This window comes from Scyliorhinus canicula, chromosome 4 (genome assembly GCF_902713615.1).
Source record: "Scyliorhinus canicula chromosome 4, sScyCan1.1, whole genome shotgun sequence".
NCBI lineage: Eukaryota > Metazoa > Chordata > Chondrichthyes > Carcharhiniformes > Scyliorhinidae > Scyliorhinus > Scyliorhinus canicula.
The window spans coordinates 53251824-53493113 of record NC_052149.1 but is presented as its reverse complement, the minus strand read 5'-3'; the positions used below and the strand labels follow the sequence as shown (position 1 = coordinate 53493113).

The 241290-nt window shown below is 45.6% G+C and overlaps 1 protein-coding gene across 2 annotated transcripts; it reads right to left on the bottom strand.

Moving 5' to 3' along the window:
• Positions 1 to 6279: 6279 nt before the first annotated feature.
• On the bottom strand, positions 6280 to 240865 carry eps15 (epidermal growth factor receptor pathway substrate 15). 2 transcript variants are annotated; one of them, XM_038794268.1, is made up of 25 exons: positions 240796 to 240865; positions 211630 to 211671; positions 175334 to 175423; positions 174335 to 174382; positions 174096 to 174191; positions 172583 to 172648; positions 171997 to 172122; positions 167811 to 167870; positions 159607 to 159807; positions 156475 to 156629; positions 153411 to 153561; positions 148774 to 148859; positions 113686 to 113758; positions 87400 to 87561; positions 65478 to 65675; positions 60375 to 60581; positions 53253 to 53342; positions 47711 to 47804; positions 45273 to 45317; positions 41820 to 41965; positions 39814 to 39883; positions 35363 to 35439; positions 29011 to 29173; positions 28606 to 28703; positions 6280 to 7129 (listed from the first exon to the last, which is right to left on the bottom strand). In XM_038794268.1, exons 1-25 carry the CDS (start codon positions 240820 to 240822, stop codon positions 6983 to 6985), a joined length of 2718 nt encoding a protein of 905 aa, XP_038650196.1. In that variant the 5' UTR covers positions 240823 to 240865; the 3' UTR covers positions 6280 to 6982. The 2 variants fall into 2 exon arrangements, with proteins under 2 accessions (XP_038650196.1, XP_038650195.1); XM_038794267.1 differs by having other exon boundaries at positions 28606 to 28781; positions 240796 to 240864.
• Positions 240866 to 241290: the final 425 nt, after the last annotated feature.

The window sequence follows — 241290 nt, the reverse complement described above, 5'->3', positions numbered from 1 at the left end:
GGTCAGAATTGAACCTGGGACCCTGGAGCTGTGAGGCAGCATAAACAACAATGTCTACCATGAATCAACAATATAAACTAAACAATCATGACTCTAAATAAATTAATTACAATGAAATGCAAAGGTAAAATGACCTGCAATGTGAAGATAGTCACATTCAAACACAATCAAATGCTGGTGAAAGGAATACCTGGAGAAAGCACAAATTATGCTAATAATATAATGAAGAATTATATTTGTGTTTTGCAATAGTCATAGAAGCCAGCAGCAAGACAGCATTTGACTAAGTACAGAACCAATGAGACTTGACAATCCTGCCATGGGACGGCTATTAAATCTTTACGGATGGCAGCAATTAAGATGGAATGAATGGACTCCTTCATCCCGATCTATCTTGTGATCTTGAGTTAACAAACTGCAACATTGACCTCCTCTCAAAGGTTTCCTGACATGATGGCATGAAGATTAAAGGGAGATTTTCTTTTTGCGGTATTATCAATTTAAAATAATTTTGAAACATTTACTGAAACTGACATTTGTAACTTTTTAAAGTACTGCATCTGTAAGAAGAAACACCAATTTAAAGCTAGTAAACAAATAACACATTGCTAACTATAAGGGAGCTGTAAAAATAATACTTTTCTGGTAAAGTTTAAATAGGTCACATGTGATATTAAGATCACCAGATGTCAATGTGACCTGTGTTACAGACTTGGACAGATGTGGGATAATTTGCACCTTTATTGCATCTCTCAACTGACTGCAACAAGATGCATTTTTGAGAAGGAGTGTTTCGTCTCCTTTAGCACTGTGACGTTAAAGAACAGACACCAAAATATGCTTTCTGACAAGTTTAAGTCAAAAGGATAAACATTTTAAAAAATAAATGTAGATTATTTTTTTCCCAATTAAGGGGTAATTTAGCATGGCCAATCTACCTATCCTGCACATCTTCGGGTTGTGGTGTGAGACCCACGCAGACTCAGGGAGAATGTGCAAACTCCACACGGACAGTGACCCGGGACTGGGATTGAACCTGGGTCCTCAGCGCCGTAAGGCAAAAAAGGATAAACATTTATTTTTCACAACATTCAAAATGTAAACACAGCAAATACCCACTCCTCAGTCACATAAGAAACACACAGAAAAGATTATTTCCAAAGATGCAATGGGCACTTAGATTGCTAAAAGGGCAAAAGAAAGAACAGGTTACTTCCTTAAACAGTCCTTAAGATGATGCTTGAAATATTGCAGGCCTGAAGGATTCTGTCTTGGTTCAAGACAGCAGAAGTTGTAAGTTTGTTTTTTTCAGTTGACATTGGTGTCAATTTCATGTAATTAGGGTTATAATCCTGCAGGTAGAGTGAATTAACCACCCTTCACTGCCTGAAATTACTGTCTTTCCAAACTAGGGTTATTTCCTTTGCTGGGTGAGATCTCTCCCTCTGAGGAACTGCTCCCAGACTACCTGCCCTCACTTGTCCTTGTGGCCTAATAAGGCATTTCCTATCACAGGCTAGTTTCAATCATATGACAACAGGTTTGATGTTTATCATTGTCCACATAATATTTTAATGGCAGATGTTAATTTGCCAGACAATGGAGGATGTTTGCTATCAAGTTATCATCCCAGCTATGATTAACCTCCAAAATGACTTTATTTGAATTTCCATCTTCATGAGACCAGCAAGTCTGTCATTGTGTTTAAATATCTTCAATTGAAATGAAATGGGGCAGTCAATCAACACCTAGAAAGGCTATGTGCATTGTAAGTCATTTCCCAGATATATATTCAGACATGTCTGACTGTATATAAGCCACAAATGACGAGCCACTGAAGTCCATTTTGTTAATGTAATTTGTCTATAGTTCATGCTCCTTTAAAAAGCATCCATCTTCCTAATAGGTTTTACAGGCATAAGATGAGACCTTGACACCTGATAACACAGGTATTGTAGAACATAAAACAATGTTAATTTATCTCCATGAGCTTTCAATGTAATCCCAAAGTTATATCACTTTCAGTTCTTTTCAACTTTATACTGCATTTAAGTCGAGACAAAAATTAAAATTTTTTGGATGTTTTAGAATTGTGTATCACGGCACCGAGGACCAGGGTTCGATCCGGACCCCAGGTCACTGTCCATGTGGAGTTTGCACATTCTCCCCGTGTCTACGTTGGTCTCAAGTCCACAACCCAAAGATGTGCCTGGTAGATGAATTGGCACACTAAATTGCCCCTTAATTGGAAAAAAAAATTGGGTACTCAAAACAAGTTTTGGAATTGTGTTGGAAATGTACTATTATTTAGTACATAGTCGAAAATAAGGTTTGAACAAGCATGCATAAATTTATGGTAGCTCTGAGAGTTGAACAGTTCCCATAAACTGAGGCACTTAAAAAAAGGGTCGCACATTAGGTAGTATTAAAGAATCCATTTTATATCATTTATAGCTCATCTACATTACCGTCTATATTAAAGCAACACAAAGAATGGTGTTCTTTGTTACTCCAATTATATCAGCCGTGAAAGCCATTTAGTATCTAGGCATGTTCCAAAAAAAACCTGCCACTGGATTCTGGAAAGGAACTTGGTTGTTTGTGTCCAATCATCACTAAGTGGTAACAGTGTGGAGGACAAGTTCATGAGATGTATACAAGATAGATTCTACATCCAGGAGCCAACTAGGGTGCAGGTTTTTTTGAATCTAGTATATCGCAAAGATATACTAGAATTAAAGTTAATTAATAACCTTGTAATGAAGGCTCCAGAAGAGTTATCATAATATACTGAGAGAAATGTTTGAGTTTGAAAGCTATTTAGTTTACTCACACTAGCTGTCAATTCCAGAAATTTAAATTGCAGCAGCTGTTGTGAGATTTGAACCTGTACCCTGCAGAGTATTAGCCTGGGCCTCTGGAATCCCAGGTTCTGCGACGATACCACTATCATTGCAGTGTTAATGTATGCCTACTTGTGACACTAATAAAGATTATTATGTTAGTCTTCCCATAATTGAAGACTAATTCCCATAATTGAGGCCGAACTAAGGTCTTGTACAGCTGCAACATGACTTGCCAATTTTTATATTCAATGCCCCGACCGATGAAGGCCAGCATGCCGTATGCCTTCTTGACCACCTTAACCACATGCGTTGCCACTTTCAGTGATTGGTGGACATGCACGCCCAGATCTCTCTGCCTGTCAGTACTGGCAAGCGTTATACCATTTATTGCATAATTCCTACATGCATTGGACCATCCAAAGTGCATTACCTCACACTTGTCCAGATTAAACTCCATCTGCCATTTCTCCATCCAAAACTCAACCAGTTTATATCCTGCTGTATCCTGACAATCCTCTTCACTATCCGCAACTCCACCAATTTGTGTCATCTGCGAACTTACTAATCAGACCAGCTACATTTTCTTCCAAATCATTTATATACACCACGAACAACAAAGGCCCCAGAACTGATCCCTGTGGAACACCGCTAGTCACAATCTTCCATTCAGAAAAGCACCCTTCTACTGCTACCCTCTGTCTTCCGTGCCCAAGCCAGTTCTGTATCCAACTTGCCAGCTCTCTTCTGATCCCATGTGACTTCACCTTTTGTACTAGTCTACGATGAGGTACTTTGTCAAAGGTTTACTGAAGTCCAAGCATACATCGAAAATAGAAGCAAGAGGAGGCCATTTGGCCCTTCGAGCCTGCTCCACCATTCATTATGAATATGGCTGATCATCAAGATTCTGCCTTCCCTCTATATCCCTTTAGCCCCAAGAGCTATATCTAATTCCTTCTTGAAATTATACAACGTTTTGGCCTCAACTTTCTGCGATAGTGAATTCCACAGATTCACCACTCTCTGGGTATTGCTGTTTCACCTCGAATGAGCCCTAGGGGCCTTGGACAGTAAGAAATGAGGAGGTAAAAGTACGTCTGACACGGAATAGGGATGGTAACATGAGAAGGAGAGGGGGTGTTGGGGGTGATTGAGGATTGGATCAGGGCTTCACTGAGGGAACGGTCCCTTCAGAAAGCTACAAGGGAAAAATGTGTTTGGTGATCCCATTATCCAGGTGGTGATGGAAATTGCAGAGAGTGATACAATCAGTGGGGAAATTGGTGAGTGGATGTTGAGGATAACGGAACCCTATTGTTGTTCTGGGTGTGGGCAGGATGAAAGCAGAAGGACAGAGCAACTATTCTGACAAAGCTGTAATATTTTGCTTTTGTATGGGTAAATAACACAGAGGGAAATAATATGCAGGTTATGGGGTGGGATTCTCCGTCCTGCCAGCTGTCTTCAGGGGCGGCACACCCCCACTGGCAGCAGGATTCTCAGTTTGTGCAGCCAGCCAATAGTTTCCCATTGAATCCCGCGGGCATGGGTGCGCCGCTGGCGAAGCGGAGGATCCTGCTGACGGAGAATCGCGCATGTGGTTAAGACTCAAACGGTAGTAATGTTCTTTGGCATATTTTGAGTAATTGGGAAATAATGGGCTGGATTCACCAATTCTGAGGCTATGTCTCCACGCCGGCGTGGGAACGGTGGCATTTTACGCCAGAAGAAATGGCGCAAAACGGCCACCGATAACCCATTTTGCTGGGGGCTTGCAGGAAGGCAGGGTAGAACACCCGGCTCTAGCTGCCAATACTCCCCGGAGAATTGCTGGGTCCGTAGCAGCGCATGCGCACAGTGGCGGCCTGCAGCAGTATTGCCGTGCACCATGGCGGTGGCCCCTCGCAGACCCACAAAATAGTCCCCCGACCGGCTCGCGCGCCCCACTACCACTGTGCCCCCAGGCCAAAATAATATCCACCACCCCTGCCCGCGGATCGGCCCCTCCCCCGACTGGCGGCGGTGGACTGAGTCCGCAGCCACCATGCCGAGTTCCTGACTGATGAGACCACACGCGACCTACGCTGTTGGGAACTTGACCGGTCGGGAGCTGGAGCATCTGGAGGGGCGGGTCTCGGGCAATGTCCTGAGGCTGTCAATACGTGGCGCTGCATACTCGCAGGGGTGGAGCATTGCGAAAGCGGCGCTGGCCCCAATTTTGTCAGAAACATGGATTCTCCGGTCGGTCGGCAAACGTGATTTCAGCGTCGGTGACCGGAGAATCCAACCCAATGTCTGGGAATTCACCAAAAACGTGGGGGGGAAAAAGGCCACTGGCATCATGATAAGGGAAACTGCTATTATCAAAGACTGGGGGCGCAATTCTCCGCTGCCCACGCCGGTTGGGAGAATAGCGAGAGGGCCTCCCGACATTTGTCACGCCCTCCCGCTATTCTCGCCCAACCCACGCCACGAATCGCCGCTCGCCGTTTTTTGCGGCGATTCTCCGCGGCCGAGCCTTTACGCCCGTTTTTTCACGTCAGCAAACACACCTGCTTGCTGCCGTCGTAAAAACGTGCGCTAGATGCCCGTTTGGGGCATCCAGAGGCCCACCGATCGTCGGGCCTGCGTCCAAAAGGGACGCACTATTTCCCCTCCGCCGCGCGACAAGGTCAAGCCGCCACATCTTGTCGGGCGGTGGAGGAGAAATGCGCGGTTCCGTCAATGGCATGATGACGTCACCCGCGCATGCGCGGGTTGGAGCCGGCCGCGCGCCAAGATGACGCGCGGCCTTAACGACGGTCATTAAGGCCGTGATTCCCGGGATCCCGCTCCTAGCCCTGATTTTTGGGGGGGGGGGGGGGGGGGGGGGGGGGGAGAGAATCGGGTCCCGGGAACGGGCGTGAAGGCTGCCGTGAATAACGGCCAGTTTCACGGCAGCCTTTACGACTCTCCGGATTTGCGGAGAATCTCGCCCTGGGAATTCTTTCAGAATAAAAAAATGTCTGCTAAAGGGTAGAGCAAAGATAAATTTGCAAGGAACAACAAAACAGCTATAGAAAAATCTTTACAAATGGACAGAAAAAAGTGATGGTGTATCACTGGGAGGTAAAAGATGGTGATTTTGTGGGACATGGATTGATGAAAAATGAAATATGCTAGTCTGACATCTCTAATGCAAATTAAAATACAAGATGGCATCAGGATGGGCCATCACCGAGTCAGCATTAGCAGGAAAAAGATTGTCCTTATCATGAGATAGGATGGGTATGCGAGAACTGAAAAGCTATTTCAATAGGATGCTTCAGTCAAACAAAAATAAACTTGGAAAATCAAGGTGTTATTTCTCAACTAACTGTGAATTCATAGACCAACACAGAATGACACAGATAGAGTTATCTGAATTCAGTGTTCTACATTCCAATGGATTCAATGGTTTCACATTAGCTTACATTTTATTTATGTTTGTTTATTTATCCAGGCAGTCAGCAATTTCACATGAACATAAAAGGAAAATCACTTAAAATTTATAAACTGACAAGTTAAAAAAATAAAGCCAGTAAAAAGTTTAGCAGTGCACACGTTTAACTTACAGCAGCAGTTTCAGCAAGTATCCTGAAACGGATGCTCTATACAGTCATATATTGTTAGCAACTGGTGGTTACAGAAACAGTTAATGTGCTACTTGAAAAGTTTATGATTGTTTAAATCTACTTTGTAACTAAGGTGTAAATATATACAGCTGTTCAATGGCTTGTGTATCCTATTGGACAATATTATTTAAACAGGAAGCTGTTGAGATGGTAGCTCCATTACCCAACAATGTAAAGTAGCATAATTAGAACTAAATTGATTGCATTTAATACAGACTTGCATCAGTATTTAGCTTGTACATCGCTTTTTTTTTTTACATATACAGAATAAAGGTTATTTAATAGTTCTGAATTAATAGATTTCACCACACTGATCCAAGTCCAGTATAAGACTCTTCAGTAACAAACTAATAATTTCAGGTAAGAATTTCCAGTATTGTCAAAGTTACTTTAGGTGCCTCTACATAAAATGTCATTAGTAAGAACAGGGTTGGTTGGGCAAGTCATGGCCACCAGTAACACGGAGGACCACATCAGAGTTATTCATGCTTCAGATATTTCAGATTTACTGAGTGCTATGGCCAGTTCCAAATCCTCTTGTTCTTGCTGGTTTAGCCTTGCTAGTCGCTCCTTCTCTGCTCGTTCACTTTCTCTTTTGGCCCATTCTATCTGATCTTCTTCACTGGGGTACTGAAACATTAAGAACAGGACTGAACAGAAAAATACAAGACTGTTTCTTACAAATGGCAGATAGAAGACAAAACACAGTTGCTGACATATTTTACACCCACAATAGTGGCACCTCTGATATGATGATAACATCACAATCAGTTTACCTTTACACCTGCACAGATAGCAGTGAGTTGGCAACACACACACACACAACACGTTGCCTGTGCTGGCACCAGTTCATAACTTTGGAGTGGCTTAACAGCTGATCTGGAGGAGGCTAGCTACAAGCTGGCAATCTGTTTCACTGGCCAGGAGTTTTATTAGGATTGAATGGTTCCTGATCGAGTTTATGCAACTCCAAAGGTATAAATTGTTTCTGACAGATTCATTTTGAAGTACACACAGCAACATAAAAGGGAAGGAGACTTAACCAGAATCTTCTAACGGCTTAGAAAATTGACCATCTTTTCCAGATCATTAATATCTTCATTGTACTTTTCTCTACAGACAAGAAAATACTTGAAACAAAAAGTACCCCTTTTAGACCAAATTCCCCTTTGAAGGTCAAACGAGTATTTTTTAATGGTTGCTAGAATCCTAATGTTGTACATTGAAATCTGTTCACCTTCTATATTTTTCTTTTTTTAATTTTTCCAATGAAGGGGTAACTTAGCGTGGCCAATTCACCTAACCTGCACATCTTTGGGTTCTGGGGGTGAGACCCATGCAGACACTGGGAGAATGTGCAAAATCCACATGGACAGTGACCCGGGGCCGGGATCAGACCCTGGTCCTCGCCGTCGTGAGGCAGCAGTGCTAACCACGGTCCCACCGTTCTGCCCAACTTTCTACATTTTTCTCGTGAACTTTCAGCACCTTCTACCCTACCCTATCAAAGAGTGGGTAGCATGGAGTCAAGTTCTACAGAGTACTTTTCCTTCAGAGTACTAAAAAAGGGGAAATTTTATGCATGGAGGGAATTTTGTGCAGTGAGGAAACATGCAGTTCTGGTATTTAAAAATAAACAAGGATCAGTTCAAGAGGGAGTCAGCGAGATTTCAGAGCTGAAGTCTAGAGCATTAAAAAAATGAATAATTTAAACAAGGTACCAATTAAATTCTAAAACAGAGAATGGATTTTTCTTTTAAAAGATCAGAGACAGGTACTTGAGACCTGTTGTTTGTAATTTCTGCACCGTATGGGAATGTGTGTGTTTAGAAAGAGTCTCAAGCTGCTTGAGCTTGAGCTCAGGGTCCCTAACCTTGGAGAGGTTGGAGTCCCTGCAGAGCATCAGGGAGATTGAAAGTTTCCTGGATTGTATGTTCCAGGAGATGGCTACCCCACAGGTAGTGTGTGCTCAGGACAGTAGATGGATGGCCACCTGGAAGAGTAGGAAGAGTCAGGAAGTGCGGAAATCTTCGGGGTGTTTTTCATTCTCAAACTTGTGCTCAGTATTGGAGACTGATGGGAGTGACGACACCTTGTGGGAGTGCAGTACAGATCATGGCACCAATGAACAAGGGATTGCACTGAAAGGAACAGAAAAGTGTAGAAATGTAGTCATTATAAAATATGTCATGGTTAGCAGACGGACAGATTTTTTTAAACCATTATTATAAATCTAGTGTGGTGTGTTGCCCCCCCTTGTTCCAGGGTAAAGGATATCACGGCGAGGGTACAGAATATTCTGTACAGTGAAGGAAGTCAACTAGAATTTATGGTACACATCGGTACCAATGACAAATAGGGGACAGATATGGTGGTCCTACAGGTGAACTTTCAGGAGCTAGGGAGGAAGTTAAAAGTTAGAACCTCAAAAGTTGTAAGCTGTGAACTTTCAGGAGCTAGGGAGGAAGTTAAAAGGTAGAACTTCAATGGTTGTAAGCTCTGGCGCTATACACCAGAGTGGAAATAGGGAAAAATGGCTTGAAGCATGGTGCAGGAGAGAGGCTTGCAGATCATTGGGCAGAGGGACCAGTTTTGGGCCAGGAGACATCTATTTAAAAAGGACAGGTTGCATGCAACTCAACAGGTCTCGGACCAATGTCCTCATAGGGAAGTTCATGAGTGTGGTTGGGGAGGGTTACAAAAAATAGAAAAGACGAATAAGGGGCATAAAGGACTGAGAACGTTGGATAGTAGTGGAGAAGGCAACTGTACCATGTTGGATAGAAGCAGATCAAGGACTATGGAGAATACAAATTCAAGTTTACAATGCATCTATGCAAACGCACAACGTGGGGTTGATAAGGTTGGTGAGCTACAAGCCCAAGAAGCTGTATGGGAACATGGTGTAGTGGCAATAACAGAAATGTGGTTTAAAATGATGAGGGCTGGACACTTAACGCAGGATTCTCCCGGAATCGGCAGGGCGGGCAGAAACGGCGCAGTGGAGTGGCGGGAACCACTCCGGCGTCGGGCCGCCCCAAAGGTGCGGAATCCTCCGCACCTTCAGGGGCGAGGACAACGCCGGAGTGGTTTGCGCCCTGCCGGCCGGCGTGGAAGGCCTTTGGCGCCGCCCTAGCCGGGGCCGAAGGGACTCCGCCAGCCGGCGCGTGTCCACGCATGCGCGGGAGCGTCAGCGGCTGCTGACGTCATCCCCACGCATGCGCATGGGGGGTTCACCTTTGCGTAGGCTGGCACGTAGGAATAGAGTACCCCCATGGCACAGGCCCGCCCGCGGATCGGTGGTCCCCATTCGCGGGCCAAGCCACCGTGGGGGCATCCCCTGGGGCCAGATCGCCCTGCCCCCCCAGAACCCCGGAGACCGCCCGCGCCGCCAGGTCCTGCTGGTAAGGGACCTAACTCCAATCTACGCTGGCGAGACCTACGTAGAACGGGTGGGATTTCGGCCCATCGCGGGTCGGAGAATCGCTGGGGGGGGACCGCTGCAAGCGGCCACCGACCACGCAGCGCGATTCCCGCTCCCACCAAATCTCCGTCGCCGAACAATTCGGCAGCCAGTGGGGGCGGGATTTACGACCCCCCCCCCGATTGTCCGACCGGGGGGGGGGGGGGGGGGGGGGGGTCAGAGAATCCTGCCCTTATTATTCACGGATACAAAGTATTCAATAAAGATTGGGAAATAAAAAAGGGAGGTGGTACTGATCAAGGAAGACATAAAATCGTGAGATTTTAAATATCCCAAACAATGGGTGGGATTTTCTGGCCCTGCTTGCTGTCGGGATCGTCCAGTCCCACAAAGGTTTAGCACAGGGCTAAATCGCTGGCTTTGAAAGCAGACCCAGGCAGGCCAGCAGCACGGTTCGATTCCCATAACAGCTTCACCGAACAGGCGCCGGAATGTAGGTCCCATCATGGGGGGGGGGGCCAGAAAATCCCAGCCAAAAAGGTCAGAGGTGACCTTTTTACAGGAGGTGCACCTCCGGGTGAAGGACCAGGTTAGGTTGAGGAATGGATTGATGGGACTCGGTGTTTGACTCAAAGTCGCGGGGAGATGGCCATTTTGTTGCACAAAAGAACAGGATTTGTGGGGGCCAAGGAAGTGCGGGACCCGGGGGGACGGTTTGTGATAGTGAGTGGGGTGCTGGGCGGGGGGGGATTGCTGGTGGTGCTGGTCAATGTATATGTGCTGGATTGGGATGATGCTGGAGGGGTTTGCTGAGAGCGATACATGACCTGGATATGCATCAATTGATTATGAGTGGAGATTTTAACTGTGTGATGGAACAGAGGGTGGGTAGGTCGAGCCCCAAGTCAATGGGAAGGGTGAGGATGGCGAAGGAGTTGGAAGGTTATATGGAACATATGAGAATGGTTGATCCATGGAGGCTTAAGAACCCGGGGTGGGGGTGGACGGAGTACTCCTTCTTCTCATCTGTGTATAAGGTGTACTTGAGTATTGATTTCTTTGGGAGTTTTCAATACTTGAGAATTCAGGTGGCATGGGGGTGGAGGAAATTACATCAATTAAATCTGGGCCGGTTAGTTGAGCAAATGAAGGAGCATTTCAGAGGTGGGACACGCTCTCACGGACGGGAGAGTGCAGACCGTAAAGATGATGGTTCTCCCAAGAGTTTTGTTTGTCTTTCAGTGTTATCCCAAAGGTCTTTTTTAAGCGGGTTAATGTAGTGATTTCTGGGTTTTTATGAGCGGGTAAAGTTGGGAGCGGAGCCGGAGGGGGGCTTGGCCCTAACGAACTTTAGGAATTGTTACTGGGTGGCAAATCTAGCCATGATCAGGAAGTGGATAGTGGGGGAGGAGTCAGTTTGGGAGCGGGTGGAGGCGGCGTCTAGTAGGGCACACGTTTAGGATCACTGGTAACGGCACCTCTGCTGTTCTCGCCGGCTTGGTACTCCACAAGCCGGTAGTAGTGGCAGCTCTGAAAGTTTGGGGGCAGTGGCGGAAGCATACGATAGTGGAGGGAGCGTCGGTCTGGGCTCCAATTTGTAGCAATCACCGGTTTGTGCCGGAGAGGTTGGATGGGGGGGTTTCGGAAGTGGCAAAGAGCAGTGATTGAGAGGCTGGGGTATTTGTTTATCGATGGGAACTTTCCTTGTTTGGAGGAATTGGAGCAGGAGGTCGAATTGCCAGGTGTGAATGGGTTTCGCTATCTGCGGGTGAGAGGCTTGTACGAAGGCAGGTTTCAACCTTTCCACTTCTACCGCTCCAGGGGATACAGGACAGGGGGAAGTGAAGTTCTCGGAAATTTATAAAGAACTTATCGAGTGGGAGGAAACCCGGATGGGTGAGCTAAAACGTAAATGGGAAGATGAGCTGGGTAAGGAGCTAGAGGTGGGTCTGTGGGAGGATGCTCTGAGTAGAATCAACACGTCCTCATCATGTGCCAGGCTCAGCCTGATACAATTCAAGATGGGTCACCGGGCACACCGGGTGTGTGAGGTGTGCAGGAGGGCCCGCAAATTATGTTCACACGTTTTGGGCATGTCCGAAGCTCAGAGGATTCTGGCAGAGATTTGCTAATGTCATGTCCAAAGTGCTAAAAACGAGAGTGGGCCCTAAGTCCAGAGGTGGCGATTTCTAGAGTGTCAGAAGACCAGGGGAGTCCAGTGAGCGAGGGAGGTTGACATTTTGGCCGTTGCCTCCTTGGTAGTCTGGAGACGGATTCAATTATCCTGGAGGGACTTGGAGCCCCCGGAATCGGGGGCATGGGTTAGCGACATGGCTGGGTTTCTCAGGCTTCAAAAAAATTAAGTTTGTTCTGAGAGGATCAATGTTAGGATTCATTTGTTTATCGACTTCTTTGGGGAAACTAAACTGTTAGCAGATACGATAGGAGGGGGGAGGTTAGGGAATGGGGGTGGGTGGGTAGGGGAGTTAGTTTAGTTTAGTTCAGGTGGGATCAGCGAGAGAAGATGGAGGAACTGGGGAATTGTGTGTTTAAGCCCTGTTGGCTGGGAGGGTTATGTACCGAATTATGTTTACATTTGTTTTTGTACTTTGTTATTAAATGATCATAAATGCTTAATAAAATGTTTCTTTAAAAAAAAGAGAATTGATTTCTTTGTGGTCAGTCATGCGGTGTTGTTGTGGACAGAGTATGCGGGATTGTGATATCCGATCATGGGCCGTATTGGCTGGAGGTGAGGCTTAGTACAGGGCAGGTGCAGAGGCCAGATTCAGGTCTGTTGGCGGATAAGGGGTTCTGTGAAAAGGTGAGGTCAGCAATGGGGGAGTACGTGGAGATTAATCAGAACGGGGAGGTGTCAGCGGCCACATTCTGGGAGGTATTGAAGGTAGTGGTTCCAGGGGTGATTATCACGTTCAAGGTGGATAGGGACAGGAGGAGGGAGGAGCATGGATGATTGTTGGATGAGATAGTCGAGGTGGACAAGAGATACGCAGGGGCCCCCACCAAAGAGTTGCTGGCAGAGAAGAGGTTGCAAGGGCAATTCGATAGGTTGACAACCGTAAGGGAAGTGGGGCAGTTAGGGGGGGTGCAATATGAATATGGAGAGAAGGCGATCCGTATGCTGGCCCACCAGCTGAGGAGACTGGCTGCGTCCACGTAAATTATTTTTTAAAAAATAAACATTTTATTGGGGTATTTTTTGGTTGTACAACAACGACAAAATAAGCAATATACATAAGTCTATAAACATAGTGCAAAAAAAAGCCTGCTACCTCAATTGCAGATCCCACCATTATTAATCCCCTACTGTAAACTAAAGTAACCCCTCCCCCCCCCACCTTCAGCTGGCGATTAATTTTCTGCAAAAAAGTCGACGTACGGTTGCCACCTCCGGGCGAACAGTAACAGTGACCCTCTCAAGGTGAACTTGATTTTCTCCAGACAGAGAAAGCTAGCCATGTCCGATAGCCATGTCTCCGACTTCGGGGGCTTTGAGTCCCTCCAAGCTAATAGTATCCGTCTCCGGACTAACAGGGAAGCAAAGACCAGAACGTCGGCCTCTTTCTCCTCGTGGATTCATGAACCCTTTGCTGGCACCCTGCCCGTTTTTGAGCTTGACTGGTCTAAACCAGGGTTAATAACTGTATTGAAGTCCCCTCCCATGACCAGATTATGCAAATCCAGGTCCGGTATCTTCCCCAGCATCCTCTTTATAAACTCAAATCGTCCCAGTTTGGCGCATATACATTTACTAATACCACCTGCACCTCCTCCAATTTCCCACTGACCATAATGTACCGGCCTCCCCCATCTGAAACTATTCTACCCACCTCAAACACCACTCGCTTGTTAATCAGGATCACGACCCCTCTGGTCTTTGAGTTCAGTCCCGAGTGGAAAACCTGTCCGACCCAACCTTTCCTTAACCTAATCTGATCAGCTACTCTAAGGTGCGTCTCCTGCAGCATTACCACGTCCGCCTTCAGTCCCCTCAGATGCGCAAACACACGTGCCCCCTTGACCGGCACATTGAGCCCTCTTATATTCCAGGTGATCAATCTAGTTGGGGAGCTCATCCCCCCCGCCCCTTCGCTGATCAGCCATTCCCTCTCTTGGGCCAGTCACCAGCCCACGTCCCACGCCTCCACCGGCCCGCCCCCAGGCAGCCTCCGCCCCGACCTCCTAACTGTGCCTTAGCAACAGTGAAATGAAAATCGCTTATTGTCAGAAGTAGGCTTCAAATGAAGTTACTGTGGAAAGCCCCTCATGGCCACATTCCGGTGCCTGTTCGGGGAGGCTGGTACAGGAATTGAATCCGCGCTGCTGGCTTGCCCTGGTCTGCTTTAAAAGCCAGCTATTTAGCCCTGTGCTAAACCAGCCCCTCCCTCATCAGCAGAACATTCCCCCCCCCCCCCCCCAGTAACAGCACTAAATAAATCTACCCTTATGATAAGCCTAACATCTGTTCACCCCCCACTACGCTTCCATAAGCTAGCTCGCCCAGCTAGCTTGGTGGCCCTCGCCCGTGGCACCAGACAATCTCCCACTTATTGTCCCTTCCCCACCCTCCCCCCCCGCTCGTACATACATATTCAAATGAAAAACAATCCCAACACAATTGTCCGACAGAGATGAGAAAAACCCCCAGTTGAACTCAAACAAAGAAAAAGGTCAAGCAAAAGATCCAGCATCTGAACAAAACACACCTCCAACCCCCAACAGTGCAAATACTAACTTTTACCTCACTCAGCTCTGCACGTGGTCCCAGATCCATACAGCAGGCATTACAAATAATGTCCGGGAAAAAAACAAGAAACAAAAAAACTTTTTCTTTGCAAAACATAAACGCTACAGCCAAATTCAAAGTTCTCAGTCTGACACCAGTCCTTTCCATTTCGCGAAGTCCAGCGCTTCCTCTGGCGACTCGAAATAGAAATGTTGTTCCTCGTATGTGACCCAGAGGCGGGCCGAGTACAACAGCCCAAACTTCACCTTTTTCTTGAAAAGGGTCGATCTGACAATACCAACTCCCAATACTTCCAGCTGCACAGGGGCACCAGACAAGGATGCCCACTGTCCCCACTGCTGTTCGCACTAGCAATCGAACTGCTAGCAATTGCGCTCAGGGCAGCAAAAAATTGGAGGGGGATCCGAAGGGGAGGCAGAGAGCACAGAGTCTCACTCTATGCAGACGATCTGCTCCTCTACATCTCGGATCCACAAAGCAGCATGGACGGAATCATCGCGCTCCTGAAAGAGTTTGGAGCCTTCTCGGGCTACAAACTCAACATGAGCAAAAGCGAGATCTTCCCAGTACACCAGCAAGGGGGGGGGGGGGGGGGCAGCACTAAAGGGGCTGCCGTTCAAACAAGCCCGACATAAATTCCGCTACCTGGGGATCCAAATAGCCCATGACTGGAAAGGGATCCACAAATGGAACCTCACCAGCCTGGCGGAGGAAGTAAAAAAGGACCTGCAAAGATGGAACACACTCCCACTCTCCCTCGCAGGAAGAGTCCAGACGATCAAAATGAACGTATTGCCCAGGTTCCTCTTCCTGTTTAGATCCATTCCGATCTACATCCCCAAGGCCTTCTTCATAGCGCTGGACAAACTTATCATGGCGTTCGTATGGGGGGGTAAAAATGCTAGGATCCCAAAGAAGGTCCTACAGAAAACAAAATCCAGGGGGGGCTAGCCCTCCCGAATCTACAATTCTACCACTGGGCGGCAACAGCCGAGCGAGTAAGGGGATGGATCCAGGAGCCAGAAGCCGAGTGGGTGCGTGCGGAGGAGGCCTCCTGCATGGGGACCTCCCTCCGGGCCCTCGCCACGGCAGCACTCCCATCCCCACCCAAAAAACACTCCAGCAGCCCAGTGGTGACAGCCACCCTCCAATCCTGGAACCAACTGCGGCAGCAATTTGGCCTGAACAAAATGTCGGACAAGGCTCCCATCTGCAACTACCATAGGTTCAAACCAGCACTGACTGACGCCACCTTCAAAAGGTGGAGACAGGACGGGGGGACACTGACAGTCAGGGACCTATACACGGACGACAGGATCGCAACACTGGACGAACTGACAGAGAAATTTCAGCTAGCTGGGGGGAACGAGCTACGGTACCTGCAGCTCAAAAATTTCCTACGAAAGGAGACAAGGACGTACCCACAACCGCCACGACAGACACTACTGGAAGACCTACTGGACGCAAGTATCCTAGAGAAAGGGAACTGTAGTGACATGTATGGCCGACTGGTAGATAGGGACGACACCGTACTGGACGCAACAAGAAGGAAATGGGAGGACGACCTGGGGATGGAGATAGGGTGGGGACTCTGGAGCGAAGCACTGCATAGGGTCAACTCCGCCTCCACGTGCGCAAGGCTCAGCCTGACGCAACTAAAAGTGGTACATAGAGCCCACTTAACGAGAAACCGTATGAGTAGGTTCTTCCCGGAGGTGGAGGACAGATGTGAGCGGTGCCAAAGAGGCCCGGCCAACCACGGCCACATGTTCTGGTCTTGCCCCAGACTTGTGGAGTACTGGACAGCCTTCTTCGAGGCTATGTCCAAAGTGGTGGGGGTGAGGGTGGAGCCATGCCCGATAGTGGCGGTCTTCGGGGTTTCAGACCAGCCAGATCTATTCCTGGGGAGGAGGGCGGACGCCCTTGCCTTTGCCTCCCTGATCGCCCGCCGTAGAATCCTGTTTGGCTGGCGGTCAGCAGCACCGCCCAGAGCTGCAGACTGGCTGTCCGACCTCTCGGATTCTCTCCAAATGGAGAAAATCAAATTCGCCATCCGAGGGTCGGACGACGGCTTCCACAGAACGTGGGAGCCATTCATGCAATTGTTCCGGGACCTGTTTGTGGCCAACGTACAAGAGGAAGAATAGTCGGGGGAAGGTAGCCGGCGGGGAGGGGGGGGGGCTACGGGCTCGTTACGGGGGTTTGATGGCTAGCTAAGGCCCAAAACCAAACTAAATAAATGCCAATAAACATGTTGGGGAATGTAAAATATGTATGCCGGCAAAGAGGGGGAGGCCACAGTTATTACTACGAAGATGCTCACCTGTAAATATATATGTTAATTTTTGCGTGTTTTTTTTTTCACTCTCTAACAATTTGTAATTTGTTCTATATAAAACATGAAAACTGAATAAAAAACATTTATAAAAAAAAAGGGTCGATCTGATCTGATTGAATCCCGCTCCTCTCCTGGCCACCTCCGCACTCGAGTCTTGATAGATCCATAGGATACTGTTGTCCCACTTGCAGCTCCGTGTCTGCTTGGTCCACTGTAAAACACACCCCTTATCCAGATATCTGTGGAATCTCACCACCATTGCCCTCCGGGGGGGGGGCTCCCATTCACGGCTTCCTCGCAAGCGCTCTGTGAGCCCTGTCCACCTCCAAGGGTCGGGGGAATGCCCCATCCCTCAGCAGCCTCTCAAACATGTCCGCTATGTATGCCCCAGCGTCCGCTCCTTCGGATCCCTCCAGGAGCCCAACGATAGTCAGGCTCTGCCAGCGGGACCTGTTCTCTAGGTCCTCCACCTTCTCCAGGAGCCTTCTCTGCTGGTCTCAGCATCCCCACCAACTCCACCGCTGTTTGATGTTCCTCCTGGTCAGCCAGCGCCTTCACTCCTTTCTGGATCGCCCGATCTTGGACATCCAATCTAAGTTCCAGCTGCGAAATTGCTTCTTTAATCGGGTCCAAGCAGTCCCGCTTCTGCTTGGCGAAGCCCTCCTGGATAACTTGCATCAACTGCTCCGTTAACCGCTGGGTTGACAAGCCAGAGCTCCGATCCTCCGCCATACTTCCTCCCGGTGCAGCTTCAGCCCAAGCCTTCTCTGTCTTTCTGTTTCTGCCTTTGCGAGCACTTCTAGTCCTCCTCTCCATGCACCGACGTGTGAATCCAGTACACAATTGCCTCCGTCATCGACTTTTCAAATCAAGTCCGGTAAAAAATCGGGGGAAAAGGTTCAAAAGTCCGACCCGAGCAGGAGCCACCAAATGTGCGACTTATTCCTTCATAGCCGCCACCAGAAGTCATCCAGGTAAATTTTAACGGTGCGAACAGAGAAGGGGAGGTAGTGTCAGAGCCAGAGAGGATAAATGAGGTATTCAAGGAGAATTATGGGAAGCTGTACAGCACAGAGCCGGGTGGAGAGCAAGGGGATATGGGACGGTTCCTGGATGGATTGGAGTTTCCAAGGTTGGAAGAAGAGAGGAGGCAGACATTGTAGGAGCTGCTGGGGCTGAGGGAGGTGATTGACAGCATTAGGGGGATGAAATTGGGGATGGTTCAAGGGCCAGATGGCTTTCCGACAGTTTTATGAGGCGTTCCAGAAAGTGTTGGCACCGCATTTGTTGGGGATGTTTAGTGAGGCGTTGGAGAAGGGGGAGCTGCCAGAGACACTGACACAGGCATCGATTACGTTTATCCCGAAGAAGGGGAAGGATCCGTTGGAGGATGGGTCGTCTTGGCCCATTTCGTTGTTAAAAGTGCTGGTTAAGTTGGTGGCGGGGAGGATGGAGGGATGCGTGCCAGGGGTGGTCTCTGAGGATCAAACAGGTTTCATAAAGGGTAGGCAGCTCTTCAGTAACATCAGGAGACTGTCTAATGTGGTTATGACTCCGTCAGTGGGGCGGGTGCCAGAGGTCATTGTCTCTATGGATGCAGGGAAGGCTTTTGATTGGGTGGAGTGGAGGTATTTATTTGAGATACTGAGTGGGTTTGTGGCGTGGGTGTACTTGTTATATGTAGCCCCGGTGGCAAGTGTATGCACAAATTGGATGAGTTCACGGCGTCTTAGGCTGCAATAGGGATGAGACGGGGTGGCCCTGCTGGTGATTGAGCTCTTGCCGATGGCCTTTAGGGGGTCTGTGGAGTGGCAAGGGATTGTGTTGGGGAGCAGAGAGCACCGGGTATCATTGCACGCGGACGACCTGTTGTTGTTCGTGTCAGACCCCATTGAAGAGTATAGGTAGGATCATGGGAATATTCGAAAGGTTTGGGGCCTTCTCTGGGTATCTCTGGGGATTTAGGTGATGATGTGGAACATGAACGATGCACAGGTGGAATTTGACAATGTTCCCTGCATAGGCTCAACTTTACGAAGTTGGTGGAGCAGATGGAGGAGGAGCTTAGGAGGTGGAATGTGTTGCCACTCTCCCTAGCGGGCAGGGTCCAGTCGGTCAAAATGACGGTGCTCCCGAGGTTTCTGTTCCTCTTCCAGTGTCTACCCATCATGATCCCGAAGGCTTTCTTCAGGAGGGTCAGTAGGAGTATTATGGGGTTTGTGTGGGTGCAGAAGACCCCGAGGGTGAGGAGGGTGTTCCTGGAACAGGGTAGGGAAGTGGGCGGGTTGGCGCTGCCCAACCTATGTGGGTACTACTGGGCTGCGAACGTGGCAATAATACGTAGGTGGGTGATGGAGGGGGAGGGGGCGGCATGGAAGAGGTTGGAGACGGCGTCCTGTGTGGGCACGAGCTTAGAGGCGCTGGTGTCGGTGCCGTTGCCGCTCCCTCCAGCAAGGTATTCTACGAGTCCGGTAGTGGTGGCTACCCTCAAAATCTGGGGGCAGTGGAGGAGGCATAGGGGGGAGGTGAAGGCTTCAGTTTGGTCCCCGATACGGGGGAACCACCGGTTTGTACCAGGGAGGATGGACGGAGGGTTTTTGAGCTGACACAGGGCAGGTATCAGATGAATGGGGGACCTTTTTCTCGATGGGAAGTTTGCGACCTTAGAGGAGTTGGAGGGGAGGTGGGGTTTCCCCCCCAGGGAATACCTTCAGGTATATGCAGATTAGGGCATTTGTTAGGCGGCAGGTGGCGGAGTTTCCACTGTTGCCGCCAAGGGGGGTTCAGGACAGGGTGTTCTCGGGGACGTGGGTCAGTGAGGGGAGGATCTCGGCAATCTACCAAGTGATGCAGGAGGGGGAGGAGGCCTCAGTGGAAGAGCTGAAACAGAAGTGGGAGGAGGAGCTAGGAGAGGAGATCGTTGAGGGGACGTGGGTGGATGCTTTGAGGAGGGTGAATTCCTCCTCCTCTTGCGCGCGTGGGTGGGGGGGTTACTTGTTCGCTATGGGAGATGGGTGTGTGGTTTCATGCTCATTATTTTTGTTAATTTATTGCTTTTGTATTGGGGGGGTTTACTCTTTTTCTTTGTTTTGTTGGTTAAAATTTGTTGAAAATTTGAATAAAAATTATCTTTTTTTAAAAAAAAGAAGAAATTTGACAATGTTGGTGAAAGAGATAGGGGGAATTTTAAGAGATGGGATACATTACACGTGATACAGTACTGACAGGGAGGGTGCAGGTTTTAAAAATTAATGTGCTGTTCCTGTTTATTTTCCAGACCCTCCCGATCTTTCTCCCAAAGGACCTCTTCTGGGAATTGGAGAAAGTGATTTTGGAGTTTATATGAGCGGGGAAGGTGCCCAGGGTAAAGAAGGTCCTGCTATAGAGGAGGAGACAGAAAGGGGGGTTTGGCACTCCCGAACCTGCTGCATTAGTATCGGACAGCGTATGTGGAGGTGAATGAGTTGTGGGAGAGATTGGAGTTGCCGAGGGGTGGGGGGGGGGGGGGGGGGGGGGGTGAATTTAGATATATGAAGGTGAGGGATTTTGCATGAAAGGAATGGAGGTCGTTTCCCAGGTTACCGGGGTACACCCTTTTGGAGCAATTACTGCTCCCGGATGAGTCTGGAGAGGGTAGGACATTTATGAGTGGTTGGGGGAGTGGGGAAGGGGATGCAAGTGGTGAGTATCAAGAACAAATGGGAGGAGGAGTTTGGGGAGGTGAGATAGGCTGGGGACTGCGGTGCGAGGCGATACATTGGGTGAATTCAACCTCCTGAGCTTGATTCAGTTCAAGGTGGTGCACAGGGTACATATGACCCGGGCGAGGATGGGTGGGTTCTTTCAAGGGGTGGCCGCCGAGTGCGAGAAGCGCAGAGGGGGCCGGTGAATCATGCGCACATGTTCTGGGATTGCGAGAAGCTTGAGAGGTACTGGGAGGTGGTGTTTGGGCCATTATCTAAAATTGTGGGGGTGGACGTCAGGCTGGACCCAATGGTGCCGATCTTTGGAGTATCAGAAATTCCGGAGCTACTGGAGGAGAAGGGGGCCGATGTTATGGCCTTCGCTCCTCCAATTGCCCGCCGAAGGATCTTGCTAAAGTGGAGGTCGGATACACCGCCGGGAATGGCAGCCTGGTTGGGGGACCTGAATGACTTTCTACGGTTGGAAAAGATCAAATGTGAGTTGAGCGGTTGGCAGAGGGCTTCGAGACATGGTGGGGGTTGGTCATGACGATGTTTCAGGAACTGCTCGTCGTGGGGGATGGGGAAGAGGGGAAAAATTGTACAAACTGTGAACTGTGAGGTTGTGGAGTATGTTGTTGCATATGTTCTTTTTTCTTTACACATGTTTGGAATAAAATACACTAAAAAAAAAAAGAAAGGGTTTTAAGAAAATGGTTGGCAGTGCAGAAAGCCAAAAAGACAGCGGAGGGTTGGTGACTCTGTGCGATGGGCCACTGGGGCAAAGATATGCCTTTGGAGCAATGATGTTCTGCATGGCTTGGCTGAAGAGCTGGAGTTGTGTCTGTTAGTCGGTGTTGGAGTATAGAGTCGGGAATCCAAGGGAAGTGAGCACTGATGTCCGGGTGGGTTGCTGAGAAACCTGTTGGATTTATCTTGGTCACATATGCCATTTTTATACAGTGCCATTTATCTTGGTCACATATGCCATTCTGCAAACATTAAAATAATCAGTGAATCATAATGATAACTTAATATATATTATTGATATATAAGTCAAATTGTCTGCCACCTGTACACTTTAGGCAGGAAGATGTTTGGTTTCAATGGGTGAGGTTGATGTAAGTTTTAAAAATCACATTCAGATGATTTTTTTACTGTTTGACCACACTTTTTTTTTTTTAAATAATTTTTATTGAAAGAGTTTTTCCATACAGACATTTACCCCTACTAATTTTTAAATTATTTACAACACCATCCCTCTAGGCAAATGTCCCTCCCTCGCCCGCCCTCTCGCGCGCACCAGTCCTCCCCCCCCCCCCCCCCCCCCTCCCCCAGGCAACCTTAACAAACAAGGCAGCCTACAGTTTCAGACATGAGCAGCGAGCAGACTTGCCCGCGTTACAGTCGTGCATGTCCCCCCACGACCCTTGCTGCCCCCCCCCTCCCCTCCCTCCCCCCCCTCCCCTCCCTCCCTCCCCCCCCTCCCCTCCCCCCCTCCCCTCCCTCCCTCCCCCCCCTCCCCTCCCCTCCCTCCCTCCCCCCCCTCCCCTCCCTCCCTCCCCCCCCTCCCCTCCCTCCCTCCCCCCCCTCCCCTCCCTCCCTCCCCCCCCCTCCCCTCCCTCCCTCCCCCCCCTCCCCTCCCCTCCCTCCCTCCCCCCCCTCCCCTCCCCTCCCTCCCTCCCCCCCCTCCCCTCCCCTCCCTCCCTCCCCCCCCTCCCCTCCCCTCCCTCCCTCCCCCCCCTCCCCTCCCCTCCCTCCCTCCCCCCCCTCCCCTCCCTCCCCCCCCCCCCCGGGTTGCTGCTGCCACGACCCCGAACGTCTATCTCTGATCTAAAAAGTCAAGGAAAGGTTGCCACCGCCTGGCGAATCCCTGTACCGACCCTCTCAGGGCAAATTTGATCCTTTCTAGCTGAATATAGCTAGCCATATCATTAATCCAAGTTTCAACGCTTGGAGGCCTCGCGTCCTTCCATTGAATTAATATCCTTCGTCGAGCCACTAGGGACGCAAAGGCCAGTATTCCGGCCTCCCTAGCCTCCTGTACCCCCGGTTCTACCCCGACCCCAAAGATCGCAAGCCCCCATCCTGGTTTGACCCTGGACCCCACCACCTTCGACACCGTCCTTGCCACCCCCTTCCAGAACCCTTCCAGCACCGGACATGCCCAGAACATATGCACATGGTTCGCTGGGCTTCCCAGACATCTGACACACCTGTCCTCACCCCCAAAGAACCGGCTCATCCTTGTCCCCGTCATGTGAGCTCTATGCAGCACCTTAAATTGAATGAGGCTCAGTCTCGCACACGAGGAGGAAGAGTTGACCTTCTCCAGTGCATCCGCCCACGTCCCGTCTTCTATCTGCTCTCCCAGCTCCCCTTCCCACTTGGCTTTCAGCTCCTCCCCTGATGCTGCTTCCGCCTCCTGCATTATCTTGTAGATGTCTGATATCTTCCCCCCTCCGACCCAGACCCCCGAGAGCACCCTATCACTCGCCCCCTTACTGGGGAGCAGGGGAAACCCCTCCACCTGCCGCCTAGCAAATGCCTTCACTTGTAAATATCTGAACATGTTTCCCGGGGGGAGCTCAAACTTCTCCTCCAGCCCTCCCAGGCTCGCAAACCTCCCCTCTATAAACAGGTCCTTCAGCTGCCGTATGCCCACCCTGTACCAGCTCTGAAATCCCCCGTCGATGTTCCCCGGGATGAATCTATGGTTCCCTCTTATTGGCGCCGCCAACAGACCTCCCATTTCCCCCCTATGTCGCCTCCACTGCCCCCATATCTTGAGGGTGGCCGCCACCACCGGGCTCGTGGTGTACCTCGTGGGGGGGAGCGGCCATGGTGCCGTTACTAGGGCCCCCAGGCTTGTGTTGCCACAGGACGCCCTCTCCATTCGTTTCCAAGCTGCCCCCTCCCCTTCCATCACCCACTTGCGCACCATTGACACATTTGCCGCCCAGTAGTACCCCGAGAGATTGGGCAGTGCCAGCCCTCCACTGTCCCTGCTCCGCTCCAAAAAGACCCTCCCTCACCCTTGGGGTGCCATGCGCCCACACGTAGCTCATGATGCTACTCGTCACCTTTTTGAAGAAGGCCCTAGGGAGGAAGATGGGCAAGCACTGAAATAAAAACAAGAACCTTGGGAGGACCGTCATTTTGATTGACTGCACCCTCCCCGCCAGCGACAACGGTACCATGCCCCACCTCTTAAATTCCTCCTCCATCTGTTCCACCAGCCTGGAAAAGTTCAACTTGTGGAGGGTCCCCCAGTTCCTTGCCACCTGCACCCCTAAGTACCTAAAGCTCTTTCCTGCTCGCTTGAAGGGGAGTCTCCCAATACCCTCTCCCTGGTCCCCCGGGTGTATCACAAAAACCTCGCTTTTGCCCAAATTTAGTTTGTACCCCGAAAAGTCCCCAAACTCTGCTAATAGTTCCATTATCTCCGGCATTCCCCCTTCTGGGTCTGCCACGTACAGCAGTAGATCATCCGCATACAGCGATACTCGATGTTCCTCCCCTCCCCTAGTCAGTCCTCTCCACCCCCCTGAACCCCTCAGTGCCATCGCCAACGGTTCAATCGCCAGTGCGAAAAGTAGGGGGGATAGGGGACATCCCTGCCTGGTCCCTCGGTGGAGCCCGAAATACTCCGACCTCCTCCCGTTTGTCACTACACTCGCCGTCGGGGCCGAGTAGAGCAACTTCACCCACTTAATAAACCCTTCCCCAAACCCAAACCGTTCCAACGTCTCCCACAGGTACTCCCACTCCACCCTATCGAATGCCTTCTCCGCGTCCAGCGCTACCACTATCTCAGCCTCCCCCTCCACTGCCGGCATCATAATGACATTCAGCAATCTCCGCACGTTCGTGTTGAGCTGCCGCCCCTTCACGAACCCCGTCTGGTCCTCATGGATTACCCCTGGCACACAATCCTCTATTCTAGCTGCCAGGATCTTTGCCAGCAACTTGGCATCCACGTTCAGAAGCGAGATAGGCCTGTAGGACCCGCACTGCACGGGGTCTTTATCCCGCTTCAATATCAGGGAGATCAGAGCCTGCGACATTGTCGGGGGCAGAACCCCCCCCTCTCGCGCCTCATTAAAGGCTCGTACCAGTACCGGTCCCACCAAGTCCACATTTTTCTTATAGAATTCCACCGGGAACCCATCTGGCCCCGGCGCCTTCCCCGCTTGCATCTGACCTATTCCCTTGACTAGCTCCTCTAGCCCTATTGGCGCCCCCAGCCCTTCTACCAGCCCCTCCTGGACCCTTGGGAACCTCAATTTGTTTAGGAAGTCCTCCATTCCCCCTCTCCTCGTCGGCGGCTCAGACCGATACAACTCCTTGTAAAAATCCCTGAAGACCCCGTTCACTTCTTGCCCCTTCTGCACTACCTTCCCGCCCCTCTCCTTCACTCCCCCAATCTCCCTAGCCGCATCTCGTTTGCGAAGCTGGTGTGCCAGCATCCTGCTCGCCTTTTCCCCATACTCATAGACCGCGCCCTGTGCCCTTCTCCACTGCGTCTCTGCCTTCCTGGTGGTCAGCAGGTCGAACTTGACCTGCAGGCTGCGCCGTTCTCCCAGCAGCCCCTCCTCTGGTGCCTCCGCATATCTCCTATCCACTTCCAATAGCTCCCCCACCAGCCTCTCCCTCTCCTGCCTCTCCTTTCTTTCTCTGTGCGCCCTTATGGAGATCAGCTCTCCCCTGATCACTGCCTTCAGGGCCTCCCAGACCATCCCCACCTGCACCTCACCCGTGTCATTCAAGTCCAGATAGCTCTCAATGCTCTTCCGGACCCTTTTACACACCTCGTCGTCCGCTAACAGCCCCACATCCAGCCGCCACAGCGGGCGCTGGTCCCGCGCCTCCCCCATTTCCACATCCACCCAATGCGGTGCATGATCAGAGATCGCAATGGCCGAGTACTCAGCTTCCCGTACCCTCGGGATCAGCCCCCTGCTCAACACGAAGAAATCGATTCTGGAGTACACTCTATGGACGTGGGAGAAAAAGGAATACTCCCTCGCCCTCGGCCTACCAAACCTCCATGGGTCTACTCCTCCCATCTGCTCCATGTACCCCCTCAGCACTTCTGCCGCTGCCGGCCTCCTATTGGTCCTTGAGCTCGATCTGTCTAGCCCGGGGTCCAGCACTGTGTTAAAGTCCCCCCCCATGATCAAGCCCCCTGCCTCCAGTCCCGGAATGAGGCCCAATAGGCGCCTCATAAAACCCGCGTCATCCCAGTTCGGGGCATATACGTTGACCATCACCACTTTCTCCCCCTGCAGCTTACCCTTCACCATCACATACCTACCCTCCTTATCCGCCACCACCTCCTCCGCCACGAACGACACCCTCTTTCCCACCAGAATCGCCACCCCCCGGTTCTTTGCGTCCAATCCAGAGTGGAACACCTGTCCCACCCACCCCCTTCTCAGGCGAACCTGGTCCACTACCTTCAAATGGGTCTCCTGTAACATTGCTACATCAGCCTTCAGTCCCTTCAGGTGTGAGAATACCCTTGATCTCTTGACCGGCCCATTCAACCCCCTCACGTTCCAAGTGATCAGCCGGGTCGCGGGACGACCCGCCCCCTTCCCCTGCCGATTAGCCATGTCCTGTTCCCTGCTCGCCCCGGGTCGACCCTCCCCTTCTGACCCGCTCCCCATGGCGATGTCCCCCTCCCCCCATCTCTCCAGTCCTCCACTTCCCGTTTCTGGTCTTTTCAGCAGCAATCCGGTGTCCCTCCCTACCCCCCCCCCCCCCCCCCCCCAGGCTAGGACCCCTCCTAGCCGCGATGTACCCTCCATCGTACTCCCGTAAGTCAGCTGGTTCACGCTGACCCGGCTGCTCCTGCCACACTCCGACTCCCCCCGGCTCGGGGGGGGGGGGCCTCCCCCCCCTTGCCACTCCTCCCTGGCCCCGCTCCAGCGCGGGAAAGGTCGCCATTGCTAGCCACGCCCCGCACTCCTCCCCTCCCCCCTCCTCTGCCCCGCGCGCGGGAAAACAGAGGAAAGCCCGCGCTTTCGCCCTGCCACACCCCACCCCGTCATCTTCAGTTCCACCCCCGTCCCCGTCCATGCCTGTAAAAGAACCCCCCCTAGGAGCCCATATCCCCGATCTGCTCTCCCCCCCGTCCCACCTCCCCAACTTAACATTATAAATAACAGATAAATAACAAATAACAATGTACTTAACAGTCGCCCTCTACCAAACAGCATAAATAACCATAAATAACCATGAATAACCACAATAACAATAACTAAGGGAAGTTGGCAAAGGGGGAAAAAACATCAGAAGAAAAACCACAGCAAGAGTTCAAAATCCAAACAAAGAATTCAGCTGAAAGTACCCGAGCGGCTACGGCCGCCAAGTATCCCCTGGGTCTAATTCGAGTCCAGTTTCTCTTCCTGTACAAAGGCCCACGCCTCCTCTGGGGACTCAAAATAGTGGTGTTGGTTCCTGTAGGTGACCCACAAGCGCGCTGGCTGCAGCATTCCGAACCTGATCCGTTTTGCATGTAGCACCGCCTTCGTCCGGTTGTACCGGGCCCGCCGCTTTGCCACCTCCGCACTCCAGTCCTGGTAGACCCTCACCGTCGAATTCTCCCACTTGCTGCTCCTTTCCCTCTTGGCCCACTCCAGCACTCTCTCACGGTCGCTGAGTCGCTGGAACCGCACCAGCACCGCCCTCGGGGGCTCATTTGCTCTTGGCCTCCTAGCCATGACCCTGTAGGCCTCTTCCAGCTCCAGGGGCGAAGGGACGGCCCCTGCCCCCATCAGGGAGCTCAGCATTTCTGCTACATATCCCGGGAGGTCTGACCCCTCCAGGCCTTCTGCCAGGCCCAAGATCCTCAGGTTCTTCCGCCTCATTCGGGTATCCAGCTCCTCAAAACGGCTCTGCCATTTCAGGTGGAGTGCCTCGTGCACCTCTACCTTTCCCACGAGGACCGTGGCCTCCTCTTCCCTCACAGTCATCTCCTGTTGCAGCTCCCGAATCGACGCCTCTTGGGTCGCCTGGGCTCCCATCAGCCTGGTGGTCGTCGCATTCATTGACTCCAAGAGCTCCATTTTCAGCTCCGTAAAGAAGCGCAGGAGAGCGGCCTGCTGCTCCTCCGCCCATTTCCTCCATTCCTCGGGTGCGCCACCGGCCGCCATTTTGGTCTTCTTCCCCCGCTTTTTTTTGGGAGCTGCTGTTGCTTTCTTTACCACCCCACTCCGGGTACCGACCATAAAGTTGGTCTGGTTCTCTTCAGGGAGCCTTCCCCCACCGGGATTTGTCCTTACAGCGCCGTTGGGGCCCTCCAATCGGCCCGAAAACACCTTTGTAGCAGGAGCAGCCAAACGTGCGACTTAGCTGGTCATAGCCGCAACCGGAAGTCCCTGTTTGACCACACTTGTGTGTTTGACCACACTTTGCCTGTTATTTCATATTTACCTCATGTTAATTCTTTATGTTAGAGCATAAGATGGATATTGTAAATTGTTTTAGTTTTCTGACCTTGTATAGTAAAGTTTATTTTGTTTGTTCAAAAACCATGGAATCGTGTGACTTTATTCTCTTAGCAATTACCTGGGATTTACTCTGCCTACTTTAAACAAAAGGTTCCTGGTCCCAAGCCAGATCATAACATACACCTGGGGGTCTGGTTCAGATCATAGAAAATGCACCGGGCTTGCAATTAAAACCTCTCCTCTGACAGCACTGGCAAGATGAAAGACGTGCATCCTGGGCAACCATGGGCAAGAATAGATGTTCGACCACTTCTTGAGACAGCACAAAAATTCCAGGAACTCCATGTTGCCATTTGTACCTAAACAAAATCTCAAATACATGTTTTTTGTACCTTAGAGCAACTTATCAACACAGGCAAACAAACAACACACTTACAGCATTGAAGTTCGCAAAATTTGTGTTGTCTCCTACATCTTTACTTGGAGAGGTTGGAGCAAATGGATCAAGATGATTTTCTTTATGGAATGAATCCCCTGAATTAAACGGATGGAAAGGATCATTTAACTTGAAGGAGTCGGATAATTCTGACTTTACAAGAGAAAGTCTTTTACCTACATTTAAAATAGAAATACAAAATATTAAATATTGTGATGTGAAAGAGAGTTGAAATGTTAACTTTTAAAATCAGTCAAAATCTGATAAGGAGGAAAGCATCATCGTAAACTTAGAAAAAAGGAAATTTCCTACAGTGAGCAAAAAATGCTTGATTGGTCTGAGTCACTAAAAGAAATAGAATTAGCATTTGAAACAAAACTATACCACTTCTGAAATCATACTTACCAGGTGGTGGTGGAGGGGGTCTTGTTGGAGTACCAACTTTCGGTGGTAATGCTGGAGGAACCTCTTCAATTTTTACAGATTCATCTACAAATCCATTTTTCCCAAAGACATCATTACCGTGGTCCATTCCTGCAGCAGAACTGAAAGGATCTGCATGGTCGGACTGAATGTATATTTAAAAAGAAAGCAGAATGAAGAATGTTATGAGTGATGTAAAGCTGATGGCTACGAAGGACACCCTGTGGGTGTAATACAACAGCAAAGAGCTTCTGCAAATGTCCACAATCTTAAAAGAAGTGGCTGCTGACATAGTGGATGCATTGGTTGCAATTTTCCAAAATTCCCTAGATTCTGGAAAGATCCCACCAGATTAGAAAATAGTGACTGAAACTCCTCTATTCAAAAAATAAGGGGAGACAGACAGTAGGAAAGTATAGGTGAGTTAATCTAACATCTGTCATAGTGAAAATGCTAGACGCTATTATTAAGGAGGCTATAGCAGGGCACTTTGAAAATCTTAATGTAATCAGGCAGGGTCAACCTGATTTTGTGAGGGGGAAATCATGTTTGACTAATTTATTTGCGTTCTTTGAGGAAGTAACAAACAACATATAATGGGGAACCTGTAGATGTGGTGCGTTTGGATTTCCAAAAAGCATTTGATAAGTTACCACATAAGGTCACTGGAAAATAAGAGCTCACAGTGTTCGGGGTAACATATTAGCATGGACAGAGGATTGGGTAGCTAGCAGGAAGCAGAGAGTAGACATAAATGGCTTCTTTTCAGGTTGGCAAGCTGTAAATAGTGGAGTGCCACTAGGATCAGTGCTGGGATCTCTTTATAATCAATATCAATAGCTTGGATGAAGGGTCTGAATGTATGTATATTTGCTGATGACACAAACATAAGAGGCACAGCAAATTTGTTTTCCATTTATTTACAGGATGTGGGCGTCGCCAGTTAGGCCAGTGTTTATTGGCCATCCCTAGTTGCACTTCAGAAGGTGGTGATGAGTTGTCTTCTTGAACCACTGCAGTCCTTCAGGTGTGGGATCACCCACTATGCTGTGAGGGAGGGAGTTCTAGGATTTCGCCCCAGCGACAGTGAAGGAACGGCGATATATTTTCAAGTCAGAGTGGCGAGTGACTTGGAAGGGAACCTCCAGGTATCTGCTGCTCTTGTCCTTCTAGATGGTAGTGGTCGTGGGTTTGGAGGTTGCTGTCCAAGGAACCTTGGTGAGTTACTGCAGTGCATCTTGTAGATGGTACACAAAGCTGCCACTGTTTGTCGGTGGTGGAGGGTTTGAATGTTTGTGGAAGAAGGAGCAATCAAGCAGGCTGCTTTGTCCTGGATGCTGTCAAGCTTCTTGAGTGTTGTTGGAGCTGCACTCATCCAGGCAAGTGGAGAGTATACCATTACCCTCCTGACTTGTGTCTTGTAGATGATGGTCAGGAGGTGAGTTACTCGCCTTAGGATTCCTAGCCTTTGACCTGCCCTGTAGCAAGTTGTGAAGGGGACTGGAGATTAGAAAAATGAGGTGATCTTATTGCAACATATAAAAGGTACTATGGGGACGTGACAGGGTGGATGCTGGGAAAATGTTACCCCTTGTGGGAGAGACTAGAAATAGGAGATGAAGTTTAAAAATAAAGGGTCTCCCATTTACAACAGAGATGAAGAGAATTGTTTTCTCTTAGGATCGTTAGCCTGTGGAATTCTCTTCTCTGGAGAGTAGTGGAGGCTGGGTCATTGAATAGTTTAAAGACTATATTTGATAGATTATTGATTGTTAAGGGAGCAATAATAATATTATTACCCCCTTAATAATCTTTATTCGTGTTACAAGTAGGGTAGCACGGTGGTGCAGTAAGTTAGCACTGTGGCCTCACGGCGCCGAGGTCCCAGGTTCGATCCCGGCTCTGGGTCACTGTCCATGTGGAGTTTGCACATTCTCCCCCTGTTTGTGTGGGTTTCGCCCCCACCAGCCAAAAATGTGCAAGCTAGGTGGATTGGCCACACTAAATTGCCCCTTAATTGGAAAAAATGAATTGGGTACTTTAAATTTTAAAAACAATTAGTGTTACAAGTAGGCTTACATTAACACTGCAATTAAGTTACTGTATAAAAATCCCCCAGTCGCCACATTCTAATGCCTGTTCGGGGACACTGAGGGAGAATTCCAATGTCCAGTTCACCTAACAAGCATATCTTTCGGAACTTGTGGGAGGAAACCGGAGCATCCAGAGGAAACCCACGCAGACACGGGGAAATTGGGCAGACTCCGCACAATCAGTGACCCAAGCTGGGAATCGAATCCGAGTCCCTGGAGCTGTGAAGCAACCATGCCACCCACAGGGAGTAGACAGGAAAGTAGAGTTGAGGCCACAGTCATATCAGCCATGGTCTTATCAAATGGCAGAGGAGGCTCATGGGTCCAAACGGCCGACTACCAACTGCTAATTCCACCATCGTACAGGTGCCAAAGAAGAACCAGGCAACGTGCCTCAACGATACCTTCTGGTTGCCTTGACATCGATCATTATGAACTACTTTGAGAGGTTGGTCATGAGATACATCGGGCGGGATTCTCCGAAATGGAGGCAGAGTGTCCGCGCCGTCGTGACCGCTATCGCGTTTCATGACAGTGCGTAATGGGCGCAGGCACTACCGATTCTGGCCCCCATAGGGGCCAGCAGGGTGCTGGAGCGGTTCACGCCGCTCCACCCTTCCTTCCCAGCGGCAACTGGGTGCCATGGCAACTCGCACATGCGCAGTGGTACTGCGCCAACCTGCACATGCACAGTGGCGCCCCGCCAACCGCACATGCGCGGGGGACTTCCTCAACGCGCCAGCCCTGATGCAACATGGGTTCAGGGACCAGTCGCGTAACAAAATAGTGCCGGGGCTGGAGGCCGGCCCGCCGATTGGTGGGCCCTGATTGCGGGCCAGACCACCGGTGAAGGAGCCCTCCTCCCCCCCCCCCCCCCCCCCCCCCCCCCCAACACCGACAGGCTGCCCCCCGACCCTGCACGCAGAGTTCCCGCCGGCTGCGAGCAGGTGTGGACGGCGCCGGCGGGACTCTGCCATTTCCGCTCGGCCCATCAAGGCTGGAGAATCAGCCGCCCAGCCGCGGACAGCAGCCCGCGACCGGTGCCGCGCCAAACACGCCGGCGCAAATGGTGCCGATTCTCCGCTCCTCTGAGAATCGCGTGCCGGCAGCGTGGCGCGGTTGCGCCGTTTTTCCGGCCCAGCGCAGGACTCAGGAGAATCCCGCCCATCAACTCCCATACTCCCAGAATGCCTAGATCCACTACAATTCGCATACCGCCACAACACAGCAGACGCCATCTCCCTGGCCCTACACTCATCCCTGGAGCATCTCGACAATAAGGACTCCTACGTCAGATTCCTATTTATTGACTATAGCTCCACCTTCAACACCATAATCCCTGCCAAGCTCATATCAAAACTCCAAAACATAGGACTTGGCTCCTCACTCTGCAACTGGATCCTTAATTTCCTTATCCACAGACCACAATCAGAAAGGATAAACAACAACACCTCCTCCACGATATTCCTCAATACTAGGGTCCTGCAAGGCTGCGTACTTAGCCCCCTGCCATACTCCCTATACACACACACGACTGTGGGGTAAATTTGGCTCCAACTCCATCTACAAGTTTGCTGATGACACGACCGTTGTGAACAGATCTCGAACAACGATGACTCAAGAGGACAGGTGGGAGATAGAGAATCTAGTGGAGTGGTGTAATGACAACAATCTCTCCTTCAATGTCAGCAAAACTGAAGAGGTAATCATTGGCTTCAGGAAGCAAAGTATCGTACACACCACTGTATGCATCAATGGTGCCGAGGTGGAGATGGTGGAAAGCTTCAAATTCCAAGGTGTGCACATCACCAACAATCTGTCCTGATCCACCCATGTCGATGCTACCACCAAGAAAGCATAACAGCACCTATACTTCCTCAGGAAACTAAGGAAATTTGGCATGTCCACATTGGCTCTTACCAACTTTTACAGATGCACCATAGAAAGCATCCTATCTAGCTGCATCACAGCCTGATATGGCAACTGCTCGGCCCAAGACCATATGAAACTACAGGGAGTTGTGAACACAGCGCATTCCATCATGCAAACCCGCCTCTCGTCCATTGACTTTGTATACACCTCCTGCTGCTTTGGGAAAGCAGGCAGCATAATCAAAGGTTCGATTTAAGGAAATTTATTTACACAAATATATTTGCGGAGAGAGTGTGTTCCGGCTGCATAGCCAGGGCACCGCCCTCTGAGATTCGATTTCAACCACCACCTCCCACCCAGGTTACTCACTCTTCCAATGGGCAGGAGATACAAAAGCCTGAGAACACGCACTAACAGATTCAAAAACAGCTTCTTCCTTCTGCTACCAGACACCTGAACGACCCTCTTGTGGACTGAACTGATCTCTCCACATATCTCCTCTACTGAATAGTACTGCACTCCTGAATACTTCATCCAAAGCCTGAGTCTATGTATTTACAATGTGTATTTGTGTATGCCCTATGTTTTTTTTCTTTTTTCATATATGGAGTGATCTGTCTGGACTGTACACAGAACAATACTTTTCACTGTACTTCAGTAACGTGACAATAAAAACAAATCCAAATAATTTGTACGGTAAATGAAGTTACTGTGAAAAGCCCCAAGTCGCCACATTCCGGCGCCTGTTCGGGGAGGCTGTTACAGGAATCGAACCGTGCTGCTGGTTTGCCTTGGTCTGCTTTCAAAACCAGCAATTTAGCCCAGTGAGCTAAACAGCCCCTGTTGTGTTTATGTTTGTGTGACTGGGACTTGAACCACTATGAAAAGAAAATTAATGATTTGCCAACTTGGAAGCATGCTGGGAAATGCTTGACTATAGTTCAACACTGCTTTTGATCGAAAATAAGTAGGTCAGGTAACATAAACAAAATACTGCTCAATATTTTGGTGTCGGCCTTATTATGAAAAAACATTGTCCTCCGAAATACAACAAAACGTGTACTCGAGTTGTTTTTAGCCAAGGGCAAGAACAAAAGTACTACGTATTTCAACTTACGTACTTTCCAAGGTCTATTTAATATAAACATGGCTGTTTACTTCAAGCTGTCATTTCAGACTATAAAAATATGCTTTCTTAAATCGAATCTCAGAGGGCGGTGCCCTGGCTATGCAGCCGGAACACACACTCTCCGCAAATATATTTGTGTAAATAAATTTCCTTAAATCGAACCTCGGGGAATTTGTCTTTATTATAATTTCCACGACAACCACCTTCTTATTCAGAGGCAATAACCGACCAACTGACCCAAGGCAAAGGAGATGGTAATGACTCAGAATCATTCTTTTTACCATTTAATCTCTCTTGCCCTCAGCCTAACGGAGACATTCCCTTTTGATCTGTCAGCACCTTCCTGTTGTTCTTGCTTAAAATCTGTCACATCTCTAGCTTTCTCAAATTCTGATGAACGGGCAATGCTTGAAACCCGGTTTCTATCTCCAGAGATGTCGTTAGACCTGCTGAATATTTCCAGCATTTTCTGTCTTTATTGCAGATTCACAGCGTCTGCAGAATTCTGCTTTTAAATTTATATTTCCATTGTTTGTTTTGTCCCAGTCAGTGTTAATCAGCTATGCCAACCTCCGGGCCAATTGTTATTTGTGTTCAAATTATACAAGATGGATGGATGCAAGTACCCGATAAGCACAGTGCAGAATATGCTAGAGCTTCTTCAGAATGCCAGGCTGGAAGGAAGTTTAAAGTTCTTTTAGCTTTTATTCATTATTTTCCTTCAGTTTTTTTTAACAGGACGTAACATCATCTCATCCTCACCAATGCAAATATTCAAAGATAAGATATACACCGAGCAGTGTATTTACTCTTTGAAGAACATCCTAAAGCTAGACATGGGCAAAAAGGGACAGATCAGTCAGGTTTGATGCTTCGCTATTCCCAACTGTGAAACCAACCCAACAATACAACAGCAAAATACTGCAGGTGCTGGATATTTGAAGAAAAACAGAAAATAGGGATAACACTCAGCAGGTCTAACAGGATCTGTGACGAGAGAAACAGAGTTAACGCTTCAGGCCTGTGACTTTCATCAATCTGAAACGTTAGCTCGGCAGATGCTGCCAGACCTGCTGTGCATTTTCAGCATTTTCTGTCTTTATGTCAACACTCCATCAAGCCTAGAGCACAGCAACAATGAAAGAGCAGCAACTGTGGGACATGCAAATTTTGTAAAGCAACGGATTAAAAATAATAAGAAAATGTGCTAACTATCCATTCTTGATACGTTTATCATTACCTGTGATAATGTGTTAAAATCAGCAAAACCACTTCCAAATGAATCATTTCCAAACATCGAGACAAAGGGGTCAGCAACTGGAACACAGAAAGATAATGTAACCATAAAAGTTTCATTACAAAGGACACCATTTTATTTTTCTTGGTCAGCTTCATTGAAAAACATCAGTCATGGCAGCAACAGGGAAATGCAATACATAGAAACGAATCAGGTCTAGAAGTCTCTGGAGAGTCTTCTCCAGATAGTTTATGATTGCAGCGTGAGATTGGCTAAAAGAAATTAGTAAAGACTGATGTTCGCTATTAAACATTAACTTTGTTGAAAAAGATAGAATTAAAGCTTTCAAACCTTTTTTAAAAAACTTGATTCTCAGGAAAATTTACACATTTTTAAGACATTCAAGTGTACATTCACATTGAACATTTATTACGTCTTTACACATTAAAGTGTGCATTCACATCTATTTTATGAATGTATACATTGCATATTTTTAAAGGCCGTTGTACTATTTATCCCTCAACCACAAAGAGATCATCTTATCGTTATAATATTGCTGTTCGTGGGACCCTGCTGAGTGTAAGTTGACTGTTTCCTGTAACAGTGACTAAACTCCAAAGTACTTAAATGGCTGTAAAGTGAGATGTGTGAGGCTGTGAAAAGAGACAAATAACACCAAGTTCTTTCTCTTACATTCAAATTTAATAAAGCCATTGTGCACTTAATTATACACTTAAATGAGTAGCATATGGAATAGAACATACAGTGCAGAAGGAAGCCATTAGAGTCTGCACCGACCCACTTAAGCCCTCACTTCCACCCTATCCCTGTAACCCAATAACCCCTCCTAATCTTTTTGGTCACTCGTGGCAATTTATCACGGCCAATCCACCTAACCTGCACGTCTTTGGACTGTGGGAGGAAACCGGAGCACTCGGAGGAAACCCATGCAGACAAGGGGGAGAACGTGCAGACTCCGCACAGTGACCCAGCGGGGAATAGAACCTGGGACCCTGGCACTGTGAAGCCACAGTGCTATCCACTTGTGTTACCCTGCTGCCAGCAATAAGAACATAAGAACTAGGAGCAGGAGTAGGCCATCTGGCCCCTCGAGCCTGCTCCACCATTCAATGAGATCATGACTGATCTTTTGTGGACTCAGCTCCACTTTCCGGCCCGAACACCATAACCCTTAATCATTCTTCAAAATTAATTCTTCAAAAAACTATCTATCTTCATCTTAAAAACATTTAATGAAGGAACCTCAACTACTTCACTGGACAAGGAATTCCATAGATTCATAACCCTTTGGGTGAAGAATTTCCTCCTAAGGTCAGTCCTAAATCGAATTCCCCTTATTTTGAAGCTATGCCCCCTAGTTCAGCTTTCACCCGCCAGTGGAAACAACCTGCCCGCATCTATCCTATCTATTCCCTTCATAATTTTAAATGTTTCTATAAGATCCCCCCGCATCCTTCTAAATTCCAACGAGTACAGTCCCAGTCTACTCAACCTCTCCTCGTAATGTAACCCCCTCAACTCTGGGATTAGCCTAGTTAATCTCCTCTGCACACCCTCCAGCGCCAGTACGTCCTTTCTCAGGTAAGGAGACCAAAACTGAACACAATACTCCAGGTGTGGCCTCACTAACACCTTATTTGTTACTCTTTATTTTCCAATTAAGGGGCAATTTAGCGTGGCCAATCCACCTACCCTGCACATCTTTTTTGGGTTGTGGGGGTGAAACCCACGCAAACACGGGGAGAATGTGCAAACTCCACACAGACAGTGACCCAGGACCGGGATTCGAACCTGGGTCCTCAGCGCCGTAGGCAGCAATGCTAACCACTGTGCCACCGTGCTGCCCTACTAACACCTTATAATACCGATTGTATTGTACCTCATTGATAAATTTTGATAACACCTTGTTTCCATGAGGTATGCATTCATACATTCATGTGACATAGGATGCCTGTGCTTGAACTGGAAGCAATGCAGTTCAGGGGGTTGAGCCAGCTCGCTTGATTATTATCTCTGGAGTTAGCTGGACCTCGGAATTGAGATGGGGGTGGATGAAAAGGAAGAGGAAGAGGGAGTCCTCACAGCATTTTTGAGAGCATGTTAGTTGAAGTTCCAGCCTGTGGGTGGTGTGGTGAATTCAAGATAGAGTCTGCAGGCCTTGGAGGTTCAACCAAAACTTAAAGCTTTATTTAGAAGCTACTAACACAACAGGGTGCGATGTTAGACTGCCCGTTTGCCTGCGCAAACGGTCGGTGATGTCCTCTCTGATGACATTATGCAACCGTTCTCTTAAAGTGCCCCTGTTCAGTTACAAGGGTGTTTGTGAGAAAACATAAAAAACACTGTAAATACACGGCAGGTGGATAGTTTGTTTTGTACAAGTGCCATTGACACTGTTTAGCCACAAATCCCAACTTCAGTAGAAAACACCTTGAGCACAATATAGGAAATATACTTCACTTTTTAAAGATCTGACACCAGGGTGTGAGACTTTGCACTCTTTCTCTGAAAATAAGTCTAGAGCATTCAGAAATGCCATACAGGAAAAGATCCAGTGGCCACCTAGCCTTCCTGTACAATTATAATGCCATTTTCAGCATGATATAAACTTTCCCTACCCAACTAGAGCTGCATGATTTCTTGGGAGGGGTGAAAAAAATTTTCTTTTTTTAAATTATGGGGTGTAAAAATCTGGAAAATTTATTTATGAACCCATTTGACAATCAAAATATTTCAGGACATCAAAGTCCTGATTTGCGACAAAGGATACTTATCTACCTATGGCTCCTGGCAGTAACAAGTCCCGTTTTCACTTGAAGTAATTCAGTGAATCAGCATTTACTGCTTAAGCTGGTAACTTATTCTACCAGACCACCATTCTCTCAGAAAAGAAGAACTGCCTAATATCTAACCTAGTCCTATTCGTGCATAAATTCTAAGTATGGCCCCTTTTTTTCTCCTGAGCCTATCCAGTTAAAGTAATTGGTCCACACTCACACAATCTGGGTTTTTAAAAAAATTTACAGTACCCAATTCATTTTTTTTTTCAATTAAGGGACAATTTAGCGTGGCCAATCTACCTAGCTTGCACATCTTTTGGGTTGTGGGGGCGCAACCCACGCAAACACGGGGAGAATGTGCAAACTCCACACGGACAGTGACGCAGAGCCGGGATCGAACCTGGGACCTCAGCGCCGTGAGGCCTCAGTGCTAACCCACTGCGCCACCGTGCTGCCCACAATCTGGTTTCTTAATGATTTTACAAATTTACTCAAGTCCAAGATGTTACAAAGTATGGAAAATCAGTTATTTGAGCCCACCTAGGTAAATGAGAAATAATCTCATGTGGTTCCACTGCATCCTTTCCAAAGCCTGGCTCTGGAATGTTTCAAGCTGCTTGTTACTGTTTGAAGTTACTTTCTTCTGATGGGTTGCAGCAGTTATAGTCTGATTGGCAAACTCACCACAATGACGGCTATCCTACCCACAAAATGATGCAATTGTTTTCAAGGTACTGAAATACTATTGTCTTTGCATCATACATTTCAGCAGACTACCAGTAGGCATTCACCAAGGAAGCAAAACACACAAATGATTTAGAAAACACTTGCAAAAACAACAGAGGAGAACCAGGAGGGAGAAAAAAGAGGGGGACACAAGCGAGGTAGGTAACACGGGGGAAGACAACAGCAACAATGGATACAGCAAGATGAAAGGAGGCCAAAAGAATGAGAAGAAGGAACGGTCCAAAGTTGAAACTCATGTAAATAAATGACAGAAACTGACCGAATTGTAAATAGTATTAGGGGCACTACCCAAGTAACGCCCCCCACCTCCCCCTTGTAAAAAAGCTTTTTCACTCTGAGTGTATTTATACTATGTATAACAAAGCCCGATAAAAGGTTTTTGCAAAAGAATACTTGATTATCTTTCTTTTTGACAATTTTGCCATTGAATGTGTGTAAGAGTTAAAGTACTATGTGAATACAAGTACTGAAATCAGCTGCCCAATCAGTCTAATATTAGTTTATTTTAGTTTACTTGTCAAAAATGCAACTTTCCACATCTGGATTGCAAATTGCCACATGCAGCTAAGTGCTCAGCATATTGGACAATGCCTCCTTAGGAAATCAGAGAATGAGAGAGATTGTCAGGACAGTGTGTGTTTTGGGGAATGACAGAAAGAGATCTGAAAGCAGAAGACTCAAAATGGGAGTATAGAATTGGAGAGATATTGAAGGGACAGGGAGAGCGAGTGTAAGATCAACAGCATCCTCATGGTGACATCTTGAAGATGATGCTAATATCAGAGCAGCATAGGCTCCCTGTAAACAACAGTCTAGTAATCTATTCGTTTTTGTATGTGCATGAGTGTATTTATAACCATGCAAATAGCAAGATTTGCATGTTTGCTATTGAATTAAAGTCCTCACCTGTTTCAACAGTGGATGAGACTGTACCACCACCAGGTGCAAATGGATCATTGGCTTTCAATGCTTCTGTCTAAAATCAAACACATACAAGTACGATCATTCTGAATAATTTTGTTTTAGTCACACATGATTGAATTCAGCCACCTCATGGAGAATCACAGAATTGTTACAGCGCAGTAGAAGGCCTTTTGGACACTTGCGTCTACGTTGGTTCACAAAGTGAGCAATTCACCTGGTGCCATTCTCCCACCTTCACTCCATAAGCCTGCATATTCTTCCTTTAAAAAAAAATTCAATTCCCTCTTGAATGTCTTGGTTGAACCTGCTCCTAGTAAATCCAGGTCTAAAGCACTCAATGAGTGGAAACATTTCTATTCACGTTGCCAATGCTTTTTTTGCAAATTATTTTAAATCTGTGCCTTCTGGTTCTCGATCCTTCCACCAACAGGACCAGTTTCTCCTTATTTACTCCGTCCAGATCCCTAATGATTTTGAATACCCCCATTAAATCTCCTCTCAGCCTTCTTTTCTCCAAGGGAAACAGTCCCAACTTCTCCAATCTATAAACGTAACTAAAATTCCTCATCCTCGGAACCATTCTTGTAAATTGTTTCTTCGCACTCAGTCAGAATTCTCTTTTTGGGAGACTAAGTGTTCCCGGCAGGACTGAATTGGGTGCATTTCACAATTCTGTTGGAAGGACTATTCAGTGAGTGAGTCAGGACATGCAAATAGGCCAGCACTATGCCGGCGCGAATTGAAAGCAATTCCCGGCCCAGCGGACGTTTTAAGCACTGGGGCCGGAGTTAGGGCTAAAGAGCCTGACAGCTGGAGCTGTTCTTAAGTGCTTCACTTACCACAAAGATGGCTCAGAGAAGACCTCCCCCCGAGTTTGGGAGTCCAAGGGGAACCAATGTTTGACGCCAATGAGAAGAGGAGGGACACCCTTTTCCCCAGAGTGGGCTTCAGACTCGAGCCCGCCCTCCTGAACAGCGCTTGGGACGTGGTGGCAGACTCACCAGGAGGAAACAACTGGTGATCCGGGGGGTGGGAGTCACTGGTGAGGTCTCTGCCCTCAGAGAGGCAGAGAACCAAGGATGGTTCCAATGGCCACAGTGCGTGTCTTTTGGTTGGGGTGAGCTCTGCCAATCCCCTGCTTCCTCTTCAGTGGGGCAGCGCTTCTGAGGAGTGTCAATACCTGGTGATTGAGCCTGGTCATGCCCATCGCCTTGATGATGCTTCTGAGGTTTCACACCTTCACGGTGTATGGAGGGGCGGCCTGGGTGGGCTCTCAGATGACCAGAGGCTCTTTGAGCATTCACAAGACACAGTGAGCAGTCAGCAGTGTGAGCAGCTAGGAGCCTGTAAATAGCACCAAAGGGGTCAGTTTAAATCACAAACTGCAACAATGGCAGTTTGAGCCAGGCCATCCCAATCCAGAGGGGGACACCCCGAGTCCATGGACCTGGCACCAAGGTGCCCCTGACACTGCCGCGGCCCCCAAGCCCGACAATGTTTAGGGCTTTCTAAGAGTTTTTTGTAGCCTCCTGCCTCATCTCAGGTAAATACTTGCACCAATTTGCACCCATGAGACTTCTGCCTAATAACACCCTTATTATTAGGTTTGGAGCATGAAGTGGCCAAACCACAAATGACATTTAAATCCGTACAAATAACGGTTTTGCATGGACCCACTGGGGCGCAAACATCGATAATGCCGGCAGACGGACCGGAGCATGGTGCCATTTCACGGGATTCTTCGCCCAGTCGTGATTCCCACTGCCAGAGTCGCAAAGCGGAGAATTCAGCCTTTCATATATTTCCTAAAAAGTGTGAAGTTATTCTATTAATTAGGAACTATTAGTTAGGAACTTATGTACAAAGGCTGCAGGGTTAATACTTTGATCTTTCTTAGTTCTGCAATACATCACTAGCTGTCTACAGAATCATTGGATACTTGGTAAACATATACCTCTATTGTGTACTTAATGTTGTTCCATACTTACTGATTCTACATTATTGTTGGGAATTGTAGCACTGAAAGGATCGGATGAGGTGGGTGCAAATGGGTCGCTTGAAGATTGTTGAAAGAAGTTACCAGAAGCATCTGCAAAAGGATCTGTGCCTTTAAAAGGATCTCCTCCAAATGGATCTGGAATGATATTGTACAAATGATTGACAGAAAAATATCTTAAAATCACAAGGCTGATGATGACTTTATAAACCTCAGTTTAGTTGTTTCACAGACAAGCAATATTCACAGGAATAAGGACAAAATTACTTTGAATATAAGCGGCAAGTAATCGGTGTCTGCTTCATAGCATAACTGAGAAAGCCTATCAAACACAGGGGGCATTAGTGCCTGATAGATTACTTCCAAAAGAGTAAAGGCAGATTTTAAAATGTTAACTTTATACACTTCAAAACAAGTTTACATCCTGGGTGTAAATGTGATGTTGTATTTGATTTATTATTGCCACATGTATTAGTATACAGTGAAAAGTATTGTTTCTTGCATCCGTACAAACAATGCATACCGTACATAAGGAAGAGACCGCAGAATATAATGTTACAGTTATAGCAAGGTGTAGAGAAAAGATCAACTTCATACGAGGTAGGTGTACATTGAGTGCTTGGAGAAATGTCTTTTGTGCACGGTTGCCTATTGTGTACTGTGGCTTGCTATAGTCAAGTGACTGGAAACATGTGGGGCGGGATTCTCCTTTCCGGGAACTAAGTTCCCATGCCAGTGGGAAAACCGACGGGAACCACTCTGGCATCAACAGCCCCCAAAAGTGCGGAATTCTCCGCACTTCCGAGGGCTAGGTGGATGCCGGAGGGGTTGGCGCCGCGTCAGCCGGCGCCGAAGGGACTGCGCGAGTTCACCCATGCGCCAAAGGCCCAGCATGATCTCGCGCACGCGTGGAACCACCAGCGTGTTTTGGCGCATGTGCGGGGGGTTCTCTTCTCCCGGCATGCCATGGCGGAGCCCTACAGGGGCCGGCGCGGAAGGACGGAGTGCCCCCATGGCACAGGCCTGCCTGCAGATTGGTGGCCCTGATCGTGGGCCAGGCCACCGTGCCCCCCCCCCTCCCCCCAGGACCACCCAGCCAACATACCTGCTAGGTCTCGCCGTGTGGGACCATGCCTAACCCATGCCGGGACTGGCCAAAAACGGACGCTCGGCCCATCGGGGACCGGAGAATTGGCCGGGGGGGGGGGGGGGGGGGGGGGGGGGCGGGAGCGCTGTCAACGGCCCCCGACCGGCATGCCGTGAACTCCGCTCCCGTCCAAAAAACGTTGCCAGAGAATACGGCATTCTCTGACCGGGGGGGGGGGGGTCAGATAATCCCGCTGGTTCTTGGAGTTTTTTTTGCAAGTTAAGGATGGAGACAGAAGCTATTTTCCCCACCACATGGAACATTGAGGGTGGTTAGGGATTTTATCCTCGGTTTGTCTTCATTGTAGTTGAGTATCAAAAGGAATACTGCAACTAACCTTGTGCTAAGAGGTGAGAAAAGTAGTTAGCACTGGTTTCTGTTCCTGATTATGATCCAACGACACCCCACAACTTTGTTTGAAAAAATCTGCCTGTGGACATCAGCTGAGCTAATCCCCTCGCTGAGGGGGTCATAGATTTAAGGTGATAGGTGGAAGGATTAGAGGGGACATGAGGAAATACACTTTCACCCAGAGGGAGGTGGACCTCTGCAGTTCATTGCCTAATTTAGTGGTTGAGGCTGAAATGTTCAGCTTTTAAAAGGTACCTGGATCTGCATCCGAATTGCTATAGCCTGCAAGGCTACGGACCAGGTGCTGGAAAGAGGGATTAAAATGAGCTGCTAGTTTCTTTTTTCTCTTTGTTGGCTGGTGCAGAAATAATGGGCTGAATCGTCTCTGACTGCACAGTAGCTTTTCTATGGTTTTAGATATACGTGATGTAGCATGGCTCCTTCTGTCCCCTTGCCTCATACTGCGTTTGAAATGAGCCATAGCCTCTGTGTCACATACATAAAGATAGTCACTATAATAAGATTTAAGGCACTGTGATAAGGTTAAGTTTATTGGCACTCATGGGACTAAATGCAAAGATAAGTTAATATCTTCATGACTGATTACAGTAAAGTTCTGTACTCTGGTCTGAAAACATGATATATACAGTTTTATTGCCCTGCACATTCAGAAAAGCAGATAAATGATGATTTTTTCCAAGAGAGAGAACAGAAAATTCATCAATATTTCCATTTATTCAAATTAGTTAAAACTAGAGATCTCCCATATGTACACCAGGTAGCGCTATATGCTGGAGTGGGTAATATGCCATTCTGTCCCAATTCCCCACAAGTTCATGCTCTCAGCCAGTTTTGCATGTTGCTGAGCAGAATTCAGATGCTTTAGGGAGGAAAGGAACAAAAATGTTTGAATCATCCCCCGTGACAGATGGCTTTCAGGATTTAATCTGAAATGGAGGGATTTAAAAATATATCAGTGAAAATGGATATTTTAAAAATCAACAAAAACCTGAAAGTGCAAAGTTGAATCCTCAGACCGTTGTGTTCTGATTAAGCAGTAGTAGTTAAGATAGAAGTAGTTATCACTTCAATTGGCTGAGTTTTTAACCAGAATTCTAGCGGGAATATCTGTGAAGATTAAGTTGATGATTCACAGGCTCTTCACAGTGGAAAATCCAACAACATCTCAATTTTAAAATTCTCATCTCTTTTTCAAATGGCCTCACCCCTCTTCAGCTCTGTACCTCCTCCACCACAACAAGAGTTTGAGACCTCTGTATTCCTCCAATTCTGTCATCTCGAGCATTCCATATTAATTGAGCATTCCATTTAATCCACTAATAGCGACAATGGCTTAATTCTGAGCTCTGATATTCCTCTCCAACTCTTTCAGATGCTTGAACTTTCTCTGCTCCTTTAAGATGCTCATTCTCTTTGGCTAAAACTTTAGGCCTTCTATCCTAATATCTTCTTCTGTGGCTAGATGTAAATTTTTAAAAATCTAATACTCATGTTAAGTACCTTGGGAAGCCTTGCTATGTTAAAGGTGCTATATGAATTAACATTTTTATTGTGACGGGGAAGCAAAAAGAAAAGGAGCAATTTACAATTAGAATGTGTACTGTTGGCATATGATCCGGTTTCAGGCTAAGAAAATTTAAATGTTACTTTATATATCTGAATTTCTGCCAACTGAAGGCTGGACAAAAGACCCAATTGTCATTAAGTAGTAACATTACTCCTCACTCGATATACTTGGATGCTCCAAGCCTGCCTCCAAAGTTGAACGTTCTGCTTCATGGTAATTTTTTTCAAGTACTGCCATTCCCATATGTCTGCTTCCAACCATTGCTAAAGGAATGAGGGGTAAAATCAGCTTTGTACGAATGCAGACAGAGCTGGCTGAAACTGCTTCTGATTGAAGTGCACCATCAGTGCTTTTCTTACCTGCAATATCAACTTTTCCAAATGGATCATCTTTAAAGGGATCACCTTCAAAAATAGTTGAATAAAAGCATATTAAAAGAAAAACTAACATTCTCATATATCAGTAAGGGATTAACAGAAATTATGCTGAGCTAAAGCCAGTCTTGTTATGCAACACATTTCCCCAGCCAAAAATTACTGTTAAAATAATACTCTAGTTATGTACAATGATCTCATCTCGAGTATCAACTCTATTCACTTTAAGATTAGATGGGTGGAGTTCAGTGAACCGGACTCTGACATATTATTGGCTGAGGTAAAGGTGTAATATGCCAGTGCAGGGATAGGTGGGCGAGGGGGTGAGAAGTACAGTGGAAAGGGGGAATGCTTGGGGAGAAGGGGGAAAACGATGGAGGATTTGAAAAAGGAGGGAAGTGAGAAAGTTGGAGATGGAGATTACCGGGAGAATGGAGAGGCATCAAAAAAGTGGGAAATGAAATGAAAATCACTTATTATCACAAGTAGGCTTCAAATGAAGTTACTGTGAAAAGTCCCAAGTCGCCACATTCCAGCGCCTGTTCGGGGAGGCTGGTACGGGAAAGGAGTGGAAGGATGGAGATAGGAAAGGAAGTCATGCGTTTTGTCCAGGGGAGACAGATTTATTATACATCCAAAGTTGTGTACTTTTCTTGGGTTTCTCACTGATATTGGCATATCTACCATGGCAAATGGAACCAAGATGATTGGTCTAGAAAATGCTAGGGTTATGGGAGCTTTCCTAGGTCTGCGCACTCAAGTACCGATGGTGTAAGTGTTAGCAGTGTTGAAAGACCTGACGATCATAGAATCATAGAATTTACAGTGCAAAAGCAGAGTTAATCAGTATAGTATACAATGTTCTCTGATCGCATGTCATTAATTGGATGATTGACAAGTATCACACTTTGCATCTTGAGAACATACCCTCGGGCTTTACTTCTGGTTGGCGATCTAAACTGTGGATAAATTGTGAAATCATGTCATCCACATAAAAACGTGCACCATGAACATCGTTGAAAGGGGTGCTTCATCCAAAAAGTATTCTACTTATCACAACATGTAAGAAATGTGTTTCATAAAGAATATTTTAAACCCTTTGTTAAGCTATTCAATCTTAATTGTTTTTAATTTCCAAGCTCTCAATACTATGCTGTGTCACAGAAATAGTGCTCATCAGGACAGGTCACAGGAGAAAGACCAAAATATTGCACTTCACTGCTACACATTGAGACTGCTGGATTCAAGGAATCAATTGACTTGAATGAATGATTGATGGCTGACCCTCTTCATTTAGGAAACACCCAACTATAGTTTAAAATATAACTTAAGCTGATTTTGATGTTATATTTCAGAATATCTAAAGAGAAACTGGGAAACGTCTTGAAGATTTCCAGCACACAGCAGGCAACATTCTGTGTAAGATATAAGTTTTTTTTCAACTTATTTATGCTATAAATTTTACAAGTCAATTTTATAAGGATGAAAATAATGCTTGAAGCACATAGATACATTTTTTTCTGGTATTTGTTTAATTAGATGGTGGTAGCTTTTCCCATCGTAAAATTGAAGAAATAGTCATGATGGATTACACAGAAGATTTTATCATTGTATCAAAAAGATATGATAATCATTTAAAGTGTAATGACTGTGATTTGGACGAGACTTTAAATTATATGGAAATTTTCCTTGGATTTTAGCACAAACATTTTATAATGAATGCAAAATAATCTGTACGTGGTAATATGAAGGCTGCAGTTCTACTTTCAGGGCAGGTATCAACTTAACAGCAGCAACATATGTCGAGTCCCAATCTCCTGAATGTATTGAAGCCAAGAAGTGCAAGATGCATTCATTAAGCATCCCAATTAACTAAGTGTAACAAAATAATTTACCAAACATAGTATTGAGTCTTCTCAGGTTAAAATAAAGTGAATAGTCTATAACATTATAAAAATAACAACTGGAGAACCAGTAACCTCTCTCCTGGCAGGGTACAAGAGAGTATATATTGCATCATGCACTTCAGACTCTAGAGCTACATGTCTTAGACTAACAATAGAAGGTACAAACTTGGGAGTTATAAGTGCCTTACATGATTTGGGATGTCCCAAAGCACTTTACAGCCAACGAGCTATTGTAGTACAACTGTAACCCAAGTCAATTTTTAAAAACAGGGCTATTATCTATCTTAAACCTCAATTCATTTTGGAATGTATGCATTTTAAAATCAGTCTGAGAAATATTACTTCCCACATTTTTCCTTTAAATCTAATTTGGCCTTCGCTTACGAAAGCGGGAAAGTTATTTCGGTAAATCTATTCTAAAATTAGTGATTATCTATTCACGTGAGACTTTTTTTTTTGAAGAGGACTTTAAGTTTCAAAACTCAAAATAAAAAGAAAATAGAAAGTTGAACTTACTTCCAGTGAAAGGATCTGTCTGAAAGAAATCCAGATTTGGGTCTGGAACAGTCTGAGAATATTCAGTGGCTTTCATATCAAAAGGGTCCTCCTCCTGCAAAAATTAAAAGCACAGAATCAGAGAATCCCTACTGCGCAGAAGGAGGCCATTCGGCCCATCAGGTCTGCACTGTGCCACTGAAAGAGCACCCTACCTTGGCCCAATCCCCCACCCTATCCCTGTAACCCCACCTTGGGCAATTTAGCATGGCCAATCCACCTAACCTGCACATCTTTGGACTGTGGGAGGAAACCGGAGCACCTAGAGGAAACCCATGCATACGGGAAGAATGTGCAAACCACACAGTCACCGGAGGTCTGAACTGAACCTGGGTCCCTGGCGCTGTGATGCAGCAATGCTACCCATTGCGCCACTGCATAAATATACATACTAATTAATTTGGGCCTAGGTTTTGTAGTCCGTGAGCAGTCAACAATGCAGCAATAATGCTCATTGCTGACCTTGAAGGAAGCTGTCTATATTGATCAAGTAATCTTTGTTGTGTGGATTTCCACTTTCCCAACATTTTTTTAATCTGTCATTAACTCAAGGGGATCTCCAGGTGTCCAGCAAAAGTGATGTCATCAAAAAGAGTAAGCAGCCAATCATAATGAAATATTCTTATGGAAAGCAAATCAGCAAGTAAAATGCACTGAACTTTCACTAGAAATTAAAATTTTACAGAGAGTTAAATAAATGATTGGGACATACACATAGGATTATGGTGGAAGCTCAAATATCAAACTTTAAAAAAATTAAAATGTGAATTTATTTTTATCATAAAGGAGAAATTTAACATTGCACCATATAAAAATATTTTTTCAGGGACAGTGCTCAGCATATCCAGAACATCATTAAAAATTCAGTTATACTTGGGCGGCACAGTGGTTCGCACTGATGCCTCATGGCGCCAAAGAACTCGGGTTCGATCTCGGCCCCGGGTCACTGCCTGGGAGTTTGCACATTATCCCTGTGTCTGCGTGGGTCTCACCCCCACAACCCAAAGATATGCAGGGTAGGTGGATTGGCCACGCTAAACTGCCCCTTTATTGCAATTATTTTTTAAAATTCAGTTAACTAGGTATAACATTTCAAGAGTTTTTACGGCAAGACTTAGTGTGCAAAAGAAGGACAGGTTTTTGTCAGTTCAGTGATTTTTGCTCGACTGTAGTCTGGGGCACATGTGCCAAAGGGTTCCTAGTCTCTGCCTGTTCTTATAGCCACAATATTTGTATGGTTAGTCCAGTTCAGTTTCTGGTCATTGATAACCCTCAGGAAGTTAATAGTGGGGGAGTCAATGATGGTAATGCCATTCAATGTCAAGGGGCGATGATTAGATTTTGTCTTGTTGGAGATAGTGATTGCCTGATACTTGTGTGCTGGCAATGATAATTGCCACTTGGCAGCTCAAACCTGGGTATTGTCCAGGTCTTACTGCATACAGGCATGGACTACTTCAGTATCTGAGGAGTCGCTGAACATTGTGTAATCATCTGCAAACATCCCCACCTCTGACCTTGTGAAGGAAGAACAGTCACTGATGAAGCAGCTGAAGATGGATGGGCGTAGGACACTACCGGAGGAATTCCTGCAGTGGTGATGTCCTGGAGCTGAGATGTTTGATCTCCAACAACAACTTCCTTTGCGCCGGATATGACTCCAACAGCAGAGAGTTTTCCTCTCCTCACCCTAGGCTCCCTGATGCAAGGGCAGTCACTCTCACCTCACCTCTGGCATTCAGCTCTTTTGTCCATGTTTGAACCAAGGCTGTAATGAGATCAGGAGCTGAGTGACCCTGATGGAACCCAACGGTAGTGTCAGTGAACAGGGTTATGTTAAGCAAGTGCCACTTTGATAGTGCTGTTGATGAACCCTTCCATCACTTTACTGATAATTGAGAATAGACTGATGGTGGGAATTGGCCAGGTTGGATTTGTTCTGTTGCTAGTGCACAGGATATACCTGGGCAATTTGCCATATTGCTAGGTAGATGCCAGTGTTGCAGCTATACTGGAACAGCTTGGCCAGGCAAGTTCTGGAGCACAAGTCTTCAGTACTGTTGGAATATTGTCAGGGCCCATAGTCTTTGTTGTACCCAGTGCCTTCAGCTGTTTCTTGACATCACATGGAGTGAATCAATTTGGCTGAAGACTGGCTTCTGTGATGTTGGGAGTCTCCAGAGGAGGCTAAGATGGGTCATCCACTTGACACTTCTGGTTGAAGATTGTTGAAAATCTTCAGCCTTATTTTTGTACTGAAATGCTGGGCTCCCCTATCATTGAAGATGGGGATATTTGAGGAGTCTCCTCCTTCAGTGAGTTGTTTAATTGTCCACCACCATTCACGATTGGATGTGGCCGGACTGCAGAGCTTAGATCTGAAAAAATACGAAAGCAAATACTGTGGATGATGGAATCTGAAAAGAAGAGAAAATTTTGGAAAAATTCAGCATGTCTGGCAGCATCTGTGAAGAGAGAAAATAGAGTTTGTGTGACTCGTCTTCAGAGTTAAACAGAGGGAGAAATGTGATGGATTATATATGGTATGAGAGGGGGTGGAGCAGAGTAGAAGATCAATGATTGGTGGGAGCTAGGAGAAATTGCAACAAAGGTGAGCAGGTCACAAGACAGAAGAAGCGCTATTGGCAGGAGAAGGTGCCAGTAGTTGCAGAACGGTAAGATATCAGAATGTGTTAATGGGAGAATAAAGGTCAGAGCTCAGTGACAGCAAAACCTAAGAACAAGTGACAGATGGCCCGGTGGGGGAGGGGTGGTTGCATTGGGATATTTAAAAAGGGATCAAAATGGAGGCAAAAGGCCACAGTCTAAAGTTGTTGACCTGAGTGTTGAGTCCTGAGGACTATAACGTGCCTAATTGGAAGATGAGGTGCTGCTCCTTCAGTTTGTGCTGCGTTTCACTGCGGCAGGCCACAGGTGGACATGTGGGCATGAGGGTTGAAATGGCACATGGCAGGAAGGTTGGGGTCATGTTTGTGGGCTGAGCAAAAGGTGTTTGGCAAAATGGTCAATACGTCCATGTATAGTCTTCCCAAAATAGAGGAGATCCCTTTGAGAGCAGCGAATACAACAAAACAAATTGAAGGAGGTGCAAGTGAAAGGAGTGTTTGGGGACTTGAGTGGTGAAGAGGGAAGAGGTAAAGGCATGGGCATTGCACCTTCTGTTACTGCATGAAGTGGCACCAAAACAGTCATTGATGTAACAGAAAAAGAGTTGTGGGAGTGGGCCTAAGTAAGGCTGGAACAAGGGGTATTCCACATAATCCACAGAAAGACAGGCATAATCATGAAGATACACATGGCCATACCTTTTATTTACAGGAAGTGAGACAAGTTAAAGGAGGAATTGTTGAGTGAAAGAATAAATTCATCCAGGTGGAGGAGAGTGGTGTGGACAGGGATTGTTTGGACCTCTGCTCAAGGAAGAAATGGAGAGCTCTTAAGACTCTCCTGGTGGGGGACGGAGGTGTAGAGGCATTTGACATCCATAGTGAAGAGGAGGTGCTTAGGACCAGGGAATTGGAAATTGTTGATATGACATAGGGTATCAGAGAGCAAATAATTCCCGGAATACAATTCTGCTGCTGCTGTTCACCCACAACATAGAACATAGAACAGTACAGCACAGAACAGGCCCTTCGGCCCTCGATGTTGTGCCGAGCAATGATCACCCTACTCAAACCCACATATCCACCCTATACCCGTAACCCAACCCAACAACCCCCCCCCCCCCCCCCCCCCCCCCCCCCCTCGAACCTTACTTTTTAGGACACTACGGGCAATTTAGCATGTCCAATCCACCTAACCCGCACATCTTTGGACTGTGGGAGGAAACCGGAGCACCCGGAGGAAACCCACGCACACATCTCATGGCTCTAGTCTTGAGTTGCTGGATCTGTTCAAAATCTACTCCATTTCGCATTATGGTAGAGCCACACAACATGATGGAGAGAATCCCCAATGTGAAGACTGGACTTTGACTCCACGAGGACTGTGTGGGAGATACTCGTACCGATACTGTCATGGACAGATGCACCTGCGGCAGGCAGATTGGTGAAGATGGGGTAAAGTATGTTTTTCCCTCTTGTTGGTTCTCTCACCACCTGTCGCAGACCCAGTGTGGCTGAATGGCCACCTATGATGACATCCTGCATAGGACGCTGAGAGAATTGGCATAGTTTAAGGATAAGCAGGCTGCAGCTTATCAGGCTGCAGCCTAGACTTTACAACACACAGGAACAAGACAGCTATCCTGTCAATCGCACTTGTTTACCAGACACAGTGGCACCTAATCACCTTATTTGGAAGTGCATACCTGCTCCCAACACTTCACTTGCAGGCATGGCCACTGAGTGCCCACCCCGAAAAATTGATTGCCAATGACCCAGAGACCGACCTAAAGGGCACGATATCCAAGCAGGTTACAAGTTGCTGCACCACCTTATAATCTCTCTGTTTAGCAGCAACAAAACAACGGTGATCTTCACCGGCCACCACGAGGAGGGCCATCACGCTACCAACAGAAAGAAGAACAGAGGCAGACTAGACCAAGGACCGGACATTGAGGACTACAGGATTCAGCACACAGATAAAGGCCAATGTCTGTCTGGTGCTTGCTCGTCACTCTAAAGTTAAGTTAAGGTCTAATATGAACTTGTAGTACTCTGTAGAATAATTTCTGTTGATGGATGATTGTTTAACCATAACATTGTGTGAGTGCGAGTAAATACTATTTGATTGAAACAAAGTCGACTTGCAGTAATTTGTCCACAGCATACGGGTTAAAGGCACACTGTGGTAGCAACACCTTGCAGTTTTGTCCTTTAGGACTTAGCCAGCTTGGTTAGTAGTGGTGCTACTGAACTACCCTTGGTGGCGGACATTGAAGTTCCCCACCCAGGGTACATTCTGTGCCCTTACAGCGTCCAACATGGAGGAGTATTAATTCATCAGCTGGGAGAGAGAGTGTGGGGGGAGAGGGCTTCTGAATGGAAGTGAAGTATGTGGTCATCAGCATGAGGTTTCCTTACCCCTGTTCGTCCTGATGCCACAAAACCTCAGGGGGTCCGGAGTTGAAGCTGAGGACTCCCAGGGCAACTCCCTCCCAACTGTATTCCATTGTGACGCCCACCACCCCTTCTGGTTTCGTCCTGCGTTTGACAGGACATACCTCAGGTTGGTGATGGTGGTGTCTGTGAATCTCAACTGCAGATCATTTCAAATTTAATCAATCAACTGTGTTATTATTAGCACAATCACAAGGTGGAGCACTTTACAGCAACCAAATATTTCAAATGGCAGTGAGGGCCTGAAGGGGGAAGAAAGGAAAAAGCAGACTGAATCAATACTGCTGTTCAAAACTGCATCAAGTCCAGCCTAGAGATGTCCACTTCCGCAACCCCCACCCTAGCAGCTAGACCGTTCCATTTTATTTTATTTAAACAGTACAGTTCCGTGCGAGAACAATGCAAATTGCCAAACCTACCTTTTCTGCAAGACTCGGTTGTTGAATTTCAACTTGTTCTGTCTCCACCTCTGCAACGTTTGGCATGGATTCATCAATGCTTTTGTTGACCTAGAAGAACATTTTTTGACAAATATATTGTTGAAAACTGAAGTAATCATCAAGAAAAATAAACGGGTTAATTTCCTATTAAAATACAAACAATTATACAAATGTATTAAGAGCTCATCACCAAAAGTCTTCCAATTACCCAGAAGGTGAAAGAGAATGGGAACAAAAACAAGATTAAAAAACAGATACAAACAGTCAAAACACAAAGAACTCATTTCAAAAATCAAAATGTAACTGCCCTGATTTCCTGAATCATACATTTAAATGGAAAAAGTCATGTATATTTATATAGAGCTCCATCAAGTCAGGCAGAAACTCCCTAAATGTGCTTCATATAATCAACTGCGTTGAAGTGTAATAAGATTGTGCACTGTAGGTCATGCCAACATTCAATAACACTATCTTCAATACTTTCTGGCAGTAAGAAAATGCATACCCTAAATTAGCTAATTGCGGATTAATAAGGTTGTGGAAAATGCAAACTACTGGGGTTAATTCCTAGATAAATACACTGGAAAAGCAGTGAAGTTACGTTACATACGTTGGCTAAACCATACTTTAAAAAAAAAATTAAAGTGCACAATTCTTTTCCAATTAAGGGGCAATTCAGCGTGGCCAATCCACCCATCATGCACATCTTTTGGGTTGTAGGGGTGAGACCCACGCAGACTCAGGAAAATGTGCAAACTCCACACGGACAGTGATCTGGGGGCCAGGGTCCTCGGTGACCTGAGGCAGCAGTGCTAGCCACTGCAACACCGGGCCGTCCCTAGCTATACCATACTTAAAAGAGTACAGTGCACAGTTCTGGTCTCTATTGCAAAAAGCTTAGAGAGGCCCTGGAAAAGTTGCAAAATGTTCGAGTATGACACTAGAACGGAGATTATAATTATCAGAAAAGACTGAATTGGCTGGGGCCCTGTTCTTTAGAAGTGAGGAGGCTGAAGGGTTACCCAAGAAAGATCTTAAAATTATCTGATCGGATAGACAAAGAAAATATATTTTTACACGGGGAGTCCCAAAATGGGGTCATAAAAATACGATAGTTACTAATAAATCCAATAAAGGTTTCAATGACGTTCAGCATCCAGACTCCACTACGTCATTCACTCAACATTTGGTTACGTGTCAGCATTCATGGTAGGAAATGGGGCTGATTTCAATGTCTGAATCATCATACTAATATTGTCAAAGCCACAATTTCATCATTATAACTAATATTTAGTGTCCTGAATAATATGTAAGCATTTGGATCCAGTTGCTTTCATTGAGGGCTTGGACAAATAGTGGATATACCCTATTAATTTCAATGAAACACCTGCGTGGTTTTCAACACAGATCTTGCAAACACATAGCGAGATTCCATGTGATTCCCCTCTTTGCCCTTCCTCTCCTCTCATTCATCCTCTCATCTTTCTGGAGAGTTATAGCACTGTCACCAAATCTTGATTGGACACAGCACCTACCGTATCAGAGAGGGTTAGTGCATGGTTTCAGCAACTGAATTTTCTTTTTAATGTCAATGGATCTTTAACCCATCCCCTGCTGCCACAACAGGCTGATTGAGAGTGAAGGCACTCCTGGAGCGAGACAGAGAGTAGGAACAATTACATTTTTATGATGATTAGTTTCTCTTTTAGTCAGGTCTTGTGGAACGTTTGTTTCTTGGTTTTGCATTGCTATGGGCCAGGGTTTAGAGAACACCAAAGTATATCATGGAGTTCACCTGACTCACGACGTTTAATAGATTGTGGTTATGAGGAGCACAAAGGCCTACTTTACAGGTCTGATGCAACAGAGATTTAAAGAACTTTTAAAACAAAACCATGTTTATTTATGAATCCAGTTAACACTTTATAAACCCTCAGTAAACATCTTAACAACTCTCAACACCAATAATCCCCACAGATACAATATTCTATAAGTAACCCTTCATAGCTTTCCTAACAACATCCATAAGACCAAAATACCCTTTTTACAGAAAGACAGCCGGTTTAAATTCTCTACAGAAACAGGTATTACTTTGAAATCCTCAAATGATCTGGAGACTGTTGTTAGAGTGCAGAGAGAGATCAATATACAGCTGCTTGCTTTGCCTGCAGCTATCCAGCTCTGAAAATGAAACTAAAACACACTGTAGCTGCCTGCTCAAAAACAAAAGTGAAAGACAACCAGCCCAGCTCCACCCACACTCTTGACATCACTGCAGCGATTTGATAAACACCCATTTCTTAAAGGTACATCCACTACAGCTATTTGATAAGCACCCATTTCTTAAAGGTACTCTCACATGACAGCATACAATACTTGAAAATTGGAAACAGTTCTCCAGTTTCTAGAGTAAAACATTTGTGCAGGGTTAGGTTACCTGACCCAAATGCTGCTTCAAATCAGACAAATTAATCAAACTGATCACGACACGCCAGAATTATTTTGTGCAACAGGTGTAGATCACACTGCAACTATTTGCACCCTTGAACTTTCTTTCAAAAACACTAATTTTCCACTCCCATTTTTGGTGCCTTAAGTTCCTTGAAGTAAAGTGATATAGAGAGCAACATAGCTAGAGAAATTGCACGTAAATGTCATTTACTGAGCTTGACTGATTGTAACTGGCAGCGAGAGATCCTTCTTTGTTTTTTTTTAATAAACATTTTATTGAGGTATTTTTGGTATAGTGACAACAACAAAATAAACAATATACATGAAACCATAAACATAGTGCAAAAGTCATTTACCTCTCGTACAGGTCCCACCCTTATTGACCCCCTACTCTAATCTAAACTACCCCCCCTCCCCCCCGGTCTGCTGACGATTAATTTCCTGCAAAGAAGTCGACGAACGGTTGCCACCTCCGGGTGAACCCTAACAGTGACCCTCTCAAGGCGAACTTGGTTTTCTCCAAACAGAGAAAGCTAGCCATGTCCGATAGCCAGGTCTCCAACTTCGGGGGCTTTGAGTCCCTCCAAGCTAACAGTATCCGTCTCCGGGCTACCAGGGAAGCAAAGGCCAGAACATCTGCCTCTTTCTCCTCCTGCATTCCCGGGTCTTCTGACACACCAAAAATCTCCACCTCGGGACTCAGCGCCACCCTTGTTTTTAACACCATGGACATGATGTCCGCAAACCCCTGCCAAAATACCCTAAGCTTTGGACATGTCCAAAACATGTGGACATGGTTCGCTGGTCTTCCCGCACATTTTGCACACCTGTCCTCCACCCCAAAGAATCTGCTCATCCGGGCCACTGTCATGTGAGCCCGGTGAACAACTTTAAATTGTATCAGGCTGAGCCTGGCACATGTTGCAGACGTGTTGACTCTACTCAACACGTCTGCCCATAGACCATCCTCTATCTCACTTCCCAGCTCCTCCTCCCACTTGCGCTTCAGCTCCTCAGTCTGCGTCTCCTCCGACCCCATCAGCTCCTTATAAATGTCCGACACGCTCCCTTCTCCTACCCATCCTCTCGAAACTACCCTGTCCTGGATCCCCCTTAGCGGTAGGAGCGGGAAAGTTGACACCTGTTTACGAAGGAAGTCCCGCACCTGCAGATACCTGAATTTGTTTCCCCTCGCCAACCCAAACTTTTCCTCCAACGCCATCATACTCGGTGAGCTCCCCTCTATAAACATATCCCCCATCCTCTCAATCCCCACTCTCCGCCATATCTGGAACCCCCCGTCCATACTCCCCGGGGCAAACCGGTAATTATCACAGACCGATTGGGCCCAGACGGATGCTCCCACTGCTCCTACATGCCGCCTCCACTCCACTGGCCCCAAACTCAGGGCTGCCACCACCACTGGACTGGTGGAGTACCGTGCCGGCGGGAATGGCAGAGGCGCAGTTACCAACGCCCACAAACTGGTGCCCTTACATGAAGCCGCCTCCATACGCATCCATGCCGACCCCTTCCCCACCACCCACTTCCTGATCATGGCTATATTAGCCGCCCAGTGATAGCAGCGCCAGCCCGCCCTCTCCCCGACTCCGCTGAAGCATTACCTTCCTTTCTCGCGAGGTCTTGCACGCCCAGACATAGCCCGTGATCACTCTGTTGACCCGCTTAAAAAGGACCGCGGAATAAAGTGGGGTGACACTGAAATACAAATAGGAATCTCGGGAGGACCGTTAGCTTCACCGCTTGCACCCCCCAGCTAGAAACAATGGAAGCGCACCCATCTCCAAAAATCGTCCTTCATTTGGTCCACCAGCCGGGCCAGATTCAATTTATGCAACCGGTCCCATTCCCGCGCCACTTGGATTCCTAGGCACCTAAAGCTTTCCTTTACTAACCTAAACGGCAGCTCTCCCAGTCGCCTCCCCTGTCCCCTCGCCTGGACCACAAATATCTCACTCTTTCCCATATTTAGCTTATATCCTGAAAACCGGCCAAATTCCCATAGAGTCTTCATGATTTCTTTCATCCCCTCTATTGGGTCCGAAACGTACAGAAGCAGGTCATCCGCGTAGAGCGAAACCCTGTGCTTCACCCCTCTCCAGCCCCTCGAGGCTCTCGGAGCAATTGCCAACGGCTCTATAGCGAGCACGAACAACAGTGGGGAGAGGGGGCATCCCTGTCTCGTCCCCCGGTGCAGTCTAAAATAGTTCGATGTTGTCCCATTCTTCTGTACACGTGCCACAAGAGCCTGATAGAGTAACCTGACCCAGTCAATAGAGTCCCACAGATAGTCCCATTCTACCCGATCAAAAGCCTTTTCTGCATCCATTGCGACCCTACCTTCCAGGGGCATCATGATCACATTTAACATCTTACATTGGCCACCAACTGCCTGCCCTTAACAAACCCCATCTGGTCCTCCCCAATAAAGTCCGGAACACAATCCTTGACCCTGGAGGACAAGATTTTGGTCAGCAACTTGGCATCTACATTCAACAGGGAGATAAGCCTGTGGGACCCACACAGCTCCGGGTGAGATCCTTCTTTGTTGTGAAGCATTGAGCTTTTGACTACAATTTTTCCTGATGACTTTGCTTAACAAGTTGAATTCAACACATAATCCCCTACAGTGCAGAAAGAGGCCATTCGGCCCATTGAGTTTGCACCGATCCTTTGAAACAGCACTGTACCCACGTCCACTCCCCCGTCCACCTCACCTTATCGCTGTAACACCATAACCTAACCTGCACATACCTGAACAACGCTAAGGGCTAATTTACCATGGTCAAGCCACGTAACCTTTGTCTTTGGACTATGGAAGGAAACTGGAGCACCTGGAGGAAACCCATGCAGACACAGGGAGAACGTACAAATTCCACCCAGACAGCGACCCAAGGCCAGAACTGAACCTGGGTCCCTGGTGCTGTAAGGCAGCAGTGCTAACCACTTTGCCACCCATGTGGGAATTGAGGACTCACATCCTTGGTCGTGGCAGTGGGTAGCGTTGCTGCCTCTGAGCCAGTAGCTCCAGATTCGAGTCCCACCCAAGGACTTGATGGCCAAGGAAAGTGCATTCATACGCAGTCAAACAGGTTGGATTTCAACCTGAAAATCCTTCTATCTATGCCAATGACAGGAGATAAGAGCAGGAGAGACTCCTGGTCAGTCAGGCTTGATGTGGACTGGCGTCCCTCAAGTTATAAGCTCCTGGCGGCAAACTAGCGACATGTTCTCGGAATTACTAGCTACGGAAGCAGACAAAAATTTGCCTTAGTGCACCACTAGGTGTGGGAAGAGAATTGGAACTCACATCCTTGAACCCTTGGTCCAATTACTTGATATACCAATGTTCTACACATCAGTATCACCAACTTGTGACTGTGGTAGATTGAATTCCCCTGACATCAAGGCCGCATTTGACCAAGTGTGGCATCAAGAAGCTCTAGTAAAATTGAGTTTAATGGGAATTCTCCACTGGTTGGACTCAGACCTAGTACAAAGTAAGATGGCTGCTGTAGGCCAATCATCTCAGCCCCAGGATACTGCTGCAGGTGGTCGTCACGGTAGTGTCCCAGGTCCAACCATCTTCAGCTGCTTCATTAATGATCTTCCCTGCGTCAATAGTGGGTCAGAAGTGGGGATCTTTACTGATAACTGCACAATATTCAGGACCATTCATGACCCCTCAGATAAGCAGTTTGTGTCCATATACAGCAAGATCTGGTCAACATTCAAGCTTGGGCTGCTAAGTGGCAAGAAACATTTGCACCACACAAGTGTCAGGCAAAGACCACCTCCAACAGGAGAGAATCTAACCATTTCCCCATGATGTTCAACAACATTACCATCACCATGCTCACTAGTATCAACAGCCTGAGAGTTACTATTGACCAAAAACTAAACTGGGCCAGCCGTATAAATATTTTGGCCAGAAGAACAGATCAGAGATTGGGAATTCAACTTACCTCCTGACTTTCAAAAACTGCCCACCATCTACAAAGCACAAGTCAGGAGTACGATGGAACATTCTTCACTTGTCCAGATGAATGTAATCCAACAACACTCAAGAAACTCAACATGCTGGACAATGCAGCCTGGTTAATCAGAACCCCACCCACCACGTTAAACACTTACTCCCTCCAACATCGACACACAGTGGCAACAGTTATGTGTCATATACAAGATGCACTGCAGCAACTCACCACAGCTCCTTCCAAAGCTGCGACCTCTACCACCCAGAAGGACCAGGGAATCAGAAGAAAGTGAATATCGCCATCTGCACGTTACCCTCCAGGCCACACACCATCCTGATTTGGAACCATATCGCTGTTCCTTGACTGTCGCTGGACCAGAATCATGGAACTCCCTTCCGAACAACACCATGGGTGTACCTACACCAGATGGACTGCAGCGGTTCATGAAGGAGGCTCCCCACCACCTTCTCACGGTTAATTCAGTGTTGAGCAACAAATGCTGGTCCAGCCAGCAGTGCTCACATTCCATAAAATAATCAAACAAATATGTATACAGTAGTCTTTAGTGCCTTTAGAGCAGATGAAATATTGACAGTATAAATTTAACATTTAGAATCAAAAATGATTTGAAATCAGTAGCATTTGAATGTTTTACCAATGTCTCAGTGATAATAACTTCCTTCTCCAGTGGGCTTTGCCTCTCTGTATTTTCCTTGTGGTCAGTGGACTCATCGACACTGTTGTTGAGCTCACAGTGCTCAGCACCACCATTGACCAGACCAGGTTGTATAACAGTCTGCCAACTTGGTTGGTTGTTGAGGCTTTCCTCAGATTCTTGTAGCTCAGTCAGCTTGGATTTTGCCTTTGAATACAAAACTCAAGTAATTACAAGACAGGCCTAAGACACGTAAATGCCAGACAATGAGGCACTCAAATTCAAACTTATCAGCAGTGCAGTATGAATACAATGGGGCCAAGGGCATGAAGCATATATCATTATATGCATGCAGTAGAGACACACTATTTTGTGACGAAATACCAATATTATTGAATCATTATGGAAATTGAACATAGCTCAAGTGAGTTATCTAGATCTTCACAATTTGCAGAAACATCGGGATACCATTCCCAGCTGTTTTTGACCAAGAGTCACTGAACAAATTAAACGGGACTGAATCCAAGAAATAAAAACGCCAATTTTATGATCAGCAAGCAGCTTTAAAAAGTAGCTAAGTACACGCGAGTCTATTAAATTATTTACACTACAAATAAATTCTTTTGAGGACAGCTTTAAATGTAAACTTTCTATTTAACTGCACATTGTTGTACAGGGACAAGTCAGTCGAAAAAGGAAACATGTTTTATACAGATGGTTTTCAAGTCAGCAAAGCCACAAACAGCATGGTTTTAAATAGCAACTAAATCAAAATTTGTGTGAAGAATGTGTAAAATGCAAACTCATGTCAGCTGTTCCTGCAGTATGGTGTATAACCACACTGAAGATTTTGAAGAACGGGTTATCATTTACTGAATATGAAATACAGGAATTAAATATACTATTTAATTCATCTCTTCCATATAAACTGGGTCTGTTTTTGTAATTTTTGTGTAATCAGCAGCAGCACAAAAATAAACTATGGAACTCACCCACAATGAATTGGCCTTTATGAAGGGACACACAATAGGACTCAAGGTGTCAGTGTTGAGTTTATCCAAAGAAAGAGGTGATGACCCAGGTTAGAACTGCATGCATCTGTATAGTACTATTTAGCATAGGGGTTTGTCAACATCACAGATGACTGTTATGTCCACGACTTTTCCATTAGTGACAGATCAGGTCTTGGGTCTGGTTTGGCATGGTTACTTGTATACAAAGCCCTTAACGCCATCTAGAAAATTAATCAGACTGCATTCTAAGAAGAATTGAGTAATAATAATCACTCGAATGTCTTGAAAACAGAAGATGGGTTGAACAGCCCCAAAAATCGAGTGAACCAATCATCCAGACTATACAGAAATCCTTTATGACAGCATTCAAATTCCATTTATGCTACTCAGTCACACTGATTTGATACTGACTGACATCAACTCACTTGAATTATGTTAGTGCTCAAAGAGAAATTGCCTTCCAACGAGAAACACTTCAGTCATGTCCATGTGACAAAAAGAGCTTTTTAAACATTCTTTAGTCCAAACCCTACTACAAAGAAGGCATTTTGAAAGATTTAGACTGATTCTTTTAATGACTTGATCTGACAACAAGTTTAAATTCATTATTTTTAATCAAAAATATTATATATATCATTCAGGACTGATATTCACTAAGCAGCATACCATCCAAATAACTAAAATAACAATAAACTGCTATGAATAATAGAATATAGGAAGTTTTTGCTCATCAGCTATCTTGTTAGAAAAAACACATTAGAAAGTGACAGAGCAACCTTTAATCGATATATCAATCATTTTCAATGAGGTGAGTATCACCATAAAATCAGGCTTCATTTATTTCAGTATACAGCAGTAAAAACAGAAAAGAACTATTTTTATTGTAAATAAACAGGGTATAAGACCAATTAACGATTTATGCAAAGGTTCAAAATCAAATGATGTAATATATAAATACAGGGCGGGTGCAAGAGTATATTGGAATTGAACCCGAGGCGAGAGGGTAGAGCTGCCAAGAGGAAGTGAATTCAGGCGTCTGCAGGTTAGGGACTTTGTGTGAAAGGTCGGGAGGGGGTTCCCTAGGTTGCCGGGATACACCATGCTGGAGCAACTACTGCTTCCGGATGTGGAAGGGGAGGGAAGAATTGGGGATATATAGACATGGTTGGGGGAGCAGGTGGTGAAGATCAAGGAGAAATGGGAAGCAGAATTAGGAGGGGAGATCAATTAGGGAATATGGAGTGAGGCACTGCGTAGAGTAAATGGGACCTCCTCTTGTACAAGGATGAGTCTGGTACAGTTTAAGGTAGTGCACAGGGTGCATATGACTCCGGTGAGAATGAGTGGGTTCTTTCAGGGGGTAGCAGATGAGTATGAGAGGTGTGGGCAGGGGCCAGCGAATCATGCGCACATGTTTCGGGGTTGCAAAAAATTGGGAAGATTCTGGGTGGGGGTGTTCGCGGTCTTAGGAGGAGGAGGTGGACCCTTTGGTGGCGATATTTGGGGTTTCAGAGAAGTCGGAGCTCATGGAGAGGAGGAAGGCCAATGTCGTGGTCTTTGCCTCTCTGACTGCACAGCGGCGAATTCTGCTGGAGTGGAGGTCAGCATCGCCACCGGGGGTAGCGGCTTGGTTGGGTGACCTGTACGACTTCCTGCGATTAGAGAAGATAAAGTATGAATTAAGGGGCTCTTCAGGGGGATTTGAGGAATGGTGGGGGATATTTGTGACTGTGTCTGAGGGGCTGTTCGTCACGGGGGAGAGGAAAATGGGGAAAAGTCTGTAGACTGTATAGTTGATTGCTGGGAAATATGTTTCCTACGGTATTTATTCGCTGTAAATTGTTTTGATGCATGTTTGTAATAAAATACATTTTTTTTTAAAAGGTATCCTCGGCGAACCTTCAGCCTTTTTGCCACCCTACCACCACTTAACTTTTCAAAATGAATCCAGTAAACTCAGTCCCACTCACACAACTGCTAAAAACTGTCTAACTCGCAAATAGCTGTTCGCGGTCTCCCCGCACTCCAGTCTCGGCCTCCCACAATTCCTGTTCCCTTGGCAGATTACCGCACCATTTGCACGGCCTTGGGATCACCAAGGGGAAAGGAAAAGGAAAGCTATGATTGGAAGGTCAGTGAGCATACAGAAGGAAATGGATGACTGTGATCAAAGAGTCAGAAATTACCTGGGTGGGTGCAGAGCAGGAAAGGGGAAGCTATCATTGGTGGATCAGTCAGCACGAAACAGAAGGAAATGTTTGGATTGGTGGATCAATGAGCACAGAGGGAAATGAGAGGCTCTGATTGGTCAATAGAGTGAGCACAAGGGGAAAGGGGAGGTTGTGATTGGTAGATCAGCAAGCTTGGAGGGGACTGGTTTGCTGTCACTGGAGGTTTAATGAGCATGCATGGGGGTTGGGCAGGGCCAAGAAAGGGCTGCTTTCTCCAGAGTTTCAGATTCATTTGTGGACACTTGTGGGAAGTTGCTCATGTTTTATAGCTCTATGTAGTTTCAGTTCAGTTTATTGCCAACCCCCAAATTTTGATGAATGCCTAGTTTGTTGGGTAGTTGCACCAGGCCTGTTTAAAAACTGATTTCCACAGCACTGCTCAACTCCTTATGAAATTACAAAGCACTTTACAACCGATAAATTACTTTTTGAAGTGTTGCGATTGCTGTTTTGTAGGAAATGTGACACTCAAATCATGCACAATGTGACCCAACAAACAGCAATGTGATGAATGATAAGTTAGCCGGTTCAATATTTTTGGTTGAGAATTGAATGTTGATTGGTACAGCATAAGAAGCCCTTGCTGCACTTCTTCAAAAAGCATCATGAAATATTTTCTGACCATCAACTGGTGGGTCCTTTGTTTAATGTCACATACCAACATTACAACTGTGACGGCACTTTGATAGGGTTACGGGGATAGTGTGGGGGAGTGGACCTAAGTAGGGTGCTCTATCGGAGGGTTGGTGCAGACCTGATCGGCCGTACGGCCTCCTTCTGCACTGTCGAGATTCCATGAATGGCTGTCATTCTAATTTAATTAGGTTCCACACAATTATCAATTGCATTTTATTTCACTATATCTTCAAAGAATATGAAATGGCCACCGAGGCTGACTTTGTGCCACGAAAGTCTGTTTTCATCTTTGGCATCCAGTAGAAAATTTATATATTTAGAATTTTGCCAACCATAAGAGAAACAAGGACAATTGTGAAACTGCTTCATGTTTCACTATTATTTTGCTCTGTTACATGTTTTGTTGAAATCAACAATTGATTTAGAGCCTGAGTCTTAGTTTGATAGAATGTATATTAAGTTTGTTTTCGACAAGAGGAGAATTACATGGTGGCATGTGATGTATTCCAGTCATTGGTGTAAAAGCTTACAAGCATGCATTGTTCTGCCACTGGACTTGTATTCGACAGCCGTGGGCTAATTATCCGGAGAATTCAAGTTTAAATTTCACTGTGGCTATTTTATAACTTGAACTCCCACTCAGGCTCAACGTTCTGCAACGATTTGTAGCTTTTCAAAAAGGTCCGTCATCCCATTTTCAGGGCAATAAAGTGTGGCGTTCAATGCTGTCCTCGACAGAAACTCCTACTCTAGAGCATGAACTAAAAAAAGACTTCCATAGGTTTCCTTTGTTTAGCTAGATTTCGGGCAAGAAAGGTGCACTTCAGATCATACGAGATATAAAGTTCCCTTATGGGAGTGGTCAACAATATCGAACCAGAGAAAATATCTAGCACAAAAACCCAAGGATGCAGCAGCCAAATTGATGTTGAGAAGAAAAACTATTTTTAATGGCTAAAGTAAGCAATGATTTAGATGTTTTATGATGAGGGACCAACCCAACTTCAAAGTTCACGCATTGTCAATTCGAAAGGTGACTTATAAATATAGCAATGAAGGGTAAACTTATTGAACTATATGAAATTCTCACTGTATATTATTTTTGCTAACATGTCTGATATTACAGCAGAAAGAAAATATCTTTAATATAATTGAAAAAAGCCCTACCTTGCAAATGTGATGAAATAATCGGGTATGATGTGAAAAAGCAATAATCCATTTACCTGGTTAATTTCATGGTGGGATGCCTGAAGAGATTCCTGCACAGGTTCCAACTCAGTTTGACTAGCTGCCATACGCTCTCGCAGCTCAGCTGTCTCCTGATGAAGTCGGCTCAGTTCCTCCTGCGCTTTGATGAGTTCCTCTTCACAAGACAATATCTGAGTCTCCTGTTCTGAAATTTCAGTCTTTAGTGATGAGATCTGAAACCAAAGTAAACAATAAATGTGAATATGCAAGTCTAATAAATACTACAGATATATCTCCTACCTTCTTCTCTCAATGAAAACTGCCAACATGTTCCCCAAACTCACCAACCAGCAGGGGTATGGGAACCTGAATTGTAGCTCCAGTGTGCAGGAGGTTGAGAGTAGGGAGGTCATGAGTAAGGTTTCAAGGTCGCAGGAGTGTACCAGCAGGCAGGAAGGTGGTTTGAAATGTGTCTACTTCAACGCCAGGAGCGTCCGGAATAAGGTGGGTGAACTTGCAGCATGGGTTGGTACCTGGGACTTCGATGTTGTGGCCATTTCGGAGACATGGATAGAGCAGGGACAGGAACGATTGTTGCAAGTTCCAGGGTTTAGATGTTTCAGTAAGCTCAGGGAAGGTGGTAAAAGAGGGGGAGGTGTGGCATTGTTAGTCAAGGACAGTATCACGGTGGCAGAAAGGACGTCTGATGAGGACTTGTCTACTGAGGTAGTATGGGCTGAGGTTAGAAACAGGAAAGGAGAGGTCACCCTGTTGGGAGTTTTCTATAGGCCTCCGAAAAGTTCCAGAGATGTAGAGGAAAGGATTACAAAGATGATTCTGGATAGGAGCGAAAGTAACGGTAGTTGCTATGAGGGACTTTAACTTTCCAAATATTGACTGGAAACGCTATAGTTCGAGTACTTTAGATGGGTCCGTTTTTGTCCAATGTGTGCAGGAGGGTTTCCTGACAGGTTTCTTGTTGGCCTGTCTACATCCAACAGATGTAGGGCAAGAGTTATATCTGGGGGAAAGGCAATTATGATGTGATTAGGCAAAACTTAGGATGCATAGGATGGGGAAGGAAAGTGCAGGGCATGGGCACAATTGAAATGTGGAATTTGTTCAAGGAACAGCTACTGCGTGTCCTTGATAAGTATGTACCTGTCAGGCAGGGAGGAAGTGGTTGAGCGAGGGAACCGTGGTTTACTAAAGTAGTTGAATCACTTGTCAAGAGGAAGAAGGAGGCTTATGTAACGATGAGACGTGAAGGTTCAGTTAGGGCGCTTGAGAGTTACAAGTTAGCCAGGAAAGACCTAAAGAGAGAGCTAAGAAAAGCCAGGAGGGGACACGAGAAAGATCAAGGAAAACCCTAAAGCTTTCTATAGGTATGTCAGGAATAAAAGAATGGCTAGGATAAGAGTAGGGCCAGTCAAGGACAGTAGTGGGAAGTTGTGTGTGGAACCCGAGGAGATAGGAGAGGCGCTAAATGAATATTTTTCGTCAGTATTCACACAGGAAAAAGACAATGTTGTCGAGGAGAATACTGAGATACAGGCTACTAGATTAGACGGGTTTGAGGTTCATAAGGAGGATGTTAGCAATTCTGGACAGTGTGAAAATAGATAAGTCCCCTGGGCCGGATGGGATTTATCCTAGGATTCTTTGGGAAGCTAGGGAGGAGATTGCACAGCCGTTGGCTTTGATTTTTATGTCGTCATTGTCTACAGGAATAGTGCCAGAAGACTGGAGGATAGCAAATGTTGTCCCCTTGTTCAAGAAGGGGAGTAGAGAAAACCCTGGTAACTATAGACCAGTGAACCTTACTTCTGTTGTGGGCAAAGTCTTGGAAAGGATTATAAGAGATAGGATTTATAATCATCTAGAAAGGAATAATTTGATTAGGAATAGTCAATACGGTTTTGTGAAGGGTAGGTCATGCCTTACAAACTTTATTGAGTTCTTTGAGAAGGTGACCAAACAGGTGGACAAGGGTAAAGCAGTTGATGTGGTGTATATGGATTTAAGTAAAGCTCCCCACGGTAGGATATTGCAGAAAATAAGGAGGCATGGGATTCAGGGTGATTTAGCAGTTTGGATCAGAAATTGGCTGGCTTTAACAAGACAAAGGGTGGTGGTTGATGGAAATGTTCAGCCTGGAGTTCAGTTACTAGTGGTGTACCACAAGGATCTGTTTTGGGGCCACTGCTGTTTGTTATTTTTATAAATGACCTGGAGGAGGGCGTAGAAGGATGGGTGACTAAATTTGTGGATGACACTAAAGTCGGTGGAGTTGTGGACAGTGTGGAAGAATGTTGCAGGTTACAGGGGGACATAGATAAGCTGCAGAGCTGGGCTGAGAAGTGGCAAATGGAATTTAATGCAGAAAAGTGAGGTGATTCCTTTTGGAAGGAGTAACAGGAATACAGAGTACTGGGCTAATGGTAAAATTCTTGGCAGTGTGGATGAGCAGAGAGATCTCGGTGTCCATGTAGATAGATCCCTGAAAGTTGCCACCCAGGTTGATAGGGTTGTTAAGAAGGCGTACGGTGTGTTAGCTTTTATTGGTAGAGGGATTGAGTTTCGGAGCCATAAGGTCATGTTGCAGCTCTCGTGCGGCCGCATTTGGAGTATTGCGTGCAGTTCTGGTCGCCGCATTATAGGAAGGATGTGGAAGCATTGGAAACGGTGCAGAGGAGATTTACCAGGACGTTGCCTGGGATGGAGGGAAGATCTTATGAGGAAAGGCTGAGGGACTTGAGGCTGTTTTCGTTAGCGAGAGGAAGGTGAAGAGGTGACTTAATAGAGGCATACAAGATGATCAGGGGATTAGATAGGGTGGGCAGTGAGAGCCTTTTTCCTCGGATGGTGATAGCTAGCACGAGGGGACATAGCTTTAAATTGAGGGCAGAGAGATATAGCACAAATGTCAGAGGTCGGTTCTTTACTCAGATAGTAGGGGTGTGGAATGCCCTGCCTGCAACAGTAGTGGACTCGCCAGCATTAAGGGCATTTAAATGGTCATTGGATAAACATATGGACAATAATGAAACAGCGTAGATGGACTTTAGATTGGTTTCACAGGTCGGCGCAACACTGAGGGCCAAAGGGCCTGTACTGCGCCGTAATGTTCTATTCTATTCTGTTCTAGTCACTCTAACCTGTCTCCCTTGAATTTGCCGCATTCCATTTTCTCGGGCCCCATCTTGTTGACAAGGGTGGTGCTGCTGTTGTCTGGCAAAACAACCTCTACCTTGCAGAGTCAAAATGGCAACTCTCCGACAGGTTCCCCAAACTCCATAGGACCACGATCACACCACCAAACATCAAGCCGTCATCATCAGCTCCAGGTCTGTCACTGACTTAATCTCGTTTTGGACATCTCTCTTTCATGGCCTCCAGCCTCATGATCCCTAAATCATCAACGTCTACCTCCTTTCCATAATCCAAACACAAACAGACCTGTTAATTCAGCCAGTTCATGTTCCAATGAACTGATTTCTTCCTTTCTCATTTGTCCTTTTTCTCCCTTGTTCAGTCACCCCACTTAAAGAACAAGACTCTTCCGATGCCCACTGTCACTTTACCAGTTTCCTGGCCCTAAGTCTTACTTTTCACCATGGACGTGCACTCTGTCTACACCTCCATTCCCCACGAAGACAATGAGAGTACTCCGCTTCTTCTTCAAACAGAGGACCACCTACCACATTCTCCTTCGTCTGGCTAAACTTCTTCTCACATTGAACAACACTTACGTTCCAGACAGGAGGGGGATTAATTTAAACAGCCCTGATTTCTCCTCTCACTAACCAGCTGTAAACAGAAGTGATTTTTTGATTTTTTTTTAAGTGCCCAATTATTTTCTTTCCAATTAAGGAGGAATTTAGTGTGGCCAATCCACCTAACCAGCACATCTTTTGGGTTGTGGGGGTGATCCCATTCAAACATGGGGAGAATGTGCAAACTCCACACGGACAGTGACCCAGGGCCAGGATTCGAACCCGGGTCCTCAGCGCCGTTGTCCCAGTGCTAACCACTGCACCACCTTGCTGCCCTTTTTTGTAATTTTTGAGACCCCCTCCCACCCCTTTATATGGGTGGCATATTTTCCCTATCCCTTAAATTTGGAGTGTTCCAATCCTCCATGAATAACTCTCACAGCAAACTCGAGATAAGATGATACAAAAAGGTTGTTCATTTCACACACACATACACATAATGTGGGAAAGGTGTTTTGCAACATCAGTTCCTTTTGCACTCATAAAACAAAAGAGGGATCAGGGAAAGAAAGGGGTATAGGGCCAGGCCACAATAAAAATACAAGTTATGGTTTTGGTAAGTCCAGAATCAAAAGTCTAATGGACTGTTGACTGTCACAGGGTGATCAGTCTTTCCACGAGGGGAGAAGGCACATTGATTTGAGTTAGTTTTGATCGCACCAATTCCAATGCTCTAGTAGATGAGGGCCAGGAAATTGTACCTGGACATAGACAGCAACAAGTTGTTTGTCTGGAGTTACAGTCCTCTTTGGAGGTCAAACAATAAAATTCAACTGCTTATTAATTAAAGGAATTCAGACAGCTCAGATCTCGGTGACGTGATAGTGTGGCTTTGTTTTAACTAACATGGCCAGACTTCTGGTGGTGACTGTGAGTGAATAATCGCACCCCGGTGGTTCCCGCCTGGGAATTTGGTTTTTTGGCTCTGCCTGCCCAGTTAATGGGTGTTTTTTGGGAAGAAATTGATGCAATATGATAGACCTAGATCCCCTCTTGCGAGTAATGTCTTGTGGATACAATACGAGGCAGAAGACGTGCTAGAGATCTTTGTCAGATTCAGAAGGTCCTGGAGCCTCAGAAGCGGAAAAAACAGCAGAGGTCTCTGTGGCACCATTGTCCCCTCAGTGGACAACCAAAATGTTGGTGGGCTTCTTAACAAGTGAATTTAAGAAGCAGCGACAAGCAGTCGTTGAGGATCTGGTAATGGCTGTTGAGGAGGCCATGGCACCTACTCGGGCGTCCTTGCACAGGATGGATCAACAGATAGAGGTACAGGGGGTGATCAGAAAGGTGGAGGAGGTGCTCACTGACCATAACGATCAGATTGTTTCTTTGGAGGCAGAGATAGTATTGCTAGTGGAAGGTGTTAAAGGCCAAGGTCGATAATCTGGAGAATCTCTCCAGACGGCAGAATTTAATAATTGTTGGGCTGCCGGAGGGTCCAGAAGATAAAAACGCCATGGTTGGAAAGTTGGTGGGGGGAGGGGATCTTGCTGACCCCTCCTGAATGGAAACGGGCTCATTGATCGTTCAAGCAGACGCACAGATTGGGAGCCACCACGGGCGATGATAGTCATCTTCCATAGGTACCTGACAAAGAGTTGGTCCTGAAATGGATGAAGGACCACCGAGATGGAAGATGGGAGGGCCATGCCATCAGAATATATTAGGTCATTGGGGCAGAGCTGGCAAGGAGGTGTGCTGCGTTTAATAAGGCCAAGGCTGCGCTCAAATACAGAGAATATTATTTTGATGCACTGCAGGAAGCAAATGACCTTATTAAGGGAAACGGGTGGGGGGGGGGAACCTAAAGTGCTCGAGGACTATGGACTTTGCTGTTTGATCACTGTTCAGTTTTTCTGTATTGGTATTTTTGTGTGGGATTGTTGCAAAGTGGGGGAGGACACTGTGTTGTTATGGGGCTTATTGGTTGGGGTTGTATCTGGGCAAAATTGGGGTTTGTTTATTGTATTGTTGGAGCTGTTTGGGGGAGGGGGATTGCAATATGTTCTCTTTTTTGTTCCTATAATGTTTGGTATTAAAGTCGGTAGGAGGCTGATTCAATGTTTGAAAGACTTTGCCTTTAACACTGGGTGGGGGTCAGTATAGCTAGTTAACGGGAATGGAGAGGGGACGATGGCTGCAGCTGGTTACCTATTGGGGGGGGAGGGGGGGTCCTTTGTTCTACAAGCTAAATGAGCTTAAGTTTTTTGTTTCTGTTTCATTTGGGGTGGGGGGTTGTTCTTATTGGGTTGTTTGTCAGATGTCCAGGGGTTGTGGGGCTGAGAGGGGTGGTTTGCTGATGATGGCAGTTCCTTTACTTTTGAACTGGTGTTACTTTTGATGGTGGCCATTTTGGGTGGGCCTGGAACTGATGCAGGTTGGGGTCCTGCCAGATTGCCTCATTTGGGGGGGGGGGGGGGGAAGAAGAGAGAGAGAGAAGAGATAGAGAGAGAGAAAGAACATGGCTGATCCTAGGACTGTGGGCGGGGCGGGGGGGGGGGGGGGGGGGGGGGGGGGGGTTAGAGGCCCCCTGTCTGGTTTGTTACATGGAATGTGGGGGGGGGGGGGGGGGGGGGGTGAATGGCTTAGTTAAAAGAACCCAGGTGTTTGCCACTTGAAAAGTTTGAAAGCTGATGTGATTTTTCTACAACAGACCCATTTGAGAGTCCAAGATCAAACAAGGCTGTGGAAAGGATGGGTGGGGCAAGTGTATCACTTTTGATATTAGGACCATGGTGCTGATTAACAAGAGGGTGGCCTTTCCTAAGGTTAACATTCTAATATTCTCAGGAGGGGGGCACGCGATTGTTAATGGGGTGTTAGCAAGCACGCCAGTGGTTTGGTCAACGTGGGATGACATGGAATTCATTAAGAAGATGTTGGCTTCTATTTCCAATCTTGACTCACATCAGTTAATTATCAGGGGAGACACTTCAATTGTGCCCTATATCCTAGGCTGGATAGGTCAAGTCCCAAGTCCTTCACTACATCAGGGTGGCAAAGGATTTGTTGGTATTCATGGAACACCAACCCGTGAGGATTTTGGTATCCGAGTGATGAAGAGTTTTCGTTCTTTTCACACGTCCATCGGGTTTACTCCCGGATTGATTTCTTGGTGGTGGGTAGGTCTCTACTCCCCAGGGTTAGAGGGGGGGGGGGGGGGGGGGGGGGGACACACAGGGTAATCAGCGATCGTTATATCAGATCATGCCCCACGTTATGTGGACCTGTTGCTGGAGCTGGGCCGTGGAGGGAGTTTGGACATGGCGTTGCTCGCTGATAAGGAATTTTGCAAGCAGGTATTTTCTGCTACTGGGGAGAATGTGGAGTTTTACAAGAACAAGACGTTTTCGCCTTCCACATTCTGGGAAGCATTGAAGGCAGTGAAGGAGAGAAATAATTTCTTATAAGGCATATAGGGATAAATCAGGGAAGGTGGAGAGACAGAGGCTGCTGGATTCCATTCTTGAGGTAGACCGTCAATACTTGATTGCCCCAACACAGGAGCTTTTGGCAGACAAAGAAATTGTAGATGGATTTCAAGTTGTTGTCAACAGGGAAGGCAGTGAACCAGCTGTGTCACTCGAGCGGGATGTTTTATGAGTGTGAGGAGTGAACCTCTGTTAATTCACCAAATGAGGCAGCAGGCTGCCTCCCGGGAGATAGCTCAGGTTCGGGACTCAGGTGGCAGGTTGGTTTATTTCCCAGAAAAAGTTATTGAGGTGTTTGAAGCCTGTCACCATGGGTTATATAAGTCTGAGCCTCCCGAGGCGGACAAGATAATCTTACAATTTCTGGATAGGTTCACCTTATCGGAGGTGGAACAGGGGAGAAGGCAGGAGCTGGAGGCGCTGATTGGACAGAACATCAAGAATTGTATTTGTTTATTGCAGACGGGGCAAAGCACTGGGCCCAGATGGTTTTCCTATCGGATTTTATAAACAGTTTGCTGGCTTGCTGGTTCCACCTTTGCGGGATGTGTTCAATGATTCTTTGCCCAGTGGGGTGGGGGGGGGCATCGATTTCCTGGATTCTGAAAAGGACAAGGAACCCATGGAGTGTGGGTCATACTGACCTATTTCTCTGTTGAACGCTGAAGCTAATTTTTTGGCTAAGATGCTGACAATTCGTTTGGAACCCTGCCTGCCGGGTGTGATTTCGGAGGAGCAGACAGGATTTGTTAAGGGCTGGCAGTTGTTGGCTAACATTAGGAGATTGTTGCATGTGGGTGCTGCCGCGCTCCTCAGTGACTGAACCAGAGGTGATTATTGCTTTGGACACGGAAAAGCACTCGACAGGGTTGAGTGGGGGTACTTCGAGATTTTAGGGTAGTTTTCCTTTGGGCCAAAATTAGATTTGGGATTAGGCTTTTCGCCCCCACTGCGATGTCCGTGCTGATGCCCTGAGCTGAGGGTACTTTCAACTGAACAAGGGTGCACATTATCTCTGTTGCTGTTTGCCTTTGCAATTGAGCCTCTAGCCATTGCGCTGAGGTTGTCTACCAGTTGGTGGGGGATAGAATCTGAAGGAAGGGAACATAGGGTGTCCTTATACGTGGGTGATTTGCTGTCATACATCACGCTGCCACTCTCCAATGTGGGGGAGATAATGGAGGTGTTCAGGGAGTTTGGCTCCTTTTTAGGGTATAACCTAAACCTGGGCAAGAATGAATTTTTTTCCAGTGAACCCCCGGCAGGGGAGCAGATCCAGGAGGCTATCGTTTCATCCGGCCAGAACTAGTTTCCAGTATCCGGGAATTCGGGTGGCCCATGACTGGGCCTCGCTCTATAAACTTAACCAGGCCAGTCTGGTGGATGGGGTGGAGGCTGATTTGAAGAGGTGGGATTCCCTTCCTCTGACCTATGCTGGTCGAGGCGAGATTTTAGAGAAGTTCCAGCTCCTGAGAGGGAATGTATTCAGATACTTTCAGGTGTGCGATTTTATATGTAAGGAGCTTCCTTTGTTTCCCCTGGTCCCAGTGCCCTCGCTTATGGATAGAGTCCTGTGCTTGGATGAGCTAGGGGAGGGAAGGATCTCAGACATTTATAGGCAGTTGTTGGCGATGGAGCAGACATCACTGGAGTAGTAAAGAGGAAATGGGAGGACAAGCTGGGTTTGGTCTTCGGGAAGGGGCGTGGGGTGAAGTGCACTACATAGGGTTAACTTCACCTCCTCGTGTGCAAGGTTAAGACTGTTACAGTTCAAGGTGGTGCACAGGTCACACCTGACCAGGACACATATGAGCGAGGTGTGAGTGGTGCTCTAGCGGACCGGCGAACCACACAAGCATGAACTGGTCCTGTCCCAATCTTGTTCATTTTTGAGTCTTTTTTGAATCAATGTCAGGGTTTCTGGGTGTTGAGCAGGAGCCGTGCCCGTTGCCCATTTTTGCTGCAGGCGGGGACGAAGCCAGATGTCTTGGCCTCTGCATTGTTAACAGCCCGTAGTGAGTCTTGCTTGAGTAGAGGTTTTGGGTGCTGCTTCAGGCTTCGGCCTGGTTAGGAGACCTGATGGAACTTCTGTACATTGAGAAGATGAAGTATGCAATGATTGGGTCGGTGAACGGATTTTACTCAAGGTGGCAGCCTTTCATTGCCTTTTTCAGGGAGCTGGTTACAGACAGTGGTTTTTTTTAAATTTAGAGTGCACAATTCAGTTTTTTTTTCAATTAAGGGGCAATTTTAGCATGGGCAATCGACCTAACCTGCACATCTTTGGATTGTGGGGGCGAAACCCACGCAAACACGGGGAGGATGTGCAAACTCCACACGGACAGTGACCCTGAGCCAGGATCAAACCTGGGACCTCGGTGCCGTGAGGCAGCAGTGCTATCTACTGCTCTATACAGTCAGTTGTTGCGGGGGGGGGGGGGGGGGGGGGGGTCAGTTTATCCGTGTCTTCTTTGTGGGAGGCAGGGTAGTCTTGGTATATACCTGGGTTCAGATGGGTTGTGTTCTGTTGGGGATATTTTTGTAATATTGAAAAAAACATATAGCTCTCAATCCATCCCACAAACCAATGGCACAGATTAATTCTTGCTTTCTAGCGCAGCACAGTGACCCAGTGGTTAGCACTGCTGCCTTGTGGCGCCGGGAGCCAGGGTTCGATCCCGGAGCTGGGTCACCTTTCTGTGATACAGGTGATTTGTCCACTTATCCATCTGGACATTAAGGTCGGGATTCTCCGACCCCGCGGCAGGTCGAAGAATCGGCAAGGGGGGAGGCGCGCGATTCACGCGACGCCACTCCGGGGGACATTGAAAGCAGGTCTCCCCCCCAAACCCGGCGATTCCCCCCGCGCCATGGGCCGAGTCCCGCTGGCACCCTTCGCGTGTGATCTGGGATCTTACCTAACGGGACCTCGGTGTTCATGTTTGGGGGGGGGGGGGGGGGTATCCAACCCCGGGGCGGCTTCCACGGTGGCCTGGCCCACGATCGAGGCCTGCCAATCGGCGGGCGGGCTTATTCTGGCGTGGGCCTATGTTGCTTCACGCTGGGCCCCTGTACCTCTCCGCCATGTTGCGGGGCTGGCGCGGAGACGGAATTCCATGCGCATGCGTGAACCCCCGCCAGCTGTAGTGCGTATGCAAGGACCCGCGGCACCCGTTCTGACGCCCGTATCGGTAGCTGGAGCAGCGCGAGGCTCTCCAGTGCCATGCTGGCCCCCTGTATGGCGCAGGATCACTGATCCCAGGGGCCTGTTGACGCCGTGGTAAAACACTCCGGCTCAGAGAATCCCACCATAAGTCACTTGACCATTCAGTACTTGGTGCAGAGCAGAATTCATTTGTGAAATATGTGTCGTCTTGTGACTAAATAAAAGTAGACCATAGTTTTGGGTACTTGAGTGACAAATGAAAAATAAATTTATGCTATCACAGTACTGCAATTGCACATTTTAAAAATCTTGCAAACTGTACCTGTCACCATAAATTCGAATGGAATTTATGAAATTTCAATTTCAAATGTCACAAAACCAGTTTTAATCCATTCAGGCCAATCAGATAAACTTTGCCTAATTTTCACTGTTAAAATTACCGATTTAAATATTATCTGGCAAACAAAACCACAGTCAGAAACTTACATTTTAATTAAAACATCTAAAGAGCTTATTTTGTTTTATAAAATCTGGTTACAAAAGCATTAATATTATTATTCATCAGTGTTCAACCAGACAAAGGAATGCATATAGATGAACAATATTTAAAAGAATAATCCACTTAAATCTCTCCCTATTAACATCTCTGTGACTGTAAACTAAATTTGTGGAACCAGCAATAGCAATATGAATATGGCACCGGCATCATAGAAGCATAATTGATCAGAAATGGATGTCACAATTCAAAATGAGACATTCGAGGAGTTAAAGGGGAGATAAAGAGAAGGGAGAGATTTAGGGAGGAATTCCAAAGCATGGGGCCTATGCAGCTGAAGACCAAAGCAGAGCAATGGTGAGATATTCAGGAAGTCAAATTCAGAAGAATGGAGCATTCCGATGGGGATTTCCAGGCTGGCGGGAGTTGCATTTAGACAGTACAATCCATAAAGGAATTTAAACATGATGAGTATTTTAAATTAGAGATATTGGAGAACCAGGAGCCAATGTAGGCCATACGAATAATGTGTGAGCATGACTCGGTGTGGCATTAGAGTCATAGGGGCTTCACGGCACAGAAAGAGTCCCTTTGGTCCATCGTGTCTGTGCTATCTATCAAGCACTTATCTATTCTAATCCCATTTTCAACCACTTGGTCCGTAGAATTGTACGCTAAGGGGCGGAATTCTCCGACCCCCCGCAGGGTCGGGGAATCGCCCGGGGCCAGCGTAAATCCCGCCCCAGCCGTGGCCGGAATTCTTCGGCATCCAAATCGGCGGGGGCGGGAATCGCGCCCCGCTGGTCATCGGGCCCCCCGCGCCGATTCTCTGGCCCGCGATGAGCCAAAGCCCTGTCGCTGTCAGGCCTCTCCCGCCGACGTGGTTTAAACCACCTCTGTGCCGGCGGGAGCAGGCGGCGCAAGCGGGCCCCGGGGTCCTGGGGGGGCGATCGGACCCTGGGGGTGCCCCCACGGTGGCCTGGCCCACGATCGGTGCCCACCGATCGTGGGCGGGCCTGTGCGAAGGGGGGCACTCTTTTTCTTCCGCCACCGCCTCCACCACGGCAGAGGCGGAAGAGACCCCCTCCACCGCGCATGCGCCGGTGGTGATGTCAGTGGCCGATGACGCTCCGGCGTATGCGCGGACTCACGCCGACCGGCGAAGGCCTTTCGGCCAGCCCCAATGCCGATCAGCATGGCGCAAAGGCCGTTGGCGCCAGTCAGCGGAGCGGGAGCCACTCCGGCGCGGGCCTAGCCCCTAAAGGTGCGGAGAATTCCCGATTCCCGCCGATTTGGATGCCGGAGAATTCCGGCCACGGCTGGGGCGGGATTTACGCCGGCCCCGGGCGATTCCCCGACCCTGCGGGGGGTCGGAGAATTCCGCCCCTTAGCCCCGCCGGATAGGGGAGAATTTTGCCCATGGTGTTTCAAGTGCTCATCTAAATGTTTCTTAAATGTTAGAACATAGAACAGTACAGCACAGAACAGGCCCTCAGGCCCTCGATGTTGTGCCGAGCAATGATCACCCTACTCAACCAACCTTACTTTTAAGGACACTACGGGCAATTTAGCATGGCCAATCCACCTAACCCGCACATCTTTGGACTGTGGGAGGAAACCGGAGGAAACCCATGCACACACGGGGAGGACGTGCAGACTCCGCACCGACAGTGACCCAGCCGGGAACCGAACCTGGGACCCTGGAGCTGTGAAGCATTTATGCTAACCACCATGCTACCGTGCTGCCCCTTTTTTTTTTCCTTTTTTTTCTGCAATTAAAAAAAGTGCCAATTTGTTGTGAGGGTTCCCGCCTCTACCATCTTTTCAAGCAATGTGTTCCAGGTTCCCACCACCCTCTGGGTGAAAGGGTTTCCCCTCAAACTTCCTCTAAATCTATGCCCCCTGATTATTGACCCCTCAACTGAGGGGGAAAGTTTCTTTCTATTTTCTTATCCATGTCCTTCATAATTTTGTACACCTCAATTAGGTCCCCCGCAGCCTTTTCTGCTCTTAAGGAGAACATCCCATCCTAACTAGCCTCTCCTCATAGCTGAAACAGTCCAGCCCAGGCAACATCCTGGTGAATCTCCTCTGCACCCTTTTGTGCAATCACATCCTTCCTTAGTGTGGTGAGCAAAATTGCACATGGTGCTCTAGCTGTGATCTGAGTTTTTGTACAGCTCCATCATAACCTTCCTCTTATATTCTATGCCTTGTCTAATAAAGGCAAGTGTCTCAGTTAATTCTTAACCACCTTATCTACCTGTCTATGGAGATGGCATCCTGCAAAGGACGCAGGAAAATGTAGCCGTATAAGGACAAGCAGGCTGTAGTTTAAATGAACATTGATGAGTAAGCTGCAGCCTAGACATCACAATACACAGGAAAAGGCCATTCCAGGAACAACAGAAATATCCTGTGTTAAGAAAAATGCAAAAGATGAAACATGAAGGTCTGATGATAAAACCCAAGGAACATGAGAAAAAGCAAAGTAAAAGAAAAGATCCTACAAACGTAAATGTAATGAAATGCTAAAAAATGATAAAGCAGAAGTCCCTCAAAGGGTTAACTGCAGACAAAAGTTCTTTATAATGGAGACAGCCATTATCACACAGGCCTTGAGATAAGGAAGCAGCTCATGCTGTAACCTGATACCTTTAGTTCAAGTTCAAGTGGGAGAAATTTCTATGAAAGTTAAGTTTTAAGTTACATAAAAGGAACATGTTTTCCACCCTTTAATAGAAGTTAATTAGTTTAGCAAGCAACTGATTGAAATTGCCAGAATCTCAAGTTTGAATTACTTGAAATAAAATTTATTTGTGAACAATAGAAACATAATGGCACCAGTTAAAAGTGGAAATCTGGAGAACAGTTGATCTTGATACGGGACAATTCACCGCAGCTAACTGCTTCTTTTCAAAAAAGCAGTCAACTTGTAAAGTTGTAAAATGGGAAGAATATAACTTGAGACATTTAGTAATACAAGAAAATACAATAATTAAAAATGATAAGGGATTGAAAGGCTGGAATGCCACAGAATAATTAGCAGGAAGCCTCCCTGCAAGTGAGCTGACAAACTAAGGTCAAGCTTAACATGAAAGCATTCTCATGTTAGACATTACGGAAACTAGATGTAGAATCAAATGGACAAAAAAGAGTATTGCATTAAGAAGCAGAAGACAATACTTTAAAATAATGTCATGTAATCAGCAAGGCTGTTAGAAGGGAGAGATATATCCTGAATGGCTCTCAGCCAGGCACTCACTCTCAGCTTGCAGAGTGATTTTGGTACATGGGACGGACAGAACATGAAAACTGAGCAGAACCACAAAAGAACCGGCAGAAAACCAACAGATAAAGAAGAGAGATTGTCAAGGAAGCCCAGGAAGGTCTGATCAGCCAACCAGGAGAATCCAGAAGCAAGATATTTTTTACTTTTCTGTAAAGACAGTGATTTTATCTTTTAAAAGAAAAAATAATAATAAATTAACTTAATTTTTAACCTGAAACAGTGGTTATTACAAAGCCTACTTTAATTACTTAGCAACGCGGGAGCCAGGATCGATGCTACTAAGTGGTAAGTAGATAAAATTCTTCTATGAAGATATGGGTTTTGCCAGGGGATAACTTGAAACACTAGTCTGTCTCAAATAGCACCCACTTGAGTCTGCATAGGAGTCAGGGAGTGAGAATCCCTGTTCACCATTTAGAATATCTTGACCCTTTTTTTTGGTTTAGGGGGAATTCTAAGAATAGTGATGAGTTTTTTTACTTCACCTGTCAATCACACTTGTTAACCAGATATAACGGCACCTAAATTCCTTATTTGGAAGGGCCTACCTGCCCCCAACTCTTGCAGGCATGGCCACTGAGTGCCCATCCAGAAATCGATGTGGCAGCCTCTGATTGGATGTAATCAGGGTGATCGAATCCTGATCAAATGATTGGTTATGACCCAGGGACTGCCCAAAAGGGGCACAAAATCCAAGCAGGTTAAGAGGTGCTGCACCATCTTAGAATCTCTCTCTGCAGCAGCATACAATAGCAATGAAACAAAAGTGATCTTCACTGGCCACCATGAAGAGGGCCATCATGCCACCAAACAGAAGGAAAACCAGAGCCAGAGCATCAGACCAAACCAAGGACCCAATATTGAGGACTACCAAAGTCGAATACAGATAAAGGTCTTTATTTGTCTGGGTACTTGCTAGTCACTCTAAAGTTAAGGTCTAGTATGAACTTTAGTATTCTGTAAATTAACTTGTGTTGGATGATGTGACTGATTAACTGTAACATTGTGAGAGTGTGAATAAATACTATTTGATTAAACGAAGCCGGCTCGAAGTCATTTGTCCACCGCATACGGTTAAAGATAGACTGTGGTAGCAATGTGTCCTTCAGGGACCTATGGACATGCACCCCAAGGTCCCTCTGGCCCTCTGTACCTCCTTGTGTCCTATCATTCATTGTGTATTCCCTTACCTGGTTAGTCCTCTAAAAATGCATCATCTCAGACTTTTCAGGATCAAATTTCATTTGCCACTGTTCTGCCCATCTGACATTCCCGTCTACATTGCCCTGTAATCTAAGGCTTTCACCTTCACAATTTACCACACCACCAATTTTGTGCTTTTTGAGAACTTACTGATCATACCACCCACATTGGATTGGATTGGATTGGATTTGTTTATTGTCACGTGTACCGAGGTACAGTGAAAAGTATTTTTCTGCAAGCAGCTCAACAGATCATTAGAAAAGGGAATTAAACAAAATTCAAGAAAATACATGAGAATAGATAATAGAGCAACACAAGATATACAATGTAACTACATAAGCATTGGCATCGGTTGAAGCATACAGGGTGTAGTGTTAATGAGGTCAGTCAATAAGAGGGTCATTTAGGAGTCTGGTGACAGTGGGAAGAAGCTGTTTTTGAGTCTGTTCGTGCGTGTTCTCAGACTTCTGAATCTCCTGCCCAATGGAAGAAGTTGGAAAAGTGAGTAAGCCGGGTGGGAGGGATCCTTGATTATGCTGCCTGCTTTCCCCCCGGCAGCGGGAGGTGTAGATGGAATCAATGGATGGGAGGCAGGTTCGTGTGATGGACTGGGCGGTATTCACGACTCTCTGAAGTTCCTTGCGGTCCTGGGCCGAGCAGTTGCCATACCAGGCTGTGATGCAGCCCGATAGGATGTTTTCTATAGTGCATCTGTAAAAGTTGGTACGGGTTAATGTGGACATGCCGAATTTCCTTAGTTTCCTGAGGAAGTATAGGCGCTGTTGTGCTTTCTTGGTGATAGTGTCGACGTGAGTGGACCAGGATAGATTTTTGGTGATCTGCACCCCTAGGAATTTGAAACTGCTAACCATCTCCACCTCGGCTCCGTTGATGCTGACAGGGGTGTGTATAGTACTTTGCTTCCTGAAGTCGATGACCAGCTCTTTAGTTTTGCTGGCATTGAGGGAGAGATTGTTGTCATTACACCACTCCACTAGGTTCTCTATCTCCCTCCTGTATTCGGACTCGTCGTTATTCGAGATCCGGCCCTCTATGGTCGTATCGTCAGCAAACTTGTAGATGGTGTTGGAACCAAGTTTTGCCACGCAGTCGTGTGTGTACAGGGAGTAGAGTAGGGGGCTAAGTACGCAGCCTTGCGGGGCACCGGTATTGAGGACTATTGTGGAGGAGGTGTTGGTGTTCATTCTTACTGACTGTGGTCTGTTGGTCAGAAAGTCAAGGATCCAGTTGCAGAGTGGAGAGCCAAGTCCTAGGTTTTGGAGCTTTGATATGAGCTTGGCTGGGATTATGGTGTTGAAGGCCGAGCTGTAGTCAATAAATAGGAGTCTGATGTAGGAGTCCTTGTTTTCGAGATGCTCTAGGGATGAGTGTACGGCCAGGGATGTGGATCTGATGTGGATCGGTTTCGACAGTATGCGAATTGAAGTGGGTCAAGGCGTTCCGGGAGTATGGAGGTGATGCGCTTCATGATCAGCCTCTCGAAGCACTTCATTACAACTGACGTCAGGGCCACCGGGCGGTAGTCATTGAGGCATGTTGCCTGATTCTTCTTTGGTACCGGTATGATGGTGGTCTTCTTGAAGCAGGTGGGGACCTCGGAGTGGAGTAGGGATAGGTTAAAGATGTCTGTGAATACCTCTGCCAGCAGGCTCTGAGTGCACGACCAGGGATCCCGTCCGGGCCCATCGCCTTCCGTGGGTTCACTTTCAGGAAGGCCGATCTGACTTCGGAAACTGTGATGGTGGGTATGGGTGAATTATGGGCTGCTGGGGCACTCGACAGCGGATTGTTGGTTACCTGCTCAAACCGAGCATAGAATGCATTAAGTTCATCGGGGAGGGGTGTGCTGCTGCCAGAGATACTGTTCGGCTTCGCTTTGTAGCCCGTTATGTTGTTTAGTCCTTGCCACAACCGCCGAGAGTCTGTCTGTGACTCTAGCTTAGTTTGATATTCTCTCTTGGCATCTCGGATGGCTTTGCGTAGGTCGTACCTGGATTTCTTGTATAGGACAGGGTCGTCTGCCTTGAACGCCTCAGATCTGTCCTTCAGTAGGGAGTCAATTTCACGGTTGAGCCATGGTTTCCGGTTGGGGAACGTACGTACTGCTTTCTTTGGCACGCAGTCGTCCACACATTTGCTGATGAAGTCTATGACGGTGGTGGCATACTCATTTAAGTTAGTCGCTGAGTTCTTAAATATGGACCAATCCACTGTCTCTAAGCAGTCATGTAAGAGTTCTTCTGTCTCCTCGGACCAGCACTGCACAACCTTCTTAGCTGGATTCTCCCGCTTGAGTTTCTGCTTGTAAGCCGGGAGAAGGAGCACAGTCTTATGGTCTGATTTCCCAAAGTGCGGTCGGGGGATGGAACGGTAGGCGCCCTTGATTTTTGAGTAGCAGTGGTCAAGAGTGTTGTCGCCCCTGGTGGGACAGGAGATGTGCTGGTGGAATTTTGGCAGTACACTCTTGAGGTTGGCTTTGTTGAAGTCTCCAGCCACAATGAACAAGGCCTCCGGGTGTTCTGTTTCATAGTTGTTTATGATGTGGAGATGCCGGCGTTGGACTGGGGTGAGCACAGTAAGAAGTCTTACAACACCAGGTTAAAGTCCAACAGGTTTGTTTCAAACACGAGCTTTCGGAGCGCAGCTCCTTCTTCAGGTGACTGGAGAGGTACCTCCACAATTTTTTTGTGAATTTAACTCACCAGTTGTTAAACTCTGAATAGATTTATTAAATTTAAATAATTCCCTCCTGAAATTGTGTTTCTCCACATTGGAGAGGTACCTCTCCAGTCACCTGAAGAAGGAGCTGCGCTCCGAAAGCTTGTGTTTGAAACAAACCTGTTGGACTTTAACCTGGTGTTGTAAGACTTCTTACTATAGTTGTTTATGACTGTGTACAGTTCATCCAGCGCCTTCCTCACTTCTGCCTGGGGTGGGATGTAGACCGCTGTGATAATGGCTGAAGTGAACTCACGTGGAAGATAGTATGGGCGGCACTTTACGGTCAAGTATTCCAGGTCTGGGGAGCAGTACGTCGCCAGGGTCACCACATCCAAGCACCAGGAGGAGTTGATGAGGAGGCAAACCCCTCCACCCTTAGCTTTGCCTGAAGATGCCGTGCGGTCCGCCCGATGAATCTAGATCATTAATGTACACTACAAATAGCAAGGGACCCAGCACCGATCCCTGTGGTATACCACTGGACACAGGCTTCCAATTATTAAAATAACCTTTGGCCAACACCCTCTGCCTCCTGTCACTAAGCCACTGGATAAGGACAGCATTTACAGATCATGAAGGCACTGGAACGTATGGAGGTTGAAAAGCACGGATATGAATTTCAGCAGCATATGGGTTTAGGCAGGAGCAGAAAACATGAAACGGGAGGTGGAATGAGCCAGTTTTGTGTTGAAGTCAAAGTTGTGAATAGCTTGGTTCAACCTGGGTTCAAAGATCCATGCAAGAATATATTTCAGGGTGGCAGTTACGGTTCTATATGAAATGATTTTGCATAATATGTCAATCAAAGATCTATTGGGCAGGACCCACTACATAAAATTGTTGCATGATTTAGCACTAAATTGTCAATGTGGCTCAATAGTGAAGCAAAGGCAATTAGTGCAATAAACAAAGATGTCAAAATGTGCGCTAAGAGCACTAGACGTCCATTATTAGAATGTAACAGAGAGAGCTTGACCCAGCAGCCAAACGTGTTATTAACTTGGGAGTACTCAATCAGACACTGGATGCCCAAAATGAAGTGGCTTTGAGCCAGATCACAATCTTTTGTCTTACGAATGATAATATTCAGCAAAAAATAGTATATTTCGGACAAAACAGTCAGGATTTTCATAAATATGGACGGGTTCCATGCCTTCGCCAAAATGGTGCCAGAGCCCTGATTCCAGAAGTCCCACCCTGGACAAGGCATCCATCATTTTTGCCAGTGGAGGGAAATGGGGGTACGGGAATGGTGAAATGGCAGGCTATATTTTGCACAACCGTGGTTCATGATGTCTTTGAACAGATGCAATTCTCATTACTGAGATTTCCAAAACACAATTCATGGGTTTTAGACATTAGAGGGAAAGAGCTTAAGCTGCTGAATTATCTGTAGAGGTATGGTACACTTTTGGAGGGGTAGAGTGTCCTTTGAAATTGCTAAGAGTTGACAGAAATATGTGCAAAAAGTGATTATTATTGTGGACTGTCTGTCTGCTGAGTCATTTATATCCCAAGATCCTTAAAAAAAGATCCAGCCTGCAGTTGGAAAAAAAAACGGTGCTTGCTAGTTCACCTCTGTGTTGACACAAGCCTGAGGGTTATCAATATAGGATTAGTGCAACCCAATTGCTTCCACATCCTATCATTAGCACAATGGAGTGCCTGTCGATTCTGTTTAATTGACAGTTCAAATATTGTGGGGCTATAAACACAAATGTTTGTTTTTCAGAAGGGGTTAATGAAGGGATTTAAATGCTAGCAATGAGAGTATTTTTTTAAAGTACAATGAAGTCTGAAAGAAAGCATTCAAAACTTTAGTTTTGTTTTCATCTCAGTGTGGCTCTTGAGGTCTGCCCATGGTGGGTAATGGATTAGTTGAATAAGGGCGAAAGGTTGGTATGAAATGAAACTAAGTTGCCACAGGGGCTATAAAGAACTATGGCGATCATAGGTTGGCATGTGGGGTATGAGGTGCCTTGTGGGTTTGGTGAGGGGCATGAGTTGGCATTCATGAGACAGGCAGCCTGTGGGGCAGCGTGAAAGGGGTGTGGAGGATTAGAGGACTGCTTTTTGTTCTCATTATAACTGGGCCCTGGAGCACGAGGTAGGCTTTTTAACCAGAATGCCTATCAGCGCCCCTTGTGGCTGTTTCTGAACTCTTTCCAGGGGAGGTGGGTCAGACTCTTGTTAGTATCTGATGCCCCTCTCCACCCCATCCACTCCTCCTCACTCCAAAACTAAAGTCTGAAAATACAGGGCACTTATTGCTGAGTCGGATTTACAGAGTGAGGAGTAATACCTACATCGCACTCCCAGGTCAGGGTGGAAAATTTGGCCTAACCTGTATTGTATGTGGTCCATGTATGAATAGACAGTTTGGCAGCATGCTGCTGCAGCACACCATTTTATGACTTTCAAATACCCAATGTAAGTACATGAATTTTGTAGGGTATTGATATTAATTATGACTATTCTTTTCTGAAATTTAGATTTCAATACATATGGACATAGGAATAATCTTTCAATCCCTCAAGCCTTTTCCACCATTCAATTAGATTATGACTGATCTGTACCTGAAATCCATCTACCTGCTTGGTTCTGTATCCCTCAATACCCTTACCTAACAAAAACCTATCAATCTCAGCTCTGAAACTTTCAATTTTTCTAACCTCATCAGCTTTTAAGGGAAAACTGTTCTGGATTCCAAATGACCCTTTGTGTGAAGAATTAGTCTTGAATTGCTTTGCACAACATTCATTGCTACTGTATGGGCGACATGGTAGCACAGTGGTTAACACTGTTGCTTCACAGCGCCAAGGACCCAGGTTAGATTCCCCGTTTGGGCCACTGTCTGTGCGGAGACTGCACATTCGCTCTGTGTCTGCGTGGGTTTCCTCTCCCACAAGTCCCGAAAGACATGCTGTTAGGTGATTTGGACATTCCGAATTCTCCCTCAGTGTACCCGAACAGACGCTCCCGGAGCGTGGCTACTGGGGGATCTTCACAGTAACTTCATTGCAGTGTTAATATAAGCCTACTTGTGACACTAATGAAGATTATTATTATTGTTAAAAGTCTTAGTTATGTTTTTATCATTTGAAATATGGTTAACATCACAGAATCCTATATGCTGTGCAGAATCATCTTTTTTCACATAGACAAGCAAGCCAACAAAACACTTCCAGCCTGATGACATTGTGTTAGTATCCAAATCACAAGCCACTGCTCATAAAGATCAACAAGAGTCCAAAATCCAAGCCATTCATATGCCTGTTATATTTGACTATCCCTTTTGTGGATGGCAAGAAGAACATTGTTCAAGTTTAAATTGTGTACTTTATCAAAACTGTTTTTTTGCTCTTTTGATTTTCTTTTGAGTGAACACCGGCCAAGCACCCACCCACCCAAACTGTATTTATAATCTGGGGATTTCATTGCAGTTACTTGCATCAGATTATCAGATTTTCCTTACCCTTTGACTGAAGAACCTCACTTCCAGTCAGCAACTCCTGGGGACAACGTGTAGGATTGAAAATTAGCTTGTACTGTCTGGAGCTAAATTTTAAATGTTGGAATTGTTCAGCTTTTGCTTAACAATTAGAAAGTACTTGACAATTAAGAGGTGATGTGGCTTTAAGTGGTGCTAGAACCTTAAGTTGAATTGATTCAATAACATGCAATGGTGCACATTAGTGATCAGGCATGGAAGATAAGGGCAAAGGGTGATGGGTGGGGGGCATTAGTTAGCATGAGTTGACACTAAGTTGGCATAGGAGCTAAAAGAAGTGCCACCACGATGAGGTCAATCACTCACATTATTATACTCATAAGCAACTAGGACCTACCAGATGTGTCTCTTCAGTACACTTCTGCCTGATGTCATTAAGCTCTTCCTCCAGTTGGCTTTTCTGTTGATCCAAGCCACTGAGCACTTGCTGGACATGTTGCCTCTGGTCTTGTAACTTTTGGAGATTTGTGCTCTCTTTATCAACTTCATCCTGGAGATCCTGGAGACAAAGAATTCACTTAGAATGAAAACACATTTTATCAACAAAAATATTAAATGTATACTTTTATTGTAAATAAGCTCAACAGAAATTGGATTTCACTACCTAGAGCAGTTTCTTGAAAACCTATGAGGTATGATACAACTTTGAGCTGAGTTGCCTCCTTTATTGCTGTATGATTCGATTATACAACAACGACTTATATTTGTATAGCACCGTTAATGTAATAAATGCCCCAAGGTGCTTCACAGGAGCATATTAAATTATGAGCATAGGAGATGCAATACTTGCCTTTTCATCTACTCCGTTTCCAACTTCCAGGGCTCCAAACATTCCTTTCCAGATGAAGTGGCGATTTACTTGTGCTTCTTTCAATTGATTTTTTAAAAATAAATTTAGAGTACCCAATTATTTTTTTTTCTCCCAATTAAGGGCAATTTAGTGTGGCCAATCCACCTAACCTGCATACCTTTGTGATGTGGGGTAAAGCCCATGCAGACATGGGGAGAATGTGCAAACTCCACACAGACAGTGACCCTGGGCCAGGATCGAACCCGGGTCCTCAGCGCCGTAAGTAGCATTGCTAACCACTGTGCCACTATGCCGCCCCCATGCTTCTTTTAATTTAGTGTATTGTATTCAGTGCATGCACCTCTACATTAGCCAGATCAAATGCAGAGTGAGTGATCACTTTACCGAACAACTTTTCTTGGGTCTCCCTGAGCTTCCAGTCGCTTGTCATTTTTATTCTCTGTCCCAGTCAAACTCTGGCCTCAGTCTCCTTACGCTGTTCCAATGTAGCTTAACGTAAACTTGATTAGGTATTTTACAACCTTCCAGACTAAACAATGAGTTCAATAATTTTGGATCACAAATGCTGCACCCAATTTTTTTCAAACAGTGGGTATGATATTGATGATGCTGTTGTCCATTTACATCTGCTCCAGCCCCATCTTTTGTTTCTTTATTTATTTCACTGCAACTCTCTTTTGCCTTACACCAGCAACCTTCTTGTTATTTAACATCGCCCCCTAAACAACTTGTTCCAGTACAGCTACAACACTGGCAATCAAAGCCACATACTATCCTGACTTGGAACTATATCGCTGTTCCTTCACTACTACTGGGTTATAATCCTGGAACTCTTACCTACAGCATATGGACTGCAGCAGTTCAGATGGTTTGTTCGTCACCACCCTAACGGCAATTAGATATGGGCAAATGCTGGCCTCGCCAATGATGCCCACAACTTGAGAAAGAATATAAAATAATGTAAATCTCTCCTGCTTTTCGCCCTACCACAGATCTACTCTCACGTTCTTCCTTCCCTCCCACCAACACCTTTTCCTGCCTCTGTACTTGCTAAAACCTGTTGTATCTCTAACTTCTGTCAGCTCTAACAAAATGTCAATAACCTTAAAGGTAACTCATTCTCTCTCCACTGATGCTGCCGGAGCATTTCCCGAGTATGCTCAGCATTTTCTGTTTTAATTTCAGATTTCTAGCATTCTCAGTATATCACTTCCGTTGTCTTGGGTAGGATATATTTGTTTTTAAACAAATTGAAATCCTATTTGGTTTGGTCAATTACATTATTGCAATTAAAAGTCTGATTCTCTATTCCATCTTCGCAAAAGCACATGGCAGGTATTTGTCATTGCAACATTCTTTATGCACTCTTTCATTTTACTGTAATATAGCCCAAGAAATGCATATAATTTATAATTTGTACACAGGTGCCTTCGATCACTTAAATTTAATTATTTTAATCTTGCTTCTAAAACGTCAACGGCACAGATCTTTCTTGGTAATTTGTAATGCACCTTCAACCTTCACGAAACATATAAAATACACAAGCATCCTGCAATGTAATTACATTCCAAAGTCAAACTAATGCACAAAAGGGGCTAGAGATACTCCATTATAGGGAAAAGGGTTTACTTATGTACAGTTACAAAACCTTTAAAAAGCTAACTGAATTGGAGATATCATTGTGACACTTCACATAGAAAACTAGAATAGCCTGTCTTTAGGTGCTTTTCTTCAGATTAGATCAAAAGCAATGTAAAATGTGATATTGAAAGCTGTCAGCATTGGTGTTGGGTAAACAACATGGCAGATTCAGAGGGTTGGGTTATTATTCATTAAAAAAAGGATACAAAATAGACCTAATTTGATTGTACATAACCTATTCAGCTAACCATCATTTACCTCTGCTCATCATAGTTCATTCAAACTGTTTTAAGAAGAAAGCTTTGATAAAACTTATGCCAGTCTTTTTGTGGGATATGTAGAAAATCCTTGTCCCAATCTTACTCAGACCCTCTCCCACAACTCTTTTTCTATTACATCGATAACCATGTTGGTGCTGCTTCATGCCCTCGTCTGGACCTGGAAAATGTTATTAATTTTGCTTCCAATTTAAGGACCCCATCCCATTCTCCCAGTTTCTCCATCTCTGCTGCATCTGTTCCAATGATGCCACCTTCAAAATCAGCACTTACACGTTTGCTTTTTCATCAACCAAGGTTTCCCCCTGCCCACTCTAGTTGACAGGACACACAACCCTGCCCAACCCATTATGTCTTCTCTCAGCCATTCCCCTCCAGAAGCATGATAGGATCCCTCTTGTCCTCACTTTTCCACCCCACCAGCCTAAAAGAATCATACTCCACCATTTCCACCTACTCCAGCATGATGCCACCAAAACATACATTTTCCCCTTCCACTGCCTTGTCAGCATTCCTCAGGGACCGCTCCCTTCGTGATGCCCTGGTCCACTCTTCCTTCCGCCCCCAACCCTTTATCCCCTTCCACAGCACTCCACATGCAATCACAGGTTTGACACCAACCCCTTTGCCACTGTCCATGGACCCAAACACTCCTTTCAGGTGAAGCAGCATTTCACTTGGACCTCCTTCAATTTGGTCCATGACATTTGCTGCTTCCAATGTAGTCTCCTCTACATTGGGGAGTAAATGCAGACTGGGTGACCGCTTTGCAGAACACCTTCGCTCAGTCCGCAAGCATGACCCCAACCATCCGATCACTCTCCATTTCAACTCGCCATCTTGCTCTCAAGCCCACATGTCCATCCTTGGCTTCCTGCAGTGCTCCAGTGAAGCCCAACAGCTCATCTTCCAATTAGACATGTTACAGCCTTCTGGACTCAACATTGAGTTCAACTACTTTAGACTGTGAACTTTCCCTTCCACCTTGACCACTTTGCGGTTTTCTTTATTTGTCCCAAAGCAAACAGTCCCCTGCCTCCCCCACAAGGGTATCTGTCACTTGTTCTTTCGTTTTGCTTTCACTGATCTCTGTTTTCCTATTAACACATTCTGCAATCTAACCTTTATGCAACAAATAGCACCTACTGCCAACATTAGCACTCCTTTTGTCTTGTGGCGGCACGGTGGTTAGCACTGCTGCCTCATGCTGCCGAAGACCCAGGTTCAATCCCGGCCCCGGGTCACTGTCCATGTGGAGTTTGCATTCTCCCTGTGTCTGCGTGGATCTCACCCCTAACCCAAAGATGTGCAGAGTAGGCCACGCTAAATTGCCCCTTAATTGGAAAAAAAACCCACTTGCCCTTTGTCTTGTGTCCATGCCACCTTTATCGATAGCTCTTTAGCTCCGACCTATTCCTGACTTTCTATTCTGCTCCACCTCCTCTACCCACTTTCCAGCAATATAATCCCACATTTCTACCTCGCTTTAGCTCTGAAGAATCATACGGAATCGAAACGTTGACTCTGCTTCTCTCTCCACAGATGCGGCCAGACCTGCTGAATTTATCCAGCACTTTGTTTCTATTTAAAATTTCCAGCATCTGCAGTATTTTGCTTTTACTTTGATAAAAGTAGGTTGCTTTTATTGGCAGTATGATATTTTCAAAATACACACTAGTATCGGCTAAAAAGGGCAGTGTGAAGGGCTAGTGTTACAATTCCAGTTGATGTATAAAATTATGAGGGGCATAGATAGCAGGAAAACATTTTTCCCTTTGGTGGAGGGATCAATTACCAAGAGCTGTGGATTTAAGGTAAGGGACAGGAGGTTTAGAGGGGATGTGAGGAAACGCTTTTTCACCCAGAGGGCGGTGGGAATCAGGAACTCACTGCTTGAAAGGGTGGTGGAAGCAGTGGGCAACATGGTAGCATAGTGGTTAACACAGATGCTTCACAGCTCCAGGGTCCCAGGTTCGATTCCCGGCTTGGGTCACTGTCTATGCGGAGTATGCACGTTCTCCCCGTGTGTGCGTGAGTTTCTTCCGGGTGCTCCGGTTTCCTCCCACAGTCCAAAGATGTGCAGCTTAGGTGGATTGGCCATGATAAATTGCCCTCAGTGTTCAAAAAGGTTCGGTGGGGTTACTGGGTTACGGGGATGGGGTGGAGGTGTGGGCTTGGGTAGGGTGCTCTTTCCAAGGACCGGTGCACTCGATGGGCTGAATGGCCTCCTTCTGCACTGTAAATTCTATGATTCTATGACCCTCTACAGGCTCAAAAGACCATAACTTTTACTCTTTTTTATAAATTGTGGAGGACCAGAACCACAGGACCGCTAATAAGTTTCAACAAGAAATTTTTTTTATTAAGCATGAAAAAATTGAATTAGGAAACAATATTCCTTTACTCCACGCTTAACTTAACAATTACACACAGGTTGTAAGATTAACATGATTATTAATTACATTTTAATTTACGATTGTCTCATTAACACCAAGCACACTTAGTGAGCAAATACATTCTCCACTCTGAACCCAAGTGAATGGTTGTGGATGTCTCCTCAGAATCCCCCCACATGATTGTCATGTAGTTTCCAAACTCTATTCCCAAAAACACACTTTAAAATCTTCTCTCATTAGTGTGCTTTCCCTTAGTGGTTTGCATTCTGAAATCCAGACCAGGTTTTCCAAATGACACTTTCAAACAAAGGCTCCGTTCTACTTTAAACAGCGAATCCAGGCAAGATTTTACACCAACCCCTTTCGGATTTCTTTGCCTTGACTACTGTGCAAACTGATCACAATTGATTTAACTCTCAATTCGCAGACTGCATTAAAATGGCATCAGACTTTTCATTTACATTTGAAGGCTGCTGTCCCATTTTAAATCTGGTTGTTGCAATTGTCTCTTAAACTCTGAACACTTGTTTTACTCTTCCTGATTTTTTTCAACCTTGTTGCAGCAGCCCTTTTATTTATGGTGACATTGTCACCCTGTCTCTTGGCCCTGCTAGCACCCTGCACCTCAGGTAATACTGAATTATTTATTTATTCTCCACTACTGGAGCTCCAAATAAAAATGCTCCCATCAACACTCTCAGGATAAGGCACACAAATGCTGCAAATTTCCCAGAACACGTTGCTACTGATATGCAGTCAAGAGAGATTGGAGTTCCTACTGTTGCATCACTGCAGAGAGGATCCACACGCAATACAGCTCTTATCCTGATGTTACTATGCACCAACATAAACCAAATACAAACATTAAAAGTACATAGCCAACATGGATGTCAAGGTGGAAAAAGAATAATAAAATTGTGCCAGAAAAATATGATTGACAGAGCCTGACATGAGCTTTGTCCTCAATACACTCAAGGATGCATATTATTAACCTTCCCATTCTACATATAGCTCTGGAGCAGCCATTGCGAACGATCCAGAAGCCGTCAATGAACCTCCTGTTGTATCTGTCCAACTCCCTTGTCCTAATCTGTCTTCCCATGTCTCTTCCCCCTCTTTTTCCGACTCATACTTTGCTATTCTTTCCCCAATTTAAGTCCACAGTCCCCTCCTCCCTCTCTCTTCCTTTCTGATCCTGCTCTTCTCTCTCCTCCTTTTTCCCCACCCTGCATGTAAGAGCATGCTGACTGAAAAGCTTTCATTAAAAAATACTTCTACTGCACAATTGTGAGGACAGCAGCTACTCTCAGAGTGCTATACACCAATGTTCTCTCATTGGTTGGCTGTATCATAGAATTTACAGTGCAGAAGGCCACCCGGCCCATCGAGTCTACACTGACACTTGAAAGAGAACCTTAATTAAGCCCATGCCTCCACCCTATTCCCGTAACCCAGTAACCCCACCGAACCTTTGGACACAAAGGGGCAATTTAGTGTGGCCACCCACCTAACCTGCACATCTGTGCACAGCGGGCCTACTGCACTCCACACCAGCTGACCTTCACGACCTACGCCGGCCAATCTTTGCATACCACACCAGCCAACCTTCGAGACCCACCATTTTCACTTACCTTTAATGTTACAGGTGAGCCTACTTGGTTCTCACAATCACACTTGCTTTGATTTTCAATGTTACATTTCTGATAATGACTTCAGCTGATGATTTAAGATCTGCATCCGTTGAAAAAACATCAAGAGGTTTGTCCTTGAACTCGCCATGTTTAGTCTTCAAATGTCTTTGAAGTTTTGAAGGTTTTAAATTTATATGCAGTGCTTCTCTGCATATAACACACAGGAACTTTTGAATCCTGATTTGCGGTGGCACAATTAATAACCCACACCTCAAATAATCATCTTTATGCTGCTTTGTTCCTGTTTTCAGTTTCTTCTACATGGGTTTTTCACCAGAGGCCCTGGAGATCACCCCAGCCCTGCTGGCAGCTACAAATTGGAGGAATCTCTCTTGTGCCCAGGACACTGACGTTTGCGTACGGGGTGCATGGCCTGCTCTCTGCCACCACTTCTGATGAGAGGACTCCGTAGTTTGCTGAAAAAAACTGACCCTGGACAGTGCGCTCTGACGTCAGGAGGAGGCGGTCCACCCCGCTGGGCTCCGGACCTGCTCACTGCTTAATCCAGCACGCATGCACAGGATGACCAGCAATCTCAAAAGTCCGCCGCAGCCGGCATTTTTAAGATGTGGAGATGCCGGCGTTGGACTGGGGTGAGCACAGTAAGAAGTCTTACATCACCAGTTTAAAGTCCAACAGGTTTGATTCAAACACGAGCTTTCGGAGCGCAGCGCCATTCACCTGAGGAAGGAGCTGCGCTCCAAAAGCTCGTGTTTAATCAAACCTGTTGGACTTTAACCTGGTGTTGCAAGACTTCTTACTGGGCATTTTTAAAAGCTACGACCTTTTCGCCACACGACCCTCCCAAAATCGGCCCGCCTGGATTTGAAACCCCCTTTCTAGTAAAAGGTTACTGCTCAAAATAGTTACTGAACATAGAACATAAAGTGCAGAAAGAGGCCATTATCCAGTCTGCACCAACCCACTTAAGCCCTCACTTCCACCCTATCCCCGTAGCCCAATAACCGCCCCTAACCTTTTTGGTCACTAAGGGCAATTTATCATGGCCAATCCAACTAAGCTGCACGTCTTTGGGCTGTGGGAGGAAACCCAGACAAACACGGGGAGAACGTGCAGACTCTGCACAGTGACCCAGCGGGGAATCGCACCTGGGACCTTGGCACTGTGAAGCCACAGTGCTATGCACTTATGCAACCGTGCTGCCCACTGCGTTTATAATCTTCCCAAAACCATGCAAAATGATTGTTACAGCTTAGAATGAGTGACGTACATCAACATTAGGCTGCCCACCTCTTCCTCAAGTAGCAGAGATGTCTTCAAGTCTTCAGCACTTGAAATGAAACAGGTGGAGTAGCTTTAGATGTAAAGTGAAGAGCCAGGTGATCAAGAAATCACCCAAATGACAAGAGAAATAATACAAGATTTGAAAAGCAACTATAGATTTATTTTTCCAGTGTCTGACAAAGATATTAACATTTGGTTAAAATCTAACTTCACCTCAAGAAACATGGAGGCCATGAGTCGATTTTTGCATTTGTTTGAAGAAAATGTGCTGGAAATCATGCGCAGCTGGAGAGTCAGGGCGACAGTTCAGAACACTGACGAGCACTCGTGCAGTGTTTCTTCACAGCTCATCTTCTTCTTTCCTTCTTACTTAAAATTTCAGCCGACACAGTGAATGGCAACTCCATATTCTTTCATCAGCCAGTCATTTCTCTTATCTGTCCCGTCGTGCTAAAGGCTAACCATTGTCCATCTGTTTCATTTGAACTTAAGATTTGGAGATACCTCTGGCACGTGAGCGAGAAGTGACCTTGTGTTGACCAGGTCAGAGGCTGGTGTATCACGCAACACTGGTGGCACAGTTCTCCTATGTCAATGCTGAAGCAATAACTAGATCATTGACACAAGTCATGTGGCCTGGCTGGAATAATGTTGGCACAGAAGATTGGTGCAAGACGGTTGAATCAGGGCTGCTGCCAGGAAACCAGACAGAGACCTGCAACATTTGCTTCCTGGTTGTTGAAAACCTGCTAAATGTCGAGTGGAATATCTTTTGATTAATAAAGATGCCCGGTTGGTTATATAGAATAGAACATACAGTGCAGAAGGAGGCCATTCGGCCCATCGAGTCTGCACGACCCACACTAAGTCCTCACTTCCACCCTATTCCCATAACCCAATAATCCCTCCTAACCTTTTTGGACACTAAGGGCAATTTAGCATGACCAATCCACCTAACCTACACGTCTTTGGACTGTGGGAGGAAACCGGAGCACCCAGAGGAAACCCACGCAGACACGGGGAGAATGTGCAGACTCCTCACAGACAGTGATCCAGCGGCGAATTAAAACTGGGACCCTGGCGCTGTGAAGCCACAGTGCTATCTATCTTGTTATGCTCTAGGCGTAGCATAAGTGGCTTCCTTGTGGTGCACTTGACAAAGGAAGTTCAGATGTGGAGATAACTTCAACACGTTTATTAAACTATTTACACTTCTCCTACTCAGGTTCACCACGACTGTTAATCCTTCTATAGCTACTCAGACTGACTAACCAGTCTGCTACAATCCACGTGGTGGGAGTGACATTGAATCAATCCTGTGTCTGTACTCACTGATTGGCTCCACTGGAAAGAGGAAGATCATGTGTCTTGTGTCCTTTATATATAGGTTGGTGCAATGCGCTCCTGTGGTCGTGTCACCTGCGTGTGTATCGTGAATGCCCATTCTATCTAACTGTTCTATTGGTTGAGTGTGGCTGTGTCATGTCTCTGGTGCTCCCTCTAGTGTCTAGTGTCTAGCTAGTCTACATGTATTTACATCAACCCCTTGTGTATTTACAGTGATGCACATCACCACACTATCCACTTGTTCTACCATACAGAAGCAATATCCGTATAGTTTAGGTCAACATATATCCTGGAGGAGCACGATAGGTGGCCGAATACAAAACGTTTCAAATTCCATGGTCCAGATGCAGTACAGAAAAGTTAATGAAAAATGTAACTTTCAAATGTCAATAGATTGAGAAACAAGATATTTTAAGTTATTTAAAGAAATGCAAATTGAGACCATACTTGCTTTGAAGCTGAAACCCAAAAATCTATTTCCTACACTCTACCTAATGTTACATTGTAATTGCCTATGAAAAGGGGTACAAAAAGGACAGCTCAAGCCTCTGTGGTATACATTTCCACACTGCAAAATATGAGAACAGAGCATTCAGCAATGAATCATGTTATAAAATCATAGAACTAAAAATCAATTGGGCCAATGACCTGCCAACTCCATCTTATAAAATATTTTTCAGTTACAGAGTTTTCGAGTTCAACTAAGATGGATATTTTAAATGACTGGTTCTGTTTCAAACAACGCTCAAAAAATAGTTGAATCCTTTTCTAAATGAAAACTTAATTCATAACACTGCCGACATTGTGTTGCGGCAAGGATGGGAGAAGTGTGCGGTTTCTCTAGTCCCACTATTCCTCCGGTTACACTGTAAGTGTAAATGTTTAATTCACTCATCAAAATGGCCAATTGTTGACCTTCACTACTGCAAGACCCAGAGAGTCTTTAACCAGGCTTCATTCAATAAACTCAGGACAATTGAATTGTGAAACAAACTTTTAAAACAAGTTGCAAACCTGGTTAACATGCAATTAGTAATCCAGAAGTTCACCCTTTTAAAAATCTCAACACAGCCACAAAACAAAGGACATAAAAAAGGTCTCTGGAGAGGTTGGCACAAGGGCACACTTCATGAAAAAGGATAAAGTTTGAAAAGGACTTGACGCTGTTGATTTGATATGCAGAGACTGAATGTTAGTCATGGTAGTGTCTGGACGTTCTTTCCAAAGGAAACTCTTACTTGTTGCAGCTTTTCAGGCTTTCAAATACCAACTGAGTCAAACTGAGATCAGAATTTTTTCTGGCTGGAAGTGGCAATACAGGGAGAGAGATAGAGAGGAGCAATCTTTCTTCACAGTTTGCTCCCAAGACGCACACAGTTTAAAAAAATGTTCAGACAGAACTTCTCCCAGGCCAGATGTTTTTCAGTCAAGCAGCAGGAGCCAACAGCCTGACAGCAGCAGGTTTCCATTTTTAACTCAACCAAACAAAATAACTAACCTCCCCAGGTGACTTGCTGGTCATTTAGCTGAAGTCATGTGATTTATTGGAAAAAAGCCATTTGCTTACAGACCACAGTGAACTTATAACCTTAAAATAAAAACTTAGGAGAGTGTCTAAATCAGGGGTGGGCAAACTTTTCTGTGCAAGGGCCACATTCAGAAATTCACAATTTTAAAGGGCCGCATAGTATATTAAGTAAAATAATTAATATTTAAAATAGCCAAAATAAAAGGTTTTTAAAGAAAAAAAGCAATTAATTTTTATTAATTAATATTTTAAAGTAGCAACTTTACATGAAACACATTTATTTGAAAAACAAAGTAACTCAGTTTAAAGAAAAAAAAGCAATTAATTTTATTAATTAATATTTTAAAGTAGAAACTTCACATGAAACACATGTTGTGCCGAGCAATGATCACCCTACTCAAGTCAACGTATCCACCCTATAACAGTAACCCAACAGCCCCCCCCATTAACCTTGATTTTTTTTTTTAATTTTAAAAATATTTTTTATTTTTTAATTTTTTTTTATAATGACTTGATCTTGGTGGGCCGCATAAAGACCTTTGGCGGGCCGCATGCGGCCCGCGGGCCGTAGTTTGCCCACCCCTGGTCTAAATAATTCAATGTCCTTCCAATTATTTTTTAAAGCATACAGTTCTTGGAGATAGGGATTCCCAACAATTGTTAGAAATGAGGCTCTATAGGGTGGCATGTGGCGCAGTAGTTAACACTGGGACTGCGGCACTGAGGATCTGGGTTCGAATCCTGGCCCTGGGTCACTGTCCTTGTGGAGTTTGTACATTCTCCCCGTGTTTGCATGGGTTTCACCCCCGCAACCCAAAGATTTGCAGGTTAGATGGTTTGGCCATGCTAAATTGCCCCTTAATTGGAGAAAAAAATAATTGAGTACTCTAAATTTATTTTATGGGTAGCATGGTGGTTAGCATAAATGCTTCACAGCTCCAGGGTCCCAGGTTTGATTCCTGGCTGGGTCACTGTCTGTGTGGCGTCTGCACGTCCTCCCCATGTGTGCGTGGGTTTCCTCCGGGTGCTCCGGTTTCCTCCCACAGTCCAAAGATGTGCGGGTTAGGTGGATTGGCCATGCTAAATTGCCTGTAGTGTCCTAAAAAGTAAGGTGGGGGGGGGGGGGGGGGGAGGTTGTTACGGGTATAGGGTGGGTTTGAGTAGGGTGATCATTGCTCGGCACAACATCGAGGGCCGAAGGGCCTGTTCTGTGCTGTACTGTTCTATCTATCTATACAGCCTATCCAAATGCAGCTCAATAAATCGATTGCTTCATTAAGATGAGAGTGAGAGAACAGTGTGAAAAATTCAACTGCAAGAGGGGGTTAAAAAATTATCAATATTGAGTTCAGCTCAAATCTTTCAAATCAGCCGTTCTAATCCCCAGTTAGAATGAAATCACTAATGCATCTGAATTTCAGACTGAAAGAGTCTTTCTGGTGCAGTTATTTTTAAAAAAACACACTGTAATTAAATCAATTTCTCTGAAACCAAACAACATTGTGAACCCTTTTAATAAGTCACGCCACAGACTCCAAATTATGTAAAAGCACTCTGCCTGCATTGCATGAAACTCATTATTTAATGTCAACCTATTTTAATGTAAATTATTTGCATAGAAATTCCAACACTTTTCATGCAACTCAGAGAAAGTAGGATGACACACAGTAATTTAGTTATCAAAATATTTACATTACTTGTATGGTTTAATGCAATAAATGCAAAGTTCTTTAATTCAATCCTCATTATAGAAGGAAGATTTTAAATATTTAGTCATCCACTTTCACTCACCATGTATATTTACAAAGAACTGAGTTCCAGCTCGTGGATAATCAAATAAAATATGTGAAGGCTCATGAAGTTTGCAATGAGTGACAGGTGACTCAGTATTTCTGAGTCAATTTGTACGTGGAACTGTAAGTAGCACAATTTAATATCAGTTACTAAAGCATAAGTCTATATTTCTAAATTTCAAACCAATACCAAAGGAAGTCCACAGTGATATAAGCTGGTTTTGAAAAATAAATTGAATATATTCAGATTTGAAATACTTATTTTGCATCATTCACTGTGACTTTTTAGTGGGTACAGTCGAAGTGCAGATATATCACATATATTTCTGATAAAGACAGTAATTATGAAAGAATCTTACCAATATATACAAAGATAAAGAAAAAATAATAACTATAATTTTGAAACTTAACACTCAGAATTACAAAAGTCTGACGACAGGCACTAACAGGTTCAAAAACTGCTTCTTGCCCGCTGTTACCAGAATCCTGAATGACACTCTTATGGACTGAACTGATCTCTCCACACATCTTCTCTACTGAGCTGAGTACTGAGTAGTACTGCACTTCGTATGCTTCACCCAATGTCTGTGTCTATGTATTTACAATGTGTATTTATCATGTGTCCTATGTTTTTCATGTATAGAACGATTTGTCTCGACTACACAGAACAATACTTTTCACAGTACCTTGGTTCACATGACAATAAAACCAATCAATCAATCAATCAATCAATAAATAAATAAATAAATAAATGCATACATCGGTTTCCGGTGACAGGGATGTGCTGAGAAGTTGCACATCTGGTGGCTCTCTATGAACCCGGAAATAGGCTCTTTCACCGAAATAGTCTGCTAATACAAAGGATAAAATAGCCCCGCTCTTCAACCAACATCAGCGGGAAGATAGGTGGCGAACAACAACCATTCCAGAAGCAGTGTAGAAACAAGAAGCAGAAAAGGGCAGCAAAAGCAAACGGCTGAGGCGGCGACTCACGAGGTGGTGAAGCTCAGGCCTCATCAGAGTGAGAAGGGCCGACCCGCCGCACACGGAGGGCCCCTCCTCCTCCCCCCCGGCCGGGATGCTTGGAGGATGTTTCTTTCAAGGGAATCAAAGAAACACAGAGAGGAGACGAAAGCTGCCATCCAGGCTGCGGTCAAGGAAGCTCTGGCACCATGCAGGTGGCCCTAGCCAAGGCGGAGAGGCAACTGGAAACCATGAAGGAACTAGAAAAGGCCTCAACAGACCAGGGTGGCTGGATTATCGCCCTGGAAAAAGAAATATCAAGGTTGGTCGCAATGCAGGGGTATCTTAAAGCAAAGATTGAGGATCAGGAAAACCAGTCGAGTTTCCAAAACCTGCGGGCTGTGGGCCTGCCGGAGCGGATCAAGGTAGGAACTCCACAGATATGTGGCCCAAATGCTGGGCAATCTGGTTGGAAGGGATAGCTTTCCCAACCGCCCAGAAATAGACAGAGCCTAAGGCCAAGGAACATCTGTGGGCAATAATCGCTAAAATGCACTGATACCAATCCTGAGAGAATTCTGCGCTGGGCAAGGCAAAACAAAGAACTATAACTGGGAAGTTCATTGGATCAGGATCTACCAGGACTTTGCGGCTGACCTGGCCAAGTGCTGCGCAGAATTCAACAGGGTGAAGGCTGTCCTGTACAAGAGCAGTGTAAAATTTGGGATGCTGTACCCGGCCAAACTCTGAATCACATTCCAAGGCAAAGAGCACTTCTTCACAGCCCCTGCAGACGCAAACAAATTTGTCCACGAAAACAGGCTGCAGAAACAACAGCAGGGAGAGCGCTGAAAAGATCTGAACGGACCTTATTTGTTTATTTACTAAATGTTAACCAACTCGATGAACACTTTGCACGTCATTGCACTGCCTCATTCTGGGGACGGGAGGTAAAATAGAGGAAAGAGAGGGCAGCAGAGCCCAACAGGGGACAACTAGCGGGAGAAACGGAGGAACGGGAGCTCTGGGGGAGGGGTGGAGTGGGGAAAATACCATTGGGGGGGACATAGGAACAAAAATAGCAAGGGCATTCGGCAGGCTGCAACAGGCCACATGTGGGACTTGGAACACAAAGGCACCGCAAGCAGCCACTTTGGAGGGTCCCTGAACAAAGAGAAACCCTGGAGTGCAGGGGCTCACCCACATGGCGTTTTAACAGTGCAGAGGCGAGTCCACCAGTATGGTTCAGCCCGCGGTGGGAGGATGGTTACGGACCTAGGGGGACGGTACGTTCTGGTCAGCGGTTTCCTAGGCAGGGCACCGGTAGTCCTGGTAAACGTGAACGCGTCCAACTGGGATGACACAGAGTTTATAAAGAAGACCGTGGCAGAAGTCCCTGACAGCACAAGAGAAAAATGGGAGGACTTAGGGTTTGAAATAGTGGGGATTTTGGAACAAAGCACTGTATAAGGTCAACTCCACCTCCACTAGCACATGGCTAAGCCTAATGCAGCTGAAAGTGATACACAGAGTACACTTAACTTGAACCCAAATGAGCAGGTTCTTCCCGGAGGTGGAGGATAAATGTGAACGGTGCCAAGGAGGCCCGGTCAATCACACCCACATGTTCTGGTCTTGTTCCAGACTCGTCGGGTTCTGGACAGCCTTCTTCAAGGCAATGTCCAAGGTGATGAGGATAAGGGTGGAGACATAGAACAGTACAGCACAGAACAGGCACTTTGTGCCAAGCATTGTCCGAAACCAAGATCAAGCTATCCCATTCCTTGTCATTCTGGTATGCTCCATGTGCCTATCCAATAACCGCTTGAAAGTTCCTAAAGTGTCCGACTCCACTATCACAGCAGGCAGTCCATTCCACACCTTAACCACTCTCTGAGTAAAGAACCTACCTCGGATATCCCTCCTATATCTCCCACCCTGAACCTTATAGTTATGCCCCTTTGTAACAGCTACATCCACCCGAGGAAATAGTCCCTGAACGTGCACTCTATCTACCCCCCCATATCTCATAAACCTCTATTAAGTCGCCTCTCATCCTCTTCCGCACCAAAGAGAAAGCCCTAGCTCCCTCAACCTTTCCTCATAAGACCTATACTGAAAACCAGGCAGCATCCTGGTAAATCTCCTTTGCACCCTTTCCAATGCTTCCACATCCTTCCAATAGTGAGGTGACCAGAACTGCACACAATACTCGAAATCTGGTCTCACCAGGGTCATGTACAGTTGCAGCATAACCCTGCGGCTCTTAAACTCAAGCCCCCTGCCAATAAATGCTAACACACTATAAGCCTTCTTCACGGCTCTATCCACTTGAGTGGCAACCTTCAGAGATCTGTGGACATGAACCCCAAGATCTCTCTATTCCTCCACATTCCTCAGAACCCTGCCGTTGACCCTGTAATCCGCATTCAAATTTTTTCTACCAAAATGAATCACCTCACACTTATCAGGGTTAAAGTCCATCTGCCATTTTTCGGCCCAGCTCTGCATCCTATCAATGTCCCTTTGCAGCCTACAACAGCCCTCCACCTCATCCACTACTCCACCAATCTTGGTGTCATCAGCAAATTTACTGACCCACCCTTCAGCCCCCTCCTCCAAGTCACTGATAAAAATCACAAATAGCAGAGGACCCAGCACTGATCCCTGTGGTACACCATCAGTAACTGGTCTCCAGTCTGAAAATGTTCCATCCACCACCACCCTCTGTTTTCTATGTGATAGCCAGTTACTTATCCAATTGGCCAAATTTCCCTCTATCCCACACCTCCTTACTTTCTTCATGAGCCGACCATGGGGAACCTTATCAAACGCCTTACTAAAATCCATGTATACGACATCAACTGCTCTATCTTCATCTACACACTTAGTTACCTCCTCAAAGAATTCAATAAAATTTGTGAGACAAAATTTACCCTTCACGAATCTGTGCTGACTATCCCAGATTAAACTGCATCTTTCCAAATGGTCATAAATCCTATCCTTCAGGACCTTTTCCATTAACTTACCGACCACTGAAGTAAGACTAACCAGCCTATAATTACCAGGGTCATTCCTATTCCCTTTCTTGAACAGAGGAACAACATTCGCCACTCTCCAGTCCTCTGGCCTATCCCCGTGGACAGTGAGGACCCAAAGATCAAAGCCAAAGGCTCTGCAATCTCATCCCTTGCCTCCCAAAGAATCCTTGGATATATCCCATCTGGCCCAGGGGACGTGTCGACCCTAAGGTTTTCAAAATTGCTAATACATCCTTCCTCAGAACATCTACCTCCTCCAGCCTATCCGCCTGTATCACATTCTCATCCTCAAAAACATGGCCCCTCTCCTTGGTGAACACTGAAGAAAAGTATTCATTCAACACCTCCTATTTCTTCTGACTCCATGCACAATATCCCACTACTGTCCTTGACCGGCCCTACCCTCACCCTGGTCATTCTTTTATTTCTCACATAAGAGTAAAACGCCGTGAGGCTTTCCTTGATCCGAACCGCAAGGACTTCTCATGCCCCGTCCTAGCTCTCCTAAGCTCTTTCTTTTAGCTCATTCCTTGCTACCTTGTAACCCTCAAGCGACCCAACTGAACCTTGTTTTCTCATCCTTACATACTCTTCCTTTTTCCTCTTGACAAGACATTCAAACTCTTTTGTGAACCATGGTTCCCTCACACGGCCATTTCCTCCCTGCCTGACAGGGACATACCTATCAAGGACACGCAGTATTTGTTCCTTGAACAAGCTCCACTTATCATTTGTGCCTTTCCCTGACAGTTTCTGTTCCCATCTTATGCTCCTTAATTCTTGCCTAATCGCATCATAATTACCCCTCCCCCAATTATAAACCTTGCCCTGCCATATGGCCCGAGATTGGCAGACTTTGGGGTCTCAGAACAGCCAGATCGATTCCTGGGGAGGAGGGCTGACGCACTTGCCTTTGTCTCCCTAATCGCCCGCCAAAGAATCCTGCTCGACTGGCGATCAGCAGCACCACCCAAAGCTGCAGACTAGCTGTCCGACCGATCAGAATTTCTCCAGATGGAGAAAACCAAATTCGCCATCCAGGGGTCAGAAGAAGGCTTCCACGAAACGTGGGAGCCATTCACTCAGTTGTTCCAAGGCTTGTTTGCAGCCAAAAGCCAGTAAACCAGAGGGAACTGAAAGCCACACTATAACGAATGCCAATGAAGGGGGGTGGGAAGAAACAGAGCCCAACCAAGATCAGTAAATACCAAAATATATGGCGCCATGCCAATGAAACAGGAACAAGATATAGAAGTTGAAGAAGAAAGAGTACACGCCAGGTGATTACAAGGGGAGGGGTTCGAGAAGGGGGAGAGAGGGGGGAGGAATGTTGGCGACCCGACGGAATAAGCACGCATGGGAGAACGCAAAACAAGAAGCTGCAACCGATGTAAATAGCAAAAGACAACCGATAATTTTTCTGTTTTTTCTTTTCTGTTGTTTTTAATATATGTTCACAAGTGCCTTTGTCTTGTATAGCCTAAAAATCCTTAATAAAAACATGTATAAAAAAAATAAATGCATACATCAATTTTATAAGAATCACTGTGGGCTATAATATTCCACTTCAAAATTCATTGAAAATTACCACGCAGACTTAGTCTACGGGGTAAATTTCCAAAGTGGCAACATTAATCTACAGTAAATGTAAATGTCACCACTGTCCCAGAGGACCATCGGCTGCTCTCCCCTTTGAGAGCTGACTTGTGGTGATTTAACCGGAGGGTCACCACATCACAGCTGAGGGGCAAGGTTGAGAAGGCGGGGTCTTCATTAATAACCTTAGCCTGTATGGGAATTGAACCTGCACTGTTGGAGTTGCTCTGCATCATGAATCAGCCAACCGAACTAACCAACCTACTCCAATTGTTACCAGCTTTGTAACAGTGAGCTTAAAGACTGATATTGAACATTTAACCACAGTATGTCACACCGGCTGAAATGGCAGCAAACTGTGCCTTGGTGACATCATTCTTCCACCCATTCATCCACTTATCTACACGCCATGACTCATTTCTCAAATTTACACTGGCTCTCTCTGCTTTTAGCTGGAAAGTATTGTCTGTGGCATGGCCTACCTGCCCATGCTCTGCCTAACCATAATTTTTGGTCAGGCTCACGTCCACCACAAAGGCCATCTCACACCCACTCCAGACGCCTGATCTCTCATCATCAAAATTTCCCCTCCTTTACACCCACCAGTTTTTCCCCTCTTCTCTTCCTTTCCCACTGGAGTCCATTTGTCTCCATCCACCACCCCGCTGTAGCTCTCCACAACACCCTGTGACAAGATCTTTCAATACATATCAGATAGGATCAACAATATGGTGATGCTCATGGCAAGTCAGGGGTTGCAGTGTCTTTGAGTGGTAGCATTGGCCTATAACCTCTGGCTTCCCCAGCACATTTAGAGATTACCCCATGATGCCCTGAGAATCCCTCTCAGAAGTTCCCACATAAGGCAATTGCCTTATGGCACTTGCCCGTAAGTGCTAACTTCCTCTGGACAATTGCGCTCGGCTGGGAACCAACAGAAGCAATTTAAATCACTAACTTGCAGTTTTACCCTGATCGATACTCTGAAAGATTTAGACGGAAAAATACACTTCTCGCGCCACAGTAACTAATAAAACACAGACCCAGCCTTGCACGGGACACCCCGCACAAACTCACTCCCCAGGGGACCCCCAGACCACCCCCACACCTGATCCCCTCCCCCAACCCCACCACTGGCCTGACCTGACCTGGCCCCTCTCCATGTGTGACCCTGTTTGGCCCCCTCCTTCCCAGACTGACCAAAGGTTACACAAACCACTATCAACAAAGCAGAAATAATGTGGAATGGTCACAGAAGGCCACGAGTAAAGTATACAGGGTTCATATCAGACTGCATTTCACGCACTATGTTAAGTTCGATTAAAAACACAGATTCTAGTGTTGGATGGATTGCAGAGAAGGGTCATTAGGCTAATTCCTGCATCAAATATCTGAGTTATTGGGTTTTTCAGCCTGGGATTGGAGCATCTAAGATGTGATCTTATACAGAGGTTTATCAGGTCGTTTAAAATATGGAAAGAAATATAATACGGGTACTTCGTGCGCGAGGTTGGGACTGACACAGTTGAAGGTGGCGTATAGGGTGCACCTCACAAGGACGAGGATGAGACGGCTTTTTGATGGGGTGGAGGATGTTTGTGAACGGTGTTGGGGGGAGGGCTCCCACTAATTACGTTTGGTCCTGATTTGGTCCTGTCCACAACTGGAGGGGCATTGGAGGGAGGTCTTTAAGGTAATCTCAATGGTGGTGCACGTGAGACTTGAACTGGGTCCCCTAGAAACCATATTCGGGGTGTTGGATCGGCCGGGGTTGGAAGCAGATGCGGAGAAGGATGGCTTAGCCTAGGCCTCGCTAATCACCCGAAGGCAGATTCTGTTGGGGTGGAGGTTGGCTTTTCATCCCTGTGCCTCGGCGTGGCAGGGGGGCCTGCTGGAGTTCCTAACACTCGAGAAAGTAAAGTTCGAGTTGAGGGGGAGGATGGGAGGGTTCTACAACTCATGGGTCTTGTTCATCATGCACTTTCACAAATTGGATGACATCGAACATTAGGGGGGGGCGGTTTGGAATGTATAGGTTATTGATGATTCTTTTTCATTGGTGTTTTGTATTCAAAATGTTGGGAGCTGTTTGAGGGTGGGTGGGATAAAGGGATTGTTGGCTGGGAGATTTCTATTGTATTTGTTGTTATTGTTGAGTATCTGTTGTTGTAAATTTTGATGAGAATGTGTAAAAAGGAGACTAAAAAATATTTATTTAAAAACAAACTATAACATGGATGAACTAAAATTGAATAAATTACTCCTGCTCCTATTTCCTATATTCCTATGTATAAACGCAAAATGAGGTTTTAATAGGATTGCACCTTTTTTGTAGTTCAGTGTATTGGTTGCCCACTAAGTGATGTTTAGTCACTGTTGATTTTAGTTTGTTGGTTACAGTATCTTTTGTGATTCCTTACAACGATCGCTCGTAAATACACACCTTTTTAAAAATGATTGGTATCTGCGGGGATTGTAACAGGTTTTGTGTCAAAATTTAAACCTGATGGCTTTGTGCGAAGCATACAAAAACCGATACAATATTAGTTCTCGCATCTCCTTTTCCCAGCCACACCAGGATGACACCTCCAACATCCTTAAAACTCTACAAGTCCTGTCTCTTTGACTAGATAACAAGCTCCCATCAGCATCTAGCCTTGTAGCTAACAAAGAACAACCTTATCCCCAACTGTTCTCAGCAGCTGTTGTTTCCTTGTCTCGCTCTCCAGGATTCTATGCTCTCTATGAAGGATCTGAGTTAGTAAATCTGAGCATCTGCAAGTCTACCCACAGCAAGGCCAGTTTCTCCTTCTTTTCTGTTCAGGTGCGAAAGTTAACACTTTACCAGTGGTAATGTCCCTGGACTAGTAATTCATAGGCCCAGGGCAATACTCTGCAGACATGGGTTCAAATCCAGCTAGGGCAGCTGGTAGAATTTAAATTCAATTAATAAAATCTGGAATATAAAACTAGTCTCAGGAATGGTGACTATGATGACATCTGGGTCATTAAGGTCCTTTATGGAAGGACATCAGCCATCCTAATGAGGCCTAGCCAATAGGTGACTCCAGGTCCACAGCAATGTGGTTGACTCTTAACTTCCCTCTGAAATGATCTAGTAAGCCACTCAAGGGCAAATACGGATGGGCAAGCAATGCCCACAGCCCATGAAAGAATAAAAACAAACTTGAGTATCAATAGGACTTGCCTTGGGCCCCCGGTCCTCATGGCAATCAAGTCACATCGGCTTATCACCTGCAGAACTAGTATGAGATCACATGCCCCTCGCCACTACTCCATTGTACCTTGAATTAAAAGAGACAGTTTAAAACATAACCATTTTATAAAACTAGCAGTCGCACAAGGGAAATGGGATTTGCCAGTTCCTTTTGAAATGGGATCTTGTGGAGAGGTGCTTGCCTTGGCTGGGTGGTGGCACGATCACCTTGGAGTCAGAATGCACTGGGCATCAGCCCCATTCTAAAGACTTCAGCACCATTGGAAATGTCATTTTTCAGATGAGACATTTATCTGAGTCCCCCCATTTGTCCACTCGGATGGATGTAAAGGATCTCGGATGGATGTAAATGGAACTCTCTGAACAGCAGCAAAACCCTTCCTAATCAACATTTATCCCTCAACCAACATCATTAAAACAAATAAACTTTTCATTTATGTCTCTGCTGTTCATGGAACCTTGCTATGTGAAAATTGGTTACCGCATTCTCTGTGTTATAAAAGTGACCAAACTTATATAGCTAACTTATTGGATGTGAAGTGCTTTGGGATGCAAATGCAGCTCTATTTATCTCTACTTTTAGTTAATATGCCAACACTTCACAGTTCCCATTGGCACAGGAAGTTATTTTCTACCTCACCACATGAATGATGACTAGAAGCAGACAGTTATCAGCTATACACTGCATCTCCCTTTTGAAGATTTAAGTAAATAAACCTAGTTTACATTCATTACACTTCAAAGTTTAGACACAAGATACCTTTTTTTTTAAAAGCCACTTTAAAATGTACAAGTAATTTACTAATCTATAATTGATCTCAGCTACAATCACAAGCAGCTGCAAATGCTTGGATTCGTACATGGAATATTTGAGCAATGACTTTAGCAGGTGAACATTGCGACCATGCCTTGAACTCCAAATTGTTCACGAGAAACATTGTGCACATCCACAAGTACGGACAAGAATGTATTTCTCCTTTTCCTCACGTCTCCCTGCATTATCCACCTTCCTGGCTAAGAGCATGGGGTCATCAGTTTTTAATTAAAGCAAAATTCTGCAGAACCTGGAAACCTGAAATTAAATCGCAAGTGCTATAAGTACTCAGCTGATCTGGAATCAGTGTGGAGAGAGAAACAGAGTAAAAGTTTCAGGTTGAATATGCCTTTGTCAGAAATTCTTCAGTGTTCTGAAGAAATGATATGGACTCAAAACGTTAACTCTGCATCTCCACAGATGATGCCAGACCTGCTGAGTATTTCCAGCACTCTGTTTTCCATTTTGAAACCAAGCATGGCACAATATGTCAATGTAGGAATAATATTATTACCATATTATGTGAAAAAAATCTAGTTTTAAAATAAATGGTTAGCTCTGCTGCCTCAGAGCACCAGGAACCCAGGTTTAATTCCAGCCTTGGATGACGTGTTGAGTTTCCATTTTCTCCCCCAGTCTGCGTGGCTTTCCTCCTGGTGCTACGGTTTCCTCCCACAGTCCATAGATGTGCAGGTCAGGTGGATTGGCCAAGCTAAATTGCCCTTAGCGTCCAAAGATGTGCAGGTTAGGTGGGGTTATGGGGTTAGAGCTGAAGGGTGATGCTCTTTCAGAGGATCAGTGCAAACTCAATGGGTCGAATGGAAATGGCCTCCTCTACACTGTAGGAATTCTATGGTTCTATCTGGTCTATTTTTGTAAGTCGCCATTACCATATATGTTGGCATACAAGTCAACCTTTGATGCCTTAAAAAATGGAAGTGAACTTCTATACCGAATATAAAATGGGAACCACAGCGTAGGTGATTATTATTTTGAAAGGTGACAAAAATAATACCGGTAATTCATATTACATTATTGTGGCATGGTTTATTGAATAAATTAATGTACAATGAAGGCACTTTAAACTCTGTCATATTAATTGTGTGTGCATCTGATGCAAAGAGTTCATCCAATTCATTCCAAGTCACTTTGGCTACAGCATCCCCACTCTGGATCAGACGCGGCACTTTTCGGTTTCAGCATCATGCTCCTACAAATCATAATCTTCTTCATCCACTGAACTGGATATTTCACTTTCTTGAACAATCTGATGATAGTTTGTAACATAATTTGAGAACGAAACTACAAATCGTTAAGCGAAGCAGCGCTCAAATTTCCTCTCTGAAAGTTGATTTTCCATCAACCATCCACCTAATCCATTCAGCGCAAATTTGATCCTTAAATGGCTTGTTGAGGCAGCAAAAAGAGACAACCCTGGTATAATTGCAACATGGGTGTCAGCACCTTTCAATCTTATGGGTTATACGGGATCAGAACAAGTCCAAAGTACTAAGCTGCATTCTTTATGTAGGCCAATGGAGCATACATTCCACACACTATAAATCCATAAATAAAGGCAAAATACTGTGGATGCTGGAAATCTGAAATAAAGCCAGAAACGCTGGAAGAACCCAGCAGGTCTGGTAGCAACAGTTTCTCTCTCCAGGTTAGTGTCACCATGACTTGCCTTCTCATGTCCTGTCATTTTCAATGGAACATTTTCAAACCTTTCCACTCCATGGTTTGATTGCTTGGCATATTGAAATCTATGGGCATTTCATCCACGTTGCCGATGTGGCTTATTGGGGTACTCGTATTATGCTTCTCTCTGATGGTAAATCGTTGTAAACTGTCATGTGAGACTACATTTAAGAAATGGGTGCTTAAGAAATGTACCCTGAAGAAATGAGTATTTATCAGTGATGGCAGAGTGGGGGTGGAGCTGGGCTGTCTGTCAGCTTTTTACTTTCGTTTTAGGCTGTTTGCTGCAGGGTGTGTTTAGTTTCGTTTTCAGTGTTGGAGCTGAAGCCAGACAAAGCAGGTGTACTGTTAATGTCTCTGCGATGAAAAGACTATCTCTTGGTCATTTGGTGAATTCAGAATTATAAATGTTCTCAGTAGTGAATGTAAACCTAATGTGCTTCTGTTAAAAGGTGTTTCTTTTGTCTTCTGGATGTTAAAAGGACAGCGTACGCATTACTTAGTGTCGTATTCTTTGGGGGTTGTATTTGAATTGATGGCTGCTAAGATGTTCTACACTAACTAGCTGTTGCTTGAAATCCTTGTTGGAATTAGGTTTTGATTTGGCCCACTGATAGCACATAGCATTTCTGGTGATGATAAAACCATTCTGATGACTTTCGAGGACCTCTTCTGATACATGCTTTTCAAGGTCAGGCCAGTGGCTGGTTCCTGTTCTGATGGTGCATTTGGTCTTGGGCATTTTTCTTCCCAGGGCTGATTCCTTCTTCTTGCATTGTCACGCCAGTTTTTCACGAACACCAAATTCCCTCACTGCAGCAGCTTTTGACGAGTTAATAAATGTCGCAAGCTTTAGCTTGAAACCAGCTTTTGCAGAAACCAACTTAATTTGGTTTGTTGGAAGACTTGTTTTTCTTTCTCGTTCACTACACCAGATCCGCTCCGTGTGGGTGTGTCTTAAATTCCCACCATGGCCCATATCGCTGCTTGACCACTTGCACCCAGTTAAAAAGTAAGTAAAACATATATTTATGGGATGAAAAATTGTGGCTGACTACAAATGCGAGTTATAGCATGTTGTGCCTGGAAAACGGTTCAACCTGTATACAGAGTATTTGCAAAAACACGATTTCTGGGGTTGTCTGAAATGGCGTGATTTATGTTATAGTATGTCTAAAACTTAGCTATGTACATGCAAACCACCTTGGCAATTGACTTAACAGAACAGACAGAAGCTCTTTAAGTGACCTAACATTTTTCAAACATCTATCAAATTTCGCAATTCTTACTGTTACCTGGTGCTTCCATTACCTACTGCAACCACTAAAGAAATATGTTGCCTCTGAAGCAATGGTAAATGGTACAATTTTCCACAGTTGACCCTCGTCTGCTTTTTAAATAAACACAGTAAGAAACAAGATACCAAAATCAAAAATTATTTCTGCCCATCTGGATGGCAATAATACACAATAACAAAAAGAGGCAGACATATCAAAGTCAGTGTGCAGCCAAACAAAAATGTAAGAAGATAAAGAAATACACAGAAAAGAGGCGGATTGCGAATTAAAAACTGTACTAATTTCTGTAGCTATAATGCTACGTTGCAAACCTCAAAATATCAGTATGATGCAAAAAGAAAATGAATAATAATTGCTTACTGACCTCCTAAAATGCTATCACAGGTAGAATGTACCAACTTAGTTTGAACTAAATCCCACAACATAATAGAAACACTAAATGAGCAATGATATCATGCCACTGTAATCATGTATGGTACTGATTTTATCATGTTATCGCTATTACTCAGGGAGAGGATTTTAGAGAAAGACGGTAAAGCTAATTATGACCGTTATGAATAATTGCGATGGTTATATCAAAAGCTTGCAAAAGAAAAGTGTTCAGTTTATTCAAGACCATCATCTGTCCAGCTAAACTAGTTCCCCCATGAAGGCTGCCTAGCAACCAGGGCAAATACAACTTGCAATTTGAAGAAGCTGCCACGCAAATTTTTTACTGATCAATAGTCACTGCTGCAAACACACTGGGACTGGATTACTGCACAAGAGATCTGATTTGCAGCACTGGGCAATAAACTATGTATCAACTCTGCGCATCAACATCTTCGGCAAAAATATGCACATCATAATGTTGAAGTGCAAAAGATCTTTTTACTTCAGACTAATGTCTGTGTGAAGTAAAATGTCATTTGTTTGAACAATTAGAAAATTTGTATGTGCTGAAAATAGTTTCCCTTTTCAGTCACATATTTTCAAACATTGCTCGACATATTTTTAATATGGCACGCATATTTTGTTCAACTGTAATACAATTTTGTCATGATGGAAAATAGCGACTGCGTGCCTTCAGTAAAATTCTGCATGATGTAACTGACTGATACTGTAACTAAAATCTTTCACTGTTAATAAAACTGGCAAAATCTCAGCTCTTGAAAAATAGCCAGAAAAATACAGCAAGGGCAAGATGACTTTGCAGGTGCTGATCCTTTAATTTAAAAATAAACTGCTGCAATTAACACTCACCTGGACCTCACCCGTTCGCTGCTTGATGGCCTCCTCCTTCTCTTTGATTTCCACTTCCACACTGCTTTTCTCCCTGGAAGACCAGCAGATAAGGCAGGTATATTTAAGGACATCGGCAACAACAGGAACAGCCAACCAGCTCCCAAACCCTGACTCGCCCTTCAAATGCATCTTCAGACAGTGAGCTAATGCTAGAAGATCTTGGTATTGATCTCCGTACACCTTGCTTTAAACTATGAACAAAAAAGCCCAATTGCAGTGAAGAATGAAAATGTCTGCTCTCAGAGTGGGTTTAGTAAAACACAGAGGCAAAAATCAATGAGACGTTTTCTCACAAAAAATGTCACTGTTGCTAGGGAGCTGTCAGCTAATCGAAACGAGTTTAGAGGAAGAGGAGGAGCCAAAGATCATCCCACCATTAAATAGCATTATTATTCAGTGCTAAAACATAAAATTTTGAACTACCATGAGAGACACACTTTTGCTGATGTCAATAAACTAATATATGGTACAATGCATTTTACAATAAATCTATGTTTTGAAAATAAAAACACAAATGACCTTCAGAATCTGACAAAATGATCCTTTTAATAATGGATTTTAACCACACAAAAAACACTTAATTGAAAGTGCTAAATTGATATACTGTTAAAAGTATATAACATACATAAATTATTGGTAGTGGCTTTTATGCACTATGTATGATTTTCACAAACGGGATAATGTTTGCATGATATCATCTAGAAATATGTCCCCAGTGCACAAACATGGCTGACGATTGTTTTTTGACCTATCAGTTATCATTTCTACCTCACAACACATTTTTCCATCTTCGACCACCCCCCATCCCCACCAACACCAATAACCTGATGGTTTTGAGACTCACCGTTCGTTGGGTGGAGAGCGGTGCCGTGGAGATTTTAAACAATCTCTTACCACTCGCATCATCTTTGCAGCACATTCTGCTTCATTCTAACTTGGCACTGAGCTTAACATTACAAATACGGGGTTCAAAATTAAATGAAGATACACTGAGTGTCGAGAGTGTATTTCACGACTGCAGACCTGCATGATATAATCAGCGAAGGCTGATGTTCTCCAACAGCTGCAAACCTGCCCTCCCTCACCATGTACGCAGACAAGGGCTTCAGATTCAACAGAATCAGTTCAGGTACCAGGAAATAGCAGTCACGTGAAAACTTCCCCAGCTCGAGAGACTCTCCAATTAATCATTCATTTCATTCACTATTGACAGGGTGTAGGCTGTGGTGATGGGGGGTTGGGGGGGGGGGGGCAGGAAACAGGAGGAAAGATTGTGGGGGATGGTCTCCTTGATGCTCCCACGAGATGCCCGATTGGGCTTTCAGAAGAATTTAAATGGACAATTCCCTGTGTGCAATCCCACTCAATTACACTACAACTGCTGCTTGCTGAGGAAACTGAATATATAAATAGCAGGAGGCTACTAAGCCTGTGTGCCAGTGGGTGGGGGTGATTTACACTAGCCAAGGAAGCAGCAGCAGAGGGTGACGAAACAAACAGGTCAATTGAGGAGGTTATGATTCAATAAGAATAAATCAAAGACTGCTTAATAAGTGTCGGAAATGAAATGGAAATATAGGTATTAAAGTCTCAGGTCTATTTTTGGCACTATTAAGTCAACGCATTAGCAATCATTCAGAATCTCTTTTTAAAGCCTCTGGTTTAGAGGCTGCCACAGGGTTTCACAAACCACTTATCTTTACATTCTAGCCTCTGCCGTGCACTCGACATAGCTCTTAAGAATTTCTTCAGGTCGTAAACATTATCTAAACTTCAATTTATGCTCCATGCATTATTGACCACTCTAATTAAAAGATTTTCCTGGACAATTCATCAGTCAACTGTCAAATCAAAATGATGAGGGTATTTATTGTGTAGATACTTCACAATTAAAATACAATTTACTAGTGTTTTAATAAAACAACGAGGTCCTACAGAGGTGAGTTAAGGTCGGTTAAGAACAGAATATTTTATTTATTTTTAAAAAGTTAATAATATCCCCAAATTAAGTATTTATGTAGATCATATGCCACAATTCTCGGTAGGAAAAATTTATTTCAATTTACAGGAAGTAGTTCAACAACAACTTATAGTTATATAGTACTGTTAACATAATGAAATGTCCTACAACGCTGTGTAGGAGCATTATAAAACAAAGTATGATACCAGGAGATATTAGGTTAGATGACCAAAAGCCTGGTCAAAGAGGAGATATGGCTGAAGTAATGTCAATAGTCTTCAGCCGAATGGATGATCCATTTCGGCTTCCTCTGGAGGTCCCCAGAATCTGAGTTGTCAGTCAATTCCGTTCACTCCACAAGATGTCAAGAAACAGCTGAAAGCACTGGATACCACAGCGGACAATATTCTGGCAATTGTACTGAGGTCTTGTACTCCTGAACTTGCCGCGCTCCTACCAAGCTGTTCCAGTACATCTACACATCCAGCTGGCAATGTGGAAAATTGCCACGGTGTGTATGAGGTCAGGAGCTGAGAGACCCTGACGGAGTCCAAACTGAGCGTCCGTGAGCAGGTTATTGCTGAGCAAGTGCCGCTAAGCCCAGCCAAGCTGTTCCTGTACAGCTATAACACTGGCATCTACCTGGCAATGTAGAAAACTGCTCAGTTAAGTCCTCGACCCAAGACACAGGACAAATACAACCTGTAATGTTCTTGTCGGATGGCCAGATTTATATAAAAAGAACACCTTGTAGCTAAAGCTATAAATGATTTATTAACATTTTGTTTTTTTTAATAAATTTAGAGTACCCAATTAATTTTTTCCAATTAAGGGGCAATTTAGCATGGCCAATTCAGCATGGCCAACTCACCTACCCTATACATCTTTGGTTTATGGGGGTGAAACCCACCCAAACACAGGGAGAATATACAAACTCCTCACAGACAGTGACCCAGGGCTGGGATCGAACCTGGGACCTCAGCGCTGTGAGGCACCAGTGATAACCACTGCACCACCGTGCTGTCCTCTAAATGATCTATTAACATTAACTGTGGGTAAAGTATATACAAAACAACAAACGAATAACAGTAACATCAAGCACAAGCAACCTCTCTCCAGCTTCCTCCAATCTGAGGCGCCACCTGACTCTAACATTCACTTACATCCAAGTGAGACTCCTAGTGGTCAGTCAATGAATTACAACATAGCCATGATATCACTACATCACCTTTCCTTTGAAGGAATACCTTAATTTATAATCAGTATATTTACATGTGGTATCATGAGCCTATGAGTCTAACAGTATTAATTTGGTTTGATAAATATTTTATACACAAGAACAGCAACCATAGTACGTACAAATACTCCAGTCTACAAATTGAGTGGATCAGGTTTTCTTCTGACTCTGCTTGATCTTCTCAAAGTTTGACCTTGCTGCTCAGAACTTGTAGATTCAATTTTCTCCATGACATTCCCATGCTCAGGAACTGCTGAACTATCTGACACTGCAGCTGGCGTTAATTTTGACGCAGATTCATCATCCATCACGTTGTTGTGAAAGTCTTTTCTGGTTTTCAGGAGTGCGCGATGATTTCTTCTTAAAACCAATCCTCTGCCTGTACATTGTATGAACAAGGTGTTACTTCTTCAAGTACAATGGTTTTTCTTGACCAATTGCCTGAATCTTCTACTCTCACAATGTCATCACTACTCAGAGGTGGTAAGGTTTCTAGTATGGTAGTGTGGCACGCAACCTTCTAATCATGAGTAACTCAGCTAGCGATCTATCATGTGACAATGCTGACGCTCTGTAACTCAATAATGCGAGATATGGATCAGATTGGCTGTCCATTGCTTTCTTCAACAATTACTTAACAATACGTACACCTTTTTAAGCTTTTCCACTGGCTTGAGGGTACAACAGACTCTACGTGATGTGATTTAAATCATACGTGACTGCAAAGTGTTGCCACTCTTTACAGCTAAAACAAGGACTGTTGTCACTCAGGTTGACTTGCAGAATTCCACATCTAGCAAAAATTTACTTGGTATGCAGTAATACACTGCTTGCCATTCTGCATGACAGTAGAGCTATGTTGGGATAGTTTAAAAAATAATCTTTTCCACATAGGTGAAAGAGATCAATAGTTGCTTTTTGCCATGGTGGGTAGGTAAATCAGATACTAGCATAGGTTCTCTTGTTTGCTTGCAACAATGCATCTGGCATGTGTCACAAAAACTGACCATCCTGTCAATACCCTGGTTTATACCTGGCCAGGAAACAGAGTCACAAGCTCTCCTTTTACATTTTTTCAATCCCTAGATGTCCTGTGTATTCTCTTTAGTGCTTCTTTGCGAAGAGATTGAGGTATGACAATAGTGTTCAAAGTACCACTCCAATAATGATACTGAGTTCAGATCTTATATTGTAGAACTCCATACATTGACCTCTGGGTCAGTGTGAGTTAATGTTCCTCGTCACCTCTTGAAGAGTTTGATCCTTCCTCGTCTCTTCTTGGATCTCACGTTGTTTTGTGTCTGATACTGGTAATAGTACGGAAATAAGATTGACATGCAGATCTCCATCTTCAGCAATTTCACGACTAATACTTTGTATCAGCGCTCTCGATGCTGCATCTGTTAAGAACAAATATTTGCCTGGCGTGTAGATGAGATTGAAGTCATAGCGTTGTAACTTCATCATCAACCTCTGACTGCCCGGAGACATCTGAGATTTCTTTTGATGTTGCCAGAAACCCTGAGATGCGTCAGGTTCTGTAAAGAATTGTGCACCAGCCAGGATTAGGAAGACAGTGCTTCAGAGGGATCGGCAGTCGGGGGGAATGGCGTTGCCAAGTCTGATATGTTATTATCGGGCAGCGAATGCTGAGAAGATGTTGGGATGGTTTGGGAATCCAAAGGCTTTATAGGTGGGGATGGAGTTGGACACAAATAGGGGGTCGGGGCCAAGCGCGATGGTAAATGCTTCTCTAACTCTTTCTCTGGGGAAGTACTCAGGGAATCCGGTGGTGGTCTCCACACTGAAGATATGGAGACAATTTCGGCAGCACTTCAAATGGGGGGCAGTATCAAAGTTGGTGCCGGTTTGTGCGAACCATATTTCGAGCCGGTGAGACTGGATGCTAGGTTTAAGGGATGAGAGGAGAAGGGGGTTGCTGTGATGAAGGATTCGTTTTTGGAGGAGCAAATTGAAAGCTTTGAGGAGCTGGCGGCGAAATTTAGACTTTCGCAGGTGGATACATTTCGATATTTACAGGTGCGCGACTTTACAAAGAATATCTTTCCAACGTTCCCGGTGATGCCACTATCTCATTGCTGGAGAGTGTTTTGTCACTGGCAGGGTCGGGGGGGGAGCAGCTCGGGGGTTCATTGAAGTCTTATAGCAGAGGAGGAGGTATCTGTGGAGGGGGTTAAGGCTGAGTGGGAGGAGGAGTTGGTGTCTGAGAAGGAGGAGGGGGTGCGGTGTGAGATTCTGCGTAGGGTGAACGCAACGTGAACAGGCTATTTGTAGGGGTGGAAGAGGAGTGTGAGCATTGTGGGAGGGACCTGGCTAACCATGTGCACATGTTCTAGTCATGTCCTAAGCTCGTTGGGTTCTGGGTCTCCTTCCAAGGCACCGTGAACTGAGGTCTCATCTCCTCAGGGCCATATTCGGGGTGTCATATCTGCTTGAGCTGCAGACTGGGGTGGGAGCTGATGATTTGGCCTTCGCCTCACTGATTGCTCGAAGGTGGGTGCTGATGGGTTGGAGGTCAGCATTTCCACCCAGCGCATCGGTATGGGGATCTTATTGAATTTCTGTATCTCGAAAGTAGATGTCATAAATAGAGTCACAGATGTTTACAGCATGGAAACAGGCCCTTCAGCCTAGCTTGTCCATGCCGCCCAGTTTCCATCACTAAGCTAGTCCCACTTGCCCGCATCTGGCCCTTATCCCTCGATAAGAGTCATAGATGTTTACTTAAGGGTTTTACCAGAGATGGCAACCATTTATCTTATACTTTGAAGAGCTGGTCACTGTTAGTTGTTAGGGAGAGGGGCTTGTTATTACCTATTATTGTTTTGTTATGTATAAAATTAGAAAAGTTGAATAAAAGTAGTTTTTTAAAAAAGTGTGGCGACTGGAAGACTTTAGAAACATTGGATTCTAAGTGTTGGGCAATTTAAGGGTTAAAAGCCTGGGGTTAGAGTGTGTTTGACTGCAATGATTATGCTTTTAAAAAAATAATTCTATTTTTCAGGGCCTAGGCGTTTTAGCAGCCAGAAGGGAAAATTCACAAAGGAATGTGTTTTTCAGTCTGGACTAAGGGGCCGTGGTTTGACTGGGAAAGTACCTGGGGAGTTAATGTACATTACAGCCTGCAGAGATCATTTGTTTTTCAGCTTGGGGAAATTAGGTCATTGCTAGGTGGAGCCCAGGAATACAGAAAGACATTTTGAAAAGCTTCAGAGGGACATTTTAAAAAGCTTTAGAGAGGCAGTTTTTTGAAGAAAGCTTTGGAGAGAGCAGGTGAACTCTGATCTGCCTGATTCTGAGTCCACAATTCGCCCACAGTAAGATAGTCTGAGAGGTGTACGTTTCTTTTCTTGTGGTTAAATGGGAAATTGGAAATGGAAAATGGAAATGGGACTATAAAATGGGAAATGGGAAATGGGAAATTGAGTAGTAGTGTTGAAGGGGTAATTATAAGCTGTTCTTTTCGGATGTGAAGTTAAAAAGTTTAATATTGTATCTATAATACAATATACAGTTAATAAATACCAACACCCTATTTTGTTCATGCAATCACTCCTGGAGCAAATCATTCTTTCCACACAGTCGTCCAAATAAACTAAAATATTGAGGTTTCGGTCCAGTATCCGAGACACTGTTGGGGTCTGGTCTGGAATCATAATAACAGTACTATTAAGCGGCACTTACTCAGCAATAACTAGCTTACAGACGATCAGTTTGGGTTCCGCCAGGGTCACTCAGCTCCTGATCTCATTACAGCCTCAGTTGAAACATGAACAAAAAAACTGAATGCCGGAAGTGAGGTGAGAATGACTGCCCTTGACATCAAGGCAGCACTTGACCGAGTATGGCATCAAGGAGCCCTAGCAAAACTGGAATCAATGGCTATCAGGGGGAAATCTCTCCGCTGGTTGCAGTCATACCTGGCACGAAGGAAGATGGTTGTGGTGGTTGGAGGTCAATTATCTTATCTCCAGGACATCACTGCAGGACTTCCTCAACGTTGTGTGTAGGCCCAACCATCTTCAGCTGCTTCATCAATTACCTTCCTTCCATCATAAAGGCAGAAGTAGGGATGTATCTGATGACTGCACAATGTTCAGCACCATTTCCGACTCCTCAAATACTGAACCAGTCTATGTCCAAATGCAACAAGTGCTGGACAATATCCAGGCTTGGGCTGCTGACAAATGGCAAGTGACACTTGCGCCGCACAAGTGCCAGGCAATGACCCAATCCAACAGGACAGGATCTAACTACCACCTGTTCTGGAAAATACAGAATGTGTCATTTGAAACATAGAAGTCTGCCAATATCTGGTCTGGGAGAGTGCAGGGAAAGATCCCACAAGAGGTTGGTGGCAGCTGAAAAGAGCAGAAACTGGCCAGCTCTTCTGTCAAAAATGCAGTCAATTTCAGTCTGTCAGAATTGTTATTACAACCTGCAGCAGGAGAAAGGGAAAAAGAAAAAGAGAGTTTGCATAGATTTCTTTGTGCTGTGTTGAAGCACTGTGATGTACTGAATAGAGGGGGACCCATTGGCCTGGTTGTGTCCCACCATGCCCCTTTAACCCCGTAGCCCATCCCCTATCGGAGGTCCCGATCTCTCCCGCCAAAAAGCACTAAGCGTGGGCTCCCCTCGCTCCTCCCCCTCCCCCCACGCGCGAGGCAGGAGCAGAGAGCAGCAGAACGCGAAGCAGCAACAGCTGGCGGCCGGGGCACGGCCCGGGGGAGCTCCGCTCCCCTCAAGGAGGTGGAAGGCTCGAAGATCAACGCCAGCAAGAATGAGGAGGAGAACTAAAAGAGAGAGAGAGAGAGTCTGAAGGTCCCTACAACATGTTTTTGTAAATTCACCACTCTGTCTTAGAATTCCCCCTATACCAAAAAGGGGCGATATTCCAAATGGTGAACAGGGATTCTCACTCCCTGACTCCGATGCAGGCTTCGGTGGGTGCTATTCAGGTCAAACTATCTTTCCAAGTTATTCCCCGGTATAACCCATACCTTCACCGAAGAAATTTACCTACTTACCCCTTAATAGCATCGATGTCCTGGGTCCTGCGTTATTAAGGAAGTGAAGTAAGCTAATAACCACTTTTTCAGGTTAAGTTATTTTATTATTATACTTTTTTTTCCTTTAAGTTGCAAACACTTTCTTTACAGAAAGGAAAAACGATTAGTGATTCTGGATGCTGCTGGTTTGTTGTAGGGACCTTCAGACTCTCTCTCTTTTAGTTCTCCTCCCCTTCTCTCCTGTTGCTGTCTCTCTGTTTTCCCTGTTCTCTGTGTTCTGTCCTCTGTCCCCCCTATTGCTGCTGGTTTGTTGTAGGGACCTTCAGACTCTCTCTCTCTCTCTCTCTCTCTTTTAGTTCTCCTCCCCTTCTCTCTTGTTGCTGTTTCTCTCTCTCTCTCTTTTAGTTCTCCTCCCCTTCTCTCCTGTTGCTGTTTCTCTCTCTCTCTCTTTTAGTTCTCCTCCCCTTCTCTCCTGTTGCTGTTTCTCTCTCTCTCTCTTTTAGTTCTCCTCCCCTTCTCTCCTGTTGCTGTTTCTCTCTCTCTCTCTTTTAGTTCTCCTCCCCTTCTCTCCTGTTGCTGTTTCTCTCTCTCTCTTTTAGTTCTCCTCCCCTTCTCTCCTGTTGCTGTTTCTCTCTCTCTCTCTCTCTTTTAGTTCTCCTCCCCTTCTCTCCTGTTGCTGTTTCTCTCTCTCTCTTTTAGTTCTCCTCCCCTTCTCTCCTGTTGCTGTTTCTCTCTCTCTCTCTCTTTTAGTTCTCCTCCCCTTCTCTCCTGTTGCTGTTTCTCTCTCTCTCTCTCTTTTAATTCTCCTCCCCTTCTCTCCTGTTGCTGTTTCTCTCTCTCTCTCTCTTTTAGTTCTCCTCCTCATTCTTGCTGGCGTTGATCTTCGAGCCTTCCACCTCCTTGAGGGGAGCGGAGCTCCCCCGGGCCGTGCCCCGGCCGCCAGCTGTTGCTGCTTCGCGTTCTGCTGCTCTCTGCTCCTGCCTCGCGCGTGGGGGGGGGGGGGAGGAGCGAGGGGAGCCCGCGCTTAGTGCTTTTTGGCGGGAGAGATCGGGACCTCCGATAGGGGATGGGCTACGGGGCTTAAAGGGGCATGGTGGGACACAACCAGGCCAATGGGTCCCCCTCTATTCAGTACATCACAGTGCTTCAACACAGCACAAAGAAATCTATGCAAACTCTCTTTTTCTTTTTCCCTTTCTCCTGCTGCAGGTTGTAATAACAATTCTGACAGACTGAAATTGACTGCATTTTTGACAGAAGAGCTGGCCAGTTTCTGCTCTTTTCAGCTGCCACCAACCTCTTGTGGGATCTTTCCCTGCACTCTCCCAGACCAGATATTGGCAGACTTCTATGTTTCAAATGACACATTCTGTATTTTCCAGAACACACCTCTTGACATTTAATGTCATTACCATCTCTGAATCCCCTCACTATCAAAATGCTGAGGGTTATTATTGACCAGAAGCTGAACTGGACTAGCCATATAAATATTTTAGCTATATGAACAGACCAAAGGAGAGTCACTCACCTCATAACTACCCAAAGCCTGTCCATCATCTACAAGTCACAAGTCAGGGGAAGGATGGAATACTCTCTCTACTTGCCTGGTTGAGTGCAGCTTCAATTACACACAAGAAACTTGACACTAGGGCGGCATGTGGCGCAGCGGTTAGCACTGGGACTGCGGTGCTGATGACCCGGGTTCGAATCCCGGCCCTGGGTCACTGTCCGTGTGGAGTTTGCACATTCTCCCAGTGTTTCTGTGGATTTCACCCCCCACAACCCAAAGATGTGCAGGTTAGGTGGTTTGGCCACCTTAAATTGCCCCTTAATTGGAAAAAAAAATAATTGGGTACTCTAAATTTATTTATAAAAAAGAAACTTGAAACCATCCAGGACAAAGCAGCCCGCTTGATGGTCACCCCTTTCACAAACCTTCACCCCCTCCACCACCGCCAAACAGTGGTAGCAATGTGCATCATCTACAAGATGCATTGCAGGAACACATCAAGGTTCTTTCGGCATCACCTACCAAACCCACGACCACTACTATCTAGAAGAGTGTTTTTCAAACTTTTTTCCTGAGATCCACTTTTACAAACCAGCAGACTGCGATACACACCACATTCACTTACCTTCAATGCAAAATGGGAGCCTGCTTGGTCCTCACAATCTCACTTCACAGGAGGAGAGGGCAATGCACATATCTGGTGCAGACTTCAGCCAGTTCCTTTGTGCCATCTTCATCTGTGTGAGACTGGAAAATCCAACCTCACACATGTAGGTAGTCGTGAAGGGCAATAACGACACAATGCTCATTTTACTCAGCACTCGATACTCTTGGAAGATGCCGGCAGCCTCATGGGCTTTTGGCATGTTTTTAATGTGCTGTCACAGATTAGATACAGCAGCATAGTCTTTTCATTTGGAGTCAGCTCTAAGTTAATAACGGACTCTGGGGTCTCAACCTCAAAAGGAATTTTTCACCCACCACCTCTTTTTCAAAATCTGAAACATCCCTTCTCATTTGCCAGTACTTTCCTGCATTTAACACACAGGTTTTGCGTCCTGATATGCATTGGCACAATTGACAAAAACCATACCTCAAGAATTCATCTTAATATGGTTTTGTTTCTGCATCAAGTTTCTTCTTTGTGGGCTGTTGAGGCTCTGGAGCTTTGTACAGGGCTAACACTAGCACTGCTGTCCTGCCCTCGTATCTCCTGAAAAGCTCTTTCCAACAGGCACCTGCCCACGACCCACCTGCGGGTCACAACCCACACTTTGAAAAACCCCTGCTGTAGCCTAACTTCAATATTTTACAGTGATTAAATAATTAATAGCTAACATTTTTCAAGAGAACGGATTACATTTTCCTCATAATTTCTCATCAGTTCTGTAATAAATATCACCAGTGTGACAATCCTGGCAGATTCTTAATTATTACCTCAGAAGAATTAGATAAGGATTTTTGGACCAATTCAGCCTAAGGTTAGGAAAACCACTCAAGAAGCATCAGACTATAGTTTTTTTTTTTTATAAATTTAGATTACCCAATTATTTTTTCTATTAAGGGGCAATTTAGCGTGGCCAATCCACCTACTCTGCACATTTTTGGGTTGTGGGGGCGAAACCCACGCAGACACGGGGAGAATGTGCAAACTCCACACGGACAGTGACCCAGAGCCGGGATCGAACCTGGGACCTCAGCGCCGTGAGGCGGTTGTGCTAACCACTAGGCCACCGTGCTGCCCTACATCAGACTATAGTTGATGCAGTACTCTCTGCTTACCTGGAGCAAATAATAAACCTAAATTTAGAAATATAGGTGAAGTTGAAGCATAGCATAAAAAGCACAACTTTTCATTCTGAGTTTAAAGTCCCCCGCACCCCCCAATTCAAAGCCGATGGTGCCCTTGCTGTAGTACAGTTCCTTCTGAAATAATATCCTGAAAGCCGTGTTTATTGCGCCAACCTCAACAGTAAATATCACTGGGCTCTGTAAGCACAGACGGTTTCATAGGTAAGCCCAAGTATATCCTCACCTAGCATCTGTACACACACACACCTCAACAAGGGAGAACGGCATGGTGATTAAAAACAGGAAGTACAATTGATTTTCCTCCTAATTGTCGAGAGCTGGAAAGAAATTGCATCATCCTTGCAGATCAGTTACTTCAGCAGAGGCTGGGGAATGAGCTCGGAGTCAGGGTAGTGTTCAAGTGAAGGGAAATTTATAAATTTAAAGATAAAATTCAAGGCCAAGCAGCAGTGAAGCAATTTTGGAGGCCAATGCTAATAACGCATCAGTAAATCAGGTCAAATCAGAGAAAAACGGTAAAAAGTTAAAATTATTGCACTTTATTTGAATGGATGAAGCATTCATAACAAGATGGATGAAATAATGACACCAATGAAGATGTATGGGTTTGATCCACGAGCCATTACAGAAATATGGTTGCATTGTATCCAAGGGTGGGAAGTACATATTCCAGGGTATTTGATGTTTCAAAGGGTCAGGCAAAATTGAAAAGGAGGCGATAGCTCTGATAATAGGAGCATAGTTTGTAGACCCTCTAACTATAGCTATACTGTTGTAGAGTATCGTCAAGAAATATGAGCAGCTTGTAACAAAGAAACTACAATAATTGTGGGATATTTTAATCTTCATATAGACTGAATAAATCAAATTGACAAAAGTAATTTGAAGGACAAATTCATGGAATGCATTTGAGTCAGATTCCTAGAAGCATCTGGAAGAACACATGCTGGAGTCTATTATTAAGGAAGTGGCAACAGGACACTTAGAAAATTGAAATATGATCAGACAGAGTCAACATGTTTTAATGAAAGGGAAATTGTGGGCGCAATTCTCCGCACTCGCGACGGTGCGGAGAATAGCGGGGTTCGTAAAATTTTACGGCCACGCTAGTCTGACGCCCTCCCGCTATTCTCCCCCCCCCCCCCCCCCCCCCACGCCCGACTCCCGATACGAATCGCTGCCGCCGTTTTTTTACGGCCAGCAGCGATTCTCAGCTGGCCGATGGGCCGAGTTCCAAGCCCTTTACGGCTGTTTTTACGAACAGCAAACACACCTGGTCTGGCCGTTCGTAAAAACGGCCGTAAAGTGCCGATTTTGAAAACCATGGCACCGATTGGCACGGCAGTACCACGGCCGTGCCAAGGGTGCCATGGGCCGCGCACTCTTTGTCCTTCCGCCGCCCCGCTGTATCACTTCACGGGGCGGCTGAGGGGCATCCCAGCCCGCGCATGCACGGGTTTCGCGCAAATGCGCGATGACGTCATCCGCGCATGCGCGGGTTGGAGTCTTCCAATCCGCGCATGCGCGGCTGACGTCATGTGACGCGTCAGCCGGCGCAAACTCTGGCAAGCGGGCTTAACAAAATTCGTTAAGCCCGCGATGCCGGAGTTCACGGCTGCGGCGTACTAGCCCCGGCCGGGGACCAGAATCGGTTCCCGGTCGGGGAGGGGGGGGGGGCTGGCGTCAAACCCGCCCGGATTTGACGCCAGCCTTACGATTTCTCCCTCTCTGGGAGAATTGCGCCCTGTACTTGGCAAATCTATTAAAAGTAAGGATGTAATTAGCAAGGCAGATAAAAGCGAGCAGTGGATGGAGTATATTGAGATTTGGATTAGGCTTTAGCATATTGGAGAAATATTTTAACACCGGATTTAGGATTAGTTTAATAACAAAAGGCAGAGTATGAATAAACAAGTTGGCAGGCCATTGCTAGCAGCATGCTGCAAATCTCAATGCTGGAACCTCAGCTATTTACAATCTATACTCTAGTCATGAGTTATATGCAAGGACCAAATGTAGCAGATCCAATATTGCTAATGATGCAAAGTTTAGTGCAAAAGTAAGCTATGAAGAGGACACAAAGAGTCTGCAAAGAGATGCAGGTGGGTTAAGTGGGCAAGGAGGTGACAGATGAAGTGTCATGTGGGAAAATGTGGCAATATTCATATTCATAAGAGGAGAAAAACAGATTTTTTTTAATTAATCTTGAGAAATCTTTAAATGTTGGGTATTCAGAGGGATTTGGGTATCCTTGTACATTAAACATAGGAAGCTAACATGCGAGTAACACCAAGCAGTTAAGGGGACAAATGGTATGTTGCCTTTATTGCAAGCAGTACAAGATTAAGGGAGTCATGCTGCAATTGGTTCCCCCCCAAAAAAAACTGCAAGCAACTTGAGAAATAGATTTAATGAGTGTAGCTGACTGAACTGTAGATGCTCAAACTCACAATCTAAATTCAACTCAAAGCCTCTCAGTTCTGGTAACAAGCCCAAGCTCTGGGAAAAGGCAGAGGCCTGCGATTAAAATTTGAATGACGATATTAAAGACACAAAAGATAAATAAATATACACGTTTAATCATGTTCTTACGAAAATATGTAATTGCTTTTTTTTTAAATATTGAGCAATAGTACAGCAACATCCAGTGGACAGATTTTGCAATTACTGAGCAACAAGTTACATAGATAAGTTCTTACGGTAAATAAAGTCAAAGGAATTTATAAAATAATGTGAGGTCATAATTTGCAGACACATGGATTTAGACTTTCTTCTCGGTTGTGCTGACTTCATCTATGCAATTCATCATAAATCTGACAAACCAGTGTAAAGGGTAGAGGAATTTCAAGCACAAAATATGTCCAGCCAAATCAAGCTTCTGCAATCATTAGCACTGGTTTAAAAGACATTATGCTGGAAGCTGCCATCATTCACAAAACTGGTCAAAGCCCAGATCGAGTTTATCACCATGGCAAGTTCCGCATATTGCACCTACTTGCATGCCTTTGAGTTTTTTGTTCGGTATAAGGACACTAATAGGCACATTTCCTACGCTTTCTAAAACAAAAGATTTATGAAGAAACTGACTGCTGTATAACAATGTAACTGGTAAATAGTAAATAGTCTTTTATGTATTTTATTTTAAATAAGTCTTTTCAATTATTTAAAATACAATTACTCAGATCTGTGGACTAGAAACTGAATAAAAATGCTTATTTTTTGTGACTGCATCTGTACTAATAAAACTGAACCAATTTACCATTCCCAAATATATTGAGAAGTATTTTCAATGCAATTTGTTCCCAATTATGCTACTTTATGAAAGATTTTATGATCATGGATGTATAAGTGAGTTTGAGCACCAACTGTGCAAATAATTCAATACTAGTTTCCCCTTTCATACTAATCCAGTTCCTCGCCTCTCTCTCCTGCTTTGCTGTCTCTAAACTTATCTGTAATCCTCTATCCACTTCCTCCCATTCCCACTGCTACTTCCAAGAGATCACATGTCCCTTCCCCCTAATGCATTACCCTCCTCCACATCCTTCCTATTTCCTTCAAAAAGGCTTTGTTTAATGTCAAAAGCCAATTCACTCAATTTTTGTAATCGACTAAGAAGGTGAAAAGATGATTTCTCTTGTTTACATATAGGCATCGGTAATAAGATGATGTTTCATAGTCATAAGCAATTAGCATTTACCATTTCTGACAATCAACAAAATATAGGTAAGAAATACTTGGATTCAAAATTAGTTGAACTATCGCTGTTAATCAAAATTCTCTCTCCCCGAAGGCACAAAACCCCGGTGGTGGAACTGAAGGGCAAATGGGAGGAGGAGCTAGGTGGAGAGTTGGAGGCAAGTCTGTGGGTGGACGCCCTAAACAGGGTTAATTCTTCCTCATCATGTGCCAGGCTCAGTTTAATACAGTTCAAAGTGGTACACCGGGCACACATGACGGCGACGAGGATGAGCAAGTTTTTCGGGGTAGAGGATAGGTGTGCGAGGTGCACGGGAAGCCCAGCAAACCATATCCACATGTTTTGGGCATGCCCGAAGCTCAGAGGGTTTTGGCAGGGTTTTGCTGAAGCAATATCCAGGGTGCTAGAAACACGGGTGGTGCCGAGTCCAGAGGTAGCGATCTTTGGAGTGTCAGAAGACCCGGGAGTGAGCTTAACTTCGGTAGTAGGAAAGATGCTGGAATCTATCATCAAGGAAGAAATAGCGAGGCATCCGGATAGAAATTGTCCCATTGGGCAGACGCAGCATCGGTTCATAAAGGGCAAGTCGTGCCTAACTAATTTAGTGGAGTTTTTTGAGGACATTACCAGTGCAGTAGATAACGGGGAGCCAATGGATGTGGTATATCTGGATTTCCAGAAAGCCTTTGACAAGGTGCCACACAAAAGGTTGCTGCATAAGATAAAGATGCATGGCATTAAGGGTAAAGTAGTAGCATGGATAGAGGATTGGTTAATTAATAGAAAGCAAAGACTGGGGATTAATGGGTGTTTCTCTGGTTGGCAATCAGTAGCTAGTGGTGTCCCTCAGGGATCCGTGTTGGGCCCACAATTGTTCACAATTTACATAGATGATTTGGAGTTGGGGACCAAGGGCAATGTGTCCAAGTTTGCAGATGACACTAAGATGAGTGGTAAAGCGAAAAGGGAAGAGGATACTGGAAGTCTGCAGAGGGATTTGGATAGGTTAAGTGAATGGGCTAGGGTCTGGCAGATGGAATACAATGTTGACAAATGTGAGGTTATCCATTTTGGTAGGAATAACAGCAAACGGGATTATTATTTAAACAATAAAATATTAAAGCATGCTGCTGTGCAGAGAGACCTGGGTGTGCTAATGCATGAGTCTCAGAAAGTTGGTTTACAGGTGCAACAGGTGATTAAGACGGCAAATGGAATTTTGTCCTTCATTGCTAGAGGGATGGAGTTTAAGAGTAGGGAGATTATGCTGCAATTGTATAAGGTGTTAGTGAGGCCACACCTGGAGTATTGTGTTCAGTTTTGGTCTCCTTACTTGAGAAAGGACGTACTGGCACTGGAGGGTGTGCAGAGGAGATTCACTAGGTTAATCCCAGAGCTGAAGGGATTGGATTACGAGGAGAGGTTGAGTAGACTGGGACTGTACTCGTTGGAATTTAGAAGGATGAGGGGGGATCTTATAGAAACATTTAAAATTATGAAGGGAATAGATAGGATAGATGCGGGCAGGTTGTTTCCACTGGCGGGTGAAAGCAGAACTAGGGGACATAGCCTCAAAATAAGGGGAAGTAGATATAGGACTGAGTTTAGGAGGAACGTCTTCACCCAAAGGGTTGTGAATCTATGGAATTCCTTGCCCAGTGAAGCAGTTGAGGCTCCTTCATTAAATGTTTTTAAGATAAAGATAGATAGTTTTTTGAAGAATAAAGGGATTAAGGGCTATGGTGCTCGGGCCGGAAAGTGGAGCTGAGTCCACAAAAGATCAGCCATGATCTCATTGAATGGCGGAGCAGGCCCGAGGGGCCAGATGGCCTACTCCTGCTCCTAATTCTTATGTTCTTATGTTCAGGGAGTGAGAGAGGCCGACGTCCTGGCCTTTGCCTCCCTGGTAGCCTGGAGACGGATCCTTTTAATGTGGAGGGACTCGAAGCTCCCGAGTGTCGAGACCTGGGTTAGTAACATGGCTGGGTTTCTCAGTCTGCAGAAAATAAAGTTTGCCTTGAGAGGGTCAATGCTGGGGTTCTCTCAGGGGTGGCAGCTGTTCGTCGATTTTCTCGGGGAAAATTAAAATGTCAGCAGACGCAGTATTCCAAGGGAGTGCAATATGGTTGAGGGATGTACAGAAGGGGTTGGGTGGGAAATGTATTTTTCTTACCATGTTGATGCTTATGTTATTATTGTGTTTGTTGTTGTTATAAAAATGTTGCAAATACTTCAATAAAAAAAATTTTTTTTTAAAAATTCTCTCTCCCCCACTCTCATTTTAACACCAGTCACTCAATTAATAAAATACACTCGTCAAAGTCAAGAAAAACAACAATTTGCAATCAGGAAACTGTTTGTGTCCCTCTCTAACACATGGCTGCTGTTCACAAAACTGCTACTACAAATGTTACCTGATTAAAGCTTTTCCAATTTTCCATAGGTAGCCATTTGTCAAGGGGGGTCTCCTCCTCCACCATTTTGCTTGTGGCTGTGCTTCTTGCAACTGTGGGGCCGGGTTTATGGGGAGGGGGGGGGAATCCTGTCGGGCAGCGCGTTTTTTTACACTGAGTGTCGAGGGGGTCCTACCAGAGGTCTATATGTGACCATAATGTCCTGTGAAAGTACAGAGGATTCCGTGCCGCTATCAGACGCTGAGTTGTCCGCATCCAGCTGGCCTAAGCACAGGTCTGTGGTGGGAAGTGCACCTTGGTTCACAAATGACAGACAGGGAGGGCGAGGGGCAGATTCATCCGGTGTGGTTTACTCTGGGGCAGACTCCCTGCCTTTGAGATGGTATACGTGCTTTAACACTATTCGATCCCCAGTCTTGACCGAATAAGAGAGAGGTTATGTTCTCTTCACTATGGCTCCTGGGATCCTTTGGGCACCGCCTCCGAAATGTCAAAAGTGGACGGCGTCCCCTGGTTTAAACCTTCTGTCACACATTCACAATTGTGTATTTCTTCTGAAGGCCCTGCTTCTTTCCCTCCTTCTCACCAAGATTCAGGTACGTCAAACTTAAGACGGGTCCAGAGGCATCGACCCATCGATAACTCTGATGACGCTACCCTGGTTGTAATTTGTGGTGTGGTCCAGTAAGTAAACAGGAGTAGTGCCAGCTTTGTACCAAGGGACCCACAGTCTGTTTTTTCATGCCCCGTGACATGGAGCAGTTCGGATGCGTTTCACCACAGCAGTACGCATAAATCCTTGAAATGTTTCACTGGTAAAGGGAGTCATATTGTCAGTAAGAATCACCTCTAGCATCTCATGGGTGCTAAAAGACTGTCGCAACCTCTCTGCAGCAGCACAAGAAGTGGTGAAAGACATTTTGTGCATGTCCATCCACTTTGAGTGGGTGTCGATCAGGAGGAGAATCATTGATCCCAATAAGGTTCCAGTGAAGTTGGCATGCAACCATACCCAGGAGCGTGCAACCACCACTCCCACAGGTGGAGTGAGGCTGATGGAGGGAGTTTCTGGTGCGCATGGCAAGCTGCACATAGCTGTACCAGCCATGCAATTTCACCATCAAGACCTGGCCACCATACACAACTAGTGGCGAGCATTTTCATTTTAGAAACCTCAGGGTATCCGCTATGCAAGTCCTGCAAAATAGTTCGCTGACCTGATCGCAGGGCAACCACATGGGCTCCCCACAGGATGATGCCGTCCTCCACTCAGAGCTCCTGATGCTTCGTCATGTAGGCCCACAGCTCCTTCAGGAGCTTTTCCTGCAATTCGCCATGTAGGACGACATGGCGCAGTTTTGCCAGTATAGGATTCTTTTGGGTCCATGTGCGGATTTGAGCGACTCCGTGACAGGAAACGTGTCCATAAAGTTTAATGCCTGCACGACTTTGTCCGCTCCTGTGGGGGGGGGGGCTTACAGGCAGCGGGAGGCAGCTAAGGGCATGCGTGCGCAATCTTTGCGCCAGGACAATATTCAAATGTGTATTCGTATGCCGCCAACAGCAAAACCCACTGTTGAATCCTGGCCGAGAGTATGGGTGGTGGTAGATTCATTAAGGGCCCGATTCTCCGCAAAGGCGGAGAGTCGTGAAGGTTGCCACGAAACCGGCCGTGTTTCACGGCAACCTCCGTGCCCCCTCCCGGGACCCGATTCTGCTCCCCGGTCGGGGCTAGCATCGCGGCCCCGTGAACTCCGGCATCGCGGGCTTAACGAATTTCGCTAAGCCCGCGCGCCAAAGTTAGCGACGGCTGACGCATATGATGACATCAGCCACGCATGCGCGGATTGGACGGCTCCAACCCACGCATGCGCGGATGACGTCATCCGCGCATATGCGTCAGACCCGCGCATGCGCGGTCCGTAATGCCCCTCAAACCCCCGCGGACTTATCCTGCGGGGCGGCAGAGGGAGAAAGAGTGCGCGGGAATCGGACCCGCTGCCCGCGATCGGTGCCCACCGATCGCGGGCCCATGCCACCCTTGGCACGGCCATGGTGCGGTCGTGCCAATCGGTGGCATGGTTGTGCAGAACGGCACTTTGCGGCCGTTTTCACGAACTGGTATAGCAGGTGTATTAAAAATCGCGAAAACGGCCGTAAAGGCCTTGGAAATCGGCCCATCAAGAATCGCTGCTCGCCGTTTTTTCGTGTCGGGGGGCGGGCGTGGGGGGGGGGGAGAATAGCGGGAGGGCGTCGGACAAGCGTCGCCGTAAAAATTTGCGCCGCCCACTATTCTCCGCCCCGTCGTGAGTGCGGAAAATTGTGCCCTAAGTGTTTGGGGTCTTTTAAGAAATTAACTGAGTATTTGACTAGAAAATAGAGTAATTTTTAAAGAAAATACCTAATCTGCAAAAATATAGTCACTGTTCTAGATAATGAGTGAACTGTTGAACTTTAAGGTCACATCTGCAAGATACAGACATTGTTTCAATGAATGTTCCATGTAAATTCTACCTACAGAAACATGATAAGAAGAAGCCATTGTATTGAAAAGACGAAACATAATATGAAGGAGCCATTGTATTGAAAAGACATTTAACAAAATTGCAATAAACAAGCAATTACAGCAAGATTGATGGCTAGCCATGATGCAAAGACTCTAGCTGTGAGAAAGTACATGAAGATATTAGATTATGCCAGAGGGACATTAATTAACCTTGATTAAATGACTAATGTTTAATTACATTTTAAATGATTGATACTTTTTTGAACAAATCAGGAAGTCTCAGCTGAGAATTAGAACCAATGAAAAATAAACAAGGGACTAAACTATAGATAAGGTTTTCCTTAAGAGTAAGATTGTATGATCAATTGTTCTGTTCTGAATACTTGCTTTCCGGAATTCTTGAAGCATCTGTTAAATTACTTTTGTTTTGAAGTGATTTCTTTATATTTTTCTTATGTTTATGTTTTAATGCTTTTTCACTATATCCTGACCAGTTCATGTTTTATTTTGTTCTAAGTTTTGGTTCAGTTCTTATGCGAGTGTACTAAAGTGAATATTTAGCAATAAAGTCGTATTTTGGACACCTCCAATCAACCGGACTGTTGACCCTTATTTGGAAGATAAACAAGAGATTCTACAGGTGGTTTTAATTAATAGGCCGAGTATGGGTTTATTGTTCGTCATTATGGTAAAATAACGGCCAAAGATGTACTGAAGGAATTTCTTAACTGCGAAGATCACGGCTAGACTTTTTTAAACCTCCGTGTAATGGTGCTCTGCATTAACCAGGGTTCTGGTTGTGTTGACTATCGGCCTTTCTGTCCCATCATTCCACCGATGGGAAAACACTGTCCCAACGCCGTGTGGAGAGGTATCACATGTGAAGGTGAGTGACTTTGTTGGGTCATAAGTGTTAACAATTTTGAAAATATCAGTTGTCATTTCACCTTGGTGCATGCTTCCACTTGTGACATTTTACACACCCATTTCTGGTTCCTTTATTTTTTTTTTAAAGTGTTTTTATTGGGTTTTCAATAAGTTATAGCAGGTAGCTATAATCAATGGGTTTTTCCTTGGAACAACTCTTTAATGTCCAGGATCGCGGTCGTTATTTTCCTTGTCACCAATATAAAAGCTCAGGTGGTCCGAGGAGGTAAGTTCAAAAGAGGTTTAATTCGACAACAAAAGTAAAGGCCGTAACTCGGCTTACAGATACAAGGTCCCAAACAGGACTTTAATTCTAGCCTGTCCCAGTCTGGCCGATTTTCACTAATCCCAGCTGATGGGTTTCCGCCAACTAGCGGGGGAGCTCATATTCCATTAGCCCCATGGGGAGATAATTGGGGTCCCTGTGAGTCTCATGAGGGTTATTACACATTACACATTAAGAGACAAAAAAGCATTTTGATGGATAAATTAGATATTGTGAACTATATAATTTTTTTTAATGTTTAAAACCCTTATTTTGAACATTTGGAATTTGAGTTCACAAAATCTTTACAGTGCAGAAGAAGTGCATTTGGCCCATTGAGTCTGCTGAAAGAGCATTCTTCCTAATCCCACTTTTTTGCTTTATCCCCGTACCCTTGCAGACTCTTTCTTTTCAGATAGCAATCCAATTCCTTTTTGGATACCTCAATCAAACCTGCCTCCCTTTCAGGAAGCTTTTTCCAGACTTCAACCACCCTCTGGATGAACAAAGTTTTCCTCACATCACTTCTACCCTTTTTGTGCATTATTTTGAATCTGTGGCCTCTAGTTCTTCTCTAGAGGCGAAGGCCACAACATCGGCCTTCCTCCCCATCATCAGCTCCGGCATTTCCGATACCCCAAAATTTCCACCATAGAGCCGGCCCGGCCTCTACCGCCACAATCTTTGATAACTTCCCAAACCTCCTCTCCCAGCATCTCTTCAATTTCTTATAGCCTCAGAACATATTTATGTAATTTGCTGGTCCCCGCCCGCACTTCTCACGCTCATCTACCACCTCCTGGGAGAACCCACTCATCCTCGCCCGAGTCATGTGCACTCTGTATACCACCTTAAACTGAATCAAACTCCACTGTCCGTGTGGAGTTTGCACATTCTCCCCGTGTTTGCGTGGGTTTCGCCCCCACAACCGAAAGATGTGCAGGGTAGGTGGATTGGCCACAATAAATTGCCCCTTAATTGGAAAAATAAATCGGGTACTCTAAATTTATTTTAAAAAACTGAATCAAACTCATTCTTGCACACGAGGTCACATTCACCCTCGCATCACCTCGCTCCACAAACCCCATCCTATCTCCACCCCCCAACAACTCCTCCCATTTCTCCTTAAAACTCACCACCTGCGATCCCTCCTGCTCCCCCAGCCACCCGTATATATCGCCAATCCTACCCTCCCCCTCCGCGGCTCTTTCGCCATATCTTGTACAAATTCCATCGGCCCTATGTCCATCTATCCCACCATCCCGTCTATGTCCCGCTAAAGTCCATCACTATTTTCTTCACAATTATTCCAACTTTTATGTTCTCTGCAGATTTTGAAATTGTGCCCTCTTCACCCAAGGCTAAGTTATGAATATATATTAAGAAAAGCTTTGGTCCGAGCACCAATCTCTGTGGAGTCCCACTCTAAACTTTCCTCCAAACCATTCACCACTAATCTGGGTTTCCTGTTACTCAGCCAACGTTGCATCATTGCTGTGATTGTTCTTTTATTCCATGGGCTTCAAATTTGCTGGCCAGCCTCCGATGTGACACTTTATCAAATGTCTTGTGGAAGACTATATACACATCAACCATATTGCCCTCATGAACACTCTCCGTTACTTCATCAAAAATCCAATCAAGTTAATCAAACACGATTTGCTTATAAGTAGTCCAGGCTAGCTTTCCTTAATTAATCTAGAATCATCCTTGTGATTCCAAATTTGTCTTAGATTATAATTTTTAAAAGCTTTCCCAGCATAAGTTAAATTGACTGACCCGTAGTTGCTGGGTTTATTTTTACAACCTTTTTTGAACAAGGGTGTAACATTTGTATTTCTCCAGTTATCCGGTACAATCCCTATCTCTACGAACCAATGGAAAATTATGGCCATTGTTTCCACATTTTCCACTCTTAGTTCCCGCATCAGATACACCCTGGTGACTTATCATCTTTAAGTGCAGCCAGCCTTTCTGATCTCCTCTTATCAATTTTTAGCCCACCCAGTATTTCAACTATATCCTTTGTCACCACAACTTTGGCAGCATCTTCTTCTTTAGTAAAGACAGACACAAAGAACTAATTTGGTACCTCAGCTATACCCTCTGCCTTCTTGAGTCTTTAATCAGTTCTGTACCTTCCTTTACCATCCTTTTACTCTTTATGTGCCTATGGAATACTTTAAATTCCCTGTCAAGCTAGCTGCCTGATACTGTCTGCTTCTCTTACTTCCTATTTCACTTCACCTCTGAACTTTCTATATTTAGTTTGCTTCTCACTTATATGATGTTATCAGCCTGGTAATTCTAGCTATAAACATGCAAAAGTCACCCAGTGATCTCAACACAAGTTAGGACATAGGAAGTTATTTGGAAAAATAATTACAAATAACTACTCAAAATACTTGAGACACTGATGATGAAAAAAACATATTTTTATTTGTGCTGGGTTTGATTCATGAAACGTTTGAATAACTAATGTATACTGGACATGTTAAGGCACGTTCTGGTTTGGAAAGAATGTAGGTCCACTTATAGAGATGGTATGCAATGCTAATCCCAAGAAAATGTGCAGCAGAAACCAAAAAATACCTATGAACTGCCATCAATAATCTTCCCATCCCTTTCCTGCCAGGAGGCATGATCACTAAATCATCTTCACAATCATTGTTCTGTAATCAATGGACAAGATTTCAGATGTGTCCTTACAAGGAGAACACACACTCCATATCATTCAAACAGAAACACTATCTGTTTGAACTGTTGGAGAAACAAGTATAGTGACTGCCCTCTGGTTATCAGACACCTTGGTGATCAAAACACCTAGGTGCTCAAGTGAAGGCAAGCATCCAGCAGAGGGCAGTAGAGCGGAGCTACTGATTGGCTGTTGCGGGGGAAATTTGCATACATGCATTGCGGTCAGTGGAACCTGAAGGTGTACCTGTGCAAGAGACCCTAGGTGTTCAGGTGAAGGAAAGCATCCAGCAGAGGACAGTAGAGCGGAGCTACTGATTGGCTGTTGCGGGGGAAATTTGCATACGTGCATTGCGGTCAGCGGAACTTGAAGGTGGTTTGTGGAGGAGCTGTTGTCAAGTGACAGTTACTGTCAGATCAGCTGCAGGACATACTGAAGGGGGAGGGTGAACAGCCAGTTGTCCTGGTGCATATAGGCACCAACGATATAGGTAAAAAACAGGATGAGGTCCTACAATCAGAATTTAGGGAGTTAGGAGATAAGTTTAAAAGTAGGACCTCAAAGGTAGTAATCTCAGGATTGCTACCAGTGCCACGAGACAGTCAGAGTAGAAATTCAAGCATAGTCAGAATGAATACGTGGCTTGAGAGATGGTGCAAGAGGGAGGGGTTCAGATTTTTGGGACATTGGAACCGGTTCTAGGGGCGGTGGGACCATTACAAATCGGATGGTCTACACCTGGGCAGGACTGGAACCAATATCCGAGGGGGTGCTTTTGCTAACTGTTGGGGAGGTTTTAAACTAATTTGGCAGGGGGATGGGAACCAGAATAGGAAGTTAGGAGGTCAGTAAAGAGGCAGCAACTAAAGCCAGTAAGGTACTAGATAATAAACTCAATGTGACTAAGGGGAAGAGTAGACAGGGAAGAGATGATGAACGCAAAGGGACAGGTGGTCTGAGGTGCATTTGTTTTAATGCGAGAAGTGTAGCAGGTAAGGCAGATGAACCTAGGGCTTGGATTAGTACCTGGGAATATGATGTTATTGGTATTACTGAGACTTGGTTGAGGGAAGGGCAAGACTGGCAACTGAATATCCCAGGGTATCGATGCTTCAGGAGGGATAGAGAGGGAGGTAGAAGCGGTGGAGGAGTTGCATTACTAGTCAAGAGATGATATCACAGCTGTGATTAAGGAGGGCACGATGGAGGATTCGAGCACTGAGGCAATATGGATAGAGCTAAGAAATAGGAACGGTGCAGTAACATTGTTGGGACTTTACTACAGGTCTCCCAAAAGCGAGCGTGAAGTAGAGGTACAAATATGTAGACAGATTATAGAACAATGTAGGAGCAATAGGGTGGTTGTGATGGGAGATTTTAACTTCCCCAACATTGAATGGGTTTCGTGTAGTGTTGGAGGTGTAGATGGAGCAGAATTTGTAAGGAGCATCCAAGAGAAAGACGAGAGTGTTCCTAAAGGAAGAGTGCTAAATTGAAGAAAGGCCAAGTATAACAAATTTCGGCAGGAGCTAGGGAATGTGGATTGGGAGCAGCTGTTTACGGGTAAATCCACATTTGAAATGTGGGAGTCTTTTAAGGAAAGGTTGATTAGAGTGCAGGACAGACATGTTCCTGTGAAAATGAGAGATAGAAATGGCAAGATTAAGGAACCATGGATGGCAGGTGGAATTGTGAGACTAGCTAAGATGAAAAAGGAAGCATACATAAGATCGAGGCGACTCAAAACTGATAAAGCTCTGGGGGAATATCGGGAAAGTAGGACAAATCTCAAACGCGCAATAAAGAGGTTCGATCCCGGCTCTGGGTCACTGTCCGTGTGGAGTTTGCACATTCTCCCCGTGTTTGTGTGGGTTTTGCCCCCACAACCCAAAAATGTGCAGGCTAGGTGGATTGGCCACGCTAAATTGCCCCTTAATTGGAAATAATCAATTGGGTACTCTAAACTTTTTTTTTAATGTCGGCATAAGGAAGGGGGAGGTTTTGGGTATTCTAAAAGGCATTAAGGTGGACAAGTCCCCAGGACTGGATGGAATCTATCCCAGGTTACTGAGGGAAACGAGGGACGAAATAGCTGGGGTCTTAACAGATAGCTTTGCAGCATCCTTGAGCACGGGCGAGGTCCCGGAGGACTGGAGAATTGCTAATGTTGTCCCTTTGTTTAAGAAGGATAGCAGGGATAATCCAGGGAATTATAGACCTGTGAGCTTGACATCAGTGGTAGGCAAACTGTTGGAGAAGATACTGAGGGATAGGATCTATTCACATTTGGAAGAAAATAGACTTATCAGTGATAGGCAGCATGGTTTTGTGCAGGGAGAGTCATGTCTTACAAACCTAATAGAATTCTTTGAGGAAGTGACAAAGTTAATTGATGAGGGAAGGGCTGTAGATGATATATACATGGACTTCAGTAAGGCGTTTGATAAAGTTTCCCACGGCAGGTTGATGGAAAAAGTGAAGTCGTATGGGGTTCAGGGTGTACTAGCTAGATGGATAAAGAACTCGCTGGGCAACAGGAGACAGAGAGTAGTGGTGGAAGGGAGTGTCTCAAAATGGAGAAGGGTGACTAGTGGTGTTCCACAGGGATCCGTGCTCGGACCACTGTTGTTTGTGATATACATAAATGATCTGGACGAAGGTATAGGTGGTCTGATGAGCAAGTTTGCAGATGATACTAAGATTGGTGGTGTTGCAGATAGTGAGGAGGACTGTCAGAGTCTACAGAAAAATATAGATAGATTGGAGAGTTGGGCAGAGAAATGGCAGATGGAGTTCAATCCAGGCAAATGCGAGGTGATGCATTTTGGAAGATCTAATTCAAGAGCGGACTATACGGTCAATGGAAGAGTCCTGGGGAAAATTGATGTACAGAGAGATCTGGGAGTTCAGGTCCATTGTACCCTGAAGGTGGCAACGCAGGTCGATAGAGTGGTCAAGAAGGCATACGGCATGCTTGCCTTCATCGGACGGGGTATTGAGTACAAGAGTCAGCAGGTCATGTTACAGTTGTATAGGACTTTGGTTAGGCCACATTTGGAATACTGCGTGCAGTTCTGGCCGCCACATTACCAGAAGGATGTGGATGCTTTAGAGTGTGTGCAGAGGAGGTTCACCAGGATGTTGCCTGGTATGGAGGGTGCTAGCTATGAAGAAAGGTTGAGTAGATTAGGATTGTGTTCGTTGGAAAGACGCAGGTTGAGGGGGGACCTGATTGAGGTCTACAAAACTATGAGAGGTATGGACAGGGTGGATAGCAACAAGCTTTTTCCAAGAGTGGGGGTGTCAATTACAAGGGGTCACGATTTCAAGGTGAGAGGGGGAAAGTTTAAGGGAGATGTGCGTGGAAAGTTTTTTACGCAGAGGGTGGTGGGTGCCTAGAACGCTTTGCCAGTAGAGGTGGGCACAATAGCATCATTTAAGATGCATCTGGACAGATATATGAACGGGTGGGGAACAGAGGGAAGTAGATCCTTGGAAAATAGGCAACAGGTTTAGATAAAGGATCTGGATCGGCACAGGCTGGGAGAGCCGAAGGGCCTGTTCCTGTGCTGTAATTTTCTTTGTTCTTTGTTCTAGATAGGTGAAGATCTCAGCAACCACCAGTCACAATTGTCAATGCTGACTGATGGTGATATGGGAACATCCTGGAGCATGACATTTGTCTTCCTGATGCTGACAGTCAAATCAAACTTCTTACAGGTGTGAGAAAGTCTGTCCAATTGCTGCTGAAGGTGTTCCAAAGTATGGAATGTTAACGTGGTATTAAGGGCAACGCTGAATCCAATAGTTACTGGAACAGCAGTTTGTTGGCATGTTATTTCAAGCTGCTCTTAGTGCGTTCAGAGTCTTGTCACTCAGATCTCTCTTTTAGTTAATGAAAGCAGATTACTTGATTTCAGTTATAGGTTCCATTTCAGTCATGTTAGCCTTAACCGGTCAGTGATTTTCTGCTCTTCCATATATTGAAAGAGTGGTACGTGAAAATGTCACCAACAATGCTATAAAGTGGACTTCCGGTTGCAGCTATGCGAAGCTAAGCCGCACGTTCGGCAGCTCCCGCCAGGAACGCACTTTTGGGCTCTTTTTAGGGTCCCCAGTGGTATTTTTTCGATGTTTCCCGACATAGGAAGGAGTGAGCAACATTTCCCCAGCAGTATATGGCCTGGACCAGCAGTGGGGCGAGTAAGAAAGTGGTTGCAGCGCCAATGCAGAAGCGAGGGAAGAAGCACAAGATGGCGGCGGGCAGAGACCAGGAGGCAATGGGTGCAGGAGCAGCAGGAGACTCTCCAGCGCTGCTTCAGGGAGCTTAAAGCGGAGCTGCTGGAGCCGTTGAAGGCTTCAATTGACAAGCTGCTGGAGACCCAGACGGCCCAGGGGGTGGTGATCTGAGAGATCCGACAAAAGGCCTCCGAAACAGAGGGCGAGGCCATAGGCCTCGAGGTGAAGGTGGAGATACACGAGGCGCTCCATACAAAATGGCAGGAGAGGTTCGAGAAGATGGAGAACCGGTCGAGGTGGAACAATCTGCGGATCCTGGGCCTGCCGGAAGGGCTGGAGGGGTCAGACATGGTCATCATGCTAAATTCGCTGATGGGAGCTGGGTCCTTTCAGGGGCCCCTGGAGCTGGAGGGGGCCCACAGAGTATTGGCGAGAAGGCCCAAGCCGAATGAGCCGCCACGGGCGGTGCTGGTGCTGGTGCGGTTCCACCGGTTTGCTGACCGGGAGTGTGTGCTCAGGTGGGCCAAGAAGGAGCGGAGCAGCAGATGGGAGAACAGGTGGTACGGATCTACCAGGACTGGAGTGCGGAGGTGGCAAAGAAGAGGGCCGGGTACAATTGGACGAAGGCGGTGCTGCACAGGAAGGGAGTGAAGTTCGGCATGCTGCAGCCAGCGCGTCTGTGGGTCACCTACAAGGACCGGCACTTTTACTTTGAGTCCCCGGAGGAGGCGTGGGCCTTTGTGCAGGCCGAGAAGTTGGACTCAAACTGAGGGTTGGGTGCGGGGGTCTGCATGTAACTGTGTTATAGTTTGAGGGGGGTTCTCTGTTTAATATTGGTTCTTTGTTGTTTTCAGGGTGGGTGGGGCACTGTTTTCTGCTTCGGTTTGTTGGATGGGCTCGAGGAGGGGGGGCGGACCTGCAGTGTGAGGGGCTGATGGTGTGAAGGGGGGTTGGGGCCCCGCGAGGGGACCGGGCCGGTAAGGGAGCTGCTTTAGAGGAGGTGGGGTCGAGCAGGTGGAAAGCACGGGCTTTTTCACACGCTGAGGGTCGAAGGGGCGGGGCCAGAGCTGGGAAGCGCGGGCTTTTTCCCGCCTGAGAGCGGGAGGGGGCGGAGGAAAGCCTGCTGGTGGACACTGGGGAGGAGGGGAAGCCCCACACTGGGAGGGGTCGGAGGAGTGGCGGGAGTTGCCGGGGTCAGCAGGAGTCAGCTGACTTGCGGGAGTGCAATGGAGAGAGCAACGCAGCTAGGGGGGGTCCTAGCTTTTGTGGGGAGGGGGGGGTGTACCAGGTTGCTGCTGGAATGGCCAAGAAGGAGCTGGAGTATGTAGAGGAGGTCGGATGGGGGTCGGCCGCCGTGGGGAACGGGCTGAGCTAGGGGCGCGGGCACGTGGCGGCCTGAGGAAGGGTAATGGCTAGTCGGCGGGGGAGGGGGGCAGGTGGCCCCCTGATCCGGCTGATAACCTGGAATGTGAGGGAGCTGAATGGGCCGGTCAAACGGGCCCGCGTGTTTACGCACCTAAGGGATGAAGGCGGATGTGGCCATGCTTCAGGAGATGCACCTGAAGGTGGCGGATCAGGTTAGATTGAGGAAGGGATGGGTAGGCCAGGTGTTTCAATCGGGACTGGATGCAAAGAATCGGGGGGTGGCAATCCTGGTGGGGAAGAGGGTGTCGTTTGAGGCGTCGAATGTTGTGGCAGACAGCGGCAAGAGGTATGTGATGGTAAGTGGCAAGCTGCAGGGGGAGCGGGTGGTGCTGGTCAATGCATACGCCCCGAATTGGGACGATGCGGGTTTCATGCGGCGCATGTTGGGCCGGATTCCAGATTTGGAGGTGGGGGGCCTGATAATGGGGGGAGGATCCAGGACGGGTAGGAGGCCAGCGGCGGCTAAGATGTTGAGGGGGTTTATGGACCAGATGGGAGGGGTGGATCCATGGAGGTTTGCGAGGCCGACAGCCAGGGAATTTTCATACTTCTCCCATGTGCATAAGGCCTATTCCCGGATTGATTTTTTCGTGGGCGCTGATTGCGAGGGTGGAGGACGCTGAGTATTCGGCGATAGCTATTTCTGACCATGCCCCGCACTGGGTGGACCTCGAGTTGGGGGAGGAGAGAGACCAGCGCCCGCTTTGGCGCTTGGAGGTGGGGCTGTTGGCGGACGAGGAGGTGGGCGGGCGGGTTCGAGGATGTATCGAGAGGTACCTGGAGGCCAATGACAATGGGGAGGTACGAGTGGTGACGGTCTGGGAGGTGCTGAAAGCGAAGGTTAGGGGGGAGTTGATCTCCATTCGAGCCCACAAGGAGAGGAGAGAGCAGAGAGAGAAGGAGAGACTGGTGGAGGAGATGGTGAGGGTGGACAGGAGATACGCGGAGGCTGCAGAGGAGGGATTGCTGAGGGAGCGGCATAGTCTTCAGGCTGAGTTCGACTTGTTGACCACCAGAAAGGCGGAAGCTCAGTGGAGGAAGGCACAGGGAGCGATGTATGAATATGGGGAGAAGGCGAGCAGGATGCTGGCGCACCAGCTCCGTAAGCGGGATGCGGCCAGGGACATCGGTGGAGTTAAGGATAGGGGAGGGAATTTGGTGCGAAGCGGGGTAGACATTAATGGGGTCTTCAGGGACTTTTATGATGAACTGTATCGGTCCGAACCCCCAGCGGAGGAGGGGGGCATGGGGCGCTTTTTGGACCGGCTGAGATTCCCGAGGGTGGAGGAGGGACAGGTGGAGGGACTGGGGGCACCACTTGAGCTGGAGGAGCTGGTCAAAGGGATAGGGAGCATGGAGTCGCGGAAGGTGCCGGGGCCGGATGGGTTCCCGGTCGAATTCTATAAGATGTATGCAGACCTGTTGGGCCTCCTGTTGGTTAGGACCTTCAACGAGGCAAGGGAAGGGGGGGCTCTGCCTCCGACGATGTCTCGGGCGCTGATTTCCTTGATCCTTAAGTGGGACAAGGATTCCCTGCAGTGTGGTTCATACAGGCCGATCTCACTCTTAAATGTAGACGCCAAGCTGTTGGCGAAGATTTTAGCCACGAGGATAGAGAAATGTGTGCCACAGGTTATCTATGAGGATCAAACGGGGTTCGTGAAAGGGAGGCAGGTGAACACTAACATACGGAGGCTCTTGAATGTTATAATGATGCCGGCGGTAGAAGGGGAGGCGGAGATAGTGGTGGCGTTGGATGCGGAGAAGGCCTTTGATAGGGTTGAGTGGGGGTACTTGTGGGAGGTGCTGGAAAGGTTCGGGTTTGGGGAGGGGTTTGTCAGGTGGGTGAGGTTGTTATATGAGGCCCCGATGGTTGAGAATGGCCACGAATAGGAGGAGGTTGGAGTATTTTCGGTTATACCGAGGGACGAGGCAGGGTTGTCCGTTGTCCCCCCTGCTCTTTGTGCTGGCAATTGAACCCCTGGCTATGGCACTGAGGGAGTCGGGGGATTGGAGGGGGCTGGTGCGAGGTGGGGAGGAACACAGTGTGTCGCTCTATGCGGATGACCTATTGTTGTATGTGGCGGACCCGGTAGGGGGAATGTCGGAGGCAATGAGGATTCTCAGGGAATTTGGGGATTTCTCGGGGTACAAGCTCAACTTGGGGAAGAGTGAGCTGTTCGTTGTACACCCGGCGGACCAGGAGGGGGGGGGGGGGGGGGGGGGGGGATTGGTAGGCTCCCACTAAAAAGGGCGGAGAGAAGCTTCAGGTACTTGGGGGTCCAGGTGGCCAGGAGCTGGGGGGCCTTGCAAAAGCTTAACCTCACAAGGCTGGTGGAGCAAATGGAGGAGGAGTTTAAGAGATGGGACATGCTGCCGCTGTCTCCGGCGGGTAGGGTGCAATCAGTCAAGATGGCGGTGCTCCCGAGATTTCTGTTCCTGTTCCAATGCCTCCCCATCTTTATCCCGAAGGCCTTTTTCAGGCGGGTCAACAGGAGCATTACGGGGTTTGTGTGGGCGCACGGGTCCCCGAGGGTGAGACGGGTGTTCCTGGAGCGGGGCAGGGATAGGGGGGGGGCTGGCACTGCCCAACCTCTGTGGGTACTATTGGGATGCCAACGCAGCGATGGTGCATGTGGGTGGTGGAGGGGGAAGGGGCAGCATGGAAGAGGATGGAGGTGGCGTCCTGTGTGGGCACGAGGCTGGAGGCGCTGGTAATGGCGCCGCTGCCGCTCCCTCCAATGAGGTATACCACGAGCCCGGTGGTGGCGGCTACCCTCAAAGTTTGGGGGCAATGGAGACAGCACAGGGGGAAGGTGGGAGCCTCGATGGGGTCCCCGATATGGGGAAACCACCGGTTTGTCCTGGGGAGAATTGACGGCGGGTTCCTGAGTTGGCACAGGGCAGGTGTTAGGAGGTTGGGGGACCTGTTTGTAGACGGGAAGTTTGCGAGCCTGGGTGAGCTGGAAGGGAAGTTTGGGCTCCCCCCGGGGAACACCTTTAGGTACATGCAGGTAAGGGCATTTGTCAGGCGGCGGAGTTCCCTCTGTTACCACCGCGTGGGGTCCAGGACACGGTGCTCTCGGGGGTGTGGGTTGGAGAGGGGAGGATCTCGGCAACGTACCAAGTGATGCAGGAGGTAGACGAGGCCTCGGTGGAGGAGCTGAAGGGTAAATGGGAGGAGGAGCTGGGTGAGGAGATTGCGGAGGGAACGTGGGTGGACGCCCTAGGAAGGGTGAACGCCTCCTCTTCTTGTGCGAGGCTTAGCCACATAGAGTTTAAGGTGCTGCATAGGACTCACATGACCGGGACACGGATGAGCCGGTTCTTTGGGAGCGAGGACAGGTGTATTAGGTGCTCATGGAGCCCTGCAAACCATGCCCATATGTTCTGGGCATGCCCAGCGCTATGGGAATTTTGGAAGGGCGTAGCAAGGACGGTGTCGAGGGTGGTAGGATCCAGGGTCAAACCGGGCTGGGGTTGCAGAGGAGCCGGGAGTGCAGGAGGCGAAAGAGGCCAGCATTCTGGCCTTTGCGTCCCTAGTAGCCCAGCAGAGGATTCTTCTTCAGTGGAGGGGTTTGGGGGGGGTCTCTTTGTTTTGGGTTGAAGGGACGTGTATATTTGTTCATTGCTAATGAGCAAAGTTGCGGTGACAGTGACTGCCCTTGACATTAAGGCAGCATTAGACCGAGTGTGGCATCGACAGCTTTAGCAAAATGGAGGTCATATCTAGCACAAAGGAAGGTGTTTATGATTTCTGAAGGCTAATCATCTCAGCCCCAAGATATTGCTGTTCCTCAGGCTAGTGTCCAAGTCCTAATCATCTTCAGCTGTTTCATCGATGAACTTTCCTCCAACATTAAGTCAGAAGTGGGAAGTTCCTGATGATTCAACAGTGTTCTGTATCATTCACAACAGATACTGCAGCAGTCTGTGCATACAGCAAGACCTAGACAACAATTCAGGCTTAGACTGTTAAGTGGAAAGGTTGATTGACTATTTTACACATTACTTTTAAAAGCAGCTTTCTATACCCAAATTATCTGCAATGTTTGCCTACAAAATCATGACTGTACTTCAAAATTGAAGGGTTTTATAGGACATGCTGTGGATATGAAAGGCTCTCTAAATACACACGTTTTTAAAGAAGCAGCAAAGAATGTGTCATCCGGAATATCTAATACATACCCAGAAATGGTTTCAATACATTTCTATCTACTAGCTACAAAACACAATCATTACACAGATTGGATTTACAAACAAAATGTAAAACTATAGTACGGCTGCTGGGGAAGAACTGGATAGTCCAAAACAACATTGCTCTATGTTTGTGCAAAAATAGAGAATTTAGCACCACAGGAACCCAAAAGAGTCTAAACATTTTCAGGTGCCAGGCAATACTCTTGTTGGATACTGGGGATTTTGTTGACAACCTCACCCACACCTTTCCTGATCTCAGCTGAGCAATTGGCAGTAGAGAATCATCAATGCCAGGTGAGATTTAGATGTTTTCCAACAGAAAATCTGAAAATATAGGCACTGGCAGTTAAAACAACCTGCACTGCTCTCATGTTCCCCTGGTGACTGATTAAGCAATGTTACTGTCATAGCCATGTGAACAGATTGTTTATTTCCATTTTCTCGATTGTGACAGGATCAAGCAAAATGTAACGACAAATAGGGAAAGGGAAGAGACAAATTATTTTTTAAATGTGTAATTACTTCAGTAAGTTTTTTTTTTAAGAAATATACTTTACAATACAATAATCAGAAATGGTGTTCATAAAACCCGATTTTAAAAATGTTCAAGTGTCAAAAATCATCACACAGCAGATCCCTCATTCAGACGCTCTTGTCCCCCCCAACAAATCAGCAATTTTTGACAAGTCAGAAGGTAGAGGGAAAGTGCAACGTTTTGGAGGCCCTTTAAAATTATCCTGTGCTGATCCAGCACCCCTTTGTGTCATTTTGCTTTGTGCTCACAATTACAAGGCTGTTTTCCAATTAATTCATCGGATGAGAGCGTTGTTGGCAAGTTCAGTATTTATTGCCCATCCCTAATTGCCCTTGAAATGGTGGAGATGAGACAACTTCTTGAACTGTTGAAGTCCAAAGTCAACAATGTGTACATGCATGTATTTACCAATAATTATAATATCAAGCCAAAGTGAGCCAGTATAATAATTGCCTTCTTTATTAGAGTTATTTTATAGAACGGCAAATCATTATAATGTCAAACTATCACTTGATTTTGGCATTTTGGTCCATAGGGACCGTTTTTGCACAGTGCAGCGTTGTATATATAAAGTGACAACATTTTGTTTACCTGTGAAGATCAGCAATTTCATTGTGTATAGAATCAAGCTCTTTGATGGCTGAAAAGTCAGCTACACTGGTCAGGGCTGCTCCATTCTGTGGGAAGTAAGTTTTAGGTTATTTAAGCATCTAACTTCTAACACTTCTCAGCATGTGAATTTATAAACAGCTTTAAATCCATAGCTTTACCCTATTTGAACAACCATTTTAGTTTAAAAAGAACATATGTAAGGACCTGAACTCACCCCACAAACTGCTTCTCCAACATACCAACGAACACAAAGCGACCAAAACTGTCTCTACCACACCATTGTCTAACAAATCCAAAGTGATGATCTACCAAATGGCGTAGATACTTTAATACTGAGCACCAGATTAAAGTACAAGTAACTGTTTGCCTATGAAGCAGCACAACAAATGGATATAACCAAAGACAACTGTAGCAATGTTAGGTCTCCTACACACGACCCTAATGCGAACAGGAAGCACAGAAAAACAGGGCAAAACATTCATCCGAACAAGAGTTTATTAATACTGTTCCCTGCCAGTTTCCCCTGCACCCCGAGCACCATTCTTCAATCTTGTTAGTTAATGTATTAATGTAAAGCAACAACAAACTATTTAGTTTAAAAGGAAGAAAGGTTTGCACCCAATTGCTTTGGAAGAATGTGAAACTTCAATTATTTTCTTGAAGAAACTAAATAAACCTTATTCCAAAATTGTGCTTGATGAAAATCTGAAGTGAATATTAAAAAAAGCAATCCGAAAAAATGTCTGCTACCATGACCAAAAGACGGTGAACAGAAGGTGATAAGATTAAACAGTAAATAATAATGCTAACCTGGCTTTTTTAACGAAGAAGTGTTACGTTAGGCTTCCAACGTTATTCACATATTATGGACATCAAAGCAGTGCAGCAAGGATGGCTGGCACAGTGAGAAAGGCATAGAGCCTGTAGCAAAGCAGAGGCCAGTAGAATGCAAGAAAGAAAGGTTTAGCAAGAATTAGTAAAGCTACAAAACAGAATTGGATTAATTGTGGAAAATCAAACTGCGAAGAACCACATTCATAGTGAATTTTTGCTTTAGAGCAAGCAGCATCTCAACAAAATGGAAATTAGAATTTCCAGAATAAAGAGTACAAAAAAAAACCCACAATTATTCAGAATAAGTAGTTGCATACCCAGAAAATGAATTTTTACTTGTAATCATATTATTTTACGAAGATACATTAATGTCCATAGTGGCCTGAAATACAGGAAGGAATTAACAAGAGAACCCGGAGACAAAAGAAGCATTACTATCACCAAAACACTTTTTTTCTTCAGATGAATTTCTGGGAGAAGCTTTTATTTGATTTCTTCCCCTCTGCTGTTTATTTTCTCCCCTCACTGAAAGCCCGACTCTCAAGACATTGCACATGCAACGGGAAAAGAGGATTGAACTTCCTGTCCACCATACCATTGTGCATCAATTGAAGAAAAATGTTGCACCACCAGCCAAAATAACAGAATTACTCTGCTGCAATATTCCTAATTTATAAATTACAAAAGTAGCAACATTTCCAAAGAATATACATTTTAATATGGAACAATCTAAAACCACAAAGACAGAAAATGCTGGAACCATGCAGCAAATAACACTTGAAAAAGAGAAAGATAAACTAATGCTGATGAAGGGATGTATGAAATGTTGTCAAGAGAAAGAGGGGAGAAAGAGAATGGATGGAAAAGTCAAGTAAATAAAACCACAATCGCAAATAGAAAAGTTAACAAAATTAGTAGATTGTTAAATAATACAAGGAATACTCCTAAATATGCAATAGATAGATAGTAAAACCCACAAGGAAGCCATAACTAATTAAAGCAATGAGAAATTCAGCCTTGGAAAATGCAAAATAATTGGACAAGAAAACATGCAAACTGGAATTAAAATTGAATGACCAGAACAGCATAAACGACCAAAGGAAAGTCAGAACAGGAATAAAAAATGAAGTGAAAGTGAAGAACAATCTCTTTGTTATGAAAGGAAGTGAGGGTGCAAGCACTGGAAGTGTTCTAAGTTTGGCACAAGCTTCAGAAACGGGGTTTGATATTTCTGCTGGGTAATGCTAATTGGGCAACTTCAGTTCTTAGTGGCATCTGAATGACAACATTTTGATTCTAATTTCAAACCTGTCTGGATTGACATCCCTACAAAAAAAATCCCACAATTTTTTGCCACTCTGAAGGAAACATTCATATCGGTAGCATGGTGGTTAGCATAAATGCTTCACAGCTCCAGGGTCCCAGGTTCGATTCCCGGCTGGGTCACTGTCTGTGTGGAGTCTGCACGTCCTCCCCGTGTGTGCGTGGGTTTCCTCCGGGTGCTCCGGTTTCCTCCCACAGTCCAAAGATGTGCGGGTTAGGTGGATTGGCCATGCTAAATTGCCCGTAGTGTCCTAATAGTAAGGTTAAGGGGGGGAGTTGTTGGGTTACGGGTATAGGGTGAATACATGGGTTTGAATAGGGTGATCATTGCTCGGCACAACATCGAGGGCCGAAGGGCCTGTTCTGTGCTGTACTGTTCTATTAGCATGCTTCATGTGTCTGTTACCATTTATTTCTTGTTTGAAAGCATCTTCCACTTATATTAACTTTTTGTGACCCCAGGATCAATTATTATTCTTTCCCCCCTCTTGCTTTCTGATTCTATTAAAATGCTGTTTGCTTCTCAGGATTTAGTTCTGAAAAAGCCTGTTGTTCAAAATGTTAACCTATCTTGTTCTTTCTGACCAATGCAAACTTGTTTGTGTGTTTCCAGCAATTTTTTTGTCACAATTAACTCATCACGTCCACCATTTGCATGTCAAAATCCTATGATTCAACATGGATACTAAACAAATGAAGAGATGTTAGCTTTCTTTAATACAGAAAATTAAAAGCATAATGGATGGGACTATAAGGAGTTGTTCATAGAGTCAGCAGAATCCAGACAACGTGCAAAAGCTCATAGCGGCTCAGAATCAGCTTTGAACTTCTTATTCATCAAGGACTTTGCAATCTATATTAGTGCTGGAATCAGTTTTAGGGGTTTGGTACATTTCGGCGTGGCCAGTTCGGCGTGACCGATTCGGCGTGGCCAGTTCGGCGTAGCCGATTCGACGGAGGAATTTTTCGGCGGAGGGACGTTTCGGCGTCAAATTAGTTATAGTCGCAAAATGTTTGTGCAGCCCATTTCTTCTATCTTTTCCTTCCAGCCGCCTCAGATATCGTGTTTGTGCACCAAACCGGGTCTCTTAAAGAAAGGCACCAACATTAAACCAGTTCGCCAGTGATCTACACTGCTGTCTGACTTTACACAGCCGGTGTTACTGAAGATATCGTGTTTGTGCAACAAGCCGGGTCTCTTAAAGAAAGCCGGTGTTACTGAAAGTATTGAAGCAGCTGCCCAGTGATCTACACTGCTGTCTGACTTTACACATCCGGTGTTACTGAAGATATCGTGTTTGTGCAACAAGCCGGGTCTCTTAAAGAAAGCCGGTGTTACTGAAAGTATTGAAGCAGCTGCCCAGTGATCTACACTGCTGTCTGACTTAACACATTGTGTAAAGTCACAATATCTTCAGTAACACTGGCTGTGTAAAGTCAGACCCGGTTTGGTGCACAAACACGATATCTTCAGTAACACCGGCTGTGTAAAGTCACAATATCTTCAGTAACACCGGCTGTGTAAAGTCAGACCCGGTTTGGTGCACAAACACGATATCTGAGGCGGCTGGAAGGAAAAGATACAAGAAATGGGCTGCACAAACATTTTGCGACTATAACTAATTTGACGTCCCTCCGCCGAAAAACTCCTCCGCCGAATCGGCCACGCCAAAACGTCCCATTCCAATCGGCTACGCCGAACTGGCCCCGCCGAATCGGCTACGCCGAACTGGCCCCGCCGAATCAGCCACGCCGAACTGGCCACGCCGAAACGTCCCATCCCCCAGTTTTAGAGCGCATATCACATCAATTTTGTATTTCTACTGACACATTTTTTGAATGAAGATGGTTTCTTCCATTTCCTCAAGTCGGAAGTATTCCTCATGTATTTTCTAAAGAAATCTCCATTTCTTTTACGGCTGCTGAGACTTGCGTTATGTGGCAGGCAGGAAATGGGAGGGGCAGAAGATTTACAAGAAGAGTGTGTGAAAACATCAAATGACAAGAAGGAGAATTTTAGTGGCAGTAACAGTTGCTCAATAATACATTAACAATCCCTTACACCAGTCAGACACTTACCTAATTCAACAGAAATATCACAAGATTTGAATGGCAAGAATTCAATAATTATTTTATTTGAATTGTTTTAATACTAATAATCTTTATTAGTGTCACAAGTAGGCTTACATTAACACTGCAATAAAGTTACTGTGAAAATTCTCTAGTCGCCACATTCCGGCGCCTGTTTGGTACACTGAAGGAGAATTCAGAATGTCCAATTGGACATACCTAAATCTGAAGTATGACTCAGATCAGTGCAGTTAGTTTCATATATCCTGAAAATGAAGCTAAAAGCCAGCGTTGGATCAAGTAGCTGAGCCCACATCATCCTCATAAGAACTGCTCAAAGCTGGTCACATCACTGCAATTCTAAAGTCATGCTCAAAAAACTGATTTACCTTTTGCGCACTGTCAGAAGGGGGCATCATCTCCGCTGTCAGAGCTTGAGGTGGATCAACGCCTTTAGTTATCTTCTGGTTTATTAAATGTAGTGCCAAAGCAAATTGCTCCTTCGAAAGCTTCCCACAATCATTTGTGTCACAGAGTGCCCTGCAAAGGCAGAAAATGAAGGCAACTTATAATAATCTTTATTATTGTCACAAGTACGCTTATATTAACATTGCAATCAAGTTACAGTGAAAATCCCCTAGTTGCCGCATTCCGGCGCCTATTCGGGTACACTGAGGGAGAATTTAGAATGTCCAAATTACCTAACAGCATGTCTCTCAGGACTTGGGGAGGAAACCGGAGCACCCGGAGGAAACACACGCAGACACGGGGAGAACATGCAGACGCCGCACAGACAGTGATCCAAGCCGGGAATCGAACCGGAGACCCTGGCACTGTGATGAAACAGTGCTAACCACTGTGCCGCCCTCTGCTCAACAGCTCTGCTAACTTGTGTCAGATAAGTAAAGTTCACTTAATTTAGATTTGGGTCATTTTACTTGCAATTTCTACAATTGAAATTGAAATAATACATGTCATACTATTTTGCACATTCAAACTAAGTTTGAAACAACAAAAATAAACAGGGTAACTACACAGTTGTCAAAATATTAATTTTCCATATATTTTTTAACCCCTCGGAGGCAGAAAAGATTCAGTGCTGTCACTAATCATGGGCCCATGAAATATTTGCCCCAAATCACCTTGAACTGTGGGCAAATACCCAGCAGTACAATTATTAATTCTATCCTTCCAAACTTGGTTGTGTTTGAAGAAAGAGAACATTAAGTTACAGTGCTGCTAGATCGATCACTGGTGGAAGTGAGTAGAAGTGACGAATTAACCATTTCATAGGAAAACATTAAATGCCAACTGGCTTCAGTGTAATTTTTCCTCCGGAGAAAAACAATGATTTCTTGCTTCCTTACCAAAGGTGACATGGTAGGAAGTTACGTTCAACATGATTCAGCAATATCTTGCCTAAGATGCTTTGATCATTGTTTCAGATGTAGGAAAACCCATCAGAATGCTTAAGAATTTCTAAACCAAACTACTGAGAGACGGTGTAACCAGTGATCGTTATTGGTAAGCTTTCCACTGCTCATCCAGGTAAGACCGAATTATCAGTTAAGAAACGAGTCTGTAAAGCAGAGCTGGAAGAATGCCAAATACCAGTGATGGGTCTAATCTCCAGGTCTTCTCAGGAAACTAGGAAGCAGGTCCATCATCAACACCACCATGCAGAAACGCATGATTCAAATTTCAGATGACCAGGTTTGCCCAGAAATGACACTCCGCTTTAATTTACCGTCAAATGTATAATCTTAGAGGCAATTTGATTCTCTAGTGTCATCACTTACTTTTTCATAGCTCCCTTCCTTTGAAATCAGGATTTCCATTAATTAGTCACCAGAAAATTAAAAAGAATGGTTTTGTGTTCTCATTAGATGGGCAGGAGGTTTTTCTAGTGACATCAGGACAAGCATTACTTACCACGAAAAATATTAAGTTGCTGCGAATTCCCTGAATCTAAAATGGATAGAAACCAAATCCCAATGAACACTGGATCACCAGTTGGTTCAGAGCTTGAAGACAAACTTTGGACAGAATTACTAACTGCTTCAGTGGGCTTTGTAATTTTCTGTTATTTTCATCTTGTCATATTCAACCCTTATAGAACAGTAAAAGAGTCACAGACTGATTCATAGTCTGACAGGTCTCAACAGAAACACGGCTTCCATGTCCAGAGCTTTCTTTACACCAGCTGAAAGGGTGGTTAGTTCTATATGGTGTGAGGGAATCCATATTTTAAATTTTGATTTGTGTATTTTTGAGGCAAAACAGAAATTGAACTAAAAATGAAACTGAAAGGGTAAAGCTAGTAATTAAATTGAACCTCCTAGTTTCTTAGGAAACCGAAAACAAACCAACGTTAGGAAATGGAAACTGAACTCCAGTTGAAAAATATAAAAGGACACAGGCCTTTGAGTAAACAAAGGGTTCTGAGTTAAAGAGACAACTGCAGCAATCAGATTTAAAGTTGGGCAGCAGCATTCAAACGACCCTTTTATGGACTGATCTGATCTCTTCGCATATCTTCTCTCCCGAGTAGTACTACATTTCTGTATGCTTCACCCGATGTCTGTGTCTATGTATTTACATTGTGTATTTTATCTTTGCCCTATTATGAATTTTCTTTTAATGTACGGAATGATCTGTCTGAGCTGCATGCAGAACAATGCTTTTCACTGTACCTCGGAACACGTGACAATAAACAAATCCAAACTAAACAAAAAAAAATGTGATGCCATTATAATATAGTCTGGGAATCCAGTTAAAAAAATTATGAGCAGTTGACACAGCAGTCAAGACAAAGAAATCCTAAAGGGGTTGGTGTGAAATCCTGGACTGGAATCACGGTTAAAAGTGGAGTGGAAGCTTTGTTCAAAAGTCTCATTTGAAAAACTGGTCTGGATTTCAGAATATAAAGAGCTAAGAGAAAGCATTATTATTGTGAGAGAAGATTTTTAAAGTGTGTCTTTGAAAGTGGAGTGTGGAAAGTCTCACGTGAAAATCATCCAGTAGATTCTGAGCAGACATCCCAAACGTTCACTTGGGATTCAGAGTGCATTGCCCACAGTCATCTTGTGCACTTAAAAGGGAATGTGTTAATGAGATCATTGTAGATTAAAATGTATTTTGTAATCCATGTTAATCCTAAAACCTGTGTGTAATTGTTAAACTGAGGGGGGATTAATGGCGTATTATGTCATAATCCAATTTTTTCATGTTTAATAAATGTATTTTTCTCATTGTTAAAACTAATTCACGGTCATGTGACTCTGCTCCTCCATGTTTATAAAACATAATAGTTACAATCCTTTCTGCCAAGATTCCATTCTGGGATCTTCCTGTCCAGTTTAACATCAATCAGATCATAACAGATTGATCAGGCTAACTGCAATGGGTGGAAGTGCTACCATGATTATTACTAAATAGATACTGAACACTTGCCAGATATGAGCCAATGTTGCTGGAGGCAGGCCCGTGGTGAGAAAGATATCTTTGACCTCCACCCCAGAGACAAATCCATCCTGGTCTTTGTCAGTTTTCATGAAGATTTCGTCATATTTTGTTTTGTCTGTTGGTGTTACAACCCATTTTACAGCCTGGAAAATAACAGAAAGCATTGATAAAACTAACAACTCCACCATAATTTTCAAAGTTCAGAATTCACGATGTACACTTTATACAAAAGCAAAATGCTGTAAATCTTAATGCCAGAAATACTCTGCAGTTCTGATGGTATCTATGGAACGAGAAACAAAGTCAATGATGAACAGAGTCAATGGAGGCACGGTGCATAGCACTGCAGCCTCACAGCACCAGGCAACCTGACTCAATTACAACGTTGGATGACTGTCCATGTGGAGTTTTCACATTCTCCCAGCGTCTGCGCGGATTCCTCGGGTGCGGGTTAGGTGGATTGACAATGCTAAATTGTCGCTAAGTGTCCAACGATTAGAGATAGGGGGCGAAATTCTCCGACCCCCAGCAGGGTCGGAGAATCGCCTGGGGCCGCTGAAAATCCCGCCCCCACCGTGGCAGTGATTCTCTGCCACCCTGGAAGTGGCGGGGGCGGGAATCACGCCACTCTGATCGGCGAGGTCCCTGCGGCGATTCTCCGGCCCGCGATGGGCCGAAGTCCCGCCGCTGGGAGGCCTCTCCCGCCGCCGAGGTTTGAACCACCTCTGGTGGCGGCGGGATTGGCGGTGCGACCGGGCCCCCGGGCCTGTGGGGGGGGGGGGGGGGGGGGGGGGCGCGATTGGACCCCGGGGGATGTCCCCACGGTGGCCAGGCCCGCGATAGACATAGACATAGAACAGTACAGCACAGAACAGGCCCTTCGGCCCTCGATGTTGTGCCGAGCAATGATCACCCTACTTAAACCCACGTAACCCATATACCCGTAACCCAACAATCCCCCCATTAACCTTACACTACGGGCAATTTAGCATGGCCAATCCACCTAACCCGCACATCTTTGGACTGTGGGAGGAAACCGGAGCACCCGGAAGAAACCCACGCACACACGGGGAGGACGTGCAGACTCCACACAGACAGTGACCCAGCCGGGAATCGAACCTGGGACCCTGGAGCTGTGAAGCATTGATGCTAACCACCATGCTACCGTGAGGCCCCTACTATCTGGGCCCCCCGATCAGGGGGCAGGCCAGTGCCCTGGGGGCACTCTTTCTCCTCCGCCACGGCCTCCGCCATGGCGGAAGCGGAAGAGAAACCTACAGGGCATGCGCCGGTGGTGACGTCAGCGGCAGCTTGCCGCTGTCGTCACCGCCGGCCCATGCGCGAACCGGCGAAAGCCTTTCGGCCAGTCCCGCTGCCGGGCGGCGGGCCTGAAAGGCCGCTGGCGCCGGTTTTTGCGGCAGTCAGCGTGGTGCCAACCGCTCCGGCGCGGGGCTAGCCCCCAAAGGTGCGGAGAATACCGCACCTTTGGGGAGGCCCGACCCCGGAGTGGTTGGCGCCACTCCCCTACGCCGGGACCCCCCGTCCCGCCGGGTAGAGGAGAATCCCGCCCAGAGTGTGAGATTGAGCCTACGTAGGGTACTCTTTCGGAGGGTCGGTGCAGACTCGATGGGCCAAATTGCCTCCTTCTGCATTCTAGGGACACTGTGATTCAGAAAAGGAAAAAGCCAAAGATGTAACAGGTATTAAGCAAGTATAGAAGTAGAGAAAATGGGGATGGGGAAGAGGAGAACGTCTATGATAGGATGGAAAGCAAGGAGAGATTAAATGACAAGGGATGATGATGCAAGGCCAAAAGGGTGGCAATGGGGCAAGCAAAGATTCAAAAGGCAGTTCTATAGGATGTGTAAATATAACTTTACTTTAAATTATGAAATCTCAGTGAGGATGTAAACTAAAGATGATATTTGCGTGGAGATTATTACAATGAAAATAGTCAGACCTCCAGACTCAGGTAACACTCCATTTAATATATTACAACATATAGTTGTGATTGTAGTTTGTATGAAAAGAAAACAGGTTATATGGAGTAGAAATCTAAATCAAGTGAACCGTGCCTGGAAGTCACAACCCAAGCAGTAAGAAATCCTTGCATTTTACAATTTGAGACAAAAAATGAGAGTCGAAGATAAAAAGAGCACATTATTCTTGCTATATTGGTTGCATACCTCTTTGTGACCCTGCTCCTAGGCCAAGCCAAATTGGCCATTAACAGGTCCAGGCAGCAGGAGGTCGAAGGGGTCACCCAACCCAACTGTCTGCCCCTCTACCATGGCTAAGCTTGCAGCCAGATGGCTTGGAGAAGGAGCCCACAGTGTCCACCAGCACACTTCAGACCTTCCACGACCAGTGGGCGCCGCAGTGGCTGGGTGCATCACCCCTGGGAATTATATTTTGGTTTGATTTTCTAAGTTTCCTTTCGATGTTATGCTTTAGTTACAGTACCCAACTGGGGGCTGTCACTCCTTTCATTTGTATCTAATTTATTGATTTTTATTTTATTCAAAAGAGTATACAGAGACATTAACTGACACAAGAGTGGAGTCAGGAGATATGGGCCTGTAATGTTTCACTCTTTGAATAAATCTATCCCAAGTAAAGACTGGCTTTGAATTCTTCCTTCACCAACTGGCTGTCAGGAATATAACAATAGCCAGTCTTACAAATGTTATTGCCTGCTTTCTCAATGAATATTCTGCTCCAACTTTCCTAAACTGTATTTTTTTTAGCAAATAGTGGGAGATGAGGATTGTAAACCAGTTGGAAAAAAGTCATCCGTAGCAAAGATTTAACACGGGTTAGATTAACGGACCACCATAAGTTTGAATCAAAATAGCAATAATAGGACTCGAATTTTGAAGTAACATCAGTCACTGAACACCAAAGTTAGAATAAATTTGCATCCTGGAAGATCCCTATATTCAGCTGCTTTCAAGCAGAGTGTGAACATACGAGCATGTCAAAAATACACCCGACTACAATTTTCACCTGGAAGGGATGTGTCAGGATCTCAAGTGAACTTCACAATTAACAATGTATTTTGTTAACATCAACAAAGGGAAATTGGGTATAAAGAAAAAATGCCATTATTAAATGTACTACCTGGACCGCTGGCGTTTTAGAAGGTAGAATTCCCACAGGAGGCAAGGACTGTCGGCTTTCCTTGGCAGTAGGCGGAGATGGAATCAGTGGCACTGAAGATGGAACACTGCCTTTTTTCCTCTTTGAAGGTGGTACTAAGGCAGGCGATAAGGAAAATGGCACAGGTTCCTTCTCAAGAGCACGGTAAACCAAGAACATGGCCTTTATTAGAGAAAAATTATACTGAGTCATTATGTTAAAACAATTATATGACAATTCACCAAAATGCTGAATGAAGCACAGACTAGTGAAGAAAACTAGCTATGGCTGTAATCAGGACAACAGCCATATTCATACAATGATGCCTAACTAGTGCATCAGGGACAGGAATGGCAGAAATAGTGTGATCCCTGAACTATGCTCTTAATTAACTCCTGAGTAATACATCAATATAAACTATTAATTAGAAGCCATACATCTTGCAGATTACAGCAGGGTTGTTAGACAAACATGGCCCACACTTACTTCACTGATGGAAGTATTATTGTGGCCATCAACTTACATGATTTCTGTTATGCAAATCTTGCCTATTTTCACACATCTACATAGGGAAATTAAACAATCAACAAAATTCAGGGAACAATCAGCCATATTCCTAACAGTAAATTTCAGCGTGTTCCCAGCATGAGAGTTTGAGGCTCTTTTGCACCTTCTTGCTGTTGACACATCAATGTGACAAGATCAGGGACAGTTGTGATAGCCTAGACGTTTGAATAGCGTGAATAGTTTATGAATGGCTTGGATAAACATGGCTGAAGCTAATACAGAAAATATTTGTCTTTTTTCTCTACCACATGTCTTGATACACCTGAAAGATATTATTTCAACTTTTCTAAATGGGTGCACAGACAGCCAAATAAGTGGCAGCTGCACTACAATAGCCTGGTGGAAATCTACAGTCACTGAGGGCATTAAATATCATCATACTGAGAGAAAAGTATCCAAAGATTAGAGCTTTACAATCATCCCATATAAGCATTCTTATAACGAATAAACATATCCTCCGGAGGTTTTAGGAACTGATTACACTACATTCTATTTGAAGGCAGTTTTCACACCCACCACCATGGTGGACAACAAAGCAGTAGGCTGCATATATTCAATGCAGAAGGTATACACAATATTGGATGCAAGGTTCATGTTGTAATCACCATAAGCTTACATAAAATGAAAAAAAATGGTTATCTGGCAGTGTAAATACAAAAACTAAATACATAGTAATAAGTCATTATTTTGATACTCCAGCTCACTATCAGTGCCAATTTTGATTAGATCATTAGATGTGCAAGGTTAATCTGAAGATGATAGATAGGATTAATTCTGAGCACCCAGAGGGGAAATGGAGCGATTCCACACTGGGAGTACAGGAATCTCAGAAATAGCCCTGGTGTTTTTCCCTTTGATTTTTTTGTTAGTCTCTACAAGGAAGCTGCAAGCTTGAATCTAGAATTAATTGTGTGGTGAGCCACAAATACCTGTATAAATCTTCAGCCTGCAATTCAGTTCAATTTATTTTTAGTTGCCGTGACGACAATCGCAAAGCAGGATGTACCAATGCAGAAAGTATTTTTATACATGGAGATTAGATTGATTATTGCCCATTAGATACACATCACAATGGCAATAAGTCATCTTTCAAGCACAACAGTCATAAATTAAGCGGTGTCAGCCTTGGCTCAGTAGCTGTCGTGTTTTCTACATGTGACTACATTTCACAAGTACTTCACAGGTTATAAAGTGCTTTGAGACGTCCTGAGCAACATTCCCTATAACTTATTTTGAGAGCGTGGCTGATTTCTTAAAGTGTATGGTCCCTTTTAATTTTTTTTTTGCGTCACTATGCATAGGCGGTAAAAGGATTGCTTTTTGCACAACCTGGGTGGGGGTTTTACGGTTTGTGCATGGCCTGTGTAGCCATTGTAGCTTAGAGCGAACACTGGTCCACAGGGTGCGGGTGGTGCTTTATAAATATATCTTTCTTTGTCAATCAAATGCACTCAGCTACAAAGTTATGAACTGTCGTAGTGATGAAACTAGAGTACGATAGCATTGTAGTTATTTCACCGGATTAATGATCCTGAGTCATGAATGCTATTCTTATCAAGGCAGCAGGGGGGAATTTTAATTCAGTTAATTAAATAATCTGGAATATTACACTTATATCAGGAATGATCATCAGGAAACTACAGGTTGTTATAAAAACCTCCCTTGTTCACTGATGTCCTTCAGGGAAAAAAAATTCCCATCATTACCTGGTCAAGTCTATGTGACTTCAGAGACAAAGCAATGTAGTTGACACTTAACTGCCCTCTGAAGTGGACTAGCGACCCACTCAGCTGTATCAAAACTGCTACGAGAAAGTTTAAGAATAAAAACATTGGATTGAAATGGCCGAGTGACCAATTCAGTTGTATCAGTACAGCTATGTGAAATTTTAAGAATAAATATGTCAGTCTGACCACTCGCACTGACCTATGCACCAAACTTAAGAGACAAAAAGGCACATTCAACCTAGTCAATGCTACAAAGTCTTCCCAAGTAACATCATAGGCTTGCGTCAAAATTAGGAGAGCTGTCCGACAGACGAGCCAAGCAACAAGCTAATGTTGTCATACACACAAAATCATACCTTTCTGCCAATGTCCCAGATTCTTACCGCAACATGCTTGGGTCTGACCTAATGATGGGACCAGGACCCAGAGGTGGGAACACACTCATATAGTCAGAAAAGAGTACCCTGGAAGTCCACAACATTTGACTCTGGGTGCCATGAGGTTTTACAGCATCAGTTTGAACATGGGTAAGTAATCTGCTGATAACCAACTACCACACTCGCTTAGCTGATACTCCTCCACATTGACCACCACTTGGAAGAGGCAATAAGGGTAGAAAGGGCACATCACCATGAGTTTCTTGGTAGCATCACTATTAACCAAACCAGAAAGGTCCTAGTCATAGCTGCCTGACTGTGCCCGTGGTATGTGGTGAGAGAACCAACATATTGGAAAATGTCTGCCTGACTTTATCCTTGCCGATCCATCTGTCAAAAATGCATCTGTCCCTGAAAAAGGCATTATGCCAAGCTTATAAATGAAGTGCCAATCCAGTGAAGCTACAATACAAGATATTATATGAATGATCTTGGGCTTAGGTCAGTTTAGCTCAGTTGGCTAGACAGCTGGATTTGTGATGCGGAGCGAGGCCAGTAGAGCAGGTTCAATTCCTGTACCGGCTGAGGTTTATTCATGAAGGCCTGCCTTCTCAACCTTTCTCCTCACTAGAGGTGTGGTGATCCTCAGGTTAAATCACCTCCAGTCAGCTCCCGCTCAAAGGGGAGAGCAGCCTATGGTAATCTGGGACTATGGTAACTCTACCTTACCTTTATGCATGCTAAACAGCAGAAGCTGCAAGCCACAGAAAGATCTGTGATCTAATGTCCTAGTCACAAAATGCAGGGCAAATCAGAAGCTTGCAATTTGAGGGAGCAGGGCGGTAAATAAATTTGAATTTGAGGACTTTAAATTTAATATGCTGGAGGGCTAGGAACAAATGTTGGTCAACAAGCCTGCAGTGATGAGTTAGGCGGCAAGATTTACTGCAGTACAGAATGTGAGTGAAAGCTTAGGGCCTTAAGAGATTATGGATAGAGAGTCAGAAAGGAGAAATGACAACGGTGACAGCAAGGGTATCAATGGCAGAAGATAGGAGTGAAGTGGGCAATGTTGCAAAGGTAAAAATGAGCAGTCTTGGGAAATATCAGGATGCGGGGTTTTAAGTTCAGCTCTGGACAAAATGAATGGCACGATGTTGTGCTTTCTGGCTCAGCCTGAGCAAGTCGCCAGGGCAGAGTTTGGATGCAGCAGCACAAAGTGGAGATTAAGGAGGTTTGGTTTTCACTTTGTGTCAGACAGGTATGAGGACATGGAAGAGGAGAACACAGATAGAGCCTCAGGGGATTCTGATGGTGACTGCTTAGAGGTGGAAAGAAAATACCCTTCTGGAGATATGTTTGAAAACAAACAACCTTGGGATTACAGTTAATACATTCTCATCTTTTTTTGTACAATGTTCTTTGGAGCTTTCAAGGCATGCAGCAGTTTCTGAAAACCTGCAGCAAATGTTGCACTTGAATTCAACTTTCCGACATAGTCATACAGGCTTTTACAAACACTACATATAATGTGCACATGGACAGATTTTGCTCCTCTTCCATGCACACGCTATGCTTCCAAAACTGCTTCCCACAAACAAAGTTGATTACATTTCTCACATGCACTTGGGATGCCATTCTTTCATACTACACAAGCAAAAATATGCATTTAAATGGTTTCTTTAACTTAGCCAAACATTACAAAGCATTTCATATTTGGGGTTCAGATGCAAGTAGGAAGATACTAAATGCCTCCAAAAACACAATCACAGGAGTAGGTTTAAGCAAGCTGTTGAAGATGGTAAGAAATGCACCAAAGCAAACAAATTTGGAATTGTGCACCATTGGTTGAGCCCAAGAGAAACAGGAACAGTGGGTGAATGCGAATTTTTTGGAAGAATATGAACTGGAAAGTTTCAGTCACCCCCAACACCCTGTCCCCTTCCCATGCAAACGCAGGAGACGTAACATCTCCTACTCTCTCCTCACCAAGGCCCCAAATACTCCTTTCAGCTGAAGCAACGAGTTAAGTGTGCTTCTTTCAATCTAGATTACTGTATTTTCTACTGACAACGTGTTCTCCTCGGCACTGGAGAAATCAAACACAGATCGGGTGACCGCTTTGCGAAATGCCTCCATTCAGTCCACAAGCTTTCAGTAGCCTGTCATTTTAATTCTCCATCTTGATTTCATGCTGACATTTCTCTCCTTGATCTACTGCATTGTCCCAGTGAAGATGAAATGAAGTTCAAGGAACAGTACCTCATCTTTCAATTAGGCCTGCTAAGCTAAATAATTCCAGACCACCATCTCAGCAGCCATGTTATTTCCTTTTCTTTACATGTTTCGGTTTTCCTCATTTTGTGTTTTCAGGCAACAGTACACCTGCTCGAGGCATATCCTTTGTTTTTTGTCTTGCTCTATCACCATTTCCTTTGGCCCTGAAGACTAATTATTTTGTCTTTCAATCTCTCTCGTCTTTCACCCTGTCCTTTCTTTTGTGTGTGTCTCACCTTCCCCTTGCTCAAAATCCATTACGTCTTACTTTTCCCAACTCTGATCAGAGGTCAGTCCTGCAATGTTAACTCAGTGCCTACCTCCACACAAGCGGTCATACACTGCTCAGTATTTCCAGCATTTTATATTTTTATTTCAGATTTTTCAGCTGGTTCAGCACACTGGGCTAAATAGCTGGCTTTTAAAACAGACCAAGGCAGGCCAGCAGCACGGTTCAATTCCCGTACCAGCCTCCCCGAACAGGCGCCGGAATGTGGCGACTAGGGGCTTTTCACAGTAACTTCATTGAAGCCTACTTGTGACAATAAGCAATTTTCATTGTGCTATTTAATGTTTTACGTTTTGTCAATTTGGAGTTGCATAAAATTCTTCTTAATTCTGGACCCCAGTAGTCAGAAAGTGATTGGCAGGTGTAGAAAAGAAGATGGCAACATATTCATTTCTAATTTAATAATAAATATTTCTTGATTCCCACTTCCATTAGAACAAAGGTACAATTGCAGGAATCTCAATTACAGGAATGCACTTCCATTTCTGTTAGCTTCTGCTAGCAGGCAACGGTGCATGCATATGTTTGGCATCACCTAGCTATTTGGATAATGCAATTTTAATCTTTAACATCATGAGTTAGTCAAATAATTCATGACCATGCATCAGTGGATAAATATCCTATTCAAAAGCTATGAAATTTTATTATGGAAACATTGCCTCGTTCCCTACAATCAGGCTCCAAAGCTTGGGTTTATTTTTATTGCCAAATATCAGCCAAGTATTATATACGTTATGTCAGCATGGCATACACAGCAAGCACATGCTTACAGCATGTATGCAACACACGCACATTTATCAGCCCAATTTTCATATCAGAAAATTAGGAATTTCTTCAAATTCAAAGGCAAGCTTTTTTTAAATCTAATCCGTTGTCTTGGGGACAGAAGGTGTACATGGTGAATGTTAGTACAATGAGTCCTGTGAACAGGAGAGGCCAGGATTGGGACCTTGGGAAATTCAAGGGTGATGGCACAGGTACAAGTGACGAAGCCATTGCTGGAGATGAGCTAGTTACATTCAGACAGCAGAAATGAAACAATGTCAGGGCAGTGTCAGCGAGGTGTCAGTAGAGGAGGATAAAATTATCAAACAAGTCAGAAGTCAACTAAGAATAATACATTTCCATTACAGTCATGTGTAATGGTGTTGCTGCTAATCAGGGCGGTTTTTCAACGATGTTGGAAACCAGACTAAATGGATTCAAAACTCAAGCTCAGCAACCTCTCCTTAATTTTGAGAAACTGCTAAATGATGAAGTACATTATTTTCTCTTCAATGCTGAAAACAAATTTGTGTTGGACCAAACTTTTCAGTAGAAAGAGTAGATTAGACAGCAACCGCCATAAATAATAATAATCACTTATTGTCACAAGTAGGCTACAATGAAGTTACTGTGAAAAGCCCCCAGTCGCCACATTCCGGCGCCTGTTCAGGGAGGCCAGTACAGGAATTGAACCCGTGCTGCTGGCCTTGTTCTGCATTACAAGCCAGTGTGCTAAACCAGCCCCTTGTTCAAGCACACATTTCAGTTAAACACAAAAATCAGCAAGTGTCTGACTTGCCTGCACCTCCAAAATGTTCCAGAATCGGCATCTTGCCAAGACATTTACACTCACATTCGTAAAAGGATTGTGGTATTTACCCATTGAATACGGCAGAAAATGCTACAGCTTGTCCATTCAAATGCAAATGAATTTTAAAGGTGGGATATGTCTTCATAACTAACGAACAACTAGCACTGAAAATTAGATTTTTGAAATGGGTAGCCTCATATCTCTTGGTTTAAAAAATTTTTTTATTCCATTCTCTTATCTCGCCCTCTCAATTCCATCTTTCTTTTCCTCTCTGTTTTGTTTTCTGCACATGATTTGACGTGGAATTAAAGATTATAGCTTCTGGTTTTCGTTGTTTTTTTCAATGAAAGATTCTTCGACCTGACTGGTTAAGACAACACACTGTTGCTTACCACAGGTCCCAGATCCACTTTGATGGGTACTGCACTATGCTTGCTTCCTAATAACATCAACTTCCAGTGCAAAGCTAACTGTAAACCTGCAGGTAAGCATAAGTGTATAAAGCAACTGCCGTCTACTCACCGCTGACTGCAAAACCTGAGCCACTGAGTTTCAAGCTGATACTAATGTACTGTTCAAGTTTCAGTGTCATAACTTCAGGCATTGGAACCCTTAAGATATGCTTCCGCATTTAATGTGTTCCAACCTCAGAATAATGTGGTATATCTCTTGTATGTTGGTGTTTTTAAATGTCATTGCAAAACTATAATCTAGTTATCCTATCCCATAAGGTTTATGAATCAAAACCGAGGAGCACTGTATTTCAAATTACATGGTTCACTCCTGAGGGGCTGTCATATCCTGTGCACAGGAACCAAGCAAAAGAACCAGATCAGAAATTCCAGCCATAAATCACAAATGCTAGAATAAACTTCAAGAAAATAGCACATTTCAGGGTCAGGAGGCACTATAAATTGGCAGTTTGCTCTCTGATCGATATTAGAATTCCTAACTTCCCACATGTCAGGACAGCAGATAACTGAATGATACAAACTACAGAGATCTCTCAACTCCACTTTGTGTTGCTTTAGCTACTCCCAGTTGAGATGGTGTTAAGGGTGGTACAATTGGTCACACTGCCCCACATCGGCAGTGTTCCTAGTCCCTTTGTCAAAGATTATTGTAGATGTGCAGACGGATTGGCCTTAATGCCCCTAGCTGTCCTTACAAATCCTTGACTCCATTCCATGTGAAACTGACCCAAGGATATTAAAACTTGAGTGAGATAGGAGAGACTTTTTTTTTAAACTCAATACAGCCTTCTTGCACAATCTGTATTGTAAATGTACATATATATATTACATATGTAAATTAAATCAGCAGGCAGCCTGCTGCGCCAAAACAGATATCTGTACAATTAATTTGCAACTTACAACAGCAAATTCATCTCGGTCTAATAATCCATCGCGATCGGTATCACTGAGGTCCCAGACCTAAAAGATAATAAAATATAAAGTAAGCATTTAACCAGTCCAATACTGGACATTCTTTAGAACTCAAATTAACCAGAATTTGCTCTCAGCCATGAACAAATGGTGTGACAGTTGTTTATTACACTGCTCACTGACTTTCTATGGCATTGTATACTCAAATTTAGTGATTAGAAAGCTATGTCAGCATAGTGCCTTATATCAGGGTCTGGAATCTTTGCAAACAGGACAAGTGTCATGTGAGAGTACCTTTATGAAATGAGTGGTTAAGAAATTACCTTTAAGAAATGGGTGTTTATCAGTGATGTCAGAGTGTGGGTGGAGCTGGGCTGTCTGTCAGCTTTTCACTTTTGCTTTAGGCTGTTTGCTGCAGGGTGTGTTTAGTTTTGTTTTCAGTGTTGGAGCTGAAGCCAGACAAAGCAGGTGTACTGTTAATGTCTCTGCGATGAAAAGACTATCTCTTGGTCATTTGGTGAATTCAGAATTATAAATGTTCTCAGTAGTGAATGTAAACCTAATGTGCTTCTGTTAAAAGGTGTTTCTTTTGTCTTCTGGATATTGTTTGGGAAGTTATTAAGAATTACTTAGTGTTGTATTCTTTGGGGGTTGCATTTGAATTAATAGTTGCTAAGATGTTCACTGTATGTTTTAAAAAGGTTAACTTGAGTTCATAGAATAAACATTGTTTTGCTTTAAAAATGCTTTTCCATTTCTGCTGGACCGCACCAGTAGAGTGGGCCGCGTGCTCCCCATACCACAATCTATTAAAAGTTATGGGTCAGGTGAACTCCATGATACACTTTGGGGTTCTTTAAACCCTGGCCCATAACACAAGCAACTCTCCTTAATCAGTCAGCTCAAAGGATCGTCTCTAAGCAACAAAGAATCTGAACAAGGAAGCGGTGGTTAGAACAGTCAATGCAAAATCAAATAGAAAGCAAAATAGAGGGAAAGAAAAATGGGATTAGTGAGAGAGATAAATGAGAAAGAAAAATTAAATTATTGTTTTGTAAATCTCCCAACAATAATTATTCTGAAGAAATAAGACTCCACACTTAATTTTCACTGGCAGGTTATTTGCTGCCAATTAAGACTTATCACATCATTAGAAATTTACTGACCTGGAATGGGTAAGTCCTTACTTTTTGTGACAGTTTTTGCAGATACATGATACCAGAAATGTGTGAGTGTACATACCAGGAAAAAGTATGATAGGTTAGGTCTCTTTTCCCTTGAGAAAAGAAGGCTGCAGGATGACCTAATAGCAATCTTGATAATTATGAAAAGTTTTGAGCAGAGTGGATGTAGAGACAATGTATCCTCTCGTGGCGAAGATCAAGAGGCCATCAATATAAGACAGTCACCAAGAAATCCAATTGGGAATTCAGTATGCTCGAATGTAAAAGTATTTAAGGCATGGTTGCAGATGCAAAGCTCCACCTCAGACAAGAAATCCTGTTGCGAGGTAAGAGATACACAAGAAGCTTGACACCATCCAGGGCAGAGCAGCTTGCTAGACTGGCATCCCATTCACCACCTAAACACTCACTCCCTTTACCACAACTGGATGGTGGAATAATAAGAATAATTGCTTATTGTCACAAGTAGGCCTCAATGAACTTACTCAAATTAACTAGAATTTGCTCTCAGCCATGAACAAATGGTGTGACAGTTGTTTATTACACTGCTCATTTACTTTCTATGGAATTGTATACTCAAAAGCCCCTCGTTGCCACATTCCGGCGCCTGTTCGTTGAACCCACACTGCTGCCTTGTTCTAAACAAGATAATTGTTTAGCCCACTGTGCTAAACCAGCCCCATTATTATAGTGTTTATTATATACAAGATGCACTGCAGCAACCCATCAAGTCTCCTTCAATAGCATCTAGAAGGACAAGGGCAGCATATAAATGGGAACATGATCACCTGCTCCTTCCCTCCAAATCACACATTGTGCAGACTTGAAATTATATTGTCGTTCCTTCACTGTCGCTGGATCAAAATCCTGGAATTCCCTCCCTGAAAGCATCGTGGGTACACCCACACCACTTAGATCATAGATCATAGAATTTACAGTGCAGAAGGAGGCCATTCGGCCCATCGAGTCTCCATCGGCTCTGGGAAAGAGCACCCTTCCCAAGCCCACACCCCCACCCTATCCCCATAACCCAGTAACCCCACCCAACACCAAGGGCAATTTTGGACAATAAGGGCAATTTAGCATGGCCAATCCACCTAATCTGCACAACTTTGGACTGTGGGAGGAAACCGGAGCACCCAGAGGAAACCCACGCACACACGGGGAGAACGTGCAGACTCCGCACAGACAGTGACCCAACCCGGGAATCGAACCTGGGACCCTGGAGCTCTGAGGCAATTGTGCTAACCACTACGCTACCGCGCTGCCCAAGTTGTTGCAGCTGCAGCTGTTCAAGAAGGAAGTTTACCAGCATCTTCTCCGGGTGATTAGAGATGGGCTATGAATGCTGCCCGAGCCAATGACACCCACGTCCCATGAAATCATTTTTTGAAAAAAGGTATGAACATCTTCCTTGTATATCAAAAATATTTCATGCATAAAAGACTTAAGAATTCTGGAACTGACGCAGCAGGTTTAACATTTGGTTTCATCTTCTGCTGGTGTTACACTGCAGCTGATGTGAACTAAAACCATACTTAGATGCCTCTTAGAGAAGAACCTCACACAACAATGTTTTAGTCTAGTCAGAATCTGATATCCAAGCTGTACCACCAATTTTGCGCTGATGCATATCCGAGCTCACTTGCCAATGGCATGATAGCAGCAAAGTTATGGCAGCGATAATTCTCATTGTCCAGCTTTGTTAATTTTCTCATGCACTTATTGACACTCAGCTATAGAAAGAGTGAGGAGAAAAAAAGGAACATGAGAGATAATAGAGGACAGAATGGAGCACACACCAATGGGATAAATAAAAATTAGCTGAAACAAATGGAAGACAAGTCAATTTATGCAAGTTCGAGTGTGATAATTCCGACAACGAACACACAATTTGTAGATGATACGAAACTTAGAAGTCTAGTAAACATTGAAGAAGATTATAATAGGCTTCAAAGGGACATCAGACAGGATCATGGAAAGGGTGAACACATAGCAGATGAAATTCAATGCAGAAAGAGTATGAGTTGACATATTTTGGTAGGAACAATGAGGGGAAATAGTACAGCTAAGCGGTATAATTTTAAAGATGGTGCAAGAAGAGAAAGAGATTGAGGGGATCTGTGCAAAAATCTATGAAGATGGCAGGGCAAGTCAACAAAGCAGTTATGGGATCCTGCACATTATAAATAGCAGCATGGAGTACAAGAGCCAGGAAGTTATGCTAAATCTATATAAAAAACTAGCTGATGGGGGATTTCTATTTGATTTTCTGAGGGTGTGGGGTGGAGTCTGTTAATACCTGTTCTTGTTTTTTTTTGTTATGTATAAAATTGAAGGAGTTGAATAAAAAATACTTTTAAAAAATACTAGCTGGGCTCCAGCTGGAGTATTTTGTCCAATTCTGGGCACCCCACATCAGGAAGATATGAATGCTTTTGAGGGGTACACGTGAGGTTTACAAGAATGGTTCCAAGCAATGACTGAATACAATTACATGCATATACTAGAGAAACTGGGCTTAAATAGAGACACTAAGAGGAAATTTGATGGGGGGGGTGTTTGAAACCACAAAGGATTTAGACAGAGCAAATAAAGAGAAACTGGTTCCAATGGCTGAAGGGTCGATAGCCAGAGGGCATAGGTTCAAAGTGTCTGCAAAAAAGGCAGAGGTGACAAGTGGGAAAGCATTGTTTTATGCAACAAGTGGCTAGGATTCAGAAAGCACTGCTTATTAAGGTGGTAGATACAGATTCAAATAACCTTCAAGTGAAAATTGGACAAATACATGAAGGAGAAAAAAAATTCAGGGATATATCAGGAAACAGCAGCAGAGTTGGACTAACTAGGTTGTTGTTCAAAGAAGCCACTTAGATTTATTGGTCTGCTTCTATGTGCACAGTTCTATGATTCTTCAACAACAAATAGCACTTTTCAGCACAATTCCCGATAGACTACCACACAATGTGCAAGGATAGTATTGTTCTTACCCTTCCCAGGACATCCACAGGTAGCTTAGAATTGAGAAGCACAGGTTTCACTTTATCACCAGATAGGAAACCATTCACAGGATTAAGACTGTCAAAAATTATATCGTACTTCGCCTTTTCTTCCAACTGCAGTTCAGAAATTAATGCAGATGTAAGTTAACAACTACAAACCAATAACTCTCATTGCTTTAGAGATGGCAATTTACATTCATATTTTTCACTAAAATTATTTACAATGACATTTGAAGACATTTAAAAGGAAAACAACTTAATTCACAAGTCTGATAATTCACATGCAAAAAGTCTAAGAGTTCGAAATGTCCACAATTTAATTGACTGTTTTATAAGTTTCCAGATATTAGGAATGGAATAACAAATGGATTGCCCAAAAAAATTATTAAAAACCTAAACACGAATTCCTTGCTTAAGTAATATATACTTGGGTGTACATGAAGTATTTGGTTTTTAAAAAGTCTTAAAAGTTCATTTGTCAAGCTACATTTCACTTTCAGTCACAGATCTTTTATTGGTTGGTCAAAAATCTCAAAAGAAGCCTACATTAAAACTCAACATTTCAATGCTGTACCTTCACAGTCCAGGGAACATCAATAGGTGCTGAGCCACTAGCCGGTAATGGACTGTTTCTATCGTTCTAAAAATTAAAAATGACAAAATTCATAAATAAGAATTGCAGTGATCTTGGTAGAACAACGGTCATGTGAACAATATCCTCATTTTGTTCTGCAAATATAAACCAATCCTATGACTCTCTTGCTTTAGCTCCTTAATGCATAATTTGTTTAGATGTTTGGAGAGAGACCAAAAACCATGATCATTTTTTTTTTTAAAGCCTTTTATCATTATCTTAGAATTTACAGTGCAGAAGGAGGCCATTCGGCCCATCGAGTCTGCACCAGCCCTTGGAAAGAGCACCCTACCTAAGCCCACACCTCCATCCTATCCCCACAGCTCCACCCTATCCCCGTAACCCCACCTAACTTTTTTGGACACCAAGGGCAATTTAGTGTGGCCAATCTACCTAACCTGCACATCTTTGGAATGTGGGAGGAAACCGGAGCACCCGGAGAAAACCCACGCAGACACGGGGAGAACGTGCAGATTGCGCACAGACAGAAATCGAACCTGGGACCCTGGAGCTGTGAAGCAACTGTGTTAATTACTGTGCTGCCCCAAAGGTAAGAGGCAATGGAAGAGACAGAACAGAAGGGAGAGATGGGGGAGGAAGAGGCAGGAAGAGAGAGAGAGAGAGGGGAATGATGGGGAAAAAGTGGGGGTAGGGAAAATAAATAGAAAGCGAGAGACACATGGGGAGGAGAATGAAAGAGAGAGAAAGAGATGAAAGAGAGAGAAAGAGATACCAGAGAGAGAAAGAGATACCAGAGAGAAAACGAGAGAGAGAGAGAGAGAAAACAAGAGAGAGAGAGTGAGAAAATGAGAGAGAGAAAGAGAGAGAGAGAGAGAGAGAGAGAGAGAGAGAGAGAGAGAGAGAGAGAGAGAGAGAGAGAGAGAGAGAGAGAATGAATTCCATCAATTTTGGGCTGAGCCGAAAAGCAGTACTCAGATTCAGGTAATTATTGAATTCTCTGGAGCCGAGAAGACTGTGGGGTGACCTGATTGAGGTGTACAAGGTTATGAGGGGCATGGACAGGGTGATAGGGAGCAGCAAATTCCCTTAGTTGAAGGGTTACAAGAGGACACAAGTTCAAAGTGAGGGGTGGGAGGATTAGGGGGAATTTGAGGGGAAACTTTTTTTCCCCCCAGAGAGTGGCGACGGTCTGGAATGCACTTCCTGGGAGGGTGTAAAGGTGGGACGCCTCACATCCTTTAAAAAGTACCTGGCGCACCATAACATTCAAGGTTATGGGCCAAGGGCTGGCAAGTGGGATTAGGTGTGCAGGTGAGGGACTTTCGGGCGTCGTTGCAGCCACAATGGGCCGAAGAGCCTCTTCTGCACTGTATGATTCTGTGATTCTGTGAAATGAAAACGTATAAATTCTAGGCTGAATTCCTAGACTGCCAAAAGGTCAAAACACTGCAGCCATTTCAGAATACAAAGAAGAAGAAATTAATTTACTTACAAATTTTGGTGCTGGGGCAGAAAGGTGTAAACTGTTCAGAGAGACCTCAAGTCCATTTTGTGCACAGCCTACAAGCCTTAAGGCAACAAAAAATTCCTGAAGAAAATTAAATAACAATTAAATAAATTGACTCAAGATCAAAACAATTGTAACAATGCTAAAGGTGTATATATTGCACAATACTAAGTAAATCAGGCAGCAGTTACAATTTTTCTGATTTTTAAATCTTTTAAAAATACCTGTTTGTTTAAAAACCCCTTTCCATCCGCATCAGCCAATTCCCATATCTGAAAAAACACATTTGGTAGATTAAAAACATTGCACATCTTCGGAGGGTCTTTTAAATGTAAGTACAGTTTACTGATTAGCATTCACAATTATGATAACCGGATTCTGCAACCTTCGAAAACTACAGTAAAGTTCAGAAACAAAAGGCAAAATTCAGTCAATGAATTTTACCAATACATTTTATCAACAGTATCCTAGAAACATAATTTAGGCCATGCTATTCTTATTGCCTTTGACTTTAACATATTTATTAATCATCCACATAAAGCTGCAATCAGAATAAAACAGTGAAAGGGTTGGATATCCTCAATAGTTCAGGCATGATACAGCAGAGGATTGTGAAAGGACAATTATGATACATTTGCATGTTAGGGAAGTACAATAAGGCTGCTACTGATTCTATAGAATACTTATGCAGTCCAATTAAGAGCGAGGAAAATCCACATTCTTATTATTTTGAAAACTACATCAAAATGTAAATTGGATAGAGAATAGACAAAGAATGGTATGGAAACAGAATTGATAATCCCCACAGGGCAATAATTATTCTTTGACTGGGGTAAAGTTAAATTATAAGACGATCAGTGGGGTTTGATATTTAGGTTCATGATATAGTAAACATCCTCAAGTAGAAGAAAGAACAAGAAAAGCAAGTTTTAAATTCTATAGATTACTCAAAAAGAGCTCTATTAAATAAGGTAAATGTAGGTAGAGTAAGTAAGAGATAATTAAATTAGTCAGAATAAAATAGGGTACCGACAAACAGATACAGATTTAGAGGTGAAAATGGCAAACAGTATTTATTAAAGAGTTAACATTACAATACGACAAACTATTTACTATAATGAATAGTTTACTTGTTTCAACATTATACAATAAACTGATGATATTCATGCATTAATGTTTTAAGTTCAGCCAGGAACCAGAATGATAACAAAAAAAAGTTTTACCTTTCCAAGCACTAGGTCAGATAGGCCAGACCTTTTTAAAAATGAAGCAGCTTCTGCTGCTCCGACTCTCCCACCATTCACTGTATCAATCTGTAGAAGTGAAAGAGAAGGCAATGGAAGTTTTAAGCATGGAAATGTTCTACTATGTTGCACAGACATGTTTAAAACAGAACAGTAGTATAAGTGATTGAACTTGGAAGAAACACCAAAAGTCAAGCTGGGGGGGGGGGGGGGGGGGAGATTAAAAACTGGAGGGAAAGGGAAAGAAATGGTAACAACATACACACGGGGCGCGATCTTCCCAAAATCAATCAAAGTTCCCGAGCGAGTGCATTTAGCTCCATGTTTCCCGACACTCAGTGCCAAGAAACCCATGGCTATTTAGAGTAGACAGTCAGAGACTTTTTCCCCAGGTGGAACAAACCATTACAAGGGGACATAAATTTAAGGTGAATGGTGGAAGATATAGGGGGGGATGTCAGAGGTAGGTTCTTTACGCAGAGAGTAGTGGGGGCATGGAAAGCACTGCCTGTGGAAGTAGTTGAGGCGGAAACATTAGGGATTTTCAAGCAGCTATTGGATTGGTACATGGATTACGGGAGAATAATGGAGTGTAGATTAATTTGTTCTTAAGGGCAGCATTGTGGATAGCACAACTGCTTCACAACTCCAGGGTCCCAGGTTCGATTCCGGCTTGGGTCACTGTCTGTGTGGAGTCTGCACATCCTCCCCGTGTGTGCGTGGGTTTCCTCCGGGTGCTCCGGTTTCCTCTCACTGTCCAACGATTTGCAGGTTAGGTGGATTGGCCATGATAAATTGCCCTTAGTGTCCAAAATTGTCCTTAGTGTTGGGTGGGGTTACTGGGTTAGGGTGGAGGTGTTGACCTTGGGTAGGGTGCTCTTTCCAAGAGCCAGTGCAGACTCGATGGGCCGAATGGCCTCCTTCTGCACTGTAAATTCTATGATAATCTACAATATTTTTCTATGTTCTATTCAACTCGATTAGCTTTGAATAAGAGGCCGCACATAGCCCCGCTTTTTACAATGGGAAGCGCAGCTCGCTGGAACCCCCCATTGTAGCGAGAGACGACTTCCACGGCCCACAAAAAAAATCCCCGACCTCCCCCAACCCAAATGCAACATGGGAGGATCCCCAGCCCCCACGCACCCCCAACACTCACACCAGGAAACCTCGATTGTACGCATGCAGAAAAATGCCAGCTTAGCACCGCCAACCTGATATCCTGGCAGTGCCCCTGCCAGCTGGCAGTGCCACCTAAGCACCTTGGCTGTGCCAGGCTGCCACCCAGGTGGCACTGTTAGGGTGCCAGGCTGGCACTGCCAGGGCACCACCTTGCCCTAAGGGCATGCAGCTGGGAGCCTCTGATCGCTTGGAGATTCCTACGAGTGCCTTTCCGTCTGGTCCCATTTGTGGGGACCAGTACCAAATGCCACTTACTCAAGGTCCCCAAGGCGAAGGAGTTGACTCCCAAAGCCTCAGGTACCTTGTGAATCTGCACATTAGAGTACGGCTTCCTGCCTCGCTCTAATATGCAGATTTGCCAAATACTGATCCTACCCATTGTGGGCGTGGTTCTCCTGGCAACATCTCACCAGATTGCATTGAATCTTGCAAGGCGTTGCGAGCCAGGTAGATCCCGGGAACGGGGTCTCCCGGTTTTCACTGGCCAAGCTGTGCAGGCGAGCTATTTTTAATTTGGTAGCAATCACAAAACTTAATGTACAAGAAGCAATTATTTCCTTACTAGCTAATAAATCATCACAAGGTGGTTACAAGCACTGTCGGTTGCCCTTGTCCTTCGAGATGGTAGTAGTCATGGATGTGGAAGGTATTGTCTAAGGAGGTTTGATGAGTTTCTGCAGTGCATCATGTAACTGCTGCTACTGTGCGTCGGTGGTGGAGGGAGTGAGTGCTTGTGAATGGACTGCTGATCAAGCGGGCTGCTTTGTCCTGGACGGTATCAAGCTTTTTGAGTGTTGGTGCTGCACTCATCCAGGCAAGTGGAGAGTAGTCCATTCTTCCCCTGATTTGAGCCTTGTAGATGGTAGCCTTGTAGATTTGCCGAGTCAGAAAGTGAGCTACTCACCCAAGGATTCCTAGCCTCTGACCTGGTCTGGTAGCCACAGTATATGGCTAGTCCAGCTCAGTTTCCAGTCAATAGTAACCCTCAAATGTTGATAGTGGTGCACTCAGCAATGGTAATGCCATTGACTGTCAAGGGGTGATGGTTAGATTTTCTCTTGTTGGAGATGGCCATTGCCTGGCACTTATGGTGCAAATGTTACTTGTCACTTGTCAGCCCAAGCCTGGATACTGTTCAAATCTTGCTGCATTTGGACATAGACTGCTTTTTCTGAGGAGTGGCAAATGGTGCTGGATATTGCACAATCATCAGTGACCAGCCACATCTGATTTTAAGATGAAAGGACGGTCATTGGTGAAGCAGCTGAAAATGTTTGGGACTTGGACACTGCCCGAAGGAAATCCTACAAGGATGTCTTGGAACTGAGATGACTGAGCTCTGATACAATCCCAGTTGATGTTATAACTGGACAGGAAGTTCCCAGAATAGAACCTTGGCTTTAAAAACTTTAGTTTTTACCAACGCTTATAAAAAGCGGAGGAACAGTCTTAAGACAGCTAATTAGTTTTAACAAGAAAAAAACCCATTAAATATGAAAAATTAGATTATTATGCAATACTCCGATATCCCCAACAGAACCCCGCAGCCTCCCCCCTCCCCAACCGCACAGCCTAACAATTACACACAGGGGATACACACTTTAGGATGAACACTATTACAATCCCAGACCAGACCCTAACAATGGCTCGGATACTGGACCAAAACCCCATTATTTTATTTTTGGAAGACTGTGTAGAATGAATACTTTCCTCCAGGAGTGATTGCAAAATGAAATCGGGATTTGGTATTATAAAACAAAACTTTAGTGTTAATAAACTATCAAACTATTTGACAAGCCCAAGCGGGGATTGAGAGGATGGAGGACCTGTTTATAGAGGGGAGCTTTCCGAGTATCAGGGCGTTGGAGGAGCAGTTTGTGTTGGTGAGGGATACAAATTTAGATATCTGCAGGTGCGGGACTTTCTGTGCAATCAACCTTCCCACTCCTGCTGCTATGGGGGATTCAGGACAGGGTAGTTTCCAGAGGGTGGGTAGGAGAAGGGAGCATCTCTGACATTTACTTATGGGATCAGAGGAGACGCAGACAGAGGAGCTGAAGCGCAAGTGGGAGGAGGAGCTGGGAGGTGAGATAGAGGAGGGCCTTTGGGCGGACGCGTTGAGTAGAGTCAATGCGACCGCAACATGTGCCAGACTCAGCCTGATGTCAAGGATAGTCACACTCACTTCCCCTCTGGAGTTCAGCTCTAAATGGGAACAACCAAGCACTGAGATTAGTTTTGGGCTGTTCTGGCAAACATTTTGGCACAAATTCAATCAAGTGGTCAATTAGCACTTTCTGGGCTGTGTACAACTACGGTACTTCTCCCCAACGGTGATCACTAATGCATGTATCAGGTGCTCCTTTTATTGGAAGGGGGAACTCTGCTATTCATTTTTGATGACTGGTCCATCTCAGTGCTAAAATGGCATAATCTCTTTGTCCAATAATTCTTCACAATGGAGCTCCCACAAGAAAGTTGTATTGATTTCAGATATGTCATGGAGTCATAAAACACTGAAAAGGCCTTTCCGCTCATTGAGTTTGTGTCAATCAAAAATAACCACCTAGCCATTCTAATCCCATTTCCCAGCACTTGGCCCATAGCCTTGTTTGCCTTGGAATCACAAGTGCACATCTAAATGCTTCTTAAATGTTACTGAGGTCTGTGCACCCACCACTCTTTCAGGCAGCAATTTTGAAACTCCCACCACCCTCTGGATAAAAAGTTTTTTCCTCACATCCCCTCTAAATCTCCTGCCACTGACCTCAAATCTATGACCCCTCCACTAAGGGGAAAAGTGTCTTCCTGTCCACTTCGTCTATGCCCCTCACACATTTATACAATCATGCCCCCCCCCCCCCCCCCCCCCCCCGTCATATCAGTCTCATCTGCTCCAAGGAAAACAATCAAAGTTTATCCAATCTCTCCAAATAACTAAAACTCTCCAGCCCAGTCAACATCCTGGTAAATTCCCTCTGCACCCTTTCCAGTGCTATCACATCCCTTCTATAATGTGGATTCCAGAACTGCACACTATATTCTAGCTGTAGCCTCTCTCTCACCCTCTGCCTCCTGCCACTTACTGAGCCAATTATATCCAATTTGCCAAATATCCTTGGATCCCATGAGCTCTTACCTTTGCCATCAGTCTCACACGTGAAACCTTATCAAAAGCCTTGGTGAAGTCCACATAAACCACATAGAATCATAGAATTTACAGTACAGAAGGAGGCCATTCGGCCCATCAAGTCTGCGCCAACCCTTGGAAAGAACACCTTTCATAAGCCCACACCTCCACCCTATCCCCATAACCCAGTAACCCCACCTACCCTTTTTGGACACCAAGGGCAATTTATCATGGCCAGTCCACCTAACCTGCACATCTTTGGACAGTGGGAGGAAGCCGGAGCACCTGGAGAAATCAAACCCTGGGACATTGGAGCTGAAAAACAACAGTGCTAACCACTGTGCTGCCATGCCGCTCCCCTGGCTGGATCGACCCAGGGCACATCAAATGCATTTCCCTCATCTACACACTGGTCACCTCTTTGAAAAATTAAATTAAGTTGGTCAGACATGACCTCCCCTTAACAAAGCCATGCTAAATGTTCTTAATTAATCCCTGCCTCTCCAAATCCATATTTATTTGTCCCTCAGGATTGCTTCCAATAGTTTCCCCACCACTGAGGTTAGACTGACTGGCCTGTAGTTTCCTGGTTTATCCCTTCCACCCTTCTTGAATAATGGTATCACATTGATTACCATTTTCTATTAAATACCAGTAATAATTGAGGACAAGAGGCAAAAAAATCAAGAAGCATTATGAAGCTCTAAATAAAATACTTAACCAGATTTTCTTTTTAAATTCAGAGTACCCAATTAATTTTTTCCAATTAAGGGCTAATTTAGCGTCCTTGATCCACCTACCCTGCACATCTATGGGTTTTAGGTGTGAAATCCACGCAAACACGGGGAGAATGTACAAACTCGACACGGACAGTGACCCAGAGCCAGGATCGAACCCGGGACCTCAGCACTGTGAGACAGCAGTGCTAACCACTGCACCACCGTGCTGCCCTGAACCATATTTTTTATATGTTGGTGATGATGTACTTCAAATCCACATCATTCTGTTGATCTGACCACTGCTCGTAGTGAATTTGGCATTGTCTTCTTAATCAACCTAGCCACACATCTAAGCTCGCCATAAATGTTTGATTATTTAATACACTTTGAATTTTAATGTCCTCTTTGTTCCATTATCACAGACCGATCGAAGGAGGTCAGTCATATTTGAATTTGTTGATTTTCTTCAATAGCCACCGTCTGATGCGCAAATTAATAGGCTGTCTTCCAGACTTTTGTTTTGGGGAATGGGAGGATGGGGACGGGGAGTGATGATGGGTTGTGAGAACATCAGTCGGATACTGTTCTTTATGAATTGTTAGAATGCATTTTCCTCGTATAGCACTGCACTTTCTGCTTTTTCCACAATTATTGTAGAACTAATGGCAACTTCACCATTGATTTCTGCTAGATTGAATCTATAGAAACTGCAGCATATCGGAACTTTCACAGTTTTGAAAAGGAAATTTCAATTTACCAGTTCCTTCCCACAGAGTGTTGACTTTTGCTGGGATGTGGTTCCATTGGTGCCAGGCATTCTTCAGTACAGACCCAATTTCCCATTATTTCTGTGTGAGCCTTGATCAAAAGACTTTTTGGTGGCCCCTTTCTCTCCCTCTTTGTGGGGCCCCTACATCACACCCCGCCCCTGGCGACATGGCCCACCCAATGACATCATGCTCCGCACCCAATTACATGAATGCCCTTCTGACAACAACAAGCCTATACTGTAGTTGATCAATTGAAAACCAAGCCGACTGTTGACAGCATGAGGGTAGGGATGGTAAATGTCGCGATCTGTGCGCCTTTGAGCAGTAAACTTGAACAGGCTGCTGAGCAACGGGATGGAGAAATCAGCCAATGAAATGACTGCAGCACAGCACAGGCCAGTGCGGGACAGAATGAGCCAGAAAAAGTTCATTATAGGTGCAAATAGTCCAAAAAAGTGGAGTGTCCAGTTCAAGTCTAATAATATCAGTGGCTTTGCTGGGCTGCACAGTAGCATAGTGGTTAGCCCTGTTGCTTCACAGCTCCAGTGTCCCAGGTTCGATTCCCGGCTTGGGTCTGCATGTTCTCCCCGTGTCTGCGTGGGTTTCCTCCGGGTGCTCCGGTTTCCTCCCACAGTCCAAAGATGTGCGTGTTAGGTGGATTGGCCATGCTAAAATTGCCCTTGGTGTCCAAAAAAAGGTTCAGTGGTGCTGCTGGGATAGGGTGGAGGTGTGGACTTCGGTAGGATGCTCTTTCTAAGGGCCGTGCAGACTCGATGGGCAGAATGGCCTCCTTCGGCACTGTAAATTTATGAAATTCTATGAACTGTGACAGGATTCAGTTCTTTGTCCAGAAGAGAAGAGACTTTCTGAAAGCCAGGAGTAAGCGTGATCGGGTTCCATGCATCCAAAAGGCAGTAAATTCGACAGCAAAAGCATGTGCAAATAGTTCCGCACCAGTGTCGTGAAGAACTCTGTAAAGATGTGCCAAGTACAGGTGGCAAGAGACAATCCAGCAAAAATGAGCAAACTACATGAGTCCAGAGCTCCAACAGAACTGCAGAAAAACTGGCCTCCATAATAAGCACAGCAGAAGCATCGGCAAATTCAGTAATGTTTTAAAACGCCATGACAAAAATCACTCCACTATGTCATCATGCAAAGAGACCTTCCGTATTCAAACTCAAATTATTCCCAAGAATTCAAATTGTGCAAAACAAACTTCCAGTTAAAATGTCCAAATGGACTGAGCCGCATATTATTGACTTTCAAGACAGGTCCACACCAGTCAGACATCATTTGGTGAGTGCTGAAGAAATGGAGCACCCTGCAGGAACAACACCATGGGAATCCCCATCCAACTGAAAACTTGAGGAATGCCAAATGGAATTGTACGTTGACTTCCAAGAGGATGGATTGTTTGTTGGGGAAGAAACAGGAACGGTTGTCGACTGTGTCATAGCAGAATCTGGCTTTGACTCAAATGGCAAAATTCTTGGACAAGTCTCAAAAAGTGAAATTCTCTCTCTCTCTCTCTCTCTCTTCCCCCCCCCCCCCCCCCCTCCCCACCTGAACTGCAAGGAACTGAGGAGCCAATTTTAAAATCAGCGGCCTCAACAATCCCAGTCCGAATTCAAAGCAATAGGTCAAAGATGAAACTACCAAAGGTAGCGCGATGGTGCAGTGGTTAGCACTGCTGCCTCATGGCGCCGAAGACCCAAAAATGTGCAGGGTAGGTGGATTGGCCATGCTAAATTGCCCCTTAATTGGAAATGTTTTGAAAAATGAAAGATCAAAACGACCAACCCTGAAATGCTGGATCAGGAATGGTATTTCCTGTCCAATTTAAAAAGTTGGGTCCTCCAATTCATCTCAGGATAACTAAACCACCTCTAAAGCCTGGGGTAGTTAACTGCTCTGGGAAATCATCACAGCTGGACACTTGATCAAAGTGGCACGGTAGAATGCCCCATGAAATCTTTCACAGCAGAATCCCAAATAGGAGAATTCACGGAATTAGATCACAGCATGGACGACGCTGTTGCTTTGCGACAGTAGCAACCGGACCTTACCTTGAATTAAGAATAACTGAAATCCAAATTGATATTCCAAAGCGCAATCGGTTGCCGCCCAGTCCTCTCACTCTCAGCCCTGGCCTCTTGTCGAGTTGCCCCGCTACTCCCCAAAAAACACAACGCTGGCACTTGCCTTTCTCTCGCACCTCCTGACTGCTCACATCTTTCACTCTGGTGGCCAAGTCTTGAGCCTCGACGACTGTGTGTGCTCCTGGCTGGTTGGCTGCCTGACTGCTGCTGAGAGCTGGCTTTATCTGGCCTGGTCATTGTTCTTTGGTTGGTTGCCCAACTGCCTCCTCAACCCTGGCCTAGAGGTCGAGAGTTGATCCGCTGCTCCCCTCAATGGCCGTTTGCCAGCGCCTCCTCTTTGCTCGCTGAAGGCTTCACAGGCTCACACTCTGAAGTTAGGTTGGTGGCCTCATTTATGCCTCTAGCTGCCCACCTGGCTGCTGGTTCACACAATGAAAGTTCAGAAACCTTCCACCAATTCAGCAGATCTGTCTGAATTGTCCTAAGTCTCCACCACCTCTCAACATCTGGCAAATGTTGTCCCACTCTAAAGGGGAGTCCACCAATCGGAACCCGATGTTGTTTACATTGCCTGCTGATTGGCTCGCGCCCATCAGCAAATTTGGAGCTACCAGGCTCGGATTGGTGCTCTCGCACCATAGTCTCTCAGTATGGGGCCCCTCCATTGGCCAGGCCCCTGCACTGCACCACTGTGTGTTCCATTTAAAGTCTGCCTCTGGCCTTGGTGTGGAGTCTCAACAAGCTATTTAACTTGTTGTGATCCCCAGAGAGACCAATAGTGTTTTTAAAAGAGATTTTAATTCCTAGTGACTAACTCAAAGGATCACAGGATAGGTTTTTAAGACCTTGCACTGTAACAAAAAAAGTAAAATCAGCATTGACTAAAGAATGGTTTAGACAGCAATTAATACAGAAAATACAGAAAAGACATCCTTTATTAGCATCTTAACATACTCAAAAACCCTACACCACATTTGTATCGCATGTACATCACAGAACTGCAAACTTTGCAGGAACCAGTCCAGCAGGCTCACATTTCCTTGCTTATTTTTTTTATAAATTTAGAGTACCCAAATATTTTTTTTCCAATTAAGGGACAATTTAGCGTGGCCAATCCACCTAACCTGCACATCTTTGGGGTGTGGGAGTGAAGCCCACGCAGACACGGGGACAATGTGCAAACTCCACACGGAGAGTGACCCAGGGCCGGGATTCGAACCCGGGTCCTCAGCGCCGCAGTCACGTGCCGCCCCAACTTTTCTGGTTTCACTGAGTCATAACATTCAGTGACCATTGAAAGCCCTTTCCCTCAGTCTCCTGTAAATCCTGAAGCAACCTAAAGCAGCATTGCTCAATCCTGTGATTCCGACACTAAGTTGCTGGCGAAGATCCTGGCCACCAGGATAGAGGACTGTGTGCCAGGGGTGATACACGAGGATCAGACAGGATTTGTCAAGGGACGGCAGCTCAACACGAATGTGCAGAGACTGCTAAATGTTATTATGATGCCGGCAGTGGAGGGGGAGGCGGAGATAGTGGTGGCGCTGGATGCAGAGAAAGCGTTTGATAGAGTTGAATGGGGGTACCTGTGGGAGGTGATGGAGCGGTTCGGATTCGGGGAGGGATTCATCAAATGGGTGAGGCTGCTCTACGCGGCTCCGATGGCAAGTGTAGTTACCAATGGAAGGAGATCGGAGTACTTTCGGCTCTACCGTGGGACCAGGCAGGGGTGCCCCCTGTCCCCCTTGCTCTTTGCATTGGCGATTGAACCTTTGGCTATGGCGTTGAGGGAGTCAGGGAGATGGAGGGGTCTGGTGCGGGGTGGGGAGGAACATCGGGTATCGCTGTATGCGGACGACCTGCTGTTGTATGTGGCGGATCCAGAAGGGGGAATGCCGGGGGTGATGGAGCTGTTAGCGGAATTTGGGGGCTTCTCGGGCTATAAGTTAAATTTAGGCAAGAGTGAGGTATTTGTAGTACACCCCGGGTGATCAGGAGGAGGGAATTGGGAGACTCCCGTTTAAGAGGGCAGTGAAGAGTTTCATACCTGGGGGTGCAGGAGGCCAGGAGTTGGGGGACTCTCCATAAGCTTAATTTTACCAGGCTGGTGGAGCAGATGGAGGAGGAATTTAAAAGGTGGGACATGGTGCCGCTATCGTTGGCGGGTAGAGTGCAGTCCGTCAAAATGACGGTTCTCCCGAGGTTCTTGTTCCTTTTTCAGTGTTTGCCCATCTTTATCCCTAGGGCCTTTTTTAGAAGGGTGACTAGCAGCATCATGAGCTTTGTTTGGGCGCATGGGACCCCGAGGGTGAAGAGGGTCTTCTTGGAGCGGGGTAGAGATGGTGGGGGGCTGGCGTTACCCAATCTCTCGGGGTATTATTGGGCGGCCAATGTGTCGATGGTGCGCAAGTGGGTGATGGAGGGGGCAGCATGGAAACGGGTGGAGAGGGCGTCCTGTGGAGATACAAGCCTGGGGGCCTTGGTAACAGCACCGTGGCCGCTCCCTCCCACGAGGTATACCACGAGTCCGGTGGTGGCGGTTACCCTCAAGATTTGGGGGCAGTGGAGGCGACATAGGGGAGAAGTGGGGGGCTCGATGGAGGCTCCGTTAAGGGGGAACCATAGGTTCGTCCCGGGGAACATTGATGGGGGATTTCAGGGTTGGCACAGAGTGGGCATCAGACAGCTGAGGGACCTGTTTATTGATGGGAGGTTTGTGAGCCTGGGGGAGTTGGAGGATAAATTTGGGCTCCCCCGGGAAACATGTTCAGGTATCTGCAGGTAAAGGCATTTGCTAGACTGCAGGTGGAGGGATTCCCTTCGCTTCCCGCGAGGGGGGTGATTGACAGGGTGCTTTCGGGGGTCTGGGTCGGAGAGGGGAAGATATCTGATATCTACAAGGTTATGCAGGAGGTGGAGGAGGCGTCAGTAGAGGAGCTGAAAGCTAAGTGGGAGGGGGAACTGGGGGAACAGATTGAAAACGAGACATAGGCTGATGCCCTGGGGAGGGTTAATTCTTCCTCCTCGTGTGCGCGTCTTAGCCTCATCCAATTCAAGGTGCTGCACCGGGCCCACATGACTGGGACAAGGATGAGTAGGTTCTTTGGGGGTGAAGACAGGTATGTCAGGTGCTCGGGGAGTCCAGCGAACCATGCCCATATGTCCTGGGCATGCCCGGCACTGGAGGAGTTCTGGAAGGGTGTGGCGAGGACGGTGTCGAGGGTGGTGGGATCCAGGGTCAAGCCAGGATGGGGACTCGCGATTTTTGGGGTGGGGGTGGAGCCGGGAGTGCAGGAGGCGAAAGTGGCCGGTGTGCTGGCCTTTGCATCCCTAGTAGCCCGGCGAAGGATCTTGCTACAATGGAAGGATGCGAGGCCCCCAAGCGTGGAGACCTGGATCAATGACATGGCGGGTTTCATTAAGCTAGAGAAGGTCAAATTCGCCCTGAGAGGATCGGTACAAGGGTTCTTTAGGTGGTGGCAACCTTTCCTCGACTTTCTGGCTCAACGATAGGGTACGGGGACAGTAGCAGCAGCAACCCGGGGGGGGAGGGAAGGGTGGGGTGGGGGGGGACGATGACTATGTTTGTTTATTTAATTTTAATTTATTTTTAAGTTCTCTTGTTGTTCATTGGGGTTGGGGGGGATGTGATACATGCGTTGATACGGTCTGGGGGGTGTTACAGTTATTATGGGTTATTTTGTTGCATTTCATTGTTTGTCATTATATTTTATATTTTCTGTAAAAAATTCCAATAAAAAATTTTTTTTTTTTTTTAAATAAAAAAAAATCCTGTGATTCCCTCCCCCAGCCAATACAGGACAAAGCTTTCAGCGTCCTTAAATTTCCATGGGTTTCAGTCTTTTCGACTGGAGAATTAGATTCTATCTACTAGCTAACAGAGATAACCTTTTTCTCTCTGCTGACCACAGCACGTGTTGTTCTAATCTTTCTCCCTGGAACTCTCTCTCTCTGCCCAGGGATTTTTAAAATCAGATTGACATCTCCGATGTTAAACCTGGCATGAGGATTTCAACACCACAAGACCTGGGCCCTCAGTCACCATGGTAACTATATCACATCAACTTATTGATAGACTTTCAATTTACAGAGTTAGTATGAAACATAACCACCTTATAAAATCTCTTATTCTTAACAGAATGCAGGGTGTTTGATCTAATCATCAATAAAGCTCCCAAGCACATTTCTAGCAGTGATTATCAAGCTGAATACGTAATGGACAAATACTGTGCTCGATTTCTTAGAGCAGGCAATTTCTTTTTAAATATATATTTTTCTTAAGAGTTTTATCATTTTTTACAAGTAACAACAACATTTTCAAAGCACAACTGGTACAGTATAGAACAATATTTCGGCAAATTTACAAACAAGCAAGGCAGGATAAATTCAGAACAACGGTCCTTAAGAAACAGTGCCTCCAATTTTAACACCAGGTCAATCACAAAATGGGGAGAAAGAGGATAACGCCATATAAACAAGATAGAATAATATATCAAGCTGCACATCTTTATGTATAGCAAGATGGCGACTTGCAATTCGGCTCATGGGAAACCTTGCAGGAGCAGGTCAGGCAGATCAGAACCTATAAAGTTGAGATACAGGTCCCAAACTTCATGGAATGATTCAGACTTAGAATAGATCACAGACATCAGGAATTCCATAGAGATACATTCCATGACCATTTTATGCCAGTTTTGAATTGAAGGATACTTGTCACTGATGAAAGAGCAGAGGATATTTTACTAGCTGCAAAAATTAAGATGCTACACAGCCTTTTTTCATTATCAATAATTATCTTATCTGGAAACCCCAGAATTAGAAACGGATAAAATTCTACGGCTCTGTCAAATACCCTCTCAAGCTCCTTAACTGCACCAGACCAATAATTTTGTACACCTCAACTAAGTCACCCCTCAGCCTTCTTTGTTCCAAGGAAAATAACCCCAACCTATCCCATCTCTCCTCAGTTACATTTTTTTTAGCCCTGGAAACATTCTTGTTTAGCCCTCTCTCCAGAGCAATTATGTCCTTCCTGTAATACGGTGACCAGAATTGCACATAATACTCCAGTTGTGGCCTCATCAGTGTTTTATACAATTCCAACATTATAGAACATAGAACAGCACAGCACAGATGTCCTTACTTTTATATTCTATACCTCTGCCAATGTAGGAGAGCATTCCATATGCTTTCTTTACAACCGTGTCTACTTGAACAGCTGCCTTGAGGGACTTATGTACCTGTACACCAAGATCTCTCACTTCATCTATCCCGCTTCATATATTCCCATTTATTGTCCACACCCTATAACTGTTTGACCTCCCTAAATGCATGACCTCACACTTCTCGGTGTTAAATTCCATTTGCCACTTTATTGCTCCTCTCCACCAACCCATCTATACCATTTTGGAAATTATAGCTATCCTCTATACCAGTCATTTTCAAAGTCGGGGTCGCGACCCACCTATGGGTTGCGGGCAGGTGTCGGGAGGGTCGCGGAGCCACCCATCGCGGCATTCCCGGCCTAGTAATTAACACGCAACGGCCGCGACAACCGGCTTTTAAAAATGCCGGCTCCAAGCAGCTTTAAAAATGACAGCCACGACCGGCTTCAAAAATGCAGGCGCGCTCCGCATACATGCCCGCGCATCCGGAGCCCAGCGAGAAGCACCGCCTCCTCCTGACGTCAGCACCACGACTCAGGAGAAGATTTTTTCTTTTTTTTTAATTCAATCAGTCTTCCTGCCTGAAGCGAGGCAGAGAGCAGGTCACGCACCTCAAACACTGACGTCACGTGCTCTGGGCACGATTGCTATTCCTCCATTTTGTCAGCAGCAAACAAGCAACAGGACTGAAACATTTTTTAATGGATCTTTTGTAATAAGAAACAGAGGGTCAAAAACACAAACAGGCCAGGATCTCAGAAGTAAAGTTTGAAAAACACTGCTCTATACCGTCCACCAATCGGACAACCTTTGTATCATCTGCAAATTTCCCAATCATACCTTCCATGTGCACGCCCAAATCATTAATATATAAAATAATCGGTAAGGATCCCAACACCGAGCCCTGTGGAACACTATTTGAAACAACTTTTCATTGGCCAGGCTAAGCGGCGGTCCGGATTTAATCGGACGAAGGAGGTGCTTTACAGGCAAAAGATAAAGTTCGGAATGTTGCAGCCCGCGCGCCTGTGGGTAACGTATTCGGACCGGCATTATTATTTTGATTCCCCGGAGGAGGCGTGGGCCTTCGTGCGGACGGAGAAACTGGACTTGAACTAGGGGTTGGGGGTTGCGGGGTCGGTTGTAATATTTTAGTGCTGGATTCTGCTGTTGCTGTGTTCTCTTTTTTCTGTACTTTTACAATTTTGATATGGTTATTTACGGGGGTGTTCTGCTATGTTTTTTTTTCTGTGGGGCACTGTTCGAGTTGTGTATCTTGCGGGGAGGTTTGTTGTATTCTATGTCGGGTTGGGGGTATGGAGTGGGGCTGGTATTTGGGAGCTGCGTCAGAAGGGTGTGGTGGGGCAGTGCGAAAGCGCGGGCTTTCCTCTGGTTTCCCACGCTGCGGGGCTGGGGGGCGGAGACTGTGACGGGGGGAGGCGGGTTCTTCCCCGCGCTGGAGCGGTGCCTGGAGGAGGGATAGATTGGGGGATGATCCCACTTTGGGAGGGGTCGGGTTATTGGCGGGAGTTTCCGGGGTCAGCAGAAGTTAGCTGACCCACGGAAGTACAATGGAGGACGGTTCGCGGCTAGAAGGGTTCCTAGCCTGGGGGGGAAGGGAGGGGGGGAAAGGGGAATACCGGGTTGCTGCTGGTAGGGTCAGGAAGGAGCTGGTGGGGGCTGGGGGGACAGAGGTGAGGTGTTGTCGCCGTGGCAACTGGGTCGGGCAGGGGGTGCTGGCCTGGGGCAGGCAGTCGACGGGCTATGGGAGGGGACGGGACGCCCTCTAATCCGGTTGGTCACCTGGAATGCGAGAGGGTTGAATGGGCCAGTGAAGCGGTCGAGGGTACTTGCTCATCTGAAGGGGCTAAAGGCAGATGTGGCAATGCTTCAGGAGACCCACCTGAAGGTGGCGGACCAGGTCCGCCTGAGGAAGGGATGGGTGGGGCAGGTTTTCCACTCTGGGTTGGATGTGAAGAACCGGGGAGTGGCGATTCTGGTGGGGAAAAATGTGTTATTTGAGGCCTCGGAGGTGGTGGCGGATAAGGGGGGTAGGTATGTCATGGTTAGGGGCAGGCTACAAGGAGAGAAGGTGGTACTGGCTAGTGTGTATGCCCCAAATTGGGACGATGCGGGCTTTATGAGGCGTATGTTGGGACGGGCCCCGGATCTGGAGGTCTGATCATGGGGGGGGACTTCAATACGGTGTTGGATCCTTTACTGGATCGGTCCAGTTCTAGGACGGGTAGGAGGCCGGCGGCGGCCAAGGTACTGAGAGGGTTTATGGACCAGATGGGTGGGGTGGATCCATGGAGGTTTGTGAGGCCGAGGGCACGCGAGTACTCTTTCTTCTCTCACGTACATAGGGTCTACTCTCGGATAGATTTCTTCGTGGTGAGTAGGGGACTGATTCCGAGAATGGAGGAGGCCGAGTATTTGGCCATTGCAATCTCCGACCACGCTCCGCATTGGATAGAGTTGGAGATGGGGGAGGTGCGGGACCAGCGCCCGTTGTGGCGGTTGGATGTGGGGTTGTTGGCGGAGGAGGAGGTGTGTAGGAGGGTCCGGGCAAGTATTGAGGGGTACCTCGAGGTGAATGATACGGGGGAGGTTCAGGTGGGGATTGTCTGGGAAGCCCTGAAGGCAGTGATTCGTGGGGAGCTGATATCCATCCGGGCACACAGGGAGAGGAGCGAGAGGAGTGAGAGGGATAGACTGGTGGGAAAGATGCTGGAGGTGGACAGGAGGTATGCAGAGGCACCAGAGGAGAGACTGTTGGGGGAGAGGCGCAGCCTGCAGGCTAAATTTGATTTGCTGACCACTAGAAAGGCGGAGGCACAGTGGAGGAAGGCACAAGGGGCAGTGTACGAACATGGTGAAAAGGCGAGTAGGATGCTGGCTCATCAGCTCCGCAAGCGGGATGCGGCTAAGGAAATTGCTGGAGTGAGAGACAAGAGTGGGAATGTGGTGCGGAAGGGGGTAGAGGTGAATGAGGTCTTCAAGGACTTTTACGGGGAACTGTACCGGTCGGAGCCAATGGGGGAGAGGAGGGGAATGGAGAGGTTCCTTGACGGGCTTTCTTTCCCGAAGGTGCAGGAGGAGAAGGTGGAGGGGTTGGGTGCGCCGATTGAGCTGGAGGAGCTAGTTAAGGGGATCGGGCAGATGCAGTTAGGGAAGGCACCGGGGCCGGATGGGTTCCCGGTGGAATTTTATAAAAAGTTTGTGGATCTAGTGGGCCCCTTGCTGGTGCGGACACTTAATGAAGCGTGGGAAGGGGGGACTTTGCCCCCGACGATGTCGCGGGCGCTGATCTCGTTAATTTTAAAGAGGGACAAGGACCCCCAGCAGTGTGGTTCATTCAGGCCCATATCTCTCCTCAACGTGGATGCTAAGGTGCTGGCAAAAATCCTGGCCACCAGGATAGAGGACTGTGTGCCAGGGGTTGTGCACGAGGACCAGACAGGTTTTGTGAAGGGAAGGCAGCTGAACACGAATGTGCAGAGATTGTTGAATGTCATCATGATGCCGGCGATTGAGGGAGAGGCAGAGATAGTGGTGGCGCTGGATGCAGAGAAGGCCTTCGATAGAGTGGAGTGGGGGTACTTATGGGAGGTGTTGGGGAGGTTTGGATTTGGTGAAGGGTTCATTAGATGGGTAAGGCTGCTATATGAGGCCCCGATGGTGTGCGTGGCTACGAATAGGAGGAGGTCGGAGTACTTCCGGCTTTACCGAGGGACCAGACAGGGTTGCCCGCTGTCCCCCTTGTTGTTGGCACTGGCAATCGAGCCGCTGGCGATGGCGTTGAGGGATTCAGAGAGGTGGAGAGGCTTGGTGCGAGGTGGAGAGGAACATAGGGTGTCGTTGTATGCCGATGACCTGTTACTGTATGTGGCGGACCCGGTGGGAGGGAGGCCGGGGGTGATGGAGTTGCTAGCTGAGTTTGGGACCTTTTCAGGTTATAAATTAAATTTAGGCAAGAGTGAGGTGTTTGTGGTGCACCCTGGAGACCAGGAGGAAGGAATTGGTAGGCTCCCGCTTAGGCGGGCAGGGGAGAGCTTTAGGTACCTGGGGGTGCAGGTGGCCAGGGACTGGGGGACTCTTCACAAGCATAATTTCACCAGACTTGTAGATCAGATGGAGGAGGAGTTCAAGAGGTGGGACATGCTGCCATTATCGTTGGCGGGGAGGGTACAGTCCGTCAAAATGACGGTGCTTCCGAGGTTCTTGTTCCTCTTTCAGTGCCTGCCCATCTTTATCCCCAGGGCCTTCTTTAGGAGAGTGACTAGCAGTATTCTGAGCTTTGTGTGGGCGCATGGGACTCCGAGAGTGAAGAGGGTGTTCCTGGAGCGAGAAAGGGATAGAGGCGGGCTGGCGCTGCCCAACCTTCTGGGGTACTATTGGGTGGCCAATGTGTCAATGGTGCGTAAATGGGTGATGGAGGGGGGAGGGGCGGCATGGCAAAGAATGGAGATGGCGTCATGTAGAGGTACGAGCCTGGGTGCCATGGTAACGGCGCCGTTGCCGCTCTCCCCTAAGAGGTTTACCACGAGCCCGGTGGTGGCGGCGACCCTAAGAATCTGGGGACAGTGGAGGCACCATAGGGGAGAAACAGGGGGCTCGATGGAGGCTCCACTGGGTGGCAACCATCAGTTCATCCCGGGGAACAAGGATGGGGGATTTAGGAGGTGGCAAAGGGCGGGCATCAGCAAATTGAGGGACCTGTTTATTGGCAGGAGGTTTGCGGGCCTGGGGGAACTGGAAGATAAATTTGGGCTTCCCCAAGGGAACATGTTCAGATACTTGCAGGTAAAGGCGTTTGCTAGGCGACAGGTAGAGGGATTCCCTTTGCTGCCGTCGCAGGGGACGATGGACAGAGTGCTTTCGGGGGTGTGGGTCGGAGAGGGGAAGGTGTCTGACATCTATAAGGTAATGCAGGAGGTGGAGGAGTCGTCAGTGGAGGAGCTGAAGGCTAAATGGGAGGAGGAACTCGGGGAGCAGATAGAGGACGGGACTTGGGCGGATGCCTTGGAGAGAGTCAACTCTTCCTCCTCATGTGCGAGGCTTAGTCTCATCCAATTTGATATCCAATCCAATACACCGGGCCCACATGTCCGGGACTAGGATGAGTAGGTTCTTTGGGTGTGAGGATAGGTGCACCAGATGTTCGGGGAGTCCAGCGAACCACGCCCAAATGTTCTGGGCATGCCCAGCACTGGAAGAATTCTGGAAGGGGGTGGCGGGGACGGTGTCGAGGGTGGTTGGATCCAGGGTCAAACCAGGGTGTGGACTCGCGATTTTTGGAGTTGCGGTAGAGCCAGGAGTGCAGGAGGCGAAAGAGGCCGGTGTCCTGGCCTTTGCGTCCCTAGTAGCCCGTCGAAGGATCCTGCTACAGTGGAAGGATGCAAGGCCCCCAAGTGTGGAGACCCGGATCAGTGACATGGCGGGATTTATAAAACTGGAAAGGGTCAAATTTTCCCTTTTCTGGACTTCCTGGCTCAAAGATAGGTATCTTGGTCAATAGCAGCAGCAACCGGGGGGGGGGGTTCCTTATTGTAGTTTCTATTCTGTAACTTTATATTGTGTTAATTTGCGTTGTTGTTAAAATGCTGTGGTGTGCATTTTGACCAATCTGCCATGTAGGACCTTGTCAAAAGCCTTGCTGAAGTCCATTCACTGCACTACCTTCATCAACCCTTCTTATCACTTCCTCAAAGAATTCAATCAAATTTGTGAAGCAAGATCTTCCTTCAACAAACCCATGCTGACTATCCCTAACTAGTCCATGCCTTTCTATGTGGCAGTTAATCCCATCCCAAGGGCAGCACTAGCACAGTGGGTAGCACTGTTGCTTCACAACTCCAAGGCCCCAAGTTCGATTCCCGGCTTGGGTCACTGTCTGTGCGAAGTCTGCACGATCCCCCTGTGCCTTTGTGGGTTTCCTCCAGGTGCTCCGGTTTCCTCCCACAAGTCTCAAAAGACGTGCTGTTAGGTGAATTGGATATTCTAAATTCCCTCTCTGTGTACCCGAATAAGCGTCGGAATGTGGCGACTAGGGGCTTTTCACAGTAACTTCATTGCAGTGTTAATGTAAACCTACTTGTGACAATAAAGATTATGATACTATCTCTCAGGATTGAGTCCACTAATTTTCCCACCACCAACAAAAAATTAAGTGGCCTATAACTGTTTGGCATTTCCTTTGATCTCTTTTCAAACAATGGAACCGCTATTGCATTTCTCCAGTCCTTGGTACCTCCCCTGTGTCTAGTGAGGATTGGAAAATCATCCTCAGAGCATCAGCCATCTCCTCCCTGACCTCTTTGGTTGCCTTGGAAACAATCCATCTGGTCCTAGTGACTTCCAACCATTCGAGTACTTCTTCTCTCTTTATGATTGTCCCATCCAATATCTCAGTGTTCCTGCTGGAGTACAATATCTGCATCATCCATTTCCTTTGTAAATATAGGGACAAAATATTAATTGAAAACTCTGCCCACAGCCTCTGTATCTACACACAAGGTCCGATCTTCAGCTCTGATAAGTCCCACTTTTTCCTTAACTAACCTTTTACCATTAATATATTGGTAAAACATCTTTCGGTTTTGTTTAACTTAACTTACTAATCTTTTTTCATGGCCTCTCTTTGATTTCCTCATTTTTTACTTCGTCCCTGCTCTTCCTGTATTCATCTAGGCTATCTGCGACCAACAAGTCAAAACCCCCTCTAATAGATGCAATTAATTGAGGAAAATTGGCCCCATAGAGTTGTTTGAAAAAGGGGGTGATTGCAATGCCCAGAAAAGTGAACGCTGATGGAGGCCACCGACTTTGTAAAATTAACCTTATAATAAGAGAAGGTTATCTGCCACATCAATGGTCGGAGGGAATTGAAACATCCAGTGTGATCTTCTGCTGCATCCAAGGAGATCACTAACCCATCCAACGCCCGCTTCTGGGAAACTTGGATCACATTCAGTAACGTTCTGACATGATTGCTGGAAAATTGACCCCTTATGAACCCAGTCTGGCCCTCCCAGATGACCATAGAGAGAATTCCCTCTGACCAATGTGCCAACATTTTAGACAACAATTTCAAATCAACATTCAAAAACAAGATCGGCATATAGGAGGCACACTCCTCCAGGTTCTTGCCTACCTTCAAAATCATGGAAATATTTGGATCCTTGAGCCTCAGTGGTAACAGATTTGCCCTAAAAGAATGACAGGACATACCAACCAATGGATCTATTAACAGGGCGGCACAGTAGCACAGTGGTTAGCACTGTGGCTTCACAGTGCCAGGAACCCGGGTTTGATTCCCATGTGTGCATGGGTTTCCTCCGGGTGCTCAGGTTTCCTCCCACAAGTGCCAGAAGACCTGCTTGTTAGGTGAATTGGACATTCTGACTTTTCCCTCAGATGTACCCGAACAGGCGCCGTAGTGTGGCGACTTAGGGATTTTCACAGTAACTTCATTGCATTGTAATGTAAGCCTACTTGTGACACTAATAAAGATTATTATTAAAGGTCCTTAAATTCCCTGCAAAACACATGCCCAAAACCGTCTGACCCAGGGGTCAGCCGGCTGAAGACCTCACTTTTAGAGATAGGAGCATTAAGGGCCGAATGTTGATCCTCCAAGACCTCAGGAAGCTCGAGGGATCTCCCCGTGTTTGCATGGGTTTCGCCCCCACAACCCAAAGATATGCAAGATAGGTGGATTGGCCACGCTAAATTGCCACTTAATTGGAAAAAATGAATAGGGTACTCTAAATTTTTTTTTTAATGTTTAAAAAGTAAAAAAATTAAATTATTAAAAAGGAAGCTCGAGGGAAGAGCAAAAGCACTCCATACATGTCAACACATCACCAGACTGACTTGACTTATTTAATTCAGCTTGGAAATCCCTAAATGCCCTATTAATGCCCTGTTTCCATTAACCTATTATGCCTAGTGTTCCTCATTTCAGTGTTACTCATAGATGCGGTAGCTCTAGAGAAAGCCCTCTTCTTGGTCAAAAAAGCCAACTATTTACTTGGTTTATTCCCAAAATCAAACAATTTTTGCTTTGTGAGCTTTATACTCCTCTCGGCCCGCTGTGTCAGCAAGGAATCAAGAACCATCCTTGTTGAATTACCTCTCTCAACAACTACCTTCCAGGAACCCTCCTATATTCTTCCTCCATTGCAGCCAATCTAACCTCCAGCCGGCATTAATTTTCTGGCATTCTCCACCTTTAGTTGACTGTATAAGAAATAACTGACCCCCTAGTATAAGCCTTGCAGGTCTCCCACAAAATAGAGGGGGTCGTCAAGGTTCCAGGTTCGAATCCCAGCCCTGGGTCACTATCCATGTGGAGTTTGCACATTCTCCCCACGTCTGCATGAGTCTCACCCCCACAACCCAAAGATGTGCAGGATAGGTGGATTGGCCACACTAAATTGCCCCTTAATTGGAAACATTTTTAAAAATCAAAATAGAAGGGGTAACATCCGGAGGGGAATTAACTGAATAAAAAAGTTCAAACTCCTTTTTTGTTTAAAAGTATATTTGTTAGGATTTAGCAACAAAGTTTCAAAACAACACCACACATTAAAAAGAAAGCCACCTCCACAACGCCCATAAAGACTTCAGTGACAAACTCCAGGGGGTAATTTGGTGGGCCAAACATTTTCATTATTAAGACAGATTCTCGATGTACAATCACATATCTATCCCCCCTGTTACACAGAATTATCACTCCCCTGCTACTGGTCGAAAACGAGGCGAAAAGACCTGCCCAACCTAATCACGCTTTATCTTTAAGTGCTCCTTGTCATCCAAATGAGTCTCCTGTAAAAGGCTATGTCTACTTTCTTCTTCTTAAGAAAAGCCAAGATCGTTTTCCTTTAGATAGGATAATGAAATCCCCGCACATTCCAGGAACGTAGTTTAGAATTAGTTACTGCAATTGCAGACCACCAGAAGAAAAATAGAATGGGATTTTAGTGCCACGTTTGGACGTGCACCACAATGCACCTCCCCATCTCAAATTAAACCAGAGGCACTGGAACACGCCGAAAACATTCTTCTCTTGGATAAAAGACTTGGTTGTACCAATGCAGGCTATATAGTTAACAACGTACAAACCCCAACACAACAAAAATACAAAATAATCACGACCTTATTAGTTCTAAGGGGACGTTCGTCAACGTAGGCAAGGACCCATAAGGCTAACCCTAAGGCCATACTATCATTCCCATCAGGAGACATAGTCCTCGACAGAGAGAAGAAAAAAACCAACAGGGAAGTTAGAGCCAAATGACCCTCCCACATTTTGAACCCACCCATGAAGACCTAAACCTTCCACTCACCTCCTGGCAATAGCGCCACTGAATTCTGTCATGATTAAATAAAGGATACCAAACAGCCAATTTTTTTTTTTTTATAATTTTTATTCAAATTTTCACAAAAAAGAAAACAATAACAGAAAATTCTAAGAACAACAAAAAACAGAACCCCCCCACGTAAATTCAAAAGGGAAACAATAAATTAACACCCGGCATTGGCAAAAAACAGGTATTCAACCCAAAACAAAAACAAAGAGACAAACCGGGGGTTGCTGCTGCTGCTGCTGACCTTTTGTTTTTACCGTTCTGCCAGGAGATCTAGGAATGGTTGCCATCTCCTGAAAAACCCCTGCATTGACCCGCTTAGGGCAAATTTCACCCTCTCCAATTTAATAAACCCCGCTATATCGTTGACCCAGGCCTCCACGCTTGGGGGCCTCGCATCCTTCCACTGAAGAAGAATCCTCCGCCGGGCTACTAGGGACGCAAAGGCCAGAACACCGGCCACTTTCGCCTCCTGCACTCCCAGCTCCACTGCAACCCCAAATATTGCGAGTCCCCAGCCTGGATTGACCCTGGATTCTACCACCCTCGATACCGTCCTTGCTACACCCTTCCAAAATTCCCCCAGCGCTGGGCATGCCCAGAACATGTGGACATGGTTTGCTGGGCCCCCTGAGCACCTAATACACCTGTCCTCAGTCCCAAAAAACCGGCTCATCCTTGTCCCAGTCATGAGCCCTATGCAGTACCTTAAACTGTATGAGGCTAAGCCTCGCACACGAAGAGGAGGAGTTCACCCTTTCTAGGGCATCTGCCCACGTCCCCTCCTCAATCTCCTCACCCAGCTCCTCCCCCCATTTATCTTTCAGCTCCTCCACCGAGGCCTCGTCTACCTCCTACATCACCTGGTACACTTCTGGGATCCTCCCCTCTCCAACCCATACCCCCGAGAGCGCCCTGTCCTGGACCCCATGCGGCGGCAGCAGGGGGAACCCCGCCACCTGCCGCCTGACAAACTCCCTTACTTGCATGTACCTAAAGGTGTTCCCCGGGGGGAGCCTGAACTTCCCTTCCAGCTCACCCAGGCTCGCAAACTTCCTGTCTATGAACAGGTCCCCCAGCCTCCTGCCCTGTGCCAACTCAGGAACCTGCCATCAATTCTCCCCGGAACAAACCGGTGGTTTCCCCCGTATCGGGGACCCCATCGAGGCCCCCACCTCCCCCCTGTGCCACCTCCATTGCCCCCAAATCTTGAGGGTAGCTGCCACCACCGGGCTCGTGGTATACCTCGTCGGAGGGAGCGGCAGCGGCGCCGTTGCAAGCGCTTCCAGGCTCGTAGCCACACAGGATGCCATCTCCAGCCTCTTCCATGCCACCCCCTCCCCGTCCATTACCCACTTACGCACCACCGCTGCGTTGGCAGCCCAATAATACCCACAGATGTTGGGCAACGCCAGACTCCCCCCCCCCCCCCCCCCGCTCCAAGAACAGCCGTCTCACCCTTGGAGTCACGTGTGCCCACACAAATCCCGTAATGCTTCTGTTAACCCGCCTGAAAAAGGCCTTCGGGATAAGGATGGGGAGCCACTGGAACAGGAACAGAAACCTCGGAAGCACCGTCACCTTGACTGACTGCACCCTATCCGCCAAAGGCAGTGGCAGCATGTCCCACCTCTTAAACTCCTCCTCCATTTGCTCCACCAGCCTTGTGAGGTTTAGCTTATGCAAGGCCCCCCAGCTCCTGGCCACCTGAACCCCCAAGTACCTGAAGCTCCTCTTCGTCCTTTTCAGTGGGAGCCTCCCAATCCCCCCCTCCTGGTCCCCCGGGTGTACCACAAACAGCTCGATTTTCCCAAAGTTAAGCTTATACCCTGAGAAGTCCCCAAATTCCCAGAGAATCCCCATCACCACCGGCATTCCCCCCACCAGGTCCGCCACATACAACAATAGGTCCAAACAGCCAATTTAACCACCATAGAGGTACGGATAAGAAATAAACGACTACTGATAATTAGCACACGTCACGAACAAACGTCCCTGAGATACTTAAGGATAGACATTCTGTATAGTGCTCAACTGTTAATACCTGCCAATGAACAGAATATATGGCAATATAAAATCAGAGAAAAAAAACAATATGTCTGCCTCACGGCACCGAGGACCCGGGTTCGATCCCGGCCCCCTGTCTGTGGAGTTTGTACATTCTCCCCTTGTCTATGCGGGTCTTACTCCCACAACCCAAAGATGTGCAGGGTAGGTGGATTGGCCATGCTAAATTGCCCCTTAATTGGAAAAATAAATAAATAAACAATGGAGAATGTCCAAATTTCAACGGGCTGCAGACTGTCAGTCCAAGTCCTTGCCTTCTATGAACTTAATGAAAGCCAAGGCACTGACCAGATTATTGAAAGACTTAACAGAGTCTTCGGATATCAGCCTCAGGATCGAAGGTCAACCTCAGAATCGAAGGATTATGCAGGGCATAATTCATTCCAGCTGCCCTGAGCGGTTCCCAAACTTCATTGAAGCCTCGACACCTCAGATATTTCGCCACCCAAAAGGCCTGGAAAAAGGAGATCCTCATCCTTTCATGGAGCCAGAAACTGCAAAACCTCGCCGCTTCCAGGACCTTCTGGTGATCTTTGAAGTTGTGGAATTGAATGATTATGGGCCTGAGACGTTGATTGACCTTAAAGACAGGATACGGTGCGCCTTTTCAAATTTGAAACACCCAGTCTTCACATCCAGCTTATGGAAATGTGGTAGCCAGCTCTCCAAGAACTTAATAGTAGTCTTACCCTCCACTCCTTCCAGCAGAACGATGACCCGGGCATTCTTTCTCTGGCCTCGGTTCTCCAAATCTTATGGGATTTCTGACACACCACGTAGCTGGTTCTCCAAGGGTTTGAAGGCGACCTTCAGCTGATGAGGCAACATTTTCAGCTTTCAGGTTTCTTTCCTCTATTTCTTCGATCCTGTCGATAGTGTTCTGCAGCTCAGTCGCATGAGCACTCAGATTCTGTGTCAACAATCTGAGTCTGTAATCTATTACTCTGATAATGTTCCCAGTCATCATTTTCAGAGCCTTCAAAAGCACCTGGTCAAGAGATGTTTGAGGATTGCGGTAAAATATTGAAAAAGCTACTCCATCCCCATTGCTACCTATCGGCGGGTTAGTTCAAATTCCTCGGCATTTTCTCTCCCAACCATTACCCAAAAAACCTTCTCGGGACATTCAACTGAGCATTAACTCACGGATTTGGCAAGCACGTGTCATACAAATAGGATAAAAGAAGGATTATAAAGCGAGTACCACCGGAGCCCACGGAAAAGCTGGTATTCCGAACCCGTTTCACGTGGTGCCTTCAAGGAAAGGCAATTTTATTGCTGTTTTGCATAGAAACATGACACATTTTCTTACTAGATAAATTTGAACTCAAGTTAAAATACAAATGTAGACAAAGCGGAGTGATATTTTCCTGTTCTGCTCTGTCTGTGGAGCTTTACCGAATAGGTTTCACTTCTCATCATTGGTAAAGTTTGGGGTTACATTCCATCACAGGATTCTTGTGCATTCCTAGCAGTTTATTAAAACAGGACAGCGGCAGGGGTCACGTCATGTGAGCACGGGAGCAGCTGCGTTTTCACAAGCTCTAGTTCCACATATCTTTTAATCCTTTATTTTATCCGAATGCACATTCCATAATTATTTGTTTTTGTGATATATGTCTTGCGCTATGTACCTGGATAATCTTTGTCAGAGTTTGGTGGTGAAGAGTCGAGTTGAATCAGAGTGAATCCTTGTTTGATTGGGCAGTCAGAGATGGCTGGGGTGGTGCCCAGCTTGCAGTGGCAGTTTTGCTGGTGAGCGGTCCTACACCTTGGAGGTGCTGTATGCATCGGGATGACTGCCATTGCGAACGATGTTCTGAATGATAACCTCAGCTCGGTGATGCGGGTTTTTGGTGCTCACTTTGGTGAGCTGTGCAGTATCCTTGAGGGAAGGTTCGATGGAGCGCATTGCACCTGGTCATCAACACATGGGATTGGGTGGAGACCCCGACCATTGGTCTTATGCTGCTGTGCCTGCTATGTTCGTCATGTGCGGTTTGTGGTGGCTAGCCATGTCAAGTCATCCTCCACCCCTGGGCCTGGGTTTCTGGCTGTCCGGATATCAGGATGACAGCTTGTGGAGGTGAAAATAGAATATCTGAGAGATCCTGAGTGTTATTCAATGATTCTGTCATGGCCATGCATTTCCAAGCAACATAGATGGGGTTATTATTCTACAGTTTGTCAATAATCTTGAGCTTCATTCCCTTGTGATTATGTTGTTGATTTCATGTTGTTGCCTTTTCTCCTGATAATGGTGTACGATGTTTGAGCACAAGAGCAAGGATCATTTGTTATCTAGTTTTAGCTAAAACCATATTGATTTGTTAAAGTGTTATGTGGTTTGTGCACCGTCTTATCCTTTTACTATGTGCTGTGATCCTTGCATCCATGAGAAGAGAGGGCATTTTAGACACCCCTTATTTACAGGGAAGATGAGTGGAGCCATAGCAGGGTGATGGGTAGATGGTTGGTGTGAGGATTAGATTACTTGAACTGAAGATGGCTCGCAGTTAGTGCTACTCGTATCGCGTTTTCATTTTACATTTTTTGTTGTAGCTTTGAATTTTGAGAATCCATACTTGTCTCCTTCGAAGCCCTATGCAGATCATGTATCCTGAAGGGGACTGGGTTCCTTCTGATTCTTTTTTGTGGTTGCCTTTTTAGCGCTATTGGAGTGGGGTGAAATGAGTGGAAGTGCATGGTTGGGTGTGGTCAGTTTATCCCTGTTTAATGTGTTGAAGTGAGAGTCTGTATGCTATGTCTTTGCATTGCCGGAGCCCTTCTTTAGTTAAGGGATAGGTTTGGTGGGGGGGTTAGGTGCCCTCCCCTGGATGGCCATAAATTGGTTTCATGAATGTTTTCCTTGTTGTGGTTAGGTCTCCCATGGGGAGGCAGTGTATTTGTCTTTATTGAGGCAGCTCTGCCCTGTCCCCTAATATGCTTCTTGCAAGGGCATACAGTGCTAGTCAGTCTAATGTTTTTGGATTTACTCGGGCCTTCTTCCTTGTGCGTGTGTACTGCCCATAATCTGAATTTATAGCTGCTGGTCCTCTCTGTATAAATATGTGGAATGATGATAATTCTGCAGCCTATGAGATTATGTGGCTTTGCGTGGTACATCCTTCCAGAACTGGGGCTCTCGCGTATTTTCTTTGCATTTTTCTATTTTTGGTCAGATGGGGTTTAAGAATCCATGATTGCTTCTGCAGGGGTGCAAATGTGTCTGATATCCGGAGGGAGCGGGTAACAGTGTGTCACGAGTATGGGGCCTCTGGTGCTGCTGGAGCTGAGGGAGATTTGTTCTGGTGCGCGTCTGAACATGGCACAAAAAATTTATTTCGAACATTTGTGGCCATTAAGAGCAATCGCCACGTCGAAAGATGTGCACCATTTTAACATTTTTTTCATGGCTTATTCTTCTCTCCTTGTTCTCTGGTGACATGTATACATAGAGGCACCAAATTGAGTCTAATGACTACTGAGCCAATTATTTTGCTGGTCCCCTTATCCCCTCTGTGTTCATATATGTTGGGACATTTTTGTGCTGCTTTATACCATTCTTGTGGCTTTGTTGCATTATTTATTAAAACAAAATACTTCAATAAAAATACTTTTTTTTTAAAACAACACATCGGCTACTCTCACCAAATCTGATGATCTAAAGTACACTTTTCAGTGTACTGAGTTGTCAGTTTACTGCAGTGGAACATTCCACTGATTTTATGATTTTCTTACATCTGCTCTATGCCGCATTTGACTTTTCTTTTTCTAACTCAGTCACAGGACCTCACTGATTCCACAACTATCAACATCCTGGGAGGGGTTGCCATTGACCAGAAATTGAACTGAACTAGCTCTATATATACTCTTTTCAGAAAAATGAGGAACTATGATAAAACATGGAACTTACAGTGCAGAAGGAGGCCATTCGGCCCATCGACTCTGCACCAGCCCTTGTAAAGAGCATCCCACTTAAGCCCCACACCTCCACCCCTCCACCCTAGCCCCGTAACCCAGTAACCCCACCTAACCTTTTTGGACACTAAGGGCAATTTAGTATGACCAATCCACCTAACCTGCACATCTTTGGACTATGGAAGGAAACTGGAGCACCCGGAGGAAACCCATCCAGAAACGGGGAGAACTTGCAGACTCCGTGGAGACAGTGACCCAAGCTGGGAATCGAACCTGGAATCCTGGCGCTGTGAAGCAACCGTGCTAACCACTGTGCTATCGCGCTGCCCCTTGTTTTTCTTTTGGTGACATCCCTGTGATATTTCATATACACCGGAAAACAGGCTGGTGGCAGTGCGATTGGTGTAAAATTGGATAAAGAGGCAGAGAAAATGCAAGGATCTAAACATTCATAAGAAGTGGTTTTGATATGTTAATGAACCAAGGGGAACTTTAATAATGATTTACATAAGGCAATGGCAATGTTGTTTTGAAATGGGTTGTTTTTGTTCAAAGGGGAACTTATGCAAGTGAGGCAAAGATAAGGTAAAGTTTACTTTTTAAAATAAAGATGTTTGATCAGTCGTGGGAAAATGGAACTTCTGACGATGAAACAACAGAGGAGAGAGAGATCAAAGAGAAGCAATGCATTTAAGAAAACACTGAAGCCTGTGTGAGCAGTTTAGATCCCTCAGAAGACAGTGTTTTAGTTGGTCAAATCTCCCAGAAGGCATGTGGACAAGGCCAGGCCTGCAGGATCAGTTACTGTCACAGGCTCAGAGGACACCCCAAGAGCAAAAGAAAATTATGTGGTGAAATCACTGGATTCTATCGATTTCAAAATCTGCAAGGACAGTTATCAGCAGGAAAGGGATTTTTTTTTGAATAATAATATTTTATTATAGTATTTGAAAATTTTTATAACAGTAACAAAAACAGTGACATCAACATGGTAAAATAAACATTTACCCCCCCCCCAGCTCAATCTTCACACACCTCAACCATACAACAACCCCCCCCGCCGGAACACTGCACCTGCTGACATTTTAATTTCCTCCCAGAAAGTCGACGAACGGCTGCCACCTCCGGGAGAACCCTAACATTGACACTCTTACGCAAACTTTATTTTCTCAAAACTGAGAAACCCAGCCATGTCACTAACCCGGGTCTCTACACTCGGGGGCTTTGAGTCCGTCCACATCAATAAGATCCATCTCCAGGCTACCAGGGAGGCAAAGGCCAGGATGTCAGCCTCTTTCTTCCCTTGAACCCCCGGATCATCCGACACTCCAAAGAACGCTATTTCCGGAATCGGCACCACCCGTGTTTTTAGCACCGTGGACATTGCCTTAGCAAAACCCTGCCAAAACCCTCTAAGCTTCGGGCATGCCCAAAACATGTGGACATGATTTGCTGGGCTTCCCACGCACCTCGCACACCTATCCTCTACCCCGAAAAACTTGCTCACCTTAGCCAATGTCATGTGTGCCCGGTGGACTACCTTAAATTGGATCAGGCTAAGCCTGGTGCACGATGAGGAGGTATTAACCCTGCTTAGGGCATCCACCCATAGACCCGCCTCTATCTCTACTCCTAGCCCGTCCTCCCACTTGCCCTTAAGCTCCTCCACAGGAGTTTCCTCCGCCTCCAAAAGCTCCTGGTAAATATCCGATACCTTCCCCTCTCCCATCCAGGTACTGGAAACTACTCTATCCTGTATCCCCCGTGGCGGCAGCAGCAGAAAGGTCAGCACCTGTTTTCTCAGGAAGTCATGCACCTGCAAATACCTAAAACCATTCCCTGCTGGCAATTTAAATTTATCCTCCAAAGCTTTCAAACTGGGAAAGCTCCCATCTATAAATAGATTCCCCCATCCTTCTAATTCCTGCCCTTGGCCAACTCCGGAACCCGCCATCTAGCCTATCCGGTACAAACCTGTGGTTGTTATAAATCGGGGTCCAAATTGATGCTCCCTCCACTCTCTTAAATCTCCTCCACTGCCCCCAGATCCACAGAGCCGCCGCTAGCACCGGATTGTGGAGTATCAGACCGACGAGAATGGCAGAGGTGCCGTTACCAATGCCCCCAGACTGCTGTCTTTACATGATGTCGTCTCCACATGATGCCGTCTCCATCCGCTCCCATGCCAACCCCTCCCCCACTACCCACTTTCTGATCACGGCTATATTAGCCGCTCAGTAGTAATTGCGGAAGTTCGGCAGCGCCAACCCACCCTCTCTCCCGACTGCGCTCCAGCAACATTTTCTTCACTCGCGGGGTTTTACTCGCCCACACAAAGCCCAAAGTAATCTCATTTACCCGCTTGAAAAAGGCCTTAGGGATCAAGATGGGGAGGCACTGAAAGACAAACAGAAATCTGGGGAGGACTGTCATTTTCACGGTCTGTACCCTCCCCGCCAGTGATAGCGGGAGCATGTCCCATTTCTTAAAGTCCCCTTCCATTTGTTCGACTAACGGGGGTAGGTTTAACTTGTGTAGTACCTCCCATTTCCGGGCCACCTGGATTCCCAGATATCGAAAGCTCTTCCCGACCATTCTAAGTGGCAGCTCTCCCAATCTCTTCTCCTGCCCTCTTGCCTGGATCGCAAACATCTCGCTTTTCCCCATGTTCAATTTATACCCCGAAAAATTGCCAAATTCCCCCAAGATTCACATTACTTCCCCCATCCCCTCCAACAGGTCTGAAATGTACAAGAGCAGGTCACCTGCGTAGAGCGAGACCCGGTGCTCCACCATCCTCCTCCACTCCATCCACCCCCTCCAGCGCCCCCCCCCCCCCCCCCCCCCCCCCCCCCCCCCCTCGTTAGAAGCCTTCGAACATTGGCCTTGAGTTGCCTGCCCTTAACAGATCCCGTCTGGTCTTCCCCTATCACCCCCGGGACACAGTCTTCTGTCCTCGTGGCCAGTATCTCAGCCAGCGGTTTGGCATCCACATTCAGTAGAGAAATCGGCCTGTCTGACTCGCATTGCTCCGGATCCTTCTCCCGTTTCAAGATCAATGAAATCGAGGCCTGTGACATTGTTGGGGGGAGGACTCCCTTCTCTCTTGCATCGTTAAATGTCCTCACCAGCAGTGGGCTCAATATCTCTGAAAACGTCTTATAGAATTCCACCGGGTAGCCGTCGGGCCCCGGGGCCTTGCCAGATTGTATGCCCTCCAGCCCCTTGATTATTTCCTCAATCTCAATTAGGGCTCCCAGCCTTCCACCAGGTTCTCCTCCACCCTCGGGAACCTCAACTGATCCAGAAATTGCCTCATCCCCTCCACCCCAGCCGGGGGTTCCGACTCATATAATTTGCTGTAAAAGTCCTTAAACACATCTTTCACCCCAACTGGGTCCAGGACCGTATTCCCACCTCTACTCTTTACTCTCCCTATCTCCCTGCTGCCTCAACATTCTGCTTGCCTTTTCCAGTACTCGTAGATCGCCGCCACCCCCCCCCCCCCGTATTCCTCAACTGTTCTACCGCTTTCCCTGTGGTCAACAGCCCAAATCCACCTGTGACCTGCGCCGCTCCCTCAGTAACCCCGCATCCGGGTCCTCCGAGTATCTTCTGTCCACCTGGATTATCTCCTCCACTAATCTATCCCTCTCAGCCCATTCCACCTTTTCTCAGTGGGCCCGTATCGAGATTAATTCCCCTCTGACTACTGCCTTCAAAGCTTCCCAGAGCGTCGCTGCAGAGACCTCCCCATATCATTTGTTTCCAGGTAGTTCTTGATGGACTTGTTAACCCGCTCACAGACCACCTCGTCCGCTAGCAACCCTACATCCAGTCTCCACAGCGGGTGTTGCCCTCTCTCCACATGTAGATCCAGCCAGTGCGGGGCATGATCCGACACTGCGATTGCCGAGTACTCAGTATCCACCACCTTCGGTATTAGCACCCTGCTCAGAACAAAAAAGTCGATGCGAGAGTATAACTTGTGGATATGTGAAAAAAAGGAAAAGTCCTTCGTCCTTGGACGTGCAAACCTCCATGAGTCTACTCCCCCCATCTGTTCCATAAAACCCTTCAATTCCATTGCCACAGCCGGCCTCCTCCCTGTCCTGGATTTTGAATCCGGATCAATGACTGTATTAAAGTCCCCTTCCATGATCAGGTTATGTGACTCTAAGTCTGGGATCTTACCTAACACCCGCCTCATAAATTCCACGTCGTCCCAATTCGGAGCATATATGTTCAGAAGTACCACTCACACCCCTCCAGTTTCCCACTCACCATTATGTACCAACCCCCCTTGTCTGACACGATTCTCCCTGCCTCGAATACCACACATTTGCTGATCAAGATCGCTACCCGCCTGGTCTTTGAATCCAGTCCCGAGTGGATCACTTGGCTAACCCACCCCTTCCTCAATCTCGTCTGGTCTGTAACCTTTAGGTGTGTCTCTTGTAGCATTGCCACGTCCGCCGCCCCCATCGACTAGCCGTCACCCTTTTTAGGCCAACCTCGAGCTCGCGCCCTCCGCTTCCTCGAGTCCCCACTGGGCCTGTCGCCGTTCCCAATCTCCCATTTGTCCCCTAGTAACAGTTCCTCCCATCAGCAAAGCAGCTCTCCCCCTTTCCCCCCTAGCAAAAACACTAAAAACCCAATCCCCCAAGTCAAGCTCCAGCTTAACACCTGTCCACCCCCCACTGCGCTTCTGAGAGTCAGCTGACCCATGCTGACTCGATAGGTCCCGCCCCTGGCACCAAGCAGTCTGTCTCCCTATTGTATTCTCCCCTCTCCCCCCAACCTAGAACAAACAAACAAAAAACAAAGAAAAGTACAGCAGAGGAACAGGCCCTTCGGCCCTCCAAGCCCGTGCCGACCATGCTGCCCGACTAAACTACAATCTTCTACACTTCCTGGGTCCGTATCCCTCTATTCCCATCCTATTCATGTATTTGTCAAGATGCCCATTAAATGTCACTATCGTCCATGCTTCCACCACCTCCTCCGGCAGCGAGTTCCAGACACCCACTACCCTCTGTGTAAAAAAACTTGCCTCATACATCTACTCTATACCTTTCCCCTCGCACCTTAAACCTATGCCCCCTAGTAATTGACCCCTCTACCCTGGGGAAAAAGCCTCGGACTATCCACTCTGTCTATGCCCCTCATAATTTTGTAGACATAATTTTGTAGACCTGAATAAACATTTTAAAAGCATCACATTCCCCAGTAAACAAACAACAGAAAAAAAAAGTGAAGAAACAATCACTTTAGAAAAAAGTCACCCAATTTAAACCATCCACACAGCCCATTAGTTCACATAGAGCTACTTAAATTTTTACAATCTAGCACCACAGATCGCTGCCACAGTACTTCTCCAAGGCTTCAGTGCCTTTTAATTCGCCTCCAGCTTCATTTCTTTAATAAAGGTCCATACTTTGTCTGGCTTTTCAAAGTAGAAGTCCCGTTCCTCATCTGTGACCCACAGACGGGCTGGGTACAGCATCCCGAACTTCACCCCCTTCTTAAAGAGGGTCGTTTTTGCCCAATTGAACCCAGCTCGCCTCTTGGCCAAATCCACTCCCAGGTCCTGATGAATGCGCAACTCACAGTTCTCCCACTTGCTGCTCCGTTCTTTCTTGGCCTACCGCAAAACATGTTCCTTGTCCATGAAACGGTGAAAATGTACCACCATGGCCCTCGGCGGTTTGTTCGCTCTGGGCTTCCTCGCGAGGGCTCTGTGCGCTCTGTCCAATTCCAGGGACTGAGGGAACACCCCAGCCCCCATCAACTTCTCCAAAATGTCCGTCACATAGACCCTTGCATCCAATCCCTCACTGCCTTCAGGGAGGCCAACAATTCTGAGATTCTGCCCTCCTGGACCTATTCTCCAGGTCCTCCAGCTTCTCCTGCATTCTTTTCTGGCGGTCATTCATCACCTCCACCTTGCTTTCCAGCACGGTTATATACTCCTCATGCTCGGACAACTTTTGTTCGACCTCCTGGATCGCTCTACCGTGGGTTTCCTGATTCTGAACCACTTGATCAATCAAAGCTTTAAATCGGGTCCAGCGAGTCCTTCTTCAGCTTGGCGAAGCAATCTTCTAAAAACTTCACCAGCTGCTCCGTTGACCACTGTGTCGTCTCCCCGCGGCCATTGCTCTCCGCCATGCTGTCTCCTGTTATCAGCTCTGCTTGCATCTCCCTTATAGGACTTTGTTGTCTCACACAGCCACTTCTGGTCCAATTCTCCATACATCGGAGGGGGCTTTCCCCCTACTGTCTCAATCTTCACTGCTTTATTCTATAAAATCTGAAAAAAAACCGGGGGGGGGGGGGAGGTCCAAAAGTCCGTTACAAGCAGGAGCTATCAAATGTGCGACCTACACCTCCATGGCCGCCACCGGAAGTCCAGGAAAGGGATATTTAACTGAGTGTCGTTTACGTTAAGATCTTTTGGAACTTTTTTAAAAAGTATTTTAACTGTTTCTCTACAGATAATCATCACAATTGGTCAGAGACATAATTTCCTGGTTTCAGAAAACCTCCTCATAACATACAAATTGCAAAAATTGTTTTAGCAGCTGTTTCAATCATCAATTTGGAATTTGGGCAGTTCTGCATTTGCCAGCAGCCATGCCTTAACTGCAACAATAATAGCAGCAGGCCGAAGGCTGGAAATTTGGCTCCCCTAAATCTGTCCACCATCAATAAGGCACAAGTCAGGAGTGTGATGGAATACTCTCCACTTGCCTGGATGCATGCAGCCCCAACAACACTCCTCATCATCTCTCCAGCAAGCCTTTTCTTTTTCACTCGTTCATATCCCAACATATAAAAACCTCCTCAATTCTCCTCTTAGCTTTCTCTGCTCTAATGAACCAGTCCCCAGTATCTCATGTCTCTCTCCATAACGTATTTCTAATCACCGGGCGGCACGGTAAGCACAATGGGCGGCAGGGTAGCACAGTGCCTTCACAGCTCCAGGGTCCCAGGTTAGATTCCCAGCTTGGGTCACGTGCGGAGTCTGCACGTTCTCCCCGTGTCTGCGAGGGGTTCCTCCAGGTGTTCCGGTTTCCTCCCACAGACCAAAGATGTGCAGGTTAGGTGGATTGGCCATACCTAATTTACCCTTAGGTTAGGTGGGGTTACGGGGATGAGGTGGAGGCGAGGGCTTGAGTGGGTGCTCTTTCCAAGAGCCGGTGCAGAGCCGATGGGCTGAATGGCCTCCTTCTGCACTGTAAATTCTATAATTCTGTGACTGGCATCACCTGATAAACCTGTGCTGTGCAATAGAATTCATCTCAGTACTCTTGGCCCACAGAGGAAATAAAAAAATAATCAGCCAGATTTTCCACACATGATTGCTATCCACTGACCCCTGCTACAAAGTGCATATAAGCAGATATGTATGTAGCAAGAAGGATTGGACTCTGTAGATGTCCTCAATGGTTGAATAGATTGCGACTATTCACGGTCCAGACACATGTATGATGTAGTCATTTGGGAAAGGTACCAAAAGAAAGGTACCAAAAGCTATACCAACTGTGAAAACATCTCATTACTTGAATTAGACCTTCAGATAAAGAGAGAAAAATAAACATAAACGGAACAGAACAATGTAGATCTCTGAAACAATCTATGGAGACTGTTTTGTAAGCAAACAATGTTACAATAATTTTGAAACTCAAGACTTTGAATTTACAAGTATTCAAATGTTTATCATAACATAATTTGTTTGAATAGTCTATAAGGTTAAATGTGTTCAAAGATTTACAAGTGCTACTGTCACATGCTCTGATCACAAATCAAAGCATAACTTACCTGACGATAATACTTTTCATATAATGGATTTCCACTTGAAAGCTGTAAAGAAATTTTTAAAAATAAGTATTCTGATCGTGTTACTAAAGATAAAAACACAGTGTATGACAGCCAACAGCAACATTTTCAAAAATACTGGAGGCTAGTTCTGGAAACAAATTGCTATTATCAGTTGTTTACGGCCAAAAGGTGACATTCGTGATTCCTGAAATACGTGATCTTTCATTGTAGAGACATGTTTGCTCAATAGCAAAAACCATCAAAACTTACTTAGCAAGAATCACAACATCAGTGGAACATAAATTTAATACCAAAAGATGAAGAACTCAAAAGGTTATCTTTTACTTTCAATCTCCAGTCTAATTATCCCTATCTTATCCCTTTCATCCTGGAAGTAGCAACTTATGTTGTTTTCAAGCCATATGCACAGATTCCTTGTACAATGACCATTTTTCCCCCAAGTGTCAGCAGAGAGAACTGTTACGAACCACATTGATGTTAATGTTAGGGTAATCCAAAACCCAGAAGGGTAACTTGTTTGTAAATACTCTGTTTTTTTTGGTATAATGTGAGGAATGGTATATAACCCAGTGAGGAACAGTCCAGTCAGAGTGTGAACAATTATAAAGAATATTTATTAAAAGAAAGACAAAACACACGGCAAGGATTATAATATGCGATGACACTTAAGCATACTGATGACTATTACAAACATAGTTTTACATGAAGCTATTCCTTGTCCCCAACTACCTACATTAAGCTGAACTTTGACATCTAATTTTAAGTAACTTTATGTGCCAAGTCCAGCAACTAATTACCACGAGCTGGTTAAGATGACCATGCCGGGCAGCACGGTGGCCTAGTGGTTAGCACAACCGCCTCATGGCATTGAGGTCCCAGGTTCGATCCCGGCTCTGGCTCACTGTCCGTGTGGAGTTTGCACATTCTCCCCGTGTCTGCGTGGGTTTCGCCCCCACAACCCAAAAAAGTGCAGAGTAGGTGGATTGGCCATGCTAAATTGCCCCTTAATTGGAAAAAATAATTGGGTAATCTAAATTTATTAAAAAAAAGATGGCCATGCCGGGGCAGCACGGTGGCGCAGTGGTTAGCATTGCTGCCTCACGACGCCGAGGTCCCGGGTTCGATCCCGGCTCTGGGTCACTGTCCGTGTGGAGTTTGCACATTCTCCCCGTGCTTGCGTGGGTTTCACCCCCACAACCCAAAGATGTGCAGGGTAGGTGGATTGGCCACGCTAAATTGCCCCATAATTGGAAACAATGAATTGGGTACTCGAAATTTATTTTTTAAAAGATGACCATGCCTGGGGAAAAAGTCTTCAGGTTCAGTGAAAGCTGCTCCTTTCAGGAGACTAAATCTGCAACTTGCTACAGTTCTGATCTCTCTCGCTCTTTCATTAGTTAGGATTCTACAGTTTACCTCTTTCTTTCCCTTTGATATATTAACCCTGAGAGTTGTTTTTTAGCTGGTACATGTCCATTGCCTTATCTCTTCACTTTGAAGTTACCACCTCTACAGCCTCATTGTTTTCTCTAATCTTATATCTAAAATACTTGTTTTCTACTGATAGGCAAATTCGTATCACATAACTTCTCCAGACATCTGCCTCTAATCAACTCCCTGTTTTACTTTGTTTTTTCATAATTTTCCCCAATTCTTAGCAGAATCGTCAAAGTTCGACTCAAATCTCTTATGAATGAGCAACTGTGGGTACATTTTTTCTTTATCATTTCATGGGAACGCGAGTGCTGCTGGCAAGGCCAGCAATTAATTGGTGCCCATCCCTAACTGCCCTCTGAACTGAGAGGTTTGTTAGGCTATCTCAAAGGGCAGCTAAGATTCAACCATATTGCTGTGGGTCTGGAGTCACATGTAGGCCAGACCAGGCAAGATTGGCAGATTTCCATTCCTAAAGACATTAGTGATCCAGTTGTGCTTTTACAACAATCAATTGTAGTAATCATGGTCACCATTACAGAGACTAGCTTTATATTCCTGATTTTATTAATTGAATTCAAATTCCACCAGCTTTGTGGTGAGATTCAAACACATATCCCCAGAACATTACTTTGAGCCTCCGGGTTTCTAGTCCAGTGACATTACCACTATCCTACCCCTCTCCTCATACTTTCTCCTTCTGTGCCTGAGCCGTGTTCTTCCGCCACCCATTTTTCTCACTTGCATTTGGTGACTAATGTGCAAGAATGTCTCCAATCCCCAGTTTCGTACACAAAGTGCTAATTGGCCCTGATTAACAATTCCCGTTCTCACAAATGTTCACAACTCCAGTGTACTGAGAACACCAATCTACGCCATTGGTTAGAAAAAGTAGTAAGGTTTTGTATTAAAATGAGCCCATGTTATATTGTGCATATCAGCTTGAAAATTACTTATTGCAGCATGCTCTTCCTTTACACATTAAATAAAACTCATTTCACAGTTTTATCGCGACAAGTATGTAATAATGCAAACTTTTATTTTAAACAGCTTTTTTCAGAACATCGTCCTCTAAATTCAATGATCATTTCCCACTGCAGTGCATATCATATGCCCTGGACATAAATGGCAGGAACTGGTGAAATTCTAAATTATATATCCTAACATCATGCCTATTGTATGGCTGTGATAATAGAAACCTAATGCACACTTAAACCTTCTGCAGCAGAAGTTCTTTCAGCCTGTGCAGCGCAGTTGTAGAGATTGCAATTTATACAACACAATGATAAGACTTTCAGCAAAAAGTGGACAAAGCCATCAAAATAAATAATATGATTTGGAGTATAGATCAACGGGAATCCACTGACATTATGGGGACTATAATGGATGAAGCCAAAACTAATTTTGTATGGATATTTTGGTGGGATTTTGCTAATGGTAGATTAGGTTGACTTGCAATGGGGATGTAAAAGGGCATTAAAGGTGGGGGGATTTAATTGTGTAAAGGACCTACGGACGGACAGGTCAAATTCCAAAATGGGAAGGACCTCCAACATGGCGAAAGAATTCAAACTATTCATGGAACAGAAGGGGGCAGTGGGCTCATGGCGGTTCACCCACCCAGGGGAGAAGGCGCTCTCCTTCTTCTCCAAAGTACATAATGTCAACTCACGGATCAACTTCTTTGTAGTGGGAAAATCGGTGCTTCCAGGGCTAGTAAGAGTGGAATATTACACAATCGAAATCTCTGACCACGCACCACGTTATATGGATGTGAGGTTAGAGACGGGCCGTGCCCAATGCCCCCCTGACCGATAAGGCTTTCTGCGAGAAAAATCAACAGGCCATAGGCGAGTATGTTACTAATAACTGGAATGGGGAAGTCTCACCCTCCACGTTCTGGGAGGCGCTGAAGGCTGTGATCAGGGGGTGAAATTATAGTTTACAAAGCACGGAGAGATAGGGAAGAGAGGGTGGCTAGGCAATAGCTAGTCAACTTCATACTGGAGGTAGACTGGCGATAACCCGATGCCCTGACCGTAGAGCTGGTGGAGGAAATAGCTACAGATGGACTTTGACCTGCTGTCCACAAGGAAAGCAGTGCACCAACTCCGCCAGGCACGGGGGACCCTATACAAACATGGAGACAAGGCCAGCCACTTGCTGGCTCACCAGCTAAGAAACCATGAAGCCACGAGGGAAATAGCCCAGATTAGGGTCAGCAAAGGCAAACTATTAGCGGAGCCAGAAAAGGCCAACAAGGCATTCAATACCTTCTACCGGGGCTGTAAACCTCCAAGCCCCCAGCAGGAGACTTGAGGATGAAGCAGTAACTCGATGGACTGGACATGCCAATTGTGGGGGAGGATAGGAGATGGGGCCTGGAAGCACCGCTAGAACTGGGAGCGGTCATTGAGAGTATTAGCTCCATGCAGGCGGGTAAGGCACCAGGACCGCACGGTTTCCCGGTGGACCTCTGCAAAAGATTTGCAACGGCGCTTGTAGCCATCTGGGTTGGCCACTTCCCGATTCCAAAATGGAGACCCGCAAAGAATGCAGGGAAAATCAGCCAGACACAGGGAAACAAGCAGGTGTAAGGTTTCCTGTGTATTAAGACTTGCAAAGACCCAGACAGAACCGAAACCAGCAACTATCTGCATATTAATGAGCGATCCCCGGGAACAATTGGTAACATTAAGAGTAATCGAGACCAAACCAGACTTCCCGGCGCCAGCGGGAGCCAGGACAAAGGAAGGTCAACGGACACATAGGAACCGGCCAGCGATCAGGGAACAGCTCCAGTATTGGAGAAATCGATTCAAATGATCAGAACTTAGTCCAATCAATTAGAACCAAGTCCGGGGTCCGCCCAAAAGGGCGCAAAACCCCTGGGGACTATAAAACAGAGTCCCCAAGTTCAATTCGATCTTCTTGGCAGGGTCTCGCAGCAGCTCGAAACAACTCTTGACCGTGACTCTCAACAACAAGAGACCTGCCTAGCAGCTGCACCAACCAAGTCTCCAGTCAACGCACGCTACGAGATAGGCGCTCCTAGCTACTAGTCCATACCAGCTTGAAGCCTGCAGCCTCAGAATCGAACAAAAGGCCATTTCCAAAGCTAAGTATAGGCCTTTTAGTGTTAGAGATAGTCTAGTAAGTAGAGTTTTATGCATGAATAGTGATTGACTGTGTATATAATAAATGTGTTTTGATTTGAAACTTACTAACTGGTGTATTGACTTATTGATCAGCACTTGCCTTTGAACCTCGTGATGGTATCAGAAAGCTACCTGGCGACTCTAGAGCAAGGTGATTAAACAGAGCAAATTAAGTAAAAGCACAATTAGCAACACGCTGGCCCTGCACCTGCGGGAGATGTTCACAGATTCACTGGTGAGGGGCACCCTGCCGCCTACGCTAGCACAAGCCTCAATCTTGCTGATACCCAATAAAGATAAAGACCTAACAGAATGCAGTTCCTGCAGAGCCATCTTGCTGCTAAACGCAGACATGAAAATACTGGCCAAGATCCTAGCCAAAAGGCTGGAGGACTGCAAACCAGAGGTGGTAGTAGAAGACCAGATGGGTTTTGTCAACGATAGACAGCTAACATAGAACATCAGGCGCATGCTGAATGTGATCATGAGACCATCCGGTGAGAGAAGAACTGAGGTGATTGTCTCCCTGGACACAGAAAAGGCCTTTAACAGGGCCGAATGGAAGTACCTCAGAGGTACTGGAGGTGTTCGGGCTTGGAACAGGGTTCACTGCCTGGGTGAAACTATTGTACAGTGCTCCCATGGCGAGTGTACAGACAAATACCACCAATTCTAAATACTTCCAGCTGCACAGAGCCCGCTATCCTTGCTGTTGTCTCCCTGGCGATCGAACCTCTAGCGATCACACTTAGGGCAGCAAAGAACTAGAAAGGGATCCGGAGAGGAGATAGAGAGCACACAGTCTCGCTCTGTGCGGATGATCTGCTCCTCTACATCTCAGATCCGCGAAGCAGCATGGAAGGAATCATGGCGCTCTTGAAAGTGTTTTGAGTCGGGCAGCACTGGTGGAGCACTGGTTAGCACTGCTGCCTCACGGCGCTGAGGACACGGGTTCGGTCCTGGTCCTGGGTCACTGACCGCGTGGAGTTTGCACATTCTCCCCGTGTCTGCGTGGGTCTCATCCCCACAACCCAAAGATGTGACTTGTAGTTGAATTGGCCATGCTAAATTGCCCCTTAATTGTAGAACAAAGAATTGGGTACTCTAAATTTACTTTTAAAAAAAAGAGTTTGGAGTCTTCTCGGGCTACAAACTTAACCTGAGCAAAAGCGAGATCTATCCGTAAGGGGGAGGGGCAGGGCTGGAGGGGTTGCCTTTTAAACAGGCCCAACACAAAATCCGCTTCCTGGGGATCCAAATCGCTCATGCCTGGACAGGGATCCACAAGTGGAACCTGACCAGCCTAACGGAGGAAGTAAAAAAGGACCTGCAGAGATGGAACATATTCCCGTCTCCCTGGCGGAGAGAGTGAAGATAATCAAGATGCACATACCGCCCAGGTTCCCCTTCCTGTTCAGATCCATCCCGATCTACATCCCCACAGCCTTTTTCAATTCACTAGACAAATTGCTAATGGCATTTGTGTGAGGCGGGGAGAACGCAAGGATCCCAACGAGAGTATTGCAGAAAACTAGATCCATGGGGGGGGGCAGCCCTCCCAAACATGCAATATTACCTCGGCAGCAACCGCGGAGAGGGGTGAATAAAGGAGCCAGAAGCCGAGTGAGTGCTTATGGAGGAGGGCACCTGCAGAGGGATCTCCCTCCAGGCCCTAGCCACCTAATAAATATTCAATGAGCCCAATGGTGGTAGTTCAAGGTGGTGGGGATGAGGGTGGAGTCGTGCCCAAGTGGCAGTCTTCAGGGTCTCAGAACAGCCAGATCTATTAATGGGGAGGAGGGCCGACGCCCTTTGCCTCCCTAATCGCCAGCCGGAGAATCCTGCTCGGCTGGTGGTCAGCAGCACCACCCAAAGCTGCAGACTGGCTGTCCGACCTATCGAAATTTCTCCAGAAGGAGAAAATTAAATTTGCCATCCAAGGATCGGAGAAGGGCTTCCACAAAACATGGGAGCCATTCACTCGGTTGTTCCAAGACCTGTTTGTAGCCAACAACTAAAAAGCCAAAGAACAGGAGGGGGTAGCCACAACACAGCAAAGAGGGCCGGGGCTAGAATAGGGGAGTAAGAGGGGGGGCAGGGAGACATGGAACCCAACCATGCCCAACAAAAGAATCATGGGAAGCAGTACCACACCAACATAACAGGAATAGGCCACAATAGACGAGGGAAGAAGGCAAACAATAGACCGGGGGGTGGGGGTAGGAACAGAAAAGGGGGGGGCAGGGGAAACAGCCCGAACCAAAAATCCAACGGTAAACGAGAAACAGGAAATCACAACCACCACTGTAATAATGCAAGAGAAGGAACAACGATGTATGTATCTAAATAATTGAAACAGACCAAAGTGTAAATAATTTTCTTTAACTTCTGTCTCCGACCGTTTGTCCAAACTTATCATTGTTTTATATACCACAAAAAAACTCAATAAAAACATTTTTACAACATAAAGTAGTAAAATGTACTAAGGTACTTCACAGGAGCATTCAGGCAAAATGTGGCACTCGACTAATTGAGAAAATATTACGACAAGTGTAGCCACTGCCAGAGACCAAGAGTACCAGACAAATGGGTTTGGCAAAGTTACTTTAGATGCATGTCTCTTCTACCCTAACCTTTGTATACTGGCCATAAAAAAATCCAGCATTAGACAGTGGGAAGACCTGCTAAAAACTGGACTGGTCAATCTACTGGTTTAGCACAGGGATAAATAGTTGGCTTTTAAAACAGACCAAGGTAGGCTCACAACGCCAGTTCAATTCCCGTACCAGCCTCCCCGAACAGGCGCCGGAATGTGGCGACAAGGGGCTTTTCACAGTAACTTCATTTGAAGCCTACTTGTGACAATAAGCGATTTTCATTTCATTCATTTCAATTAGGACAGGGGTGACCAAATTTGGTCGAAGGGTTACAGTTTAAGGAGCACCTTAAAGGATGACAGAGAGGTGCAAAGGTGGCATGTCTCAGAGAGGGAATTCCAGAGCTTAGGAACTAGGCAGCTGAGGTATAGCAAAGAAAATCATAACAATGATTGACAAGTTTTAAAAATAAAAGACGGGTTTGCTTCACTGCTAAGAACAAAGCGCAATGCGAACATTACATTTTAACAATTTTCCGTGTACTTGCTCAACTTTGGATAATCTGGTTAGCACTGTTGCTTCACAGCGCCAGGGTCCCAGATTCGATTCACGCTTGAGTCACTGTTTGTGCGGAGTCTGAACGTTCTCCCCGTGTCTGCATGGGTTTACTCCGGGTGCTCCGGTTTCCTCCCACAAGTCCCGAAAGACGTGCTGTTAGGTGAATTAGACATTCGGAATTCTCCCTCAGTGTACCCGAACAGGCACCGGAATGTGGCGACTAGGGAGATTTTCACAGTAACTTCATTGCAGTGTTAATGTAAGCTTACTTGTGACAATAATAAAGATGATTATTATTGACTCTTAAAGACTCATCAATGTTATTTCCTGCGTGCTCCATCATAAGTTTTAAAATGTCATTGCATTTAAACAATGCCATCTTTTGTAGACTGCCCCAAAGAAATGAAGAATGACATCCCTATTTGATAAAATTATGTTACCGGAAAAATATTTTGAACTTCAGACAGATTCCTGGTTAGATATAGCAAATATCGCTTTTCTTTTCCTCCAGTACAAGGGCAAGGACAAGAAAAAGGAAATCACAAATAACACTTTCAGGAAGAATGAACCCCGAGTCAGTCGTAGCACTCTTGCCTAAGTTAGGTCAGAGTTCAAGCCCACACGCCACATACGTAAACACAATCAGAAGGATGTGGAGGATTTAGAGAAGGTGCAGAAGAGATTTACCAGGATATTGCCTGGTATGGAGGGCATTAGCTATGAGGAGCGGTTGACTAAACTCGGTTTGTTCTCACTGGAATGACGGAGGTTGAGGGGCGACCTGATAGAGGTCTACAAATTTATGAGGGGCATAGACAAAGTGGATAGTCAGAGGCTTCTCCCCAGGGTAGAGGGGTCAATTACTAGGGGCCATAGGTTCAAGGTGGGAGGGGCAAGGTTTAGAGGAGATGTACGAGGCAGGTTTTCTTTTTACACAGAGGGTAGTGGGTGCCTGGAACTCGTTGCCGGAGGAGGTGGTGGAAGCAGGGACGATAGTGACATTTAAGGGGCATCTTGATAAATACATGAATAGGATGGGAATAGAGGGACCCAGGAAGTGTAGAAGATTGTAGTTTAGTCGGGCAGCATGGTCGGCACGGGCTTGGAGGGCCTGTTCCTGTGCTGTACTTTTCTTTGTTCTTTGTTATAATCCAGGCTAAAACCAAATGCTAAATTAAAGGAGTTCTGCACTGACTGAGGCATCACCTTCCAAAACCTCATCTAATCTTTAGGCTGACCTTAAAAGATCTGATTCAAGGGCAGCACGGTGGCCTAGTGGTTAGCACAACCGCCTCACGGCGCTGAGGTCCCAGGTTCGATCCCGGCTCTGGGTCACTGTCTGTGTGGAGTTTGCACATTCTCCCCGTGTCTGCGTGGGTTTCACCCCCACAACCCAAAAATGTGCAGAGTAGGTGGATTGGCCACACTAAATTGCCCCTTAATTGGAGAAAAATAATTGGGTAATCTAAATTTAAAAAAAAAAAATCTGATTCAAAGATGAACAGATGAACGTATCGAGCCAATATTTATCCCTTATTGAAGAAACAGATAAACTCATCACTGTATTTGTCGGACCTTGCAATGGACAAATTAGCTGGCATTTTCCCCACATTACAACAGTGACTATACTTCGATCTTCCGGTGGTGGGATGTAGGGGGAAGACGTACACAAGGTGGCTCCCGCTAGGGTACTATATTTATAGCCCTTTTCACCCAGTTTCTGTGGGTATTTTTGCTTAAAATCCAACGAGCGGTAAAAGCACATGGCACTGCACTAAAGGGTATGGAGGTGGCTCTCTCTCGACATGGCAACCAGATTGCCTCTCTGAAGCTGAGATGCTTCAGATGGCCGGCGTCAATAAAGCACTGAAGGTAAAGTAGATAATTTGGAGAATCGTTCCAGAATGCAGAGCATTCAAATTGTGGGGTTGCCAGAGGGAATGGAAGGCCCAACTCCCACAGAATACTTTTCAAAGCTGCTTGGGAAGATGGTGGTGGAGGGTGGACTCACGTTCCCTCTTGAGCTGGATCGAGCCCACCAGAGACACCGACCGAAGCCCCGTCCCAACGAACCACCACGGGCTATTTTGTGAAGTTCCACAGCTTCCACGACAAGTAACAGGTCTTGAGATGGGCTATGGAACATTGCAACCATAAATGGGAAAACCACGCCATCAGGCTTTATCAAGACGTTGGTGCGTAGCTGGCAAGGAAGCAAGTAGCGTTTAACAAGGCTAAAGCCGCCCTGTATAAGAGGGGAGTTTGATTTGGGGTGGTGTACCCAGGGTGACCTGAGGCAAAAGGCAATTTTTTCGATGCACTGGTGGAGACGGATCCTTTTGTAAAATAAAATGGGCGAGGTAAGAGCTGATGGATGTTTCTGTGAGGATTTGGGATGGTGGGGGTGGGTATGTGGATATGGGGAGTTATTGGGGTTCCTTGTATATGTTTGCATTTATTTTTCTTGTGAGGGATGAGTGTTTTGAGATTTGGATTTGGATGGGCCTAAATGTTATGGGGGGGGTTTGTTCTTCGTGCTAGCACTGTTATGGGAAATATATAGCTCCCTGTTGGAGTAAGATGTTTTATGGGTTTTTTTATACTTTGTGTCTTTTTTCTGTTCATATTTTTCTTCACTTTGGGCAGGGGCCGCCCTGCTAGCCAAAGAATTAGCTAACAGGAGCGGAGCAGCAGGGGGTAGCTGCAGATCATTATATTAGTTTTGTTTTAGATAACGAGCTTACTGTTTTCATTCTGTTTGGGCTTAAGGTTTTTTGCTTGCCTTTATGTTATTTGTACCAAAATTTGGGTGTGGTATTGTTTGGGGGTGGGATGTAGGGGGTGGGGAGCAGGGACAGTTTGCTGCTGGTGACTACAGATTTTTCTTTGTTTTGCCATGTTGGTGGGTTTGGCTGCAATCTTCGGTGGGCCTGATGCCTGTACTCTCTAAGCAGTTGTTGGATGATACCTCTTGGTGGAAATGGCTGACTCGTATCGGGGAGGGGTGGGGACATTTTAGTTGGTCACCTGAAATGTAAGGGGTTTGAATGGCCCATTGGAAAGGTTGAGGGTATTTGCTCACCTTAAAAGTTTGAGAGCTGATGTGGTGTTTCTGCAGGAGACTCATTTGTGGATAAGGGACCAAACAAGGTTGTGGAAGGGGTAGGCGGAAGCAGAGTGGCGCAGCGGAAGCGTGCTGGGGCCATAACCCAGAGGTCGATGGATCAAACCCATTCTCTGCTAGTTATTTTATAGGGCAGCACAGTGGTTAGCACTGTTGTTTCACAGCACCAGGGTCCCAGGTTCGATTCCTGGCTTGGGTCACTGTCTGTGTGGAGTCTGCACATTCTCCCCGTGTCTGCGTGGGTTTCCTCCGGGTGCTCTGGTTTCCTCCCACAGTCCCGAAAGACGTGCTGTTAGGTAATTTGGACATTTCCGAATTCTCCCTCTGTGTACCCGTACAGGCGCCGGAATGTGGCGACTAGGGGATTTTCACAGTAACTTCATTGCGATGTGAGCCTACTTGAGACAATAAAGATTATCATTATTATTATTTCACCCGGGATTTGACGGTAGGGCCCAGGGGCGAGAATTCTGATCAATAAAAGCGTTCAATTTTCGGCCGCTAAGATCTTGGCGGATCCAAATGGCAGACATGTGATTGTCAGAGGCATTTGGTAGTCCTGGTCAATACCTATGCACCGAATTGGGATGATACAGGTTTTATTAACAAGTAGCCAGTCTCCAATCCTAATTTGGATTTGCACCAGCTAATCCTGGGGAGGTGACTTAAACTGTGTTCTGAGGCTGGATCGATCGAGACCCAAATCTCTGACTTGTGGCAAAAACTTTATTGGCTTTCATGGAGCAAATGGGGGGGCGGGATGGCTTTTGTTTTGAACCCTATGGATAAAGATTTTTCTTTCTCTTCCCATGTTCATCAGGTTTACTCGCGAATTGACTTTTTTGTGGTGAGTAGGTCTCTCCTGTCTTGCGTGAAGAGGTTGGGGTATTTGGTGATTGTGATTTCAGATGATGCCCTACTTTTTGTGGACTTTATGCTAGAGTCAGGTCCCTCACACGCCTGCCATAGAGATTGAATACGATGTTGTTGGCAGACAAATGATTTTGTGAACACATGTTCTCCGCCATTGGAAAATATACTAAATTTAATAAGAGTCAGTCGATCTCACCTTCTACATTGTGGGAAGCCCTTAAGGGTGCTCCAGTTTTCTCCCACAGTCCAAAGATGTGCAGGTTGGGTGGATTGGCCATGCTAAATTGCCCCTTAGTGTCCAAAAGGGTAGGTGGGGTTACTGGGATAGGGTGGAGGCATGGGCTTAAGTAGGGTGCTTTTTCCAGGGGCCGGTGTAGACTCGATGGGCCAAATGGCCTCCTTCTGCACTGTAAATTCTATGATTCTATGAAGGCGGTCATCATGGGGGAGATAATTTCCTACAAAACGTACATGGAAAGGACCATGAGGTGGAGCGCCAGAGGCTGGGGGACTCCACCTTTGAGGTAGACCATCCGTACCCACTTGTCCCTGGTGCCCTCGAGTTGCTTGCGAATAGGTGCAGTCACAATTTGAATTACTATCAACAGGTAAGGCGGTGAGCCATCTGCAACATTCGAGGGGGACTTTTTATGAACATAGGGAGAAGGCCAAGTCACCTTTTAGCTCATCAGCTGAGGTGGCAGGATGCTTCCTGGGAGATTGTGCAGACAAGGGACTCGGGTGTCAGTTTGGTTTACGACCCATCTAAGATCAACGTGGCTTTTGAAATATTCCATCAGGACCTCTATAGGTCAGAGCCCTGAAGGGGATTTCAACCATGATGGAACTTTTGGATGGGTTGGCCTTCCCATTGGTGGAGAGGGAGAGGCAACAGGAGTTGAAATCCCCGTTGGGCCCTGGGGAAATTATGACATGCACAGAATTAATGCAGACGGGTAAAGCTCCCGAGCCTGGTGGATTCTCAATTGAATTTATAAGATGTTTGCAGGGCAGTTGATCCCTTTAATATTAGATATGTTCAATGACTCCTTGTCCCAGGGTTCGTTGCCAGTTATACTTGCGCAGGCCTCTACTTCCTTTATCCTGAAGAAGGACTTGGACCCTACAACATGTGGGTCGTTTTGACCCATCTCACATTTGAATGCAGACCCGAAATTACTTGCAAAAGTGCTGGCACGGCAGTCCTTTCTCCCTCTCAAGAGCCCGAACCAGAGGTGGTTGTTTCCATGGAAGCAGAAAAATAATTTGATAGGGTGGAGTGGGGACATCTCTTTGAGATTCTCAAGTGGTTTGGTTTTGTGCAAAAGTTCATTTCTTGGATTTGTTTACTGTATAGGGCCCCCACTGCTAGTGTCCACACAAATACCTTGAGCTCGAATTATTTTCTGCTGAATAGACGTGCGATGCAGGGATGTCCATTGTATCCGCTGCTATTTGCTTTAGCAATTGAACCGCTGGCCATACTGTTAAGATCTTCCAGTAAGTGGAAGGGGATAAATCAGGGAGGGAGGGAGCACTGGGTGCCCTTGTACACAGATGATCTGCTTCTTTATATTACGGACCCAGTTTCCACTATGGATGAGATAATGGAGCTACGCAAGAGTTTTGGCTCCTTCTCCGGATACAGGTTGAATTTGGACAAGAGCGAAAATACTTTCTGGTTCACCCCCAGGGAAAGGGGCCTATCTGGCAGTTGTTGCCTTTTCACCTGGTCAGATCTAGTTTTGTTATCTGGGGATCCGGGTGGCCCACAATTGGGCCTTGTTCCATAAATTAAATTATGCTAGTCTAGTGAATGGGGTCAAATCTGACTTCCAGAAGTGGGATAACCTTCCCCAGTCCTTGGCAGGCATCGTTCAGACTATTAAAATAAATGCCTTCCCGAGGTTTCTTTTTCAGTGTCTCCTCACTTTCCACCTCAAACTCTTCTTTGTCAGAGTTGACAAATTAGTGTCCTCGTTTAGAGACAGCAAGACTCCAAGGATCTGTCGGGCTTTCCTCCAGAGAGATAGACAGTCAGGGGGTTTAGCTTTATTCAATTTATTATTGGGCAGCCAATTTTGAGAAAGTGCTGGTGTGGCATAGTGATCAAAATTCCATATGGGGACAAATGGAGGCAACTCCTTGTCGGGGCTCCAGCTTGGGTGCTTTAGTAACTGCCTTGCTGCCGTTCTCTCCTGCAAGATTTTCTTCTAATCTGGTAGTGGTGTCCACCCTGAGAATCTGGAAGCAGTTCAGACAGCATTTAACTTTAGATCCATGTCTTCTTTGGCCCTTACTTGCAGCAATCATCTTCTTGTGCCAAAGGGCTTAGACTTTAGGTCATGGGTGGAGGAAGAGTCTGGAGAAGGTTGGGACTTGTTCATGGAGGGAAGGTTTGCTAGCTTTGAGGAGCTGTCAGAAAAATTTAAACTCCCTGGAACCAATTTGTTTAGGTATTTCCAGATTCACAATTTTTTGCGGAATGCATTTCCCTCTTTTCCCTTGTCACCGCCGCCTTCCTGTTGAAGAGGATTTTATCTTTGGCAGTCCCTGGTGAGGGGAGTATTTCAGGTGTTTACAGCCAGATCCTTCAGCAGAGTCATCCTCCGTTCAATGAGGTGACGGTGAAATGGGAAGGTGAATTGGCTCCTATTCTGGCAGAGGGGGTGTGGAATGAGGTTCTTTGCAGGGTCAACTCCACGTCCTCCTGTGCTCGGCTGGGTTTGATCCAGTTCAAGGTGGTGCACAGGGCCCATCTGACCAAGGTGAGGATGAGTGGGCTTTTTTTTGGGGGTGGATGACAGGTGTGAGTGGTGTTCTCGGGGGCCGGCTAACCGCCAGCCCCCCCCCCCCCCCCCCCCCCCCCCCTCCCAAAACTCATATGGTCTGGTTATGTCCCGAGTTACTGGTGGCTTGGACATGTTGAGCGAGTGCTGTTCAGCGCCTGTCCCCACAAATGGGGACCAGACGGAATAGCACTCATGGGGGTCTCCCAAGAGATTGGAAGCCCCCAAGTGCTTGTCCTCTGGGTAGGCTGGTACACTTGTGCTACTGGTGCCCCTTCCCAATCATGGGGCTGGTTTAGCACAGGGCTAAATCGCTGGCTTTGAAAGCAGACCCAGGCAGGCCAGCAGCATGGTTCAATTCCCATACCAGCCTCCCCAAACAGGCGTCGGAATGTAGCGACTAGGGGCTTTTCACAGTAACTTCATTTGAAGCCTACTTGTGACAATAAGCGATTTTCATTTCATTTAATTTTTGGGATTTCGGACTCGCCGGTGCTGCATGCATGGATGAAGGTGGATGTCTCACTTTTGCCTTGTTAATAGCCTGGAGGCGGCTTGTGCTTGAGTGGAGGTCTCTTAACTCCACCCAATGTCCATGCCTGGTTGGGTGACCTCATGGAATTCCTACATTTGGAGAAGGTCAAGTACAGCATTAGGTGGTCGGTAGGAGGGCTCTACCAAAGATGGCAGCCATTTATTTTCTTTTTAAAGAGCTAGTCACCATCAGTTGACAAAGGGGTTTCAGTTTAATATTGAGGGGTTAAGAATGGATGTATTCAGGCAGCACGGTGTCACAGTGGCTAGCACTGCTACATCACGCCGCCGAGGTCCCAGGTTTGATCCCGGCTCTGGGTCACTGTCTGTGTGGAGTTTACACATTCTCCCCGTGTTTGCGTGGGTTTCGCCCCCACAACCCAAAGATGTGAAGGGTAGGTGGATTGGTCACGCTAAATTGCCCCTTAATTGGAAAAAATTAATTGGGTAGTCTAAACTTTAAAAAAAAGAATGGATGTGTTTTTTGCTCTTTTTAGATTGTAACTTGAAGCATCTGTTTTATATATTATGTAATTTTGTGACAATGCAAATGTTTTCAATAAAAATACTTTAAAACAAAAGAGACTATACTTCAAATTCACTTAAATCGTTTGGTATGTCCGCAGTTTGGGAAATCTTAACAATGTAAAAGGTATAATATAAATACAAGTTCTTCCTGCTTCTTTAAAAGCATGAGTCATTTATAAAAAGGTACTTCATAAACACTAGGCTGATTAAGTTATTTCAAGTATTTAAATCAGCAATTATTTGACAGAATATTTGCCCTCACTGTCAATGTAAAAGGAGTTGAGTGATGCCTGGGAGGCACAGTGAAAAAATAAAATGAATGAAATGAAAATCACTTATTGTCACAAGTAGGCTTCAAATGAAGTTACTGTGAAAAGCCCCTAGTCGCCACATTCCGGCGCCTGTTCGGGGGGGTTGGTACGCGAATTGAACCATGCTGCTGGCCTGCCTTGGTCTGCTTTCAAAGCCAGCGATTTAGCCCTGTGCTAAACCAGCCCCTTAGTACTGTTGCTTCACAGTGCCAGGTTCAATTCCCAGCTTGGGTCACTGTCCGTGTGGAGCCTTCACGTTCTCCCCGTGTCTTGCATGGGTTTCCTCCGGGTGCTCCGTTTTCCTCCCAAAAGTCCCGAAAGACGTGCTTGTTAGGAGAATTGGACATTCTGAATTCTCCCTCAGTGTCCCCAAACAGGTGCCAGATATTGGCGACTAGGGGATATTCACAGTAACTTCATTGCGGTGTTAATGTAAGCCTACTTGTGACAATAAAGATTATCACCTCTGGAAGCAGAGTTCAAATCCAGCCCAGAATAAACAGGTGAAGATCTCATGTGTGCTGACTCTGAGCTCTCCTACTATAGGTATGTTTCGACAGTCTCGAGTGAATGCAGACAAATACAGTAAGGAAGTGTCAATATGACATATATATGTTTATAAAACCATGGAGATCAACTTGGATCATGTTGAGTTGCAACAAAAAGCAAACTTCAACAAAGAGTGGGACTACTTCAAAAAATAAGTCTTCCTGTTAGTTGTATATTAATTGTGTTCAATTGCAAGCAGGTAGTGGGCATTAACTGGGTGTTCACTTGAACCCCTATAAATAGACACAACCTAAAACGTTGGTGGCTGGGTCAAGGAGATGCATGTTTGCAATGTGTAACTCTGTAAATAAATATTTGAGTGTATAAAGATAGATTCCTATTCTATCCTTCACCAACCAGCTTTCTGGAGCAGAACATTTGGCCCATCTTGATTTCTTATTATTTTAGTACCAGTGCTGCTGGAAGTGCAAATGAGGATATAATTTTTTTAATAGATTTAGAGTACCCAATTCTAATTTTCCAATTCAGGAGCAATTTAGTGTGACCAATCCACCTGCCCTACACATCTTTGGGTAGTAATAAGGATATAATTAATCAATAGTGCATTTAGATGCTCATGTTAACAAGTACAGTAGCAGAGGATTAAATGGAACACATCGATTTACAACTTCTTAAAACTAGGTTTAGATTTGTGATGAACTGATTAACATGCAAGAGTTGTTGGAATTGTTGCAGCAAATTATCCAACCATTTTTAATTAAATAATTTGCCACTATAATGGATTTCAGATATCGACAGCATCAAACTGTCTCCCCAATTCTATCAAGTCATTATGGGGACCAACAAATAGAGACAACAGAGCTAGAGATATCAAATCAAAACAAAGTCCTCAGCAAGATTACAATATTTTACCGAGCTACTCACATGCTATAATACAATATCATGAGAAAAGGATGGTGAGGCAGAGAACTTCGATGGCTCCGGAGATGGCTCTTTATATGGAGCAAATGTGTCCCAGATTGATTCGCCATCTGCATCCTCCTCTACTCTATAATCTCCCTATGGTGGTCAAAAATAATATATCCTGTTCCCAACTCATTTTACTCCCTGGTTATTTGCCCCAACCACACTCAATGATGTCTAACCTTGGTGTACTGCTTAACCCAAAGCTGAACCTTGAACATTATCAAGAGGTGTGCATCCCCTCCACAATATCAGCCAACAGATTATCTTTCTCCACTGTGCTCAGATGACCCTTCATACCCAGGTGGTTAAAAAGGAATATCTCCTTTTTAAAAGTGTCAGTTGGAAAACCTGGTCTGGAATTCAGACTGCAGAGAAAGCATTATTACGAGAGAAGATTTTAAAGCATGTTTTTGGGAGTGGAGTTTGGAACTCTCGCATGACAATCATTTGGGGGGATTCGGAGGAGAAAGTTACACGCACCAAGTTGGGTTCAGAGCAGAGTGTGTACTCGACCACAGAAAATCTGTGTACTTAAAGGGGCTTTGTGATAATGAGACCATTGTCATTGAAGATAATCTTTGTGTATATTTGTTAAAGTTAAGGGGGAGTAAAGGAATATTGTACAATAACCCATCATTTCAGGTTTAATTAAAGTTAATTGTTTTTTAAACTAATTAGAGGTCCTGTGACTCTGTTCCTCCATGTTCTATAAAAAAAGGTTACGGTCTTTTGAGAGACGGTTCCATTCTGGGATCTTCCTGTCCAGTTATCAACTGGGATTGTACAAAACGTAAGTCTTTATTTTCGCTCTGCCAAGAATGAAGCATGCTAATCGAGAAAAACAGCAGCATAGAATTTACGATACAGAAGGAGGCCACTTGGCCCATCGAGTCTGTACCGGCCCCTGGAAAGAGCATCCTACCTAAGCCCACACCCCCACCCTATCCCCAACACTAATAGCAATCTATCATGGCCAATCCAGATAACCTGCACATCTTTGGACAGTGGGAGGAAACCGGAGCACCTGGAGGAAACCCATGCAGACAGGAAGAAAGTGTAAACTCCGCACAGACAGTGACCCAAGCCGGGAATCGAACCTGTGCGAATCACTGTGCTACCATGCCCCCCGTGGAAAATCATGTTTTAATACAAGCACAAATCAACCAAAATAAATTCAATAGCTAATGCAAACATCTTCACCTCCTTCAGATAGTTTTAGGGGTTTATTTGCTTCACTGAGCCCCAGCTGCCACAATATTTGAATAACCCACAAACAGAGCAGCACCAGATCTATTAATAGAAAAGGTTCTCAATCACAGCTAAACTGTACACAATTCTTTAAATAAAATCAGCAAATCTCTGCCCTGACATTTGAATGTTGGGAAGTTCCTGAAAACTATCCAGAAAATACTACAGTGCTTTAAATTTTAATGTACTGAAAACATATCGGATCAATTCTGCACAAGATAACCCATGTTGACAATATAATTCTTGGTAGTTTCAACAGGTTACATAATAGCACAATGACTGGAATTGAATTTCACTTGAAGGTTCACAGTTAGTTACTGTCTACCCCTGACAATTCAAAGATGCTTTTGTATGGTAAAAAAATTAATTATCCATCAATTTAAATTAAACAACATAAGTACTCAGGAAAGTGTGAATTTAGTGTGAACAAAAATGCACCGATTTCTGAACGAGGTGAAGAATTAGACTGAATTATTGAAAATTCTTTCACAGGATGTGGGTGTTAGTGGGTATGCCTAATTACCCTCGAGAATGTAGTGGTGAGCTCCCTTCTTGAACCTCTGCAGTTCCATGTGACAGAGGTACATGGCCACAGTGCCATTAGGGAGGGAGTTCCAGGATTTTGACCCAGTGACAGTGAAGGAACGGAGATATCTTTCCAAGTCAGCATGGTGTGTGGCTTGGGCGGAACTTACAGGAGGTGATGTTTTCATATATGCTGCCCTTTTCCTTCTACCTGGTAACGGTCTCAGGTTTGGAAGGTGGTTCTGAAGGAGCCATGGTGAGTTCCTCAGTGCATCCTGCAGATGGTATACACTGCTGCCGGTGTTTCACTCTAGGGTGGAGACAGACATTGTCGCCTTTGCCTCACTGATAGCCCCGAGGCGAATACTGCTTGGTTGGAGGTCTCTCACTCTGCCCAGCACTTCTGCCTGGTTGGCCAACTTAATGTCATTCCTACACTTAGTGGAAATCAAATTCACCATTAGGGGGTTGGTGGAGAGGTTCTACCCGAGATGGCAACCATTTATTTCCTTTTTTAAGGATCTTGACACTGTTAGCGGTTAGGAGGTTTTGTTATAGTGCTTAAGTTAATTATGTGTTTTTGTTTTATATTTGCTTATAATTTTTTGCAATCTTGTTCTCGTTGGTTGTTTGTTATTATGTAAAACTTCAATAAACATATTTCTTTTAAATAAAAAAGGCAGTCATGGTCCAGTTGCTGCCACTCTGACCTCTGAGTAAGCAGGTCAACAATTCAGGTTCACACTCCAACACAGTACTGAGTACATGTAGCATTATTGGAGGTGCTGTCTTTCAGAGGATACATCAACTAAGATCCCGTTGGATCTCAAGTGGACATAAAGATCTCATGACATTATTTCAAAGAGCAGGGAAGTTACCTTCAGTATTTTGGCCAATATTTATCCTTCAATTAACATCATAAAAATCAATTATCTGATCATTACCACATCACTGTATGTGGGAGCTTGCTTTGTGACAATTGGCTGCTCTGTCCTTTACATTACAATGTGACTATTCTCCCAGAAGCACTTCATTGGCTGTTAGGTACATTGGGGCATCTGGTGGTTATGAAAGATGCTCTATAAATGTAAGCTTTTTTTAAACTCAAAACCTTTAGAGCTTTATCATTTGGTACTTAAAACAATAGATGTTCACTTCGAATTTCAGGCTGCAAAGGCAGCATGGTGGCGCAGTGGTTAGCACTGCTGCAACACGCCGCCGAGGTCCCAGGTTCGATCCCGGTTCTGGGTTACTGTCCGTGTGGAGTTTCCACATTCTCCCCGTGTTTGCATGGGTTTTACCCCCACAACCCAAAAGATGTGCAGGATAGGTGAATTGGCCACGCTAAATTTCCCGTCAATTGGAAAAAATTACTTGGGTACTCAAATTTATTTTTTAAATGAAAAAAATTTAAAATAAGAAAAAAAAAGAATTTCAGGCCGCATGTGAATTTTGTTAGCATAATGTGATAATTAATGATCACAGTTGCATAGAGTTGCCAAAAAGATATACAGAACAAAATATAACAGTGACCAATGTGAGGCTGTAATAAACTGCGTAAACTTTTAATTTAATTGTTCACAAAGACCTTTGAATTTCTGTCAGAGCTACAACCTGCACACCTAGAAATCATGTGCTGCATTTGCAGGATTTATAAAGAACAAAGAACAATACAGCACGGGAACAGTCCCTTCGGCCCTCCAAGCCCTTGGCCAAAACCCTAAAGAACAAAGATACAGCACCTGAGAGCTGTTTTGGCCATCCAGAGTCAATATGCTGTGATATATCTAGGTTATAATTGTTTGAAAGCTCAAAGAAAAAGGTCATTTTATGTTATTTTTAAAAACATTTTATTAGGGTGTTTGTAGTTTTTATAATAATAACGATAACAGCAACATAAACATGGTACATAAGACATTTCCATCCCGATCACGTTCGCACCCCCATCAATGAAACAATAGCCGAAACCCCCCCTAGATTTCTGCCTTTGCTGAAGTTTTAATTTTCGCCGAGGAAGTCAACGAACGGCTGCCACCTCAAGACGAACCCTAACATTGACCCTCTTAGGGCAAACTTTATTTTCTCGAGACTGAGAATCCCAGCCATGTCCCTCCACATTAACAGAATCCATCTCCAGGCTACCAGGGAAGCAAAGGCCAAAACGTCAGCCTCTTTCGCCTCCTAGACTCCCGGCTCTTCCGACACTCCAAAGATCGCCACCTCTGGACTCGGCATCACCCATGTTTTTAGTACCATGGACATTGCCTTAGCAAAACCATGCCAAAACCCTCCAAGCTTCGGGCATGCCCAAAACATGTGGACATGATTTGCTGGACCTCCCATGCACCTCGCACACCTGTCCTCTACCCCAAAAAACTTGCTCATCCGGGCCACCGTCATGTGTGCCCTGTGGATTACCTTAAATTGTATCAGTACTGCCCAGGTTCCTCTTCCTGTTTAGATCCATTCCGATCTACATCCCCAAGGCCTTTTTCAAAGCGCTGGACAAACTCATCATGGCGTTCGTATGGGGGGGTAAAAATGCTAGGATCCCAAAGAAGGTCTTACAAAAAACAAAAACCAGGGGAGGGTTAGCCCTCCCGAATCTACAATTCTACCACTGGGCAGCAACAGCCGAGCGAGTAAGGGGATGGATCCAGGAGCCAGAAGCTGAGTGGGTGCGTGCGGAGGAGGCCTCCTGCATGGGAACCTCCCTCCGGGCCCTCGCCACGGCAGCACTCCCATCCCCACCCAAAAAACACTCCAGCAGCCCAGTGGTGACAGCCACCCTCCAATCCTGGAACCAACTGCGGCAGCAACTTGGCCTGACCAAAATGTCGAACAGGGCTCCCATCTGCAACAACCATAGGTTCAAACCAGCACTGACCGACGCCACCTTCAAAAGGTGGAGGCAGGACGGGGGGACACTGACAGTCAGGGACCTATACACGGACGACAGGATCGCAACACTGGACGAACTGACAGAGAAATTTCAGCTAGCTGGGGGGAACGAGCTACGGTACCTGCAGCTCAAAAACTTCCTACGAAAGGAGACAAGGACGTACCCACAACCGCCACAACAGACACTACTGGAAGACCTACTGGACGCAAGTATCCTAGAGAAAGGGAACTGTAGTGACATGTATGACCGACTGGTAGATAGGGACGACACCGTACTGGACGCAACAAGGAGGAAATGGGAGGACGACCTGGGGATGGAGATCGGGTGGGGACTCTGGAGCGAAGCACTGCATAGGGTCAACTCCACCTCCACGTGCGCAAGGCTCAGCCTGACGCAACTAAAAGTGGTACATAGAGCCCACTTAACAAGAACCCGTATGAGTAGGTTCTTCCCGGAGGTGGAAGACAGATGTGAACGGTGCCAAAGAGGCCCGGCCAACCACGCCCACATGTTCTGGTCTTGCCCCAGACTCGTGGAGTACTGGACAGCCTTCTTCGAGGTAATGTCCAAAGTGGTGGGAGTGAGGGTGGAGCCATGCCCGATAGTGGCGGTCTTCGGGGTTTCAGAACAGCCAGATCTATTCCTGGGGAGGAGGGCAGACGCCCTTGCCTTTGCCTCCCTGATCGCCCGCCGTAGAATCCTGTTTGGCTGGCGGTCAGCAGCACCGCCCAGAGCTGCGGACTGGCTGTCCGACCTCTCGGAATCTCTCCAAATGGAGAAAATCAAATTTGCCATCCGAGGGTCGGACGACGGCTTCCACAGAACGTGGGAGCCATTCATGCAACTGTTCCGGGACCTATTTGTGGCCAATGTACAAGAGGAAGAATAGTCGGGGGAAGGTAGCGGGAGGGGGGGGGGCTACAGGTTCGTTACGGGGGTTCGATGGCTAGCTAAGGCCCAAAACCAAACTAAATAAACATGTTGAGGGGGGGGGGGGGGGGGGGGCGCAGTTACTACTACGAAGATGCTTACCTGTAAATATGTATGTTAATTTTTGCGTGTTTGTTTTTTTTTTTCTTTCTCCTAACAATTTGTAATTTGTTCAATATAAAATATGAAAACTGAATAAAAACATTTATAAAAAAAAATAAATTGTATCAGGCTAAGCCTGGCACATGATCAGGATGTGTTAACCCTGCTTAAGGCATCTGCCCACAGACCCGCCTCTATCTCTCCCCCTAGCCATTTAGTTCCTCTATCTGAGTTTCCTCCGACTCCATAAGTTCTTTGTAGATATCTGATACCGTCCCCTCTCCAAGGTCCAATTTGTAGCCAGAACATGTTAAATTTGACCTCACCCTCTGTTCACTTAACAGCAATTAATTTTGTGACCCCAAAGGAACGCAACAGAAAGCACTGTGCATTAGATATATAATGTTGACAGAAGGAGTTTATTTTGCCCATTGTGTCTGCACCAGCTTTCCCAACAAGTATCCTGGTTTTGTGCCATTCCCTTGCCTTTTCCCCATACCCCTACATATTCAAATAATCATCTAATGCCCTCTTGAATTCCTCGATTGAACTGGCCTCCACCACACTTCCAGGCAGTGCATTCCAGACCCGACTCATTTCACATCACATTTACTTCTTTTGCAAATCACTTTAAATCTGTGCCTTCTCACTGTGCCCTCTCTTTCCTGATCCTTTTACGAGGAGGAAGTTTCTCCCCATCTACTCTGTCCAGCCCCCTCATGATTCTGAACATCTCTACAAAATCTCCTTTTAGCCTTCTTCTCTTCAAGGAGAACAGTTTCAACCTCTCCAATCCGTCCTCATAACTGAAGTTGCTCATCCCTGGATCCATTCTTATAAATCTCTTCTGCACGCTCTCCAATGCGTTCACATCTTTCCTATAGTGTCTTGTAGAAGTTCAACATAACCTCCTTGCTCTTGTACTCTATGCCACTATTAATGAAGCCAGGATACCATATACTTTATGAACTGCTCTGTTCACCTATTCTGCCACTTTTATGACCTATGCACATTTACATCAAGGTCCCTCTGCTCCCACACGCCTTAAGAATTTTACCCCTTATTTTGTATTGTCTCTCCATGTTCTTCCTACCAAAATGCACCATCTTACACTTCTTCACATTGAACTTCATCTGCCATCTATCTGCCCACTCCATCAATTTGTCCATGTCCTTTTGAAGTTCTACACTTCCTCCTCACAGTTTATAATACATTCACTTTTTGTAGCGTCCACAAATTGTCCCCTGCACACCAAGACCTAGATCATTCCCAGGGGCCGGTTGAGCACAGTGGGCTAAACAGATGATTTGAAAGGCAGAACAAGGCCAGCAGCATGGGTTCAATTCCCGTACCGGCCTCCCCGAACAGGTGCCGGAATGTAGCAACTAGGGGCTTTTCACAGTAACTTAATTGAAGCCTACTTATAACAATAAGCGATTATTTTTTATTATTATTATTATTAGCAGGGAAAAGCAGGGCCCCAATACCAACCCCTGGGGAACACAACGACAAACCTTCCTTCGGCCTGAAAATTATCCATTGACCATTACTCCCTGCTTCCTATTATTCCACTAATTATGTATCCATGTTGCTTCTGGTCCTTTTATTTCATGGGTTATAATTTTTCTGATAACAGTGTTGTGTGACACTGTATCAAATGCCTTCTGAAAGTCTATTTATACAACATCAAAATAATTACCTTCATCAACCCTTTCTGTTACCTTCTCAGAAAACACCAGCACGTTAGTTAAACATGACTTCCCTTTATAAATCTATGCAGGCTCTTCCTAATTATTCTACATGACTACTAATTCTATCTAATTCCCGAATAATTGTTTCTAGAAGCTTATATTAAACTGACTGGCCTGTAATTGCTGAGGTTATTTTAAACAAACTTTTTTGAACAAGGGTGTAACATTTGCAATTCTTGAGTCCTCTGGCACCTCCCCTGAGTCTAGAGAAGACTGGAAGATGATGGCCAGGGAACCTGCAATTTCCATTCTCACTTCCTTCAATATCCTTGGATATGTCTCATCCGGTCCTGGTGCCTTGTCAACTTTAAGTACCAATATCAATTTTTTTTAAAGAGGCAATTTAACGTGGCCAATCCACCCATCCAATTTAATTTTGATCTTTGATTTGATTTATTGTCACATGTACCAAAGTACAGTGAAAAGCACTTTTTCTGCAGCCGAGGGAATGTACTCAGTACGTACATAGTAGACAAAAAAAATAATCAACAGAGTACATTGACAAATGGTACATCGACAGTGAGTGGTTACAGTGCGGAACAAGGGGCCAAACAAATCAAATACATGAGCAAGAGCAGCTTAGGGCGTCGTGAATAGTGTTCTCACACAGGATATCTATCCTAGATATCTTTGGGTGTGGGAGTGAGACCCACGCAGACACGGGGAGAATGTGCAAACTCCACACGGACAGTGACCTCGTTATCAATTTTGAACCCTTCTATGGACAGAGTTTCCTTGTCTATCTCCATGGCCTGGATGTCATGTATCTCCTTGCTAAAGGTGGATACAAAGTATTCAATTAATTCCTCAACCATGCCTCCTGCCTCCATGTGTAAATTTCCTTTTGGTCCCTAATCGGCCCTACTCGTCCTTTTACCACGTTTTTACTATTTATATGCCTACGGCAGATTTGGGGATTTCCCTTTATGTTGGTTGTCAGTCTTTTCTCAAAATCCCTCTTCGTTTTTCCAATGCGCTTTTCCACCTCCGCTCTAAACCTTCTATGTCCCCTCTTGGTTCTCCACTGTATTTTCTACCCGACACCAGTCATAAGCACATTTTTTCTTTGTTCCTTAATTTATATCTCCTTCTTCATCCCAGGCGTTCTGGATTTATTTGCCCTATCTTTCCCTTTTGAGGGAATATACCTTGAACTGTGTCCAGACCATTTCTGTTTTGAAGGTAGCCCATTGTTCAGCGACAGTTTTTCCTGCCAAACTAACTGTGTAAAGCATATGGCCTTCCAAAAGGTGTTTGACAAAGTGCCATTCAACAGGCTTGTCGGCAAAGATGAAGCCCATGGAATAAAACATACATTTGGCTGAGTGACAGGAAATAGAGAGTAATGGTGAACAGTTGTTTTTCAGACTGGAGGGAAAGGTACAGTGGGGTTCCACATAAGTTGGCATGAGGGCAACTGCTTTTCTTCATCTAAAAACCTTGTCCAGGACATATTTTCAAAATTTGCGAATGCCACAAAATTTGGAAGCATTGTGAACTCTGAAGAGGATAGAGACAGACTTCAAGAAAGATAGGCGAACAAACACATGACAGATTAAATTTAATGCAGAGAAGTGTGGAGTGATACATTTTGGGAAGAATGAGTGAGGCAATATAAAATAAAGGGTACAATTATAAAATGGGTACAGGAGCAAAGGAAAGTTGGGGGTTTATATGCACAAATCATTGAAGGTGGCAGGGTAAGTTGAGGAAGCATTTAAAAAAGCATACAAGATCCTGGGTTTGGAATACAAAAGCAAGAAAAGTACGGTGAACCTTTATAGAATATTGGTCGGCCTGAACTGGAGTAATGTCTGGGCACTGCACTTTAGGAAAGTTGAGAAGGCATCTAAAGGCATTTACAAGAATGGTTCGAGGGATAAAGCTCTTCAGTTACAAGGTCAGTATGGGAGCGGATGGAGGCAGCCTCCTATAAGGGCACTAGCTTGGGATGACTGTTGACGGCGCCTCTGCCGTTCTCACCAGCCAGGTGCTCCACAAGTCCGGCAGTGGTGGCAGCCCTGAGGCGGTGGGGACAGTGGCGGCAGCACCTGAGGCTGGAGGGGGCCTCGGATTGGGCTCCGATTTGTGGGAATCACAGGTTTGTTCCGGGGTGCTGGACTTGGTATTCCAGGGGAGGCGGCAGATGGGAATTGAGCAGTTTGGGGACCTATTTGTGGCGTGCAGCATTTCAAGCTTGGAGGGGTTGGTGGAGGAGCACGAGCTGCCCAGCGGGAATGGGTTCCGGTTCTTACAGGCTCGGGACTATGTGAGGAAACAGATCCGGACCTTGCCGAGAGAGGCCGATGTTTTGGCCTTTGGTAGCCTGGAGACGGATCTTGTTGGGTTGGAGGGCCTCGGGGCAGCCGAGCCTGGGGTTGTGGGTGAGAGGCCTCACGGAATTCCTTAGGTTGGGCAAAATCAAGTTCGCCTTGAGGGGGTCTGTGGAGGAGTTTGACCGGAGATGAACACCGTTTATCTAGGGGAGAGGCGGGGTTATTTATTTGTTATAAGATTTCCTGTTTGTTTTCATTTTAATTTTGGTTATGTTTGATATATTTATGCCTTAATAAAAACAGTTTTTAGGGCAGCACGGTGGCCTAGTGGTTAGCACAGCTGCCTCACGGCATTGAGGTCCCAGGTTCGATCCCGGCTCTGGGTCACTGTCCGTGTGGAGTTTGCACATTCTCCCCGTGTCTGCATAGGTTTCGCCCCCACAACCCAAAAATGTGCAGAGTAGGTGGATTGGCCGTGCTAAATTGCCCCTTAATTGGAAAAAATAATTGGGTAATCTAAATTTATTAAAGCAGTTTTTTAAAATTAAGAGTCTGGCAGATGGAGAGAAAATGGTTCTATTGGCAGAAGGGTCAAGAACCAAAAGACAAGTGAACAGCGAAATAACCAAAGACAATAGGCGGAAGAACATTTTTACACAACACTGTTAGGATCTGGAATTCACTGCCCAAGAATGTGAGATTGGCATCCTTCCATCTGAGGGGGACGATAGGAATTCAGCCTGAGAATTATCTCCTGCACTTGTGGTGGCTGAAGAAGCTGCTTCTGGAATAGTAAAGTCTGCACAAGTGCCTCACATTGTCAGAGTGAGGATGAAGTATTCTCTCAATTTGATTTATTGACTGGGCATGATTTGGAGACACAGACTTGGCCTGCATCTCCCCTTCTCTGCCTCATGAACCCAATCCAGAGGAAGGACAAGCCCGACATCTGAAATGCACTCAGTTGCAGAAGTTGCTGGAGGGTACTTGGTTAAAAGGGACCACCAGCCGTCTACGGGACTCCACTTCACTAGCTCTCCCGAGCCAGACCCACAAAGCACCATGTCGACATGCTGTTGGGTCGACATACTCAATCGCTAGATCAAACGTTCCCCAAGTTCCCTTTCTCACACTCTGAAAGAGCACCCTACTTAGGGCCCACACCCCCTGCCCTAGCCCCATAACCTAACCTGCACATCTCTCAACACTATGGAACAATTTAGCATGGCCAATCCACCTAACCCGCAAATCTTTGGTCTGTGGGAGGAAACCGGAGCGGAGGAAACGGAGCACCTGGAGGAAAACCCACACGGACAGGGGGAGAAAGTGCCAACCCACAGTCACCCAAGGCCAGAGTTGAACCCGGGTCGTTGACACTGTGAGCGAGCCATGCCGCCCTGTGATTCTATTGTATGGTACCATTTGACATAGTGATGGCAGCATTTCAGGCAATCTGCTCCAAAAGCACTGCTCTCCCTCAGTCGCTGTTTTAGAAGGGCAAAGCATCAACCTGTGCAATTAACTGCTTGCATGGAAATAAGGCTGGGCTTGAAGTTCTGCGGATGTTCACGGGAAATAGTAAAGGAGAGAGAAAAACATCAGATCTATATGGCAACACATGCCGCTGACATTTGTTTAGAGTGTCACAGTAAATCGTATCAGTGTAACATGTCCCTGACAACAGTTTAAATGCTGCTGGGTTCACCCACCCGGTTTCAGTGAAGCCACCGCCTGGCCTCCCCCAGCCTCCGAGCCTGTCCAGCGGTTATGTAGGCCCGGCAATTACTCCAAACCTTCAACAAAATCGCAATTTCCCACAAACTACGCCCACAGGTTTGTTTCCTTTTTTCCGGTTCGTGCTACCCCGCAGCAGCCCCACTGCAAGGCGGGCTTTACAGAATAAAAACTCAATTACTCTCAGCCACCACCGGAACCGCACTGCCTCGGCGCCCACTCGTTTATCTTTGATATAAATCATCGCAAACGCTGTAAAACCCGAGTGTTATAAATGAGAAGGCCCGGCTTTTACCTGAGTGAGTGTAAACTGCCCCGCCATGCTGTTTCCTACACTTTAGCCCATCATGCACTGAAAAAAGTTCGTGAACCTTCGGACCACAAATAAAACCTGGCACCGGATTGCCAGCTGGAATAGATCACTTTCGGAATCTATCCCACAGAATCCCTGTCGTGCACAAGGAGGCCATTTGGCCCATCGAGTCTGCACCAGCCTTCTGAAAGAGCACTCCAACTGGACCCACTCCCCTGCCCCATCCCCGTAACCCCACATAAACTTTGGACAATAAGGGGCAATTTGAAAATGAAAATCACTTATTGTCACGAGTAGGCCTCAAATGAAGTTACTGTGAAAAGTCCCTAGTCGCACCTGTTCGGGGAGGCTGTTACGGGAATCAAACCTTGCTGCTGGTCTGCTTTCAAAGCCAGCGATTTAGCTGTGTGCTAAGCAGCCCCAAGCATGGCCAATCCGCCTAATTGCACATCTTTGGACTTTGGGAGGAAATCGGAG

What these genes read in the sequence shown, in the direction of transcription:
- eps15 (XM_038794267.1), bottom strand. Translation starts at nt 240,822, where the DNA reads ATGGCGGGGCAGTTTACACTCACTCAG. An exon ending in GGCAGTTTACACTCACTCAG is followed by an intron (nt 211,672 to 240,795) that starts GTAAAAGCCGGG and finishes ATTTCTTTACAG; the next exon opens with CTTTCAAGTGGAAATCCATT. An exon ending in AGGGGTTTTTAAACAAACAG is followed by an intron (nt 174,192 to 174,334) that starts GTATTTTTAAAA and finishes AATTTTCTTCAG; the next exon opens with GAATTTTTTGTTGCCTTAAG.